This window comes from Balearica regulorum, chromosome 3 (assembly GCF_011004875.1).
Source record: "Balearica regulorum gibbericeps isolate bBalReg1 chromosome 3, bBalReg1.pri, whole genome shotgun sequence".
NCBI lineage: Eukaryota > Metazoa > Chordata > Aves > Gruiformes > Gruidae > Balearica > Balearica regulorum.
In genome coordinates, this window is record NC_046186.1 from 117810543 (window position 1) to 118051142 (window position 240600).

The 240600-nt window shown below is 42.8% G+C and overlaps 6 protein-coding genes and 1 long non-coding RNA gene across 15 annotated transcripts; 5 read left to right on the plus strand and 2 right to left on the minus strand.

Moving 5' to 3' along the window:
- Positions 1 to 12035: 12035 nt before the first annotated feature.
- On the minus strand, positions 12036 to 16653 carry OTOR (otoraplin). Its single transcript, XM_010306883.2, has 4 exons — positions 16493 to 16653; positions 15892 to 16031; positions 15198 to 15308; positions 12036 to 12335 (listed from the first exon to the last, which is right to left on the minus strand). Exons 1-4 carry the CDS (start codon positions 16614 to 16616, stop codon positions 12312 to 12314), a joined length of 399 nt encoding a protein of 132 aa, XP_010305185.1. The 5' UTR covers positions 16617 to 16653; the 3' UTR covers positions 12036 to 12311.
- Positions 16654 to 19601: 2948 nt separating this feature from the next.
- On the minus strand, positions 19602 to 30120 carry SNRPB2 (small nuclear ribonucleoprotein polypeptide B2). The gene is made up of 7 exons (XM_075749723.1): positions 30052 to 30120; positions 29635 to 29722; positions 27645 to 27817; positions 23877 to 24017; positions 22149 to 22202; positions 20487 to 20575; positions 19602 to 19988 (listed from the first exon to the last, which is right to left on the minus strand). Exons 2-7 carry the CDS (start codon positions 29696 to 29698, stop codon positions 19829 to 19831), a joined length of 681 nt encoding a protein of 226 aa, XP_075605838.1. The 5' UTR covers positions 29699 to 29722; positions 30052 to 30120; the 3' UTR covers positions 19602 to 19828.
- On the plus strand, positions 30066 to 39073 carry LOC142601227 (uncharacterized). The gene is made up of 15 exons (XM_075750018.1): positions 30066 to 30177; positions 32718 to 32851; positions 33473 to 34236; positions 34333 to 34452; positions 34639 to 34999; positions 35351 to 35404; positions 35746 to 35812; positions 36210 to 36424; positions 36619 to 36780; positions 36865 to 36974; positions 37142 to 37337; positions 37522 to 37639; positions 37937 to 38085; positions 38553 to 38644; positions 38731 to 39073. The coding sequence occupies exons 1-15, from the start codon at positions 30066 to 30068 to the stop codon at positions 39071 to 39073; spliced, it is 2997 nt and encodes a 998-aa protein (XP_075606133.1).
- A 1783-nt stretch (positions 39074 to 40856) lies between these two features.
- LOC142601228 (uncharacterized) lies at positions 40857 to 46470 on the plus strand (the record flags this gene model as incomplete). Its single annotated transcript, XM_075750019.1, has 15 exons — positions 40857 to 40880; positions 41347 to 42110; positions 42207 to 42326; positions 42513 to 42755; positions 42834 to 42875; positions 43027 to 43111; positions 43227 to 43280; positions 43627 to 43693; positions 44081 to 44295; positions 44490 to 44651; positions 44736 to 44845; positions 45013 to 45208; positions 45394 to 45511; positions 45809 to 45957; positions 46426 to 46470. Coding segments are annotated over exons 1-15 (2394 nt in total), but the record flags the coding sequence as incomplete, so codon positions are not given.
- A 4-nt stretch (positions 46471 to 46474) lies between these two features.
- LOC142601163 (uncharacterized) lies at positions 46475 to 46958 on the plus strand. The gene is made up of 3 exons (XR_012834796.1): positions 46475 to 46517; positions 46604 to 46774; positions 46912 to 46958. It is a non-coding gene; the product is annotated as an uncharacterized LOC142601163 (long non-coding RNA).
- A 1621-nt stretch (positions 46959 to 48579) lies between these two features.
- On the plus strand, positions 48580 to 54822 carry LOC142601229 (uncharacterized). The gene is made up of 15 exons (XM_075750020.1): positions 48580 to 48600; positions 49222 to 49985; positions 50082 to 50201; positions 50388 to 50699; positions 50901 to 50985; positions 51101 to 51154; positions 51500 to 51566; positions 51960 to 52174; positions 52369 to 52530; positions 52615 to 52724; positions 52892 to 53087; positions 53272 to 53389; positions 53687 to 53835; positions 54302 to 54393; positions 54480 to 54822. The coding sequence occupies exons 1-15, from the start codon at positions 48580 to 48582 to the stop codon at positions 54820 to 54822; spliced, it is 2808 nt and encodes a 935-aa protein (XP_075606135.1).
- A 25118-nt stretch (positions 54823 to 79940) lies between these two features.
- KIF16B (kinesin family member 16B) lies at positions 79941 to 221895 on the plus strand. Of its 9 annotated transcripts, none has more exons than XM_075749728.1 (27): positions 79947 to 80151; positions 96623 to 96692; positions 97717 to 97830; positions 102196 to 102312; positions 106234 to 106331; positions 106830 to 106939; positions 107562 to 107704; positions 109045 to 109213; positions 109397 to 109528; positions 112352 to 112527; positions 114431 to 114496; positions 117564 to 117623; positions 144640 to 144759; positions 145310 to 145361; positions 146401 to 146538; positions 152000 to 152082; positions 152291 to 152379; positions 159137 to 159169; positions 159519 to 159572; positions 161136 to 162491; positions 165962 to 166120; positions 166982 to 167087; positions 167625 to 167675; positions 174928 to 175050; positions 182296 to 182385; positions 204741 to 204824; positions 218265 to 220548. In XM_075749728.1, exons 1-27 carry the CDS (start codon positions 80105 to 80107, stop codon positions 218544 to 218546), a joined length of 4122 nt encoding a protein of 1373 aa, XP_075605843.1. In that variant the 5' UTR covers positions 79947 to 80104; the 3' UTR covers positions 218547 to 220548. The 9 variants fall into 9 exon arrangements, with proteins under 9 accessions (XP_075605842.1, XP_075605843.1, XP_075605847.1 ...); XM_075749732.1 differs by lacking the exon at positions 218265 to 220548 and adding an exon at positions 211964 to 217862 and having other exon boundaries at positions 79948 to 80151; XM_075749733.1 differs by lacking the exon at positions 218265 to 220548 and adding an exon at positions 205467 to 205581 and having other exon boundaries at positions 79948 to 80151.
- Positions 221896 to 240600: the final 18705 nt, after the last annotated feature.

Below are 240600 nucleotides of genomic sequence, written 5' to 3' on the forward strand. Positions count from 1 at the left end.
TCTGATTTCTCAGAGAAAACTGTCTCTTCAGGTCCATGAAATTCAACTGAACCTAGTAACTATATAAGCCTAGTGGGAAGCAAGTTCTGGGGAAACCTCCAGGAAGAGATTTTGAGCTGCATTTATCAACAAATCACTGTGAGATTCAGATTGCCAACACAGCTTGGATGCTGCTGCAGGCCCTTCTGTTGCAGCTCTTGCCAGCACATCTCCTGGGAAATCTGCAGTTACCCTTAACATCACCAGCCTTTGACAGATCTCTGAAACAGGAATGTCAAACCAATGGCAAGAATTCAGAGAAACGAACAGCCTGTTTAATAAATTTTGCGACTCTCCAGCACAAGAAGGACAACACCACTAGATGTGCAAAACAGAGCTTAACAGTTGACCTAACAGCCTAATTCTATGACTTAAAGAAGTCCTTAAGGTAGTTCACAGCTGGATAGCGGTGGCAGCATGTGTCACAGAACAAATCACAAGATTTTTCAACAATGTCTTCCTCAATTGAGTTTTCCTCAAAACTGAGGCCCCCAAAACAACCAAAAAAACTTCTCCTAATTGCATATTAGTTGCAACCTTTTGTAGTAACTGAAAGACTGAGCAGGAGATTTGTGCAGGACGGGGTCTCCTCAAAGGAGATGAGGAACGGCTGCCTAGGGCACATCCTGTACTCTACACTTAGAGACCAGGGTTAAGTCTCTGAAGAACCAGATTAGCAGTTCACAGTGCAGTCTCACTAAGAGGATCACGAGTAAGTCATGCCTCCGCACAGAAAAACCGCCTATTGCACACCTTTCTCTCTCTCGGAGCTGATTTTTTAACTCCTCTGGTTCAGCTTGCTGGCTGATACACAGAAAACAGAGCCATTTAAAAATGGATGAAGCAGACTTTTTGTCCTCTTGAAGGATTAATAGCTTTTACCTTCAAACAGTTCTTCCTCCTTCATTGGTTAAGATCAGAAACAAGAGAGAGCAATTTATTTAAAAAGGTGCCTGGCAGGATTAAAACAAAAGCATTCGCCTCAAAAATTAGAGGGTGTGGCTGACACTACCTGTCAAAGCTTGCTAATATTTGGGCTTGCAGCCAGCTCTGCAAAGGCATTTAGTTTTCTGTTTGGTGGTACAATCACTTATAATCTCTTCCCTGCAGTGGTTTATGAGTAGAAGAGGTCCGCTTATGTACATGTCCATCTTGGCACTTCCAGTTTGGAGAAAGTGCCAGCTGTAGAAAAAGTTAAATCTATTCAAGGATACCTTCAGGGCTAGAAAATGTGGGTAATTGTATTTCTGTAGGTTCTGCAGTCTGTATTCTGTGGGATACCAGCAGCACCCATGCTGACAAAGAAGGGGTTGGTAGGGAAAGCGTTAATGGTATGTGCAGAACAAGCTATACCTTGAAGAAAACCTTTTCTTCGCGTGGTGAGGGGACTAAGGATGGTTCTGTGAATCTCAGTAGCAGAGATTCAATGTAGGGGTGCAAGGTACAATTCCCACCTCTCAGGAGACTGGACAAAAGACAGCAGGTGGTGATTTTTGCATGTTTCTTCCCTAAGCTATCAATGGGAATGGATGGCTATAAGTAGCTTCCATCTTTTTTATTTAAGAAAAACCCAACCAAACCACTACCTGAAAAAGGAGCAAAATTCAAAGCTGCTGATTTCAGAATGTTGGAGAAAACAGACCAGGTTGTGTCTGCAAGCAGATGAAGAAACCAACAAGGCTGGTTTACGAGGGAGAACCTCACGATGGTCACACTGAGATGACCATAGTGTGATGCATTAAGTACACAGACCTCTGCTGCTTTAAGTTACATTGCAACACCAACGGAAAAACAGGTAAAGGAGCTCCTTTACATCACGGAGACACCTAAACCGTGCTGCACTGTGCCTCCCACAGAGAGATATGCTTTCAAAGCTGCCAATCTTCCCAATCACACCAGCTGCTCTTCACACACAACCAGACATCAGCAGCTACCAATTTGAACAGAATGGGAAAGCCGCTGCCTGCACCCTTCAGTCAGGGGCCTTGCTACTGCCAGATTTAAGTTTCAGCACAGATAGAGCCAAAGTGCCACAATCAGCTCAAGGCAGAACAGAGTAGAGCTGCAGAATTCACAGCCTGAGGAACACTTAAAGAAGCATATCCATCACTCCTTGTGCAATAGTTATAGAAGTAGTTAGCTGACAGGTAGAGGGTGGGAAGTTATCAGTATGCATGTCAGAAAGAGTCAAAATAAGCATTTTTCTGCTACACTTTTTTCCTCTCCATAAACTCTACGAGCTAGATACTAGTGCAATATCACTTTTCTGAAAAAGCTCCAGAGCTGGTCTGCAAGTCTCCCTATGTTAACTGGTCGCGTTCAAGCAATTTGAAGCAACTCCAGAAAGCGTCAACACACACTAATGCTTACTCAGAAATCCTACGAGCTTCCAAACAACTCAATATTTTCCTAGTGCCCAAGTGTGTCTAACCCACACAAGTGAAAAACACAAGTTAAACAGAAGAATTTGCTCAGCAGCATATTATGACTTTACACACACATATGCTGCAAATAAAGGATGACCTAGCTTAACAGCCTCAACCACAGAATTATTAATTTTCTGCCACGGCTGTTCTGAGCATCCTTGAATAGCTACTTCCTTCTGCACTTTCCTCTCACCCTTAAAACAAAAGAAAAAGAGCACAGTGTTTTGAGGAGAGCTCTGTAATTGGAACAAAAGGTGGCAGTTCAAACCCTTAAGAACGTGTAGCAGCTGCTTACAATTCTACAGTACAAACAAACCACAAGGTACAAAAGCATATTGAGCTTGTTCTGGCAGAAGACCATGTCTCCCCCAGGGAAGGGGGTGGTGGTAATGCCTTCGGGACAGAGATTTTGCTGTCTTCCCTCTATTGATTAGGTTTAGTGACATAAGGCTTTTTCTGTACGTGCAGCTTTTCCTGTTGAAAAGCATGGCACTTGGGCCACAACACTCTGACCTTTTCTTCCAAGTTAACAGCAAGATCCACAAGTCTGTCTACACTGCAAAAAGCAGCATAAGGAGGAGAGCCTTGAGCTAGCTAAAAACAAGCTGCAAGCATTAGAGTTACAACACTGTGGCGTGCTGCAAAAGCTGTTTGTTGAGTTGAAACATAGGGCTAATTTGCACCAGGTACAATGTCACATGCAGCCAAACACCTTTCAGGAGCCACATCCATAGCTTGGAACAACATGATTTTGCACTGTGTACACCTCGAACTAAGTCTGATGCATGTTGAGTATCCTTGCAACACAGAAAGTGGAACTAGACACGTACACTAAGTAGATTAAGCTACAGTCACTGGGATGAGCTTCAGAAAGCATCCAAGCAAACTTGTGAAAGAAGAATCCATCCAGAGTTACTAAATACAAAGACATCACCTCTGGTCCAGGGAGTGCAGGGATGAATCTGGCATCTAACACAGCATGGTTGTGTTCTTGAATGCATAAGCTGCAACATCTGTGCCTTGTTCTCTCTGCTTGGGCCACGTCCCATGTCAGGTCTGCCTCTCTCAGCTCTTTTGAGGCATCTCTCAGCCCCAGTCCTCTACCCAGTCTCTCACTGCTTCTTTTCAGTCCACATACCCATTGGTATCATTTGAGCCAGGAGCCTTTACCTGATAGTACACTCCTACAATACCGTTCTTGTTTTGAGTTACAGCAGCACTCTCAGGGCTTTTCTCACACTGTGACCATGGTGGATAGAATGCCCCTCATGACTGTGAATTACTTCAAACGTTTACTGTTGTATCTTTGCAACCAAGTGTCCCATACCCCCTGAAAGCTGAGCCCAAGTTCTAACACTCACTGTCTCCTCCCACAAAACCCAGGCTAAAATACTAATTTTATCAAGATATATGCCAAAGGGAAAGGGTAACAGACAATAAGAGGCCAGATCTACTATACAGCAAGAGACATGAAAAACAGGTCTATTGCAGAACTGGAAAACAATTACAGATCTCAGCTACTTGTGGAAGGTCTACTCCTCCAGGCATTGCTTAACCTCTCTACTTGCAGTCTTGAGAAGGAGCTACAGACAAAATGAAGAAATCTTGCCAACTCTCTACAGTTCCTCATTATACAGTGTAGTGAGATAACACATTGAAGACCTCATAGGGACTTTGCATCTTTTGCTTTTCCTATTGTTTTACATACTGCTACTGTCCTTTATTCTCAACTTTCCCCATGAATTATTACTTCGCCCCTCTTCTCAGAGCTACCTTGCCTTTTGAATCACTGGCAGTTATTATTTTTAAGGGGCAACATAAAATGATGAGGATATTTACAGATATCCTTAAAGCAGACAGCTTATCATTTCTCTATTACACCTCCTTGCAGATATTTCAAGGCACAGTGTGTGGAATACTGCAGAGAGCCATTTGCATATCAAAGAAGAGACAAGGAAGTTTAATGCGTTGGCTGGCATCATGATCAATACATGCTGCACAGTATATTACACTAGCCTGACTCTACATCAGACCAGTGCTAGCAATTTTACCCTTAGTAGCCCAAAGTGCTGGAGACTGCCCAAATAAGAACCCAAGCATCAAGCTTGCTGCATTTAGTTTACACAAAGCTATGTCACAATTCCCAAGGAGAAGAGCAAACAAGAGTCATTGGCAATTACATTGGCCATTCATTGGAATAGCTAATGCACATTTCACTTGACGCAGAGTTCAAAATCCACTAAAACTCAGAAGGAAGTAGGAGTTTTTCTCCTGTGAAACTTTCTTACTGAGGAATTTCTCTATTCTGCACCAAAACTGGGAACCGTCCCCTTCTGTCACCAATAACTGCTCCAGTAATCTTCAGAAGTGAGGACAGGTAGGATGCAGTTAGCATTTCAGCCACCAGGAATTATAAACAGGATTTCCCTGTATTATAGCTGAGTGTCCAGCCTCCTGGGTTATTATGCATGCACAGGGATTTCTCCACCTCTGGCTTCCAGAAAGTCTGCCTGGGACTCGAACAAAACATCATGAAACTGGTAGGTTCGAAACAGAATACTGACTGGTGTGGGCTATACTCCAACACAGCTACTAGCAGATGGACGAGCAGCTCTTCTCTTCCGCACTGCTGTTCAAAAGGTATACCATATGGGAGGAAAAAAAAAAATATAATCCAAGTAGAGCTGGGTACTACACACCCAAACTTAGTCTACCCCTCAAGTGATTTTACACGCTTTTGTGGCAAAAATACAGTGGTGGAGCCCAGTCTCCTTTTATGGGAATTTCCCCCATCATAAAAAAAAAAAAAATCTCTTTGGTGAAACCCTCTAACAAATCTTAACATCACTGCCACTGTTTGAGGGCCTGGCCATAGGCAATCCTTTGCTATAGCACATATGAAAACAAGCATTACAATATAGACAGGAGAGCTGTCCTTAAGCTGCATTCTCACAGCACTGTCGTGTAAGACATGTTTTACAGTTTGTGTACTTGTTCAAGACTAAGCATTCTTTTGCATTTGTCCTGGTTTCAGCTAGCCTACAGTTAATTTTCCTCCTAGCAGCTAGCATCACATTGTGTTTTGGATTTAGGACAATAACACACTGGTTTTTTGGTTGTTGCTAGGCAATGTTTACACAGAGTCGGGTACTTTTCAGCTTCTCACACTGCCCTGCCAGCGAGCAGGCTGGGGGTGCACAAGAAGCTGGGGGGGGGACACACAGCCAGGACAGCTGGCCCAAACTGGCCAAAGGGATATTCCATACCATATGACGTCATGCTCAGTATGTAACTTGAGGGAAGCTGGCTGGGGGCAGGACTGCTGCTCAGGAACTAGCTGGGCATCAGTCAGCCTGAGTGAGCAATTGTGCTCTGCATCACTTGTTTTGTACATTCTTTCATTATTATTCTCTTCCTTTTCTGTCCTATTAAACTGTCTTTATCTCAGCCCATGAGTTTTACCTTTTTTTTTTTCTCCGATTCTCTCCCCCATCCCACTGGGGGCAGGGAGTGACCCAACAGCTGCGTGGTTGTTTTAGCTGCCTGCTGGGTTAAACCACAACAGCATTTTACACTCTTCAGAGACATTCACACCTTTATTTAAGAGATGCTGAGAAACTTAAGTATTATGTGTAGATATATTCAATGCTATTTACTAAATACTCATGCAGTTTGCCTAATACAATGTATTTTGAGCTCCTACTTTTCATGGGCTGGCAGCGTAATTTCATCTGAGCAGGAAGAACAATCATGAGCCTCACACTGGTTCCTTGTGATTTGTATTGACATAATGCTAGTCATCCATCCACCCCTGAAAAAACAGCCACTTCTAAACCTGAAAGCCATTTTGTTCCACAAACCCATCAGTCACCTCTGATGGCTGGTGACACAGCCATACCACACTAGTTCAAGAAAACGAAGCAGGAGTGGGAGGCTGTAAGGGAAGAAAACCCTGCAGACAGCTTAGTGTCAGACAACAGAAGATAAAGCATCTCTCCTTTGCCGGAGACAAGGAAGGAAAGAGAAGCTATCTTTCAGCTTAAATCAGGTATTTCCAGTAAATAAACATAAATCAGGAATAGTTTAATAGCAAGCACTATTTTAAGAATCAACTCAGATCCCAAGGTTAGCAATAATATTCTCCAGTGACTCTTTTCCTTACCTGGCTACTCCATAACAAGGGTTCCTAAATATTAAGGTCAAGAGAGGTTTCAAATTCACATCAGAAAGGTATCTTCTCACAACAGCCTGTTCAAATAAACTACTCCAGGTGACAGAAAATAGCAGAGAACAGCCACCACACTTCAGATGAGAGGTCACCACATCTCACCCTCTTCTACACCTCCCCTACCTGCCAGCCTAGCCTCCTACCTCAGTCTCTCTTTGCAACCCCCAACTCACCCCACACATTGCCGAGGTGGTGATTTTTATAGCAGCTGTTGCTCATCCACCCCTGGATCCCAGTCAGGGCTGCAATTAGCCCTTCATGAGCCCTGCACCAGGGCAGATCCTCCAAAGCCCTCATACTGCAGCCCGTGTATGGAAAAGAACTTGGAACCCACCATCTGCCTATTGTTTTCGGTACCTGCAGTTTCTTGTATGGAGCTGGCCAACATGCTGGTAACACCACCGCACTGTGGGTGCAGGCACCTCACGTGCTGTCTCTTTGCCACAGGGCTAGCACACTTCAGGAACACACAGCGCTCTTGTTGTCAGAGTGCATCGGCATGACAAAGTTGTGGTGGCAAGAACACGTTTTCTGTGGAAGAAACACATTGCAGGAAAGCCCTGAGTGAACTCTGTCATCTTGCATAAGCCCTGAGGCATGTTTATTGTTAGTAGAACAGATAACAAGATGCTTGCAGCAGTGTATGTAATTAGGAAAAAATCTCTAGTGTAACATGTTAGTGCCATCACAAGTAAGAATTAGATAAGCATGTGTGAATCCTTCATAAACTCAGTCATCCTTATTGTTGCCAACAAACCAAATCAGAAACCTGGCCTGCTGCTACGCGATTTGAGCATGTTGTGCAGAGAGACACTAAGGTGGGCAGGTGGGCACCAGCCCCGACAGGAGAGGCTGTGCAAGCTGGACTTGTTGAGCTTGGGGATGAAACAGCTTCAGGGGGACACAAAAGCAGCCCCCCACTAACTACAAGGGGTTTACTGAGAAGATGGATCTGGGCTTTTTATTGAGGTGCTCTGTGGAGGAAAAGGGACAATGGACATAAATTGAAAAAAACAGGTTCTAGATAAAGTAATTTCACTATGAGATTAATGAAGGAACGAGTTACCCAGAGTCCTTGGAAGTTTTCAAGACTGGGCAAATCTGTGAGCACTCTGATGTGGATTCAGTGTGACCTTGCTTTGGGCAGGAGACCTCAGAGGGCCCTCCCGGCTGGGGTGTCCCTGCGGTTCTACTAACCAGCCGAGTCTTTCCCACGGCCAGGCAGAAGCCAGCCGCTGGATGTCACCCTGCGCTCACCAAACAACGCTGCTCCCACAGCAAACAAAGCATCAAATCCCACAGCAGCGGGAAGGCTTTCTTAATTGCAAGCTTTTTACTTCGGGTAACGATTTAGGAATATTACACTTCTTCAAAGTCAACCTTACTGAAAAATACACAACAGTTTAGTTTAAAAGCTTCTGAATTCCCACCTAAGGTTGAAAACTGAATGCTAACTTCAGCTAAATAGATACCATGAGATCGCAAGTTAAGAGTGCAGTTCGAGGCCACATCAAGAGTCCTACACAACCGTGTTTAAAGGCAAAACTGAAATACACATCAAGCTGTGTGTATATTTCCCCTATGCTGGGATAAAATGAACAGAAACAGACTATAAGATCTTGTCATATAAATAGCACACACTGCATGTAAGATATTGTGTACATATTACTAAAACAGTAATGGTGAAACTCCTGTGATTTCTATAAAGAAACTGCAAGAACAAGAATCACTGTAGGGGAAAAAGAAAGAAACTAGAAAATCAAAAGCCTCCTCCGCTGCCTGCTAGCATAATATTGATTCTCCTCTCCTTCTCCTGAAAGTCAGTTCCTGTTTATTTCAGCCAGGTACGCTACAGCATGAACACTTAGGGGTCTGAATGGCAAGCTGTGTTGTTCTGAAATGAGCTTCACCTAAGAATCTGAGATGCAGAAAGCAGATCTGTGTTCAGTGTCAAAACTATTGATCTTTAACTGTCAACTCCACTTTAATAGTGCTGCCAACTGCAAGCACTCAAAAGTTTTCTACAGACATCCTGTGCTCCCCTGCCATTTCCCCCCTCCCCACTCCCCCCAGATTTCATTGTACAAGTCTGGGATCACTTTGTTTACCTTTGGTGCTAGTGCTGCTAAGATTAAGGTTGTCATGCTTCCCTACGTTTGTAAAGGGTAGAAACTTAGACTTTCCTCTGAAAATAAGGGATTCTGAAGTAATAATCAAGCCTCAGAAATGGGAATTTTATATTAATCAAGCATTGTGAAACTTGCAAGAAAATAGTAACAATTGAGGCATATTGTGGCTGTTCTCTAGAGTGAGAAGACCGTGTCAGGCTGCAACATCTCCACGCTTCTGAGCGCACACATCATCCCTTATAAAGTGAATCTACCCAACATGCCTTCTCGGTGTAGCATTTTGTCATGGTTTTACCCCAGCTGGCTGCTGAGCACCACACAGCCACTCACTCACTCCCCCGCATTGAGATGGGGGAGGGAGTTGGAAAAGTTAAAGTGACAAAACTCATGGGTTGAGATAAAGACAGTTTAATAGGTAAAGCAAAAGCCACACGCACAGCAAAGCAAAACAAGGAATCTATTCGCCAATTCCCATCGGCGGGCAGGTGTTCAGCCATCTCCAGGAAAGCAGGGCTCTGTCACACGTAACGGTTACTTGGGAAGACAAATGCCATCACTCTGAACGCCACCGCCCCCCTCTTCGTCTTCTCCAAGCTCCTTATAAACTGAGCATGACGTCATATGGTATGGAATATCCCTTCGGTCAGTTTGGGTCAGCTGTCCTGTCTGTCCCCTCACAACTTCTTGTGCACCCCCAGCCATCCCGCTGGCAGGGTGGTGTGAGAAGCAGAAAAGGCCTTGACTCTGTGTAAGCACTGCTCAACAACAACAAAAACATATCTATATAACCAGAGCATCTCTATATTATCAACACTGTTTCCAGCACAAATCCAAAACATAGCCCCATACTAGCTACTATGAAGAAAATTAACTCTCTCTCAGCTGAAACCAGGACACATTTACAGAGAAATGATTGCCTTCAGAGAGGCAATGGCCATAAAGATCAGGAATTGCTGCATTTGTTGTATCGCGTCCCTGGTGACTAACGAATGAAGTCACAATTCTCCTTTGGACAACTAAAAAAAAATGATCCTGCCAAAAAGTCACATGGTGAGGCTAAAAATTTATTTAATCTATCATACTAGAGTTCAGATTGTAGCATAGGTCACCAGTGCTTGTGAGATGACAGTTTTACACAATGTGGATGTATAAAACAAGTACTTATGACATTGTGCAGACAAAAGGTGCTATAAAGCTTCATTAGATTGGAAATCATCCAACAGTTGCATATTAGAGACTGAATTCAGCAGAAAAGTAGCTTTGCCAGTACAATGCTTCTTCACAGCCAGATGCTTTATGAATTCCACAAAGTGAACCCTTATCTTACTTTCCTCAGACTTAGATTTTCAAGTAGCAAAGACAGACTTTGATGCCCCTTGAAAGCCTGCCGAGTTCTTTTCTGCACAGAAGAGATCACCGCAGAACAGGGCCTCTGATGGCAGCCAGGGAAAAGGCAAAGAGAAATAAATACCTACTGGCCGCATTCTGCCACGATAGCCCCAGACTTGCCATAACCACCAAAGAAGTCATAGCAGGCTGTGTTTCACCAATACTGCAAACATTGCCCTTTGTGCAAGCTCAGAAAGCACACGATATATGTATATCTACTCCCTGTTGTATGCATTCTGCACTGACGGTATTCTTCTCTTAGTTGTTTCACTGTGCTGAAGTATCCATAGCTCATACAAGCTGGTTGAAGAGCTAACAGGAGCTGAAAACAGTTATGTCTGCAAGCTTTTCTTCACAAGGACATGAGTTAAATATTAAGCGCAATGTCAAGGACTAAACACACTGCTCGCTTTATACCACAGAATGTCCAGTTCTCCTGGCCTGGAGCTCCTATGCTGTAAATGAAGAGGAAAGGACAATACCTTATGGAGGAATGTGTATAAACCTTTCGACATCTGCCTCTTGCACATCCATGTAGAACTGGGTACCTTAGTAACTAAGCAATTATTGGACATTATTTGAGGAAAAACCCGTATTTTCCAATAGCAAGTGCTAAACCTCACCTAATTTTCATTCATGATATCCACAGCACAATGTAATGTATTTTGTGTGTTGTTTGCAAGCACCTACTGTTACGATACTGTTTCAAACCTGCGCCCATTAGGTGTAGGATGCATTTCCACTGAGCAACAGGCCTATCTAAAATGAATGCATGCAATTGCAAACACCTCATCTTGGAAAGCTGCATTGAGTGGGAAAAATTACACTTTGTTGGTTAAAAAGTAACTGCTTACTCACAGGCGACCCTGCCAGTGGTTTTTGACAAATGCAAGCACTGCCAGTCCTAAACTGTTCTGTTATTCAACCTCTGCAGAATCATGAAATTTTACCTGAAGAACTCACTTTTTGAGGCTGAACCGACAGCATGGAGGCTGAATACCACCACCACCTTCAGCACTTTAACACTGGCTGACACAACCTCCCGCTCCGGGTCTCGGGAGGCTCTGACCAACAGCTCCCCACGCGTCCCCTCCATTCTGGCTAGAGGCAGCGGAAGGCAGAGCTGGCTATGACCAGCCCGGGACCGGCGCCCTGGCGACCATTATGTCTCAGGCGGCCATCGCGCCTCAGGCGGCCCTTCTCCCTCACAGGCCCGCGAGCTGGGGGGGCCGGGGGGAAGACAGAGGAAGCCCGATCCCGATTGGCTGCCGCGCTCTCGATCCCGCCCTGGCGGAAGGTTCTCCGCCCGCTGAGGCACGGGAGGCTCTGCGAGGGGGCCTCACCCGGCGTCGGGCTGCCAGGAGAGGGCACTCGGAGCCGCATTTAGGCCGTAGTTTCGGAGACAGTACCGCCTATTCCGTGAGCATTTGGCAGAGGCTGAACGTCTTTTGTACCAGCGGTCAGGGGGCAACGGGGCGCCGTGCTCCCGCCAAGCCAAGCGAGGCCCTGGTCAGACACCGTCCTCAGCCCTACTTCATCCTCCTGTTTCAGCCCGCGGCTCTGAGGCACGGTGTCAGCTTGAACATGCCCCGTACCAGCACAGACAAGGGGTGAGATATTCTTTTCGACACAACACTGAAGCCCGTATTTAGTTGCTGGTGATTTCTCAGTTATTGGATAGCTCTTGCAACAAAAAATTATTTATTCCAGCGAGTCACAGATGGCTCATACAAGGAAGGTAATTTTAATATCTAATACAAGTTGTAAGGTTATGGCAGGAAAATGCAGGTCAAGATTGCACATCTAATGCCATACAGAGCATATTTATACCATGCAGATTTACAGCATTTCAAAGGCTATTAGCTTTATTAACTAGTAACAAAGTATACGCAGGTAAAAAATTTCTAAAGAACAAATCCTGTGTGGGACTATTTCCCCATCCCAAATCACACCGTTTAAATGAAAACTTTCTTGTTCTGAAGATAGATGATTTGTTTCACAAACATCTTTTACAGGAAGGGCTGCGTGTTCAAGAAGGGTGTCCATGTTTCCTCCTGTCAGCTTTCCCTGGTAGCAGCCAAGAGATTACAGCTTTCACAGCTATTCACAGAAGAAGTCAATGTCCTGAAAGAAAGAGTTAAAAGGAAAGACGTTTCCAGATTACTGAAGGATTAATGTTCCTTTCTCACCCCGCAAAGGTACATCAGTAGATACAAACACTGAATACACTATAATATGCTCAAAGTATATTCTCTATAGATAAACTAACTTCACAGAACTCTGGAATAGAAAAAGGTCCCTTGTCTTTCAACTCCTTTTGCAAATTGGGATGATTTCTTCCTGCCATAAATTTTTAAAGTGAATTAGGCAATACCACCTTATCTCCCCATTTCAAATGATTCCTTTATCTCCCTTTTATATTTTGTATTCCCTTGTCCATACATATGACTAATAAATCCAGGTAACCCTTCATCCTTAAACAGTTCCTAATCACACATGAAAAGGTCGCCTTAAGCAGACTGTGGCTGTGTAATACACTTGCTATGGAAAAATGTGACTAGAAAATAAATGCCAGTATTTTGCTTGAAAACTTCCAGCGTGGGATAGACTTCCACAGCATATTGCTTTCATCTAACTTCCTGCTGTTATTTTATATGGCTATGTAGATCTCAATTCTGCTGCAGGGAATTATCACACTGTGGTGCTCAAACTACGACATTTACATCAGACCAGCGTATCACATATAGCTGTCCGCTGGAAGCAGAAGACAGGGAGCTGTTTCAGAGCAGATGCTTACTGGTAATGAAAGTACTCTCATCTTAGCCAGCAAATGACCAATTTTAAGTGATCGAGGAAAGGCAGGCAATCCAACACCACTTTGTAGTACACACAGTCTATTTTGTTGAGTCTATTGTGTTCAGTGTGATTCAATGTTTCAGAAGTAGCAGCACAGGGCAGGGGGAAGTCTCCTAAGATTTATTGCTCAAACAGCAACCAACAGACATGGATTACCCAGAGCTGCACAAAAGGATGCTGAGAGAAGTTCACAGGCAGAAACGTTTATTAGCAGGGTCTGTAGCTGATGGCATACATTGACTGCAACAGTGAAAGTTACTTTTTGGGGAAAAAATAAAATAAAAGGAGGTTGAGAGACACAGAGGCCCCCAGGCTAATGTCCTCTTTCAGGCTTCTCTCCAGTGCAGGAGGTGGCCCCCCATAATACTTTTCCCTATCCAGTTCCTTATCAGTTGTTCCTCCATACATAGGCATTTGTGTGTGCCACCCAGTGCTTTGATCAGGGGCAGGCACTGCATGCTGATTAACCACGAACCTTCAGGTATCATCAGGTCCCCTCATATAAATGAAACACTACAGCCAAGGGGTAGGAGAAGGGGAAGGTGGAGAAGATGGTTCCCACACCAGTGGCAACCCCTTCAAGAGAGCTATGTCAGGGTGCAACACTAGCTCTGTGTAAAACAGCACCTTTAAGGGATATTTCCAAAGCAAGCAGCATGCCCATGCATTGATGGGTCAAGATGTGCTGTAGACTGTTTTAAATGTGAACTTAGAGTCAGATCCTTAAGGTCATGTTTGCAACATGTGACTGAAAGCAGTAGAACAAGGAAGAGAATGCATGTGTGTCGCCTTTTATTTTTGCTGCAAAGTTCCTGCATAGCAAGAAAGTGAAGTAAGGGTGAAATGACTGCGAAAGTCCATGTCATTAGTTTTGCAAAAGAAAATTACTTTCCAATTCAAGTTCTGCATTGCAGCCTGACAACAGCCCGCGCTGGACCCCGAGTCAGCCTGCAGGCTAAAACATGGCTTTAACCTACCTCTGCTTCCAGTTCAGCTTGCTGTGCAGCAGGCTGGCTGTCATATTGTTTAAAAAAAAGAGCTTAGAAACGTATTTTAGTCATTCTTTCATGTTCTGCAACTAATGAATTGCTGCAATGCTTTTGGGCCAAATTCAGAATAACCTAATGTAGTGTCAATAAAAGGCATCACTTATCCGAGATTCACATTTCCTCAAATAAAGCTTGTCTGACATGTTATAACACAAACCCTAGTGACTATTAACATGAAACAAATTCTTCCTTTCACTTATTTCCTCTGTGTTAATGAAACTCACGTAATATCCAGACCTAGGATTAAAGACTCCAGATACGATTTCAAGATTGATACACTGATTGTATTTTGCCATACGCTTCAAAACAGCATATAGCTAAATATTCAATATTGATGAAGGTAATTACCATTCAATTTGTTTTTAAGCATAGAAATAAGCTACCAGGAAGTGTCAGTTGTAAGCCAAACCATATCAGCCTCTGAGAAAGGACCCTCCTCATCCACTCCTCTGTGAAGTGTTTCAGTTCTTCAGTAAAATCACTAATTGTCTGGTGTATGAGACAGTTATGTACTGTCTGTCAGTTATGTACATAATACTGTACATAATCAGGGACAATCACCCTTTCAGAAATACAGCCTACTTACAGAACACTAACATGTTTCTGAAAGCTTTTTAATTCAGCTTTTTGACATACCAATAACTTGTTATGAGAAAACAAGCAAGCTTTCAGTAAATCAGAAGTTCTGTATGACAATGTCCACCTCTATATACCATTAATAGAAAGCGCACTTGTACACGTTACTAAAGTACGCAGCACAATATCCAGACTCTGGAAAAAAAAAAAAAAAAGAAAGCTTTGGCTAAAACTTATGTGCCTTGAAGGAATACTGTGCAAATCAATAGGAACTCTAAAAGGATCAAGCCCTTAATGCAGCATTTGTAATGTCTGCAATATCAGAGCTTATGTTAAGGATTTTATTGAGGCTATTTGCCTGTATAAAAGCCCAAAGATTGAATCCCTAAGCATCTGTGATATGCTACAATCAACTGCCACAATTATGATTTGTTTTTACAGCAAATTAGCATTACACAGCCAAGTATAATTATGTAGCCAGCTGGGCTTTTTGCAAATTCCTTACCGTTGTAGGAACAGTCTTATTTGCTTCTTGATAGACATGTTGTTCTGAGACTAAACTGCTAGGGAAATAACCAACTGTCCCCATATGGTCTTCATACTGTTCTCCATAAACCTTCAAGCAAGGAGATGTATAATTAGGTACCTCAAAACACTCCTCATCTGGTTTGAGCTAGGTCATAAGTTAGTCAAAAGAAGTTACTAATAGTTTTTCTTACCCTGGTTTTAGATTTCCTAGTTTCCAATTAGCTGGCACATGAAACAAACCATTACTACAAGTTCTGATACAGGCATACGTTTTTTGGAGTAAATTAATGCTGCTTATAGTTTATCTGGATTTTTTTTTTATAAATGCAGCTAATATTTATCTTTACTTCCCTTAAATCTAAAAGTTTTATGACCAACTGTGATAAAAGCTTTCTCCTCCACAGTTTCAGCAAACAGCCACAGAAAAGAACTGTTGAGCCTTTCTGTTAAGGTTCAGTTCATAATTACCATATAGTTATTGAAGATATTTCATTAAAAAATAAAAATTAACCCCCTCAAGACTCCTCAATCAGTTTAAGTTTAAACATGCGCTTTGAAAACTAAGTTGCTTCTTAAAACCCACAATAGCTCAGCATCAGCATCCATTTCTTGTCAGAAACGTGTATTAATCTACTTCGGGTTTGTTCATATACACAAGAATCTCCTCTTACACTTCCAGCCCAGAATTCTCCAGAGTCTTTTTCTTTCACTAGTTTTGAATAAACATAAATCAACTGCCCTTTTTTAATATTAATGAATCGGCAGTCTGGAGCATTATAATCCTCTTCTGCTCTAGCAAGGGAAATGGTGTCTAGAAAAAAGAAGAAAAAGAATGGACAAATTTAAATACATATATACTTTGAGAGAGAGAAATAGAAATATGTGTGTGCTTGTATGCACACATGTAAAACTATTTCTACAGATAAAAGTAGGTTTAATAAAAGTCATCAAGAAACTGTCGTGCTCATTTTTGTGTTCTCCAGTAAGCAAACTAACAGCTTAAGAATGTGCCATTTCATCACAGTGGAAGTTACAATCCTCTCTACACTTACCTTCCACCTGAGCAAAAAATGTGCTTTACAAAACCCTTTTTGCAGTAAAACTGCATATGACATTCCACATAAACCCTTCCACTCTGCTTTTAAAGTTGAGAAACCAATGCAAATACAGTGGACCTAAAGAAGCAGAGTAGTTTTCCCTTGCACTACCGCATCCAAACTCCAGTCATTTTTGAGACTGTTTTGTCCTCAAAATAAAAGCAAAATTACTTACAGACACAGTCGTCATCAGCACACAGCTTCTTACTGGCAAGCTTGTCCATAAAAATTCCAGTTACAAGAGGACACATCAGCCCGAGACACAAGAGTAGAATAACCAAATGAACACGTCCTGTCATTTTTCTTTGCTGAAACGCTTTGCCGAATGCGTGCCGAGTCCAGCAATCCCCGTCTTTTATGGAAGAGGCAGACACCTGGACAAACACGCCGGGCCAATTGGAAGGGGTCAGGGTGACATTCCACCCCACCAGAGGAAGACCTCAGGGTCTACTCACGAAACCAAATCCCTTTCCAAAGCCATTCTGCATTAACATTTCAATCAGCAACTGTATTATTTAAACATTTTAAGCCTTCCTGTAGTTGTCCGTAGTCTTAATCTTACCTCAAGCAAAGTTTGAGAATGAAAATTAAGTCAGACCCTGGTAAGCAGCAAAGGAAATTACATCCTTGCAAATCCTCAAATTCTTCATTTTCACAAATGCTCACCGACGAGTGTAATCTTCACTGGACCATAAACTCTCCATGGCAGAGATTCCCCTGTTACCCTCTACGGAAGGGAGATGCATAGATGCAAAAGTAAACAAACCATTAGGGAGCTGAAAACCAGTAAAAGGGCTTTGCCAGTCAGCAATTTGAATTTGAAGTCTAAAAGGTTCAAGCACTGCATCCTTGTATAGGCAAAATCCTTTCCACATTTAGACACAGTGGAGAACAAAACAGGGGTTATGCCAGGACAGCGATGTTTCACTTTTATTTACATAGCTGAACTCAGTTGAGCATTTGCAGATGCAAGACGCTGAACAACACAGAGTGCCACAGACTGACTTAAAAAGTCCTCTTTACGCCTTGGAGAAGACATCTAGAATTCATATAACTTCCCTAAATCTTGTCCTAACATACACGAGGCAAGACTTGTAGGGGGGAGTATTTTAATTAACATAGATGCGCGCACAAGCAGAAAAGGAACAACTACCAAGTTACTGCACTGTAAACGATTCACATCACAGCTGTCAGGCTTCGGAAGACTGGTCTGGATCAATCCTTAAAAGTGACCAAGAGCAAGTTTGGAAATTCCCCAAACCAGAAAACTTCTTGATTCACGAGGAGGCCTGAAGAGCTGCTGGCTGTACCAGCTTTCAGTCCACAAGAACAGAGGGAACTGTCAACTGCCACCAAAACCCTCACAGTCTCTTTTAAAGAAAGAGCATCACGCAATTTCTAGCATCGCCCTCGTATTACAGGTGACTTCACCACATTCTCTCATCTTCCAGCCCATTACTCCTTCCTCCACCGTCCGGTATGTAGTGTCTAATGGCAGCTCCACACAAACCGTTCTAAGTGAATAAAGGTGAAGAGCAGCGGTAGTCTCCTGTACACAGAGTAGTAGGATGCAAGGCCAGCATAATTAACACCTATAAAATTATGACCGCAGAAGGAAAAACATAAGGTTCATGATGGAATAGCAGTCACTTTTGCTCCCTTACAAACACATTCAAATGATTTTTGCTTGCAAGTATTAGAATACTTGTGAAATCACACACACAAAAAAATAACTAAAAAGAATGAAAAAATACATATATGGAGATATGACAGTAAACAAGATGACACTGGAAGGGGCATCACCTTGCAATGTACTCTGGGAGCAGAAGATGAAAGATTTTCCAGGTCTTGTGCAAAAAAGATGATTTATGCAGCTAGTTTTATGCTTAGAGATGCACTGAAACATAGCACTTGCTCAGAAATTGAGTGGCCAGAACTACAAAGTATACCAAGATTTTATAAAAAAGCAATCATGCTTCCCTGAAGGTGCAACACTTTGTGCAAAGAACAGTTCTAAGTCAGATCTCAATTGTTGCAGAAGACAAACTGGAGAAACAGATGCTCTGCAGCTACAGCAGAGCCCGCACCACACAGGAAAGGACTGCATGGAGCTATGGTCACAGAGGAAAGGCTCCAGCCTCCAGCATCCTTCCTCCCACCACCACTGATCAAATCACGTTGGAAACAGAAAAAACCTCAACACTTGCAACATAGCTACAACGCAAAACATTCTTCCTTGTAGTTTCTTGCCTAAACATCAGCTCCTCTAATACTTGCCCGAACTACTTCTAAAGGGAATCATGCTAACTCTATCCCATTACTTCTCTGAAAGGGTAGTTAGAGGCCTCACAGAGAAAGCGTTCGAGAAGTGAGGAATGGTGCAACATGACAAGCGTGAACACACAGTGCAACTGCTTCCTCTCAAACATCAATCTTCAAGGGTCTGATAGCAATCCTCCCAGGCAACTGCATGCAACAGCTGCTGCCAGATTCACCAAAAATATAGTAATATTTTAAGTACATTTCATTATTCTCTTAACCTAAAATACCTTTCTAGGTCTTCCATCACCTGAACAGAACACTTGCTTGAGCTTTTGAAGTGATCCGTGCACCCAAATATTCAGAACAGTTACAACTGGCAATACTGCATCCAATCACTGTATTCGGTGTATTTCATGTCACACAACACCTGCAAAGGTTTTTCACAAATGGGGGGAAAAAAACCCAGAACCAAACCCAGAAGCATTAGGACATGTATTTTGGAAAAACCTGCCTAAAAACAGACCATCAGGCTCATCTCCATCGTCTCTGTAAAGAGCCAGAAAGGTCTTCCTAAACCATTTATTAAAATCATAGGGCTGGAAAGAGCAGAAGAGAAGACAACAGATAAACTTTTATGTTTCTTCCGTGGACCTGCTTCTACTACCAGCCATTATTATAAAGACAAAACCAAGTTGAACAGTGCTGTCAGACTCATCAAATTCTACCCATACTTGGAAAAAAAAACCCAAAACACTAATGACAATTTGTTTTTCTTAAGTGGCAAAATTATTCTCGCTGAAAAGCAGCTGTCCCCTTGATAATGAGGCTGAAGATTGAGTAATGCATTTATTCTGAATATGCTGACATTTAGCATTCCTGCTCATGCTTTTTGCTCTGGAAAGACAGCTATTTTTCCAGCACTCCTGAGAAATGACTGTCACCTTAAAAGTAGTTAAACCAAGATACTGAATAAGCCCTGCAAGCCTAACAGATCAGTAATAACACAGACTCGAGGAAAAACATGGCCTGAAAACAGTATAAACTGAATTTATTTTATAAAACTTAGTATTTCAACAGCAACATTTACTATCCAGGTGATCCAGAGAAATCCTACATCTGTCCTGGCCATTGTGGGAATTTTACACAAGTCTTAAGTTTTCTGCAGAAAACAGCAAACAGGCTAGTTGATCAAAGTATCATCATATTAAAAAACCAACTATCCACAGAAGTCCCTTATAGGAGCACCCGGTTATTTCTTCGCATAAGTGATTTTCATGGCATGAGATGGAGTAATCTTGAATCCCTGGAGAGCATCTCGAGCAGCTCCTGCTTGATTCTCATTTTCAAACTCCACAAATGCAATGTCATGACGCCCAGGCACTAAGCGTACTTCTTTGAATCCAGGAAACCTTTAAAATAAGGTGAAAGAGTCAGATAATATTTCCTAGTTCAATAATACATCTCTCTCCAGTAGCCTTAAGACTTCACCATAAGCATCTAAGAGTATAATATTTACTACTAATGAAAGATTTAAATTGAAGGGGTTTACTTGTCCAGTCCTTAGAACCAAGCCTCAATTAAGGGTTATTACATGGAAGCAATTTAATCAGTCTTGCGCACATACGGAAGCAACTAAAGCTAGTTTTAAAACTGCTCCTGCTGTCGTAAAGTCACCGGCTTAAGTCCGGCAGAGATTGATAGTAGATAACTTACACAATCAAAACCAGCTACAAAGAAATCGGATTTGCTTTCTGTACCAAGTCATCAGAACTGACATCTGTAATCTTGGCAGCAAGACAAAGAACTGAAATACCTTCTCATTTCTAAAAAGTCAGCTTGCCAACTGAGAAAAAGCATACGGGTAACAGAAAAATTCAAAGGAGAAATCCTTTCTATTCCAAACTTACTGATTGAATAACATGGACAGCATCATCTCATTTGTTTCCTCAGGCAAGTTATTAAGGAAAAGGATATAGTTCGGTGGGTTATCCGGCACCTGCAATAACAGAAGATCAGAGCTCAGAAGATTATACACAGTTATCTGTTCCTCTGCATCTGTCTGCACAATTATTTGAACCAAGACTCACATATCCTTATTTTTGCTCATAACGCTGCTAGCTGGACGTTAGTATACCTTCATGCAATACGCAAACATAGCCCCTTGGGTCTTTTAAAAGAATGTATTTATTTGGAGAGACTCTTATTTCCAAAAAAAAAATCACAGTAACATATTGTCTTTGATGTTGTATTTAAACTTGACAACAGCTGACACTGCAGTACCCCATCGCCCCAGATCTTAGCGTTGCTGGGGTGGGATGCAGGTACCAAAGACACCTGTATGGCAGTGGAAGAACCTGTGAGAGACTCACACCCTTCCGGAACAGCACTGGGAGGCCAAGGTAAATAAATACTCTGTTCATTTGCAGTAGTACTGAAATACTGAGTATCTCTGTGCAACTGAACCCCACAAAACCCACGTGGTTTTACTACGGTGCGCTACTCAAATGTATTAATTAGAAACCCCATTAGATTTAATGCTTTAAGAGTCTTTAACAGATTCACCTGCTAATATGAATGTGTAGCAACCCACCAGACACAAGGCTGAGTAGTCAGTTTGCTGACACTGGACTGGAAGACTGGAATCTCCCTAAGTCATTAAGGAGATTACAAAAACAAAAAGAAATTGGACACCACAACTTCAAACCTCCTAATAACGGTGTGCCAAGTAAGTTAATGCATCAGCAGAACAATTTCTTTCAGCTGATGGAAATATTCCAGGCAGTGCCATTAGAAATTAAGCTTCTAAAGTTCAAACAAATACCTCAGTGCTGTGCTTTGATGCAAACTGACATACACATACTGTGCCTTGTACCAAGTGATACCTGAAAGAAAACCCACACTGGGAGCAAAACATTTTCCCCCGTGGATCATGTACGCAATTCTCAATGACAGTACTTAAGAAATGCACGGCAGGCAAAAATATTCCTTTCTAGTATTTGCCTTCCTGCAAATCCCGGCTCTTTAGTACCCCCACTTCTAACACATATGAATCATTTCAAAGGTCACTGAGCAGACAAGATGAGTGAAGCGTGGGGTGTTGTTGCTGTATCTCCATGCAATCCTTTGAAAAATAAGATACTTATGAGAAAAGAGACAAAGTGAGTACAGGACCCCCAAACACCTGAAAGGAAACTTTTAGGCAGATAATCTGGCACCCTGTGTAGTCTTCCTTCTCCTTTCTACTACAACAAAATAAGTTAAAGGGAATTTGAACAACAAAAAAAATAAAGAATCCTTCAACTGATACTAAGCATATTCCAAATTTAAGAATCAAGTGGGATTTGTTAATAGTTCTGTAGAATACTGAGAAACTGCAGATTTTCATTTCATGTCAACTAGATACAGTAAAAGTGGGATTTCTTTTGTTTGTTTACTGTTAGACAAATGTCTCACAGAACAGAAAGGAAGCTGTGAAATATATCCTCAACTTTCCATGTGTAACAAACTATTATTCACAGAGTATAATTTTAGACATTAGTGCTTTCAGTCACCAAAAAAAAAAGCATTACCTGCTGATTCTGTGCTGCAGTCCCTGGGGCACTGGCTGAATTTTGTGTTGCTCCCTAGTAAGTACAAAATAGTTTTACAAAGTGTTCTGTTAGAAGCACATAAGCTCATATCACCATGTTTATGTACAACTCAAGTAGTATGTTAAACATTTTTTAAGCTACAACCCAAAGAACATTTTTTGCTTATGAGGTATCTCCCGAAGGGAAACATAAAACATGTGAATTTCGCTGATGTCCAAAACCAGGCAAAGAAAAAACATGAGTAGTATCTGATCTAATGGCTGATTTGGCAGATACAGCAAATCACTATTTCTTCACATTATAAAATTTGGTTTAGTAGACAGGAAGAAAGTGATTTTGAAAATGAAGGCCTAGACAGGACGTGGCTATTAGGAAAAAAATAGGTGTTTCCACTGAGGACTCCTAAAGCTATTACCATTATAGCTAGTAGCAATTATTTCTTCCTATGAGATTTGTAGATAATGATTTTCTTTTTTTTAAATAAATCCTCAGAAATCTGAATATTCTACCTAGAAAACATTGCTTTCTATGAACACACTTCTCTCTCCTTGATACCAATTTGCACCTTAGCAGGAAGAGTAATTAAATAACACATTAATCAAACTCTGTGCCTTGATGTTTTCTGCTGTACTTCAGCACGTAAATTACTAAATGTTGTTAGTTGAGGCCAGGCCAAACCTTACTGGAGATATGTTCCAAGCAAACTCCTTTTCTTCAAACTGTGAAATGAATTATCTTGTTCCCATTTACCATTTTTCAGTGCTTACAGAGCAATTAGGGCATTAAAACACTGCAGGAAAAAGCTGGTTGAGCACTTGAAGCTGCTGTTAAAGAAAGGCACACACATTTCCTTTTCTAAAAACGCATGAGTTTCTACTTGTCCTAGTTTTGGCCAAGATAAAGAGTTAGTTTTCTTTCTAGTAGCTGGTATAGTGCTGTGTTTTGGATTTAGGATGAGAATAATGTTGATAACACACTGATGCTTTCAGTTGTTGCTAGGTAGTTGTAGTGCCTACACTAAGTCAAGGACTTTACTGCTTCTCATGCACTGCCAGGTGCATAAGAAGCTGGGAACAGCACAGCCAGGACAGCTGACCCAGACTGGCCAAAGGGATATTCCCTACCATATAATGTCTTGCTCCAGATATAACTGGGGAAACTAGCTGGGAGGTGGGATCACTGCTCGGAAACAGACTGGGCATTGGATTAGTTTTTTTCCTGCATGTGATGAGCAACGAATTTGCGCATCACTTGTTTTATTATTATTATTGTTACTGCTATTATTCTTCTCTTCCTTTGTTATTCTACTAAACTGTCTTTACCTCAACCCATGAGGGTTTTTTTCCCCCATTCTGCTTTGCCATCCTCTTGAAGGGAGAAGGGGTCAACGAGCAGCTGCGTGGTGCTTAGTTACCGGCTGGGGTTAAACCAAGACACTACTTTGGTTTATTCTACCTTTGCCCTACATCTTTGTTTTCATCTGTTAACAGGAATGGAGGGGGGGGGAAAAAAAAAAAGGAACAGCAAGGACTATATATCAGCCCTCTTTCCTTCAACTTCTAGCGAGTGCTCAAGAGCACTAGATATCAATAAACCGCAATTTAGGAAACTGAGAAGTACAAAAAGACAATACATAGTCCTAGAAAAACATAATTTAAAATAGGTTTTGTCTTTGTTTTTCTTTTTTAAAAAGAAGCAGCAGCTTACCTGGATAATCTTTTTATTTGCTGCATTTGCTGACTGCTCCAGAGATTTGGCTTTCTTCTTTTCCTTCCTTTTTTCCTTATCAGCAAAAGTACCACGCATTTTAGAGATGATGTCAGAGTCTGTTTTTGCATACTGAATACGCTTTTTAAAAAGAAAAAACCAAACAACGTACATTTTGCAGTTAATAATACTGAATATTTTGTACCACTTTCATTAACTGTGTTCCACTGTGCATTTACATATTTTTGCAGCAACTTCTTATATTAAAAATATTGTTATAAACTGTAAGTATGCTTACAGAGCATCAAATCCTCATAATTCATTCTGAACACAAACAGAACTCTAAAAAACACCTTAAGATGGAAATTGCTAATATTAATTCATTGAAATCAGAACTCTACTCATCTAACAGCATCTTTTAAACCCTGCAGGTTTTTTAACCCCATTTTAAGGGGAGTTAAAATTTTACAGTGCTTTCTCAGATCTCTGCAGAAAACTGAGTTCAACAAAACTCAGGCTTCTTAAATAGAAAGGCAAGTACTCACTTTAATCCAAACTGGATTTCATAGGCTCTGTCAGCAGCACAACGATGCTGGTTTTCTGACAAAGGCTGCCCAATGCACTACCCAGGGGCATAAAAGCAGATTCAGCTACGAGTATCCAGGTGTGCAATGTTACATATGCCTACAATCCTACCATTTTTACTATCAGACACTACATCAATACAGAATTACACAGCAGTTGAAGATTTTTTTTCCCATGCTTTTGTTCAGTGCTTAAAGTATGCATGCTGCAGGCAATACTCAAAGAGCAAAGTACACCTGAAAGTTTATGAAGCCTTAATCTTTTTATTTATTTATTTTATTAAAGTCAAACAAAAAAAGGAAGCCTACAGAGGGTGGAAGCAAGGGCAGGTAGCCTGGGAGGAATACAGAGAAACTGTCCGAGCAGCCAGGGAGCAGGTTAGGAAAGCCAAAGCCCTGATAGAAATTAGTCTGGTCAGGGATGTCAAGGACAACAAGAAAAGCTTCTATAGGTATGTCAGTGATAAGAGGAGGACGAGGGAAAATGTGGGTCCCCTCCGGAATGAAACGGATGACCTGGTTACCCAGGATATGGAGAAGGCTGAGGTACTCAATGACTTCTTTGCCTCAGTCTTCACTGGCAAATCCTTGAGCCACACTGCCCAGGTCACAGAAGGCAGGGACTGGGAGAATGCCGAACTGTCCACTATAGCAGAAGATGAGGTTTGAGAATATCTAAGGAACCTGAAGGTGCACAAGTCCACGGCACCTGATGAGTTGCATCCATGGGTCTTGAGGGAACTGGCGGATGAACCGGCCAGGCCACTCTCCATCATATTTGACAAGTCCTGGCAGTCCGGCGAAGTTCCCGCCAACTGGAAGAGGGGGAACATAACCCCCATTTTTAAGAAGGGTAAAAAGGAAGACCCAGGGAACTACAGGCTGGTCAGTCTCACCTCCATGCCTGGCAAGATTATGGAGCAGACCCTCCTGGAGACTATGCTCAGGCACATGGAAAACAAGGAGGTCACTGGTGACAGCCAACATGGCTTCACTAGGGGCAAATCATGCCTGACAAACTTGGTGGCCTTCTATGATGGGGTTACAGCGTCCGTAGATAAGGGAAGGGCAACTGACGTCATCTGCCTGGACTTGTGCAAGGCATTTGACACTGTCCCACACGACATCCTTGTCTCTAAATTGGAGAGACATGGATTTGATGGATGGACCACGCAGTGGATAAGGAATTGGCTGGATGGTCACACTCAAAGAGTTGTGATCAATGGCTCAATGTCTGAGTGGAGAACGGTGATGAGTGGCGTCCCTCAGGGGTCAGTACTGGGACCGGCACTGTTCAACATCTTTGTCGGCGACACGGACAGCGGGATCGAGTGCACCCTCAGCAAGTTTGCCGATGACACCAAGCTGTGTGGTGCGGTCGACATGCTGGAGGGAAGGGATGCCATCCAGAGGGACCTTGACAGGCTGAAGAGGTGGGCCCGTGCGAACCGCATGAAGTTCAACAAGGCCAAGTGCAAGGTCCTGCACGTGGGTCGGCGCAATCCCAAGCACAACTACAGGCTGGGCAAGGAATGGATTGAAAGGAGCCCCGAGGAGAAGGACTTGGGGGTATTGATGGATGAGAAGCTCAACATGAGCCGGCAGTGTGCGCTTGTAGCCCAGAAAGCCACCCGTGTCCTGGGCTGCATCAGAAGAGGCGTGACCAGCAGGTTGAGGGAGGTGATCCTGCCCCTCTACTCTGCTCTTGTGAGACCCCACCTGGAGTACTGCGTCCAGCTCTGGGGGACCCAGTACAGGAGAGACATGGAGCTGTTGGAGAGAGTCCAGAGGAGGGCCACGAAGCTGATCAGAGGGCTGGAGCACCTCTCCTATGAGGACAGGCTGAGAGAGTTGGGGTTGTTCAGCCTGGAGAAGAGCAGGCTCCAGGGAGATCTAATTGTGGCTTACCAGCACCTGAAGGGGCCTACAGGAAAGATGGAGAGGGACTGTTTATCAGGGAGTGTAGTGACAGGACAAGGGGTAGTGGGTTTAAGCTGAAGGAGGGTCGATTTAGGTTAGATGTTAGAAAGAAATTCTTTACTGTGAGAGTGGTGAGGCACTGGAACAGGTTGCCCAGGGAGGTTGTGGATGCCCCCTCCCTGAAAGTGTTTAAGACCAGGTTGGATGGGGCTTTGGGCAACGTGGTCTAGTGGAGGGTGTCCCTGCCTGCAGCAGGGGGGTTGGAACCTAGATGATCTTTGAGGTCGCTTCCAACCCAAACCATTCTATGATTCTACAATTCTATGATTCCTTATTGAGTTTTACCGAGCACAAAACTCTTTAAGGGTAAACAACAGAACTGAGCTCACACGATTCCTTGTTAAGGATTTCATTAGCAAATCTGAAAGTGTTAATAAAAAAGCTCGTGGCTCAGCAACACAAGAGCTGTCTGTGCTTTCCTTAATGCTCAAACCCGGTATCAATATATCCATCCATCACAAAGTCAAGCAGGCATTTTACATGTACCATTACGGCTCACAAATAGTTGCAGAATTAAGAAATGGCTAATTATCCAAGCAGGCAGCAATAACAAGGTATCAATTGTTGTCCTATTCTGCACATTATCAAGTACATTATTAAATCACCTTCTGTCACCTAGCAGTGTATTTGCTTCACTGAAGTTATACTGAAATGCCGTTATTTGGTTTGGTGATCTAATGCATGCACAAGCAGAACTAGCCATCAATTTAAAAATAAATCACTGGTCACATCTGTTGATTTCTGGAAAGTAAAACTGCAGAGATCTTCACCCTACTCACTGTTACTTCAAAAAGGAAGCATCATATTCTAGCTATTTAGTAGTAATAGTAATTAAGGTTACTCTAGATAAATTAACTGAAAGCACTTAATTTCAATAATATTACAGAATAAATTTCATCAGTTCAACAGAAGACATGATGAGTAAAATGGAAGTATTTGAGGTCTTAAGAACTTTAATCCAGCATAGAAAAACATAAAGCCATCACTTAGGAAGCCTAAATGCTACATTCAACCTCTATGTGTTTTAACTACAGTCTCTCCAGCATCCGTCCAGCTTGCATAAACATATGTATTACCACAATGTGACGTGACTGAATAGCAGTACAAGTACACGTGATAGTTAATTCACAAGGTGCAAGTACCAAAACACTGTATCATACCACAGAATTTTTTTTTTCTTTAAAAAACAAACAAATTAACTTACCATTGGTTTCCCATAGAACGGAAAACCTTGTAGTTGTCTCAGAGCATTGGTAGACGATCCAAGTTCTTTAAATATAACAAAAGCTTGTCCTCTCATCTTCATAGTCTTTAAAGCCACAATGTCGACCACATGACCAAACTGTGAGAATAACGCATACAAGGACCTCTTCAGTTCTGTTGACAATAAGAAAAAATGGATTATAACAGGTTACATGCAAGTATCCACTTCCAGAGTTTGCTGTCCTTCAGGGACAAGAACTTTTGCCAGCTTTAGCTCACACAGTGATACATTACATGAGTTTATCAAAACTGTTGCAAGAGTACAAGTTTATTTGCCCCGTTTTTGTAAGTTGGTGTGTAACACTTGGTTTCACACCTCAAGTACTCAGCTAGTGAAAAAGTTGTACCACCATCCATTCTACCAGTCTAAGAGTAACAATTACACGGGGGTTCGATATACATTTTTTCATATACATATATACACACAGTCTCACACATTCAAGTATGATGTATGACAGCCATCAAAGACTGATCAGAAAATCAATACCGTAACACGCAATAGTAAAGAGGTATGACTTAAAATAATAACTACTTGAAGGCTAATTCTATTTGGAAGTTTTGTTTGTAACTGTTTAATCAATTCTTTCACGCACGTGAAACATATTTTCATATTCTGGATCCAAATATGGTTTTGTATGATTGCACTGTACCTTACAGCTGCAATAGATTTATTTTCATTCTTTAAAATCACCTGACTACATGCCAAATTAAACCTTAATCTTATCCAATCAAGCTAAATAAATCCTCTGTATTGGGAAATTATTCTAACTCACAAATCTTACATTTGAAATATTTCAGCAACCTAAGAGCACTGCCTCTTGTTTACCGCTGATGAGTCTTGGTAGTACCAGCCCACCGTCACTTTCTCCAGCTGCGCTTGACTAACCACAGCATTGTATTTTTTTACAACAGTTTTCTTATCAAAACACTTACCTGAAAAATAACTTCAAGAACTGTGTTAAAAATAAGCCACGTTTGTAAGCTTTACAGGTAATTTGGAATCCTACATTTAAAAATTATAACCACACAATTTCATAATGGAGACTTAGTAGTTTATAGGGCACTTAACATGCTACAAACAAAGCCCCAAGTTAAATTTGTTCAGTAGAACCATCTTGACAAGTTAACTAGTAATTTCTCAGCAAAGCTGCTCCCACTTTCAGATCTCTCTCTGAAGCACCCTGAAGAAACATTTAAGTCGTGCTAGTCTGATCCAGGCACTCAGTTCACAAAAAATAAGCAATACATTATGGTGATCACTTTAGATTACAAGCTAAGCATGAGCATGAAGTGGATGGTTCTATGCAGACACTGAATATAAAGCCACATAAGGGCAAGAGATTATTTTTTTTGGCACGCTGTGAGGAGATAACATTCCTAAGCATGAAGACACCCCTCTCTAGAGAGGGCTGCAGCAACTTCAAGGCAGTGTCTCTAACATGATGACACAAAGCAGGCTACCTCATACAGTCTTCATTGCTTTTGCATGGCACTAAAACAAACGAGCATGTCACCTTTCAGCGAGCGAGGACTGCTGACCACCGAAACGTATACCAACGTGCCTCCTAGCATCACTGGGTATTCTGATCACTGCTATCGTTACACTTACACATATTGTATACAGTTATATACTATGTGAACGTGCAGTTAGCTACAGAACCAGAGCAGAGAGGCAATCAGAAGCTTCCTTAGAAACACGGGCCCTGGTTTACAAAAATACTTGACCATTGCGCTACACTCGTTGACTTTAGCTGCTGCTCCGTTACGAGCAGCGTTTCCCGGGAGCTCGGCGCACCCCCGCCGTCCCGACGGCGCCTCTAAGAGCCCCGGAGGCCACGGCGCTGCCAAAACGCCGAGTGCTGCGTGGGAGTGTATGAGAGGCGCGGAAGCCTGCCCGGTGTGTGACGCCCGCTCTCCGCAGACATCGCTACCTTCTTTCTTAATCTTGTCATTGATGTTGTTGATGTAGATGGTGTGGTTCGGCCTGATGTCCATCCTCCAGGGCGGCTGCTGACCTGCCTGCGGGCAGAGCACACGCGGGAGGCGTTAGCGGCGGCCGAAGGACAGTCCGAGCGCCCGGGGAAGGGGAGCTGCCAGCGCCGGCAACACCACAGCGCCAGCAACACCACAGCCCCCGGCAACGCAGCGTGCGCCGGCCGCCGCGGGACCCGGGACGGGCCCCGGAGGCTGCCTGTCCTCCCGAGGGCCGCACGCACGCCCCGCCCCTCCCGGCGCGGACGGGCCCCAAGGACGGCGGGACGGGCGCTCCCGGGAGGCAGCCCCGATACGGCCGGCCATCCCCCCTCCCGCCCGCCTCGGCCCGAGCCCCACGCCGCCGCCCGGCTCACCTCCTCCCGCCGAGATGGCGGCCGGCCCGTCCCGCTGCGCACAGACGCGGCGCAGGCTGCACAGCTGCTCCCGCAGCAATCGATGTGCCGAGCGCCGGCGCGCCGATGCCGAGCGGCGCCTGCGCGGTACTGGCCACCGCTCTGCGCGGCGGTTGCTCCGCTGACGCCGTGTTGGTTGGGCCCCTCAAGCTGCTGGCGCATGCGGACAGCCTAAGGGTAGCGAGGTAAAAGGCACAAGCAGCTCCATTTAAATATGCGAGGAAACATACGGTATCGGTTATTTATTCCCGGCCCTCACCTCCGAGGTAAAGCAGCCTGTGGGCACAGAGCCTCTGCTGCCCCAGCGGGTCCCGTCGGGCGCCTCTGCCTGGGCTGGAGAGGTGTCGTGCCCGCTCTGCCGCCCGGTAGAACCCGCAGAAAGGCCTCGGGCTGCCTTTGGGTCAGGCCCGAGGTGAGAGAGGGCCGTAGTCGGGGCTGAGGGGAGATGGGTGAGGCTGGCAACAGACCGCAGTGGGGATTTCCCGCCCCAGGTGCCAGCTCTGCTTGGTACCGACAGAGCAGTAAGCAGAGGTGGCGGCGATGGTTGTCTCGTCACAACTGACACCTGGCACAGCAACTTGTGGAGAACGAAGAGAAGCAGTAACTTAAAAATCTCTGTAGACATTCATTAACTAACATTTCTTTTTTAGTTTTGATGTTGAAAAGGCAATGTATCTGAGCATGCAATTTCTTGAAGGTACTTTGAAAATCCCTGTGGTAGTGGTAACTCAGGATAAATAAATAAGAGTAGAGATTGAGGTTGCAGCTGTTGAATTTTTGGAATAATTTTGCAGGCTGCATACCTGCATTTCTATGAATAATGATGCAGTCTGTCTCAGAAACAAGTTGCAAAGGTTTAACCTGGTTGCATATAAAAAAGAAGTTCCTTAGGGGTGGAAATATAATCAACAAGACTGTTCTTGCTTAAATTATAAATTGTGTTTGGACAGGTCATTTCTTCATAAAGAGACAGGAATGTTAGACAGAGAGTTCTTGGTTCAGTTGTATTTCAGGAAATAAACCAACAGTACTTCCAGTTCTAGAGTTTGAGTATAAAGAAAACCTAATATTTAGGAAGCCTATAAAGAACAACGTGGATTAAAGTGAGCTGAATATAAAAAAAAAAAAAATGGAAAAAGCTGTTGATTGAGATGATATTTACTAGTGGAAGAGAACAGTGTGTTCTGCAGTTGTTTATAGCATTGCATGGTATGGGAAATGGCATGCCAGTACGATGCCATATAGTTTTGGGTTTGTATGGCAAGGTTTTCGTAGCAGGGGGGAGCTACAGGGGTGACTTCTGCGAGAAGCTGCTAGAAGCTTCCCCCATGTCTGATAGAGCCAATGCCAGCTGGCTGCAAGACAGACATGCTGCTGCCCGAGGCCGAGCCCATCAGCGACGGTGGTAGCGCCTCTGGGATAACATAGTTAAGAAGGAAGAAAAAGTAGGGGCAGCTTTTGCAGCCAGAGGAGTGAGAAGATGTCAGAAACTGTGCAGACACCAAGGTCAGTGCAGAAGGAAGGCAAGAAGGTGCTCCAGGCGCTGGAGCAAAGATTCCCCTTTAGCCTGTGGAGAAGACCATGGTGAGGCAGGCTGTCCCCCTGCAGCCCATGGAGGATGATGGGGAGCAGAGATTCCACCTGCAGCCCGTGGAGGACCCCACGCTGGAGCAGGTGGACGCACCCACAGGAGGCTGTGACCCCGTGGGAAGTCCGCGCTGGAGCCTGCTCCTGGCAGGACCTGTGGCCCCGTGGAGAGGGGAGCCCACGCCAGAGCAGGTTTGCTGGCAGGACTTGTGACCCCGTGGGAGGGAGGCACGCTGGAGCAGTTTGTGAAGGACTGCAGGCCGTGGGAAGGACTCCTGTGGGAGGAGTTGGTGGAGGACTGCCTGCCGTGGGAGGGACCCCAGGCTGGAGCAGGGGCAGAGTGCGAGGAGTCCTCCCCCTGAGGAGGAAGGAGCGGCAGAGACAAGGTGTGATGAACTGACCACAACCCCCATTCCCCGTCCCCCTCTGCCGCTGCGGGGGAGGAGGGAGAGAAATGGGGAGTAAAGTTGGGCCCGGGAAGGAGGGAGGGGTGGGAGGAGCTGTTGGAAGGTTTGGTTTTATTTCTCTTTGCTCTACTCTGTTTTGCTTGACAATAAATGCGATGAGTTTTTTTTCCCAAGTGGAGTCAGTTTTGCCCGTGACGGTAATTAACGACTGATCTCTCCCTGTCCTTATCTCCACCCACGAGCCTCTCGCTACATTTTCTCTGCCCTGTCCAGTTGAGGAGGGGGGCGATTGAGCAGCTTTGGTGGGTCAGCCACAAAAGAAACCCACCACAGAAGCCCAAGCAGAGAGTCCCAGAGGGGAGGGTGGAGCTTGGAAAGGACCTGTGGAGGTCCTTGGGCCCAACATCTGCTCAGGCAGGCTCCCCTAGAGCAGCTTGCCCAGAACCTTGTCCTCTGGAGCTTGGAGTATCTCCCGGGAGGAGCGCCGGGAGGGGAGCGCAAGGGCAGGGCGTAGGCAGGGCACGATGGCCAGGAAGGGCTCGAGGTCCCTACGCAGCCGCCGTCCCCTGCAGCCATCCTCCCTGAGCGCTGATTGTCGGGCAGTTTCCTGAGACCCGCTTTGCTCACGGCAAGGGCAGAGAGGAACTTCCACGCTGGGCGCTCTGAATGCCTCAGCTCACCCAAAAAGCTTTGGAAGCGGCTCCAGCAGCAGCCGGGCTGCCGAGGCTTTGGTGCATCCCCGTGTGATGCAGGGGACGCCCGCACCGGTATGTGTTTGGCAGCGTTATCACCGGCAGCTCGGCAGCCCTTTTGCTTGTAAGTGCACATGTTGCAAGTTCTGAGTTACAGTTTACAGGCGTGAATGAGAGAACTTGTAACTTTGAAACCTAATGAAGGAATGGGCGAAGGAGTGAATCCACACGTTAGACTGCTCTGTCCAAAGTGGATGTAGCCCTTGTTTGCCATTCTTCTGTGTGTGTTTTATGAACTCCTAGGCTAGAGTTGAATTTATGGAGTACGTTGTCCTGCCAATGTGAGAGATCCAAGCAGGCCACGACACTGCTCAGTCCAGAAGAAGCTTCCTCCTGTTGCTTGGCACGGTCTGCTGGACAGGGTGGGTGCTACTGAGTGCTTTGAGAAGCTCTACGGAAAGTTGCTCAGCAATAGCCAACACACCCCTGGGTTCTCAAGGCTCTTTGCAGCATCGATGCAAAGCATAGCCCCGTAGCAGCTCCTGGGAAGAAATGTCCTGATGCAGCTCATCATACGGTCACGTTTCAGGACTTCTGCTGCTCCCCCTTTAAACACTGCCGGCCTTCGCTGGGCTACGGCAGCACTTCAGGCTGGTCTAGGTTCTGCCAGTCGTCCTGGGGCATGAACGGTCCTAGCGAGACATCCCAGGCCCTGGAGACCTAGCCGGCGGGGGAAAGGCTGGAGCAAAGAAGAGGTGCCCTCCGTGCAAGAGGCTCCGGCGGGATGAGCTGTCAGAGGACGAGATTAGAGAAGACTTGAGCAAAGCGGAGAGGCAGAAGACGTCCCCGTCGGGCCCCCACAGGGTGCACCCTCAAGTGCCGAGGGAGCTGGCAGGTGGCCTTGCGAGGCCCCTCCGCAAGGGAGATGCGCCTGAGGAGCGGAAGAAAGCAAAGAGCCCATGGGCTGAGGAGCAGCGCGGTGGCCGGGCAAGCGGCCGAGCGGCCGGCCCCAGGGCGGGGGTGGTGGCCGGTGGCACCGAGTGGAGTCGGAGGCCAGGGAGGAGCGGTGAGCCGCGAGGCAAGGGGCAGTGCCAGCAGGTGGAGGCAGGTGGTCCTTGCCCCGAGCTGTGCCCTGCTCTGGGCTCCCTGGGCCAAGGCAGCCATGGGCATCCTGGAGAGAACCCCCAGCCCCGTGCCCCCCCAGGGCTCCGCCCACTTTCCGTTGGGCTCCCGCCGTTGGTCAGTTGGAGCCAACAGCCCGCACAGACAGCAGCACGGAGCTGTGCTGGCACGCAGCAGCGCTGGGAGGAGGCAGGCTCTGGCCGAGCAGCCACTAGCACCGGCACCGGCAGCCCGCTTCCCATCCTCGCCGTCGCTGGCTGGTGCAAGTCCTTGGTGCCCGGCGAGGAGCCTCCTGTCCCGGGCGCGATGGGCCAGGCCAACTGCTGCTGCGGCTCCAGGTAGGCTCCCCGGGTGGCTCGGGGACACGCGGGCACGGCCGGGCCCCGCAGCAGCAGCAGCCGCCTTTCTCATGCCCGCCACTCTCTGCTCTGCAGGAAGGCTCTCAGCCAGGCCGAGGCAGTGCTGAGTGCAGACGTGCGGCTGAGCCAGGGCCGCAAGAGGAGCGCGAGGCGCCTTCTCCTCCTCCAAGAGGAGCTGGTGGTGGCCAAGTTGCAGTAAGAGCCTCAGAGTCCCGCTGCCTTTGCCCCATCCCTGGCCCTGGGACCACTGCGGGGACCCCCGGGCGCCAGCCCCGGGCCCTTGGTGCTGGACGCATCGATCCACGTCCGTGCCAAGGGCAGGTTGGGGAGCCCGAGGAGGCCACCTCCAGGCAGCTCCCTGCCTTCCTCTGCTCTCCGCAGAGGTGGCACCAGCGTGCGCCCACAGCTGCGCCTGGCCCTGGAGCAGCTGTGGGTGCTGAGCGGCGGGAAGGAGGCGGCGGGGGAGGAAGAAGAGGAGGAGCAGGAAGGCAGCGGCGTGGACAGGAGCTCCCTCGTCTTCGTCTGGCCCAGCGGCTCCTGCATTGCCACTTTCGGGCGAGTTGCGCTCCACGGGGCTTCGCCCTGCTGCCCTTCGTCCGTCTCCTTGCCCACGGGGCAGGGCTGTGCCGGCGCCCGCCTCTGCCCACGGGCTGGGGGGCAGCGGGGCCTGACGCTCTTTTCTCCTGCTCTCTGTCTGCAGCTCCCGGGCGCTGAAGGAGCTGTGGCTGGACACACTGCTGGGGTGAGCCAGGGGAGGGATGCTCCAGGCGCAGCCCGACAGGGGAAGACAGCTCCCCAGCTGGGGAGAGGTGCCCCCGCGGCACCCCCCGACAAGAGAGAAGAGGCGTCTTGGGGCTCAGCCGGCTCTCTCCCTGTCCCTTCTTGTGGCACAGGACACCCGAAGGAGCCACGAGAGCGCGAGTGACCCGTCTCCCATCGCTCCAAGTCCTGGAGCGGGAGCTGAGGCGCCGCCGTGCCGTGAGTGTCTCTCTGGCCTGGGCTCCTGGGCTCTGTCCCCGAGCGCTGGTCCTGCAGCTGCCGAGCAGCAGAGGCACGGCTGCTCAGCTCCTTGCCCTCTTTCTCGCTTGGCCAGGGGAGGACATTCAGCGCCACGAGCCTGGAGAGGCTGCTGGAGGGCCAGGCCGAGGTGAGAGCGGCGGCCTTTTGGCTGCCTCTGGCTGTGCCGCCATGTGCGGCGAGCGGAGCGAGCTCGTGCGGGACAGAGCGCTGGAGGGAGGGAGGGAGGGAGGGAGGGAGGGAGGGTGCCGCGGTGCCACTCAGGGAGCGGAGAGGCTTGGGGAGCCCCCAGGAACGCCGGCACGTCCTGGCTGTTGGCGCTGGGAGAGAAACCTGCCGCGCGGGGCAAAGAGCCAGGGAGAGCGGAGGGTCCCGGCTCCACCACGTGTGGGCTGCTGGTGCCGGGGGGCAGCTGGCCGGTGGCCCTTTCTGCTGTGGGGCTGCCCTCTAAGCACAGCCTGCTTCTTGCAGGCTGATCCCAAGCAAGGGCTGGCGCCGGTCCCGTCCAGCGACGCGGGGGCACACTGCCGCTCAGCAGGTGAGTATGGGAAAGCAAGGCCAGCTCCTGCAAGCGACCGGCTGAGCTGTGCTCACTTGTCCCTTGAGTGTCGCCATGCAGGTGCGGTAGCCCAAGGGAGGACGTCAGCGGGAGGAGCCAGGACACCCGCTGGGCAGCGGCCGCTGGACGTGGTTCTGCGGGGACAAGGAGCCTCTGCTGCTGCTGCTGCCCGGGGCTTGGCAGGGCGAGGGCTGGGCCGGGCTGTCCCGGTGGCACGCCGGCTCTCGGAAGCCTCCCAGCCAGAGCCGCGGTTCCGGCCGCTGGCTCCCTGCCCCTCCTGCCGCACCGCTCAGCACCGCGCTGCAGGGCAGGGCAGGGCAGGGCAGGGCAGGGCAGGGCAGGCTCCGGGAGCGCTGGCCTGGCGGTCTCCATTGAGGGGCTCGGGCTCTCTTTTCCTTTGCAGCAGGAGGGAGCAGCAGCAGCAGCGGGAAGAGGAGGAGGACACGGCTGCCCTGGCCCTTTGCTCTGCGGCGCAGCCCGGCCGCTGCCCAGGCGCCAGGGCAGGCGGGCTGCGGCTGCAGCAGGGCGCTGTTTGGCCAGCCCCTGGCAGCCGTCTGCGGGGAGGAGGGCACGCTGCCCCGGCCCATCCAGGTAAGGCAGCCTGGACAGGGGGTCCCCAGCCCTCCAGCTGCTCCGTAGAGGCTGTGGGTGTCCCTGGGAGCTGCGGGGACGAGGGCCTGGGCACTTCACCCCCAACAAGGAGCCAGGTCTGGGGCAGCGCTCTGGCCAGCGCTGTTGGAAGGCAGCTCCGCGGGCAAGCAAGCGTCCTCCTGCCTCTCCTGCAGGAGCTGCTGGCTGTCCTGCAGCAGGAAGGGCCATCGACGGAGGGGATATTCCGCTGCGCTGCCAGCGGGACAGAGCTTCAGGAGCTGCGGGAGGCCCTGGACCACGGCGCAGAGGTGGAGCTGGGAAGGCAGCCGGCGCTGCTGCTGGCCGTCCTCTTGAAGGTGAGCGCTTGGGAGCTGCCGCCGGAGGAGCTCCTGGCTGGCCTGGAGTGTCCAAAGGCTCAGCTGGAGGCCTGGGCCTTGCAGGACTTCCTGCGAAGCATCCCCTCCAAGCTCCTCGTCAACAAGCTCTACGAGGACTGGATGGCCGCCATGCGGAGGACCAGCAAGGAGGAGAAGGTGGCAGAGCTGAAAGGGTAAGCGTGGGCAGCAGCCTGCGTGTTGAGCAGGAGCCCCGAGCGCTGGCCGAGAGCACCTGGAGAGCTGCGCGACACAGCCGCCGCCTCCCACCTGCCTCGCGCGAGCCTGGGGGACGGCTGTGGGCAACATCTGCTCCATGAACCTTGCGTTCCTGTTCCCTCAGAGTGGCCGAGAAGCTGCCCGCGGCCAACGTCCTCCTCCTGAAGCGGCTGCTCTCCCTCCTCCGGCACATCGGCCACAGCGCAGGCACCAGCAGGATGAGCCCCAGCAACCTGGCCGTCTGCATGGGGCCCAGCCTGCTGAGCCCACCGCACGAGGACCTGCTCCCGCTGGAGGCCATGCTGGAGGCGACCCAGAAGGTACGCTGTATGGCCCTGCTGGCTGCAGCCTGCCCGGCCCGGCCCGGCCCATCCTCTGAGCTTGGCTGCTCAGAGGTCTCTGGCTGCCTCCGGCCTGGAGCGAGGGTCGCGAGTGGGAAAGGCCGCTTGCTCGGCCCCGTTTTCCGGCAGCTGGCTTGAGAGCAAGGCTTTGATGTGTGCGCAGGTGAAGGTGCTGGTGGAGTTCCTGGTGGAGAACTCCAGGGAACTCTTTGGGGAGGACACCGCTGAGCTTTCCCGTCCAGCAGCCGAGGAGTCGCCAGCCCCCAGGCAGAGCTCCCAAGGTAAGCGGAGGGACCGAGGCTTGTCACAGCCTGGGGCTCGGGATGCCAGAACCCTCGGCGTCGTTTCTGGCGGGGCTGGGCAGCGAGCGTCGCCCTCGGAGCCCCACTTGTCCCCTGGCCTCTCTTGGGCCGCTGCCTCTCGGGGCACGAGCGCTTTGTTTTGCTCGGCAAGGTGAGCCGAAGCTGGCAGACAGGGCAGCCGAGGGCTGAGCCCAGCAGTGGCATAGGGCTTTGGCCGGAGCTGGTTTCTCCTTCCCAGAAGTCCCTCACCGTGCTGCATGTGCTTTTCCTTTCGAGGCCCACATTTGGCAGAACAAAGCGTCCCTGCGGTCAGTGCAGAGCCCGAGCGTCAGGCAGAAGCCTTGCCACGCACACCCCCCTCTCTAGAGCTCGGTGTCCTCCGAGAAGCCGGGGGAGATACGGTGGTGGGGTCTGAGGCGGGAGAGGTAGGTCAGGTCCCCAAAGCCTGTGACAGCGTCTCTGGTGTGGGAGGGGAGTTTCTGGAGAGGCCAAGTGGCTGCTGTGCCTCCGCCTGGCAGCAGAGCTGCTGCGGGTTTGGGTGATTCCTCCGGCGCCCGGGATGGGCCGTGGTAAGGAAAACTGGCACGCTTGTTTCTCAAGGGCACTGGGCGTGTGCTCCAGCAAACCAAATGCCCACAAAACACCGTCGGAAGGGCAGAGGGGAGCAGCCGCCAACTGCTGAGGGCTTTTGCCCAGGTCCTGCTTCCTAGCAGAGCTTCATCGAGTCTCTCTGGAGGGGGCGGGCGGGGGGAGGGGGGCTGTGCGGACCGTGGCGGATGCAAACCAGCCAAAGGGCTCTCCTCTGCAGAGCTGAGGTAGCAATTTGTCCAGGAGCTGCTTGCGGCTCCAGGTCATCTCTTGGCACCTGCTACCTCCGACATTTCTGTTGTAGGCACCTCCGGCTTTGCCTCCGAGCACCCCCGAGAGCGCGGCAGACTCCGCGGGGCGCCCCGAAGAACTGGCGAGCCTTTCAGGGGAAAGAAGGTAAACTGAGCTGGCTGTGGTTCCAATGGGAAGGGACTCCAGCGGATGGTGGCTCTCCCTCACTGATACCTCTGTGGGATGGAAAGGCTTGCAGGCTCTCCCCAGGCCAAGGGAAAAAGAAGAGGGCGAAAGAGGAAACAGGCCTGGGGGGAGGAGAGTGAAAGCCGCGTGGAAAAGAAGTGGAGGAAGAGGGAAGAAGTTTCTGGGGCTGGACCAAAGAGAAGAGGCAGGAGGGTGCAGGAGGCCAGGAGGCCCAGGTGTGTACCAGGCTCTGCCGCCCATCTTTGCCACGAACGGTTCCTCGTGAAGGCTGTTCCCCCAGGAGAGGGGAACAAAGCCCTGCCTCGTCCTGCCCTTCTGCCTTTATGGGAGCTTTCTGACTCTGTCCTTGCAGGTGCCGATTCATTTTCCCTGGCTGAAGCACTGTGAGTCCTGGGCCCCGCAGCTGATGTCCACAAATAAAAGGATCTTTTCTCTCTTCGGACTGTGCCTCCTGCCATAGCATATTCTGGAGTGGGGAGCTGTGGTCTGGGGGTGAATTGTCAGGGAGGAGTTTGGGATCGTCCCTTGTCCCAGCAGGCAGCCCTTTGCAGCAGGCATCAGGGCTGCGTGGAGGCGCTTTAGGAGGGAAACTGTAACGGGTTTGCGTGGCAAGGTTTTGGCGGCGGGGGGCCTACAGCAGTGGCTTCTGTGAGAAGCTGCTAGAAGCTTCTCCCACGTCCGATAGAGCCAATGCCGGCCAGCTCTAAGACGGACCCGCCGCCGGCCAAGGCCGAGCCCATCAGCGACGGTGGTAGCGCCTCTGGGATAACATAGCTAAGAAGGGGAAAAAACTTCCCCAAAAGTGGGAGCTTTGGCAGCCAGAGAGAGGAGTGAGGAGATGTGAGAAAGTCTGCAGACACCAAGGTCAGCGCAGAAGGAGGGCTCGGAGGCGCTCCAGGCGCCGGAGCAGAGATTCCACCTGCAGCCCATGGAGGAGCCCACGCCGGAGCAGGTGGAGGCACCCACAGGAGGCTGTGACCCCGTGGGAAGCCCGCGCTGGAGCCTGCTCCTGGCAGGACCTGTGGCCCCGTGGAGAGGGGAGCCCACGCCAGAGCAGGTTTGCTGGCAGGACTTGTGACCCCGTGGGAGGGAGGCACGCTGGAGCAGTTTGTGAAGGACTGCAGGCCGTGGGAAGGACTCCTGTGGGAGGAGTTGGTGGAGGACTGCCTGCCGTGGGAGGGACCCCAGGCTGGAGCAGGGGCAGAGTGCGAGGAGTCCTCCCCCTGAGGAGGAAGGAGCGGCAGAGACAAGGTGTGATGAACTGACCACAACCCCCATTCCCCGTCCCCCTCTGCCGCTGCGGGGGAGGAGGGAGAGAAATGGGGAGTAAAGTTGGGCCCGGGAAGGAGGGAGGGGTGGGAGGAGCTGTTGGAAGGTTTGGTTTTATTTCTCTTTGCTCTACTCTGTTTTGCTTGACAATAAATGCGATGAGTTTTTTTTCCCAAGTGGAGTCAGTTTTGCCCGTGACGGTAATTAACGACTGATCTCTCCCTGTCCTTATCTCCACCCACGAGCCTCTCGCTACATTTTCTCTGCCCTGTCCAGTTGAGGAGGGGGGCGATTGAGCAGCTTTGGTGGGTCAGCCACAAAAGAAACCCACCACAGAAGCCCAAGCAGAGAGTCCCAGAGGGGAGGGTGGAGCTTGGAAAGGACCTGTGGAGGTCCTTGGGCCCAACATCTGCTCAGGCAGGCTCCCCTAGAGCAGCTTGCCCAGAACCTTGTCCTCTGGAGCTTGGAGTATCTCCCGGGAGGAGCGCCGGGAGGGGAGCGCAAGGGCAGGGCGTAGGCAGGGCACGATGGCCAGGAAGGGCTCGAGGTCCCTACGCAGCCGCCGTCCCCTGCAGCCATCCTCCCTGAGCGCTGATTGTCGGGCAGTTTCCTGAGACCCGCTTTGCTCACGGCAAGGGCAGAGATGAACTTCCACGCTGGGCGCTCTGAATGCCTCAGCTCACCCAAAAAGCTTTGGAAGCGGCTCCAGCAGCAGCCGGGCTGCCGAGGCTTTGGTGCATCCCCGTGTGATGCAGGGGACGCCCGCACCGTTATGTGTTTGGCAGCGTTATCACCGGCAGCTCGGCAGCCCTTTTGCTTGTAAGTGCACATGTTGCAAGTTATGAGTTACAGTTTACAGGCGTGAACGAGAGAACTTGTAACTTTGAAACCTAATGAAGGAATGGGCGAAGGAGTGAATCCACACGTTAGACTGCTCTGTCCAAAGTGGATGTAGCCCTTGTTTGCCATTCTTCTGTGTGTGTTTTATGAACTCCTAGGCTAGAGTTGAATTTATGGAGTACGTTGTCCTGCCAATGTGAGAGATCCAAGCAGGCCACGACACTGCTCAGTCCAGAAGAAGCTTCCTCCTGTTGCTTGGCACGGTCTGCTGGACAGGGTGGGTGCTACTGAGTGCTTTGAGAAGCTCTGCGGAAAGTTGCTCAGCAATAGCCAACACACCCCTGGGTTCTCAAGGCTCTTTGCAGCATCGATGCAAAGCATAGCCCCGTAGCAGCTCCTGGGAAGAAATGTCCTGATGCAGCTCATCATACGGTCACGTTTCAGGACTTCTGCTGCTCCCCCTTTAAACACTGCCGGCCTTCGCTGGGCTACGGCAGCACTTCAGGCTGGTCTAGGTTCTGCCAGTCATCCTGGGGCATGAACGGTCCTAGCGAGACATCCCAGGCCCTGGAGACCTACCCGGCGGGGGAAAGGCTGGAGCAAAGAAGAGGTGCCCTCCGTGCAAGAGGCTCCGGCGGGATGAGCTGTCAGAGGACGAGATTAGAGAAGACTTGAGCAAAGCGGAGAGGCAGAAGACGTCCCCGTCGGGCCCCCACGGGGTGCACCCTCAAGTGCCGAGGGAGCTGGCAGGTGGCCTTGCGAGGCCCCTCCGCAAGGGAGATGCGCCTGAGGACCGGAAGAAAGCAAAGAGCCCGTGGGCTGAGGAGCAGCGCGGTGGCCGGGCAAGCGGCCGAGCGGCCGGCCCCAGGGCGGGGGTGGTGGCCGGTGGCACCGAGTGGAGTCGGAGGCCAGGGAGGAGCGGTGAGCCGCGAGGCAAGGGGCAGTGCCAGCAGGTGGAGGCAGGTGGTCCTTGCCCCGAGCTGTGCCCTGCTCTGGGCTCCCTGGGCCAAGGCAGCCATGGGCATCCTGGAGAGAACCCTCAGCCCCGTGCCCCCCCAGGGCTCCGCCCACTTTCCGTTGGGCTCCCGCCGTTGGTCAGTTGGAGCCAACAGCCCGCACAGACAGCAGCACGGAGCTGTGCTGGCACGCAGCAGCGCTGGGAGGAGGCAGGCTCTGGCCGAGCAGCCACTAGCACCGGCACCGGCAGCCCGCTTCCCATCCTCGCCGTCGCTGGCTGGTGCAAGTCCTTGGTGCCCGGCGAGGAGCCTCCTGTCCCGGGCGCGATGGGCCAGGCCAACTGCTGCTGCGGCTCCAGGTAGGCTCCCCGGGTGGCTCGGGGACACGCGGGCACGGCCGGGCCCCGCAGCAGCAGCAGCCGCCTTTCTCATGCCCGCCACTCTCTGCTCTGCAGGAAGGCTCTCAGCCAGGCCGAGGCAGTGCTGAGTGCAGACGTGCGGCTGAGCCAGGGCCGCAAGAGGAGCGCGAGGCGCCTTCTCCTCCTCCAAGAGGAGCTGGTGGTGGCCAAGTTGCAGTAAGAGCCTCAGAGTCCCGCTGCCTTTGCCCCATCCCTGGCCCTGGGACCACTGCGGGGACCCCCGGGCGCCAGCCCCGGGCCCTTGGTGCTGGACGCATCGATCCACGTCCGTGCCAAGGGCAGGTTGGGGAGCCCGAGGAGGCCACCTCCAGGCAGCTCCCTGCCTTCCTCTGCTCTCCGCAGAGGTGGCACCAGCGTGCGCCCACAGCTGCGCCTGGCCCTGGAGCAGCTGTGGGTGCTGAGCGGCGGGAAGGAGGCGGCGGGGGAGGAAGAAGAGGAGGAGCAGGAAGGCAGCGGCGTGGACAGGAGCTCCCTCGTCTTCGTCTGGCCCAGCGGCTCCTGCATTGCCACTTTTCGGGCGAGTTGCGCTCCACGGGGCTTCGCCCTGCTGCCCTTCGTCCGTCTCCTTGCCCACGGGGCAGGGCTGTGCCGGCGCCCGCCTCTGCCCACAGGGCTGGGGGGCAGCGGGGCCTGACGCTCTTTTCTCCTGCTCTCTGTCTGCAGCTCCCGGGCGCTGAAGGAGCTGTGGCTGGACACACTGCTGGGGTGAGCCAGGGGAGGGATGCTCCAGGCGCAGCCCGACAGGGGAAGACAGCTCCCCAGCTGGGGAGAGGTGCCCCCGCGGCACCCCCCGACAAGAGAGAAGAGGCGTCTTGGGGCTCAGCCGGCTCTCTCCCTGTCCCTTCTTGTGGCACAGGACACCCGAAGGAGCCACGAGAGCGCGAGTGACCCGTCTCCCATCGCTCCAAGTCCTGGAGCGGGAGCTGAGGCGCCGCCGTGCCGTGAGTGTCTCTCTGGCCTGGGCTCCTGGGCTCTGTCCCCGAGCGCTGGTCCTGCAGCTGCCGAGCAGCAGAGGCACGGCTGCTCAGCTCCTTGCCCTCTTTCTCGCTTGGCCAGGGGAGGACATTCAGCGCCACGAGCCTGGAGAGGCTGCTGGAGGGCCAGGCCGAGGTGAGAGCGGCGGCCTTTTGGCCTGCCTCTGGCTGTGCCGCCATGTGCGGCGAGCGGAGCGAGCTCGTGCGGGACAGAGCGCTGGAGGGAGGGAGGGAGGGAGGGAGGGAGGGAGGGAGGGTGCCGCGGTGCCACTCAGGGAGCGGAGAGGCTTGGGGAGCCCCCAGGAACGCCGGCACGTCCTGGCTGTTGGCGCTGGGAGAGAAACCTGCCGCGCGGGGCAAAGAGCCAGGGAGAGCGGAGGGTCCCGGCTCCACCACGTGTGGGCTGCTGGTGCCGGGGGGCAGCTGGCCGGTGGCCCTTTCTGCTGTGGGGCTGCCCTCTAAGCACAGCCTGCTTCTTGCAGGCTGATCCCAAGCAAGGGCTGGCGCCGGTCCCGTCCAGCGACGCGGGGGCACACTGCCGCTCAGCAGGTGAGTATGGGAAAGCAAGGCCAGCTCCTGCAAGCGACCGGCTGAGCTGTGCTCACTTGTCCCTTGAGTGTCGCCATGCAGGTGCGGTAGCCCAAGGGAGGACGTCAGCGGGAGGAGCCAGGACACCCGCTGGGCAGCGGCCGCTGGACGTGGTTCTGCGGGGACAAGGAGCCTCTGCTGCTGCTGCTGCCCGGGGCTTGGCAGGGCGAGGGCTGGGCCGGGCTGTCCCGGTGGCACGCCGGCTCTCGGAAGCCTCCCAGCCAGAGCCGCGGTTCCGGCCGCTGGCTCCCTGCCCCTCCTGCCGCACCGCTCAGCACCGCGCTGCAGGGCAGGGCAGGGCAGGGCAGGGCAGGCTCCGGGAGCGCTGGCCTGGCGGTCTCCGTTGAGGGGCTCGGGCTCTCTTTTCCTTTGCAGCAGGAGGGAGCAGCAGCAGCAGCGGGAAGAGGAGGAGGACACGGCTGCCCTGGCCCTTTGCTCTGCGGCGCAGCCCGGCCGCTGCCCAGGCGCCAGGGCAGGCGGGCTGCGGCTGCAGCAGGGCGCTGTTTGGCCAGCCCCTGGCAGCCGTCTGCGGGGAGGAGGGCACGCTGCCCCGGCCCATCCAGGTAAGGCAGCCTGGACAGGGGGTCCCCAGCCCTCCAGCTGCTCCGTAGAGGCTGTGGGTGTCCCTGGGAGCTGCGGGGACGAGGGCCTGGGCACTTCACCCCCAACAAGGAGCCAGGTCTGGGGCAGCGCTCTGGCCAGCGCTGTTGGAAGGCAGCTCCGCGGGCAAGCAAGCGTCCTCCTGCCTCTCCTGCAGGAGCTGCTGGCTGTCCTGCAGCAGGAAGGGCCATCGACGGAGGGGATATTCCGCTGCGCTGCCAGCGGGACAGAGCTTCAGGAGCTGCGGGAGGCCCTGGACCACGGCGCAGAGGTGGAGCTGGGAAGGCAGCCGGCGCTGCTGCTGGCCGTCCTCTTGAAGGTGAGCGCTTGGGAGCTGCCGCCGGAGGAGCTCCTGGCTGGCCTGGAGTGTCCAAAGGCTCAGCTGGAGGCCTGGGCCTTGCAGGACTTCCTGCGAAGCATCCCCTCCAAGCTCCTCGTCAACAAGCTCTACGAGGACTGGATGGCCGCCATGCGGAGGACCAGCAAGGAGGAGAAGGTGGCAGAGCTGAAAGGGTAAGCGTGGGCAGCAGCCTGCGTGTTGAGCAGGAGCCCCGAGCGCTGGCCGAGAGCACCTGGAGAGCTGCGCGACACAGCCGCCGCCTCCCACCTGCCTCGCGCGAGCCTGGGGGACGGCTGTGGGCAACATCTGCTCCATGAACCTTGCGTTCCTGTTCCCTCAGAGTGGCCGAGAAGCTGCCCGCGGCCAACGTCCTCCTCCTGAAGCGGCTGCTCTCCCTCCTCCGGCACATCGGCCACAGCGCAGGCACCAGCAGGATGAGCCCCAGCAACCTGGCCGTCTGCATGGGGCCCAGCCTGCTGAGCCCACCGCACGAGGACCTGCTCCCGCTGGAGGCCATGCTGGAGGCGACCCAGAAGGTACGCTGTATGGCCCTGCTGGCTGCAGCCTGCCCGGCCCGGCCCGGCCCATCCTCTGAAGCTTGGCTGCTCAGAGGTCTCTGGCTGCCTCCGGCCTGGAGCGAGGGTCGCGAGTGGGAAAGGCCGCTTGCTCGGCCCCGTTTTCCGGCAGCTGGCTTGAGAGCAAGGCTTTGATGTGTGCGCAGGTGAAGGTGCTGGTGGAGTTCCTGGTGGAGAACTCCAGGGAACTCTTTGGGGAGGACACCGCTGAGCTTTCCCGTCCAGCAGCCGAGGAGTCGCCAGCCCCCAGGCAGAGCTCCCAAGGTAAGCGGAGGGACCGAGGCTTGTCACAGCCTGGGGCTCGGGATGCCAGAACCCTCGGCGTCGTTTCTGGCGGGGCTGGGCAGCGAGCGTCGCCCTCGGAGCCCCACTTGTCCCCTGGCCTCTCTTGGGCCGCTGCCTCTCGGGGCACGAGCGCTTTGTTTTGCTCGGCAAGGTGAGCCGAAGCTGGCAGACAGGGCAGCCGAGGGCTGAGCCCAGCAGTGGCATAGGGCTTTGGCCGGAGCTGGTTTCTCCTTCCCAGAAGTCCCTCACCGTGCTGCATGTGCTTTTCCTTTCGAGGCCCACATTTGGCAGAACAAAGCGTCCCTGCGGTCAGTGCAGAGCCCGAGCGTCAGGCAGAAGCCTTGCCACGCACACCCCCCTCTCTAGAGCTCGGTGTCCTCCGAGAAGCCGGGGGAGATACGGTGGTGGGGTCTGAGGCGGGAGAGGTAGGTCAGGTCCCCAAAGCCCGTGACAGCGTCTCTGGTGTGGGAGGGGAGTTTCTGGAGAGGCCAAGTGGCTGCTGTGCCTCCGCCTGGCAGCAGAGCTGCTGCGGGTTTGGGTGATTCCTCCGGCGCCCGGGATGGGCCGTGGTAAGGAAAACTGGCACGCTTGTTTCTCAAGGGCACTGGGCGTGTGCTCCAGCAAACCAAATGCCCACAAAACACCGTCGGAAGGGCAGAGGGGAGCAGCCACCAACTGCTGAGGGCTTTTGCCCAGGTCCTGCTTCCTAGCAGAGCTTCATCGAGTCTCTCTGGAGGGGGCGGGCGGGGGGGGGGGGTGCTGTGCGGACCGTGGCGGATGCAAACCGGCCAAAGGGCTCTCCTCTGCAGAGCTGAGGTAGCAATTTGTCCAGGAGCTGCTTGCGGCTCCAGGTCATCTCTTGGCACCTGCTACCTCCGACATTTCTGTTGTAGGCACCTCCGGCTTTGCCTCCGAGCACCCCCGAGAGCGCGGCAGACTCTGCGGGGCGCCCCGAAGAACTGGCGAGCCTTTCAGGGGAAAGAAGGTAAACTGAGCTGGCTGTGGTTCCAATGGGAAGGGACTCCAGCGGATGGTGGCTCTCCCTCACTGATACCTCTGTGGGATGGAAAGGCTTGCAGGCTCTCCCCAGGCCAAGGGAAAAAGAAGAGGGCGAAAGAGGAAACAGGCCTGGGGGGAGGAGAGTGAAAGCCGCGTGGAAAAGAAGTGGAGGAAGAGGGAAGAAGTTTCTGGGGCTGGACCAAAGAGAAGAGGCAGGAGGGTGCAGGAGGCCAGGAGGCCCAGGTGTGTACCAGGCTCTGCCGCCCATCTTTGCCACGAACGGTTCCTCGTGAAGGCTGTTCCCCCAGGAGAGGGGAACAAAGCCCTGCCTCGTCCTGCCCTTCTGCCTTTATGGGAGCTTTCTGACTCTGTCCTTGCAGGTGCCGATTCATTTTCCCTGGCTGAAGCACTGTGAGTCCTGGGCCCCGCAGCTGATGTCCACAAATAAAAGGATCTTTTCTCTCTTCGGACTGTGCCTCCTGCCATAGCATATTCTGGAGTGGGGAGCTGTGGTCTGGGGGTGAATTGTCAGGGAGGAGTTTGGGATCGTCCCTTGTCCCAGCAGGCAGCCCTTTGCAGCAGGCATCAGGGCTGCGTGGAGGCGCTTTAGGAGGGAAACTGTAACGGGTTTGCGTGGCAAGGTTTTGGCGGCGGGGGGCCTACAGCAGTGGCTTCTGTGAGAAGCTGCTAGAAGCTTCTCCCACGTCCGATAGAGCCAATGCCGGCCAGCTCTAAGACGGACCCGCCGCCGGCCAAGGCCGAGCCCATCAGCGACGGTGGTAGCGCCTCTGGGATAACATAGCTAAGAAGGGGAAAAAACTTCCCCAAAAGTGGGAGCTTTGGCAGCCAGAGAGAGGAGTGAGGAGATGTGAGAAAGTCTGCAGACACCAAGGTCAGCGCAGAAGGAGGGCTCGGAGGCGCTCCAGGCGCCGGAGCAGAGATTCCACCTGCAGCCCATGGAGGAGCCCACACCGGAGCAGGTGGACGCACCCACAGGAGGCTGTGACCCCGTGGGAAGCCCGCGCTGGAGCCTGCTCCTGGCAGGACCTGTGGCCCCGTGGAGAGGGGAGCCCACGCCAGAGCAGGTTTGCTGGCAGGACTTGTGACCCCGTGGGAGGGAGGCACGCTGGAGCAGTTTGTGAAGGACTGCAGGCCGTGGGAAGGACTCCTGTGGGAGGAGTTGGTGGAGGACTGCCTGCCGTGGGAGGGACCCCAGGCTGGAGCAGGGGCAGAGTGCGAGGAGTCCTCCCCCTGAGGAGGAAGGAGCGGCAGAGACAAGGTGTGATGAACTGACCACAACCCCCATTCCCCGTCCCCCTCTGCCGCTGCGGGGGAGGAGGGAGAGAAATGGGGAGTAAAGTTGGGCCCGGGAAGGAGGGAGGGGTGGGAGGAGCTGTTGGAAGGTTTGGTTTTATTTCTCTTTGCTCTACTCTGTTTTGCTTGACAATAAATGAGATGACTTTTTTTCCCAAGTGGAGTCAGTTTTGCCCGTGACGGTAATTAACGACTGATCTCTCCCTGTCCTTATCTCCACCCACGAGCCTCTCGCTACATTTTCTCTGCCCTGTCCAGTTGAGGAGGGGGGCGATTGAGCAGCTTTGGTGGGTCAGCCACAAAAGAAACCCACCACAGAAGCCCAAGCAGAGAGTCCCAGAGGGGAGGGTGGAGCTTGGAAAGGACCTGTGGAGGTCCTTGGGCCCAACATCTGCTCAGGCAGGCTCCCCTAGAGCAGCTTGCCCAGAACCTTGTCCTCTGGAGCTTGGAGTATCTCCCGGGAGGAGCGCCGGGAGGGGAGCGCAAGGGCAGGATGTAGGCAGGGCACGATGGCCAGGAAGGGCTCGAGGTCCCTACGCAGCCGCCGTCCCCTGCAGCCATCCTCCCTGAGCGCTGATTGTCGGGCAGTTTCCTGAGACCCGCTTTGCTCACGGCAAGGGCAGAGAGGAACTTCCACGCTGGGCGCTCTGAATGCCTCAGCTCACCCAAAAAGCTTTGGAAGCGGCTCCAGCAGCAGCCGGGCTGCCGAGGCTTTGGTGCATCCCCGGGGTGTGATGCAGGGGACGCCCGCACCGGTATGTGTTTGGCAGCGTTATCACCGGCAGCTCGGCAGCCCTTTTGCTTGTAAGTGCACATGTTGCAAGTTCTGAGTTACAGTTTACAGGCGTGAACGAGAGAACTTGTAACTTTGAAACCTAATGGAGGAATGGGCGAAGGAGTGAATCCACACGTTAGACTGCTCTGTCCAAAGTGGATGTAGCCCTTGTTTGCCATTCTTCTGTGTGTGTTTTATGAACTCCTAGGCTAGAGTTGAATTTATGGAGTACGTTGTCCTGCCAATGTGAGAGATCCAAGCAGGCCACGACACTGCTCAGTCCAGAAGAAGCTTCCTCCTGTTGCTTGGCACGGTCTGCTGGACAGGGTGGGTGCTACTGAGTGCTTTGAGAAGCTCTGCGGAAAGTTGCTCAGCAATAGCCAACACACCCCTGGGTTCTCAAGGCTCTTTGCAGCATCGATGCAAAGCATAGCCCCGTAGCAGCTCCTGGGAAGAAATGTCCTGATGCAGCTCATCATACGGTCACGTTTCAGGACTTCTGCTGCTCCCCCTTTAAACACTGCCGGCCTTCGCTGGGCTACGGCAGCACTTCAGGCTGGTCTAGGTTCTGCCAGTCGTCCTGGGGCATGAACGGTCCTAGCGAGACATCCCAGGCCCTGGAGACCTAGCCGGCGGGGGAAAGGCTGGAGCAAAGAAGAGGTGCCCTCCGTGCAAGAGGCTCCGGCGGGATGAGCTGTCAGAGGACGAGATTAGAGAAGACTTGAGCAAAGCGGAGAGGCAGAAGACGTCCCCGTCGGGCCCCCACGGGGTGCACCCTCAAGTGCCGAGGGAGCTGGCAGGTGGCCTTGCGAGGCCCCTCCGCAAGGGAGATGCGCCTGAGGAGCGGAAGAAAGCAAAGAGCCCACGGGCTGAGGAGCAGCGCGGTGGCCGGGCAAGCGGCCGAGCGGCCGGCCCCAGGGCGGGGGTGGTGGCCGGTGGCACCGAGTGGAGTCGGAGGCCAGGGAGGAGCGGTGAGCCGCGAGGCAAGGGGCAGTGCCAGCAGGTGGAGGCAGGTGGTCCTTGCCCCGGGCTGTGCCCTGCTCTGGGCTCCCTGGGCCAAGGCAGCCATGGGCATCCTGGAGAGAACCCCCAGCCCCGTGCCCCCCCAGGGCTCCGCCCACTTTCCGTTGGGCTCCCGCCGTTGGTCAGTTGGAGCCAACAGCCCGCACAGACAGCAGCACGGAGCTGTGCTGGCACGCAGCAGCGCTGGGAGGAGGCAGGCTCTGGCCGAGCAGCCACTAGCACCGGCACCGGCAGCCCGCTCCCCATCCTCGCCGTCGCTGGCTGGTGCAAGTCCTTGGTGCCCGGCGAGGAGCCTCCTGTCCCGGGCGCGATGGGCCAGGCCAACTGCTGCTGCGGCTCCAGGTAGGCTCCCCGGGTGGCTCGGGGACACGCGGGCACGGCCGGGCCCCGCAGCAGCAGCAGCCGCCTTTCTCATGCCCGCCACTCTCTGCTCTGCAGGAAGGCTCTCAGCCAGGCCGAGGCAGTGCTGAGTGCAGACGTGCGGCTGAGCCAGGGCCGCAAGAGGAGCGCGAGGCGCCTTCTCCTCCTCCAAGAGGAGCTGGTGGTGGCCAAGTTGCAGTAAGAGCCTCAGAGTCCCGCTGCCTTTGCCCCATCCCTGGCCCTGGGACCACTGCGGGGACCCCCGGGCGCCAGCCCCGGGCCCTTGGTGCTGGACGCATCGATCCACGTCCGTGCCAAGGGCAGGTTGGGGAGCCCGAGGAGGCCACCTCCAGGCAGCTCCCTGCCTTCCTCTGCTCTCCGCAGAGGTGGCACCAGCGTGCGCCCACAGCTGCGCCTGGCCCTGGAGCAGCTGTGGGTGCTGAGCGGCGGGAAGGAGGCGGCGGGGGAGGAAGAAGAGGAGGAGCAGGAAGGCAGCGGCGTGGACAGGAGCTCCCTCGTCTTCGTCTGGCCCAGCGGCTCCTGCATTGCCACTTTCGGGCGAGTTGCGCTCCACGGGGCTTCGCCCTGCTGCCCTTCGTCCGTCTCCTTGCCCACGGGGCAGGGCTGTGCCGGCGCCCGCCTCTGCCCACAGGGCTGGGGGGCAGCGGGGCCTGACGCTCTTTTCTCCTGCTCTCTGTCTGCAGCTCCCGGGCGCTGAAGGAGCTGTGGCTGGACACACTGCTGGGGTGAGCCAGGGGAGGGATGCTCCAGGCGCAGCCCGACAGGGGAAGACAGCTCCCCAGCTGGGGAGAGGTGCCCCCGCGGCACCCCCCGACAAGAGAGAAGAGGCGTCTTGGGGCTCAGCCGGCTCTCTCCCTGTCCCTTCTTGTGGCACAGGACACCCGAAGGAGCCACGAGAGCGCGAGTGACCCGTCTCCCATCGCTCCAAGTCCTGGAGCGGGAGCTGAGGCGCCGCCGTGCCGTGAGTGTCTCTCTGGCCTGGGCTCCTGGGCTCTGTCCCCGAGCGCTGGTCCTGCAGCTGCCGAGCAGCAGAGGCACGGCTGCTCAGCTCCTTGCCCTCTTTCTCGCTTGGCCAGGGGAGGACATTCAGCGCCACGAGCCTGGAGAGGCTGCTGGAGGGCCAGGCCGAGGTGAGAGCGGCGGCCTTTTGGCCGCCTCTGGCTGTGCCGCCATGTGCGGCGAGCGGAGCGAGCTCGTGCGGGACAGAGCGCTGGAGGGAGGGAGGGAGGGAGGGAGGGAGGGAGGGAGGGTGCCGCGGTGCCACTCAGGGAGCGGAGAGGCTTGGGGAGCCCCCAGGAACGCCGGCACGTCCTGGCTGTTGGCGCTGGGAGAGAAACCTGCCGCGCGGGGCAAAGAGCCAGGGAGAGCGGAGGGTCCCGGCTCCACCACGTGTGGGCTGCTGGTGCCGGGGGGCAGCTGGCCGGTGGCCCTTTCTGCTGTGGGGCTGCCCTCTAAGCACAGCCTGCTTCTTGCAGGCTGATCCCAAGCAAGGGCTGGCGCCGGTCCCGTCCAGCGACGCGGGGGCACACTGCCGCTCAGCAGGTGAGTATGGGAAAGCAAGGCCAGCTCCTGCAAGCGACCGGCTGAGCTGTGCTCACTTGTCCCTTGAGTGTCGCCATGCAGGTGCGGTAGCCCAAGGGAGGACGTCAGCGGGAGGAGCCAGGACACCCGCTGGGCAGCGGCCGCTGGACGTGGTTCTGCGGGGACAAGGAGCCTCTGCTGCTGCTGCTGCCCGGGGCTTGGCAGGGCGAGGGCTGGGCCGGGCTGTCCCGGTGGCACGCCGGCTCTCGGAAGCCTCCCAGCCAGAGCCGCGGTTCCGGCCGCTGGCTCCCTGCCCCTCCTGCCGCACCGCTCAGCACCGCGCTGCAGGGCAGGGCAGGGCAGGGCAGGGCAGGGCAGGCTCCGGGAGCGCTGGCCTGGCGGTCTCCATTTGAGGGGCTCGGGCTCTCTTTTCCTTTGCAGCAGGAGGGAGCAGCAGCAGCAGCGGGAAGAGGAGGAGGACACGGCTGCCCTGGCCCTTTGCTCTGCGGCGCAGCCCGGCCGCTGCCCAGGCGCCAGGGCAGGCGGGCTGCGGCTGCAGCAGGGCGCTGTTTGGCCAGCCCCTGGCAGCCGTCTGCGGGGAGGAGGGCACGCTGCCCCGGCCCATCCAGGTAAGGCAGCCTGGACAGGGGGTCCCCAGCCCTCCAGCTGCTCCGTAGAGGCTGTGGGTGTCCCTGGGAGCTGCGGGGACGAGGGCCTGGGCACTTCACCCCCAACAAGGAGCCAGGTCTGGGGCAGCGCTCTGGCCAGCGCTGTTGGAAGGCAGCTCCGCGGGCAAGCAAGCGTCCTCCTGCCTCTCCTGCAGGAGCTGCTGGCTGTCCTGCAGCAGGAAGGGCCATCGACGGAGGGGATATTCCGCTGCGCTGCCAGCGGGACAGAGCTTCAGGAGCTGCGGGAGGCCCTGGACCACGGCGCAGAGGTGGAGCTGGGAAGGCAGCCGGCGCTGCTGCTGGCCGTCCTCTTGAAGGTGAGCGCTTGGGAGCTGCCGCCGGAGGAGCTCCTGGCTGGCCTGGAGTGTCCAAAGGCTCAGCTGGAGGCCTGGGCCTTGCAGGACTTCCTGCGAAGCATCCCCTCCAAGCTCCTCGTCAACAAGCTCTACGAGGACTGGATGGCCGCCATGCGGAGGACCAGCAAGGAGGAGAAGGTGGCAGAGCTGAAAGGGTAAGCGTGGGCAGCAGCCTGCGTGTTGAGCAGGAGCCCCGAGCGCTGGCCGAGAGCACCTGGAGAGCTGCGCGACACAGCCGCCGCCTCCCACCTGCCTCGCGCGAGCCTGGGGGACGGCTGTGGGCAACATCTGCTCCATGAACCTTGCGTTCCTGTTCCCTCAGAGTGGCCGAGAAGCTGCCCGCGGCCAACGTCCTCCTCCTGAAGCGGCTGCTCTCCCTCCTCCGGCACATCGGCCACAGCGCAGGCACCAGCAGGATGAGCCCCAGCAACCTGGCCGTCTGCATGGGGCCCAGCCTGCTGAGCCCACCGCACGAGGACCTGCTCCCGCTGGAGGCCATGCTGGAGGCGACCCAGAAGGTACGCTGTATGGCCCTGCTGGCTGCAGCCTGCCCGGCCCGGCCCGGCCCATCCTCTGAGCTTGGCTGCTCAGAGGTCTCTGGCTGCCTCCGGCCTGGAGCGAGGGTCGCGAGTGGGAAAGGCCGCTTGCTCGGCCCCGTTTTCCGGCAGCTGGCTTGAGAGCAAGGCTTTGATGTGTGCGCAGGTGAAGGTGCTGGTGGAGTTCCTGGTGGAGAACTCCAGGGAACTCTTTGGGGAGGACACCGCTGAGCTTTCCCGTCCAGCAGCCGAGGAGTCGCCAGCCCCCAGGCAGAGCTCCCAAGGTAAGCGGAGGGACCGAGGCTTGTCACAGCCTGGGGCTCGGGATGCCAGAACCCTCGGCGTCGTTTCTGGCGGGGCTGGGCAGCGAGCGTCGCCCTCGGAGCCCCACTTGTCCCCTGGCCTCTCTTGGGCCGCTGCCTCTCGGGGCACGAGCGCTTTGTTTTGCTCGGCAAGGTGAGCCGAAGCTGGCAGACAGGGCAGCCGAGGGCTGAGCCCAGCAGTGGCATAGGGCTTTGGCCGGAGCTGGTTTCTCCTTCCCAGAAGTCCCTCACCGTGCTGCATGTGCTTTTCCTTTCGAGGCCCACATTTGGCAGAACAAAGCGTCCCTGCGGTCAGTGCAGAGCCCGAGCGTCAGGCAGAAGCCTTGCCACGCACACCCCCCTCTCTAGAGCTCGGTGTCCTCCGAGAAGCCGGGGGAGATACGGTGGTGGGGTCTGAGGCGGGAGAGGTAGGTCAGGTCCCCAAAGCCTGTGACAGCGTCTCTGGTGTGGGAGGGGAGTTTCTGGAGAGGCCAAGTGGCTGCTGTGCCTCCGCCTGGCAGCAGAGCTGCTGCGGGTTTGGGTGATTCCTCCGGCGCCCGGGATGGGCCGTGGTAAGGAAAACTGGCACGCTTGTTTCTCAAGGGCACTGGGCGTGTGCTCCAGCAAACCAAATGCCCACAAAACACCGTCGGAAGGGCAGAGGGGAGCAGCCGCCAACTGCTGAGGGCTTTTGCCCAGGTCCTGCTTCCTAGCAGAGCTTCATCGAGTCTCTCTGGAGGGGGCGGGCGGGGGGGGGGTGCTGTGCGGACCGTGGCGGATGCAAACCGGCCAAAGGGCTCTCCTCTGCAGAGCTGAGGTAGCAATTTGTCCAGGAGCTGCTTACGGCTCCAGGTCATCTCTTGGCACCTGCTACCTCCGACATTTCTGTTGTAGGCACCTCCGGCTTTGCCTCCGAGCACCCCCGAGAGCGCGGCAGACTCCGCGGGGCGCCCCGAAGAACTGGCGAGCCTTTCAGGGGAAAGAAGGTAAACTGAGCTGGCTGTGGTTCCAATGGGAAGGGACTCCAGCGGATGGTGGCTCTCCCTCACTGATACCTCTGTGGGATGGAAAGGCTTGCAGGCTCTCCCCAGGCCAAGGGAAAAAGAAGAGGGCGAAAGAGGAAACAGGCCTGGGGGGAGGAGAGTGAAAGCCGCGTGGAAAAGAAGTGGAGGAAGAGGGAAGAAGTTTCTGGGGCTGGACCAAAGAGAAGAGGCAGGAGGGTGCAGGAGGCCAGGAGGCCCAGGTGTGTACCAGGCTCTGCCGCCCATCTTTGCCACGAACGGTTCCTCGTGAAGGCTGTTCCCCCAGGAGAGGGGAACAAAGCCCTGCCTCGTCCTGCCCTTCTGCCTTTATGGGAGCTTTCTGACTCTGTCCTTGCAGGTGCCGATTCATTTTCCCTGGCTGAAGCACTGTGAGTCCTGGGCCCCGCAGCTGATGTCCACAAATAAAAGGATCTTTTCTCTCTTCGGACTGTGCCTCCTGCCATAGCATATTCTGGAGTGGGGAGCTGTGGTCTGGGGGTGAATTGTCAGGGAGGAGTTTGGGATCGTCCCTTGTCCCAGCAGGCAGCCCTTTGCAGCAGGCATCAGGGCTGCGTGGAGGCGCTTTAGGAGGGAAACTGTAACGGGTTTGCGTGGCAAGGTTTTGGCGGCGGGGGGCCTACAGCAGTGGCTTCTGTGAGAAGCTGCTAGAAGCTTCTCCCACGTCCGATAGAGCCAATGCCGGCCAGCTCTAAGACGGACCCGCCGCCGGCCAAGGCCGAGCCCATCAGCGACGGTGGTAGCGCCTCTGGGATAACATAGCTAAGAAGGGGAAAAAACTTCCCCAAAAGTGGGAGCTTTGGCAGCCAGAGAGAGGAGTGAGGAGATGTGAGAAAGTCTGCAGACACCAAGGTCAGCGCAGAAGGAGGGCTCGGAGGCGCTCCAGGCGCCGGAGCAGAGATTCCACCTGCAGCCCATGGAGGAGCCCACGCCGGAGCAGGTGGACGCACCCACAGGAGGCTGTGACCCCGTGGGAAGCCCGCGCTGGAGCCTGCTCCTGGCAGGACCTGTGGCCCCGTGGAGAGGGGAGCCCACGCCAGAGCAGGTTTGCTGGCAGGACTTGTGACCCCGTGGGAGGGAGGCACGCTGGAGCAGTTTGTGAAGGACTGCAGGCCGTGGGAGGGACTCCTGTGGGAGAAGTTGGTGGAGGACTGCCTGCCGTGGGAGGGACCCCAGGCTGGAGCAGGGGCAGAGTGCGAGGAGTCCTCCCCCTGAGGAGGAAGGAGCGGCAGAGACAAGGTGTGATGAACTGACCACAACCCCCATTCCCCGTCCCCCTGTGCTGCTGCGGGGGAGGAGGGAGAGAAATGGGGAGTAAAGTTGGGCCCGGGAAGGAGGGAGGGGTGGGGGGAGGTGTTTTAAGATTTGATTTTATTTCTCATTGTTGTATTCTGTTTTCTTGATAATAAATTAGATGAATTTTTTTCCTCAGTTCAGTCTGTTTTGCCCGTGACTATAATTGGCGAGTGATTTGTGCCTGTCCTCATCTTGACCCACGAGTCTTTTGTTATTTTTTCTCTCCCCTGTCCAGTTGAGGAGGGGAGTGATAGAGCGGATTTGATGGTACCTGGCCTCCAGCCAGGGTCAACCCACCACACATATGCAATGTATACATGCCACAAATTCAGAAGATGTTAGGCAGCAGTTCCAGGAAAGTTTTAGGGTGCCTTTTATTTTTCTTTGTTTATTGTTTTAGAAGCAGTTGTTAAGATAAAGCATAACTTTGAAATCCAAGCATGAACAATATGTTATAACATGTTTTTTCAGAATGGTTGACTGTGCTGTTTTATGCATTGATCAGCAGTATAGTCCATGTAACTTCATCATTTAGTAACAACGTTCATAACTACTTTTTACTGAGTCAACATAGCTAAGGCAATTTGTTTTGTAGAATCAAAAGTATTGCCATATCATAAATTACTTTAAAAATAAATTCTTTAAGCCGTTCGTAGAGAAGACACTCTACAGAAAACAAACACACAAAACCCCTCAACCTGACACAAACTAAGGAAGAATTCATGGCTTCTGTAAGTCTTCCCAGCACAGTATGCCACACTCATACTTGCTCAGAGTGACTTTAAGGACAGCTGACTTATTTTTACAGAATTTGAATGCAATAAAATGGCGAAATTTTGTCTTTCCTGTTCCTCAGGTGGGATCTCACAGTCTGCCTGCCGGTTCAATAGAAGCGACATTCATTCCTCAGGTTGGCTTCCCTCTCTCCTCCCCAAGGTTTATTTGAATTACTTTTGTTTTCTTAATCCCCAAGCAGACAGGTATGGTGCTCTCATTCACTAAATGGTCATTTGCTTAAAAGTCCCTGAAAGCTTGAAGTACTGTAAAAATTATTTCAAGTTTCTTAGCAAGAATGCCTGTAGCAACTTACTAAGCAATTATAATTTGTCACCAATATAATGGGCTGGAAACAGTTCCAGCTTGAACAGGTAGCTGTTTGTCAGGGATTGTCAAACAGTGTTGGAGAAACAAAGCGAAGAGCACAGGGTTCTTGAAAATGTCTTTGTAGCCACTGCTCTTGCCCCTTCCTGCCCTTTGCTCAAGGTCAAGGAAACCTAGCATTTCGTTACTATTGCTGCTGTTAGTTACAAAACCTGTAATAAAAAAAAAAAAAACAGTGTTGGTTTTTTTTCTCCTTCATCTTCCTTTTCTAAATTCATTGCAATTCTCTGGACTAAAGCAGAACAATAACCGAGAGCTGCGTATAGTGAAAGCTTCACAACATCATGCAGTCCTCACAGCTTTGACTGAGTCCACATATACATAATGATGCTTCACACTTTTCACAGTTGTTATTTTCATGTATGAAGCTTGTGGGATAAGTACAGTTACTCTAATTTATCAGTATAAAAATATTTTCATCTCACCTGTGTGTGTGTAATCAAAAGCATATGCTAGAAAGAAACATGAGTGTGAGTGCTTTGTGATATGACTGGATTGGCCTCAGTACTTTGGTTCTGCCCCTTGATGTGTTCTGCTGTGTCAAGGAGTATAATGATACATCACAGCACTAAACATGGGAACATGGACAAAGTGAAAATGACAGGAAATACGGAAATTCCCTAGCAAGTCCAAACAGTGGTGCCGTAAGCACTCGCAAAGTCAATGTACACGAAACCTCACATTGAAGACAGAAAAGGTTCTTTGAAGGGTGAACAGCTTCGGGATCTATATTCAAATGAAAGGTGCAAAAGAGAAGGAATTGTGTCCCATAAATCAGTGGCTGCTGGGCAGTTGTGCTGACTGCCATCCACCAGTGTGGGTTGCCAGAAGGAGCTGAGGAGGCTGCAGTACAGACTGTTGTTCACAGGCTCAGGATACACAATCTCTGCAAACTCACAAAGCAAAGTGAGTGGACAACGTGATGGCAGCAGAAATTTTGTATTGACAAGCGTGTGGCAAAGCACTTGGAAAAGCATCGTTTGAAGCACCTGAATTAACTGTAACCACTCAGGAAGAGGACCCAGCTGACCCCCTTTGGGGGACAATAAAAAACCCGGTGGTAAGGAGAGAGGCAAACAAAAACACCACGCGGAAGGGAAAAATTGTACTGCAGTTCCTTTAAAAAGGCTGTTCCATAATCTCTGAAACGATGCTTGAAAGTATTACTGCTTGATCTAAACCAAAAAGAAAACCTCCAGATGTTCCTCTGACATTCATTACTGGCAGTTTATACCTTTGATTGTTAAATACACTGCCTGACAGACCCTTCAGGTAGGCGATGTAATTTAGCTCACCAACCAAGGGAAGGGTACACCATCACAACCAATTATTTATTACTATTGTTTCAGAGGAAAATCATTCTGTTGTGATTAATACAACTGTTTGCTTGTTCTCTTGACCAAGTCACCTTTCTCCCTTACCAAGTCCGCAGGAAAAAAAACAGCACAGCACTTCTAGTTTATGGCAACAGAAAACAGTTGTATTATTTAAAAAGAAATAATTTACCATTGTTAAGCGAACCAGAATTAAATTTTAGATACTTGACATTCATAGTTAGTTACATCCAGCATAACCTGTGAAATGAGTGTATTTCATCTTTGGGTTTTATCAAGCATGCTAGGAAAAAAATAATTTAAAAAAATCAATAGAACTTGGAGAGGAACTCACAGGTCGCACAACGAACTTGTTCAAGAGAAGCCATCCGAGTCCACTAGTGAATTACTCCCTTTTCCATCTCAGATTGGTTTCTTCAGTTTTAGGGCTCAGCAGATGACAGCAGCTCTCACTGCTCTATCAATACCAACAAGTTTCAATTAACATCAGGCGTTCTGGAAGCCAGTCACAGATCACCTCCTTGCTCCCCCCAAAACTCCCCAAACCCCAGAAAGGAAGGTTCTGCGCCCCAGAGGACGCACCAAACCCTTCGCAGACCCTTAGCTTGGTTTGCTCTGTGGTTGTATTCTGCTTCTAGACCGGCCTTTCCTTCATGGGAGAGCCCTTTCCTCTCAGACCAGATGCTGTCGCTGACAGTCGCGGTAGTTACACTGCTACTACTTGGGTCCCCTGGGGCAAAAGATCATCTGAAATTGTGAGTGTGCTGAACGCTGCCCTGAACAGAGAGCTACTCAGATCTGCTATATTTATCATTATCATGATTCCCAATTAGTTTGGATGTGCTAATAATCTGAAAAAGATGAAATGTAGGTAGCGCTTTTATTTTCATACAGGTGGTTCCAAATTAGTCCAGGGTGCCAGGGTTGTCCCTTTATTAGTATTAATTGATGGCAGTGTCATCTGCCCACACTGGAACTCTTCACTGGGAAGAATAGCGGCACACTGCTTTGATTTATTATTGTGCAAGAATACCTGCATTCCTTCCCTTTTTCTTTCAGTCTAGGTTAATTTTTTAGTTTTTCTGAAATCAGCATACTAATATAGTGTAAGTAAGTGATGTGACTTACACTGCACGTTTGAAATTGAATACTTTTCAGACCTAATACATGTGATACATGGCAGTATAATGAAATCAAGACTTCCCTGCATAGTTGTATAAAATCGGCTCGTTCTTTCCATCACTTTTTCTTATTAAATCTCACAGACTGCCAGTCCCCCATTGTGAACATCTTCACCCCCATCAACACAAAGCTGTTTTATCTGCAGCTCTTGCAGCATTTTCCCCGGTGCAGGGGTTCTCAGCATACCACGAGTGTCCAGGAAAAGCAGCGGAGCAGTCCTCTGTGCAGCGTGTTCACAGCGGGCTCTGGGTTATACACGGCACGAAGCTGGAGCAGAGCTAGGAAACGGAACTGGCTGCAGAGCATGACCTGCTAGAGGAACAAGCCTGGGTGATCCATGAAGCTAACAGCATTTGGCAAAACAGCTGGAGGAGACACCACGCTGTCGGAGCAGCAAGGGCAAGTGGGTCCATGAAGAAGGGCAAACCAGGAGCCCAGCATGACAGGGCAGACAGACTGCACCAGCAAAGGCGCGGTCCCTCAGTACCTGAACGAGAAGAGCAGATCTAAAGCCAGCAGATAGCCGCTGCGCACTGGCCACCAGGCAAGTCAGGACTGAGATCGGGTGTCCTGGCTCTGTGAGGTACCTGGCCAGGCACAGTGGCCATGCAGCTCAGGTAAGGAAGAGACTGTAGGCTGGGCCTAAGCACAGCTCCAAAGCAAAGAGAGGAGGCCCTGGCAGAGCTTCTGACGGTCCTGAGCCACAGCTGCCCCATGTCAGTGCTAGCCTTGAGCATAAGGAGCCAGGGACCTGTAGGGGATGTGCTGGGGGTCCTGGTGCAAACCATGGACATCTGAGGGACCGCTGAGGGTGGAGAGGGGTACCGGGAATGTTACCTGTGTCTCTGAGCTTGAAGCAGCTGGGAAATGGGAGGCTAGAGGTGATGTCTGCAACTGCCCAGATAAACCATGGCAAAGAGCTGAGCAGGAACCTCAGCCTGCTTTAAGCAGCACTGTTGGGCTAGAAGTCAGGGCAGTTGGGTGGCCATGGTGCTCTCAAATAGCTGGTGGCAGCACTGTGGAGCTGAGGGACCCCCTCCTCAGATGGGCAGGGAATAGAGTATGTCCTGGGTGGAAGGGCAAACTTGCCCTTGAAAACACAGATTGACAGGGAAACAGAGACAGATTTGCCCTCAAGAGCAGAGAGTTGATTACACCAATCCCACCGGAGGAGGGAGGTCTGCCCAGCTCAGGGTTTCCACGGCGCTTACTGGCAGCTTACCAGCAGCATCAAGTTTCGGGTTCTGTGAACAATAAGATCCTATAAAGAACCTCTTAGATTCCCAACCACTTCTTTCTCAAGCCAGCTCAGCCTTGAAATTGCTAAGACCCATGCTAGCATCAAGCTATGAAGCCATAAATAAGCTTGTTTATTACTGGTCTTATGGTTAATAATTACTGCAGTTTGGGCAAACAGCAGTAGTAAGCCCCTCTAACAAGTTCTGCCTGGGCTTGTGTTGAAGCTCTGCCAGTGCCCTGTATGGATACTAATAAAGCTCGTGAGTTATTTTGATTGTCTCATTCTTTCAAACATTTATTGATTTAAAAAATTTAGTTCTCAGTCACAGCAGACACTGGGGAGCTGATGGTAAATCATACCATCTCTGGTACTTGAGTTGGCTGTAAATTTACCATATCTGGTAGACTCGAGCTGGCTGTAAATTCTTTTAGTGCTCCTAAAGCTTGGCTGGCTGTGGAAAAGCCTGCATGTGTTGTGCTGCCTTATGTTTGCAGCCGTGCTGGGAGGCAGAGAGCCTTTCGGTGCTTATTTCTCATTTAGCCTCAGCGTGGTGGAGCCCCTTCCAAGTGTCAGGGTTCTCCTGTGCCATCCCCTTAAAAAAAACTCCTACATCAACAAATAGCATAGGTCAAGAGCAACATTAAACGTGGCTCCGATCTCCTCTCTGTCAGAATTCCACCGCGGAGCAGCTCTGCACACGTTGGCTTTCTAAAAGTCTCCGTTCCAATTATGATTTACACCGTCTTGCCTTCAGTAATGTAAAAATAAATCTCAGCTCCGTGAGATGAGATCTTACTTCCGAATGAATAAATTTCCCACCTCCAAAGAGTGAAATGAGAACAAGTGCTTGGATATATGAACATATGAATCTGCTGGCTTAAAATTAAGCACACAGGTGGATTAAGACAATCCTTTCCACCGCACTTCTGGTTACAAAGTAAGGCTATACAATATTAAGCAGTCAACATCCTAAATCAAATAAAAAATTCCTGTTTTTTAGCCTGAAAGGCAATTATTGCACATACAGCTGGTTGGAATTTTTCAAGAAAAAACTAGTAGTGACAAAACCCTTTTCATTTAAGAATATTTTTATAAATTACAATACATTTTTATAAAAGGCTTTTGTTCTTCATAAAATGGGTAAAACACTTGAACATTTCAAGCCCTGAAAAGTTTTATTCAAAAAGGTATTTTGTTCTTTTCTTGCAACACCTATGAAGTCTCCCTATGTTCCTCCTCTTGCCTCCTTAATTCTGTGTGGAGTGATAGTTTATCCTGGAGAATCCCATTCAACCGATACAACTTCATTACTTTGAGGTTAGTAATTTTTTAGATAAATGTGAAAATGTGATCTGGTGGTTGCTATCCAAAGGTAAGTCTATGTTCACTGCTGAAGGTGTGATTTCCAGCACAGAGAGACATTTCTGCTCTAACAGGAATTTAGCTAGCAATTATCGTAGCAATAGCATCAAGGTGACAAGAGCACAGAAGGATGACTTCTGCAAAACCACTGGTGAACTCGGATACTTGGATGGCAGCATTTCACTGCTCTTCCCTCCCCTGCTTGATTCAGGTGGGTATTGAAACCATCTAAGAATGCACGAAGAAGTGCAGCATTAAAGCAGGCAAGAAAAGTGATCTCCCCACCGCTCCTCCATCCGAAAGCACGGGGCAGGACCGGCAGGGCAGAGCCAGCTTACGTGGGCTTGTCAGGGAAGATGCACCTATTGGGTAGCGTTGCCCTAAAATACAGTGCTTTCTTCTAGAGTATCCTCTCCCAAACCTGCAATAAAGTGTTAGAAATATAATACTACCTTTTCCACACTATATAAAATCTCAGCTGAACAATATAGAGAAGGTGTAGTCTCTTTCTGTTTGCTGACTGCAAAATATTTTGGGGGTTTGGGTTTTTTTTGTCTAGGTTTTAACTAGTCTATCGGTCACTGTGAATATTTAGTCCTTCTTAATGCTGCGTTAGGAATAAAACAGTCCTAACCATTCACAAGTAACAACAAATCAAAATTTGGTTGTTGAAAATGCATTTTCTGGGAAAGAGAGAAAATTTCTGTAGTCTGTCCTATGCAGCATTATTAATATCAAATAAAGGCACAAACCTATTTCTGATCCTGTTCTCCTATACTGGATTTGGGTGTTCCCAGTAACGACTCCCTCTGCCCCAGCTTCCATCCAAGCACCAGCTGCTGATCTGCAAGCAGCCCTGCGAGGCACAGCCCAAAGCTTCTCAGCTCTGGCAAATCTGCCTCTAATCTTCTGGAAATGGGGACTGCGAGTAGGAACTGGCATCCAAAATGTGTCTGAGGGAAAGTCAGCTAATCGGTTGCATGTGGCCTTTATTATGCTGCATCCGTGCCTGCTCTTTATAGCTAAGCAACAAACAAGGCTTGGGACTGTCATTGCCCCTTTGGACTTCAGCAGACTTTGAACTCTCAATTTCAGGTGATACTCGAAGGGAAAAGTCCGTACCCTGAGAAGGGAGTAGCCTGTCCTTTAGCCTAAGTGGTTCTATCAACGAGGAGAGGATGAATATTGTTCCTCGGTGCTCTGCGCTCACGTCTCTGCACCCTGTGTGACTTTCCCCAGTCCATCGTGGTCGTAACGGTGTCACCTCTTGCCCCTGCGTACTGACACCACTCGTATGTGTAAATGAGCACAGGTGTGGGTTGTGTCACAGCTCGTGTGCCAGGGGCTGTCTTCCCCTTCTTCAGTGAGTCCTTCAAAAATGTTGTGGTTTTTTTTTTGTGGGACATCAGCTTGTACACAGGGAACGTCCCCGCGTTGACTTTGTTCAACAGCCACAGCCTCTGAGCGAGTCAGCTGGGGATGCTGTCACCCTAAGAAATACTGCTCAGCAGCCAGATTATATGCCATGAACCGTTTCTTCAGGGAATCCATCTTAAACTCATTTTAGGCTAACACAGTCAGAGCCGTATATTACAGAAAGGGGCAGCTAACCCTCTAGATCTGCTAAGTGTGATTGAAACACATTACTCACTTTCTCACTACCTGGACAGTTTTATCCAAGAAAACAATCGTTGCGGGGGTGGGGGGGGGGGAAAACCATCGCTATGCAGACGGTCATAGAGCAATGTTAATGATCCAGTTGGTTTCTCTGCCCTGACTTCAAACCAGAGCCAGCTGCCGGGGGAAAAGCACAGAAAATTATCTGTTCCAGGGTACGCTGAGATCTTTTTCAAGCTAAACAAATTTTGCCTTAGGACATTTAAGTAATGTCCATATTGGCAGCATCAGTACAAACCTGAGTATTGATTCTTCGTCAAGAAAGTGTTTTTTCTTGATGATAAGACCACGCAATATACCTTCTCTGTATCCACATGCTGTGAAGCTGACAGTGTTTTGGCATGAGCAAGCCCTTAGGGAAGGCAGGCACAGTGCATAAGGGTCCGTTCATTTGTTAAACGAGCACCGCAACATTAACTAAAGCCTCACCGGCGCTGGGGAAGGAGGTCGTAAGGAGTGAGGGTCAAATGAGATGTTCATCGGAGGGCTGTAGATACCCTGTATAACCTTATACAACCAACAGAATGGAAATGAGAGAGAGAAGCCTCCTGGTATCAAAATACTGGTGGAAGTTCTCCGTAACCAAGAACTCTCTCTTCCCATGTACTTCAAAACCTACCCTAATCCTAATTCGGCAGAAGTATTTTTGCTTATTTGCTTGAGTTTTTTAACCAGTCCAGGTTTCCTCTAGACTGAGAAAGACGCTTGCTAGCGGGGACTGTTTCAGATGCCAAGCACAGCTGAGCAGAGCTGCTGGTGCACAGCAAAGTCCCCAGCACAACCGAGAGGCAGGAGCGTGGCGTGCAGCACCCCCGGGTAGCATCCTGCCCCTTCCCTTTCTTCCCGTACTGGCTGTAAAGATTTTGGTTCAGTTCAGAGCCTACAAAACAATGGCTAACTATGGGGAGGAGGGGAAAAGAAAGTTAAATATTTTTTTATTTGAAAACACTTGTGAAGAGTTGCTCCTTCTGCATTACCTTTCTCATCCCTTGTCTGCTCAGACTTAAAGGAGAACTTGCTTTTGGAGGGAGCAACCCTCTCTCCTTGTGTATTCATGATAGTATATAAGATACAAAAAGCATCTCCTTTTCTTGCTTTTCTGCCGTTAGTTACTACTTTAGTGCTAAGGAGGCTCAAAAGTAACATCACTCAAATGGGAGAAAGCCTAACATCCTCATGATGCAGCTCTTTGACTTTTAGTCTTGGTATTAATGAAACAATATCTTTGTTTAAAAATGGAAATGCAAATTATTTTCCTTTTTAAAATAAAGATCTGTTATATGCCCAGTATTAGATTTGTCACGTTATCACAGATTGACCCTGTAAACTGGAAAAAAAATTACCCCACCCATCAAACTAGCTAGCTGATAAAGCCAAACCTCCTGATAAAATCAGGCTTGTTCTATGCAAAATTAACAGAAATGGGATTGTTATATTTAGGGGTGAAATAATATGGTATGACTCCAAAAATAAATGCCTAGAAAGAAAAATAGAAGTGATTTTTAGATAAAAATCACATTAATAATGCTTTCCCCATGCAGAAAAAAAGAACAGATTTTGTGTTTGAGTCTGATATTGCAGGAGCAGATACCACTGATCCACTCATTCATTTCGGCGGGGCTTTCCGGAAAGGTCTGCTGGCGGGATGAATACGGATTGTTAGCATTCATAAAAGTGCCTCGGTGCTTTGTTGCCGGGAAACGGTAATGAAAGTATAGGGATGCCAGCTTGATGATAGGGATACAGGGCAGCGGCATTAATCCCGTGCTTTGCAGACACGAGATCTCTATCATTTGCAAACACGAACGCCTGCACAGGCTGGTGGAAATTTCGGAAAGTCGTTTCACTAATGGTTTTGTAGAAATGTGGAAAGTTAGAAAAGCTTAAGCCAAAACCAGCATCATGTCAGAGCTCTGAAAAACCTCCTCCACCCTGCAGAATGCAGTTTTATGGGATATTATCCTTGTGCATCAAGTATTTGTGCTGTTTGCTTTTTAGGTAAGGAGAGTATAAATGAAGACTTGCCTCTGCGAGGATCAGGGACCACTGAGTCTTGTTGTTAGTTCATAAGCAGAGGGATGCTCATAGTTTTACTGCAAAAGGCAAAGAAAGAACCTGGTAAATTAAGATCAGGCTTTTCTAGATAGGCTTGCCTGGGAGCAAAATTAAGACCAGACTTCGGTAAGTCCCAAGGGTGGGGATGCAGTGGTCAGGATTTAACCTAAATTTGAGGGCTGTTATTTTTGTTTCTTGTGTGCAATATCTTCTAGTATTCGCTCAGTGGGAAAGACATCAGGTTCACATTGGTACATTCATAAAATGGTAGAGTTTTTTAATGGTTTGTCCCATACAGGGCACTTTATGTTGCCCTGCTGACTTTCACGGGATTAGCATCCGTTCCTAGTAAGGGTCATGAAATCTTGTAAAGTGTTATGATTCTGCTTCTTTGGTTTTTACTGCTCCTTCAGAGTAATTTGGTCAAAGGTCTGTAATAGGAATATAGTGAACTATAGCAAAGACTTCAGAGAAGTTGAGAATATATTTTTTTAAAGCAATAGCTATTTTTCACTCTGACTGATCGCTTGTAATCAGGCTGAAATTTCCAAGGCGGGGAAAAGCCCTGTGAAATAGCAGGGAAAATCTCAGTGCCCTTGAGCTCTGCTGGACTGTCCTGCAGGAGACTTCTTGCAAGACAGGGGGCTGCTTATAATGAAAGTCTGAGCCTGCTTTTCGTTCTTCTGTTCTTTAATCTTCAAGAAAAGCAATCTCTGTGTGTATGGCTCTTCTAAAGAGCCGCAAACACTCCATATGTGTTTCATAAATGCTCAATGGAAAGTATAGCTCAGCTGTAACAACACTGGGGATAAGGACGTAGGCGTCAGTAGCAGCTGCGTGTCTCCTTGCCATTAACAGTGCCCATCACCCTGGAAAGCTCGCTCGTCTTCCGATAGCCGGATGGCCATTTATGTGTCTTCAATTGCAATCATCCTGAAAGCAGCAAAATATCTCGTTCTTAATTATTCCAATAGCACTTCTTGAGAAATTTTTTACTTTGTAATAATTCTCAAAACTTCCTGCGATGGAAAGTGATGCAGAACTCCTGAACGCTGCTCTGGGGTCGCATGCAGAGAGGATGTTTTGTACCATGGCTTTGGAAATTAGATACCGCGGTATGACATTTCCTTTTAGCAATCTTGGGAAGCTCTTCCAGTGCTGATAGCAATCATCTCCAAAGAAAAAAAGTGCACTAACCTCTGGTAAATATATCTCTCGAGAGAAGCAAAAACAATCTTGTGAAAGGTATTACCTGGCTTTTGAAGGAAGGAGCCTTGGTAAATGTGCCTGTCGTTTTGACCTTTCCAGCCGCTGGGATGTGAAAATGGGGAGCTTAAAGAGGCAGAGCTCATTCATCGGAGCTTCTGAGAGAGGACAAAGCAGAACAAAAGAGCACCCCAAAGTACTGTGTGTGCCTTTGTGTTAGAGGCCTCCTCTGAAGGGATTCAGGGAGAAAGAAGTGAGATGGTTCCCTGGAAGACCTACAGCCCTGCGAAACAGGCGCAATGGATACGGCTGCTTCTCGCTAATGGCAGTGCCTACCGCCCTGCCTTGAGGAACATGCCTTTCCTCAGCAAGATGAACGCCGACCTTGCACTAGCCTGGCGGTGGGTAGACACCTGGAAGATGTCTGTGATGGAGCGACCAAGCAAGCTACCCTTAGTCAAAGGGACGTCTTTGGGGACTCTGTTAGATGACAGATGATTTAGGGCTACGTTACAAACATCATGGCTGAAAATTGTGCTCCGTGTCTAGCCTGCAAGAACCTTCACTGGCCAGGGCTGCTTCTCCTTTGCTATCAGCGTGCAGGAACACGCTGATTACCACTGCTTTTCCCCATGGGATTAGCAACATGTCTTCTGACTATACACTGTTACGAGGTGTTTCATTTCAGCCTTTGAATGGTAAATACACCTTAAAATTGCACCGACTTAAATTTCAGGACTTTATTGATTTACTAGACTCAATTTCATACACGAGTAGGTTGGCTTTTGTTTAGAGGCAGGGCACATTTCTCTGTGGCATGCCACATTGGGCAGGTATACGAGATAAAGCTCATGCACAACATGATATTGTTAGTCTTTTGCTCCTCTTTAAGCCGTGGAAGGATTAGATGGGGCGATGGAGGGGGCTGTTCCTTGGTTTTCTAACACTACGTACATTGAGCTCTGGCTGTGCCCTTTCCATCAAGTCTGTGTGACCCAGGTGTTGGGCTGTGAGCAGGTGGTTCAAAAAACCTCTGTTCATAAAACCTCTTTGCTTATGTGCCAACTGACTTCTTGTGTGACCACGTGCATCTCCTTTCCCTTCTTTCCCCATCCTCTTTTACCTGTCTTCACTATTCAGGCTGCAAATTCCTGGCACGGAAAGAGCTATGCCGCAGCATATCTGCTACCACGGGCTTTCTGGCTTGACTGAGTGGATACTCCAGACGTATTATATAGCAATATAAATTGTTATTACCAATAATAATATTACCATGTTTATCCCAAGGCAAGGAGGGGAAACATAAATTCTCTCTGGCAATGCTTATCATCTGAAAGTACGTGTACAATGATATCCCATGTAAATTTTCTAACTATGCCATCATCATCATAGCAGCAATGATGCTTTTCACAGCCAACATAAATGCTATCCATATTTTTAATGCAGTCAAGTCTCAGTGAAATACTGTATTAGTGTTTTATGTGTTCATAGGCACAACTTTTTGCCAATAAGAAAGTGATATTACTCTAAATAATTGTAATACTGGTTGTAGCTCATATCAAATATGGAAAAGGATATAAATTGAAACACTTAGGGAAAGTGCGCCTGTATCTAAGTTTTTCTTCTATTTTGAAGTCTAGCGAAGAGCGGTGACTTTTTAATGTAATCATTATATGGCGGATTAGAAATGGGTTTTGTGCTTTTTTGCTGGATCAGTAATTCAGCAACTGAAAGGCAGCTGCCCCCTCTCCAACGAAATCATTTCGACTGTGGTTTTAAACCAGAAGATACTCCCTGTGGCTCACGCAGGAGGATGTGAAAGATCTCAGTGTGCTGCCTTTGACCACCGACATCAGATCTGTTGGGGAGACATGGCTAAGCAGAAAAGCAGACGCTTGAAAGGAAAAGCAGTTTCAGGTGTTCTTCACTCTTCTTTCTTTTCCAGCGTGGTGTGATTGATGTCCATACCAGGTTGGGGTTTTTTTGTTGTTTGGTTTTGGGTTTTTTAATTTTTTTTTTTTATTAAGGAGAAGCGGTGGCCACTAGAGGGAGAATAGGTTATGCATTTCTGTGGGACACCCACACTTTTTATTCATGTTAAATACATCTTCTATACACAGTTACTGCCTTGTTTTTCTCGTTCTGGTTTGTGTGATCCGAATATAATTTTATCTCATTGAAGAAACACAATGAAGTAAGAATGACAAGCTCTAGTTTTATTAAAACACTTTGCTTGGCTTGATTTGGGTGTAAATTGCAGCGAGCATTGCCTAATGCCCTTTGCGGATATTATTAAAAAAGAAATAATGTTGCAAGTTGAAAGATTACTTAATAATAAGCAAGTAATTTCTTATTAGTAAGGGTTATTTCTAAAAGGAAGTAGCACCAGGTAACACTGGCCACTTGGATTAAAAAAATCTTTCTGATGGTGTTTAGTTCTTGCTAAATCCTTCCCCAAGCACTTTTTTTAACATCCACTGCTCCCCAAATCTGGGATTGTTTTGGGTGGGCTGTTCAATGACCTTGTCCGAACATCTTTTCTGCTCATGAACATTACATGAAATCCTTTTTGAATCACTGAACAAAGAGAGGCATCTAAAGCCGCCTGCTAAGGGCCATGTTTGGGAACGTGTTTCACGGCCTTGGTACCCTGGCATGGGGATGTCCTCTTTGTGGAGGCTGCTCTGCAGCTGGAGCAACCCTGATGGTGATTTTGGAGAGCACATCAACTCTACCCATCCAGCTGCCTTTCAAAAGAGGCCAAGTCCTGCAGTCCTTCCTCCTTATTCAGGCAAAGCCGGCCTTTGAAGCCAACGATGAAGCTTATTTTATCTTGCGGACAACAAAAGTGGAGTCAGTTCAACAGATCTCCAGGGGATGGGCAGGAACTGCAGGGATGGATATCAGCGGTGGGCTTCTCGTGCTGTTCCCTCGATGGGCTGAATCCTCCCTTGTCCGCCCCGTGCAGAAACACAGCAGCCATTCATCAGGCAGTTGTTCTCCTTGCACCGATGCTTCCCACGGGGAAGCATCCTTTCTTCAGCAGGAGCCTGCCTGCCCTCCCCAGCCCCAGGCACCAATCTCTCATTGCACCCTTGCTTCTGTTTGCTGTTTCTTTTCTTGCCGTCTCTTTTGCCCCTTGAAATTCTCAGCGGGACTCACGCCCTGGCACCCTGGGTGGTAGGTTTGGCTTACTAGCTTGATTAGAAAGAAGGTTATGTTTATTTTCATGAGCGAGTGTCAGGAAAATGACTTTCCAGACTGCCTAAATATTTTATTCCAGTCGAGAGGAATCTGTAGATCCTTTGAAGATGTGTGTGCCGCCTTTCACGTACCTTCTAAAACAGTTTTCTTATGGATATTACCATATTCAGCAGCTCAGACCTACGCTGTCTCTTTCCCTGAAGATTACAGATAAAGCCTTATCTTATTAAGAAGGCTGACCTGTACTCCAGTCTACTTTTCCGCCAATCCTAATCTTAACGTTAAATACAATGAGATTTCACGTAGAAGCAGTGTATTAGGACATAAATGTGCTCTATACTAACTCAGAGTAATCTCTTTGTTTCTCTCCAAATTTGGCTTATACAAATCCTCTAAGTGTTTTCTCAGGGAATATTATTCCAAGAATATATTTGTCTGCTTTTCCCTGTAGATATTGATCAAATTGCACTGAAGTCAGTACAAGATTTCTCAATGGTTTTCAGTGTTTTACTTTTGGCTTTGCATCAATTTATATTTTCCTAGGTTCTTCTTATTTTATTCTGAGCTTGGCTATAACACCAACCTTCATTTTCAGTAACTGCTAAAAATCAGGGAACCAACTAAGTGTAAAATACACACAGTGATACTTTTTGTGCCCACGACCTTCCAGTGTTCAGTCTCAAGCGGTCATTCATTATCAGGTACCCTAAACCCACTTATAAATCGCTCACTAATTCCCACCCTGAACCTCTCTAGGCAAAGGAAAAGGGGCGTTCTGCTCCTTGAGAAGGAATAGAAATAACATTGAAAATACAGAAGGAAAGGTAAATTATTATTCCTTTCCCGTATGCCATCAACCAAACCTTCTCTGGCTTCCAGGAAATCTTCTCATGCGTTTTATTTTCTTTCATGCAACTCATGGCTGTGCTCTCCAAGGCAGATACCTGAGGGACACTTTCCTGCCTTAAATCTAAATACCCTGACAGCAACCATGGCTGAGCTCCTGGGTTTAACATGCCAGACAGATGCCCTTCACACGCTTTATCTCTTGCTTGGTGAGGACATCACCATCAGCATCGTCTGTTTTGCTTCTCTGGCTGCATCAAAAGAAGCGTGACCAGCAGGTCGAGGGAGGGGATTCTCCCCCTCTTCTCCACTCTCCTGAGACCCCACCTGGAGTACTGCATCCAGCTCTGGGGTCTCCAACATAAGAAGGACATGGAGCTGTTGGAGTGAGCTCAGTGATCAGAGGGCTGGAGCACCTCTCCTATGAAGACAGGTCGAGAGAGTTGGGATTGTTCAGCCTGGAGAAGAGAAGGCTCCGGGGAGACCTTATTGCAGCCTTCTAGTACCTGAAGGGGGCCCACAAGAAAGCTGGAGAGGGACTGTTCACAAGGGCACAGAGTGATAGGACGAGGGGTAATGGGTTTAAACTAAAAGAGGGGAGATTTAGATTAGACATTAGGAAGAAATTCTTCACTCTGAGGGTGGTGAGGCACTGGAGCAGGTTGCCCAGAGAAGCTGTGGATGCCCCATCCCTGGCAGTGTTCAAGGCCAGGCTGGATGGGGCTTTGGGCAACCTGGGCTAGTGGAGGGTGTCCCTGTCCATGGCAGGGGGGTTGGAAGTAGATGAGCTTTGAGGTCCCTTCCAACCCAGACCATTCTGTGATTCTATGATTCTATGATGCAGAGTGAAGAAGCAGCTCTTGCTGCTAAACTCTTTGGTCCCTCCAGCACTGTGGCTTGTTGAGGTGCAGCGTGGCTGGGGATGTGAGATGGCAACAGGTGGGTGCTCAACCTCATGTCTCACTGGAAAGTCTGGAAGAGACTTCTCTGGAAGAGACTTTGCAGCCCCAAACCTCCTTCAGCTTTAATGCCAATAAAGGTGATAAAAGGGGTCCCGGAGTGAGGAGTAAGGGGGGGACGCACTGCCTGTGTTTTAAAAAGCCAGGAGTAAATGGCAGTGCTGTATGGAAGGAATTTCCTTGGCCTTGTGGATAAACTACTCTGGCAGACCCAAGAACTTGGCCCTGACAAAGCCTCGAAATATACGGCTATTCTTGATCCCAAGTAGTGACACGTTGATGTGTTGTGTAAATCCCAGGGTGCTGCCGAGAGAACATCTCCAAACACGGCACTGCAATAATTCATTAAACGTTATTAGATCTTTCTGCCGCTTGCCTTTGTTATCAAGACCTGTCATATTACCTTTTGGATGTAACAGATTGCCTCTGTGTTAATTGAATGGTACACCAGAAAACAGAGCAAACGAGAGAGCACAGAGGCTGCCACCGTCCAGGAATTGTAAATAATAAGAACTCCATAAGGAAAAATTATCAGAACATCTCCCTATTATATTTAATAAAGAAACAACAAATTGCTACATTCTTGGATGGTTGGGAAAAATAATGAGTTGAACAACAGACAATCTCATTTCTCTTTCCAACTGTGCAGCAATTAAATGTCAACTACAACCACTTATTCTTCATTTCCTCTTCTCTATACCATGTTTTTCCTTGTCAGGCTCCTTAACTGAAAGTGAAGAGGAGAAAGGACAAAACCAACCTCATTTCTAAGAAGCCAACAATGCGGTTAAAGTGCTGGAGCATACTCTCTGAAACTCATGAGTATGCTTCACAATGAGAAAAGTTTCTGTGTAGGGCCAGCTTTTCCTATTGTTCAAAGCCATCTCCCATTAATATTTTAAAATAGAAATTAAGTGGCTGTGTTTTCACAGTTAGAGTTCGAGGTGACAACTTGTGTATCAAAGGAGAAAGTCATCTCCTATGGAATATATATATGAAAATAAGCAGTATATTTGTTTCTCTGTTGTTATGTACCTTATTTGCTTATTCCCACATAAAGTATGCTTAAAATGCTTTGAAACTAAATGGAGATGGAAAGCACAGCAAAATCAGCTCACAGAAGAATTAATTAAGCAATTAGCAGTAGATCAAAGCAGCTGAGAGTCAGGCTGGTGACTTTGTGGTTCGGTTCTAACTAAGCTTTGGCTGAAGCTGTTCTGGTTCAGTTCTGGATCAAGCCTAACACAACAACGTGAAAATGTGAAATGTGTACTTGATGACGTGTACCAAGCGGTTTGAATCTTTGCTTGATTAATTCCCCCAGATGATCAAACTCAAAGGCTATTACAAAACTGTTTCTTCTTTTGTGTGGTCCAGCAGACCACAGGAAACTTATAGTGTGGGCTTTGGTGCTTCCCCAGGCTGCTGCAGCTGCACCATGGCGGCTTCTCGGGTCCCTCCGCGGTGGGGCAGGGAGCTCTGTCTGCTTCCCCGTCCCAGCACGAGAGCCAGTGTGGCTGTAAACCCTTTCCACCCTCCCCCGTGGCTCAAAGGAAGGTCTGTGTAAGGGGGTGCCAGCAAGGACACCCTTCAACCCAGCCAGCCATCTCCCTGTGTCCTCCAGCCAGGAATTTGGAGGATCCCTGCACGTGCGCTGCCTGTGCTGGAAACAGGCTCTGCGCCCACCATCTCCCATACAAACCTCTCGTGATGGAGCCTCCAAACGTTTGTGATGGCCACAGGGCTTGCCAGGAAGGGATGCACCTGGAAAGACAGGCAGTGTTCGCCGGCCATGATGCTGGATGAGCTGCTCATCGTCCCTCTGCCAAGCATGGGAGGAACGGTCACGTTCTGGTTTATATCGTCGCCATTAAAACCCTGAAGGTCAACAGGAGGGCTGGATGCAGATGACAAAGATGCAAGGGAAGTGGACCCACTCGCATTTAGTTTAAGCTAATTTCCCAAATCGTGGCAAGCAGAGCGCTGGCACGCAGCCTGGCACAGCAGCGGTCGCTGCTGCCAAAGGCACCGAGTGCTGCCACGGCTTCTGCAATTGGCGCCGCTGCTCTCCCCGAGCTGCTGCCGAGGGTGCTGCTGGCACTGCCAGCTCCAGGCGACCCTCCTGACCTGCCCCAAATTCTGACTCCTACCCTGAGCTGCCAGCAGCACCCTGGCACATGGGCTGGCTCCGTGTCCACTGCATTTAATTAAAAAGGAAAAGGCAACTGCAGGAAAGAGCAAAAGGGGAAATGCCCAAACCCGGCACCGGCGGTAGCTCATTAAAACCGCACGGCTGCCAAGGAGAATTTCAAGCTGACAGCTTGATGCTTATTTACTTGAAACTGCATGCTGAGACCTGCTGGAAATGGGGTAATTCTCCTTGTTTAGTGTGGATTCACACAGCACTTGGTTTAATTCTTAATAGAGTGAAATCCTTTATTTTTCTGCCATCAGGCGGCTCCGTTTGGACCTTCCGTCGGGAAGCTGTAGTGAAGCCCTGGCACTCGCCGGGGGTAGCAGAGGGGCACGTGTCCCCTTGACGAGTTATCCACGGCCAGCTCCTCCATCTGAATACAAGTGTGAATTCAAACCAGAGGTGTACAGAAGCTTTCTGTGCTAAGTGGTTATGAATATAGACCCAAAATTCGGCTTGGGAATGAGCTCAGGAAAGCAGACTGTGCGTATGGATTACAAGGACGGTGTTTGTGTGCTGCTGGGAATGGGCAATGCTGTTTATTCCTCATGGTTTTGACAGATTGGAAAATCAGAACAGCCTGAGGAGGAGGAGGATGATGATGACGATTCCCTTGGCTGAGATAAAGAAGTTCACAACGCGTCTCGGCAGGGACAGCAGAAATGACGTCTGGCTCTGCACGGCACGTCAGGTGTGAAATGCCCCGCAGAAGCAGGCTGGAGGATGATGTGGAGCAACTGTTTTCCCCAAAGGATTCCCAGGAGTCAACAGAAAGATAACTTTCCTGACGGATCAATCCATGACAAGACAATACCTTCTCCCAAATATTGGCCACAAAGGACCCTCTTAATCTCTTTAGCAGCAATTTGCTAATGAGCAAATTGAGCTGAGGCTGATGGGGAGCTCCGGGCAGACGGCAAGCCCCGCGGGATGAGGAGATGCCTGTCCATCTGTCCCCTCCACCCTCTGCCAACGGGAAGGGTACCTCAGCACGCTGAGGCAAAGGTCCTGGTCGCTCAGGAACAGGAATGTCAATTTGCGATGGGAAAAGAGGATGATAGGTAAGACGTAACCATTGGCCGAGTCGTTAATTCCCGCCCTTCCAGGCTATTTGCATATGAATGCAAGGAAAGGCAACCGGTCATCATCCCACGGAAGTGTGCATCAGAAGGGCCTCATGCACCACTTGTTATTAGTAAGGTCCAGCCTGCCTTCTCCTGGGCTTGGGACCCGTTTTGCAATCCCAGGAAACGACGGTCTGCGCCTGAAGGTGTTTCTGACCGAGCAGGCCCATTGCAAGAGGTCACTTAGGAGCAAGGAGGAAGTGCAGAAGATGGTGGTTAGGAGTCAGGTGCAGCTCCGCGTCTCTCCTTCCCAGCGGGCTGGAGACTCGCAGAAGCTCCAGAGATCCCACCTCTGAGTCTGACCACCATGTCTACCACAGGTGGAACTGGCTTTCCCAGCTCTGAGCGAAGGGTAGCAGAGAGGCTCTTTATAAAAACACCAGCAAAATTCCTGGAAATGCTTCATTAACCATATCTGAAACATGTGTTTATTAAAGACTTTTATACCAAAGGAGTAGAGGAGTATTTGGGAACGTGTGTGCTTTGGGTGTGGTTTGGGTTTGGGTCTACAAACTACGCCGGGTGTTTCTGAATGTAAAATATTATTTAGAAACTGACAGCTGTATTTTCCGCCAGATTTTTAAGGAAAGGAGGTTGAGGCACTTGGTGTGTATATTTACATACTTTCATATTTGCTTTTTTTGGGTTGATGTCTACAAACTGTGACCTGCCTATGAAGTCTCAAAAATATCCCTTTCTGACAAGTTTTGTAGAAGTCAGGCTGAGAACAGAGCGACTTTCCTACGGCCTCAACCCTTCGAACATCCACTGAGCAGCTTAATTACATGATGCAGCCCTAAGACAGCAGCCTTCCTCCTGGATCCTCCTCTCGTAAAACTTACTTGTTCCTTCCTGAAATTGCAGGAGACGTTACACGCGGCATGTAATCATTTAATGTGGCAGACTGGATCGATGCGAGTTTCAAGCGAAGTGTTAACTCCCTGCTGGACCAGGGGGCAGAAGGAGGAACACAGAGACAGAAATGGGTCAGAGGAGCAAACTGCGCTGCCTATGGATTTATGTTAAAGCCGGGCAAATAGTGCGGATGCTGAACCTGCCTAACTAGAGTAATATTTAACTAAGTTCTGCTTAGTTTTACTGAATGGACTAATTTCCCCCACTTTCCTGGCTATAATTTGTGTCAGATTGAATTACAACCTGAGCGGAGCCAGCCCCTCTCGCCGTGCTGCGGGGTCGTGCCGTAACCACCCAAGCACTCGATGCTGGTTACAGCCCACGCACAAGGGTTCAGCGATTCCTCCGGACAAAAACCAGGTCTGGCATTTCTCTCCATAGGCTGCCTGCAGCGTTCCTGTCCTGGCCCAGTGAAGGAAAGCCATTTCCGAAATAGCAAGGCACTGAGAATTGCAGGAGGACAGGAGAGCCTGGTGACGTTTTGCTGCTTCATGCCGCGGGTGCGCTAGCTGGTCCGGCTCCCATCTGCAATGGGCACTCGCTACGGAAGTGGAAAAGTGTTTTCCGTTCCAGGGGAGGATCTGTGCAGGTTGAGAACCTCGTTGTATCCCCTGATGGCTGGATGTCTCGAACCGCAGCATGCGGAGATGTATTTACTCAACCAGATGGGTTTCTTCAAAGGCTTTGCTACTCAGAGAAAGGGGAAGCACGGCTGTCTGAGAGGAGTTAGTAGATGCTCTACAAATAAGGCTACGTGTTGGTTGGCTTTTCTAGGACCCCTAACTGGTGCTGAAAATTGTTACATTTTATTGTATTTTTTACCACTGCTTTTTATTCTTTTATGTGTGGACGCATGCATGTACATGTCTATTTTTTTCTTACACACCTTTTAGGTCTCTCTTACCTTTCTGATGTGTTTGTGCTATTCCCTGTTGGTTTATCACACGTCTCCCCGATCCTCTTTAAAGCTTTCAGTATGCTTTCACCAATTTGCCCGATGCCTTGGCAGGGGTCTGTCCATCCCCTCGCCCCCGCCACTTTTGGCTGCTGCAGTGTGTCAGCTCCCGCGCTCACCATGGTGGCCCGGGCCTTGGCTGATCTTTAAGCAAATATTGCTCCTTCTGTGATTTCCCAAGGCCCCAGTACTTTCCCTCTCGCTGTAACACCTCTCTGGCACAGCATGGTTTATCCCTGCCCTTCATTTTAGTGCTCCTGTGACCTCTGGCCCGTGACAGCTGGTGCGGAAACTTCTCCCAACTCTTTTCTCTTACCCTTGGAGTTTGTCTCAGCACCACAGACTCCGGCTCCCTCCCTGCATCTTTCCCCTGTGCTTGTCCTCTCGCATCGCTGAAAAACTCAGGAAAAATCCATTCTATGAAACCACTACTTACTTTTCCATTTCCAAACCTTCTATACTGTTTTAATCTCTGACTCTCAGGCCAGCGGTCCCGTCGGGCTGTTGAAAGCCCCAGGGGTCTCCAACAACATGCTCTTCTCTCTCACCGTATATTGTTCCTTCTTTTCTGTTACGGGCCCTATATTTCTTCCTCCCTTCTTCTCTTTTAAGCTGCAGCACCAGGGACTTTCTAACCCCTTGCCCCAGACCCCTCTTGTTCTCATCCCTCCTCTGCTCTTTCTTGAGCAAATTGAACATATAATAGTTTCTCTTTTGCTATAAAACCACCCCTTGGACCTGACCTCTCTCTTCAAACGTCACCTCATCTCTCAGTTGATCTGATGCACTGCCAGGAACATCACTTTTCTGGCTTCTTTCTTCATCCTCTCCTTTCTCCACCCGATGGCATCTCTTTGCCCTGGTTTTCAGCTGTTTCCACGTCTGGTGGGCTTCCACCCCATCCTCTTTGACCGCCTCCAGCCGTCAGTTTTCCTCCGAATCTCTTCCGTCCTGGCTGTGTTCCTCTGAGCTTCCTCCTGGTGCTTCCCCTTCCCTGCTGGGGTGTAGACATGGGGTGTCTCTCGCTTTCCTTCTCTGCTCTCCTCCTTCTCCCGGGTCTTGTCATTCATCTGCGTGGTCCTGGTTGCCACCGGCACTAATTGCTTGTCAGCTGATTTTTTTTGCTGTCACCTCTCCTTCCTCATTCCTTCCCCTTTTCAGAGACGGTAAGTTGTCAGTAGGAGTCACTGCTAAAGATGAGGTATTTTGGGATCCTCTTCTGTGTCTTGGCAACTGGTTTTGGGTTTTTTTTGGCTTTCAAGCCAGTAACAGCTTAATGACTTGAATGCAACTCTGCTTGTACAGAGTTTTAAATGGTGTCTCCATCCTGGGTGCAGCTTCCAGGCACTGACAACTCCAGACAAAAACATTTATTATTTACAATATTACTTATCCTGGTTTTTTACGTGTTCTTAACAGTGACTCCTGAGGAGCCAGACGTCCTGCTGCAGCTGGCTGCTCCCCTCCTGTGGCACCAGCACTGCGGCCGTTTCTGAGGCCTCGTTAGGGTTTTTCATTACTTAAGCATGGCGTGCGGGGGCCTGCCTCCGGCTGGCCCAGGCTCCGGCTGCTTCTCTGGAGGCCATGAAGATGGTGGCGTTCCCCGTGGGAGCCCTGCTGCCAGCTTGGACGTAGGTTTGGTGCGAGGTCTCCAGCTCCCCGGGCAGGATGCGTCCCCTGGGACGTCCCGGCCATCCCGCACAGATGCCCAGGCTTGGATTCTACAGACGTAGATGAGGGCATGGCTCTCCATCATACACCGCATCTCAACATGTATCTGAATTTACCCTTTCTTTCTTTCACTTTTCCCCCAGCTGACCACAACCAGCTTTTTCTTGTTACGTGTGCAAGGGGGAGTCAGTGCTGGTAGCTACTGGGAGAGCTGCTGAGGGCCCCATTATAAGCAGTGAAAAAATAATAATCCAGATTTACCACTTTATATACATAAATATTATTATTTGGCTGTGTCGCCCGCCGCTTAACCATTTCCATCTCCTGGAAACGTTTTCCTTCCTTCACTGAGACAGCGCCGTCTGCATGCGTGCTTTGCCGAGCCCATCGCTCCGGGCAGTGCGACGCAGCGGTCCAGCTTTGGTTTTATACCTTCTTTAAACACGTATGTACATATATATATATATATGTACATATATATAACCAAGGACGAAAAGATACAGAGGTGTATATGGACACGCACGTAGATACATATAGATATATATGGACACGTATATACACATCTCTATTCCCCATATATAGGTATATATAGGTGTATATATGTAGGGGTGTATATATATACAGGGGTGTGCGTATATATATAGGGAGAGATACATATGGGGTGTATATAGGGATACCTATAGGTATGTATGTAGTATAATTTCATATATGTGTTCGATAAATATAGACAACCCTACCTACAACCCTATATATATCTGTCTCCCTGTGTATAAATGGAGATACATACTTATAGGGGTATGTGTGTATATAGAGGTATATGTATGTATGTATGTGTGGGCATATACAACCCCTATCGATCCATGTATGTATGTCAGGGGATGGCCGTCTGGAGAAGCCCCCACTCACCCCCCCGGGTGACGGTGGCTGCCCCGCACCCCTCCTCCCCAAGCCCCCCCCCGCCGACCTTCCTCCTCCTCCTCTTCCTCCCCCGCCCCGCCGCGGCCGAGGGCGGGGCCGCCCGGCCGGGAGGGGCAACGCCTTACGACGTTGTTTGTCCCTCCGCTGCCCCCATAGCCGCCCGGGCGGGGGGAGGACGCGGCGGGGGGCGGGCGGGGGTTGCCATAGCGACATGGCCTAGGCCGGGGGGCGGCCTGCGCTCGGCCCCGGCGGGCGGGCGGGGCGCGGGTCGGCAGCGAGGGGCAGGCCAGGCCAGGCCAGGCCAGGCCGGCGGCGGCTGGAGCAGGTGCGGGCTCAGGCGGCCCGGCGGGGATGAGCCATGGCTTCGGTGAAGGTGGCCGTGCGAGTGCGGCCCATGAACCGCAGGTGAGTGCGGCCCGGCGGCGGGGTCGCCACGGCCTTTCCCACGCCCCGCTCCTGTGGGGCTGCGCGGCCCCGGGGCTGCAGCCCCTCCGCTGCCGCCGGTCACGGAGCTCACAGAGAGTGCGGTGAAACTTCGTGTCCCACCTGTGCGGGCGGTGACAGCCATTGCCGCGGTGGAGGTTGAGGGGCAGCTCTGCCTGGGGCTTCGGGGGTTTCTTGGCGCTCGGCTGAGCGGCTCCGTGTGACAGGAGCGGCAGCTGGGAGCGCTTCTCCTCCCCGGCAGGCTGGGAAGTGGCTCCCTCGTAGTGCTGGGGCCTTTCCCGGACAGTTCAGCCTGTCACAGTCTTAAACGTTGGTTTGTCTGATCCTTTTATAGTGCCGAAAAGGTTACTTTGGTGAAGATAAGAAAGTATCGAGAGGCAAGGCCCTGCCAAGGGTGTACAACCAGGCTTCTAGAATGTGAAAGCAAGCTACTTCATCTAGAAACCACAACCCCTTGTACCTACTTGAAAGAGAGAGATTGTTGTCCAGTGCATTTGTAACACTAGCTTTTGTGGAGGAGCCATTATGGTAAAGGTTATTAGTAGGCTACTTAAGCTCGAAGTATAAAAGAGGCAGTCTGCCCCATTTACTGTACTGACAAACTCCTTATCACTCATTTTCTGAGATGCGTCCAGGAAATAAACAGTTTTCTTTGGTGAAATAAGTGCATAATATGCACAATAGGGTTAACTTTTAATGATATAATTTAAGAACCATATGTAGAAAATTATCAGATTCTACTGGCAGTGTTCTTACTTCTTCCTCGGTTACGGAATGATGTAGCCAGTTGAAAAGAAAAGTATTTTAAAAACATAGGCAGCCAGTCTGTCTCCCACCTTTCCTTTCGCTTGATCTGATTCAGGTATTTAAAATAATTCGCCAAGTTCTGAAAGTCAGTCGATATCTTGTCATTTTCAGTGGGGGAAAAGCAAGCCTTATGAAAACAAAGTTGATGAAGGTTGGAAGGGGAAAATATTGGAGGTTGGTTTCAAGTAGTTTAGGCAGTTTGATGGAGCTGAGTCAGGGTCAGGTCAGGGTTGGTGAATAATCTTGTCACACCCTCCTGCTTCCCCCAGCCCCCAGATGTAACCATATGGTTTTTATAAATTTTTAAAGTAACTTTATATATACACTTCACTTTTTCTTTGAGAATCTCTGACAGCACTTAGCACAGGTCTTTAAAGTGTTGCTAAGACTTGTTATTTGTAGTGTTTCAGTAGCATAGAGAAGTTTTGTTTGCAGACCAGAACTGTCGTCTGCTAAGAAATAGAAGAGAGGGAAATGGAAAGCATATGGCAGAAGGGAAAAGAGCTGGTAATTGTGATAGGCAGTGGAAACACTGACAGATGAAGTGTGACCAGAAGTTTGCAAGTGTTGTGGCAAAAGAATATTACAGACAATGACTCTGGACTTCGTGTCTAGAATATACATGGGGCTAGATCAGAACATACCTAGAAAAGGATGGAAATTGTGACATGATGGAAAAGAAAGAGCCTAAGAGCAGGGCAGGCAGAGGCCTGGTGCGATCGACATCGCCTTTGACATGGAGTGCTGAGTGGCAACAGTGCTAGGCTGTGAATAAACTTGTTCTGAAAACTAGTAAGTATCTGGCTATGGAAATAAGCAAACTATGAAGAGCCTTCCAGTTCATGTTAAAACCTTGCTGTTTATGGGATGGTGCTTGATGTTTATAAAACATTATCAGGACGCTGGATTCAATGCCATGGGATGTTGCTTCTAAGTCTTGATTTTTCAGAGGCGCAGTCGCTGTTCCCTGTGGCACTCAGTACTGCAGCTGGGGAGTGGTGCTGGGGTCAGTGGTGTTCCTCTCCTTCAGTCAGTGCCAGCCTCGTGTGCTGTGTATTGTAAAACAGATTCTAAGCTTTAGAGGATCCAGTAGCTTTTCCTTTTGAAATAGTGAAGGTTTGGTGAACCATAAACCATGAGCAGCAATCAAATTTTGCTTGTATTGGTTTCCCTTGTACGTGTGTGCTCTCAGCAGTGCTCCCTTCCCCTTTATGGGTTGCTGCAGAGTTTTATAGAGGAAGGACCTTTCTGCCTGTTCAAAGGAACTTTCCAATCGAGTGTTCATTCTGCACACTTATTTTCAAAATATTTAACATGATACTGTGTAGAGTTAAATTTAATTTCGTGTGCGTGTCTAAATTTGCTTTGGTTTGTTCGAAGCTTAATCATATAACGCAGTTTATTTCATGCGTCATTTTTAATTAGAGAAGACAGAGTTAATGAATGGTTATTGGTAAGACTCCTGCATTATGGAGCAGTTGCACTGTGTGGTGTCATAGCAGTGCTAATTGTGTAATAAGTCATGAACATGGATCTTGGAATGAATCATGTGATAGGGAGGGGGTTGTTCTTTAAGGATTACTTGCTGTTCCATTGCTTAGATGACAAACTTTAGTCTTTTTTTTTTTTTTTCTCTTCTGCTGTGATTTATTTTTAGTCTTCTCATTCTCTGACTTTACCTGGAAGGAATTTGTTCATTTCAGTGCTGTTGTCAAAGCCCTTGACCACTCTTCTTAAAGTAGTTAACATCCCAAATTGTGATACACAGAGGTTACACTAGAGGTTTTCGACTATATCTCTGGATAACGTAATAAAAATGATGTCTAATGGCTTTATAGTTACTGGTTGGAAAGCAGTTGTGAGAGGGAGCTTAGAAAGTTCAGTTACTTGGTTAGTCCCCATCTATCTTTTGGTTTCCCTAATTCAGTACCGAATTGCAATGACAGCCTTTTGGTCTGTGCTTATATTTTAATGTTTCTGTAAAGTGGCTAAAAACCTGCCAGATGGAAGAAGGCTAGGTTTTCTTCATCGAGTAAAAATCTGCAGGGAGGTGAGCTTGGGTGGTTGATGTATTTTGCTCTGGCAAGTTAATGGTTTTGGTCACCATTATTTCTAAGGTTCATTTCCCAAAACAGTCAGTAGAAGCATTCATTTATTATCTTATAATGTGGAGGACTTGACTGGACAATCCTATATCAGGTCCCACAAAATGCAGTTTCTCATCAAGATCCTGTCGTTCCTCAGAATGGCTGTTTCCTGGGCAAAATAATGGGATTATAGAGAAGTGAAATCGGCTTTGGAGCACTTTTCTGTTCACTGACTGAACAGACGACTTTGGGTTACTGGTTACTAGTCACTGTCTTCTGTGTAGTGCGAGGTATTTGGGATCCTGTTAAGCCTAACCTAACTCTGGCTCACTGTTTTGTACTGTGCACTGCATCTGCACAGTTCAAGTAAATACTCTGCTTTTTGTTCATCTGTCTTTTAAGAAGAATGAGGGGGTAATCTTTTCTTACTTCCCTTTTATGTCATGTTTTCTCTGCATGAAAACTAGAATCAATTAGTGTTAAGGAAAAACACTTTTATACTTTTTGTCAGTTAACTAAAACCATCTAAAGGATGCTAATTAAGAAAAAATGTTTTGATATGTAATAAAGGAAATATCAACTTGATTCTTTCAGATACTATCACTAATTCTTGTGCCCCTCAATTTCTTACACCTCATAGCTCTGTTCTGTTTGGCTTTTAATTCATGAAGTGATAGAGGAAAACAAGCTTTTTCTGATTTTTAACCTTTTTGATCTTTTTTTTGCACTTGCATGAACTAATTATTGTATTTAACTGGTTGAACAAACTAAATGAGGCTCATACGCTGTCCTTAGCTGTGGAAGATGCAGCTCACATCAGAATGTGGCTTTGCACTGTAGTAAGTTAATCTTCCCTGTGCTTATCCAGTGCTCTCGGTGTTTTTTAAATGTTTATTTAAATGAGCTGTGTAGACTTTCCCACAGCTCTGCTTGTATTTCCAATGTAATGAAATAGAAATTGCAATTTGATTTGATTTTTAAATGATTGATTTTTAACCTTGCATGCATAAACTCCTTAGATTTACTCTCCAAACAGAAATGACTGGTGGGGATGGCAGAAATGTGTGTCAGTAGCCATAGTGCTCTACATAGTTATACAGTCATTCGCAACGACTGCGTGAAGATTGAAACCTTCTATGTTTGATAGTGGGGAGACAGAGAAAATGCGTTTTATTACTTAGAGAAGGCTTTTGTGTGACTCTGGGATTTGTTTGAATTAGAAGCCATGCTGATACTTTAATCCACAGATACATTTTGTGTGATTATTCATTAGACCTAAGGCTGGCCTTCTTGGTTTTACATTATTACACCTCTCGGTTATGCTTGTAAGTCTAAGTTACTCCTCTGCGTACAAAGCTGGAGTCAGAGTGCTTTGGGAAGTTTAGGACCAACTTTATATTAACTTTAAAAAGAACTGCTTGCACAATCCAAGCCTTAGTGTCAATAGCAGAGTTTTCAACAGCTGAAATTAATATGGCAATGCAAAGGGCAGAGATGTAAAATAAGCTGTTTCATTTTACAAGGAACATGTGACTAGAGTGTTTTTGTAGCAGCAAAAAGAGATAAACAAGTAAATAGTGAAGAGCCAGCTGAAATCTTAATTTCCATTCTGAATGTTTACAAGTGATTTAGGTAGGATCTTACTGAGAGCATGAAAGTTATAATTAACTATCCCTGCTTTTTAGAATTGAGAAGCAAAAGAAATACATGGAGAATATATTATAGAATTTCCAATGCAGGGAAGCGGGGAATGAATTGGTGTCTCATGATGGATTGCTGTGTCTAAAATATGGTTACTGTGTATATTTTTCATTTTCATGAATTTGTAGAGTGTTTTGACAAAATATGTATAACATCAGTGTAACACAGATAGAGTGAGAAAAGATGGAGTAATTACAAGCAAGGATACCTGTAGTTTAAGATCACATTTGTCTCTGAAGTGCATGATGAAATTTTTGCTGCATCTGTTTCTGAGCAGTGGTTGTTGATTGTTGCTCTTAAGAGGTGTCTGGAGTGATAGCAGAAACCTAACTCAGCTTAAATATGGCAAAGTGTTGCAATACTGTCACTTTCTGAACTACACGACTGATGAGGATAAGCCATTTATCAGCAAGCTGAGTTTACTATTTCTTATGTTAACTCTTTAACTTCTGTTTTAATAATGGTGCTTGTGACTTGATTTATAATCATGTGTAATTTCTTTACTATAAAAAGAAGTTGGAAGATCTGTAAGGATAGGTGAGGCTCTGATGTGTCTGGGGTGAGTGTACGTTTCTCTTGCCTCTTTCTTTATCCATGGGTGAGTCTGAATCCAATAAAAATCTGCTTTGATGCTGAGTTGGCAAGATAAACTAACTGTTCTGAATGTAGCTTTTTTACCTTGCCATATTTTGTGTCCAAAACCTTGAACCTATGTAGTGACCTCCAGCAGATTTTTCCATTGGAGAAGTGTTCAGACACGCACCCCCTCATCAGCATGGTACTTCTGTTCTTGGTGTTGGACCAATGCATAAAGATGTAGACTCTGATCTGAGTTCTTGGATTGTGTAAAGGTGATACTAAGAGAACTTGAAGTCCAAAGTTGAAAGTGTGTTTGGTTTTGTAAGGTACATGAAGAAACAGTTTTATTTTCTATTTATTGTCTCTCACCTCTTCAAGAGAAGTAGAGTTTTAATTCATCAACATGGTCATGCTCACCTCCTCAGGACAGGTCTCTTAGTACAGGGGGGACCAGAGGGGTAAGCATGATGACATTCATGTCATCTCTCCTTAATGATCACTACCTTTTAACTGACCCGAGTGAAGATGACCAGTGGGTTGAGGGAGGTGATTCTGCCCCTCTACTCTGCTCTCGCGAGACCCCACCTGGAGCACTGCTTCCAGCTCTGGGGTCCTCAATACAAGAAGGACGTGGAGCTGTTGGAATGAGTCCAGAGGAGGCCCATGAAGATGATCAGAGGGCTGGAGCACCTCTCCTATGAAGACAGGTCGAGAGAGTTGGGATTGTTCAGCCTGGAGAAGAGAAGGCTCCGAGGAGACCTTATTGCGGCCTTCCAGTACTTAAAGGGAGCCCACAAGAAAGCTGGAGAGGGACTGTTCACAAGGGCATGTAGTTACAGGATGGGGATAATGGGTTTAAGCTGAAAGAGGGTAGATTTCGATTAGATATTAGGAGCAAATTCTTCACTCTGAGGGTGGTGAGGCACTGGAGCAGGTTGCCCAGAGAAGTTGTGGATGCCCCATCCCTGGAAGGCAACCTTGTCTGGTGGAGGGTGTCCCTGCCCATGGCAGGGGTTTGCAACTAGATGGGCTTTAACGTGCCTTCCAACCCAAACCGTTCTATGATTCTACGATAAGATGTGCTTGACAGATGGGTTATGATTGGCAACGGCTTGAGGATTCCCAGTGGATATGGCTAGGTTCTTGAGTGGGGTTAAGAGCAGTGGACTGCTTCATTCATTTCGCCTTGGCAGCTCCGCACAGTGAGGCTGCCAGACATGAGAGAGCACAAAAATCTGGTACTTGTTCAGTTGTGAGAAAGAAGTGTAGCATCTGATCCATGTTTCCACAGAGGTGAAATGAAGTGATTGTTGTATGGCCACGTTACCTGATGGTTTAATGTGTGGGACTTTGAAAGAGAGGAAAGGAGAGGTTGGTACAAAAAAGAGGTGTACCTGTTCTGAAGGGGCTGTTGGTCCCTGGTTTTGGAGGTACCTGACCAGTGCTAGAGAAGGCTTTGCTTGTTAAATGCATCGAACGTGTGTTCTTCGAGCATGGGTACCAACAATAAATTGTGACATAAACATTTGTAATTATTTAAAAATGCCCTCAAAGATAATATAAGTCTCAGTGGTGGTAGTTCTTGGCTGTCATTATTGCTGTCTGTAGTTCTGGAATGAAGATGCAACTGACCTAGGAGTGTTTGCTAGGAAACATGGGTGCTACGTATTGTGAGGCTCGTTTAAATGGTATCTGTGGAGATTGTATATTTGAGAAAGGGATGTAGTAAGCTGTGTTACAAGGCTGCAAGCAGACCACTTGAAAATTGAGGAAAGGCTGGAGAACTTGCTGTTGAAGCAAATGAAGTAGAAACGACAGCTTGTTCACAGCAGAGCATTGACTCAAATTTGTAAGGACTAGAAAAAACCAGAGAAGACCACAGCGGGCTTACAGAAAAGTCTTGGTTGTCAGTGGCAAGAATAAGTAAGAGGTGATAGAAATCTTATAATGAATATAGAAGCATGGGAGATGGTTGCGTTTTAAGGTTTTTTTTGGCATAAGGGTAATAAGTAGTAGATAAATAGTTCAGGCCTGGTTATATAGGAATGGAAGAAGCAGCAGCCATGAGGCGGGGGTAAAAGTGCCAAAGTTATTTTACTCAGTAGTTTAAGAACATTGCAAATGTGAAGCAGAATTGTCGCTCTCCTGAAGAGCTGAAATCTCGAACGCTCTGGCCGTGTGTTTCCTAAGGGGTGGTAAAATGCAGTACTGGACAGCTGTGTTAGGGAGCGGGGTCTAATGAGAGTGTGGCCTTTGCTGAAATGAGAAGTTAACACCAAACAGAGAAGCCAACACCAAGGTTGATAGTTGGCTGGGAATTTGGATGCCACAGGTCAGGTTATTCTAGAAAAACTAGTTGGACTCTCCTTAGGCTTTTCCACAATAGCAAATGTCAGCAGCACTGAAGCAAGCTGAAACTTAGGGGTACAAGCAATAGAGAATGCCAGCACTCTCTGGTTTGTTTTTTTTTTTTTTTCTTTAGAGTTTCTCACCTGTGCTAAAGTCCATGGTCTTTGAACATCGGTGGCTTGTTTTCCTCTTCTTTCTATGCCCTTTCCCTCTGTGGTTAATCTTTGAAGTTTTTCTGCTTAGAAGTGATGAATTTGAACTTAGGAGCATGCTACAATCACAATGCAGTTCTTTTTTGCAAATGCATTGTAGAGCCAAACACTGAAGCTGTGGATGGTGCTTCCCCCAGTGAGCCCCTGGGTCAATGTCTTGTAAAGTCCTGTTTCTGGAATGCCATTATCTGAATTATGTTGGGAAAGATCAACAGAAATGACTGGAATCATCGATTCAAAAATATTGAACTAAATGTGTACTCTGTGTTATGACTACCGGAATAGATTAGGAGATGCAAATCTAGAAATACTTGCAGGGCTTAAATGTTGAAAAGAGGAATGAAATATTTAGTTATGGCTCCTTCATAATATCTTGAGAGTAATGGAATGAAGCTAATAATGGATCAAGTTAAACAGTATCTAAGGAATTACGGCTAATGAGAGAGTGCAGGTTGTGAAGAGTCTCCCGAGGGGAATGAAAGCCCAAGCAGTTGGGAAGAGCTAATTCCTTTGAAGAAAGTCATTACAAGAAACTATCTTGCTTGAATGGGAAGGTGAGGCTAGACCTGGGTGACTTCTGAGTAGCTCCTGTGCTTGCCGTTCTACCACCAACCTCCTCTGCAGTGGTTTTTGCAGAGCTTTGTAGACGGGAGAGAGACTATACAGGGTAATGCAGTCTTTAAAATGGGATCTTGCCATTTTCATGTATGAAGCAAGATGTATTGGGGAGGGAGAATCCTGAGTGCAAAGCTTTATCCTTGTGTTGGTGAGCAGCAAAACTGGAGCAGGCTTGATGGCTGCAGAAAGAGCTCTGAGGAGTTTCAGCAAAATACTGGCTTCCCATTAACGGAAGAGTTAATGGCTTGGGCTGACAGTTAATCTTGCATAAACCACCAGAGATCAGGAAGCCCACATATAGCCTCTGTTTACACGTGCTTATTTTTCTGTCCTTTTGTAGTGCTTTAATGCAAAGGCTTCAAAAGCTTTTCAGGCCTGCGGGATTTGTCACAATCGCTACCTTGTTTTGTCTGTCCCTCTCCTAGCATTGAAGAACAAAGACCTTCCAGTGCCGGTGAGGCCGGAGCACAGTGGCAGCGTGGGCACGTGTGGGGCAACTTAAACCAGCCTCATTTGCAATTTCTAATCCCCAAAACTTTATGATCTTAAGCATTTTGAACTTAAAAACCTAGCTTTAGAATAGTGTTTCCTAGTTCATTTATTTCAGTATTATCAAACACATTGCCAGCTTACCTACGAGTGTTACATCGCTAAAATAATGAACAATAAAATACTTTGCTTTTTGTTGGGAGCTACCTGAGACCTGCAGAGAAAAAGGTAATGAGTCTCTCTCTGTATTGTAGCTTTCCTGATGAAACGAAGCGAAAGAAAGGTGAGTCTGTTGGTTTCTCAGGCTTTGTTTATTTGAAATTAAAACCAGTTTTGAAATAAATGGGATTAGCACTCAGCTGTTTTAACTGAATTGAGCTCTTGGACTTGAAGACTCTTAGAAGTCTGAGTATCTGAAAGGCAGGTATTGTTGGTAAGAACAGCTGACTGAAGAGCAAAGTCCTCTATTTTGCAGTAGCTATGAATACAAACCCAGGGTTATTTATTGAGAGAGGGTTTTTTTAGAGTTATCTAACAGAAAGAGGGTGTATATGGCACTTGGCATCTTAATTGCTGATGGACTGAAGTTATTGTTGAAGACTCAGACACTTCAAATATTGACTTTATGATGACTCTTCTCCAAAGAGTTTATATTGTAAATGCAAAGCAGTAGGGAGATACAGAAACCTGGAGCACACCCATCATTTTTCTGTATGCTTGTACGTTTGAAAGATACTTGTACTTAGATAACTGCAGTCATTTGTTCTTCAGTCCAGATCGCTTGTATGTGTCTCAGTAGAGAAAAAGAATGGCAGAACAACAGCCTTATGGATTACTTGAGGGGCTAAAAGATCTGTGAGATCAGGCACAATTTTTTAAAATAAATTTCTAACTAGGGTACCCTCTGCCCCAAAAGACAAGGGCACTGCAGGGAAACAATCTGATTTCTTTGAATGATGATTTGCTGTACACAAGAGGTTAAGTTGATATAGTCTTTATGACTTGGAATAGCAGGAGCAAAATAACAAATGAGAAGAAATGAGATATTAAAAGCAAAAATATCATGTGGACTAAAATCCAAGAGTCCTAGAGAAACTTCATAGTGTCATAAGAATTACAACAGAATTCTAGAATGCCTTTCAAATCAACTTGGTTGTGTCTGAGGTTATATTTTATGTTGCTTCTGCCAAAGATGGGCATTTGCTACATTTTCTTAAGGCTGACATCAAAAATGTCTTAAGAGGGGGGTTCAGGTGCAACTGTATTAAAACTTAGCTATAAGGGACTAGTTCCTACTGGTAAGACCATTAGTGAGCCTGGTCTGATGCTCCTCTACGCAGGCAAAGCAGAAAAATTGCTGTTGACATAATCTGCTAATTAAAGCTTAAATATTATTCAGATTATTATGCAATCATTAACCGTGGCATATGTGGATACAGTAACTTTTTTTTTTTTTTAAGCTAGCTGTTGCTGGTGATTTAAAAATTTGCTTATGTAGCTACCTACCAGACCTGATTTGAGTTGTTGGGAGGTGAAATCTACCTATAATATTACTAAAAATACAAATACAAAAAGCAGGTCAGGTATGTGATTTCACATAGTGACCAGTTTGTTAGTGTTACGATGAGCGTGCATAGTTTCCCCTCAAAAGCTAGGTATCATTTGACATAAGACAGCACAAGGATACCTGTATGTTTATTTTCCAGAAGAGCCTTACTGCTGTAGATTAAACTACTGCCTTTCAGTATTGTTGGTAGAATTTATTGTTATGGCTAAAGGCATTTAATCTAGGTTGTCCTTCATACAAGAATTGATGTGTGTGTGCACTAGTATATAAACTAAGGGAATATTTCTGTTTCATGAGATGTGCAAGATTCCCCCTGTTTCTGCATTCTCTGTCACTGGCTTTATTATTCTGGTTTCAGCTGCTCTGTGAAGAAAGTTCTGGGAGTAGCAGAAGTCTCTCATTTAACTATTTGCACAGTTTGCCGATGCTGCTTCTAAAACTGGTATCACAAAAGGGAATGTGGATATTATTATAAGTCTGCGCTAACTAATTATTAAGATTACATTGACCGTAGAAACCCTTGTGCCCACATAAAATGTGCTTTATGACAAAACTCTCTTTTAAAGTACCAAGTATGCGCACAGCTCGTTTCTTTTCCTGAGACACAATCGCAATTGTATCCATAGAAAGCTGTTTCTTTTAACTTCAGTCCCCAGGAATTGTTTCTGCTGTTTTCTTGTCTGATTTCTTGAGTTGAAACTTGAGAGATTGCGCAGCCCGTCTGTCAGCCAGTCCAGTCTCATCCAGCAGTTTTTGAGTCTGTTGGCCGATGTCAGCCAGGTTTGACAGCTTGGTAGAGGTCTCGAAAGTAATGAAGATGTGTTGGTCAGAGAAAATGGGAGGCTGCAAAAGAGTCTGCAGAGCTCTCTGGGATGAGGGGGAGGCTGCAGCCCTTACCAGCTATTGGAGGATCCACCTAGGAGCCTCCTGTCAAACCAAGTCCGAAGGACCTCCTGTTGCAGTTGTGCCGCTTGATGTACAACGTGTAGTTGTTAACTTTTAGACTATATTAGTGTAAACATGGCTTCAGCCGTGTAATTATGGGTTTGTAGCCATATTAGCCAACAGCATGGGGTCGTGCTGAGCTATTGCCCTGCTGTTGAGACAACTGTGACTTTTAGACAGTGTGATCGTGTAGTACCTACCGGTGACTCAAGCCACAGTGGATTCCCAAAATCTTGTGACTAAATCAGGTTGCTTGACTTGTTCTGATTTTAGGTCTCAGCTGATATTATGTTGAAACTACTTGTTATTGAAGTTTATGGAAAAAATTACTTTAATCCAAAGGGTAGTGAAGATGCTTTATATACAGACCATTAGGTTTCTGTTTTTAACTGCACCTGGATATGGAATCACATTTTAAAAACAGGTACTTTCTACAAAATAATTTGATAAGCATTGAAGAAGTTAAAAAAACAAAACCACAAACTTAAACAAAAACCTCTGGATGGGAAAGAGAAATTGTGTGATATTTCAGATTGCACTAACTTTACTTTTCCTGTGGTTACGGAAAGTAACAAAGAATTTCTTGTGTAGGAGGGTTTTTGTTTGACTTTTTAAAGTGTACAGTTGAATTGAATGTTCCCCTTTTAAGAGTTACTCAAACAAAGGAAAGTGTTCTTGGTCTGTGTAATTCAATAGGACATCAGGGCAAATGTACAGTTAGTATGTTACAAAGCTACAAGAAAAAGCCAAGTTCTTTCTGTGACACACTTTGTACTTGTTTTTCAGTTAAATCTACCTTGAATTTTCCTGGTCATTAAACAACCCTCACACTTTCACTTTGTGACCCCAGAAATACACCTGGGTAGTGAACAAGCAGAGTGATAAAATAGGACATCCGTAATGTTGTGCCTAAAATGTGAATATAAGAAGCAGCAGGCACTTTGCTGAAAAGAAAAGCCATTGAGCATGGTTGAGTTGCTTTTACAAGTGCTCAGACTATGTTTCTGAGTAGCTGAAAAACAAAATCGCATCTGCTCTCCAGTATAATCCTTTTCCAATAGATGTTCCATTAGATGTCTACAGTTAAGTGATTTCCGAGAGTATATTTTACAGACTGTCTTTCCATTTTGACACAGAGATGCTCCACAGGCAGTTGAGGTAGTGCCTGTGTCCTGGTCCATGCAGCCTTGGAGGTTTGCTGAAGTGGTCTTCTGAAACCCTGGGAAAGCTGATTGCACTGTCTGCCCTGTCCTTTTTGGTTTTCCCTTCCCACTCCCCAGCTGAAACACGTGTTGTTCTTTCTGTTCTCTTTTTGGAGTCGTGTCTGACAGGTATTATGGTAATCACAACTGATTCCCATAGTATCAGTTTAATGGAAAACATATTATCATGATTTTCTAACGAGATAAACTATAATGAAATGCTGTAGTGTCTGAGTAATACAGACCAGATTAATAAAAAGCCACTATTTAAATAACTGAAGCTTCCATTGAAGACCTTAAAGGAAGGAGCTTAAAGATGAACTTGGAAAAAGACCAAACACATTTTGCACATCTGTAGTGGCCATTTTTCTAAAACTTCCCTTGTTGACTTATGTTTGATGTAACAGTGCTTTTCCATGCTCTTCTCCCTCCTCTCTGCGGATGATCATCAGAAAGTCTTGTGGAGGACTGGGTAAGTGACATAATGAACAGAAGTCATTGAAAGTCACTTTGAAATCTGGAGATACTGCTAACATTTGTCTGCCTGTAGTATGATTTTGATTAGATGTGCAGAGGTGCAAAAACTTCTCCGGTCTTTGCCCCCAAAATAAGTAGGGAATATCAGGGAAAGAGAGAAAGAAACTTGACATAGAGATATCTGCACTGGAGCTTCTTCCATGAAGCTGCTGTGTTTTGATGAGGCAGCTGAATCATCTTCAGTTTGGGGCAGATCTTCATAACCCATGTGCCCCTTGCGATGAAGAGAAATTATTGGGACTTTGCCCAAGTAAGCCATTTATCATGTTATCCTGTTACAAGACAAGTATACTAGCTCTTTTAAGCATATCTTGGTACTAATATTGATATTGTTTATATTAAAGTGCCAGTATTATTTGAGGTAGTTTTTTCTGATTTTTTTTTTCCCCCTTTTTTCCCCCCCCTCTTTCCCCTCTCTTCCTTGCCATTAGTTGCTAGATGACTGGCTGAATTTAGCAATAGTTGAGGGTTAATAACAGCACTGGCCCGGTGTATTTCCTGCTGCCTGTGTCAAGAAACTTGCCTGCTTGATCACTTTGTAGTTTGGTTATGTGCCAGGGGATCACGAGTTACAAGTTTACTTCCCTTGTGATCCGGGAACTCCACGTGGTGTATGAAACAGCAGTGAGCACAGCCTGCAGGCTGGCCCTAAACACTGCTGTGTGAGCAACTAGGGCTTGGGGGGAAACAGGCTTTCTGAAATCATCAAAGCGTTAATTGTGAACTAGTTTTGGCAGCCGGCCCCTATACATTGCTTTGCGATGAGGGGGATGGAATTTGCGGGGGCAGAGTCTTTGGTTAGTGGCTGGGACTTGTCTCTGGGCTGAGGTAGGGCTAGTGGTTCCTGCGGATGCTGGAGGAGCAGCTGGTTGCAGTAGGGTTCTCCCAGCCCTGAAGGTTTGCAGAAGGGTACCCAACACTGCAATACAGCTGTTTATGGCCTGAACCTTTCATTAAGGTGGAATTTGCAATCAAAACTTTTTGAAAGGGACTCAGCCCCTGCTGAACTGCATTAAATGTGTGCCTGGAAATAACTGGCATCATGCAGGCAATTGTTTTTATGGGATCCTCTCAAACTCCTTATGTGTACAATAAATTATACTTGGCTGTCTCATATTAAAATGAAGCTTTAGCATTTGATTCCTGTTAAGTCTTTTCACTTGTCTTAGGTTGGCTTATTGATTCTGATCATAGTATTTCTGTTCCAGGTTGTATTCTCCCTAACCCTTCCCCTACAAAAATGCAAAACTCGATTTATGATTTTCTTTTTTTTTATTGGCTAGTGCTTTACAAAGCCTTTTTTTTTTTGCTTTGAAATCCTCATTTTTTAATAATGTTTAGTAATGCTATTATCAATGTAATCACAAAAATTAATGACTGCAGGCTTCTCAGAATTTTGTGTAGTTCATATATGGGTGTCAGGCTTGAAACATTTTGTATCAGTTTTCCATCATTTAGGAGCTTTAGGTTTTGTAATATGGGGAGCTGGCTAGGTCTGGGAAAGAAAGCACTGACATATTTTATTATTTCCCCTTGTACACCTCAAGCATGAAGAAATCCAGGCAAAAAAAGCAGTAATTCTGGCCCAAACTTCTTCCTGCCTAGAGTCCTTCCAGACTTCCTAGAGGAAGCAGGTTACAAATTATATTTGAAACAAATTTTCATAGTAAGATAGACCATTTAATTGGGCCACATTACTTATTACACCTTTGGTGAGCAAATAGTTACAGACACATAGAGACTGTTGAGGAAGCAGGATGAGTGGTAGCCATCCACAGGCTACATTACTGTGATGCCAAAATCTGTTTCCTACTAAAGAATACCACTGGAAACCACTTCTCCATTTCCCTGTTTATTATCTGTAGCTGTGTTTTAGTATTTCAGTCTCTTAAGTGTAGACCTCGTAAAAGCTACTCAGGATGACATGGAAATGACTAAGAGGCATCTCTTAAGGCATGTCTCTGACGTCTTTCTATGGTAGATCTAAATTCAGTTGTATAATTAATGCTGTAATTATTACAATTATATATTTTATTAGCTTAGAAAATAACTTAATGTGTTGATATTTAAATAAGCACTTTTATTTGCCTTATCTTTATTCATTAATGTAGATTTAAAATGAGCTTTGCTTTTCTTTAGAATGCCTATTTGAAAACTGAACGTGGCTAGAGGGTAGCTGCACAGTTAGCTCAGGAACATAGAGTTGGGTGACCCAGTGCACTACGAGGAAGAAAAGGTCACGCTTAAGTCTTGAACTTGGGTCTCTTGTTGCTGGGAAGAATTTTCTCTTTTTTTCATTTTTTGGTTGGTACAAGCAGATATCCAGTAATCGCTGAGATAACGTGCGTTATCGTGAAGCAGCCCTCTGCTTTCCTTTGTGGCAGTCAGGCACACCGGTTTGTCAGGTGACTTAGCAGATGGTTTTGGAACAGGCGTGTCTGTTAGCATTTGGGGAGCGAGGTTTTGTATGGTGTATATAGCAGTCTTTCTCTTCTGGCTCTTTTTTTCATGTGTGTGTTTTTAATAACACAGGAGATGTTATGCTCTAGGTTGTCATTCAAGAGCAGCCTGTGTTACTCTTATGTCTATAACGAAATCCCATCTCCAGCAAGCAGATTGAGACATGCGGGTTTTGGACACTAAGCTAAGGATTTTTTATGATAACTTTGAAAACAGTCAGAAACAACTGATGGGAAAAGGATACGGGTGCATGAAAACACTACTGCAGTACTGGACTTCTTTCCTTCCTGGAATCGTGCTCTGGGAAGCAACACACCTGTGTAATGCTCCCTTAGTAGCAGAGCCTCTCTCCTGCACTGCCATGATGTGTAACAGCTCCAAAACCTATGTTGGATATGTCATTTCTAAGAGAGTTTTAAAATCTGGGGTTTTGTGGTTTAAATATTTAGTCCCTGTTACTTAAGCCATATGGGTAAACGGGGTCTACTGGTACTAGCGTGGTGGTAAGAGGCTGGGGCTTATCTTGTCGCGTTCTGTTTCGCAGTTCCTTAGAACCATGTACTTGACTTCACTGGGCTTTGGATCAGGGTACTTCAAATTAGGAATAAACCGCTTAAGTGACTTGCAGAGTCAAACTTCTGAAGTAGGTTTCCCCGAGCTGCAGTTCTGTTGCTAGATGAAGGGATTTGGAGGCAAGCCTAAGTACTTCAAGTATATCCCATAGCAATAAATAAACATTGGTCACCACATTTAAAAAATGAAATAGAAATGAATTCCCTTGATAAATGACTGTGGCAAGCAACCTATTGAGTGGAAATATGACTGTGGATTATTATGATATGTTTTATTTAATTTACTCCAGTCTTGTTTTTCTTTCAGGGAGAAAGACCTTAATGCAAAGTTTATTATTTCAATGGAAAAAAATAAAACGACAATCACGAACTTAAAGGTGAGTAAACACAATTTAAAAAAGGAAGCCCTGTCTGGATAGCTGCCAAAATATGACTGGACAAAACAGTGGTGCTCACTGCACCATGGAGAACAGCCCTAAGTTTTTAAAATACAGTGTTGAAGTAATCCTTTGGGGAAACAGGTTAAACTGTTAACTTGCTGCAGCATGGTTTTCTGAAAACCACTCTGTAGACTGTATCTCATAGGTGTTTCTAAGGTTTATGGCTCTGGTCATCACTTAGCTGGAAGATGAAAGCCAACAATAGAAGAGAGGTACATGCCTGGTAGCTATTAAACCTTTGCTTCATCTGTAGAAGTAGCCTTCAGGAATCCCCGTGAAAATGAAGTAAAGACAAAGTACCCATCAGTTGCTATAATATTTTCATGGTATATTTTAATATTTCTCTCAGCAAGAGAAATCATGCACAGCAGATAGGTTTTTGCAAGATAGTTTCCAATGACAAATGCCTGTAAAGGAATTTCAGTGTGTAGTTTGTTTAGACTGATTCAGACAGCAGTGAATATTGCTGAAGTATAGTGCTTACTGTCATGTCTTGAGCATGATGATAGCCTGAGGTGGCAGGTATGTAACACCATTTTAATTATGACTCCACACTGAAATGCTGTTCACAGTTCAAAGGTCTCTCTGGCTCCTGTTAATTATATGTGTAGGATAATCCCTTATTATAGTCTGAATTTCATATACAGGACTAATTTAAATGAACGTAAGTATTGCAACAAAAATGTACTGTGGTGGTAGGAACAGCAAGGTAAAATCCAAATAATTCCTGCTGTGCTGTCTTGTAATGTGACTATCCTTGCTGAACAGTATATCTGTTGCTAATTTTTTCACTGTTGTTGGAATAATAGGCTAATCTGTCATTATAAATTTCTGAATGTGTGTAGCCTTATGTTAAATTTGCATTCTGATTATTTATTGTAAAATGTTTTTAATTACTTTGTCAGGATGTATTTACCAGCTCTCTTTCTAAAATTTTTTTTTTTTTTTTTTTCTTAAATAGGTACCAGAGGGTGGTACTGGAGACACAGGACGAGAAAGAACTAAGACATTTACCTATGATTTTTCCTATTTCTCAGCAGACAGTAAAAGTCCCAGCTTTGTTTGTCAAGAAATGGTAGGATTTCTGAATGTTAATAATTGATTTTTCTTTTCCCTTTTCTCTGGCTTGAAAGCATTCTTTGAAACTTCTTTCCATTGTAAGTGCTTCTTGTGTAATTTAGAAATTCCCAAGATACCTGAGAATTTGAATTTTGTTTTGTTTTTTTTTTTTAAACTTATCTAACATTGTTAAGTGCTGTGTTTTCTAATACAGTAGGCTAAATGCCTTCTTTCTAGTTCTCTTGTCTGATTTGTAAGGTCAAGTTAGAAAACTTCTTGGAGCATTAAAATTTGTTTTTGAAAAGCTTTTTTGAAAAAAAATCACTTTTGAGAAGCAAGCGTATGTCTTTAATTCACTTAGAAACATTCTTCTCTTCTAGTTGAAGTGTTATGGTTTTTTTTTGTTGGTTTTTTTTGTTGGTTTTTTTTTGAAAAGTCTTGGTACACATTGAAGAAGATTCTTCTTTCTCCTCTCTTGAGTATTCAGCTTAGGAAAGGACAAAACCACCTTTCTTCCTGCACACTCAGAAAATCAAATTCAGAGCTATAGGCATTATTTAGATGAACAGATAGGCCCTCCCTGACCTCACATTTCATGTGAATGTCGAACCTTTTTTGCTATTCCACATTCTCAAATAAATTTACTAAGTAAAATTCAAGTGCTTTGTGATTGTGATCTTCTCTTTTGGTTTTGTGGAACTTGGGATGCTGTAAGCTCAATCTTTCCCCTTAAAATAGCACAAGGGTTTGCTGAATATACTGTAAGCCAGTTGGATACATACCTTTTTGGTATGTAATCATCTATTCGGTAACCCCCAAATCAGGGATATTGGTAAGGCTAATCCTAAAAAGCCTCACAATTAAAACTCATAAGAAGAAACAGTAAGTTGAAGCCAATTTTAAATATTTATGAGAAGGACAAGCTTTGCCATTATATATAATGACTATAATTGTTTGATAGGGAATTTATACTTGAAATTTCTATCTAAGCATCAGTCTAAGCGGTAGGCCCTCTTTTTTTCTGAAAGCTTCTTTCTTCATTTCACTGAGTTATTAGTCAGTTTTTAGTCCAAACATTTGATCATGTTTATTCTTTAAACTTTCTGGATTGTTATTTCTTGATGATGTTCTTTTAAGTAACACTGTTTTTTGCTATATTCTCTGAAATATCGAGAAGTATACATTTATTTGGGTGTCGATGTAGAAATACCCTAATTACTTCAGCACTGTGTCAAATTCAAGCAGTAGTGTATTTGAGCGCAATGATTGGAACCCAAGTTTCTAGCGGGTTTTTTTAAGCAGGTGGTTCAGGCCATATGACTTTACTAGAACTTCAAGCAAATGCTTTAAGTTGAGCATGCAGAGAGCTAGTTATTTATTTTAATTCAAGCAGCTTTGATCACGTATTTTTCTGCTCTGATGCTAACTGAAACTCGAGATTTTTAGTTGTGGTTCTGCAGACACAACAAATAATTGCCTTATTTTTGCTTGTAGAAATTGATTAGGGCCTCAGTTTAATATTACTTAGTTTCATGAAAATGCATATAATTCCCAGTGATAACTGATTACCATATTCTCAGTTCTTCTTAATAGAGATGAGTACATCTCCATAAAACCGTATTAATGATGTGTCAATGCATATGTGGAAAAGTCTGCATTATGTACTATAAAAGTAGTTACAGAAATTCTTCTTAAGCACCAATTGTGTCTTAGGTTCATGGATATTTAATTCTTGGATCCTGTAGGTAGCTGTTTCTTTACCTTTTGATACTTCCGGAAAGCTATGTTAGACAAGACCTCATTGGAAGAATCCCAGGAAGAAGGTCCATTGTGGTGTTAGACTGTTACTGTTACAATGCAGGTTTTCTCCAGAATCTGAATGTACTGTGAAATAATGAAGTTAATTGTTGTTAAAACAACCATTTGCAAAGGCAACTTGAATAGTATAAATGGATATTCAAGCTGTATCCTCTGTTGATGTCCAATTTCCTTATGTAAGTGATAAATTAAGTTTTCCTTATAATAAGTTTTTCCTTATTGGTACCATTTTGCCTCAGTTTGAACGGATCAGGTTGAGACAAGACTGGTATAACTTGCCCGCATCAGGAGCTTACAGACAAAATTAAAATGCCCATGTAGGGATTGGTGCAGCAGCCTCGAGCAGTGGGTTTTTTCAAGCTGTGAGCTTTATGGTTCATAGTAATAGGATGCTAACAATAAATCCTAAACGTGGCTTAGGTGTCCATGTTCAGTATTCTGCTATTACAGCGTGTCCGCTGCGTCCTTCATCCTTATTAGCAAGAATGCTAACTTTTCGTGCTCAGCTATAAAAATATCATTGTCCCTGTGTCAAGTGTTGTTTTAATCACAATGTGTGCAGCACATTGAAAACAAAAGGAGTTTTCAAATCATGGGAGTGCAATTTCTAAACAAATGCTGTGCAAGCTATTGTTTTGCTTGTGTTATTCATTTCATATTTAATTGGAAGAATTTGTGGTTAAGCTCTTATCAAGTTGCTGCAGAATTTCCAGTTTACTGCACCAGTGACATAGGAAAAGGGCGTGTGTCTTTCACATTCATCTTGCTGTGGAATAAAATTGATCTTGATTGTCTGTAATGCGGTTGCCTAGCATGCTTTGTTCATGATTGTTATATTTTTCCTTTTTGAAAGGCAGAAAAATAATAAATGGAAGTGTGTTTAATTCTATGCGCCCCATTAATATGCCTTGTAGATGCAAAATATGCTTTAATATTAAAAAATTAGAGTGGGAGTGGCAATTTACCATCCAGCTACTTAGCTTGCATTCATAGAAGAGAAACAAATAGAATTTTGATGTGTTTACTGCCCTTTTGTGATAAACCAGTGTCCTAGTCATTTGCTTCTGACAAAAGTCCCATCGCAACGATGCTTTTTCTTCTAACCTATGTGTTAAGCCTCTGTGTTCAGACAACGCTGACTGTAACTGTCTATGTACTACCTCAGATCACTTTGTAAGACATACTCAAATTTTTAAAAGGGAAAATTCAGTCAGAACAGTAGTGCATAAAGACTTGGTCCAGATGGTAGGGTAAAAACTTGGACATAGGGAAAGGGAAAAGAGGGGAAAAAATAAAGGAGCAGTTACTCAGGAGGGAGAAATCAACTAAGATGCTCCTTTTCAAGTGACAAGTGAAAGGGAAATTTTGCTTTGCCTGATCTTTATACTCTTCCTCTTTGAGAGGTATAACAGATTACAGCATTGTAACTCCTTTGCTCAAGGGAAGGTCAAGTTAAGTATTCCATAGGCGTGCTTGCCAACTGACAATTAATGATTAAAGAAACTACCCAACACTCCTCTGAGGGAGGAGTAGCATGATTATACTGTGTGTGTGCTATTCGCTATTAATAATGACTTGTACACCTTGCTTAATTTAAACCGCACATACTGCGGACAAGTAGCCAAATTATGTGAAACATCTATGAGGTTTTTGAAAATCATGTGTGGATCGGGAGACCCAGATTAATATTTTTATTGAGAGACATGTTGCACCAAGTGTTGCTCATTGCTCAGTGGGCCAGTGCAGGTATGGATGGAAATGAGGGGTAATGATAATGAAAGGTCAGGGATCTGGGAGGGATGCTGGAGCCAGCATTGCAGAGGAACGTGGTGAAGGCATCTGGTGAGAGCCAAAGTTATTAGGTGAGAACAGTCTCCCATTTTACGGGGTGCGGAGGACGGATCGTTATGAGTTTGTAAATGTTGAGGGCAAAAGAGAAGGGGCTAGCTGATGAAAGAGGGTCACTTACCATATAGAAAACATGTTTCCATATTTGCCAGCCTAAAACGTAATGGTATGTAAAAGCCAGTTAGGGAGGAAATAGGGAGAAAATAATGGGCTGTTTTCTTACTCTTGGTTAAAGCGAAAAAACAAAGCCAGCCAACCAAAACCCTCCAAAAACACAAACCAAGAAACTGAGAGGATCACTGAAACATTTGATTTTGAGGAGGGGCTGGATGTTTGCACAACATGGAGAGTAGGCAAAGGTACAAAAAGTGAGTATATACTAACAATAAGGAAAAGTGAATGAAGTATCTCAGATCAGCTGAAAGAAATTGGAGCTATCGAAGGGAGGGAGTGGTTTTTGTACTTCTACATGTCAAGTAGATCTCTGACAGAAAAAGAAGTAGAAAATACACTGTTGCAGTGCCGTAAATGAAATACGGTAGTAAAATTTAGTATTTTCTTTGAAGTACTAATTTCCTGTCCTGTAGTAAGCATCATTGATTGATGCCAAAAGCTTATATCGTGGTAGTATATTGTTTAGTATTTGCCTTGCTGGACTGATGACAACTTTTTTCCCCAAGCCTCTGTTGTCTTAAAAAACTTTCTTTGTTTTTAGGTTTTCAAAAATCTTGGTACAGACGTGCTTAAATCTGCTTTTGAAGGTTATAATGCTTGTGTGTTTGCATATGGACAGACTGGGTCTGGGAAGTCCTATACCATGATGGGAGATGCGGTATGTTGTGTTTTGCAAATTTGTGTTTTTATTCTGTAGCAATGCATTGACATTATGCTATTGCAAGAACATGTTTTTGTGGAATTATTATTGCTGATCCTGTCTCTATGCTACTGACCCTCCATTAATCGTACCTTCTAGTAGTAATCAGAGGTTTTAGAAGCTGTTTCTTTTATAGATAGGTATTTACAGTTGGAAGAAGTGTCTTTGAGTGATAGTCTGTTATGCTGGACAAAAAGCAATAATTTTTGTTCAATAACAAACCCAATAATCTCAAATGTTACCACTGATTTTCTGTGCTCAGCAGAAAGAACCCACTAAACTGTTGGGAGTGGGCTGACTGATGAAGTCTGTTTGCAAGACAACCTCTACAGGTTTCCTTCTGCTTTACGCCTTGGGGAAAAAAAATACAGCATGTCTTCTCCCAGCAAAATTGAAAATGGGGAGTATTGCCACTTGTACTCCCTTAGGTAGATCGTTCTTTTGAAATGTGGTAAGATTGGCCACATTGCACCTCCTTTAGCTTAGGAGAGTAAATTAGCTGTAAATCTTTTTCTTTCAGTTGTCACAGAATAAGTAGCTTTATATTTAACTTCAGTATGGTAAGCAGAATAGACTTTTGTAACCAGAAAAGATCTTATGACCTAGATGTGGATTTCTATTTCAGAAATTTATAAAAGTGACATTTTTATGAGACTGCCTCACTATATGTAATGACCGTAATCATCAAGACATTTTGCAAATGAATAGGTGCTGAAGTTTGTTTGACACTATTCAATAATAAAGGTCTAATCTTCTTGCCATGATACATAAATACTTTAATCTGGCTTTGTACAGAGCATGTATAAAATATACTCGGCCGCCAAGTTAAATGCTTGAAAATTGATGGCCCTGTCAGAGAGACTACAGTGCTATAAGAAAACTTGAATTGGAAATAAATTTTCTTTTTTCCTTACTTCTCCTTAAAAAGTATGAATTCTTTTCTCATTTTGCTTTCAATATCTGCTGTTCTTGGCTCTGGAAGGCTTCTTCTGCAATACTGTGTGCAGCAATCATTTCAAGAAATATGTGGACCAGTTAGAATAAAGTCTTGAGCAGAGATACTGAAATGATCAGAGATCTATAAAACATGATCTATCAGGAAAGTCAGAGTTGCATATGCAGAGAAAGGAAGAGTGTGGAGGAACAAAAGTCTTTCAAGATGTGAAAGGCTGCTCAGAAAGGGAGGGAATAATTTATTCCCTATGTCCAAGGTAGATGGGTAAAAAACAGCGCATTTAATTTGCAATAAGGAGTTTTCTGGTTAGATAGCACGGAAGGAAAACAGACTTCTAATGAGAAAATTCAGCTCTGGAGTGAACTGCCTATTTTGATCCTACAGATTTTCATGACTGGAAACTCTGTAACCCAGAAAAAAGCCCTGTCAAAGCTGTAGTTGATCCTGCCTCGGAGCTGTAGGGAGTGAAGAGGGAGGAAATATTTAAATGTAGTTTCTAGTAAAGAGTGTACATTCTGTAAGATGTATATTTTACTGATGAAATATGCTGGGAACTGCGTGTTCTTCCTTTCTCATCACTATATTGCTATGGTTGAAGTTACTCAATTAGAGCTAATATTTCCCATTTTAAGACTCTCTGTGCAGTTGCTAAATTATGTCAGACACTAATGACTTGCCTAAAACTTTGTGATGGATCTTTCATGTTTTTTTCTTTAAGCTTTAATTAAAACTGTTCAGGTGTTTCCAAGCATGAGATGAAAGAAAAGTCTTATTCCTCTTCCTGTGTTTAAAAAAAAAAAAAGGAAAAAAAAAGTAATAAAAGTATAGGGGAAGTTCCAACACCGAACCCTGAAACTTTATCTGGAGTAGAGATTGATACATATTGGGAAAGATTGCTCCTTTGTTACCAAAGGCAACTGACTCAAAAAAAAAAAACCAAAAAAACGCACCCTATTAAGCTGCAAGTGTCTCCTTTTATCTAGGGGTTGTTTTGTTTTGTTTTTAAACCAAGGTGCAGTCAGGTGAAGGGCTAGGTATGATTGAAGGAGAGAATAGATTATTATTATTTCAAAGAATGAAGCCTGGTTTGAGAAGGACAGAGAGGCTGTGATTAAGAGGAGGAGGAAGCTGGAAGAGGGCAAAATGGAAGGACAGAGTATGATTTTAAAAAAAGAGACTGGATATGAATCAGGAATTATATCTCGGCAAAGGAAGAAGGAAGAGGAGCTCAGAGGTGGCACCTGGAAGAAGACTGCTGGGACAGAGAATGCAGTGGGAAGCTGAAGAATGAGGACAGAGTGGACGAGCACAGGAGCAGACTGGAGTGGGCTTGGGCAAAAAGGGTCAGATTTTATGTAGGGGAAGAGAAATCTTTGCCTGTGGAGCACTTGCCCTGCCATAGTCTGGTGCAGGGTAGTCCACTGTCTTTGTGTTTTCCTGTTGTCAGGTATCTGTAGAATCCCACCAAGCAAACTCACTTGGGTGCCTGGAGTGCCTGGGCTATACTCACGTTCGATTTTCAGTCTGGTTTGTCCTAAGTTGCCTCCTGCTTAATTACAAGCCCCTAACTCTAAGCAAGAACATTTCTTGCCTCAGCGGTGCGTAGAATTAGAATTAGTCCATTGCATCAAATCTCTTACGCATTTTTGGAGTGGAGGCAAATTGTAGCTGACAGCCTGTTTTGTAAGCTACTTCAGAGTTTGCAGCTCTGAGCCCAAAGCCCATCTGTATGTATGTGTCCTCTCCCTGTATTCCTGGGAGGCACGTTCACTCAGCTCTGAAGGAGTGTTGGCTGCTGTCTGCCTGAAGTGGTGGGGAGGAGGTGTGCTCAGCAGGTAGCTGGTCATCTACCTAACCAGGCTCGGTGGGAATGGGGCAGCTGGGAGCAAGCAGCCCCTTGTCAGCTGAGGCCAGAGCTGCATGGCACTCTCCTGCTCCTCTCTGCTGCTGGGTAACACCCTGGCTTCGACTCACTGCCTCGCTGGAAAGGGTTCTCCCTGGAGCAATGGGAAGAGAAGAGCTGCATGCTCTTGATATCTCTTGATATCTCAGTGGTGGTAGCTGCTGCCTCACAGTCTGCCATGTGTTTGACATCAGTGGTGAAGCAGCAGCCTCACACGGATGAGGCTCAATTCTCAAGTGCCAGCTTAACTGAGAAGATGACATCGTGCTGCTGCTGGCTGCTGTGTTAGCTGAAGTGACGAGGACCCCGTAATGGATAGTTGCAGCCCTGCTAGCAAACCGTGTACTCTGTTGGGATCTGTGAGAAGGAATATGTTTTTCCAGTTTGCTTTATTAAAACACAGAGCACTTTATGCATAAAAACTCTTGAACTGTGGAGTTGAGCATTCAGAAGTTAAATATCAAATTTAATTTGGCTGCATTGTGGGACACAGTGAATGTAGTTTTAATTTTGTTATTGCTTGCTAATTTATCCAGAGGATGAGCTGCATCTTTCAAGACAGGAAGAACTATGAGCTGGGGATTGGGGGTTTGAATGAGAGTGGCTCATGGATGTATTTATATAGCTCTTGCCCCATTCTCTACAGATGTTATCAAGTTCATAGTGAAATGATATAGAAGTTGTTAGAAAAGATAGTGTTGACGTAAGGCAGTTCATATTTGCTCTGAGGAGCCAGTTTCTGCCTTAAGCAGTTGAGATTATTCGAACTAAATGAGAGGGGCAAAATATATCCCAGTAGCAAAGAATTGGAGCTAGTACATACGTTCCAACACACAGGAGGATTACAGTGGCAAGGTGACTGCAGCTAAATAAAGGGCAAGGAAGTATTTGCTGAAAAGTGTTGATTTTTCCCCCCTTTTTCTGGATGTTGGAGCTTTCAACTGGTGATCTTGGGTTTTATTTTCAAAATATATTGTGCATGCATATTTAGCCTTGGAAATAAGAATTGTTGTTATTGCAGGGTGATGCAGGTTTAATACCTCGAATTTGTGAAGGATTATTCAGCAAAATAAGTGAAAAAACAAAGCGCAATGAGGCATCCTTTCGAACAGAAGTCAGGTAGGTCTGCTGGTTATCAAACTTGTTTCAGTTACAACCACCCTGTTTCACTTCATCTCTGAGAAAAGTGTGTGTTTTTCAGACAGCTTGCCATGCTTGGTCTCAGTCCTATAATTGATTATTATTTTTTTTTGTTGGCAGTTGTAGTCAAAATGCACAATTCTTCCAACTTCAGTCCAACAGCTGTGCATTTTGCTTTATTTAAATAGAAGTGAAAATGCCTTTTGCTACTGGACAGCGTCTTCCTTATTTTTGCCCTTTATTTCAGGCCAACACTAGGAGACCCTGATCTTGCGAATGTCTGCGTCCTTTTTACTTGCTTCTTGCTTTTTTTGGCTTTTTGCCTCATGATAGAAGTATGCTGTAGTCATTATTATCTTAGGTCAACTTTGGATCCATTTGCTTCTCCATCTTGCTTTCAAACACAGTGTGAACATGGCTTTCCTTTTTTTAAAGACTTTTGAATCAGTCATTGATTTTCTAATCTTATTCTTTCAGTTATTTGGAAATTTATAACGAACGTGTGAGAGATCTTCTCAGACGGAAGTCATCAAAAACTAATAATTTACGAATACGAGAACATCCAAAAGAAGGGCCTTACGTTGAGGGTAAAAACACTTCCAGTGTTTTGCACTGGATATTTTATTACCTTCTAAAATGTCATGTCTAATTGCATAGGGCATTTTTATCTTTTAAAATATAAATGATGATGGATACAGTGCTTTCCTTTGATAGAAAAGCATTAAAGAAGAATAGCCTCTTGTTTTGTATCCCCACTCGCTTTCCTAATTCTGAGTTTATTATACATATACAGGTTTTATTTGTAAATTTATAACACATTTTTAAATAACGTTAACAGATGCAATTGATTTTAAGAATTTGTTGACCATAATTTAGAAGTCCTTAATGTTTAGATGGAAAGAACCTATTGGGATCCAATTGTCTTAATCTGTCCTCTGCCACGGAAGGCTCATATCTCTTGAGGGATTATGCTTATGTTATGGCACTAAATACTTTGGTAAAATTGCATGTTTTCTTCTTATTTTACTGTAAATGTGTAAGTTCTCCATTGTTCATATGAGGCCTCATTCCTTTCCTTAAGCGATAAACAAGTATGACAATAAACACTAATTGCAGCAATACTTCGCAGTAGTGAGGGTAATTTGAATCTTTTTGTAAAGAAAATCAAGTGCATGTATGAGCATACTGTAATGCTCTGCTTTTCTTTAGATTTGTCTAAACATTTAGTGCAAAATTACGCTGATGTAGAGGAACTTATGGAAGCAGGAAATATAAATAGAACGACGGCTGCAACTGGAATGAATGATGTCAGTAGCAGGTCGCATGCCATTTTCACGATCAACTTCACTCAGGTAACAAAACAAAACCCTTGTCTTACTACGTGTTTACATTCAATAATTCCTGTGATAATTAAATAATGAGGTTGTCAAATAAGCAAGTATGGGTAGATAATGACTATGTTGTTGTCTTGTGATAGGGAAAGTTAAGAGTGCGAAACTATGTTTTGAGAATTATAAGTATGTTTATCAGTGATTACAATAATTAAAATTTACAGTGTAATGTAATGAATTAAAATGATATTTAATAGATTTTGAGGATATAATTATTGGGAGTTCAGGCTGAATAACAGTGACCAGTGCCGGTGTGCTTCAAGATGCTGCTGTGACAGGGGGAGTGGGTGAGGAGCACATTGTGTGACTTCAGCCAGAGCTGAACATGGGCTACCTTATACGCTCTGATGTTTTCCAAGGTGTACAAAACACCCTGTCTCCATGGCCCCAGTGGTAGACTATAGAAATGTTTTTCTGAGTGTTTTCTTGCTGACTCATCATCTGTTACTATTGGAAACCTATTTATATTCCTTGATTTACTGAGGGAATAATAGAGAGATTTAACAGAGCATAGAGATCTCTTTGTTTATACATAGTAAACTCTTTTTCAACTGACTCCTGCTCTTCGTCGTCGTTTTTGGGGGGGCTTTTTAGACACTCCATGGATAACCTGCTAGAAGAAGAAAAGGCAGCAGAGAGGTGGTTTGCTTTCCTGACAGAACTTTGCATGCCTCCTCCCAAAAACACACACACACACACGCAAAATCCCATGCACCAGCTGTTCACTACTGATGGACTGCTCATTGCAAGGCTTTCAGAAGAGGGTGAGAGGCAGGCAGCAGGTTTTGCTCTACTGTTTTACTGTAAAAGTAAAAAGAAGTTTGAAACAGGGCAATCTGACACAGGAATTAAAATAAAAATTGGAAGGAAACCTCGGTTAAAATTGTGGAATAAAATTGTGTTTGCTACTTAATTGAACTTGGAAGCACAGGGAAAAATTGAGTGTAAATATGTCTGGGTATGCGATAACTTTAAATGTTGAAAACTTAATAAAACAAATGCAGCACATGTTCACTGTGCATCATGTAAATACCAATTCACATTAGTCAGTGCATCTGCATAAATGGCTAGAAATTTGCAAGTGCTACAATTTAAAGAAGTGCCTGCATGGGAGTTATGCAGCAGTTCATGATCAAATGCCTTTCTGTGGCACCACTACTACACCTGTCTTCTGAAGCTCTGCTATTGTAAACAAGTTAAATTCAATCATGACATGAAAAAGACCACTGAATTGGATTCAGTAAAATTTCAGAATTTTGTAGCCTAACACACTTTTCTTTGTATTTTTTTTTTCCCTGTAGGCTAAATTTGATTCTGAAATGCCTTGTGAGACTGTTAGCAAGATTCATTTGGTAGATCTTGCTGGAAGTGAGAGAGCAGATGCCACTGGTGCCACAGGGGTTAGATTAAAGGAAGGAGGGAATATTAACAAATCTCTTGTTACTCTGGGAAATGTCATTTCTGCCTTAGGTAAGTCTCTGGGTTTTGTGCTTGTCTTTTTTTTTTTTTTTTTAAACATTAAATACCTTTCTGTTTGTTTATTTACACTTCTGCTCATTTTTACTTACACAAATAGTGGCTTAACACTTACTGTTTTTGAAAATGAATGAAAATACGTAACTGCTATTTTTGTTTTCTACCTTCACATCACAGCTGATTTATCTCAGGATGCAACAAATCCTCTTTCAAAGAAGAAACAAGTGTTTGTGCCTTACAGGGACTCTGTGTTGACTTGGCTGTTAAAAGATAGCCTAGGAGGAAACTCTAAAACTATAATGATTGCCAGTAAGTGTTTTTAAATTACTTTTTTGCATCCTTAACAGTTCATGCTTAATAGGAGTGGCTGTAAATAGTTAGATTCCAGATGCTTTGTTAAGGCAGAACATTGTTTACACGTATTAATGATTTCTTTCTTTCTGAGTTTTCTAGTAACGCTGTGCCTCTACCTACACTCTGCAGAACATCTCTTCCAACAGTAGAAATATATGGGGTCTCATTGTGTATATGGGGACAGTCTAGTTGTTTAGTGATGTCATGAACGATAGCAGGAATTAGACAGCTTCATTTTCTTATGCAGTTCATCTGTTTGGGTGCACATATTGCTGGCTGAGTATTTGGTCACAAATATTAACAAAGGCATCCGGATTGTGTATGTACAGTCGTTAGACTTTTGTTTGCATAAGTAAGGATCATCCAAATGTATGTGCCTAGTTGCTTGCATTTGCTCTGACATCTACCTCACTGCTGTGGTTCTTTCACACATGTGCAGTGTAAGGTTAGCTAATCTGCCTAGTTTAACTGCAAGTAATAGTTTCTGTTTATTCTTGAGGTTCATTTGTATTCCAGGCAGCTCTGTTACTCATGGTAAATACTCAAACCTGGACCTAGATAATGTATTTTACTTCTCTCCACTTACGCCTTTGATCCTCAGTAACAAAAATATTCCAGCTTTGTGCATCTAGTCAATACTGATGTGTGAATCAGTTTGCGTTTCCAAAACTGTGTTGTTTTTGTTGCATTAGTAGCAGAAACAACCTGGTCTCTTTTGACATTCAGTGGGTAAGACTGTCATTTTTATTTAACCTACTTTTTGAACACACACAGCGTTTTAAGTGTTTGTCTAAATTTAATTATTTATGATCAGTCATCTTGCAAACTTTTCTTACAGCTTCCTTTTTACCCATAGGAAGCTCTGTAAGGATCACTTGGTTTAAAAGCCTACCTATGGCATATGTACTGCAATTTTTTCAACAAATTGGAATGGGAATTCCATTCCCAAAAAACTCCAAGTGAAGCCGGGAGGATGTTTAAGGGGAAGGGAGGATTTTGGATGTTGGAGATGTAAGGTGTGAAGAGAAGAGCAGCTCTGAAACTTTTCTCGCTCTTTCCTGCTCAAATGAAATGCAGTCTAACTGATGCAGTCCTCTCTTGGGAATGGTGGGAGAGCAGAATTGAAGGAGTAAAATGCATTGGATCAAGTTCTAGTTCTTCAGTTGCTTTGCTATAGTCAAATTCTCTGGATAGCAGTTCCTTTGTTGAATGATGTTGGGGGTGTTTTTGGAATCCATGCCACTTTCTTTCCTCAGGCTCGTCATAGTACCAAAAGAGGCTGTTGGACCAGACTCTGCTTTGTTTTTCTGGCTGTTTAAGTAACACTGTGCTGGCATTTTTTTCTCGATGCTTTCTTTTGGTTACATGGTTGAATAACTTGGGGTTTTTTTGGTTTTTTTTTGACAGAGAGATTGGGAAGAGAAGTTTTAGAAACACAGTGAGCTTTCAGTGCCTGTACTAATGATTACAGTGCACAGCTGCTTTTTCAGCTGCTTCCTCATCTACTAACAATGCTTCTGCTTGGCAGAGCCCTGATGGTTGATCTTTTCTCCCACAGTAACTTGACTGGTAATGTGGCTGAACTGCCTAACAGAGCCTGACAAGCTGTCCAGATATGTTTGGCCTGCCTTTTCTATAACTAAACACAAAAAAAGCAGGAAGATCATCTCAAACTGTAGGAAAGGCGCTTATAAAAATACATCCAATTCTGATTTGTCACATTTCTATAACGTATTGTAACATGCTTCCAGAAAGAGAATAATTTGAGTAGTGGAGAGGAGACAGTAGATAAAGTAGGGAAGTGATAGCGTGAGCTAGGGGAAGTATATTCTGTTGCCAAGTGCATTTCCCCTAATTCAGGGCGTCTCTACCACAAAAAGAATATTTATTACTGGTGAGAGAATGAGGAAGGGCATAATATTTTGGTTACTTGATTATTTTTACAGGTGTTTTCATTGTCTGATTCTCCGAGTCTCTCATTCAGTGTGATTATTAAGATTTCTGGTCCCTCATAATTTCTGCATGGTGTTCTCTACTGTGTTTTTGCTCATCTATTTGGATGCAGTAATTATCTTTTTAATTGGGAACATCTTGTATATAGTTAGGAAAATTAAGTGAAGGATAGCATTAGCACATTCATTTAAACTCTATTTTTCCTGGTTAAGTTGCCTATAAAAATAATACTGGTTTCTTTTGATGCATCAGATAGGTAACAGTTCTGCATACTGCCAGATGCCTGCAGCTCAGCAGAACAGTTAGGCTTGTAAATTATAGAAGCTCTTCTCTTGTTTTGGTTTTCATGCCTGCTTTTGCTTGAATGCCGTCTAATTTCCCTTCAAAACTTGGGCTAGACCTACTGTGTTTTTACCTGAAATGACTTTTCTATTTAATGATTACATTCATACTTACAAAATACCATTTTTCCCCGCCGTTCTTGTAAAAAATTGCAAGAAAGCCTGTAGTCATATAGGACGTTTATGCTCATCAGAGAGATGTAAATGTTAAATAGATTGACAACAAGATTTCTTTACAAGACTTGATTGTTGAACCTGATTATCCTAACACACTATTCTAATACAATGTTTATTTAAGCAAAGTTACAGTGATATGAAAGCCGTGGAGCTAGGTGAAGAATTGGAACAAATTGTAGCCATACTGGTTAATGGTGTATTTCTGTCTCTCCATCCGCATTGTTTATCTGACTTTTAAAATATAAACTAACTTTACTAAATGAAACATATGGTGCTGGATAAACTGTTTCTGATTTCATCTCCTTAGCTATTTCACCTGCTGATGTCAATTATGGAGAAACTTTAAGTACACTTCGCTATGCAAATAGAGCCAAAAACATCATCAACAAGCCTACTATTAATGAAGATCCTAACGTCAAACTGATCCGTGAACTGAGAGCTGAAATAGCCCGATTAAAAGCCCTGCTTGCTCAGGGGAATCAGGTTAGCTTTACTTGAAATTTATGTGTAATTTTCCTTGAGTTATAACATCTATTTCTAGAATGTAATGAGATAATTATCTTTCATTATATTGATTTGAGTAAACAAGCTCTATGAGGCTATGAATGAATATTATTTTCCTGATTGAATCAGTTTCCATATGGCCAGTAGATTACCCCTTTTAACATAAGGGGGGAAAAATTGTCATCCCAAAGCTTTTAGCTTTCTGTTAATATAATCAGAGCTTGATTGCAGTGTGCTGTGGAACAGGTAGTCACCACAGCATAAGGAGACTGAGCAGCAGCATATTTCCTGGGTCTAGCCTGATGGACTGGAGAGGTATTTTATCTAGTATTTTAAAAGAAGTAGAAGGTTTAAAGTATTTAAAATGCATAAATAGAAAACTGTAGGAGTACGGATAGGTTTGACCAATACATTTTATTTGTGTTTGGCTGCACAGTACGTTAGAAATCACGTGACATGCTAAACATGTAAAAATGTTTTCAGCGGTGGCGTAAGAAAACGTGTCACGCTGTACTTCCCTTTTGTGAGATTTTCTTTCTTGTTCTTCTGTCAGTTTTAGCTGCTATAAACATTTGCTGCGCAAGCTCAGTTAGGCTTAATTTCTCCTGTGTTTCCAGGATGGTGAAACCAAACTAACAATAAACTCAGGCCAGTTGTCTCTTCTAAATAATGTCACCCGGGACTGCTGGATTTCATACTTGAGCAAATAAGATTTGGAAGTATCTGAAATGATACTTCAGATTTATTTCTAGAACTATCTAATTTTATTTTAGATGGGCTATGCAATGTGAAATGTCAATTCGGCATAGACTTTTTTTTAATAGAAGGCTAGTACTTCAGCTGGATTTCACGCTATAAAACATTTGCTGAAAAAGGGGATGGGACCACAGTTGGAAGCAGTAATAGATATTGCATATGATTGAAGCGGAGAGCTTTGCTTTGTTACAAGCAATTAGAAAACGCTTTATGGGGTTGAATTACTCTATTATACTTGTGTTTCTTCCGTATGCTTTAGGAGGGGAAAATTAATTTATTTTCGAAATGCGGTTTGATTTAGAGTTAGCAAAGTAGATGTAACTTGGACCCCTTTGAAGATCTAATGCTTTGACCTAGTTCCAAGCTGTAAAACAGTGGATATCACAAAGTAAATCTGGTTCGGTTGTAGGATGTGATAGATGGCTGTGTGGGAGACAATAAAGAACTTGCTTAAGTTAATTGAATTTGTGATGGTTGGTAAAACAGCAGGTGGTGTTATGTATGCACTGTAGAACATAAATCTCTGTATAATTTCTTTTGTGGTTTTCTTTTATATTGCCAGAATATCGTATTGCAAATGCTTCTGTAGATCACTGAAGATACTGGTTACCAAAATGTAGTGCTGGATTCAGTGTAGAAGGTCACATAACAACGAGTATTGCTTGTGTGTGTGTGTTGTATAGTACTTTTCTAAGGCCAGTTGCCTGAATATATATTTATTAAAGATAAGCAATATACGTATCTATTATAGCAAAATGGTTAGCTGTTGATGCATAATAAGTTTTCATGCTTAACAGAAACGTAAAGATAGATGTATCGGGATTTACCCATTCTGAACTTGTGTCTGGTTTCAGTGTCTGCATGTGTGTGACCACGTGCGTACATGGTGAACGAAAATAGTACTCTCAAACTGGTGATTTGTATTCGAAATACTTGCTTTGACAAGATTTAGATTACTCTGATTACAGTATTTCAAGGTAAAATGATGTATATTGGAGTTTGAAATACTTCATCCTAAACAATCAAAAAAGTTGAACGATTGTGGTTCTTTCATTTGATTCTGCCAGAAATTGTTACTTGCTTCCTTCTTTTTTAACTTGACTATGTTTACTGTTTACAATTTTAGATTGCGCTCTTGGATTCTCCAACAGCGTTAAGTATGGAAGAAAAGCTTCAGCAGAATGAAGCAAGGGTGAGTTATAATTTCATGAAACAGTCTTTAAACCAAAAAAAAGGAAAGGATGGGGTCTGGATGCAAGATCGTTGGTAATTTTCAGGTGGTTTTTTGATACACAACTAAATTTTCTCCCACCAAACAGCATTGTCTTGGTGCTTTAAAAAAAAAACCCCCAAATCCCCCAAAAAACCCCCAAGCAAAAAAAACCAAACCCAACATTATAATGAAGAACAAAGTATATCTTTGATATTTATATTACAGTTCTAATTAATGTTTGTTCCCAGGCCATCTTGCCTTACTAAAAAAGTATGTTTGTAAACAGAATAGAGAGGGAAAAATCTCTAAATCAGAGCAATCAGTAACCAGTAATCACAGGAACAAAACATTCAATGTGCAGAAAATACAGTAAAAGATTTATATGGAAAATGGTCGACTCTTAACTTGTGGGGTAGATTTCCAGAAAATTTCAGTCTTTAAATCTGCTATGTTCAAATATGTTCAGTACCTAGTTAGCTGTCTCTTTTTGGGGAGGGTCTAAGACCTAGGTGTACTTCATAACGTACCTCACGTCAAGTTCTTTTAATAATCCAGCCCAGTGTAAAGACTGGAAAAAATTCCCAGGCAGTTTAGATATGCTCGTAGGGTCCAAAAGAATATAGATATAATGGCACTCTGACTTCTCTAATTTGCAGTCTTTCATTCTTTATTCTATGTTAATTCTTTTTTTTGTATACTTGCCTTTTTTTAAAGCTACTGCAAACTGTTGTAAAAAATAGTATTACTCAGACTTTGGAAGAGGAGAGAGGAAAGTATTTGGAATCATTCAGTTACATGGCAGCAAATATTTAGTTCTGAATATTGTCAACAAGATGCCAATCAAATGTAGATATGATGCCTTTAAAAACCAGAGGCTTCTCAGCTGGTTTAAACTGTAAGGTTTACACTGGTGCTGCTTAGAGCTTTACAATTAGAGAATGAATGTATTGCTTGGAGAATCCTGTTTTGACCGAAGTAATTGGTACAGTGTCTGTCTGCACTTTTGAGGATTCCCATTGGTAATACTGAATACTTCATGGCAAAAATGGAAGAAATATGTGTATTGGAACGAACCATAGCTGCAAAGTAGACTCCAGGCTTCTGCATAAGCCAAGTTTGTGTTAGGAATGCATTTTACAACTCTGTAGTAGATGCAGGACTCATTATTGTGTTGTATTCAGTAATTAAAGTAGGAGCTGCATAACTGCAGTATGAGCCTTCAGTTGCAAATTAATTTTATTTTTTTTATTCATACTAGGTTTTTAAAAGGTTTTAGCTGAATCAAAGATGAATGAGAATATCGTTAGTATGTGTAGTATGCTTTTAGTGTTGTGCGCAAACATAAAGCTTTTATTTAAGAGTAGCTGAGTAATATAAACAGCTGACTGTATGCTAATTAGAGTATGTTATTCATGCTCTGACAGTAATCACTGCTTGTCCTGCTCACAAGTGTTGGCCCCTCTGTGTGGGGAGTATATCGAGCATATTTTAATATATTTTGTCAGCCTCATTAGAAGGTTATGTGATTACTATTCATGATAATTACAATAGACATAATTACTAAAAATTCTTAGTAGATATTGCAGTGGTTATAGCTTTTTTATAATTGAATGAGTGCAATAATTAATTTGTTTATACAGATCTAAAGACTTTATCATCATACTTAAATTATCTGAGAAATATATGGTAGCTTTCTTTAATGAGTTGATTTGTCTTTATATAAGAACAATGTTACATGATTTCTGAGGAATGGAAATTATTCTGGTATGGTGAATAGAATTATGATGGACCTCCTTCATGTTTTTCTTTAATCTTTTCAATTATTTTTTGTTTTAATATTCTGATTAGCAGCACTAGGACTGATATGATGCATTGAAAGATGTATTTACTTTTCTCTGTTGAAATCTTGAGATACAGGTAGGGATGAGAGAAGCTTCTTTAGCTGCAAATTAATCAATGGGAACTAATCTGCAAAGACAGCTAGGATGGGAGGCTGTAGGTAGCAAATGTGGGGATGTTTGGAGGACCTGCATTGATAGCCTTTATTTTTTTTTCTGCAGTGGTTTTATATGTAAAGTAATACAGAGATATAGCTCGTTTTTTGGTTTGTATTGATTTTGATTTTTTCCCTCCAGATTTCTGCAGTTGAAGTTAATTCAAATAACAGGAGATTGTGTATGGTTTTTAAAAGTCTATGACTTAATTCTTGCATAGAAATCTGGTGATTTTGAAAAATGAAAATGTGTGTGTGTATATGTGTGTATACGTGCATATTTTTTTTTCTGTCTAATGTGATTATGTGCCAAGTGAGCCAGAGCTTTGAGTTGCAGCTGCTTGAAGCATCCTCTATGCAGTGCTTTCTAAAAAGTCCGAAAGGCTCTGAAATGAAGAGAGCCTTTTAACTTTCATACTTTCCATACCAGTAACTTAGGAGATGGACAACTGGATGCATAGGAAAGGCACGACAAAACCTAAGCGTTCATACCCAGCGCTCTCCCTGTCTGTAATGCCTTTGGAAGCAGCTGCCTACTCCTGTGCTGATTTCAACCAAGTGTGTGATTTCTTAGTTGCAGCAAACTTTGCTCTGATTCTCTCCTGAAGGCTGCCTGTCCCGAAGGCTGCTTCTTCCTCTGCACTCCATTCTCTGGATGGTATTTTAGCCTGAACATGCCTACCTGCGCTGTAGGAAAGGAGCTGTCGTCTTGTTACAGCCGAGGGGTCAATCCGTGGCAGTAGACTTTGTAGGACTGATGAAGCACTTGATGGAATTATTCCATTTCTTTAAAAATGCCTGCCATTATTAAAGTGGCTATCCCTGTCCTTTGTTTCATTTTATAAATAAGAATTTTGTGATTTTTCTTTTTGGGAGAGAGGAATTATAGGTATGGCTATTTATTGCAGGAGCAACAGTGCTCTTCTAGGTGTTTAGGTATTAAAGTTCACAAAGAATTGCACAAATATTTAGAGAGAATACTTCTCTGAGAATATGTTCTCAAGGACTTTAGAAGAAATTTGATTTTTTTCCAATATTTGTTTTGTTTTATAGGTACAAGAACTGACCAAAGAGTGGACAAACAAGTGGAATGAAACTCAAGATATTCTGAAAGTAAGGAAAACAAATTTTCAACTTGGCATTTGAACTAGTCTTAGAGTTTTTCCTTCAAAAAAAGTTCCTGTTCTAAGTCACCATCTTTGGCTTCTTTTAGTAGCACAAATTTTTCTCAGTCTTGTTTTGGCTTATTCCAAAGAATTAGTTTCTGAAAGGTTTTAATAGTAAGTATTCAGCCATGGTGGTATTTTTAAAAAAAGATTTAAAATAATTATTAATAAAACTGAGCACAACTCTCTCTTTTTTTTTTTTTTTTTTTTTCACCGTAGTGACCTCAGTGCAAAACAGTTTATCTCTTGCAAATCTTTAAAATACTGTATGTTTTTATTGAGTTGCAAAGTTAAAGAAAACCTGGGGCAAGCATAGGTGGATCCGTCATCCCCTTGGCATTTGTGTTGTATCAACAAGACCTGTAAATAATCACCTTTTATGTTACACTGGGTAATGTAGCAGGTAGATTTTTGCATTGACCTTCAGATTCATGTTTTGGTCAGAAATGGCTTGTAAACTTGAAAAACAACTTTCAATGGGATTTCTGCAGTTGAATCTCCTCCAGTAGGTCTCCATTAAACCAAACAGATGCATCTGATCTAAGTATGCTCTGGAGTCCCAAGCAGAGGGATTTTTGCAACTGGTTCACATAAGCTGGCTTGTGTTGTGCTCTTTATATGACTCCAGACTGCTTCTGGAGCAGTTAAATCCACACAGTGCTGTCCTGCATTTTGTAGACTTAATACAGTTCTAGGGGGGCAACTTGGTGATTTTTCCATACTGTATTTTTTGTGTGATGTAGACTGAGACTTTTGTGTTCTCTGTATGTGTCTTTGTTTTCCTGCCGTTCAGTTGTACTGGTAGGATTTTATGTTGGCATTTGGCTCCTGATTAAGGTGATAGTCTGAGGTGATATTTTAATGGGCTACTTTGATTCCATACAAGTACACATGCGCACATGCACACACATACAAAGTAATAATTCCTACAATTTCTTTTTCATACCATAGAATAACATTTTTTTTTGCCAAATTTTTAAACTATTCTGTGAAATAAAAAAGTTTGGAAAAAAAGCTTAAACTTTCATGACTTGCTGTATACGCTGAGCAGAAATGTGTTTGGAGTGCAATTCAAGCAAGCATTTAGAAGTAATTTTTTAATCCTCCTTATCACTGATCTGAAACTTGGTTTTTGTAGTTGATTATTTTGCTATGCATTGCTTTTTGATTCCTTTAATTTTTTTTAAGTTCACCACCGTGTCTATTATCTGACTTTGAAATAAGTTGAATGGCTCCATGCTTGAAAAATAAAAATAAAGCACAAATAGCATAGAGAACAGAGCAGGGTTGGTAACTGCCTAGCAGATGGCATGACAGAATGGACTGTTTAATGTCTGTCCAGATACTGAACTGGGAATTACCATTTGCATATTCCTCAGAGATGTTTTGGGTCCAATTTTACATGATTTCTGTGTTTATTTTGTTACTTCGAAGCATCTATATGTACATAGAACTTTATTAATCCTTTCTTTACTCAGATCTGGATGAGGGAGTTGGTTGTCCCATGGAGAATTTGTGAATTTTGGTCAATCGTGAGAGTGAACATGATGTAGCATATGGGAAGTCTTTAAAGCTTAATGTTGGAAATGCACTGATTCTTCCACAGAAATTACAGAATTGTAGGAGGTGTTAACGGAACAGTTCATATAAACAAGGGAAAGCTGCATTTGTTAAATAGCTGAATATAAAAGACTTAAAAACACAGAAGCTGTAATTCTACTCTTTGAGTACGGAGCTTTTGTTAGCTGAATTCATACAGCTTCTGTAGTTTGCAGTTTTACATGCTGATATTTGAGTTCATGAACATAGTTTATATTTCACTTTTGGGTTAAAGTTGATAAAACTTTCTTGGCCCTGAAAATCTGCAGAAGATTTCTTGGTTGTACTGTTTTATTTTACAGCATTTTACTGAAGCTATCCATATTTTTATTCGCTTCTTGTTTAATGATTCCTGAAATCACTGCCAGCATATGAGTGGAAAAGGGCTTTTTGGAAGCTTGCCAGGCTGAGTCGCTGGAAAGAAGGTTTTTAACTATAGAGAGCAGCAGTGTTTCTTGTAATGGACTCCCTATAAGTTCACTACCTTTTTGTTTCATTATTGATGTACCTCCTCTTGCACACAGAGACATTGTTCATTTGTAAAACTAGACTGTCTCGGCACCCTTTGAAAAATGAGACTGTCTTTGTATGTCCACCTGACTGCAGTCATAACTGCAACATTTTCTATGCCATAATCCAGTAATTTTCAGGACATTCTTCATTAAGGTACTTCACATCTGTATTTATGTTTAAAACCTGCATTCCCCCTTGCCTCCCTCTGGGCTTTGCACTCCTAAGATCACAGAATGGTTTGGGTTGGAAGGGACCTTAAAGCTCAGCTAGTTCCAACCCCCCTGCCATGGGCAGGGACACCCTCTACTAGCCCAGGTTGCCCAAAGCCCCATCCAGCCTGGCCTTGAACACTGCCAGGGATGGGGCCTCCACAACCTCTCTGGGCAACCTGCTCCAGTGCCTCACCACCCTCAGAGTGAAGAATTTCTTCCTAATGTCTAATCTAAATCTCCCCTCTTTTAGTTTAAACCCATTACCCCTCATCCTATCACTCTGTGCCCTTGTGAACAGTCCCTCTCCAGCTTTCTTGTGGGCCCCCTTCAGGTACTAGAAGGCTGCAATAAGGTCTCCCCGGAGCCTTCTCTTCTCCAGGCTGAACAATCCCAACTCTCACAGGAGATGTGCTCCAGCCCTCTGATCCCTGGGCTCGCTCCAACAGCTCCATGTCCTTCTTGTACTGAGGACCCCAGAGCTGGAAGCAGTATTCCAGGTGGGGTCTCAGGAGAAAAGATGCCTTTCAGTTCCTGCCCCACAGTGGGCTTGGAGAATTAAAATCCTTTTGCTTTTCAGTCCCTAACACCTTTTGCTCGAAATCTTTTAGGCAGTTGATTTTGAAAATTCATGTAAACAGCTACCTATTACCTATTCATATATGCTTACCAGGTGCAAGTGCACTTGCTAGTAGCTGAATGGGATTTCCTACTCTATTATATGTGGCTATGCATTTTCATACTAGGTTCTGAATATCAGAGTTCATGTGGTTTTGAATTGTTCTCACAGGCTGATGGGAAAAATCTGTTAATGTTTAAATCCAAAATAATTGAAAGGATTTTGTGTAAGCCTTGTAAAATACAGGAAGCTGGATTCACAGGGCATGCTGGGTGTCTTCTACTAGATCAACAGATATTGCTGGAAAAAGTTACCTGCTTCTTACAGAATGCAGTGCTTTCATCAGCCCTGACAAAGAAGTGATGCATACCGTTTTGCAGGGAAGATGTTCCTCAGACTTGTTCACCCTTGCCAGTTATTTTGAACCTTGTTTTAAATTAGACCAGCAACATCTAAATGCTACCTTGAAAATAATTCATAGGGAATGGAAAATACTATCCAGCTAGAAAACACTGAGGAAGAGAGGAGACTGTGTGAAGGCAAGTTTTTGATAAAATGTATTTGCTAGATTAAATTATTTCAGCCGGCACAGTGCCGTGTGTGCAGCTGACACGTGCATCCCAGTATTCTTCCTTATTTCTGCGTATAGCTCTTAGCCCCTTTGACATTTTTCTATGTGGTTCACCCAAACTTATGGCTTTCCATCACAGCGTGCATCTTTAAACTGGGTTTGTTGGACTATCTTGTCTTTAAATGTTGTCAGTTGTGGATTTGGTGCAGAGTCTGTATGACTGGATGCTGTTATCAGCTGTGGACATCTTGTATAATCCTTCACGCATGCTGTTGTCAGGTTGGACGTGTCTTGGACTGGTGATGGTAGTATTGATAGTATGTTCTCTTTCTTTCATGCATCTGGAAGAGAAGCCCTTTTGCAGGGCGACTCTCTGGGTTCCTCTAGAGTCTGAATTACTGTCAACTCACACCTAAAGCCCAAATCCTCCCGTTTCCCTTATGCAAAGATTAGGATATGGTGTACATTGGAGTTTTAAATTTGTGCTACTTCCATGTGAAGTATTCTTGGTGATGTTAATCTGTCTGAAGTGACAAGTGTTATTTCCAATGATAATGTTTGTTTGCCACTTGACACTAACCTCACTAACCAAGTATTAAAATCTGTCCTTTGCCCTTCTTTTTAATGGTAGGGAGGTTTTGCTTAGTGCTTAATGAACTTGATAAATACGTGGAATGATGCTTCAGCATTGGGTAAAATGCTGCATGGAAAAACCAAAGTGATAGCGTTTGATTTGAAGCCCGTAGGCTTTGGCTTATTTCTTCAAATGGCACCAGCTGTAAAAAGAACTGCACTTTACAAAACAGCCCTGCTTTACATTACTTCTCTATTTTCAGGTGTCTTGCAACCTCAGCACTTATTTAACTCTAGGATTTTTGCTTTCATCTCGCTCTCATTGAATCTTTCTGTGGATTTTTTTTTTTTTCCCCCTTCTGTTAATGTTCTTCCATACACATCCCCAAAAAGAAGAGGAGGAGGGAAGAAGAACTGTTTGCTCTTTTCCTTAGTTTAGTCCTTTTTGTATTGTTCTGTTAAAGATCAGTCCTGGGGTCTGTAATTTCTTTGGATGCTTTCTAAGATGTTAGGGTAACCTATCCAACTTTCGATTTTTCTCTTTCTTTGAGGCTTTAATTGGTACAAAACTTCTTTTGATGTGGCTGCTATGTTTGACTGCATGTGTTTGTCATTCTCCCAGAGATCTTTTTCTTTTAGTGGCATCTTATTTTTGTCATCTTTTTGTGCATGTTCCAATTTCTTTCTGTCACCTTTAGCAGCTTTTATATTAATCTTTTAAAAATGTATACTCCTTTATATAATTCTCTGCTGGTTTTTTTTCTTCCCAACTTTCTTTTAAATTTCTCCTTCTGTTTTACTGTTTGTGTAGAAATTGGTTTGGCTTTTAGCTTTTGCTGCCTTTGATGTATGTCATTTGTACTTAGCGTTAAGGTATTTAGATGCAGGGTTGGTTTTTTTTTAGTTTTGTTTTTAGTTTTAAGTAGATTTAGAGTTACTTTTTCTTTCATTATTTTGTTGTTTGATTCTAATCATGTCACTAGCTTTGTGTGGCAGAGCTCAACTGATGCCGAAGGATGCAGAGATCTGTCTTCGCAGAGTCTATTAAAGGACAGGGTCGTCTTTGTGTGTGTCTAATTCTCATGATCAATAGTTTAACTAGTAGCTGCTTCAACTGGCTTTGTCCTGTTGGATTTAGTGACACAGCTTCACTTCCATCAATAATACTAATTCTGCTGTAGTACTTTACCACGTGTTGTGTAAATATGTTATTGAACACTGTTGATTTTATATTTTTCTTTTCAGTGCCCTTTGGTTGAGTACTGGTTAATAGTACATTTTTATGGCTTAACAATGGTTGTTCCTACCTGGGGAAGAAAACTGTTGCTAGTATGTCTATCTTCAAGCATTAGCATGTACCTTTTTTTATATCATGCCTCCTTTTAGGGGGAGATGAGATACTCTTAATTTGCCGTGATGAATACATACAACTACCAAACAGTTATTTTGGTAGACATACTCATCTAAACAGAAGAATTTCCTTTTTTTATGAATCTTGGCTGTACCCAACAAAGACACTAGGAGACCAAAACTCAAAGGTTGCTATTTCTGAGGTGCTGATTAGGGTGGCAGAAACTAATAGATTTTGATTTTAGTCATTTCCTTTCCATGCTGGCTTGTATACCATAGTGAACTCTGTCAAAAGCAGTTTGTTGTGTTCTATATAAATGTTCTATATAAAGTATTAGTCTACATTTATTTGCATTTCCAGATAATTTTTAAACCACAGTTGCTGAATGATATTTATACACCTGTATCTCAGTTCTTCTGCCTGTAAGACTGGGCATACCTCGCCATTTTCCTGTTTTATGCCTTTTTGTTACTTCCTATTAACCTTGACTCGCTTGGCTCCTTTTCCTCTTACTTGTTTTGTGTTTTACCCCAGTACTTTGCCCTTCCAAGAGCATTTGTTTGCTCTGCTGTGTCATGTCTTTGTTTTAACATGCTCAGTCCTCTGGTGAAAAGTGCTCTCAGTTAACACCTGCTACTTTCACCTGAAAGTCTGGTGTCTACTATATCCACTTTTTGCTGGCTGTAGAACAGAGCAGTTGTGCAAGCTCTCGGGTTCCTGACGAACAAACTGTAGAACGTCTTTTAAAAGTACTTACTGCGTCACTAGTAATGATGATAGTTCATTAGTCATGGCATGGGCGTCTTGTCCAAAAACTGTAGTTGTGACACTTCCCCATTCAATGCCTTCAGCAACCAATAAAATCATGTGGGGTTATGCCTATTCCATAGTAAGATTGCTAGAACCTTAAGAACCTAATGCATAATGTAGTTGTCTTAGTTCACTGATCAGTAGCTGCTTTTTAATTTAAATATATATACATTTTATAGGTATAAAATGATGTGATGAACAAAAAACTACAGCTTGATATTTTTAATTATTTGTATTGCTCTGATCATTTTACCATTGGGTAAGTTGGGTATTGGAAAGCTGCGTATTGTGAAGCTTTTACAAAAGACACCAATGTAGGCTTTAATCCTGCCTTTAAAAAGTACCCGTGGCTTTTTGGGACTTCTGGGCCCAGGTCCTAAAATGGTTGGATTTACAGGTTGAATGGGAAAAAAAAAAAAAGTTACAGGAATGGTGTGCATTTATATACAAAATGATATATGCATGATAATTTATTTAAACTGTTCATTTTCAGCTTTGGCATATGTGCCTATTTGTATGTTTGGCAGGAATAACTCTTGTTTCTAAGGATTTTTCACATTTCAGTAAGTGAGTGAATTATTTTCTGTAAAATTGTTGCTGGTTAGACATGTTGGTGTTGCGTTTTGGTTACCAATGTCTGTTGGCTGTGTTTGAAGCATAACTGTACTTTTAACAGGAGACTTAAATCTGTACTTTCATTTGAACAAATTTTTGTTATTTCATAACTTCTTCTATTTGTCATCTGTATTAGACAACAATCATAGCTTGCTTCCAGTTTTTGTTTCCTTTCTACAAGCCATGTCTTCTGCTTGAATTTTTAGGGAAGAGGTTTAAAAATAACTGCAAAATGAAAATAGGATAGCATGTCTATGGACCTGGCGGAAAGAACTCAAGTCAGATGTTACTAGTGAATTCGTTTTCTTTTAGAAAATTTGACAGAATAAGTAGAATAACACCTCTGTTCCTAAGGATGTTTGCTTTTTCAACAATTGTTTACCCTCCAACAATTACGTAATATAGGTACATTTATCGAAGTGAATTTATATGGAAAGGAAAAATGCACATGTGAATTAAATAGTTTCATATTATGCTTAATAGGATTCCCTTCAGCTGGTTTGTGAATGTTGTGCAGAAGACAAGATTCTGAGAAAGTTTTAAAAGTGTTGATGTTAATTATTCTTGTCTACCTAACTCAGAAATCATACAATGAATGATAATAGCTTCTCTCTCTCTTAGAAGCCTGTTTAAATGTGGTTTTGGTTTCTTGCACTAGATGTCACTGCAGATACAAAAATCAGGGTTTTTTTTTTCTGCATGCTTAATTCAGATTTAATTCAGATATTTTAAGGCAAAATGATTTGCAATATCTTGACTTCAATTGCAGTTCGGATCTACTAAAATAAGATTATGAGAATGCCAAAACATTGGTTTAGGAGCAAGTCCTGAAGAACCTGAGTAACTGTTTTGACAGAAGTGCTTCTGAACAACAATTCACAGGTGGGATGCACAGTAGAGTGATTATGTGCATTCAAAATTATTGCAGTTATTTTTCAGTACATTTTTCAACACTCTCTTTCAAATTACTGTGTATCCAGACTGTTTGACAGATTACTTTACTTTAGCTCAAGCCTTTAAAACGTATTTATTTTCTTAACTTTGTTATAGGCCTGATATTTTAGGGATGTAAAAAAACAGTTTCTGGGAGAGAACTGTCATTTATTTGACCAGGTGATATCATTGAGAAAGTGAACGGGCTTTTGGACGTACAGATCTTTCACCAGGGCACTTCTGCTATTTGCGTTCTCTTTTAATGGATCTTGCAGTTGAAAAGCCAGTGGCAATGATATGCAGTTTCTATTTATAACAGTTTCTTTTAACATTTTTCTCTTCATTAATCACTTCTTCTGTAGATTTATAATTGAATTTCAGTACATTAAAATTTAATAAGTTTGGGTTTTTTCCATCTTTTTTTGAGAAAGTTATCTAGCAACAAGGGAATGTTTACTGTTCTCAGTCCTTGGACAGTATTTACCCACAACTCCTGCCTCTTGAGTGATGACAAGTAATATCTAGTTTAGCTCTCGGTTTTATTAGGGTTTGTTTTCTTATACCTGGCCTTGTGCATTACTTATTTCTCGAGTGTAGCAGTTACTGGCAATGGTTGTATTCTATAAAATCATCTATTCTGGTTGTGAGATTTAAAGTTGGGATAAATTGTCGTTACTAAATGTCACATAACTTCTCTCCTCCAAAGCCTCTACACAATGGACTTTTTGTTCTTTGGGGGTTGGTTCAGAAGCTGGGACATGAAAACATAGCATTATATCTCCCCCCTGCCTGCACCCCCCATCCTTTTTTTTTTTTTTTTTCTTTTGGTCATAAGATAAGACTAATGTATTTACATCCCAGGTTCTTCATGCTATTGGCCAGCACACAGATTTCTGCTTTGGAATTAGAGTTTGGACAGAGATCATCCAAACATGATTTGTTTTACCTTAAATAGACATTGTTTTTTCATACTAGATTACTGAACAGATGCCATTATTAAAAGATAGTTATTGCTTTAACTGGTCATCCTCCTTGCTTCAGTCTGGTAGGTATGCCTAGGTCAATGCAGACTAAGAAGAAAGAAAATACGGTAGAGAGAATTTTCTGTAAAAGCAAACAAACAGAAACTTTTTAAAGGGTTAGATGGTTCTCCTGAGATACACGTTACTTTTTCTTCAGGAGAGCAGCTCTCGTTGCTCTTCACTCACCAGTGATTTTTTTCAGTGCTTTGTCCACTCTCAGCATTGGCTTGCTGTTGTCAGAGGAATCAAAAATACTAAATTGGGAACTGGTGCTACTGCTCTACTGTAGCTCTTTTCCTAATAGAAACACTATTGAAAGGGTCCCAGCCACCTGGGGAATGCTGAGAGCAGCAGTCAAAAGTAGATTTCAAAAGAAATAGTGGTCTAATTTCAAGTCTGTCTCTGCCACCTGTGTTCATCTTATTAAGAAACCTCCTTTCTCTCTTGCAGCCTCTTCAGCTGCTTGCGATGCCTCTGCGGTGGTCTGACCACTCTTAACTTTCAGTTTCTGCTAGAAGGTTGCAATCAAGAGATGCCTAATGCTACTGATTGTTTTTTTTATTTCAGTTTTAAACCATTTTTCCCACTTGAAACCACCTGGACCATCAGAGAAGCGCGGTCAGGGGCCGTCGTTTCTGAGCTCACCAGCCACGGATTAAGGCAGGGTTGAATAGTTTGGTTGATCCAGGCTGTGCATTCCAAAAGAGGCCCTCCGGTTTCTAGGAATAACCGTACTCCCAAGTATTTCGCTGCTGTCCTCCTTACAACAGGGGCCCTGCATTTGTAGATTATCCAGGCCGTGGTTAGCTTTAATCCATCCCTAGGGCTTGTAGGTGGTTTTCAAATGAGAAGGGAGTCAGAGAGACCGAGTTGCTTTTGAAATCCTTTCTACAGCTCAGATGCCACTTGTTCAACAATTCCTCCTGGGCTTTTGGTCTGCTTTTCTATTAATTTTCTTGTGGCAGGAAGGGGAGCTAAATTGAAAGCAGTGGAAGGTCCTGATTTAGCCTGTAGAAAAAAGAAGAAATATACCCTGAAAGGTGTTTCTTCTAAAGGATCAGCAGAGAAGTAGTGAGAACGAGAAAAGACAGAATGTAAATTCCTCATTGGACTTGGTTATGGGAGGGTAAAGAAGCATTCTGACTTTTTAGATGAAAACCGGAAATTTATCTTGAGTCCCTCACAAAGAAACTGTTTCTAATGGCAATGTGTATTGGGTATGAAATACTACAGCCATTTTATTCTGCTAGTGTTTTCAGCAGTGTATTTAGGAGTTTATTACTGCATGATTCTGATAGCTTTGAGTACACGGTACTGTTGTGCACCTGGCTTAACGTCTTAATTGGCAACTGAGCGTAGCCTTGATTCATACAGCCATACTGCGGTAGAAGGGCTGCTGGAGTGATGGGCTTTTTCTTTGTTCTTCCTGACTACAGAGATGATATTTTTAATGAAGTCCACTAGGACATGTCTTAAACACAGATGGCAGCACAAATCTACCACTGTTGCAATCGGGCTGTATTCCTGAACAAAGGGAAGGGCAGGTCCAGTTTTTGACTGCCATGTGTCTCCTCAGGTTCGTTCACTCTGTACCTCAGTAGCTGGGCTGTGAGGGACAAGAATGTGCTGGCAACCAAGCCCATGCACCTTCCTCTGCAAAAGACTTTTGCTATTGTGTTGCTGGTCCTGAAGTCTGTATTTTTTGGTAGTTGTTGATGACTAGTATGCATAGTTCTACTCCTTTCTTCAGTTTCTTTCGATAACAAGGGCTATATATTGGCCCTGAGGAAGGGACTAATATATTTAAAGTAATCTATTTAGATTCATCTCTACAGAAGTAGAGATGAATTTCTCGGTAAATAATGAACAAAACAGAACTCTAGATAAGTGAAACACTTCTTAATTCTCCCATCCCCCAAGAAACACACAAAAACCGAAATAGCTTTTAAAATGAATAAATGTATTAGCTATGAGACTAGATTTTTTTCCTCTACAATTCCATGACTCATTCATCATCCAGCTTTAGCAACAAATGAGGTAGGAGTCCTGTAGATAATAGTATAGTTCAGTGCAATCTCTTGATTCATTCCCAGAGTACAGTCTATGGAATGAATTATTCACAGGTCCTGTAGAAAATATATGATCGTGTAATTAAAGACTGTATTGTAATGCGTATGGGAGAAGAGGATGAATTAAGATAGCCTATTTCTTTCTCTTCCAGTCAGGCCCTTTCCCCCTTTGAGATACCAGCATGAAGAATACCGAGGGCAGAGTTGCTGTCTCTTAGCTGGAAGGTATAGTACCTCCTGCTAGGAAGGATCACTAGTGAGAGGAAGAGTCTTGTTCTCTGCCCCGAATGTCAACGCTGTGATATGTAGACTTATTTTTCCTTAGAGACTAATGTATGCTCAGTGTGGTCACACATAGGAGGCTGTGAGAGGTGAAGACTGCTCCACTTGAGACATAGCAGAATGTTCTGTGCACCTCATTTTTTGAAATAGAAGAATAGTTTTTCCTTAAACCCAAGCTAGTGGAGGCAGAAACCAGCCTACAGCAGATGCTCCAGCATGGAAATTGGCAGCTTTGATGGTTTAAGTTTTATAAGCCGCTGGAAAATAGGATTTTACAGGCTAGTGTCCAGGAAGCTTGAGCAGCCAAACAGGCACCTCTGCTTACAATTAGCCAAATCCTACGGTTCTATTCAGGGAATCTTTCTCAGATGTCAGTAGTAATTTTGTGTGTACAAGGTCTAAAGTGTCAAGGAGCAGGCGTTTCAACTTGTTAAGTTTGTCCTTGTAATTCCAGGAATGAAGGCCAAATTTCCTGAAAAATGACTTCCAATCGGCCAAGGTTTCTGATGGAAATCCTTGCAGCACATTAAGTGTAGTGGTGATTTGGGGTGCCACCGCAATCATAGGGTTTCTGTGTATTAGTAGACAGCTGCATGTCAGCAGTGAGCACGTGGCAACTGATTCCGAGGGGGAAAGAGAAATAATGAAAAAAGGAAAAGGTAAGCTGACCTTATAAGACGAAGAACTGCTCCTGTAATTCCCTTGCTCTTTAAAGGAATAGCATCAGAATCTTCCATTATTTTAGCTTCACTATCTTAGCAGTTGCTCATTCAAGCAGTTCTGCATCTGCCTTTTTAATTGACGTTCATTTCAGACAGCTATCAATGCCTGTGTGGGCTGCTGCTGGAGCACCTGCACTTTCACAGTCAGCCGTTCACAAAAAACTACAGTTTTCTGATCTTGGGTGTTGCAGACTCTTCAATGGCTTTTCTTGATTGATGAGGGTGGTGTGGTCTAATGCTCTAGGAGATGGGGAAAAAAATCTGATTAGGAAGTTTCTCCTCAGTTGTGATTTTCGTTGTGGCTTTGGGTAGTAGAAGTTTCTTTGTCTCGGAAGACTGAAGTGTCTTAATTGTACTAAACTTTTTGTTTTAATTGTGCTGAAACTGACTCTGGCAGCCAGCAGGAGGGTGTTATTTCTTTGTCCCGTTGACTAGAAGGAGAAGACATAGTAGGAGTTTGTGCCTTATCTAACATACATGTGCACAATAATTGATGATTATACAAGTAATGTTCATAATTGATTATAGAAGTAATTAATTTGTTTCTTATAAAGAAAGAGCATATTTTTAATTTTCAAAAGCATTTTATTCACGTCCTAGGATAGTACAACATGTAGCTTTGACATGTCCACAGGTTATAAAACATACACCTCCTCAATGATGGCATGTTCCATATTTCCTCCTCTTCCCCTTGCCTCCTGAATAGCACCTACTACTTTTGTGGCAGGTGATTCAAAATTTATTTTGTTATTACAGAAACCATACCTCTGTCAAGCTGAACTTAGTAAAGCATAGGGCAGAAATTTGATGTTGTATATGCAGCCTTATAGAATATAAAACCCTGCTTGTTTAACAGATACCCGCTAAGGAGAAGAGCAGCTTTACTGATACACAACAGAACAAACCAGCTTTCCCTAGTTAATGTGTAGGCTGTCACTTTAATGGGAATCTCAAATATTTCAAAGTTGTTTTCTTGAACAGATTTTTTTTTTTTTTTACCCTGGAATTGTCTTGTCAATCACAATTAGACACAATCGAATTTCTTTCAGCTGCTGCTCAGTGTTTTGTCTTGGCTGATCTCTTTTGTGATAAGTATTTTGTAAGGGAGCCAGCCTACAGAGCAAGAAAGGTGTCCATGTAACCAGTTCCCATCCAAAACATAACAAGTTAAAGACTCAGCTCTGTTTCTCACTTCATCGTTTCAAGAATTATTACTAGTAAGCCCAAACCAGATTTCACAATCTTTTGATACTCTTTTTTTCTTCTCTCCTACCTTTTGTTCCTCCCATCCATAGAGTCATGTTGACAGTAAATGTTTTCTCATGCTTTGCAGCAGAAGCTCCTTGCTCCTCTTTTAGTTCTTAGAGTAATATTATGCTTTGAGAAATCTTTTTACATTCCAAACCATCATATCAATATCTTTCCTAATGCTGGCACTTCTAATGTTTTCTGGCGTACATTTCCAATATTTCCTAATATTGGCAGGGTGACTATGTATATGCTAGTTGTCTGGAAAATTGTTGATGAAATGTCTGCCTGTCTTCCAGGAGGCAATGCAGCGTTCAGAAGTGAGGAGCGGGTCTGTTCCATCTCTTCAGCATGTAGTCTGGATAGTTTAACCCATCAACACAAATGTGAAAAGCTCTGTGAACATATACGTGTTGTTTCCAAATCATTTTTCTGGTGCTATTATGGTAGGTTTTTCCAGTTGGTCCATAGCAAGATTGCTTTATTATGCAGAATATTTTTTTCTGGTACACTTATATATTTTCCCCTCTGACTATGAGGATGTTATTGAGACATATAGTATAGAGAATACTCAGCCCTGACAATCTAATAAAACTTAATAACCTTCTCTTTCCACTCCAGTCTTCCCAGAAGGAAATCAAAAATCTTGTCAGCAGTGATTGACTCATCCAATAGAGTCTTGTTAAAGAGAGTGCAGGTTCAGATTTATTTGTTGGAGAGTAATGTGCTAGTGTTTCAGGTTGTCCCTGGTTTAGGTACTGAAACATCAGTTAGCGCTTGGAAGTATTTTAGTGCCTAATTTCCATTTGTTTCATTTGGATGTGGTTGCATGAATACTTTAAAAATACAGACAGAATGCTATGAGGTAGTTATTTATTTATTTTTCCTCAATACAACTTCCTTCTGTGTGAAAGAAGTCTCATTGTTTTGCAGGAACTTTTTCAGCAAAAGATTTGCAATTTCGGGCAGCTTCTGACCTAGTAATAGTTCATCTATGAATATCACCATTTCTACATCTGGAGTTTTTACTCTTAGGTAAATCCAGAAGACTTAATTAAGACCAACTAATCCACAATAGACCAGTTAAGGACTTACTCATCTTCAAAATGTTAACTTCTGTAGAGCTTTTTGTTAAATACTTACATTTAATTTCTTTAAAAGTCTGGTTTGCAGCATCTGGACAAACTTGCTGAAGGATTTGTTCTGAATGTGTTTTATTAAATTCTTGGGTTTTTTGTATGGAACACTTCTGTTAAAAAGTCTCTTCTTGCATGAGCATGCCTCCAAATCTTTGATTGTCAAAGGTTGGAAGTTTATTGTTGTTTTCAACTGTTTTTCATTTCCCCTTGTGTTCTCATTTTGTGGCTGTCTTCCACACACGAGAGAACAAATCTGGATATGGGTTACACTGCAAAACAAAGAACAGTGTGTGAACTTCTTACAGTTTGTAACAGTCCAAAGGTGCTCAGACCTTAATTACATGAAGCAGCAGTCTGATGCTGTAAGGACTGAAATTGGTTTATTACTTGCCCTTAGAAGCTTCTCACCATCCTCCTTCATTTCCATTCCAGAGCTCAAGCTGCGATATCAGACTTCTAAGTTTGAGTGGATAGTGGCACGGTCAGCACGAGGGTTTGACAAGGTGTTGGGAGGCCAAGATGGGTGCTGACACGACTCGAGAAAATATCATATTTAAATCTTCAGAAAAAGCAATGATGGGTCTCTCCTGTTTTTTCAGCTGAATGTGGGGATGTTTGTTTTGAAGAAGAATTTCTGGTCAGGGGAAACAATTCAAAATCACGTACCCTAATCATCATGGGAAGCTTGATTGCTCTAAGGAACGAGATAAGCTGTCCAGAAGCTTTTAAAAACAACCAGGATACCTAATTGTGGGTTATGTTTTGCATGAAGGAATGACTTGTCCTTAGTTGTTTCGTTTTTTTCCAGTGGGATCCACCTGTCATTTGTGCTTCTGTGGCTTCTGTGGTGACAGCTTTTTAATGGGAACTCCGAGAAAAAAACGAGTTTGGAATATTGATATGGCAATTGCTCTGCAATATTCATCTGTTTACTGATTACATGCTGCAGGGACACTCTGAATTTTGGGCAAAACAATAAATCTTATATTCAGGCAGAGTGACTATCACATTACCAAGAACTACCTGTGTTAAAGAAAAGGAGCATATAGTTTCGGTTTTCTGGTGTTCATATGAGTAGTTAATTGGCCCCTATAGGAAAGCACAGATCCATTTGTCTTTTTGGTTACATGTACCAACTTACTTAATGTTTGCAAGGAAAGCTTTTTTCATTGAGAAATACAACTGATAATGTGGCAAATACGAAGTCACACTTTTGGGCAGCTGAGATGTAGATGTTTAAAATGCCCAGCTGAATTTCAGTAATCCCTCTGGCACTTAACTCTATTTACACAGTCTTTAATTACGTGATCACGTCGTGGTCTCTCGTTATTTCTTTCTCTGGTTTCAGTTAGTGGAGATAGCTGCAAAATCCAGCGTGGAGTGAAGGAGACTGTGGTCTGATGGACCTTGCTTGGTTTCAAAGTTAGGGTCACATATAGGGAGCGTAGCAGAAAGGCAAAGGAGGATTTTTAAGGTTAAAGATTCCTTTAACCCAGGGAAATTGTATCTTCTTGTATCCCTAACCCAGGGAAATCTGAGAGGGTTTCTTCCTGAGGAATTTTCCTTTGGCCATTTTCCTTTAAAGTCGCCAGTCTCTTAAATTCAGCTAATCAATTTAGGTCTTAAGACACTCATTAAGACACTTAATTGAAATATGCCTGGGAGAGAATTTGGTTATATTTGGGTTTATGTTTAAATCTCTGTTGTTTTGTCCAAGTATAAGGTGCTTTAGATAGGAAATCTAAAAGTTTTCTCTGTTTTTAAAGTAACATATTTAAATGTTTAATGCCGTATATTGCTTTTGGTAAAGCAATATTGAAGTTTGTCTTGAACTGAACAAGTAGTATTCAGAGGTTGTAAGCTTTTGTTTGCCAGTCATCTTTTTGGTCTTAATCCACTTGTCAACGGGTTTTCATTGTACCTGTTAAATTCAAGCTGACTTCAATGCCACATAGTCCTGGTTGGCAACATTTTAAAAAGATATTTTTAATCTGCTCCTGACGGTTTGTGTTAATGAAGTATCCAAATGACTATTTCAAACACCTAACCGTCGTCTTATTGAAATAGTTAAAGTTAGACCCATTATGAGGTCTTATTTAACTTCTGCAAATAGGAAACTCTTAGTGTCTTGGCTGCCTCAAAGGCTTAGGATTGAAAGAGTGGATTTGCCCTCTGTCTGTTGTGGTTGGTGATATTTACTTGCCAGTATTATGTGTCATTGAAAAATGCTACACTGTGCTCCGTATCAGTCAATTAATCTTTTATTTTGAGTTCATTTACATAGTGGGATGAATTACCTCCACTAGATCTATAATTTTGAGGTGTATTAGTAGCAGGAGGCGCTGACAATTCAGGTGAGACGCAAGGCTGCCATGATATGCAGCATTTGTGCACTAATGTTTTCAAATCTCAGTAGGGTTATAAAAATAACGTAAAGCTTTGTCACTGGAGGAAAAAAAACTTGCCTCGTCTTTTACAGTATGTAAATATAACAAATTTCTTACCTCCTTTGGTGAACACGACTTACTCTTTTACTATTTTGTATTAGCTGGCAAAAAGTAGTGCCCTGGAGGTTTTTCTGAGAGTGTAAAAAAGATGACAGCTATCCAAGTTAGGGTTCAAATCAATCAGCAAAGTGCAAAGCACAGCCATTGCTTCTTGAGGTTTGGGGAGATTGCGTTTTCTCCCAAAATATACAGCAAGTTTGCATCTTTAAAAGAAGTGTTGTTTTCTGTTAGTAGTTGGCAAGGCTGTGCTAAGTTACTCTCATTGGCTAAATAGGCCCTAAATTTAAAAAAAAAATCCTCAAATCTGGCAAAACTGCAGTCTGCTGAGAATGCCATGATATACTGCAGTCTAGATTACATAGACTGCAAGAGTTTCCCTCCCTTCCATTTTTTTTTCCCATTCAGTTTTAGCTGAATTTATAAAAAATGTGATGGGAACTTTACACTTTTTTTTTTTTTTTCTTCCCATTAGATAAAATATTTCTTCTGGCCTTGGTGTTAGGGACTGATGCCATATTATAGATTTCACAGTATGGATTGCTTTTATTTAATTAATTTTTAAAGGAGACTTCCCTTTGATACATGTTTCTCGTGAGTATATTTTGAGGATTATACTCTTGTCATTTTGTCCTTTAATCTTGTTTGGCATCTATGCATGTGATTCATTATTGTTTCTAATTAAAATTGAGGGCCTTCTATTACAATCACAGTTCAAGCATGTGGCATCCCCTTATGCTGTTCTTTAAAACAGAATACTATATTGGGGCAGTGCAGATTTGAATGACTCGTTCGTTTTTATTTCATTGTTAAAATTGTGAAATAAACTGTAGCTTCATTAAATATGATAAAGGGAATGGGCATTTCCTGTGTCTCCTCCTGCCTTTCTATCGTTGTACTGTAAATGCTGCAATTGAAAGCATTCGAGTCAATTGATAATATACTATGTATATGTATACAGTTTTTATTTATATGTACATATATGTCTCTCCTATACTGTTAATGATAGAATTTGAGTTTGTTTTTAGATAGGGTTTATTTCACTGGACTTTGAATTAAGGGAAAGTGTATAGTTGTTAAGGAAAGTTTAGTTTCCCCTCCTGAGTTTACCAGCTTTACAGAAGAGGAGCGTGAACAATCCTAGTCGCTTCATGACGTACAACCAGTTGCTAATGCCATTCGTGCCAGCTTAAAGCACCAATTATTTTATGCCTTGGGTACACAAAGTCAAACTGATATTTTTTAAAGGACGCTTTATTCTGTCTTTTTGTAGCATCCTCAAATGTATGCCTTGAGATCAAAGGGAATATATTTTTTTTGTGATTTCTGACCTTTTAATAGTCCTTTAATTTGCATTAAAAACTTCACGTAAGTGACAACTCATATTTGCTGCCCCTGACCTAGTAAAACCTAGCACATTATTTCTGGGGAAGAAAGTAAGGTGATTATACCTGTGTCAATTACCAGAAAAGTCATTATAAACTCCCTTCTCAAAATGAAATGAAAGAAAAATAGTCTGCTAAAATACTACCTAGCGGAACTAAACATTTAAAGCTAAATGCAAATGTTAAATTCAGAACTGCTACTCTGACCTACGTTCATTATGCTGAAGTAAATTGTGGAGGGACTCAAAACCTTGACTAATATTGCCTCCTGAATGGCTTATGTTTGCTGGAGTAGTGAGGAGACTTTAATTTTAAGGAATGCTTTTCTTGTGAAGACTTTTTTAAAGTAGTATATTTATTTTTGCCATATATGTCATTCAAAAATTGGAACAATCATAACTACCTTCTTCCCTGTAAATCTGCTGGGTTTTTTTAATAGTCATTTCCTATTTAATTGATATTTATAATGTTGTCTGTAGTCTGTGATCACTTGTAGAGCTAGCCTGCCCAGGTTAGTCTGCTCAGTATGTGCTGGATCTGGTTCTCTCCGTCGGTGATCCCTGCTGGAAACAGCTGTAGGACAGGGTCTTATCTCTGTGGATGTCGGTAAAGCATTTGACCCCGAGACACACAGGAAACTGTTTCCTTATTTAGGTAGTATGGAGATTAGAATTGAAATAAAATAAAAGTGGTTACACAGAGGGTGTGATAGAAGTGGTGGTACTGGGAGGGGAGGGAAGTTGGTAGCAGTGGGGTTTTTTGGGGGGTTTTGGGGGGGGGGGTTGAGGGAGGAGGTGGTATTGAAACTAATGTTTGGGCTTGATCATGTTTAACAATTCCTTTAGGTGTGTTAACTGGTGAAGTTTGCTGCTATTAAAGCTGGGAGACATAATTTGTCTAGCAGAGCATCTCACAGAGGACGGGATGACTCTAAGGATTAGAATAATGGAAGGGTGATTGATGGTAAATAGTTTGCAGTGCAAAAGCATTGGGACTAATAAGATTTTAATGCACCACGGAAGGGGAGGAGGATGGCATGACACTTTACTGTCATGAGATAGTATGCCTGCATGAAAGACAAATTAAATCTTGGAAGGATCAGATAGATATTTTTGTTGTTGCTGTTTTGTTTTGTTTTGTTGGTTTTTTTTTTGGTGTGTGTGCAGTGATTGGAAAACAGGGGTGCATGATGCTGGCAAAATTGCATATACACTAGGAACATGACATGTAAGTCATCAAGGTTAAGGAAGATGGGCTCGAGAGACGATGGGTTAAACACCAGAGTATGGCAAACCCAGTCATATGAAAGGAGATTCTTGGAGTTTGGCATAGTATAACTGCAATAATGGGATATGATTGCTGTCAGTAACTGTATCAATTAATAAATACTGGAGAAAGAAAATAATTATTTCAGCTGAATGTCAGTAGTGATGCAAAATACACGACTATGAACTGATTATTACTAAGTTCACATCAAATATTTGAAAAAAGTTTACCTCATATAGTAGATGAGAGCCTGAGTGTAATCTATAAAAGGATTTATTACGGTATTTAGGAGCTGCACTTCGTAACATAGAAGGTCACTTTCATTTCTTTCTCATCAGGCAGGAGAAACATTGCTGGTGTTTTAAGCAGAGGTCAAATTCCTGAAATTTTGCTTAAATTACAGGACTAATTGAGCAAAATTTCTTGTGTTTTGTAGGGCTTACTGGCAACTTTACTAAATTTTTAGTATGCTTCTTAATATTGTGAGTACAACTTCAATAGTTGGCTGTGCCTTCTTTATAAATAGAATAATTAGCATGCAATGCAGTTGAAAATTCAGAGTAGTCCATCTGTTTATGTAGCACTTTTCTTTCAGAAGAATTATAGCCAGAATTATTCAGATAACTTCTGTAAATAGAAACAGAAGTCTGTCTGCAGTGTATTCCTCTTCAATCCTGTTCTTTTTAATCCATTAAAAACCTCTCGAAACATTAGGACTGTACCATCCGAATAATAGGAATAAGCTTTGAGTGGAAAGTTTGTATTGAGAAGGAAAAAAGAAATAATGTAGGGATGGAACTGGGCCATGGTCTACAGCTGTTTTCTACAAGGGTGGTGATCTTGTTGCATTGTTGAGTTTGCAAGACTGGCTTTTGTAAGAGCTCTTATGTAGGCTTTTGATTCAGTAACAGGTTGCTGTTTTTGCAAGCATTTGCTCAAACATCAAAGAACACGCAATAGAAATGGTTCCCGAGTTTTCCGTCAGACTTGAGGCTTTAGCAATTACACAAATCATGCAGAATTGCTTGCGAGTTGAAGTCCAAGATCAAAGTTAGAGAGGAGTTTTCAAGAAGGACAGTTATTGTTTATTAATGCCATATGGAATTTAATATATTTGCAAACAACATTTTTAAAGCTTGCATAAGAAGGGAATTGCATGCTGCTGCTTTGGATAAGTAGGCAAAATATTCCCTTGTTTAAAAAGAAAAAGAAGGGGGGGCGGGAAACACAATGATAAACAGTATTTTTTCATTTGCATTGAAAGCTTTCACATTTCATAAAAGTATTTGATTAACGTAGATAAATGCATAAATGTACCACTGTATGGAGGTTGATATAGGAATAATAAAAGCATCACATATGCCAGTGAGGTATCTGGGAAATTTTGTAACGCTAAAGACTAATTTGACTTCTGTGGAATACACAGATGATGCAGACAATAATAAGATAATATTTTGTTGATCTGAGTTGCTGATTATTGGATAATTCAGTTTGGGTGTCAAAGCAATATATTAATATGGAAGATCACAGAATAATTTAGCTTGTGTACTTCAATTGTTTGATGGAAGCTCTAGTAATTTATTCAGCTAAACTGTTCCTAGGTTTTGTTCTATAAAAGCTCACTGATCTATAATCTAGCTTGTTTGGCTTTATAATGTGATGACAACCTGCAGCTAAATGCAGAGAGGATTTACAGGTTAACGAAGTTTAAGTGAAAAATTGTTTGTGCTGGTAAATTGGAGTTTGGATTCTTTAGTCATCGGGATTGTGAGTTGATCTACACCGGTTTTTACTATCTAATGCAAATTAAATGTCATTTTTCTTTGCTTAATAAGACATGCAGTGCATGTTACAAAAATGGAAAGCTATGAATGTAGGTAACACTGGTAGCATTGCTGCACTTTGATGCAAAAAATCAGAAAGCTACACATTATTAAAGGGGATATGATCTGAATAAAAATGCAGTGGTTATAGAGTTGTTGCGCTAGACCTTGTCAAAACTAAGAAGAGAAAAGGCTAGGTAAAAATAGATGACAAAAATACACCCCCACCCCCCCCGAGAATTTTTCATCTTCCTTTCTCAAAAATTTCAAGAATTAGGGAAAGTTTCACGAATTGAAAAGTTGGGGAGTTGGCCAGGAAAGAGGCATTTTCTCTTCAGTCAGAAGTGCTGCTTCCATGTTTGTCTCTTCTCTACACAAATCTCTTGGAAGGTAACTCACCAAAAGTAGAAAAAGCTGCATAATGAGTCATTACGTGGGGTTTTTTTGGTTTGTTTGTTGTTTTTTTTTTTTCTTACCACATATTCAAGTTTACAGAAAGATCTTTCTTACTCCCTCAGAAAATGGGATAAAAACACTTAATTGTATCAACAAAGCAGTAAATGCGAATGAGAAGTGTTTTCTTATGTTGATTTTTATGCATAGTAGCTAAAGAAGTCATGTTCTGAATGCCTCTGTAAGAACTTTGTGAAAGTAAAAAAAAAAAAAAAGCAGGAGTCAAAAGAGATTCAGAATTTGTATTGATAACACAAAGTTCTAGGGTATATTTACTGATAATATACATTAAGACACTAGGAAGTCTGATTTTTAAATCAAACTTCAAACGTTCTTGTCCTTTGTGCACTAGTTAAAGAAAAACTATCCGGGCTCAGCCGTAGGTGAAGTAGGGCTTGTTCAACAGTACTCAGTTTTTGAAACAGAAACCAGGGCAAGTGGACAGCAATCCTTCCCCTGAAAACTTCCCATGCTTTCCGTGTCGGTGATTCTTGGAGTTACAGAACCAGAGGTGATGGATACCCTGTGCCTTTGTCCACAAGTACCTCCTTTCCTTTTCTCACCATTTTTCCAGTTCATTTCTTGCATCTATGTAAATTATTGATGTCTGCAATGTCCTTCAGTTAAACAAGGGGTTGCTTTTTGGTTTTGAACTCCTGCTGAATAATTTTCTTTTCCACTCCCTCGTATAAGAAACAGCAAGTGAGTGCTGCTTGTTTGGGAATTCCCCTGCTCAGGTTTTGTACGTGTTCATCATGGTCCTGCCCTGCAGTTACCCCCTCCCTTTCCCTTTTTTGAAAGGGCAAACTCTAGAAACGTGAGCAGTGTAGCCCTTTTAGAGCATGCGTGTATGAACTGGTTTACCTGGTATAGGCGTATCTCGGGGTTTTTTTTTTGGTTTTTTTGTAACTCACTAGTACAACCCTCAGCTGCTTAGATTTGTCCAAAACCTCCGCAATGGAGCTGTAATTGTAAGTCACCTTTTGCCATTCTGGGATGGAGAATGTATAAATTTCTGACTTCACTGAGTGAAGCCCTGGGTTTTTCACCCACCTTGATTATGGAGTGACCAGCTGAGGCTGCTTCATCCATATTTCTTATTCTCTCTGTTTGCGCAGCCTCTTTAGTGCCATGTGTCTGCTGGGTTTGGAAATGAACGTTTTTAGTTGCCTTTGAATACTGAGCAGTGTGGCATATTTTTTTCTGTAGGTATGAAACATTTGTTTCCAGTGATTTAAAGGAACACGAAGTGTACTGAATACATAACTGGAGGAAAACCAATTAAGAATTAAGAACTTCCCTTGTGTACAGTTTACATCTGTATATTTTATAGAGAGCTTAATGTTAGTGCCGGGCCACTGAGTATCTTCAGACGTTTTTGTGAACTCAGGATATAATAGCATATTTTCACTGAAAGCAAATGCACCCAAAGTACCTGTTAGCATAAGAATCTGCCTCAGTATAGTCTGGTTAAATATTAATGCAAAGACTTTTGCCGTTGCACATTTTTACCCATAATTTCTTTAATTTGGTATTACGCGCTTTTGCATAATTTAAATATAGACATCTGGACAATTTACTTAGCCAGCATAATGTTATGTTTTACTGAAAGTGTCTGCAGAGTGTATTCTTGGGACTGTGTGCCAGCAGCTAACTGTTCAATATTTAAATAAAAGAATTGAGTTTTTTCCAATGGAGAGTCTAACAGAAATTAAACTCCTCCAAGAGGGTTCTGTTCATTAAAAGGGCAGTGTACTAATTATGTGTACTCTTTAACGTGTGCTGGGCCAGTAGCAGCATATGTTTCATTCTACTGATCAAGGAATATTAGAAATGTGTTTTGGGCTTATTTTTTAATTTAATTCAGTGTGCTGTTGTTTAAGAAAATAAGCTTGTGTGATTCCATTTTTGTGTGTGCGTTTAAAGAAATACATTTAAAGAAACCCTATGTATCTTAGAGGTGTTCTTTATCATGGGCAGTTGTATATGATGAAGATTAAATCTACGGCTTGAATAAGTACTTTACACACAGATTTTGTTCCTGAACTACCAGAACATGTCTTAGCTGTGAGCTTGGAGATGCCTCCGTGTGGGTTAATACAGCAAACTTAATACATCAGTGCAGAAGACATGAGATTTCACAATAGCTCTCACAGAAGTGTTAATGCATTTACTATATCAGGATATTTCTGACTGCTGAGTCAGAGCTGAATTTGAAGAGACCATCATTTAAATATACAATATAATCCCCTCATTTTAACTTTGACTCAAGAAAGTGTTTTGTTATGTACTGAGTCAGAATTATTTTCTGAGTTTCTACTCTTCAAATAAACCCATTTGATCTAGCGGCTCCTAAAGAAGGAAGCCTTTTTACCTTTTTTCTTTTTTTTTTTCTTTTCCTTTTTTCTTGTTTTTCCTTTTCCTCTCTCCTCACACAGTAGCCATTTATATTAACTGGAGTGCTCCTTTGTAGATAATACTCAGCTTGCTTTGTTTTCCATAGTTTATGAACGCATCTCAAATACTGAGGGAATATTTGTACCCTTTTCTGTTCAAGGATAATTCAAGCTAAGATGCATGCAGTACATTCAGCTTTCTTAAACTGTACCTTGAGGTTTCAATAAATTTTCTGAATTAGTTTTGTTTTTTTTTAAATAGGGACAGCGACCTTTCCTGCTCTTGTCATTTGACTTATGGATTCACTGCTTTTTAAAATTGTGTTGCACAAATGAAAGTGAATCAAATCATAGCTCAAACCTAATCATTTCTCTGCCTTAGAATAGCTTACAGATCTTCAATTTATTTCAAAAGAGGTCTGTCCCCCTTTAGAAACATCCTTCCTATGCCATCGAGGATGAAAGAGGGGCAATTTGGCTACTTCTTTCTGGTCTTTTTCTTGTCTTTTTTTCCACTGTGAGAGAACAGAGTAATAAAGATCTATTGTTGATGAAGTTTCTACGATTTCTGTTTGGGGCAAAAGGGCAGTTTGGCGTTTGGAGGGATCCTTGCAGAAGTTTTGAAATTGGAATTAAATTTTAAGCCAAACAATTAAAGTTTAGCAGTTATTCCAGGTATCTAATTAAGATTCAGAATTTTTAGAATATTGTGTCTGAAGAGAAAAGCTACCTTACAACAAGTATTAAAGGAAAAAAAAAAATGTAGTTAATCTCAGCTACTGTCCATTGCATTTATAATGCTTCCAGTAATGGGATGTATTCTGTATGTGAGCGGTAGTCATTTACAAAATAAGGGTTTAGAAACTCAATTAATTTGTGTTCTTTAATTTTGGATCTGAATAAATAAGCAACACATCAATTTTAAATCACAGTTATACATGCTTTATTTCTGAATATAGTAAAAATGTTTTAAATATTAAAGACTGGAAAATGCGGCAGCATTTTTTTCTTTATTCTTAATTATTTGTGAGAGATTTCTCTCACCCAGTGATAATTTCTTTGCCTTCTGGGATGTCTGTTTTTTCCTTAGTCAGAGATGTTGGCAAATGCTTTGTTATGCTGGGGAAAAAATGTTCAGGTCCTTAATATTTTATCAATTCCATTGGACCGAAGGTGCCAGCAGTTGTGTAAACGGCTACCAGTCCTCAGTGTTTTAAGTCTTCAGCCTTATCATGTGGGAACATTCTAAATTATGTATAACAGTAGATGCCACTCAATAAATATTTGATAGGTGATAGGTATTTTTGACTGAAATTACTTTTTCACTTGAACAGTGATTTAAACTGTATTTTTTGTTTTTATGAGGTGACACATTTATAATATCAAGGAATAGTTAGGTGCAGTTTGAATGTCAGAGGCAGGGCAACATCAATCACAGCTTCTTTCTTGCCGTCTGAATGCTGGAAAACTTTTTAATTCATCCATGACCAGAGTGGGATTTCCCGGTTTTGTTTTGGAGTGTCTTTTGTATGTTGTGTCATCACCTCGTCTTGCCCAGGTGTACCCATACTTAGAATTTTTTAAGCAGTATCAATATTGACGATGTCTTATACTGTGCAGGGAAATGAGATACTACATCTGTTTTCTTCCTTCAGATTTGCAAATTGCTGTACTTGGGAAAATACGTATAAAAATCTATCTGTTTTGTTTTTCTTACAAACAGTGTAGTATCTTGGTTGGATCTGGAGAAGGCATATTGGTGACTTGGAAAAGGAATAGTCATGCTGCTGTCAGAAAACTTATTTTCCATGTTTACTAGCACCAGGAGAAAAGCGTGCGCCTTGTAACACACAGAATTGATACTTGCTGGCATTGCTTCTCCTTCCTAGGTTGTCAGCCTTCCTTGGCTTGTAAGAGCTTAGCTGTTTTGTGTAGAAAAACACATTCATCTTGAAAGGCGGTGTGTGTACATGTTCACAGTCTCTGCTGCTGTTACTTTGTAGGCCTAGAGGCCAACAGGATATTTTTTTTAACTTGAAAAATAAACTTTATAAATACTAAAACTTGTTTCAGAGCTGTAATTAATTTCTTGTTTATTGCACAGACTGTCTGATCAGTACTACATCACACGATGTTCTATCCAAGGTTGAATTCTCCAACTTGTCCTGCGGAATGATGCTTCATCCTACATCCTTCATTGTACAGGTGGCTGTACAATGAATTTGGCATTCATTGTACAGGTGGCTGTACAATGTGGCCCAAAGGAATTTTGAAGAATTGAAATGATGTGCTGCAAATATTTCTTACGTGTATTTACTATTGTCAGTGCTTCTCTTACATTGGATGATGTTTTAACTGCTTAGGCTTTCCACATTTTCAGATGGCTGGGGTTTTTATTCGGCAAGGTTCAGTTAATTTAAAGAATCGCCAAAGAGTTTTCAGTTTTCTACTGAATTCAGTTGTACTGAATTCTGAGGAGTTTTAAATTCTCCTTACCATTATGCAAGGTGGTACGTAGCTTGCTTTTGGACAACATTGCTTTGTTATGCTCTTGAGTGATCTTCCTTATCTGGTATAATTCAGCTGTTTGGTTTCTTTCAAGTAACACGTTCACAGATTTCCTGAACAGCAAGCTTGGAGTGCTTAATGGAAGTATAAAAGTCACATTTAAAATGTATAAAAAAAGTGCAAACAAAACAACCCCCTCCAAAAGCAAACAGAACAAACCCAAAAAACCTGTCTTTATTTTTTTTGGTGATATCACCAATACAGAGAATAAGTTATGTTAAACGTGGTTTAGAAAGAGAAGGAAGAGTTGTATTTCTTGCATATCCTAATAAATAGACTTTTGTCCTTCACAGGAACAAACCTTGGCTCTGAGGAAAGAAGGGATAGGTGTTGTGTTAGATTCTGAACTGCCTCATCTCATTGGCATTGATGATGATTTGCTCAGTACTGGTATCATCTTGTATCACTTGAAGGTAAATACACATCCGTGTTCCCATAGCCTTTGTATGCCTTGTGATTTTTATTTTTTTTAATTTTTTTTTCAGTAGACAAATTGTAGTACAAATTTGCTGTCTATGATGCTCATTACATTTCTCTACCATAGTAAGAAAAGCTCTTAAGAAGTTGCAACTGATTCAATTAAAATATCTGTTAATTTGCTGTTTAGGTTTATCCTGAGGGTCAAGTGGCAAACCAGAGATAGGTGTTTAATGCCCCTACCCGTGTGTATTAGTTTTTCATTGATCTCCTTGTAAAGCTTGACTTGAAATCCAAATCTACATGAATTGCCTCAAAACTATAAAGATGGTTCTACACAGGACAGTTGATACTTGAATTTGCTAATAATATTGTATAATAATGACTGTGAAAGCATTCTAAAAATGCTACCTGATTTTTTTTTCCATGTATATTTAAACATATACTTCCTTCAGGTTACTCTGAGAAAGTGGAAGGATAATTTATATCTTTGTGGGGGAGGAAGGGAGATTGCAACTGAAAATAATGTGTGTTCCTCTTAATTAGGAGGGTCAAACATATGTTGGCAGAGAAGATGCTGCGACAGAACAGGATATTGGTATGGAATTTGGCAATTTTTTTGCATTTTTTCTTCAGCCCCAATATGTGAACACAGCTTCATATTTTTTCCCTTTTTCAGTTAGTTGTCTGTATGTTCTTCCATATTTTAATTTTTAGAAAACTTGAGAGCTGAATGAAGTGGGATTTGCTTCAAGGACCATGACTTCTAGAATATCTTGTGGGCCTAAAACTTATTCATATTCATACACTTGTTACTAACTTATTTCTTGCTTCTTTTGAAAGAGCATCATGCAAAAATACCATGGTTTTTCATACAGCACCTGTCACAATTACTACACAGTCTTTCTCTTAACCTTTGTATAATGATGGTATTGTTATACCTAAAGCAGTCTCTGGACTTTAGATTTGAGTTGAAGAAAATTCTGGAAGTTGATAAAAAGTAGGTAGGGTGCTTCTACTGGATTAAAATTTCTGTATGAATTTTATGAAACTAGTGAACTTGTGTTGCTTTGCGGTATTAAACAATGCAGGTAGAGATAATCGTACATTAGTTGAAGAAGAGACAGAAAGTAGCATAACTGATTGATAAAAGGCCTGACTATAATAGAACACAAGAACCTTATTTCAGCCATCCCTCTTAGTCTACAATCGCAGATTAGATCCTGTCTTTTCAGATTTAAGCATGGTTGCTTTAAGGTCAAGAAGCTGTCCTTATTTCCCAGAAACCAGTCCAAAAAATCTTGTCTCTACAAATATGTAAATTTTACTTACCTGTTTGCTATCAGAAGGAAAGAAGCATTTACTAATATGGTGCTAAAACATAGGAGGAAAGAATATTACACCAAAAAACCTCAAGTAACCCAACACGCTTCTCTTTCCACTACAATAAAACAATAAACAGCATTGACATTGAAGGCTTGCAGGATGTCATGAAGGATGGAAAAAAAACATTGTCCAGCAGAAAGAGAAAAGAACACTCTCAAATATGTAGTACAATATGTCCTTAATAAATTAATATCAGCATGCTAATCTTACTAGGTGTTAGGAGACTAATTATTTTATTTATTTGCATTTAGTTCTTCATGGCCTTGATTTGGAAAGTGAGCATTGCATCTTTGAAAATCTCAACGGTACTGTGAATCTAATACCACGGAATGGAGCGCAGTGTTCTGTGAATGGTATTCAGGTTACAGAGGCCACGCACCTAAACCAAGGTATTACGCAGCGTAATGTCATTTTTGATACAGCATCTTTGTTTCTTTCTGGCCACAGCACTGAAAAAAGCCTATGTGTGTAAAAAGGGGGTATTGTTTAATTAAATTTAATTCCATGTCTTCTCAACTACAACCCAAAACCACCAGGAGAGCCATGGAGTTTTTGTACTTTCAAGGAATTGCCATGTGGTAAAAAGAGAATTCTTTACTAATTTAAGCTGTTTCATAATCATAGAATCGTAGAATGGTTTGGGTTGGAAGCGACCTCAAAGATCATCTAGTTCCAACCCCCCTGCTGCAGGCAGGGACACCCTCCGCTAGACCGCATTGCTCAAAGCCCCATCCAGCCTGGCCTTGAACACTTCCAGGGATGGGGCATCCACAACCTCCCTGGGCAACCTGTTCCAATGCCTCACCACTCTCACAGTAAAGAATTTCTTTCTAACATCTAACCTAAATCGACCCTCCTTCAGCTTAAACCCATTACCCCTTGTCCTGTCACTACACTCCCTGATAAACAGTCCCTCTCCATCTTTCCTGTAGGCCCCCTTCAGGTACTGGTAAGCCACAATTAGATCTCCCTGGAGCCTTCTCTTCTCCAGGCTGAACAACCCCAACTCTCTCAGCCTGTCCTCATAGGAGAGGTGCTCCAGCCCTCTGATCAGCTTCGTGGCCCTCCTCTGGACTCTCTCCAACAGCTCCATGTCTCTCCTGTACTGGGTCCCCCACAGCTGGACACAGTACTCCAGGTGGGGTCTCACAAGAGCAGAGTAGAGGGGCAGGATCACCTCCCTCAACCTGCTGGTCACGCCTCTTCTGATGCAGCCCAGGACACGGGTGGCTTTCTGGGCTGCAAGCGCACACTGCCGGCTCATGTTGAGCTTCTCATCCATCAATACCCCCAAGTCCTTCTCCTTGGGGCTGCTTTCAATCCATTCCTTGCCCAGCCTGTAGTTGTGCTTGGGATTGCGCCGACCCACGTGCAGGACCTTGCACTTGGCCTTGTTGAACTTCATGCGGTTCGCACGGGCCCACCTCTTCAGCCTGTCAAGGTCCCTCTGGATGGCATCCCTTCCCTCCAGCATGTCGACCACACCACACAGCTTGGTGTCATCGGCAAACTTGCTGAGGGTGCACTTGATCCCACTGTCGGTGTTGCTGACTAAGATGTTGAACAGTGCCGGTCCCAGTACTGACCCCTGAGGGACACCACTCGTCACCGTTCTCCACTCGGACATTCAGCCGTTGACCACAACTCTTATAATCTTGAGTATGATGTCATTCAACGTTTATACATAAAGCGAACTCCGTGCCAGATAACTTAGGTTGCTGTAACATTAAGAAAAATAATATTGGTCTCTATAGGACTAAAATAATGTCAGAGACACCCCCAGACCCCTTCCTGAGCTTCAGGCGGGTCCTGCTCAACTGTCTGTTGCCAAATCCTGTTGTATGGCAGGAGATTGAGCTGGAGTATCTGTTAACTGCAGCTGTAGGGAAATGACAAAAAGGGGGAGGCTAATCCTTAAGGAGGAAGTTTAGAGAATTAGAATTTTAATATAAAAGCTTTAAAATCTGGAAATGAAAAAACAGCCGGGACAGCTGGGAACAAAGGTATATTGTGTCGGCCTGGAAAGGACTGGCTAAGGAGTCATCTGGTGAGTGCTGCAGCAGAGGTTCAGGATGTTTTGTCTTCCAGGAGCACTCAGAATCCCTTCCCATTTAGCAGTGAGCTGAAGACCCTTCAGCAGTGAGGCTGTGAGGCAGCTCAGCTGCTGAAAAACAATGTCACTTTGGATTCCTGGAAAGAGGCTTTCAGAGTAAGCTTATCCTAACAGAGGAAGAACTCGGTGTTGAACAAATCAAGTCTTCCATCTTTTCTGAGCTCAAACAAGTGCTTCAAACGTCTGCTTTCAGAAAGTAAGGAGTTTTGGTATAGAGAGGGCATGTTTATTTGTATAAAATCTCTTTTGTAGGGTGTTTCTTCCTGTGAAGTGAGAGGCATATGCACTTGTTTCTGTTACAGATACAGAGGAGAGGGGGTAAAAATAAAAAAGCCCAACCCCATTTGTCTTATGTTTGAGTAAATCCCATTGATAAATTGTTAGCAATAGGAACATTGAGACCAATGGCAAATAATACTGTAAATAATAGAATTGTAGTTGCAATGACTCATCTTTATCCTACTGCATTTCCAAGGCAGTTAAGGTTTGATGTGCCTCAGAAGAAAGTAGAAGTTTGGATGCTATTTCCCTCTTCCAGGGGAAACATACGTAACAACTTGGTTTTTGTACTGTGAACAGCGGCAACATGACTTTTTTTTTCCATCTCCCAAATTTCTGTCTGTCTAAAGAAATTTGCAACTTGAGAGGAGAGGGTTGCTTTGAGTTACTAAATTGTGAAAAACAACTGCATAAGCTGACCCTTTAGACAGTGTAACTAGACCGACAGAAAGGTGGGCAAAGCTGATGAAATAACTAGTTTAACAACTTGTACACAATCCACGTATCCTAGCTGTGTTAGCATTTAGTCTCACAGCATGAAGTGCCAGCCTCCTTAAATATCTCCTTTAGGTAACGCTGATTAACTGCTGATAGATTTAAGTGTTTCCGTTCATCGTTAATAACTGTTCGTTTGAAAATGTGTTAAGTTTTTTAGACTGTCATAGAGTTAAAAAAAAAGCAGCATATTAATTACCACTTCCTTCTACAGATTGCTCCCAGCATTTGTGAATTCTGGCTAATGTGGACTAAATGTAACTTACTACAATATTTTGTTATTCTTGAGAATGTACAGTAGCATTTCTAGAGGTCATTGAATTAATATTCACCATTAGAATTTGTCCTTTACCTTAAATTTATCCTCAACTTCAACCAAGTTTTCTGATTTCTAGGCCAAACTGCCAACCCTTCTGTAGTTAACGTACTACCTCCCACTGCTTTTTTTTTTTAATAGTTCGTTAATAAACAATAAACTTTCAAAAATAAAAAAGGGGCTTTTAGAAGTCGGTAAGATCCTAATTCTAGATACCTCTGCCTAGTTCCAAAAGATTGATTTGTGTAGATCAGAGATGCTTGATGACATTCAACAGGCAGTCTTCTTAAATATGTGTATATATGTACGTGGTGGATTGGGTTTTTTCCCCTTATGCTCTCTGGTCATTTCTGTATTGGAGTCAACCAGTTAAATTACGAGATCAGAGCTCCACAAATGATAAAAACTTTTTTGGCTCAGTTTTTGTTGTTGTTCTTAGTACTATCATTGTATTTCACAAACCTTTTTTCTTTGCCATTTAACACGCAAGGAGAATAAGAATTGTTGCTTACAGTAAATAAATGGAAAGCAAACCCCACAGCAAATCCAGTTATGTTTCCATGACGACATTTACGCTGGTCTTTGCACACTTGCATTCTGATGGGGAGCCGCATTGTACAACAGCGGACAATCAAACCTGGTGATTAGAAATATTGGACTGTATGGTTTTGACCAGACTTCTTTTCCAAAAGAGGCTTTGATGTTGATGCTTATTTAAGTTCTGTCAAGTGGATTGTAGAGTTTTTCCTAAATAACAGAATAATACTATAATAATATAAAAAACACATCATGAAGCAATTAACCTGTGACGTGCTTGGATAAAAAAGAGGAATGTAATGGGAGAAGCGAGGGAGTTTGGTTCGTCTTCTAATCTGTGCAATGGGCATGTTGGTGTGAATACTTCCGTAACAGTGCATCGTGTGACATGCACGTATCCTTTCTCCTTCCTCCCATCCGGATTTATGCCACATCTCCTCCTGCTAGGCTCATGATTGTAGAATTCAGAGAAGTTCTGAAAGAGAAACCTAGGAGTTGTTCATATGATCTGTCATCTGGGTGTGACTGTCTCATGCTTGCTGTTAAGCCTCTCTCTCCTGTTTTCTTTTAAATTTGTGAAGTTGGGAACACGTGTCTTTATCTGTATATATTCTGAAATTTTAATCCATTTATTTCAGTTGCTTCCACCTAGTAATGTGGTAAGAAATGTTTACCATTAATTACTTCTACCTTTATTTGAAAGTAACTGAAGGAATTTCATAGAGGTCCTCACTGTCACAAAATCCCCCTCCAGGCAGTCAGCAAGAGTGGAACAGATAAAGGTTTGGGACAACGGTGAGCATATGAAGCAGTGGTAGACTAGAACAGTTTTAGCCCTTTCACTACAGCAGTCATGACCATCATGGACCCTTTTAATATGATTACATAAAAAGTATGCCCAGCACGCTTCTCGAAGGAAAGGTCAACCTGCAGCATCACATAAATTACAGAGATGGTATCAAAATGGCTTTGCAGTACAAAACTACATACAGATTTATGAAAGGTAGTTCTTTTTAAGGTTAGACTGAGGTAAAGAGTTCCTGTGGTCCAAAACTGAGGTGTGTGTAGGTGGTGAGAAGCAACGTTGTGACTGTAGTGCTTTTTGCCATTTATTTGCCAAGACTGGATGGCCTTATTTGGGTTGATATTCCTAATTAAGCTAATTTTAAGAGGAGCATTGCTTATTACGGACAGCATTTCATTCTCAGATGGTAAGAATTTGTTTGTAGTAAACAGTCTAAGTGTAGTGTTTTCATGTTTTGAGTGTAATGGAGTCCTTTTTCTTTTTAAAAATGCCTCACACCAACCAACAGATAAGTGCTTGATTCTGTGATGGTTAACTAGGAAGACTTCCATGTTGTGACAGCAGTGACAATATACTTGTTAGTAGGAACATTTTAGTCACGGTGCCATTGTCTTTAAAATATAAGAATTGCCCAGAATCACGTTATTTGTGACCTGTACCTTAACTGATTAAATACAATAATGGATGTGCATTGAACAATATGAATTATTTGAGGTTCTTCCCTCTGAAAATAACTGTTAGATATAAAAGTCTAATAATCCTGTTTTCAGTGACAATAAACTTCAATGTTTTTCTACATAAAGAAGAAAAAGGTAAGTGAGAGTACAGATTATGGTGATCTGGAGCTCTCAGTGTAGGTGGATTCAAGCCTGACTGCGATCAGTAGCGGATAGATAACAGTTTGTTCTTAGTCATGTTTCTGGATGTTCCCATTGCATTTGATACCTTCTGGGAGCATCTGAAGTAGCACTGATGAAGAATGTATAGGTCAAATTGAGGCATCTGCTTCCACTGCTTCCTCTACCTGTATTTATTCTTTGACTGCACTGCATGAACGTGATTGACCTTTGTGTGCATGAACATGTGAGGGGCGACTTATTTTTTTTCAGTAGGATGGAGTAAACTGTATACATCAGTTAACATAGTTGTGACTATGCGTTGTTCTACAATTGAATTGTCAAAATGCATTTTCATTTTGTTCTTGCTTAATGGAAGTCTTTGCTTATGTATTGTGTGTCTGAAAAATTATGTGGCATTTTCAGGTACAGAATGTTGTCAGTGAATGGTGTTTGTTTTTCTCATCAGGTGCTGTTATATTACTTGGAAGAACCAATATGTTTCGCTTTAACCACCCCAAAGAAGCTGCTAAGCTGAGGGAGAAAAGAAAGGTGAGATTAAATCAGTGTTTGGGAAATGCAAACCTTTTCACAGTTTTCTTGCTAATACAAACATACCTTGATTGTTGTAGAATACTTTATTTATATTTGCTTCGTATCCTTTAGTTAATATTTCATCCAGTGAAACAAAGTAAGAGTTTGTAAGCACATCAGTGTTTGTCTAATACAAATAAAATAAAATTTTATGGTCTGTTGTTAGAGTGGACTGCTGTCGTCCTTCAGCTTGTCTATGACGGATCTTTCAAAATCTTGTGAGAACCTGTCAGCGGTTATGCTTTATAATCCAGGGTGAGTATATTCTAAAATGCAGTTGTTAAAATTGCAACCGTTCTTCATTCAGTTTGAATGTTCCAAATGGCAGTAATAGAAAGTATTTTGTTCTCAGGTTAATAGTATATGCTTGCTAAATAATGGGCTTCTGAATGAAGCCAGAACTTTTCAGAAATGTTATTTGAACTAGTCCATGCTAGAAAACGGGTTGAAGGGACACTGAGGAACTTTCTATCCTGCTTAAATGTTGCTTTTACCTGGGATTTCTCTGCTTAAATACAGGAAGAGTAACTGCATCAGTGAACAGCCACCCTGATAGATCTAACACAAAGAAAGTTGTAGTATCTGGAGTCTGGAAGACATCATTTGCGTTATAACCAAGGCAGTTCAGCACAATAATGACATGGCAAATTTTACATTTATGCTTTCTTCAGAATTACAGGTTAACTATTTTTCCCGAGAAAAATGCTTTGTAAACTGAAAATGAAGGTTTCTTGAGTTCATATAATATCATTACAAGCATAATAAGCCTGGGAAATGAATGTCTTACGTTCTCACCTATATACCTCCTAGTAGGTCGCCAAGTTAGGATGTGGAAAACAGTTTTATTATACAGTTACAATGACATAGACTGCTTTTTGTAGAGAAGCTGTTTTTAATGGTTTTACCAGTGTTCTTAAAGTGACTTGCAGAGAATTGATGGTGTTTTGTTCTAATTTTTTTTTTCAATAGCTAGTGCCTGTGTTTTGAATTGAGTGTGAGACGAGGCACTTTAACCACCTAGGCGCTTTTGAAAAATTGACTGTAAATTGAATTACAGGCTTGGATAGTGCAGCTTTATTCCTGAGTTTTACTGCGGGGTTGCTCTTTATCCATTAGAATTTAGGAAGATTGAACAGGTAATAATAACTTCAAGTTAAACAATGTCTTAAATACAGTGAGTACGTGTAATAATATTGCTTCAAATGTGACTGTTACTCTTTTGCTACTGAGCTACCTACAGAGATCTCAAGATAGAGAGCTAGCTGCTGATAAACTACATGTATTTTTTCAGACAGAGATGAAAGAGAAGATCAAAAAAGTATATGTATTTTTTTCTATTTCTTTAGCTTTTCAAATAGTTCGATCCAAAAACTTCTAATGACAGTTGCTAGACATTTTCTGTCGGCTGGGGAAAGTTTCTGGCTGTTTGTTACCTCTGGTTATTGATCAGCTGCCGTGGGCTTTTCCCCGACTAATAACGTTACTCTGCTACAATACTGTTATGAATAATTGTATTATACTGCACGATACTGACCTTGACTTTGCAGTCAGCATAGAGTAGAACAGATTGTTTCAGCATTGCCGCACTTTCAGCCTTTCAGATTTGCAGGAAAATATAATGGCATGGGCAAGGCCCGGTTGAAGGTGGGCTTAAGAATTATTTCCCTGCCTGAGGAGTTCATACTGTCTCAGACAGTGCCAAATTGTTTCTTATAGAAAGGAGTTTTCCTGTAACTCTTATTTTAAAAAAAAAAAAAGTGAAAGTCTGGAGAGTTATTTGATTGTCTTGATGATGGAGTAGATTGCAAATCTACTTCTAGAAGCAAATTCTTCTTTTTCTCTGATATGTTTTGTGGAATATAGCTTCTCTTTTCCTTATCAGTTTTTCAAACGTCTTTCCTTGCTTTCCTGGAAATCAAACAGTATGAATAATATAATTAAATTATCAAAGTACACAGCAAGTTTTAGAAATGCTACCATTTTTCCCATCTAATGCTTCTTGTAAGTTTTATTTCCTTTCTTGAGTGTGATTATGAGAATGCTGCTGAAATTGAGGATAAGATCAGGTGAAATATTCTTCATATTCCCAAACATTTTCTTGCCTGTGTTTTACTAGACTTCAAACTACAAGTAGAGGGTTAATTATTGATATTCTCCTGGTAGTCTGCATTCAATTAATCTTTGTGAACTGGCCTGCAGGAATAGATATTTTGTCCTGCGTCATTTGTAAACACAAGAAAGGCTTATGCTTAAGGCTTGCGTTACAGGAGGAATGCAGGTCTGCGTGACTGTCACTTGTTTGTGAGCAACAGACCCTATCTGAAGTTGTTCCCTAGTCACTGTTATGTACATATGTTTTTTTTCTAAGCAAGGAAGCTTATGGTTACATATTTATAATTTTAAACTCTTATCCCTATCTTTAGATGCTTTAACTATGTTTAAAACAATAGATGCCGTACTTAAAAATACACATTGCCCACACAGTGCAGAGGCAGTTGTCATCCTAACGCTCAGTGATTTTTTTTTTTTAAATAAAATCTCAAATAGGTCTGTTTTTACTGCTTTTATGACTGCTGCAAAGAGAAGGTAGGCTCTGAAGTTTGCAGTGTAGTTTAACTGAGCCCTGCTCTCACAAATCGGTAGAAGAAAGTGCCTTCCACAATTGATGCATCTTTATGGGCAGCAATTTGGCAATAGCAACTTTTCAGCTTAGGCTGGGGTTCCATTACAAATTTAAATTTATTTATGGTGTTGCTAACACTGTTTTTCCTTTGTGAAAGGAAAGGGGTTTTTCTGGTCATGTGGTGAGCTTGTCCAAAGAGGTGGTTCTGCAAAAAAATGTCACTTTAAAGGGAACAGGTACCTGGGGGTAATTGCAAGTTTAAAGAAAAGAAAAATATGTTTTGAATAAAGCGGATCCCAAGCATTTAGGGGTTAGTAATAATTCAAAGCCGATGACACCATATCTGTAAAGAGTTAGATGGCTTGCAGAGGACTTGAGCTCTCTACTTCCAGCTAGGAATGCTGCTTACCAAGCGCAGGGCTGTGGTGGTTATTTTTCTTAGTGGTGACTCTGTTCAGCCTGGGTAAAACATTCAATAAATCTGATCTCTGGGTATGAAAGGCAAGGTAACTGTACCCAAGGTGCTAGGTAAGGGTCAGCATCTTGCTTCCTGGAAAAGTGCAGATGGAAAAGAATATCCTACACTAAATGTGGCTTGGATTTTTTTTCATCTGGAACAATGTAGGACATGGACAACTTCCTTTGATATGACCCTTTATTACAATAGACCATAACTCATAATGTAATGGTGTACTGCCCACCAGCAGTGTAGATCTAGATTCAGTAGCTGACCCTCTTTTTCTTCTTCTTCTTTTTTTTTTTTGGCACAACTTCTGTAGCTGACCAGCATTCTGCTTATTGTTAACTTAGCGCTTTCAAGACCACCTTTTTTCCAGTTTCAGTAGTGATAACCTAAAGGCTAGCAGCTAAATTGGCAATTTCTGTAAACAGAAATAAACAGCTTGTAAGATTTAGCATCTTTAGCAATCAATGGCAGAAGAGGCTGTGGGATATTGCCTGCAGTTGTTGTGAAAGCAGATAAATGATGGATCTTGCTGACTGTATCTGTATCTTTCCTACGTGAAAGCCAGTGTTATCTTTAATTGTGTTTTCCAATGGGTGGTCTTTGTGTGTGGGTTTTTGTGTTTGGTTGTTGATTTCCTATATGTGGACATAGTTGCATAAAATTTAGGCTTAACATGCAAAATTCTTTGTTTGGCTTGTTCCTGGTCTTTGTCTTTAATCTGTTGTCATGCAACACTGAGTCAGATAATAAGCTTTGGATAAAATAGAATTTTGCACATAGATTTATGCTGAAGATTTCATTTGTGGACCTTTTGTACGCTACATTATATTGTAACTCTAAAACCACTCATGAGAAACCTTGGTCTTGTCATGGATTTAGCATGGGGTATTTTGTTTTGGTTTTTTTTTTTTTTAAATTGATCTCATAAATTGGGCTACTGAGCGGCATTGTAACATCTTTGTAGTCCTGCCAGTACTAAGTCTTTCCTAACAGATGTAGTACCAGATCACACTTTTGTGCTGTGTAAATTAAGCTGTTGTACTGTGCTAGTAGAACTGACTTCCTTTCTCTGCAGCTTATCTACACTGCTCTTATGCTAGATATGCCACATTTTCCAGGAAAATAGTGACTATTTAATTCTGCACTGATCAGATTAAGTTCCTTTTGTGGTAGATCTACAAAAGAAGAAAGAGTGAAGTCTAGTCTTTAATATCTGTGTTTTTTTCAATTTCAAGCTAATATTTTTTTCTATTCACAGTAGTGCTCACATTAATAAAGGGAGTAGAGGTTATATGAAAAAGATTTTTATAATGGATAGACTACACCAAAAAACATCAATCTTGCGCCTGTACTTTGTAAAACTGGCAGTGATTTGTTATAGCCAGTGATGTTTTTGGTGATGTTGAGGGTTTTGGTTTTTTTTGGACTAGCTTCTTCAAGAAACACAGTTTCTGCAATCATTGACAGCCTGTCCTGCCTCCCTGGATTCTCTGCTGTCCTGAAATAACTTTGAACTCATAACCAGTTTGAAGCAAATACTGCTGAGGGAATGATCTCAAAAGTGGTGAATTCCTAAATATATTGAGAAAATAGGCAGCCAGCTAAGGAAGACAGGCGTCATTGTTACCCCTGTAGAAATAAAGGCTGCAGCGTGAGCCTTTGATAGAGAATAGAGACACTGTGAATAACCCCATGGTAGGAGACCCTTCAGGGGAGCTCAGACCTTCTTAGGCACCGCTGAATCTACGTAGCGGCAGAACACCAGGCTACGTTAGCCTGTCTGTTCATAGGAGTATTCTTTACTTGTCTAAAATACATCAAATACGCATTTTTAAAACAGCTAGGTGTAGTGTTTGGAAGCTGTTGTTTGGAGTGTTGATGATGATCCATATTTGGCTTTGGGAAATAGCTATTTTCCCTGAAGAAAGAACACTTCTGCATAGTTCATTCCTCTTCCCTGAGCAACCTTTTGAGCACCACTGGCTTTGTTTCAGCGTAAGGTAGAGCTGATTGTTGTGATGCTAGTGTTGAAGGTATTAGAGATGCTTCCTCAAAGAGAAAATCCCAGAGTTTTCACCAGTGACCTGTTTTTATATCAGACTGATTGCTATGATGACTCATTTTCCTTGTATCGGGTCTCAATCAAAAGCTGGTTACCATTTTTATGCACATATAAAATATATTTGCGCAATTATGTGTTTTATAGGACAGTCAAAATATCAAAAGATTCTTGCTCTGGGTTTTGCACATTATGTTAGCTGATCCAAAACACCTTACTTCGTTATGGCTTAACCAAGCATGGGAATACTTGTAAATCATCTTTGCCAGCTGTCTAAGCAAAGATGGTCTACATCTGACAGCGCCCAAAGGACATCTGCATTTCCACAGACGAGAGCTATATTCCCCAGGGTCTATATTATTTTGGATTAAAGTAATGATGAATATAGTGGTATTTGTCAGCCGAGCCCTAGGTAAGAAGTGATAATTCACAGCTATGAATTCCCGAGGTAGACCATAGCCACAGCAAGGGCTTTTGAGGTATAGCTTAATAAAAAAAATAAAGGGGACGATGGGACGTGCAGGCTAACCATTTAATTAAGCTTTTGCTTTTTGAAGGTCCCTTAAGATTGCTTTTTCTTCTCTTTGCGTATCTTCATGAATTTTGCATTGCTGCTACAGAAATTATGATAAAATTAAAAATATGAAGTAGTTGTCATCTCTCTTTTTGTGCTGTAATGTTGAGATAGTGCCCATCCTGGACAGAGTCTTAATTCAAATGTGAAGGGGGTCTTGGTGAGACATTTACATGAAGGCTCCGGATGTTTGGAGTTGTGTATAAAAATCTACATTTACTAATCTCTTAAGCATTGCAGAAGGTATTTTATTAAAATGAATTTATGAAAAATAGGGAAAAATGGAATTTGTTAAACTAGTCTTTCTCCAGTATTGCAGTGGTTAGAAAGATGCTTCTTGAACATGTAGGAATCAAAGTTCATTTAAGTTGCTTTATAAACATTAGATTATTGGTGTATTTTTTTGCGTGTTTGCAAGGGCAATTCCTTTTTGTTGTAGGCATTTGTATGATTTTTAGAAAGAAATATTAAACCCACTTTATTTAAAAAAAAAAATCTACAGAATTAGAGTCATGACATCTTAAACTGCAGTTTATCAAATACTTGAAGTTAAATTGTGTTGCAGTCTTAAATTTTTTCAGTGTTTATGAACTGTCTCACTAACCTACAAACTCCTTAAGCTGTAGTAGGCCTGAAATAATGGAATATTTGTATATTTGGTTGAATATTCCAGTCCGTATTTAATATTATTTTGAAAGATTTCTGTAAAAAAAACTATAAATCTTTGAAAGGAAATTAAGAGAAAGACTTCTGCACAACTGCAATAAGAGCTGATATTAAAAATGACATAAAATACTCATAATTTTTAAGAACCTCATCAAGCTAGATACACTAAAATCTTGAAATATTTTGGATGAATGGGTTTGGATTCTGTTCTGTGTCTGAATGTTGCACGTTGTAGGAATATGAGGTTTTTCAACCTCACCGGTTACATCATAGTAATGTTTGAGGTTTTCTTCTTTTTCTTGGGAGGAAAAGGAAGAACTACAAGCATGCTGTAGAGTAGTTTTGTAGCTCTTTCCCTTCTCAGAAGTGGCCAAGTTAATAAACCATAGGAAGAGGACCATCGATTTAACTATCGTTGGCATTTGAAAAATGCGTTTAGAAAGAATAATTATTTAAATTTTACTTTTGAGTTGTGCTGTGACAAATGTTCTATGAATCTAACCAATTTAACCTCTAATAAAACAAACTGTTGTTGACTTTAAAATATCGTGTACCGCTAATATGTTTTTTCTATCAATTCCTTTCTTAATTGATCGCTCTGTTTCCCCCTGCCTCCCATGGCAGTCTTTTCCCTGTAAAAGGACCGATCTGTCTAAGGTAGAGAAATTCAATTTCTATGTATTGATTGCCATGTCTGCATGTAGTTAACTTGCAGAAGCTATGCTAATCACTTATCTGTCTTGTTTAACTTTTACTTTTTAAATAGCTGTTTTTTTCCCCCCAGAAATTCATTTACTTTTCTGTTTGTACTCATGTCAGACAGCATGATATCTAATTTGTAACCCTAATGAAGGAAATATTTTCTATTATTGTAGAAAGTAGTTTTATAAAACTCTTTGTATCATTGTTATAATCTTCTAAACAGACACTGAATTGCATCATATCATCCTATTCTTTGTGATACTTGGGAAATAACCTTTTTACTGTGGTTTTTTTTTTTAATTAGGCTAGAATTTGAGAGACAACAACGAGAGGAGCTTGAAAAATTAGAAAGTAAAAGGTAACGTTCTCTATGGTTTTTACATGTGTGCGTGTGTGTGTATATATATACACGCACACAAGTTGTAGACTCATTTAAGTCATTAATTTGGAATCACGGTGTTAGCAAGCACAGGATCCTGATATAGATTATTTTATTTTGTTTTGTATTTGATGAAGATTTTGGTTATTTTCTTGAACTATTCATTCTTATTGATTAGTAACAGATAGACAAACTGAACTGTAGCTACCTGTGATCTTTGGCAAAGAAAATACCAAATGCAACGGTATGAGGAGGGTAGATTATACAAATGTAAGATGTTACTCTCGCTCTTAATTTTCATGGTATTATTTTAAAAGATGGCAAATGACATTATTCACATCTTTTTTTTTATGGTTTAGTTGCTTTTGGATTGAATCTTGATTGGAAAAACTCACATTAGAAATTCTGCTTCTCTTAAATAAAACTGCAGTGCTGATATAGGCATACCAGTCATACTTATCAGAACATTATTTTGAAATCAGTTTGAAGTACAAAAGAAAATATTGTTGCCAGGTGGCAAACTGAGCTGACTGTTCTGGCTGCTCATACTTGCTAAGTAATAGCTCTCACCTTGTTGCAGATCACAGCATTGATCAGATTCATAAGCTGAAAGCCACTTTCTGCCATCTCAGTTCAGACTGCTCGCTCTGTTGTGGAAGAGCTATTTATGTAGTTGGACTCAGTTAAGTAAACTCAGAAAAAGCCTGAAACTCTGATGCATTAGAAGATGTTATTCAGAAAATGATGCAACAGAATCACTGATATTTATCCTCTTTGTTATGTTGCTAGGATTTGAATTCAGTTTATACTGAAGTTGCTTTGCTTGTGTTTTAATTTATCTGACTAACTTCTCTCACAAAAAACAACCGACTTGCAGGTTGTCTCTGCGTGTATTCAGGCGATTGTATGATGGGGATAACGGTGACCTTCAAATCTCAGTCTGTCCTCATTTGGAATGCACTAGAACCTTTAAACGAGAGATTGCACAGGACATAATAATTTGTCTTAAAGTAATTTCTCTCTCAAATATGTCTGTTCCTAATCTTATAATCCTGTTTATAAATAATTCAGTTGGGTTCACCTAAAGAGAAGACATTGTTTCTATTCATCTGTTGGCTTAAATTTGGTGAGGTAAATTTCTAATCAAGTCCTTTTATACAAGTTTGTGTATATGAGAATGTATGTATATATAAATGTATATATATTTACTCTTCACTGTGTTCTATCAATATTTTCATTGGATTTGACAGAACTAATACAGTCTAATTTTCTACCAACACAAATGCTATGTACCATATTCTCCCGTAACTTCATGTATCTGCAACTTTTTATGTTGAAATAGGCTATAGGCATTGTCTCATGCATTGAGTCACTTCCAAGCAATATAAGATCTTAACCTGTGGCAAAACAAAACTATTAAAAAAAGAAACCGTTATATATGCTGCAAAATCCTTGTCCAAACCTTTTTAACTCCTAAGGCATGTGTTGTCTTTTGGAGAAAAAGAGAAGTTTGAAATATTGCATGTAAATGTTTTACTGTAGGAAACAGATAGAAGAGATGGAAGAAAAACAAAGATCTGATAAAGCAGAACTTGTAAGAATGCAGCAAGAAGTAGAGTCACAGCGCAAAGAGACAGAAATAGTACAGCTGCAGATTAGAAAACAGGAAGAGAGTCTGAAACGGAGAAGTGTTCACATTGAGAGCAGGTTAAAGGATTTGCTAGCTGAAAAAGAAAAATTCGAAGAGGAGAGATTACGGGAACAACAGGAGATAGAGCTTCAAAAGAAAAAGCAGCAGGAAGAAATTTTTGCCCGAGTCAAAGAGGAGCTGCAGCGACTGCAAGAACTTAATCATAACGAGAAAGCAGAGAAAATGCAGATTTTCCGTGAACTAGAAAAACTTAAAAAGGAAAAAGATGAACAGTATATTAAGCTGGAATCAGAGAAAAAGAGACTTGAAGAACAAGAAAGGGAGCAGGTGATGCTGGTGGCTCATCTAGAAGAACAGCTTCGAGAGAAGCAGGTCATGATAGAGCTCCTGAAGAGAGGGGATGTACAACGAGTTGAAGAAGAGAAAAGAGATCTTGAAGATATTAGAGAATCTCTTTTGAAAGTTAAGGAAGCCCGATCTGAAGGTGATGAAAACCATGAAGAGTTACAAAAAGCACAGCATGATTTTGTAGAGTTTAAAAGGAAGCAACTGGAACAGTTAACTATTTTGGAAAAAGATTTAGTTCAACAAATAGATCACCTAGAAAAGGAAATAGCAGATGAAAAAGGAGCTCTGGAACGCTTAAAATTTGCACATGAGGAAGACTTAAATCTCAAGAGAGATGATGAAAACTTTGTGGATGCCATCCTCAAGGCTGAAGAAGTTGACAAGATAAAACCAGCGGAGTACAGGCTCCAATCTAAAGTACGCCAGCTTGAGTACCTGAAGAGTAATCACTTGCCTGCTCTGCTGGAAGAAAAACAAAGAGCTTCTGAAGTCCTCGATAGGGGCTTGCTAGGGTTAGATAATACTCTCTATCAAATAGAGAAAGAAATAGAAGAAAAAGAAGATCAGCTTGCCCAGTATAAAGCTAGCACAAATCAGCTGCAGCAGCTTCAAGAAACCTTTGAATTCACAGCCAATGTAGCTCGTCAGGAAGAAAAGGTTCGGAAGAAGGAAAAAGAAATCCTCGAATCAAGGGAAAAACAGCAGAGAGAGGCACTGGAGCAAGCTGTTGCTAAGTTAGAAAGGAGGCACTCCGCTTTGCAACGTCGTTCGACAATAGACTTTGAAATTGAAGAGCAGAAGCAGAAGCTTGCCACCTTGAACAACAGCTGCAGCGAACAGGCGGGTCTGCAGGCTAGTCTAGAAGCGGAGCAAAAAGCCCTCGAACAAGACCGAGAACGGTAAGTGTTGTGGCAGCTTCCATTTATTAGAACCTGTCCACAAAAAGTGAATCATTTTATACCTCGATGTTGAGAGAGTGACTTGTTCTGTGTCCCAATACTTGAGTTTCTTGATGAGTTTCAGGTAGTTTACCCAGAATTGAAACTCTGTATTGCTTTTTAAAGAATTCTTGTTCACTCATTAATTTCTGTTGTGTTCAGATACTTGTCCCATCCTCAGCAGTATAGTATTTGCATTAGCCATCACAGTACTAAATCGATCAGTTTACCTATTTAGAAAGCTCAGCCAACCTTATGTTCTGCCCTTACAAAATCACGTATCATCTAACAACTTTTTTTCTCTTGAAATATTAATGTATAACGTTTCATTGCTTTTTTGGTAACAAGCTAGATGTTTGTTCAAGACTTGGAGACTGATAGTTGCAGTAGACTGCCAACTATGTGTCTCAACTCATGATGTACTGAACACTTCTGGTATTCAAAGTAAACAGGTGTAATGTTTAATTTTTTTGTTATTGGTTTCAGAGCTAAGTAAAATAGACTAGCCATATATCCATGTGAAATTTGATAGTGATTTTTAAGTTTATTTGAAAATATACAGAGGCTTTAATACAGCTCTAGGTGATGACAAACTCTTTTAGGTACAGAAGCAATGCCATCGGTTATAGACGTGATACCTGGTACTGTAGCCTAGCATTCAGGTTAAATATGGGAGGCTCAGAGAAAAGTGGTTCGAGTAAGGAAGGGTCCTCCTTTGGGGAGGAAGAGGAAAAAATCTTTGGCTTTATTTTTTGGCCTGAGCAAAAATCCTCTGGGATTAATGCATTTAATCCATGCTGCATGGAAAAAGGGCAGAATTGCCATTTTTGAATGTGTTGTCTGATTTGCTAATACTAGAGCTTTAAAACTTGTCATTATTGATACAACAATGATGTGTGGGGTTTGTTTTTTTTTCTTGAGGTAGCATTTGTCGTTTGGTTTTTAATATTCCACTAATTATCTGACTCTTCTTTCATAAGCCCTTCAAACAGATGCTTGATTAGAAAAAACACCTAAAAAAAAAACTTGCCTATAGCCAAATTGAAGAGCTCTTCTGTATCCTTTTTCTTTTCAACCATTATCAGAAGAGAATAGTTCCTTTCTATACCCCATGTAAAAGTCACTTTTTCAACATTTAGAGCCACATTCTGTGGATTTTAGTGAAGCACTTTCAATACTGATGTATCATTTTGTTGTGGATATTGCCATTATTTTTCATAATTGTCTTGAACATAAAATCTCATTTTCTACACTAAGCATCTCGCTTGACTAAAGTCAGCTATAAATAACTGGAGGTTCCACAAAAAATAGACAGCTTACCCCTCAAGAGATTGCTGGGTTGTGTGATAAGTGAAAAAATATGTTGTCAGCTAGAAGACTGAGGTTTGGAAAAGATACCAAGGAAGCGAAAAGGTCTCTCTTTTTCTTATTTTTTTTTTTCTTGTTTACTTTTAAATCGTCTTGCACAAACTGAATAAAACTTTGAAGTCCTTCAGTCAATTGCCCAGGGGCCTGAATAATTCAATTCAGAATGTTGTTATGAATGTTGAGGCAAAAGAAAATCTTAAGATACATGATAGGATGTTAAATTTTTCAGGCTACTTAGCGCCCTTGTGTTTGAGTTTACACTTCAGAGTACACAATGTCTTGGGTGCCATAGTAAGCATATGAATTGTATATGTTTCTTATTGTTTATCTAGATACCGTTACATGATGTGCTCTGATTCAGATCGCTGTTAACTCTCTGGAAATGTTTAAATGCAATATTTATTTGAAATGCTCTGTGAGCATAAGTCCATCATAACTGGATTTTTTTAAAAAATTTTTTCCAGTTTGAATAGTATGTTAGCTCAAATTCTTTCACCTACAGGGATGACTCCTAAAAGGATAATTTGAAGTTAACTTATACTGGAATAATGCATACACGTTTTGTCATGCTGGCAGAGGTTTGCGGCAACAGAATGAACATAAACCAACTTTAGAGTTGTCTTTGAGACAACGGGATGTATTGCTTACAAGCGGCAAGGTGCAGTTTAGTGTACTTACTAGTGGATACATCACATGGCTGAGTAAGTTTAGGAAGTGATATCTTTTGATAGTAGGATGTTTACAAATCAAGAGATAAGCTTCGTTCCTTTAATGTAATTCTGATTTTTGTGGTTAAATTGATTTTCAATAGATGCAAACACTCTCCTATATCCATCAGCCATCTTCCATCCACTTTCCCTCAGGATGCAAGATTGCTTTGCTGCTCTTCAAAAGAAACAGATGGCTTCTGGCAGTGCTGCAAAAAGTACTCTAAAAATGAAGTAACAATTCAGCCTGCTTTACTCCAACCTAAGCCTTCATGTCTTTTAATTTTCTGTTTTAACCTCCAGGATGGGATAAAGTAGTTGTAGGATTGTGCTTCAATTTAGCTATATGCAATTGTAGGATAAGCAGTAGAATTCCAACTTTGCATGGTTTGCCCTGCTTTTGCAGGAACTTCTTTCCTTTTATTCTTTAATTTTCAAGTAACCTCTCAAAAAACAATTACCTTCAGAGACAAAAGTTGTAATGGAAATGGAGAAGATTATTACTGTGTTACTAATCTAATCTCAGCTACATTACAAGTGAGAAGTGTGTTCTGCGGATTACTTCGTTATAATATAGCTTAATTTGACTAAGTAATAAATATTGCAAGAAGTGCTTCTTATTTTATACTAGATGCCTTGGGCATTTTCAGTCAAAAATACGGTATCCAATTTTACATATTCTATTCTGTGCATAAATCTGGCTGGTATGAAATTTATTTGTTAAAGTGAGGAGGTTTCTATTTCAAAAGATGATTTATTGGGTATATATGAAATAAATACTAAATGTTTTATTTTGTAAGTAATTTTTCCAAAATATATTTACAGACAACAGGAATAACTGGAAATAAGGTTTATATGTATAATACACAATTTGAAGATTTTCTTACATGTTTTGCCACATCATTGTTTTAGGTTGGGTTTGGTTTTTTTTTTGATTGGTGCTGTAGTTTCAGGTTTTTACTTCCCCCCCATTTATTCATTTACTTTACACTGGAAGCTAATAACTGAGGTCATTGATAGAGTTCTATAACGAGGAAAGTTTATTCAATTGATCCTAATAGGTTAAGTCTTCTGAATTAATATTTGATGTGCTGAGCTAGATACCTTTTGCATTGGAAGTTACTGAAGTTGGTTTATTTAACTTAATACTGCTGTTGTGATGTGTTTTTGATCTGTCTCTATTTTCCTATCTAAATGTGCTTAAAGAACAATTACCATTTTTTGTATCTTCATAATTGTTAATACCTACGATCTGACATACATGTGTCCATCCCAGTCTAAATGCAGTACTTCCCATAAGCACTATGGGAACTGACTCTAAAACAAAGCGAGTTACATTTTAAGATCTCTTTATAGCCTGGACCAGGAAATTCAGCAGCTGAAGCAAAAAATATACGAGGGTGATGGTGGTCAGAAAGGAAATCATGGAACACTTGAAGAGAGACTCTCCCATACCACCTCCCCTACCAGCCCAACAAAGCCACAGCCACCCACTGCTCCGCTAGTTGATGATAGGTAGGTAACCCGCATTTCTGCGATATTTTCATAGGAATGCAAACAATAGCTTTAGAAAAGAAATATTTTCAAAGATTGTTCTGCCAGGGTTGGGTTTTAATTAAATACTGTAATTGTACTTAAAGACTAGTCTGGAAATAAAATTAATCTGCTGTGGTTTACTTTAAATAACCAACAGGGTAATCTGTTGCTCCTGTGCATTTTGTTTTAGAATAGAGGCTTGTGAAACTGTAGGCTTAAATGGATTTAAATTTTTCTTGTGTGTACAGTCACTTGTCTATATACTATTGCTTTATATAAACTTAAAGCAACAAAGTAAATGAAATTGTCTTAAGCCTTTTTTAATAGGGCAGCTGCCTGATATCACTTAAAATCTATTTCCTCTCTGTTCTTTTTGCACTGTTTACACTTAAACGTGCAGTTGTTAGTATCAACTCTTGGAACATTCCTTCTGTTTGAAGACCAGAGCTTTATTAGCCTGAATTGCTGATATTGCAAAAGTGATAAAAGCAAACCATTAAGTAACTAAAGATGCAGCCCCAGCCTTTTATTTATTCTTCATCGCTTTTACCCTCAGTGCCGCTTGTATGTAGAGCTATACACGTAGCAGTGGCTTAACTTGTGGTCCATTAAATTGTCTAATTGTGATAACAAATTGTTAACCTTCACCTGTTAAATGAACACTTGCTCCAAAGTCCATGTTCCTTAAGGAGGGATAAAACTGATCTAACATTAAGCCTGCCAATGAAGAGTTGTGCAGTACTTAGGGTTCATAAGTGTTTCAAAGAGCCCTTTGGCTTGTCTTGATTTTTATCTAAGAATATACTTTTTTTTTCTTCCATACTCTTCTATATCTTGAAGGATAAATGCCTTTATTGAACAAGAAGTGCAGAGAAGGCTCCAGAATATTCATCATAAAGCTGAGGATAATGATGTTAGCCTGTCCTGGTCGACAGAAAGTTTGAAGGTGAGCAGAGATAGGTAGGAAGTCCTGACCTTCAGTGTACCATGTGTAACCACTGCTTTAGTTTTTGTTTTTCAATTATTTCCATGTTTTCCTATGTTTACTTAATTTACCAAATAAGTAAACAGTAAAGTAGGAATATCAGTTTTAGATTTTGATTGTCTGTCTTCCCCCCCCCCCGCCCCCAGTTTTATGTTGTATTCCATTTTTTTGCAGGGAATAGTGTGTAAATGGCAATGGGAAGCTTGCAGATAAAATAAAAATCTTCATTTCGTGTCTGTAAAATACATTGATAAAATTCCATCCAGAAAAACAGTAATTGTTTATACTTGCAAACAAATGCTCATTTAAAAAATGGTGATCTAATTAATCCAAAGATGGGGTTGATTGACTTCTAAGCCAGTGGTTTAATAAATATCAATAAGAAAATAGGGGGTTTTTGCTATTAAAACGAATGTCTCTTCCTATGAATACTTTTAAACGCATTTATACAAGAAAGGCACTCTTTTAAATAATCACCTGTACCTGTTTTGTTCTTAGGATAATGAGAGGCTTAATAATGGCACTATTCAACGCAAGCTGAAGTATGAGGTAGGTCATAATTTGTCAGAATGAAATGGTTGTCTTAAATTATGGCATGCCCTGTAATTAAATTTCCTAATGTTTAGCTGCATAATTAGAATTTTGAATTCACAGCAAGATAAATGGCTAATAGAGACAGCGATGCATTCTGCCAGATGGAATTAAAGTGATTTTTTTTTTTTTCTCCCAGATTTTGCCTAGCTTCTTCCTTACTTGAAACGTGTGGTGTTATTGTGGATCTTTCTTCCTTGTTTTGTCATGATTCTTAATTTGGAACAGTATCCCTTTCCTGATTTTTAGAGGTTAAAAGCATTTAATGAGGAGAGATTGTCTGAATTCAGAATACCACTTCACATTTTTGACTCAGAGTGAACTCACTACTGTAAGGGTGTCTATAATATCAGCAAGTAGCATTGGGCAAATTTGCCTATGTCATTGAAGGATTTGTATGTGTAGTCTTAAACTAAGACTTAGACCCCTCTCAGTGTATTTGGTTGCCTAACTTTTGCTTGAAACACAGTTAATTACTTGTCTTGGTGAGTAAATCCTAAATACCTTTATGGATTTAAACCTTATTAGTGGGAGGACTACGACACCTCTAATTTGGACTTGTTTTGACTTTTATACTGTTATTTTTAAACTGTGTTGGACTTTTTATGCTATCTTGGATAGTGTAGGATTACTATTTTGTGCATGTGTGGAAAAACAGTAAAGGGCTTATAAATTTCTGTGTCACCCTTTGGCTTTCCTGTGTTTTTCGAGTAAAGTGAATATAAACCAAGTGAAATGGATACTGTACAAAGAGAAAGCAGTGGTGGGCTGGGAAGATCAACTATTCCTGAATCAGACCTCAATCACTTCTGTTGGATTTTCTCTCTCTAATTTTGAGAGATTGTGCAATGATTGTACCAATTTTGAATGATTGTACAAACCTAATCAAAATCAATCCTCAGTCCAAGAAATGTTCAAATCAGAAGGTTTTATAAAGACATTTCTATGTTCTTCTTTTGAAATTTTTAACAGAAAAGTCAACAGTGGCAGCCACATTATGGCTTTCCGTTTATGTCTAAAGATGGCAGTTGTGCTTCTGAGTTGTGTGGAGAAAGCACAGGAGTAAGAGACCGTAAAATACAGAAGGAACATTCAGAGATGTGGGATTTATTTTCCAGTTCTGGAAGAATCTCCTCCCCTTTTACATCAGAGAAGGCATTTGAGAATGAAAGGAGTAATTCAGAACAGGAGAGCTTTGCTTGTCGTTGTGACATTGAAAGTAGTTTAATTCACTCTAAAAACATTAATACTTTAAAGAGTAAGAATGTTCCTTATCAGAATGTTTTATCTACTTCTTTACAAAGTCACGACTTAAATAAGGTAGCTTATTCGCTTTGCAAGGTTGAAAACTTCAATCATCTTGACGATAAGATAATTACTTCTTGGGATTGTGACAGCTCAAGAACTGAATCTGATTGTTCCCACTTGAAACAGCTGTCTTCTGTAGGATCCTTAATGGGTGCTAATGAGCAGGCTGACTTTAACAGCATATCATGCCTTGTCTTTTCTCAGGCTAATGTGCGTTCTGAAATAATAACTGGTAAAGAAAACAGCCCATTTAAGACAGTGCACCCAACAATCGAAGACCAGTCTGGTAATTCTCAGCTTCCAACACAAACGTCCTCTGATTTGATTTCTTTTAAGTCAATAGCTTCTCATTCTGATGTGAGCCCAAAGCACACCTATGGTTTGGGATATCTTTTCCGCAAGCTTTCCTGCCTTTACAAAGATACCAGTAGTCAGCTGCTCAACAGTACGGTGGTTTCTAAACAAATTAAGGAGCTGGGAAGTTTGTGTGATGGAAGCGAGAGATGCGCACAAGCGGTATCATTAATAAAAAATTTGCCATTTATAAGAAACTTGCAGGTAAATATATTCTTCAAGTCGGATATGAATCAAGACATGCCCCACTCTACTGATAATGCCAAAGCTCGTACCGAGAATGTCATTCAGCCTGAATCCCCTGTGCAAGAGGCTATCACAATGTGTGTAAGCACAGAAACCTCCGATGCCTGCGCAAGAAAGCCCTCTGAAGGATTTGCGTGCTGTTGTAAAAATGAAGAGCTGGAGAACAGTCTTGTGTTAAGACAGAAACTTGTGCATTTTCCTGATATCTTTTTGAAGCTTCAGGTCTGTTCTCTGGAAAAAGTGCTGGAATTTTTGACCTGTGCCTTACCTCAAATTTGTATTAGAATGAAGGAGTTGAAAGGTATATATTGGCTCACTGTTGGCAATTGCAAAAAACCTGATCCAGAACCTGCTTGCTTGCTTTTGTTCAACTCTGTTCTGTATGTTGTTGTTTCATCAGTCGAACAAGACGTCTGCCAGAGTTCCTTGGCAATGTTTCGTGAGATTCCCATCGTCACAATAAAGGAGATTCAAGTTGGCTTTGCTGGACAGAATATTAGTCTTCTGTGTTCTGCTGAAGAGGGTTTACTCACAATATTTACCTATAACAAACACTTCACTCAAAGAATTTGCCGTGACATAATGAGCGTTTTGATTTCAGCAACGGATGACGCTGTTTATTTAAATCACCAGCTCTTGAAAGATGATTTGATGCAGATTGCGCTTGACTGGACATCAGAAGTAAATGACTTCATGTTTTCAAACGGAGTACGATTGTCCTGCAAATTTAGGACCGAATTAGCTGATCTGGTTTACTTACTACATGAAAATATGGGAAGTATTAAACCTTCATTAGGTGACATTCATGTACTGCTATGTACCTCAGTGAAAGTAGACTGTGCTAAGCAGACTATGTATAGATCTCTTGTTCTTACAACTACTCATATAGGTCTCTTAAGGGAAAATAATGTCTTTTATCCTGCATCTAACTTTTTGGATGCTTCATGCCAGCGATCACGGTTTGACAGCCTTCAGTTGTACAGTTTGAATGATATCCGATGTGTAGTTTTGCCAGACAAAGAGAATTTCACAAAAGTTGAGCTTGTGTTTTCTAGAAGGAGCAAGGTTGGATCTGATTCAGGAATTGGTTTTTCTAAATACTGTGAAAAAGAAATAAATACTCCGCTGACAGTCATCCCATCAATTCCTCAAAGTAGTTTGCATATCCCTTTGGAAATCTGGAAATTAACATTCAGTTCAAGTGAAGAAGCCATTTGGCTAATTATGCATCTGACTAGGTATTGAAATCCAAATAGGTTTAGATACATTCAAAATAAGAGGCTAATGAATATTGATAAAATATTTTATTTTTTATTTTTGTTGTTAATATCAGTAAGCAAAAGAGTCCTCTGAGTCTGTAAGGGAATACCATAGGGAGTGTACACACATCTTAGCAAAAATCATTATTACCTGAGTGCTTGCTTTCTGTGGGTCTCTGATATGCTGTACATGCATTTCCTTGGGAAAGTGAGGAAATTAAATGTTTCTATTGTATGTCGTAGGTGGATCAAAACTATAATTACAGCTGTGCCTTCTGATTTCCAGTTTGGTTGTGTTTTCTGGCTCCCTCCATCTACTATCTGTCTTCATTACTGTCTTCTCCATTCCTCCTTGATTGCCTTTTCCTTAATCTTTCTGAGTATCTTTGTTTTTCATGCTTCTCACTTATTTCATGACCTTGATCTCAGTATTTCAAAACATCTGCAATACTTTTTTTTTTTTTTTTGTCTGAACCACAGGGTGCGTTTAGATTCTTACGGTACTTTCACTGTATGCTCTTAATACTAAGAATGGTTTTAGCTTTTATGCGTACAATTTTGGGAAGAACAGCATTGACAACCCTCTTCTACTTTGGAGTTTTGCGTGAAGAATTAGTGCACTCCTGCATTGAAGTTTGTCACAAGTGCTAAAGGAGTTGTGTTTTGGCTTATTCTAAGCGTGTTGGCTGAATTACCAGGAATCAATGGGTTTGCCATATCTCTTTTCCCTGGGTTTGCCCCCTTTGCGTAGAGCCAGGAGAGTGTAGGCTGCATGGAAGCAGTGAAACAGAACAAGAAAAATGCAGAGAACATCCAATCCTCTCTTTAAATTTCCCCCTCCCCTCCTTTTCTTGTAGGGAAGCAATTCATGGCTTTAAGTCATTCCTATTTATTTTGTCCAAATGGTTAATTTGTACTCTGCCGCAATAGAATAAGTTCTTTATATTCCCTTGATGTGAGTGCTTAAGGAAAATGTGATGTGAAAATGAACCCAGTTAAAGCATGTAAACAGGTGTTTGTTGTGCTTTAAACAGTATTTTGACCTTTGTTCATGCTAACATACCTGTGGTAAGACAAGCATTTTGGGGTTTATGATCTGCATACATGTTTCTCATGCTGTTAAATGGATAGTTAGCAACTGGGGATACTGCCGGAAGGATGGAGTCCGTTTAACACCATGTAACTTGCCTGACTTGACTTTCCTCCTCTTCTGCTTGATTACTGATGGAGTTGTGGAGACTGTGAGATTGCATCTCTGACAATCTCTTTACTATTACACTCCAAGAAGTAATGGAACCATTGAACATGAGTAAAAGATTTCCATTAGCTGAGGCTTGCCTTTAGCTTAGTACAAGGTTATTCTTTACCTGTTACCCCTGTCGGATGTTCGAATAATAAATAAGCTGTTATCCCCCATCTTTTGTTTCTTCCCTTGTTAAAGGGAGCTGAATACCTTTGAATCCTGTTGCTTGAATGCACCATCTGCCTTGTTTGAGGAAGATGGTCCTTGGCAGAAAACACAGTGGTGTCTAATCTGAAATTCTAAATTCTTTAAGCATATTGCCAGTAGAGCTGTAATCTTCTACTAGACAGAGTTAGACTACAGTCTCTCTACTGGTAGAAGAACATTTCCCATTTGTTCTTACCATATGTTAAGATAGGGTAATGTAATTCATATGGGATTTAAAAAGAAATAACTTGCATTGGATGGGGAAGTTGTGTCTGGAAGGATGAATGGTGGTTTAGATACAGAATTCAGTTTTTGATTTTTTTTGTCATAACAAAACCTTCTACTACCTTGAGAAATTCCAAAGATGAACAAAATGTGTCACATTATTTTGAGGTACGTTTTTTGTTTTTAACAAAATGTACACACAAACATGTCACAGAACATGGAGCAGAGTAGTTATGAGTTGGAGCGTAACCTCGAGTCAGTCCAGGTCAAGAGTGGCTCCCTCATTGACATCACCAAGGCATTTCTTCTACGGTGAACGTTAACATTGAGTAGCACTGTCTGGGAGAACTGTTTTAATCAAGGCTGCTAAATGATGGCAATTTCTGCAATGAATTCCTTTTCAAATTATACCCCAAATTTAAATGTTTGTGTATGTTCTAGATAAGATGGTTTTCGTCTTTTGTGTTTGTTTTCAAATCTAACTCAGTGAACATTCTGCACTTTTTATGAAGAAATTACTTCACAGCAATATCTTTTATTCTACTAGAACTAAACATAATGATCGATGTTTACGACTATCAAAGTATTATTTTAATATATTGGGGCACGTTTCTCACAACACTTTGTGTTTGAGATTATTTTCCTCTCTGACTATTAGCTGTTTGTAATAGTTCTCTGAAAATGACTGCCAATAAATTACGTGTTGACAGAGGTGCTTTAAGAGTGACTGTATGGTTTTATTGTTGTTTTAAAACAGATGATATTGTTGTCAAGGCACCGAACTCCTCTTTCCCCCAAGGAAAGAATTGCTTACATTTCTACACTCCAGAAATGAGTTTTAGTTGAAAAGCCAGTAACGTGGGGAGAAGTGAAAGAAGGGCAAAATGGAGAGGAGAAAATATTTGTTGTGTAAACAAAGGTCACTGAAAATATTTTTCCATTCAAACATAAACTTATTTATATTCTCACAAAAAAAAGAAAGCTTGTGGAATACACATTCTAGATAAAGTCAGTTAATTGGAACTACAATTCATTGTATTTTCTTTTTCACTGTGCTTAATGCTAACATTAAGGGAAATGACATTGGCATTTATAACTGACTAGTAATGAAATAACAGCCTCCCCTTCTTAAGAGCCAGGATTCAGAGCATTCAGAGAGGCATTTATGAATAAGCTTCAAACTTTTCTCCAGTCCCTACACAGTATCACGTGTACGGGAAGTCACCAGAAGTTACTACAGAGACACCAAGCGCCAGTGAGCAGAAGTGTGAGCGACATGCTCATGTTGGGAGAGTGTTGGTCAAGACTGAAGAATTTTGACCAAGCGATATGTGTCGTGGTAGCGGCTAAGGGATTGAAAATGAATGTTGAGAATACAGTATCTATAGAAGTGATGGGGAGCATCACTACATACAAATATGTAACATGGGCATAACTTTTTAAAGTGATAGTTTTTCAATCTTTCTTGTTATTAACTTATACTTGTCACGGTGCTGTTATTTTTAAGTACAAGTTCATTAAGTTTTTCAGCCCAAATACTTTCAACTGAGAAAGTGGAGGAGTTCCTAAAAGGCAGTTTTGGTCCTTATTCACTGTGAGTGCTTATGCTACTTTTGGACACATTCACTGCAAATCATTAATCTTTTTCAGTTACAAAAATATTTTATTTTTGACATACGTTTAGAGTTACAGTTTCCATCTGGCTGTTAGTCAGAGCAATGTGCCCTCATTGCAAATACCTTTTTAGACCTTTTTGTCCAGACCACGCCAATTTATCCTAGTTGAGTTTTCTGTTAATTAGATATGATTTAAAGAAAAGAGTAGGAAACAGTTCTGACAGTGGATTAGTATGTTAACAATACCTTATTTAATTATAAAATGATTTTGTATTTAGAAGTCTAAGATCTAGGCAATTTCTGAATTGCCTAGATCCCCCACAGCTTTGCTTGATACTGTAAACAGGTTTGTTATATAAAGATAAAGACATACAAAAAATATGGCTGGCTGTGAGGGCTTGATTCGTACATTTATTTTTTTCAAAGAAGGTTAATACGAACTCTTCTGCTTTCCCTTGTTTTTGATATCTAAGCTGAAAGTGCCTTCTCAAAGAATAAGCAGTATTTTTTAATACTCTTCACTTTAATTTTTTTCATACATAACAAAATGCTAGAGCTTGCTTATAAAAGGTGATCCACTTTGTTTGCAAAGGATTCCTTCATTTTCAAAAGTTTCTGCCTCCTCTGTGCTCTCTCTCCCTGCTTTTCTGGCCAAGGACGTTTTCTCATTTTTAGTGAAGTTCTTTTCTTTTTTTCCTTACGTAGTGATTTTGGTTTTCCTTTGTTCTCCCTATTTGGTATGCGCATGAAAGCGGATGGTCTGTCGTTCTCTGGGAGCAAATCCAGACAACCTAAAGGACCCAATTAAAATTAGTATTCCACGCTATGTCCTGTGTGGGCAGGGAAAGGATGAACACTATGAGTTTGAAATAAAGGTAAGTGCTTTTCAGTTGCTTCTCGTTAATGTTTGGGGTCTCTGTACACATGTTGCTTGCATTTGTACAACAGTAGTATCATGGTGGCAATAATAATAGAAAAATGCCTTTTGTTTAAAACCAAATGGTTCCTGGTTTGCTCTCTCCAGCCATCAGTGTTCCCTGTGACAGCATCGCAGTTAGCAAAGATGGAAACGGCAGCTGGAAACACACCTGAAGCTGCAGATTCCAGAAATCACCTTACTAACCCCAATGAAATGTAGTTTTTGTTTCACTAAGTGAAATTTTTGGTTCTGTCTCTTTCTGTTGTCTAAGTGGCCTCAGTACTGTTAAACCAGAGAGGTTGTGAGAAGGCACGCACAATACAGGGTGCTAAAAGACAAGTCTTTTCCAAGTGGATTGATTGTACACGGGAGGTTGGTGGTCAGACTCCTGGGGTGAGCAGTTCCAGACCCAATGTCAAATAATTCAGTTGAAAGTGTTGCAGAGATGAGGATTAAACGCACCTTGGTTATAGGAAAACCCATTCTTGAGACGCGAGCATCAGGTGTAGAAAATGATTAGACATGAAATATTTACCTATAATAATGAAAGCATAATTAAGTTGTTTTGCACGTATCCACAACAAAGGCTTGATTCCTTTTGGGCACTTTGCTGTTCTGATTCTTCCCACCCTGCATTTCCCAGGTCTCGCTTCTCTAAACTGTTATCTGCTTCCCCTCTATTCTAGTGGCTTCTTCAGTTGATCCTCTGCGCAGAAATGCAGGGGAAAAAAATGCATATTCATTATGTTTCCTCTAGTACTAAGTGTTTTTTCAAAGCAAGATGTGACGTCTAATTGGAAATGTGCATGTGGACATGTAGCATAACTCATGTACATGGCATCAGAGACAGAATTGGCAGCCTTCATCGCTGAATGTACTGCCAGATGCTTGTTAGCTGGTGTAAGTTGGAGGAGTGACCTGCCCTCGCAGTGTGCAGGACCATTTTTGAACTATGCTCGCATTCTCTTTTACAAAGGCTTTTATTAATATGGGCAATCTTAGCTCTGTTTGTACTAATTAAATTTTCATCTGGAAACATACTGCACAATTTGTGGATGGAATACTTCCTTTTGCCTTTTGAACTTTGCATTTCCTGGGGCCAGCGAGAGCCCAGAGCCAGAGAGATGCTGAGAGAAGAGTAAGCACATATGAAACTTCCCTAAGGACTGTTCTACTCACCAACTATTTTCAGCACACAGGATTTACTAAACTGGGTAATGGTTAGTGAAGGTAGATAAAGTATAAAATGTATTTTCTCTTTTTAGTAAGTACTTTTCCAAATATTTTCCCTTCATCCCTAAAACCCACATAAGCATCTGCAAGATCTTAGGATGAAGGGGCAGTTAAAAGAGTATGTGCGGGAAGACTTGGACTTACCTGGAAGGAAATGTAGTAAAAGAAAAATGTTAGATGGTGGTGGGATTCATAACCAAGAAGGAACAGGAGGGTATATCAAGGAGATATACAAGTGCATATAAAACTAGGCTCCAGCAGTTCTGTTGCTTGAATTTTGTTTCTGTGAGAAAAGAGACTTGTGACCTAACCTTTGTAATGGTATAGAGTGAATGGATGCTCTAGCTAAGAGCGATGTATATGGAATAGCTGTTCTCTTCTGTCATACTTGCCAGTACAATCTTTTCTGTCTCTCCTGTGCCATCTCTAGGCTGCCTCTGAAAGAAACTGCTGCTTAAATAACTGCTTTGGTGAAGTTCAAAGCAAAGAAATGGGTGACATATGGGGTAGGGGATGGTCTATCGCTTTAATAATTGTATTCCATTGCTGTCAACTTCTTTAGAGCACTAAATGTTTTTACTGAAGCTCTTATGGACCTTAGTTGGGCAGTCTTTGGGATGTTTCTTGTAGTCATTCTCTTACACAAATCGATCAACTGTTTATGCTTTTTCCTTTTCCTTCAGGTCTCTGCATGTCACAGTGGGTTGCTTTTGCTGTGGTCAGGATTTGGCTCCAAGCTACAGTCCACAGACCTTCCAAAAGTTTTCTATTTTAAACCTTTCCCCTGCAGAGCTCCCAGCTCTACTTTGATCTATATTAATCTTCAGCTGCTGCTACGGTTATTCTATGGGAAATCAGAATGCATGGAATAGTAATTTTTTTAAAAATTTTTTTTTGCCCTCCTTAAAAATCAGGAAAGTAGGAAGACAGGGCAAGGAAGAGAGAACATGTACCTGTTTATTTCATCCCTTCCTGATGGGTCAGGATACAATGTCAGTTGTTGAAATAATTCCCGATTTCAGCCATACTTCACTTGGTTCAAGTTTATTTTCAGGTGATCTTATATCAGAGTATGTGTTAGTCTTGGGGAAGGGCTGAGGTGGTGTTGATGTTATTTGCTTTGCTAGATCCCAGATAAGATCTCTTCACCAAGGTCCCTCTTGCTCTTGGGAAAATGCATAGCTGACCTATTTGCATGTAACAGCACTTTGAAATCTGACAAAGGGACAAGGGATGATTGAGTGGAATTGTAAAACAGTCCCCAAACATTTGAATCACCTAGGTATCTCAGAAGTATTTGCTTCAGCAGATGTTTCTAGTCATTGTGTTTGTAGTTAAATCGTGGCATATTGCTGTATAGAGGAACAAATATACTAAATTTCTATATATAAAAAAATATATAAATTTCTTCTTGTAACATGCAATAGTAAAGATTATTTATTTCCTTTGTATGCCAAAAGAGAGACAGCGAGTTCCACTTTTCTTGGCAGCATCACAGTCAGTTCATAAGTCTTTCAACCCTAACGTATCATCCAAAAATATTTTCTTTTAGTGCAGGTTCAGCATCTTGTCTATCTAGATGTTTGGGAATGGGCCAGCAAGATGGTCTGTCCACTCAGGTTTTTCCACTGGATACAGATCCTGCTTTAAGATGTTGAATGACTCCCATGAGAAAGAGTTCAAAATAGAAACAAAACCATACTTTATTTGAGTTAAGATAGCACCTTCTCCTTTTGCAGCAAGAGATGTTTGTGCTGGTCTGCTATTAATATTCAGTATGAATAGATACATTTCCAAAAAAACTTCCAGTTGAGTGTCAGTTTTATATGTTGTCTTTAAAGACATGATGAAACAGTAGTAAAATAATCAGGTCTAAACATATTTATGTTAGAACTGAATTAGAGTATCAGAAAATTATTCTTGTATTCTCCTCTTCCTTTCATGTTGTGTGATATGTGGAATATTCAGACAAGGCTGTGCTAGAAACAGCGTGTGGTAAGAGCTTTTGCATCAATAAGACCGCTGGCGTCTCTTACAGCCAGTACCTATGGATGGCAGAAGATGCAGGGAGGCAGCAGGGAAGGGGGAACTCCAGCTCACATAAAGGCACACGGGGTCTCCCGAGAGCAGGTGATGGAAGCAAAGCCTGGAATCAAGTACAGCCCTGCAGGGGATCCTCTGACAAGAGGGAAAGTTGTAGATAAGGCTTCTCATTTTTATTCAGTTTTCCCTTGTTGTTCTGATTTCTCTCATTTTATTTATCTTGTTTGATATTCTTTCAAAACTTTTTTTTTTCCTTGTGTTTCAAAGCCTTTCAGTCATCTTTGGCGAGTTCTCTATAGGAGAAGATCCAGGCAGATGCACCCCAAAGCAGTGCTTCTCTCCAGGTCTGGTCACAGTTTTGTGCAGCCAAATGCTGTGGTGGGTCTGCTCAAAATGTCCCTGTTTCTAGTCAAAGTTTCCTTCTGAGCTCAGCGAGCTATTGCAGGATTGGTGTAAAGCAGAAGCAGTGCTCATTGATACGTAGTTCTTAAAGAAAATGATGTATGCCCAGTATCTACCTAAATTAGAAAAAAAGAAGCAGCCCTATCTTCCCTCAACTTCATTCGTTTAATAAAAAAAGATTCCAAGAAATAGATCTGCATAAATCCCTTAATATCTTGCAAGTTTGAGCTTTTCAGATGCTGTGTTCATAGTGTGAGGAACATTTTCAACAAGGTCTGTTTGGAGAAACAGGAATTTTCACAATTGCTATAGCCAGTTTAACCAGCCCAGATAAGTAGGGTGGGCATGCTCTGTTCTTTCTGATTGCTTCAAAATCAGGTGGAATATTCCCCCCTCCCATAGGTTTTACTTTTATTTCTGTGGGGCAAAAGGGGAACAAATTCTGTGATGGTGATGAGGCTTTGGGCAGCCTGGTCTAGTGGAGGGTGTCCCTGCCCGTGGCAGGGGGGTTGGAACTAGATCAACGTTGAGGTCCCTTCCAACCCAAACCATTCTGTGATTCTATGAAATAAGTTGAAAATGTCTGTTAGGTTATTTTCTGTCAGTTGTCATAGAGAAGAAAAGGAGACAAGACTGTAGTATCTCCTTTCAAATTTGGAAGGTTTACTTAGGAAATAGTGTGCCTGAATAAAAAAAAAGTCACAATTCTGTGGCAGGTCGAGGATCACATAGGTCCCCAGATAAGAATATTTTGAAAATCTGGCTTACATATTTACTCAACTATATATATGTATCTTTATTAAGAAAATATTTTAACTACTGTATTAGCAAATTACAAGTAAAAATTAAAGAGCTTTTCAAATTTGTTTTACTTGCTGCTGTTCAAAAGATCTACATGTTTCTCAGTCCCATGTGTACAGAGCTTATTTAGTCTGTCATACAGCTTTTTTAAATGGGGGAAAAAAATCCCAGCCCAAACTGGTTGGATCAGCTGCAGAAGTAAAAGGCCCTGTTCTGGAAATGCTGTTGCTATGCCAGGTGTGCTGTAATTCTCCGATTGATCCTAACAACATTCTTGTTGAGCTTTGGGGACGGGTTAAGATTTAGTTTAGCTTTGAAATTCATTTTCCAATAATATCAGGAGTAACAGCAGTAAAATTTTGCAATGCATTACCTGCTAGTCTCATTACAAGCATTAGGAAAGTAAACAAAGAGGATGACAGGGACTGAGTCAGGGCAAGGTAAGCCACCAAGGGAACGCTCTAGAGACATTCCTTCAGTTCTTAGGCAGCACAGATAATATGGCTCTACTGGTTTCCTTCCTGTCTGTCTCTAACAAGTTGCTGCCTAAACTTCGTAGAAGAAAGCTAATAAATAATTGGCTGCAGGCGATTTGATTCGGGTGAGTTTGGTACCACCTTATCACCCAGACAGCTGTCAGATGCACAGCTAACAACTGGATTGGCAAACTGATGTACGTGTTCTTCCCCAGGCCGTGTAGCTGGAAGAGCCCTGGATGCTTTGTGCTAGATTGCTCACCTAAAGGTATGCTTCTTTGAAAACCCTAGGGGGAAAAAAGGTCACTTTTGAGTAAAGGTCATGTACAAATGAAATCATCACAGCAAAATTTCTTGACTCAGAAATACTAAAATACAGAATTAAAGCAAAAAGAAAGCAGGAATGAGCAACATCTTTATTTTATGATTATCCATTGCGCTCTGATGTTTACTCAAACGTTGAAATCACAAAGCCCTTTAAAGTACATATTCAGAACAAAAATGGTTAATTGGCTAATAGAGATCAGTTTAACGTGCATATTCCTGAATTGTTAGTTTTGGGTTTTTTTTTTTTTAGTTAAGCCTGCCTAGGCATGTTAAATCATTCACCTGATTTGTAAAGTTTGAGATACTGTTAATGATATGTTGAGGGAGTACAGTCCGTCATGCAGGCGTTCTAGTAGCAGTCAAGCTTATAGGTGACATGAAAGATGAATTTTATCAGAAATAATGAATTTGCATTGTGGGGACGTGCTAGAAGAACCTGTGATTTAGTACTTGTGAAAAGTTTTGAGAAGGCCAGTTTTATTTACTTACATCTTTTAGTTAAAAATAGAGGTAAAAAATAGGAAAAAAACCAACCCCCAAACCTGGTTCCTTGATGTCGTCAGACACACAATAATTGTTGGTTTCCAAAGCATTTCCCCCAGTTTCCTGTTCTGTGTGCAGCAGCAAAGGCAGCAGGGATGGGGAAGGGTGGACCAGAGATGAGTTTGTTGTGAACATGAGGTAGCAGTTGTCCATGATGGTCCTTGGGATGCTGGTTTCCTCTGGCTTTATTGCTCTGGTTTCTTTTTTTCCTACTCGGTTATTCTGCTCCGTTGCAATGCTCTTTACCTCCATAACTTTCTGATGCACTCAGTAGTGAGGCAACTGCTTGTTAATTTTAGGAATCACTTTAAGATTAAAAAGCCTGTGTCTTTGTGAAATGTATTTTATGAAAATGGTTATTTTTGATCTTTGCGCATAAAACCGTAGCTAGGTGGAGGTAATATCACATATTAGGTCTGTTAGATTAAAGAAGCAACAGTCTTTTCAGGTTTAGGCAATGCCAGTTGGCTTTTTCCAGCTCTAGTAGTCGCTGTAGAAAAAAGCCCACCTCTCCCTGCAACGCTGCTTCTTGGTAGCCTTGGATCACCAGAGCTCCAGACAGTCTTCATTGTCTTTCATGACCCGCTTAAAAATTTCTTTCATTTCACCTAATTTCAGACAGTGAAAGGTGGTTTGTTTTTTTTTTTTTTTTTTCCCCTGAAATATTTGTTGGTTTCTCAGTTCCAGTGAGGATTTTGTGAATAACTGATGGTAAGGTTGGCTTGCCCTCCCTCTGTGTTCCTCTTGCTGTGCGCTTTATTCATAGGAGTAATTCTGTTGATTTTAATGAAACTTCCTGTATAAATGGGACGTTCATCAACATATTGATGACACAGACCAAGAGTGTTTTAAAGGAATATCTTCTACTGAAAGCTCGCGTATGTAATTTTTTACCCTACAAATTGGAATCCCATTCTATGTAGTAATGAACTCTGTGTGTCCAGGAAATGTGTACTTATTAATTGTGTATATCTGTGTATATTAGAATATACATTTCAATGAACATATAGAGAGGCTGCACTACACTCGTGCTGGATGTTATTTATTCGTTAATGGAACATTCACTGATTGTAATGCTGAGAGCTGTATAGTTGCACCAAGGAATGATTGGGGATATTTTGATGTCTTTATACCCTTGTCAAACCACTCCGGAATAAGGAATAAATGCATTCAGTTTTTTTGCTTTGCAATCAGTGCTCCTTATTAAATACAGTTCTGTCACCGTAATGAAAGAAAAATTAAGTAAACCTATAAAAGCTTATGGATTTAAGGGAACTAAGAATTGCCCGTTTTAATCTGATAACCTTGTATACTGCATGGTTTTTAGTGTTGTGTGGTTTTACTTCTGTTTCTTCTTTTTATATTGTCTGATATAGATAACAGTCCTGGATGAGACATGGACAGTATTCAGGCGGTACAGTCGTTTTCGAGAAATGCATAGAACTTTAAAACTGAAGTACCCAGAGGTAAGTTTCAGTAAAACTTCTTTTGCAGAAAAGGGTGGAGGTAGAGATGTGAAAATAAGGGTTTTTTTGAAAGGTGTTTATTCAAAACCCAATATTCCTCTCAGCTGTATGCTTCTAGTAAGATTGGCAAGTCCTTCAGCAGTTTAAAGCTCCAAGGCTGCTAGATACAGGATGGATGTTGCAGTGAAACTGTGATGCTGTGTGTTGCCTCTAGCCAATAATTCCCTTTACTGCTGACTGGCAGCATTCCCTGGAGGTTGCTGTTTTGTTCATTGCGAGATACTGGCAGTCAGATCATGTCATCTTGACAACTCCTTATTTAAAAGAAGACCACAGATAACCTTTTGTAATAGTGGCTTCCAGGTTTCTGCAAAATGGAAAATTGATCTTTCTGACCACCTTGGAGACTCTGGGCATTCAGGATATGAGGAGTTGTGCCTGACAGAGCTTTAGTTCATTGGAGTGAGCGTTTACAGAATTACGCTTCTTGGTTTCCACATCTGACTTTTAAGTATTAACATTTTGCTTCCTTTCTACTTGTTCCCTTGGATATTAGCAGAAGTAAATCATTCAAGCAATGGAAATGGTCCTGTTTTGAGAGTTAGCACAAGTAAAAAGCCTGGGCCATATATTCATGGGCAATGTATTAAAAAATGTTGTTATGCTTCAGAGAGAGATAGATGCAATAGCGTGCAAATGCTTTCTTGCTCTTCATTGATGTATTCTTTAAGCTAAAGACCAATTGAGCATGGAATGACCTTGAATTTTTAAAGAGTAAAATATGTAGATCTGTGTTTTGTGGAGATTCCGGGGCTTAAGGTCATTCCCATTCCAAAACAGTATGAGAACCAGAAATTGAAACTACCACGCACCAAATATCTAAGGAAAAGTTTTTTAAAAAAAAAAAGAGAGGGAGAAGAGAAAAAGAAAATTAGGTCATCTTTTCTGATTGTCAGAAAAATTTTAAAGGTAAAAATGAATTTTGAATGGAAAATTGAAATGTTCTCTTTCCACAAATGCTTTTAAAAAATATTACTTGTGAATGAACATCGGTATCATATTTTTGATTTGAATGAATTGCCATTTCCTCTTGGATGTTAGTCTGTCAACACTAATATCCTAATTGCATCTAACTCTTTTAAAAACAGCTAGGCAGTCATCCAATTGAAATAGAAAAGGGCCAGCTGAATCCCTCTGCAGACCCATCTTCCTCGTTTAGGAAAATGTGTTTGAGTAGGTTTTTTTCAGAGTCTGTTATCGGTCCTGACAATACATTGAGGAATGATTGAATTTGGCTTTTACAATTATGTCAGAGGGAGATCAGCTTCTTTCTTGTATGTAGTAATCAAATTCAGGAGGAATCTGATGTTCTTAAAGCCGCTATTAAATTGTCCCATGTGCTGCAGCATATTAATGTCACCTTTTTGAATCAAGCATTTGTGATTCACGGTACAAATGCAGGCGTTTTTGGTGTTACAGGAGGGAGTAGTGGGTTTTTTTTGTTTGCTTGTGTTGAAGAACCATGAGAACATAGGAGTGGTATTACTAGGTCAAAATAAAGACCAGCATCCAGGACCATACAAGTGAGAAAAAATTCCAGCCTAGAGCAAAGGTACATAGTTTTCTTCATCTTGGCATCTTCCCGGCTGATGAAGTTGTTTTTGTCATAATTAATAGTTCATGATTACATGATTAATATATTTCCTGTGGATTTTATCTATGCTTTCCATTCTCTACACTGCTCACTTCATAGGTATCTTAATTTTTTTTTAATTTATTTTTATTTAGCTTCTTCCCTCTGTTCGCGGTCATGCTTGCAAGGTCAATACGTTCTCTAGTTTAATGTGCTGTTTGTTTCTTATTGACATTCTGTGTTGCCATATGTCTATATCTTAGGTAAACTTATTGTGATTCACATCTAGTACATTAACAGAATTATCAGTTTAACTATGCAGATGAATACGTTTCTAATTTTCACATAGGAAACGCATTATAGTAGGTTTTATTAAGTTCTCTCTTCCCTTCTCAACACTTTTTGTAAGTTGGGGCAAATAGCAAGTGTTACAAGTTTGACAATGTAACTTTCCCTGAAATATGATACTCTTTGGAGAAGCCTAATAAAGTGTTTTGGCTTCTAATATACTTGAAAGAAATGTTTAGTGGTGTTACTTTCTGAAACAATAGATCTATAGGTTTAGTAGTATCTTCTTCCAGCCTTTGTCGAGCCTCCACTTCACAACAACCTTCAAGAAATTATCAGTGAGGTTCAAGTATACATATCTTTGCTAAGTACAAAGCACATGAAAGCTCAGGAGAAGCGAGGTAGACATTCGATCATGTCATCTACTGCTTTTACATAGCTGCAGTCACTTAATTACTTTTGTTTTGGAAACCCTTGCAGAAGACTAATGTCCTCTCTATTTTACATAGTAGAGGCTGGTGTGTCGTGTTCAGTCCTGCTTTGAGACTTAGGGCACCACAAGGAAATGGCAAGTTTGCGGGCAGAAGAAACCTAGCTAATACGCAGTTGGTTTCTTCTACTTGTCAGCATTTCTGCAAACTGCTGTGTCCTTGTTTATCAGAGGGGAAGAACACCTTGTGATGGATGAAACACATAATACCGTGCGCTGTAGTAAAGATTTGGTGTTTGTTTTCTTTGAAGGCATTTCATTGTCAGTGTTACATATGTGAATGATCGATGGGTTCCCATATTTTTATCTTTATTTAAAATAGCCTGAATTTATGGTAATTTTGGATTAGTTTTGCAACGTGAGCGGGAGTTCAGCTTGTTTGGTAAGTTGAAAATCATCTGTCTGTTTCTGCTTATCTGTCATTGACCTAACTTAGGATTCACCATGATGCTAAAATGCGTTTTAATACCAAACTTGGCAAACTTGTGTCCTTAGTTACTGTATGTTATTCCAAAGAAACTTGATCCTTAAAAGCAATGTTATCAGAATCCATCAGAGTTTAATTTTATTTTGCATAGTTCACCTTCCAACTCTAAATTAATATTTATAATGAACAGCGAAAATACTGTGGACGTGTTTAATGTATGAGTGTCCTGCTTTTAGAAGTGAACTTTACAGCTCATTAGTTGCTCAGCTCTGAGTTACTACATCAGTATTTTAATAATTTGCTGATCTTGCATTTCGTGTTGCTGCCACTGAATTCCCAAAGGAATGTATTGGCAAACTGATTTATTAGGAAGGTTTAAAAAAAAGAGGAAAAAAAAGAGTATCTCTTTCAGAAGCAGAAACTATCTAATGTCTTCCAGTCTTACAATATGCCATATATTTTATATACCTGCACATTTTTTCTAATGTAATTAGGTGGCTCCTGACAACTGCATATCTAATTGAAATGTGTCACATGCAAATTTTGAAAGACCGAAGAGGCTACAGCAGGGTGAGATTGTGCTAGTGGCAGATAAGTACTGAGCATTTAACAGTGCCTATGGTTTTTTAGGTCTGCACGATTGTCATTTGCCCAGCCTCAGCTTTCTTAACGCTGCTAGAAAGGTAATGACTCTCTTACTATTTTTGGAATTGCAATTCAGACCATACTAGGCATTCAGTTGCAGTAGTCTCTGTAGAGAATATGCTTTTTGTTTGTTACCAGTCAGAAACAGGAGCAAATGGGTTCTGCTACTAGAGAAGTGAGAACTTTCAGAGTAAGATTCTCCACTTTTATTCTCCTCCTTCATCTTTTCTTATCGGTTCACAGTTTTGAAATACTACCAGAGTGCTGGTTTCTGCAGAAAACCTTCTCTTCCCGATCTCCGTCTTGCTGTGAGGGAAAACTAATTCTCCCCTCTCTCTTGGTTCAGCAAGTTCAAGCGATGCGCTTTTGTGATGGCCAGTGCTCCCTTCTTCTTAATGCTTTCTTATCTCTTCCCTCTTTCAAAGGAGAGCAGAGGAACAATTGTCTATTTGTCTTTCCCTACCCAAATCCAAGGTTTATGAAGTCCCTCCTTCATGTAAGAGTCCTTAATTCCCGCTTGCATCCAGGTGTCTAAGCCAGGTTTTGTGGGCCTTTCACTGTAGGCTCTGCTTATGCAGTTCCCTGTCAGTCTTCTTGAAACATCTTTCCATCTGCATAAAAATCTCTACCTGGTGTTAAGGGAAGCACGTACTGTTGTGGCGGTTTAATTACTAATAGTGATTCTCGACTTAAAATATTAGTAAATCCATGGAGAGCTGCCAAAGAGAAGCTAAAAGGTATGCTTGCATGTATACCTTCATTCATGGAGATAAGAACATAAGTGTGTAGGCAAGATTTCTGCAGGAGTGCCAAAGCTATTGACTTCTGGCTTATTTAACAGAATGTAATAAATTGTGTATTTGTATTTGACGTATGGAGGTCTTTGATGTATGTACCTTTCACAGCCTAAAGCACAAAAGGACCGTTTAATAATTTTTAAAGAATTTTCGGTCATAATTTAGCCACCTTACCCTTCTGCTGGTCTGGTTTTTGTCATCTTACATGTCTGAACACATGCATAATATCAATTTCTGAAACATCTATGTAAACTTAAACCTTCAAGCCAAAGTTACCATGTGATCTGCCTCTACCCCCATCTGCTGTTCCCACCAGAGACATGAATGTGTGCGATATATTGCAGTAACACATCAATATCATGAATCTCGGAGGTTGGGATTAGAGACTGTTTCTTGGATGGCAGGGTTTTTCAGGTACATTAACTATTGGACAGTAAAGATTGTATTTTATAACCATTAGGAAAACATGCTGTCTGGATTCTTTTTTTTCTTTTTTTTTTTTTTTAGTGTAATGTACTGGAGGAAAGGCTCTCATCGGTAGTGTCAATGAGAGTTATATATTCCTTCTTTTTATTTCTGAAGATAATATCCTCTGCATATCAAAAATCTCTGTTTGACAGAGTATCATTCTGTTTGAGTAAACTCGAGGCTCTTCTCAACTGGAGGAGTTAACAGGCTGCTGTTTGCTTTGCATACCTGTAAGAATTGCGTGAAACTCAGAGTGGAAAATATTTCTCAAGTTTTTCAGAATTAGTATGTGAATGTTTTTGAAAATATATTGAATTCAAAACATTTGTTGCAAGCTTACTTAAAAAATATTTTTAAATATTTCAGCTTTTTCAAAACTCAAAAGTAGTCTGTCCTCTGTCCATTTTTTACTGGAAGTATTTTACATCTCGGAAGAGAGACAAGAAATGTTACGTATCTCAGTGAAGCCAGTTCCTGTTTCATCCGTCCATGCTGCCCACAAGCACCCAACATACTATGTACATCTTTGGTATTAAAATAGAACAGACACCAGTTTTGTAATCCTTTCTTAAGTTCTTTTTAGAGTCTTTTCTAATATTACTTGTTGTTGAGGAGTAATTCATCTATGTAACGATGAATGAAGAGGCAGGAACTGCTTGTGTAACCACCACTGACTGATCTCGCTGTCCATTTCCTTTTGCCTCCATACTCCTCTTGTGGGTGACTGCCAGGGAAGGATCTCCGTTTTCTTTTTAAGCGGTCTTTACATCTGGTGCTCTTGATAAGTAATTTGTGGAAGAAATTTTCAACACAAACTGCTGGCACGGGTAAAGGTGAGGGGATGAGTTTGAGGTGAAGCCATTAATTTTAGAAGAGCATCCTTGGATTCTGGAGGAGATTCTCTCCAGGATCACTGACAGAGAAATGCAATTTTTTTACTAACTTTCAAGACATGGTTGGTGGGGGTTTGGGGATTTTTATTCACAACCCCCCGACACCCCCCACCCCATAGTCTCAAGGATGATTAGACAATTTCTGTGTATTTATGTAATTATTAAATTATTTTTAAAAGTCGTAACAGAGATGCAGAGTTTTCCCTCCTAAGGAAGAATAGAAATAAAAAAAAAATATTTAAATTAAACCAGGAACAGAGCGTTAAGGCAGCAGGCTTGTGCAGAGCGCTTGGGGCAGCCTTTCGGCTGGGATCTTGGCTGTCTGGCTGCTCCGATTCTGGTTTGTAACTGTGCAGCTGTAGCGTTTCATTAAATGTAAAATTTATGTTAATCTCCTGGGATTACTTTGAAAGGGAAAAGGATGAGGAAGCGATAACTTTGAGGTACTTGGCTTGCAGGGCTGGCAAGCCAGTTGCCATGTAACTAGTGAGCTCCTGGAGCTTAGGAGCTGCTTTGGCAGCAGAAGTTAAAAAAGCTTGTCGCATCAGAGCTGGCCAGCCTGAAGCTCTGCTGGTTTTACCATTGGATTTTCTCATTTACTGGCGTCAGTAACTGTATATTTAATATATAAGGTTTAGGTAGTATGCTCACATTGAATGCAAAATTCTGGACATTTGGATGCTTCTAGTGTTCAATTCTAAGTAGTATAAAGCACTGTAGCTGTAAGTAACTGCAACTAAAAACTTCTAAGACGATATTTAAAATGAATTTGTTCTGAAACCTGCAGTGCTTATGCCAAAGCCTTGATCCTGCAGTGACCAAAGTCCCATTGAACTTCACAAGTTCAATGCTTGTTGAGATTGATGTTTAGAAACTCTTGTGACCAAGAAGCAATTTAAAATCACGGCATAGCTGTACTAGAGAGAGCAGGGTGTACCATACAGTAATGAACATGATGGTACGAATCTTGCTACAACTGTTATCTCATTATTTTAGAAAGTTGAGGTTTGTCTGTATATGGATTCTTAATTCAGGTTCTTTCAGCCCCTAGGAACTCCACAACCCCTGGTGAGCATAGTCTATCACTATTTTATGATTTATTTCTGGTTTTGAAAATTTGATGCAGTGAAGAAATAAACTTGTCGATATGTTCTGCCTGGTCTGGAATGATGTTTCTGGATTTTAACCAGCAAATTTGGATATTTTTTTTCTTTTTTAAATAATCAGTATTATGTACTGTAGTTTTGGTTTTTATACAATGGGAAAACGTAATAGGAGTAACGAATTTAATATGACAACCTTAGGACAAAAACCAAGAATGCATAAACAGTCTAAAAGCTCCCCCCCCCCCCCCCCCCCCCCCCCGAAACTGTATATTTGGGCACAGATTAAAATGAAAATTGTTTGTAACATTGATGTGCTTGTAAATAGCAAATGCCATGATTTGTATTAAAATAATACCTCTGGCAGAATTATAAGTATATAGAAAAGCATCTAGAAAATAGTTTTTGAAATAGTAATCCTAAACTAACGGCAGACTTTAATTTTTACTTTCTAGCCTGGAACTTTACTAGCCTTAGTAATGTATCTTTCCATAAATATTGAAAGAAAAATAAAGCAGTAATTTTTAGAATACGTATCTGTGTGTAAACCGTATAATACTATTATACGAGCATGTGATTATAACCTTCACCTTTATTCAGTACAAATTACAGTAATTATGGTATAGATAATTTTAACATTCATATTCTTGTCACCTACAACAGCCAGGAAGTGCATACACAGGAAACATATTTTGTCACACATTTCCAGCTCCCATTCCTAATTATATTATGTTCAGAGCGTTCTGAAAGCCTGCAGGTTTATATATATATATAGAGTACTTCCATATCAGCTTTACTTTGCCACAGAAGTGATTTAAGAGAGAGATCCTTAAATGCTTCATCTGGCCTTTCTTTCTGCAGCCCGGGACTTTGGGCTGCTGATATTTTTTAAAAAAATTTTAGGACTTTGCTTGGTACATCAGTCTACAAGTGAACAGGAGAATTTGTTCCTGTAAGTAAAGTGTGAAAAACATCGCTGCTAACCATAGCATGTAGTTCAGTGCAAGTTTGATTACAGGGAAGTGTATTTATTCGATGTAGTCCCTCTGAATTCATAGCTGGTAACCAGGACTGGAGCATCTGAGACACAGCAAACCCCCTGGCATATTTGCTTTCAGCATAATACGCAATTCCCAATCTATTTCTGGTGGGGAACATGAATTCACTGTGTGAATTTCTTGTCATAAAATTGAATGTGAATTTGTAAGACCCTTGTGAAAGCCTGGCTTTGGGATTAATTTGTGATTATTGTTGCTTTGGGTGCTAGATTTGTGCAGCACAGTTTTTTCTTGGCTTGGTACAGGCGATTCTGCAGAAATACAGTTTCTCTCTATCTCTTCCTCCTTCCCCTTCCTCCCTCCTGTGTTTTGGTCGATGATGAGACCTGGGGTCTTTTTGGTCTGTCCTGAGCAGCTAATGAAACCTGTGAGTTTCCAAACAGTTCTCTAGGAAAATACAGTTAGCTTTATAGGTCTTCTGATAAATTCAGCATGAGACAAGATTAACCTGCAGGCAGACATCAAATGCTGGGTTTCATTGATTGTGCTGTGCAAAACTCTTATACATTAATAATGTAGAAATTGAAAAAAGCAGCATTTGGAGAGGAGTGACTCCTTCATCTTATAATTCACAAACCATTTGACAGAATGGCTTTGATTACTTGATAATCTGATTTTCAAGGCTCTGCGCAATTATGTAGTAAATTTGCATGATACCAAATATTCATATTGTTTTATCAGTAGAATAGTTTCAGATGGATAACAGCTATCTGTGAGAGAGGAGTGCATCTGAGGAGAACAGTTCCTAGACAATGTAATTTGAGATTCAGCCATTTCTTAGCTGCTCCTGACTGAGTACAGGTTTGGGGAATGCCTTAAGCTGCAACCCTGTGTCGCTGTTTTCTTCCTGCTTAGTGGAAGGCAGAGGGGAGGATTGGAGGTTTTGCTCTTCTTTTTTTTTTTTTTTCTTTTTTTTCCTCTTTTTTTTGATGATTGACTTGTTTTGGAGGACTTTTAAGACTTGAGCTCCATTAATCATTAGCTGTTATTGACACTCTTGCTGTCTTCTAAGGGTTTTGTGAAGAACAACTTGTTCTCACTGTGTTGGTCAGGGACATGCTGCTAGATTAAGTAGACGCTTCAGGTAGAATCCATTGGTTTCAGTTGATTTAGGTTATGATGACCTAGCTCTAACTCTTAATTTTTGTGAAAACAGCCAGATTAATTTGAAGAAATAGCATAAAGACTAGCAAAACTTCTCTGGTTCCTCCTGTGCTGCCTGTTGCATGTGGGCAGATGTGAAGCTGTTACAATAAACTTTATTCACTGCCTAATCTGGAGGATTATACCAAGCTTCTCTTAAGCTTCACGTGGCAGTCTGAGCAGGACATTACAGGGTTGTCCTCTCTTTGGAGTAACTGAGAGAATGAACAGGGAAATACAGGTTGTGGATTTTGCAGTACAGGAAGGATATTTAGCTGTTTATTTTGGCATTGCTATATTAAAGAAATGTGTCACTTGTTATCTAAACGGGATTGGGATACAGGGGACTGTTAACTGATGAGGCCCCATTCAGGTAAGACTGATGTAGTCTGCAAGAAAGAAAAGCTCCTGAAAAAGTTTTCCCCCTCTGTATTTGACAACAGTTGTTACACGTTTTAATATACATTTATGGCTTATAGTTTATCTAGCTGCTCTTGATGACTCAAAGTTGATACGTATTTTACACTGAGGTGTTGACCTTGTCATTCATGCTTTTGGGGTGCAAAGGTTAAATTGAAGCACAGTTCTTTGTCTCCGTAGGCCCCATTTGTGTTCACTATAGAGAGATCAGTGCCTTCACGTGTCATTTCAGAGCATCCGAGGTGAGTCTCCTGCCCCAAACTTCCCACAGGAGGATCCCACACAGCTGCCAGGGAGCAGCAAGGTTAGGGTTGTTCCACAAGGGAAGACAAGCTGGGAGCTGAGGGTGGCTGCAGCACAGGTTACAGCAGGGACCTCGGTGGCCAGGGCGCAGTCCAGCAGTACCTGAGCAGGGCCAGGACGGTGATAGCAACCACTCCGGTTGACGATCAGGGGTCAGCCGGCAAGGTGAGGTGACAAGTCAGGTCCAGGGTGTAGCCAAGAGAGGCCAATTACTGGTGAAACATTGAGAGCCACTAATTGTAACTGCAGTGTTCTGTTGTAAATACCCTCCTTTTTTATATGAGTTAGGTTGGTTAAATGGTGAATTTGCTTTGATAAAACCCAGAACAGCAACAAAACCAAAAAAACAACCCCCCAAAAAACCAACACCAAAACCAACTTGATGGTTAGCATCACTACAATCTACAGGAGAGGTTTTTTATCTAAGGGTCTCTTATAAATATTAGTTTATCATGTTCCTGCTGATGAGCTTTCAGACTCGATATGGTGAATATAATCTTGTGTTTCTTAATTAAAAATGGATTGACTTGAGAAGAAAGGAAGAAAACAAATTTCTCAGACCTATGCAGCTCATAGTACTAAAAGAATTTTTAAAAGCCTTTGGTTTTGTATTCGGAATGAGATCTTCCAGTAAGGCTCTGAGGATATTTTCTTGACTGCTGTAATGTAAATACATTTAAAAAAAAAAATCTGGAAGGGTCTTTTACCATCTGTCTCTGCAACACAGAATGTACAGAAGGCTCCATCTTACAAGAGAGAATTCTCTATCCCGCTACAGAGCCCAAAGCAAGAAAGCCCAAGCAGTAAAATTTATTAGACATCCCTGCATGACAAAAATCAATAAAATACAATCTCTTGTGGTTTAATATGAAAATAAACATAAAGAACCAGTGGCTCTCAAGATAAATATTGAGCTGCAGGTATAGAATTGAAAATTTCAAGAGGAGAAGACTGAAAGTTGAGGATGTTGTCCAGGTTACTGTAGGGCATATTTCAGAACCAAAGCCAGGAATAATAGTGCGGAGGGGGCAAGCTGTCTGGCCATGTCTGAAAAACAAAATTTGTTACGGGGCTGTTGGTGATGGTGATGAAAAAGCACACTCTTCATGGGTGACAAACTTCAGGAGCCAGTGTTAAAAAATCAATTAATTCATGGTTATCTATAAATGGTTATGAAGCTGTGAATGATAAAAAGAATCAAAGCTACAGTGCTGTTTGGCCAGTTTCTTCTGTATTGAATTTATTATTTTCTATGGTAGTTGTAGGTACTACTGGGTATTAATGATACTCTAAGGATTTTTGGTGTGTGGTGCTGTTGGCAATGCAGGCACTCTGAGGCTGTTTGAGTGTACACTCGGTATTTTCTATGAAATGCTTTGAATTTCTTTCCAACTGCATCTGAACACTGCATGTCCTAGTCTTGTTATGTCTCTTTGAAAAAATTCAGCAAAGCTTTAGCAGTATTTTTACATCCTTAAGTTACTCATGTACATTCAATTCTAAGTCCAATTTTATTTTTACATCAAGGAATAAATAAGAATACCTTGACTTTTTAGTTCAATTTTTGAATAGTACCAGTATTGTTAAAGTAATTGCAAACTACTGTGTGGCAGGGTTATATTTCCATATGTAGAGTAGCATAATTTCCGTTCTTATAGTACCTGAAGGCTGTAACTCATTGTAAGGATGCTGTAAACAAAATAATAATTCTTGTGGTCTTTTAACTTTCCCCTGCTTTCCTGAGTTACTAAAACTTGAGTAGGTGGAGCAGCATCACTCATACACGGCCTCAGTGATGTAGTGCTTGTTGCGGACAGAACTGTTACAGACTTCTGGAAAGCATCTAACAGACAATAATTGTGAAATTATTGACACATAATCCAAACCCAGATACTGGCAATAGTTAAACACGTCCCTGTTTTTTCCCCTGCCCCAAATAATGATGTTGACTTCGATACCATGGCATTTGAATCAAGCATGTCTTTGAGTTTTCCATGTATATGTAGTATATATGTGGGTCTTGCTTTCTAGGCATTGCTTGATCAAGAAATTTTATTATACTTGGAAACAAATCTCTATTCTCACCCACACTGTGCCTCTAGGGTCTCAAGAGCAGTACTGAATAGGGTGTTGCTCATGAAACGGATAGTAACAGTGATCTTTTGGTCCCCATCATTGACTTTTCTGTCCTGCAGATTCAAAATCCCTTGCCAAGCAAACTCCTGAAAAACGTCTCTGTTAAGTTTATCACTTTTAGTTAGTTATCTGTCATTTTAAGCTTTACTTAGTGATAGCATTGATAGCGGGGGGGAATCTCAATCTATGAGAGGTTTGCAGCTACTTCTTAATCCTGTGATAAAGCAGCTAGTTCTATAATGTCTGTAAGACTACACATAAGTGAAAAATTCTGTATAACCTATGTGACTGTAAATCACTCTTACTGTTGGAGGGGAGACCAGATAGTTCCTTTTATGCTTCCCATTTGCGTACTTCCACTGCGTTTTCTCTAGTTTTATCGTATTAAATGACGCAGAAGGTGAGCTAACTAATCAGTCCGGTTTGTTGTGAGAGTTGCTGCTTTATATCTATAACAAATCACACTTAGAGGCATACCGCGTGTTTGTTTGCAGGTGTATTTCTCTGTGACAGCTGTTCTTTAAGACCCTGAGATCTGCCATTAATTTTGAGTAGTCGGAAAGGCATCCATCTAGTCAGCAGTAGAAATTATTGCTGCTCTTTGATGAGTTTTCATTATTAGCATTTCTCAAAGGCAAGGGTGTCTGAAATTTATGGCATCGGTTGGCCACACGAGACGGGGATGTTTCATAAATGCTGCCAGATGTCACTGAGATGAGCTTGTATGCAACAAGCAAATCTTTTGGGGAAGAGCTGTTAAAACTGCAACGGTGAATTCTCTCTGAACCTGTTTCTGTTAAGTCAAATGCTGCTGTGACTTTCCGGTGTGCAATCAAAGCGGCCTGCTAGCCAACGCGGCATCATCAGGAATGCGGTGTGGCGTGGGGCAAGGCTGTACGCAGCCACCACAAAGATGGTGTCTGCTGTGTGGCCCACCTTGTACTATTTCAGGGACACTTCCTTAACCTTGCTAGAAATCCCAGTGGGAAGATAATGCATCAAATCCCAAATTATTTCTGAAAGGAAAATAAACCCCACAGAGAGCACCAGAAAAATTTCTTTTTTTACCTTCTTTTTGAGAAGTGGGATTTGAGCCACCCATTGATGAAGATGGATTAATGTGTTGAGCTTTGAAGACATGACCTTGTAAACCCAGCAGTTGTTGCTGTTTGTTTAAAGAAATAACCAAGCACCATGACCTGAGACTGCATGAAAAAATTAATGTTTAGTTGGCAAAATCATGAGCTAAAAGTGTAGCGAGTATGTGTTAAACTTGTCCATAGACTCTCTAGGTCAGCACGTACTCTTGTCTTAGACCATCATCTGCCATGTGGTACTGGTATTTTTCCCCCGGAGACTTCTGTCTTGGGGCAAGGGGAGCAAAATCAAGGTTGCAAGGGCATGGTGTGTTATGATTATTTCATGCTTATTTTCCAAATACATCTATAAATCATATTTAATTATTTTTTATTTGATTTGGACTGGTTTACATGTGAGATAATTATATCCTTTGGGTTGGTGTATGCTGTTTCTGCACCATGTTATTCTGCCTTTCTACAGCCTGCATAGAGAACTTAGTATGTTTTCTTTGCCATTAAGGGCCAATTTTTGTCCATTTTTCCTTGGTTGATATTCTTGAGCTATGCAGGTAGTGGTTTATATTTAGAAAGATGCCCTGGCTGTATTAGTTTCCGGTTTTCATAATAGAGATTAAAATCCCAAAGCTGCATAATTTTACAGAACTGTGAAGGGTTTGCATGAACTTTGATACATCCTATTGCTCACTTTTATATTCTCTATTTAAACACTATTGTACTGCTTGTAATGAACAAAACGATGAAGTAATTTGTCAAATACTATATTGACCATCGTTTATGGCTCTATTTTGGTATGTTATTATTCCGACTAGTCTAGAAATTGCTTTAAGGAAAAGAAAAACACCCCTGTAATGCAAGGTAACTTCTTTGACTGCAGTTAATTCTCAGTAGCAGGAGGCAGACTAAATGGAGTTAAAATAACACGATAAACGGTGGCCTCCACGTCTCACTATAGCTCCAAAAATGCATATTGCATCTAGGTTGGCCTACTCGTTTAAAGGAGAAACTTTGATATGAGAACTTCCAAACATTTTGATAGTTACAGATGGTTGTTTGATAGGCAGGTGGGCATGATTCAAAGGCGGTGAGGCACAGTTAGTGAAATGCAAAAGAGAAATCTTTGGTGTCCAGTCCTACTCGGTAATTTTGCCTTGTCAGAGCGAGGGTTTTGGGAGGTTCACAGAAGGTGAATTTCTTTTTTGTGTTCTTGGCCCTCTTCAGCGACAGATGAAGTTGAAATGCTCTTTGGAGAGACAGTTATGCCTGTCTGAGGAAGGTAGCTGGCAAGCGTGCCAGGAAGATCTTAAAAGTTCAGAGTTACAGAATTAGAGACAGCGAAGCTGTGAGAACTTGTGCCTCCTGCGAAGATGCTCGTGCATCGGTGAATCTAGGGAAGATGATCTGAGGGGGTTAGTCACAGCCTCCAGACTTTGAGGGGACTTGCAACAGAACTGCATATATTTATGGGAGGAGATGTAAGTGCTTGTGCTCCTTGGCATAGGAGCCAGTGCCAGGAGTCTTAGTGCCAGTATTGCAGGGGAATGGTGTAGAGGAGGTGCCTATTTATATACGGGTGATGCTCCAGAGAGATCAATAAGAAAAAGGCAAGGAATTGTAGCCAGTCTGAGTGCAGTGGGGAAATTGCAGCATTGCTTGCCTGGCAGGTTAACCCTAGCAGGCTCTCAAATACACTCTGGCCTCAATGGGATGTGTTCTGGAGGGGATAATGTAGACCTGGCTCACCGGGCTGCTTGCGCTAGGGGCCGGGCAAAAAGCGACATGCAAACCAGGAGCTGCTCCTGCCAGCCAGAAATGCAAAGGTTAAACCAGTTCTATGGGCAGGTAAACCTTTGGCACAGAGCAAAAAGGATGGAGAATAGGGAGAAAAGAGTATTCTCATGTACGTGGGGCAAACCAGCTTCCTCTTTGGGAGAAGGCTGTGTTGTAAAGGGATGGGAAACCTGGTTGTGGCATAAATTGTATTCAGGAAATACCAGAAACACACACGCAATCATACACCCCCCAAAACTGCCCAAACCCAAAACTCCAGTACGTCACTCTTCAGTATGGTCTCTCTTGTATTTGTCAGAAAGAAGATATTTGCTGACCGATTTATTTAGGATCTTTCAGAGTAGACTCCCTCAAGGAAGGAGATGCTCATTCCTTTGTGCGTGTTTAAGTGAGATCCAGGCGCTGCAGCCTCTAGCAGCAAGGAGAGACAGCAGCAGAAAGCTGGATGCCTGCAGCTCTGATGAAGGAGCTGAGAGACAGCAGGGATGAGCCTAGAGCAGCTCCTCGGGTCTCAGAAACACTGCAAAGACCTGGGGAGGAGAGGGGCTGGAGCAGAGTCCGCTTCCCTCAAAAGTGAGTGAAGGACTGACTGTGTTAGGCTGGTATCAGGGACCTTCTACGGGGACTCCTCTGCAGGGATCTTGTGTGTAGGAGAAAGGTTGCATGCAGCCTTTTTCCAGTTCTATTTTCTTTGATTTAGGAGGTTAATTAGCTTTGTTTGTTTGTTATAATAAATTGTTGTTATAATAAATTGTGGTTTGTTGCTGTTTAAAAGCTGTTCTGTTTTCTCCAAGGAGTTGACTACATTAGAAGGTTGACAAAGGTCTGTCTCAGAGCTTTGGCTGATCCTTAGTTGCTCGGATATCCTGCCTCTGAGAATATAAGATCCCTCTCTCCTTCTGGCCAATAGTAGGGAGAATGATGTGGGAACAGGAGGTTTGGTATGGCAAATGGGCAGTGGAGTAAGAAGAAATAGGTAGATCATGGGGGGGTGGGGAAGCATAGCAATAAAATAGGGAGTAAGACGGAAAGTGAGGGAGAACATGTTAGAAGAGATGAAAAAACAAGTAAGGAGAGAATGTTAGAAATGGAAAAGTAGGTGACAAACTGAATATCCAGAAAATAATCCCCTGGATATTCCCCCTCCTGGATTAGTTTATAATGGAAAATATTGTTTTTAATCTTCCTGTCCTCTGAGGGCATCACTTAGCTATAGCACACATATTGGGAAAGCACTGTAGGGTTTACATGACGGAGGACTATGTTGTCTTTTTTTTTTTTTTAAAGGAGAATAAGTTTTCAGAGTTTTATTCCTTCATATTTGGAAAAACGTTATTTGAACTTGAAATAGTTTAAGCTATATCACCTGAAAATGTGACTTAGGTGGTTTTTAAGTTATTTTGTTTATTTTTTTAGTGGATAGTGTATGTTCAAATGGGTTATCTTTGATCTCTATTGGATTTTTTTTTTTTTTCCAGAATTTAAGTAGCCTTTATTCATTGTTAACTTTTTCCTTTTGCCTAAGGCTCTCTTATGAAATTGTGTAGAATAAGTGGTTTATTTTGGACAAAATACTAGTGAAAATATAGAAGTTAAGCTTTTTTTACCTTGTTGTCAAATCCCTAAATATTTAGTGCAAGTTCCTAGTTAAATATACAGCTTTTGTTCAATTTTCTTCAGAGTCTGGGAGTCTTAGTACATCTTGAGAAGTTGAGGCTTAAGTTACTTTGTTTAAACTTCAAAACCTAAAAGTAGGACAGTTTTTTCTTTCATTACTCACTGCAAAATCAAGTCAGGTGCAGCCACGCTGGCTGCAAAACCGTGCCACATTCTTCTCTTTGATTTTTCTCATCTGTGACAGAGATTTCTGGTACAAAGGATCAAAAGTCAGACATGCCCTTTGAAAAATGAGAAAATTCAGAGTTTTAAAAGTAACATGAGAGTTAAAGATGACTGACTTTTTAATTTAATAGTTAGCATTTTCTTAATTTTCTTTTTTCCCCTTTTCCCCCCATTTAAATATATCAAAACATTGAAGTACAAAGAGAATTTGGGATGAAAGATTAAAGATGACTCAGCCTCCATCAATGTCTGCCCTGTTTTTCTTCTTTAAAAAAAAAAAAAACAAAACTTTTACCCTATTGTAGGCGCTAAAACATAGATTTTACCCACCAGAAATAATGAGATGATTCAATCCTGTAGATTTTTGCTTGATGTTGGAAAATGGCACTTTTTTTAATGTTTAGGGAGCATAACACTTCGAACAATTTCACGCTTCAGAAGTGACAAGCCTACATGACTGTATTATGTGGTATTTTACTTTGGTCCACTACATATTGAAATATCATCTGCAAAGTACTGTACAAGACTTTCTATTAACATGTTATGTTCCACTGTACCGTAAAACCTCTGAACTGAATTAAATCCAGCAGGTCCCTAGCAAACGTCAATTAATGTCAATGAAGAGTCTCCATCTGAATATAATCGAAATTAAAGGACACTGTTCAAATGTCAACAGCTTTGTTTCCTAAAGGTCCTGAAATGAGAGGGCAGAGCTGTCCCAGGCAGAGCCTTCCGTGATATTGGAGCCTTCATTTGCGCTCTCTGGGCTTCCAAAAGTCCAGTATCCAAATCTGCATCTCTTCCTGGGGCTCAGTAGTTGAAGCCTATGAAGATGTATGGTTTCACTTTAAAAGAGTGTGCTGCTGTATAGACGATGTTAGGTATAAGCTGTTTCCAGAAGTAGGTGAATCTTAAGGTCAAAAGTTGTGTATAAGGTAAAATAGGTGGCTAAAAAGTCACTTACTGTTCTGCCATCTGCTCTTTCCAGCATTAAACGCCTGCTGGTAACCTTGTTAAAACCAGGCTCCTGGCTGAAATGTGAGAGGGGTGTGGGAATCCATTAAGCTGTTTAAAATTTACTAGAATAATACTTGCTAGGTATGAAGTACCTTCCCCTTGATGACTGGACCTAGTACTGTCTAAACTTGATCATACTAATCTCATAAAGTCTATATCGTGGTAGGTAAGTATCATTTCTTACAGGTCAGACTGCTGAGACACAGACAAATGACGTGCCCCTAAGTAATACAAGACCCAGAAATAAAACACAGCCTTTATTTATTATAAAGAAATTAGGGAGTAAATTGCAAATGACTGTTTGCCTCTCCCTAAGACTGCTACTGCCTAGCAACGATTGCCAGATAGGATAAACATCATTAACTGTAAAAAATTTAATGTCTAAAAGACATTAGGAGTGCTGATATGCAGTCTTGAGGTGTCTCCATGCTATTTTAAAATATTATCTGGCTTTGCATTTTGAGTCTAAGAGTAGTCCCAGCCTTGCCCATGGTATGCGTATGCATGCATGTGCACACTCGTACGTATGTAATGGAATTTGTATTGCGGCTATGGTATGATTACATATACCAGGGAAATGCTTCCGCAGCCAAAATAAAAATTAGAAATCTTGCACACTACTTGCAGAAGCTTCTCGGGAAATCATTCGAGCTCACTCTTCCTGTCAGGCTGGGGAATATGCCTCTTAATTTCCCCTGACAGAAAACATATCACCTCATCAGCAGCCCTAAAAAATGACAAAACATCCCCGCCAAAAAAGACTGACTGCCAGACGCTTTCACTGCCACTGCAGCAAGGGGGACAGGGAGAGGAGGGGCGTGCTTCAGAAATTTCAGGAAAGTAGAATAATTTACCTTTCTACCTATAGAGTCCCACTGTTACGCCTTGTATTGCCGCAAAACGTTCATCTTGCAGTCAAGGTGTGACCCTTGAAAAATTAATTTGAGCCAGAGGGTTCACGGCCATTTAATTCTAAAAGAATTATTTATATTCATGAATCTGGGTAGTATAAAACTCTTGCAGTGTTTGAGCCAAGGCAAACATCTCGATGCAAAATCTACACCTGCAGATCTCTTACATATTTAAGTGACAGAACAAATGCCGCTCAGTCACATACTGTGCTGTGGGCATTAAACTGTAGCAGTGGTAATCTCATCTGAAGTCTTAAAGACGTCGTAGCACTACTAATAACAAAATTTGAATTTATTGAAATATTTTCTACTGTAATTTGGTTTAAATGAGTAAGGTATCTTAAATAAACTTCAAAAAGCTCTTGAATCGTTGCATTTCTGGGTCGCACACAATTACGTTCAGAGTCTGTATGTCAAATGATACATCAGGACAGAGGATCTCGGAGGATCTTTATAGATAATTATTGTAACGTTTATCATTATTTTGTTATATTTCTATTGCTGGGGTCTTTTTTCTATTTTTTTTTTTAATAATAAACCAAAATTATGATGAGATCAGAATATTTTATCATCAGTCTGCGTACTTGTGGAACCCTTGCACCAACATATTTTTCTCCACTCTAAAGGGTTAACTTTGTAAGTCGGAGTGGCAGAGCTCACTCTGTATATGTATAGTGTATGTATATAAGCACACTACCTCTGGTAAATACACTAATATTGTATTTTTTTATAAATATACTACAATGGACCAGCTTCCTATTACGGTGAAATTACAGAGTCACAGAGAGGACTGCATAATTCCCATTACTGCATGAATGGTTCTAGTTCTCATGTTGCAAAGATAATTTTCAAGCTGCGAACTGGGTGGAAACTGGTGCTGTCATGACTGCATTAAGTGTTTGGACAGCCTGAAACTTAAACCTGGAGAGTTTTGAACGTCTCTTTCTTCATTTCGGTGGGGATTAGGCTCTTGGCATGTAGGAAAGTAGAACGCATTGGAATAATTCAGGGTTTCTAAGAGTTGCTGAAGTGATGATGATATTTATGACTGGAGGTTTTTCTGTTATATAGCTGGGTGGTCATCTGTTGTGTGACAGAAATGATCTCTATTTTTTTTTTTATTTGTGAGATGGACTTCTGCCAATCATTTGGCTATAAGAGGAGCCAGAGGACCCTTGGGAAAGGGTGGGACATAACAATGTTCCAGCAGACCCGAGGTTGTGCGCCTTCCACATCCAGCCCCGTAGAGAGGGTGACTGCAGTAGATCATCAGTCCAATTGTACCGTACCCTCTGCAGGATGCAAAATCCTTCCAACTTACGTCTATATAGGTAGAGGTACATTCTGTACGTACATATGTGTATTACAAACATAAGTAATGTATATGTGTGTGCCGAGTATAGTTTGGCACGCTGGTGTTCTGATCTAAATGGGGAATTTTATTATATATAGTTCTCTAAGTTCAAAGTATTCAGATCCAGGTCTTGACCAGCAGTGAAATTATGATTTTCATTTAGGTGCATGTTGTGACTTTGAACGTTTCAGAGCCAAGTTTACTGGCTGAGGCCTTTCTCTTGTGTATTAAATTCATGACTGTAATAATGGACTTCCATTGGTTTGGTTTCAAAGATTTGTGCATCATAGGGATTTGGGAGTTAAAAGAAGTGTTAAAACTATGTGGGTAGCTACTTTGGTTTGAATTAGTTTAGCAAAACTTACTGGCTTTAGAAAATGCAACAGTTTCTCTTTTAAGATGTGTCCAGAAAGCTCACAGATTAGGAAAACAACTTGCCTGTCCCAAAGTTTTGTAGAATCAGGTTCCAGATGCCTGTTAAAATCAAACTTAATTTAGATAAATCATTCCTGATTTTTAGCTCCAATGCCTTGCTTTGACTTTACAGAATATGTTTGAGTATGTTGTATCAGTAGGTTTTTTATTTCTGCAAATTGTTTTTTAATGGACACTATTTTAAAATTCTATAATGAAAGTATTTATTGGCAAATAAATATAAAAACAATCTCCCTAGGGCTAGGAGGGGATTGTGGTGGTAGCTGTTTTACCTTGCTTGTTTCTGGCGGTGACATGATGCAGTGCTATTTAATAAAATATAATTTCTGCAGGGGTGGGATTTTGAAGTCCTTGAAAATATTAGCACTTACAATCCTGCATAGGTTAAGGAGTGAATAGTGTGGTGAAAATAAGTCCCAAGGACATAATTATAGGATACCGTTTGGTTGTGTACTGCTTGTCCTGCCAACATGAAGAAGCAGGCACACTGAGAAGAATACGGCTGGAGAAATTTGAGGAATATAATTGGGGCGTGCTGGCGAGACTGATGCAGAGCAGACGTCTCTTCCGTCTCCTCTGGTGCCCCACATCGCTTTATATTGCTCATTTGAAGATGTCTAGGTTTGTTTTTTTTTTTTTTTAAATTATCCAAGTTGGAGTTGAACCAGGGAATTAGGAATAAATTATTTGTATTGCAGAATTCCTTCGTATTTTAAAGATGCTTACATTCAATGTTGATAATGAAGCTCCTCATATAATTCAGTATATTGCTGCTCCTTGTAACAGCCATAAATTCTCTGCAGTCCAGTATGTGCTGATATACTAGAAAATGATGCATCTTGTTTATTAGTTCAATATCATCAAATAGCCAGGGGAATTCATGCAGGAGGCATTTTTACACAGGGCTTCTGCCTGCAAAACAACTCCGGCAATGCCAATGGGAGGTTGCATGTTTGTCTCGTACAGTGAGAGCTGGGAAGAAATTGGTTTTGATGTGCCTTCAAGTGCAAACACAAACTGCGTGGCGAGGACTTGCTTTCTTGTGCATCGTTCCCAGCAGCGGTGGCTTAGCAGACCAAGTTTATTGGTACTTGTTACCAACTCTTGAGTCTTTTGTGTCTTTTCCAGATACAGCTGGCTGGAATTTGTTCAAGCATTTTATTTGTTGGCATACAGGAAAGGAAGGCAGTTCCCTTGCTCTCTCCCTTACCAGTGTAGCTTGGTACAGTTTCTACAGCATGAAAAAAAGAAATTAAAAGATAGCTTTGAACGCCTCAGTGGAAGAATTAGAAGGACAGATCTGACTAGTTGTTTTTAGGAGTTGTGTTGCTACTTGTTTTCATTTTCAGTGTGATAAATGAGATTTTGCCAGCTTGTGTGGATTCTCTTCAGAAATTAAAGCTATCGGCTTCCAGTGTGGACGCACATTTGAATGTGATTGAACTACAGTTGAGTTACAGCTCAAGAAGTCCCAGTGCCCATCATCTTAGTTGCCATCACAGCATAGGTGCATGCTTTTAGCCTGTCCCCACTGCGAAGGAAGAAGTCGAAGTTCAAGGCATGACGAAAGGTCCCTCCGGTCCAGCTTGGATATCAGCTGGAGTCCTGCAATGCCATCTTCCACAGCGTAACCTCAGTGACAGTTCTTAGATCCAATGATCTTATGTTTACGATGCAACATAAGAAAAGACAAACAAATTACATGACAGTGCTGTTGGACAGCGTGGTTTTTAAGAGACTGAATGCAATCTTTTAAGATATACAAAATTCCTGAAAAGATCTTTCTTTCTTCTTAGTTAGTACTATCACATCAGATTCAGTTTGCGACTTTGTAATCTTTATGTGGGCAAATGGTGGCAGTCTAATTCTGAAATTTGCTTTCTGTCTCTCTTTTATGACAAAATGCATTATTATCATAGCAGTACTACAGAGCAGATCGTAATAACGTCAGTAGAAATGCGTAACGTGGTATTTGCTAATAGCATATAGCGTAGCTCATGAATATTTGGCATTTTCTTCTTCCCAGTTGCTTCGTAGTTTAAAGAGAATTTTCTCGTTTGAGCTTGTCACTTCTGATGCTGATTCATCCTTTAATGTCTTCCAGCTTGCCACTTTAGAATTCCCTCCAAAGAAGCTCTTTGGAAACAAGGATGAACGAGTAATTGCAGAACGACGGAGTCACTTAGAGGTAATGCCAACTTCTTAACAGGCTTCTGCAGTGTATTTGGGTGGCGTACTCTCTGCTTGACCAACAGAAACCATTCCCATATGGTCAAAGTTAAATAGCCTGCTTGTAAGTATGAAGTTACTTGCTGCCTCATTTAACACAGGAGATGGCAGCAGTAGATTGCAAAGTAATGAAACGTGCCTTAAAAAAATTAATCCTAGTCTAGTGAAAAAAAGCATCTCTTCAGAGGTATTCATAGGAGGTATATTTATTTAAGGGGGAAAGGTTGTGGGTGTGGTGAGCGTTCACTGTAGACAGATGGTCTCCGTGCAAGACAAGATTAAAAAAAAATATTTCTACTTTAAATGCAATTTGTTAGCTGAAGATTTACTATTTTATCATAGTTACTCTATCCAAATATCTTGTGACAGAAGGAAAGCGATATTTAGGCATCTTTGAGCTTTATTTTGTAACCAGCATTCTCAATGTATTTCTTTCTTTCAATTAGTTTTAAAAATTAATTTTATTGTGGACAAGGTTACTGAGTTTATGAGGGATTGGGTTTATTTTGCTTTTTCTACAGTGCTGTATGGATGGCATAATTTTGACTCCTGTCACACATTAGGTCTTTATATTTCTTTATTGATGCGTGTGTTATTGCAGCCCAGGGGCAGGAGGTGGGGTTTTGGGAAAGAAGAAGAGGTGTGAACAAAGACTAAACCATACACCCTGCAACTATATGGTAGCTACATGGGGATTACCTGATCATGCAAGTCATTAAGAATTATATTCTTTGTAGAGCTAAAGTAGCATTAAGTAGAGCTTTAGAGAAATTAATATAAAAGTAGATTGCTTCCAACTGGAATCTTTTCTTGCATGTTTTGAATTTTTTCTACGTAGTTCACCTTTTCTTTGATCTACAAACAAAACATCCTCCCACTGACTTTTGATGTAAGGCTGTCTTACATGTAGCACAAAATGTAATCTGTTTTTTGTTTCATGTCCTCTATAGAGGGCATAAAGGCATGGCCACATTACAGTCTAGTACTCAATTTGTGTATTTTTTTTGTACCAGTAAAAAATTTAATCCCTTAATCTGTCTGACCTGTCATTGATTTACTGACAGATTTTATTGTAATGTTTCTAAATGTTAAAACTGCTGCGTATAGCGATGCTTTGATCATGGTTATATAGTACTTACAGCTCTCTATATAGCCAGTTTTTAGCTTAAAATTAAATTGTATCTATTTTAACTAAATTAAGCCATTAAAACTTACTACATAGATATTTTGCAAACCTAATAATAATAATAAATGACCACTGTTCACATGAATATATTTTGCCATATGCCAGATAGCACACTTGGTCATGACTCGATAACCCTGACAAATCATTCAGCGTTGGAGAAACTGAAGATCCCCCGTGGGCAATGGAAAGCTAGATAAAGAGGACAAGGAGCCAAGCAAATGTTACCATCCTTGTCATGAGGAATTTAATACAAACCCCCTTTATGTCTGGATCTCTAATAGTGGTATTTTCTTTTCACTACCTATTTTGCAGCGGTTTGCTCTGGCTTTGCCAATGGCTGGAGAGTTTCAGCTAACATAGCTGCAGCCTCCTTGGGGATGAGTGGGAGAAACCACCTAAGTAGTGATGGTTTCCGAAGTCACGTAATGCTTTAGAGCACATCTTGAGTTATACTGGGAAAGTATTTGGCAGGCAGAGAAAGTGCGACAATGGAAGATGGCACAGGCACCGCTTCTATTTAAAATACCAGCTGTTGCTGCCTTGTGGCTTTTGATCTGGCATGAACCTTGAGCACACTTCAGTGGGCTAACCGGAAAGTAGTAAATGGGTGGATTGCCTCTGTAAGGGACGAGGTTTCTTGGACTTTTGACTGTAGCATGCTTTTCACGTGGAAATTCCATCAGGTAAAAGGTGAGGGCATTAGACCTTGGTAATAAGCAGAAGCATGGCTTGGATTCAGGTGGCTTTCATACCTGATCCTGTACCTTGATGTGCTGAAAACCCTTTGCAATCTCTTTCAAGCCTCACAGGTGATGTGTTGTTACAGCCGTGGTATGGTATGAAAGCTTATTTGGTTGTTCTGCGTGGTTAGTCAAGAACTAGTGAGCTAATACAGCCTTTTTAGAAAAAGCAAAGCACAACTTCCAGGCCAACAAAAATGTATATTGTTATCCAACATCTGAGCTGACGTTGTTGACTAAAAATAGATGACAGCTTGACAAATATCAGTCTGCTAAGTGTTCTGAACAAATACTCTGTACTGTAAGATCATTAGTAGAACTGTCATCCCAGTGGTGGATGACAAAGAAATTACTCTGCTCTTCCAGTTTTTACATTAGGTATTTATACATCTTGAATAGGCTGTGACTTCATGTTGTTTTTCCTGAACTTTTTGGATTGAGGAGGGATAGTACAGTGTTGGCTAGTCCAGTGCTTTCCACAGGTCATCTCTGAGCACCGGCAGTTTCTTCTTCTAATTGACTATTTTGGCTTTTTAAGTATGCACATAAATTAACTTTCAAACTCCACAATGTACACCTGTGTGAGAGATAAGACAACTTAATCTGTCCTATCAGTCAAACAGCCTGACGAGAGTATTTGCTGGAATTAGCAGTTGTTTGCTGAAATGGCCTTGCAGGCTCTCTTTCTTTACATCAGAACTAAATGGCAGCTCTCAGTCTGATCTGGGAAGGTGAAGCAGATAGACTGGGAGTCATTGTAGGAGCAAAACTACTCTTCCAATTAACTAAGCACGCAACAATCAGAGAGCTGGTTCTAGTGCAGATATCTAAACTGTTGCTTTATTCAACTGAATTTGGCTTTAGTCAGGGAAATTTTCCTTGTGCCTAGTCATAGAAAGATTTGTCCAAAACATCCCTTGCAGGACAGTTTAGGAAGAGTGTGCTTTTACTATGCATCACCTCTCAGATTCTTGCCAGAGTAGAAATGCTGAGGACAACGGGGGGAGGTTTGTGCTACCTTTCAAGGCAACTAGAATCAGGGAGGCTGGCTGTAGGTTTGCTTTGTTTGAAGGTTGTCATGTAGAGTTACCTTATTTCAGCTTGAGATTAGAAGTGGGTGTATTTCATCATAGTAGAGATGAAATTACTTGGGCTAAAAGACTCCAGAGAGCCCCAAATTATGAGGATTGTGATTTAAGATCACAATAAATACAAAGCTTATGTAAAACATGAAGTTCCTTTATTTATCCTAGCTGGTACAAATGCTTAATAACCAAAAGCTTCACAATACGTTGTTGATAGGCAAACACATTTTGCGTACATTTTTGTGTGAGATGAAACCGAGGAGAAATCTTTGATCTTCTGAGTGTGATGCCACCTTTGCTTTGGTGTTTGTTGGTGTAATATAAAGTCTTTTGACCAATATCTTACATTTCTGTTGAGGGTTGGAAAAATAACAGGCAAGTTTGCACAAAGGTTTTGCCTAAACATCTTAAGAGAAAACACCTAAATTGTATTTAAAATTACCTATCCGAAATGCCCTATTGCAATCTATTAATTTAGTATTTCATCAGGGACCTGTTGCAGGGCAAAACTCTAAATTAATTGTTCCACAGTCTAAAGACTGTAATTTCACTTCAGAGCCAACCTTGCTTGATTAAATCCGCCTTAAATGAAACAGCCAAGAATTCTTGTGATTAAAGTTAATGAATAGAAGTTAGTGTGTATCTATCCTTTCATGCAATTAGAAATCAGTAGATAACTGTATAGGATCCTTTTTTAAATGAAACCAGATGATGTATAGTCCTTTTTACATTTTTTAAGCAAAAACTTTGTAAAGGAAACACATGTCGCAAGAGATACGTGATTCAGTGAATGTATCTGTTCCTGTTTTAACTGCAGAATATCTTTTATTCCTTGGTGAGTTGCTGGATCTGTGGATGACAGTAAAAAGAAGTTTTCCTGAAATCCCACCTTCTTTGGAAACTGCATTTCTGTATCATATCATTCCCCTCCTTATTTTTCTTCCTCTCCTGGACTCATGCTTTGTTATAGTAATGAAGATTATTATTAGCCTCATTTTCCCATTGTGCAGCCAGAAAAATGGGGCAGGAGTAACTGTCTAAGCTGACATAGCAGACTGAGTTGTGTTTCTTGACTCCTTGGTGAGAAGCCTTGCAGCCATGGACCCCCTAGGCTTTCTTTTCTACTCTTGCTGTCACCAGCATGCTTAGGAAAAGAAAATATTGTTATGCCTACAAAAATCTCAACAGATTATTGCTTAAAGGAAAACAAAAACTGCCCCAAACCTCAGCCTGTTTCCTTGCCTCTCTTCCTTGTTTCCCATTCTCTATTCCCGCTGCTGCGTTTCCTCAGGTTGGTTTGTGGACAGCAAAGGGGAACATGCAAAGTCCCTGATTGAGGATGCCCCAACATACAGCAAAACGGTCGGTAGGAGTCGTGTTTTTCCTTTTGCTGCTACTTACAGAGCTCGGGGATGAAAGAAAGTCAACCTGTAACAGTATGGTAAAGTGAGCCTACGTCAAGTTTTGTAGGAACACATACATCTTCCTGGCGTTGTCTCTGCTCTTCGTTTTTCTTGGTACTTTGAACCTCTTTAAAAGATAGACACGCTCAATTTATTTAAAATTAATAACACAATTGTCCTTAACCTCCTCATCTCCTGATGTCTGCTGATGAGGTTTTCAGTGATAGGTGTTAATGCAAGAGGCAGAAATAAATCTTGTATGAACTACATAATTCAATTATCCTCTCAGATCTGTAGAACTGGCTGGGGAAAGCATCGCAGACACTGAACTGGCTGTAATATCACTGTTACCTACAGTCAAAATTAAGCTTCCAAAATAAGTTTCTTTAACTTTGAAGCCAAACGCTTTGTTTTGGTTTTAGTTTGTATTTTCACTTGAGTTCCTTTGGAGGTCATAATTTCTAGGTTGGTTTTTTTGTTTGTTTTGCTTTTAAAAGGCTCTAAAGCTAGCCGCTCCAACTTCCCCCTTTAAAAATGAAACTCTGCTGGTTTTGTGTGACTCCCAGGATCTGGTTCTTAAGGAAAACATGAAATAATGAAAATAGTACCTTTCCTTGAACTTGAATTCATTCTTGTTATTTAAATGTATTATTAGTTTCAGAATTAACACCTTGGTGACAACCAGCAAAAGAAACAGAATCACAGAATGGTTTGGATTGGAAGGGACCTCAAAGCTCATCTGGTTCCAACCCCCCTGCCATGGACAGGGACACCCTCCACTAGACCAGGTTGCCCATAGCCCCATCCAGCCTGGCCTTGAACACTGCCAGGGATGGGGCCTCCACAACCTCTCTAGGCAACCTGTTCTGGTGCCTCGCTGCCCTCACAGTAGAGAAGAAAAAAAATCTCAAAATGTCTGTTGACAAATTTGGGCAAACAGAATGTTTGAGTCTGAGACCTCGTTTCTTGAGGTTTTCCTTCATGAGGACAGAAGCATTTTAATGAGATTTTAGACGATTCATCCTCTGAAAATTTGGTATGGAGTTTATGCGTACATCCCAAAGGCCTTTGTTTCACAGTCCCATCCCTTAGTCTGTTTAACTGAGACAACCTACTTCATGCTAGTTACAGGTGAATTGATGTTTCTATTGCAAAAAAACCCTTGTCAAGTGGTCAGAGTTACCATTTCCATTTGATTTTTCCTGACTGTGATGCCAGTCACAAAGACCTTTCAAAGGTACTGATTATGTGTTGGTTCAAAGTGATTATTAAAAGGAAATTATTAGACTCCAGTATCAGCTTACAACAACATCCCTAATACCAAAGCTTTTCAAGAAGAGCTTTAAAGCCAGCTGCTCACCAGCCTGGCTCTTGCAGATTGAATGTTTGCCTCTGACAGTGCAGTTGTAAATACTGCTCTTAGAAGCAACTCGGTGAGATGGACTTCAGAAAGCATTCAGAATACATTTGATAATCACTGAAAGATAAAAGCAAGCTTTTTCTTCTGTTGCAGATATGAATGCACACCAGATATGACTGCTGGTGCAAAAGCAGACTGCTGCAATGTCAGTGTTTGATAATCCTGGAGAAGATTGTTTCATACCCATAGTCTGAACTGCAGAATGGATGCAGTGGTGGTTTTAATTTCCTTCTAGTGGGAACAGGGATGCAACGGGAGCACAGACGGAAAGAGTATAGATGCAGCCACAAAGCCAAGAGAAAGAGCGTGTGTGGTTGGGCCATGTCGTGAATGTCAATTATATGAAATTCATGTCGCAGATCATTTTCTAGATTAGGTATAGTTAGTCAGAACTGAGTGCCTTTCATAACCTCTAGTAACCGTTTAAAAAATTTAAGAACAAAAATAACTGGTTTTCAGCAACAACACTAAAGTCTTGCCTTGCCTGCAGACAGTAAGGCTTTGCAGCTAGCCATCTGAGAGCAATTTCGCAAGTCAGGTTCCCATCCTTCAGTGCATCATTGGGGCTGCCCAAGGCACCTGGCTTTTCTTCTTTGAAGCGGCAGCCCTCAAGGAGAAGTTGTAGCAGCTCTCAGCAGTGAAGTGTTTCATCTTTTTTTTTTTGGGTGGTGCAGCTTCTTGTGTGAGGCCCTGTTGGCTTCAAAACGTGAATAAATAAAATTAATTTACTTATCGATTACAGTCACTAGATACAAATAAGTCAAAATTAGGACTTTGCATATGTCAGCAGTTGATCCCGTACCAATAAAATGTTACTTTGATTAAATACTGTAGACTCTCAGCCAGGCCGACAGCAAATGCAAGACATTATTCTTGTAACAGCAATATAAGATAAAGGTGGTCGTTTAGAAGGGGTGAAAGCCTGGGGTTATTTTCTGGATGAGTTAATTTTAAACTCTGGTCCAGCAGGCTACTGGATGCAAAAGGAACAGTGAGCGTAAGCAGCCCCTCAGTTTCATTTGTTCAAACTCAGTGCCTTATTCAACATCAAGTCCAAAAGCTTGTTTTGCAGAGTTTGTTAGAGGTAACTTTACATACTACACATACCCCTTTACAATAATTTTGGTGTTTCTTTAGGTATATAACTTCAGATCCCTACCTTAAAAACTGGATCTTTTGTGATAAAATGTTTATCTCAATTACAACCAAAGAATTAAATAGGATGTGCAATTCAGAGGCCTTTTTTTTTTCCTTTCCTCTTTAGAAATTTCAGAGTATCAAGAAAATAAGGAGGGATGTTTATCGTGGTTTAGTAAGTTCAGAATATGTGACAGCATATATTTGAACACCAGTTTAGCTCCACATCCTAATGTGTTTTTCTGTCAGTTCAGAATACATTTCCCAGCATCCTCCTACAAATCAAGTTTTGAAGCCGTATACCTTTATTGGTCTCCAGTAATGGCTTTCCACGTTCAGATGTGAGCAGATGAATAAAGGGAGCTCTTGACCAAGGACGCTGGGTTGAACTCGGTGCTATCCCTTTTCAAAGCAAGCGTATCAGTCATCCTCCAGCATCTGATTTCACCAAGGGAAGTAGAGGATGATGCATGTCAAGTGCTTTGGTAGCTGTTTGCCAAGGCCACTCCAGCAGATGACACGCTGGCCCGGGATGCGTGGTAAATTCAATCCTGTTGTTCTTTCTGAATAGATTTTGACAGGACTTGTTTTGCCTTGTGCTCTGGAGAAATGATCGGTTTCCTTCACAAATCAGGTCTGTTTTGATCTTTTTTAATATGGCTGTTCACTTCCAAAAGACGACTCATACTGATAGAGCACCTGTAAATCATAGCCCTTGCTGCCGCCTTTTTTTTTTTCCTGTCAGCCTACAATTGAGTTTTCATTGGAGCTACTTAAAGCCAACGAATACAAGCTTTTAGCATGCAGGCGTTGTAAGAAATATTAAGTCCTGTGGATTTTAAATGAATTTCAGGCAGAATAAGATTGTAATTTGGGATGTAGACTGACTTTAGAAGTTAATTCAATTGATGTGGCATAATAGTAATTCAACATAATGTGCTCATGCCATTAGACTTGCACAGAAAAACGTTCTAAATAGCTATAATGAATAGTTTGGATTTTGAAAACCTAGGAGAGCAATTTCACCTTGAATCATAACTGGCATCTCTCAGAATGCTTGTACATTACGAAAATTCAAAAAGATGTATGAATTCAAGAAAATTTCAGTACCACCCTGGGGAAAATTAAATTTTAGTGGCATTCAAATACTTCGAGAGATGTAGTGGTAAAATCTGCTTTCACCTGTATAGCTGTGGAGGAAACTAACCCTGATTCAGGGAATCTGTATTACATTGTGCATAAAAACATAGGGAGAGTTTCCCAAGGGGCTAAAAATATAAATTCTGGCTTTTTTAAATGGAATTTAGCTGCTTAAAGAGCTTGATTCTTAGTTCCAAAGTCATTTAGGTACCTCTAAACTAGCCCAAAGGAGTGGTGTGTATGGCTTTGCTCCTCCTCTCTCTGCTTTGGGTTAAGTTCACCACCAACATAGACGACTGCAGTGTTAGTGCCACTGCAGTGGCAAGAGCACAAGTCTCCATAGTTCAGTTTTGTAGCTCCAACAAAAGCAAAGGCTAAGTTCTTTGCTATCAAAGTAAAATTCTAGTTTTATAGATCCAGCATTTACAGCCATGTTAACATTTGGGAGCTATACAGGTAAATCTGTTCGTTAACAAAACAGCTACATTACCTTTTTAGTAGGAGCTTTCTATCTCATCTCCTCCCATCTAGCTCCTTAGCAAACAAGTTCAGTCTAACAAGTTAAGAGCTTACATACATGTATCACAATCAAATTCGCAAGGTATTGGCTAGTATATTAAAAAACCCCAACAACCTGGCATAATTTGCCATACTCGTATTATTTATGCTAAGGGAAACCCGTAAATCCTGGTTTTTTAGGAAGCGTCGCCAGCCTACGGCACTGGCAGCTGGGCCTTGCCACGAATGCTCTGCTTCCCCCCACCAAAGCTGTTCCTGGCTGCTGCATCCCCAGCAGCACTGGGGATGTTCCTGCCGTACCAGGCTGGCTTTCCTCCGTTGGTAGGGGGATGTTCCTGCAGGCACAGTCTGTCAATAAGACGGCTGGAAGTTTACCATAGGTGTGCTTTGGGACAGCTGGTGATGTGCATTGTGCATGGCTGTAGAATTACAGGGTAAGGTGATACTGATTGGGAAGTTCTTGATTTATTTATTTAACTCTTTTTTTTTTTTTCTTTTTTTCCAGTGACTACTAGGCATTATCTGTAAACAGCCTTGCTCCTGATTAGGCCTAATCAAAGTGAACAGGAAGGGTTTGATTAAAACGAGTCCATACTTTATTCTTGGCTTGTGTAATGTGAAGCCAGTTAATTCAGCCCTGAGCCTAATTAATGTCTGCCAATCTGAAGCAAATACCCACACCTCCCCTTTAATATTATGACTAGCACTGTGGTGACTTGTCACTTTCAAACATGTGTGAATCTGTCTTCATTCTTTTGAAAAACCTCTCTGTGCTCACACAAGTCGTGTGTGACTACAGCAACGTCTCTGGTACCTATGGGATAGATACGTTCTGGAGGCATTTGTTACCTCTGACTCCTCAAGGAAGCTTTGCACAACTTTGACAGTGTGTAATACTGTAGTTTTTGTCAGGAGAACCCAGCCATCCTGGTCTTCCGGCAAAAGATATCAGCCCAGGTGATCATGTCATAATTTTAAAAGCTTTCTCTCCAAATTTTTCACAGAAATAAGATCCTTCAGGCACCAGGTAGTCTCCCAGGCAGTAAGTCTTTTTCTCATTGCTATGAAATCACAGCTGCACGTAATGACCTAAGGGTGTGTGCAGGAGATAAATGTGTATGGATCCAGAGGTGACATTAGGTACTTCCCGAAGGGCCTGAAATATCACTTGAGATATTAAATATCACATGCTGTCCTACTCACATATTTTACTCAGAACTGCTTTATGATATCTTGCAATATATGTCAAGGAGTCGGGGAAAAGAATTGAAGCCTCATGTTTTCTTTGTAAAAAAAAAAAAAAAAACCACCAAAAAAACAACCAAAAAAACCCAACCCTCCAGAAGACCAAAATGTTTCTGAGCTAGTTACATCTGGTGAGTGGAGAGTTGATCCTAATCTTGAATGGCTGGAGGTGAAGATATTAGTCATAGCCTGTGTACTGTCCCCCATCCTTTTGAGTTGCTGTACCCCAAAGCAATGCCACCTCGTATTTTATATTCTTGCTATCTCCCAATTCTTTCCCTGCTTGCTGAAATTTAATAAATCCAGAAGTGGATCTGAAACTACTTTTAGAGAGCTATCAGAGCATTCTGCTGGCAATTACTCACTCCTAATTAGCCAGTTTAGCCTCAGGTGGTCCCTGAGGGAAGGGGAGATGGTTTCAGTGGAAGGCATAGGGCAGAAGCTTAACTGTGGTGAACTGAATAGTGACGTGGAAGGCTGAGCTATCCTTGCAGAGCACAGGAGGAGCCTGCTGGGACCACTGCCTGGACAAAACACCTTGGTTTGGACAGCTTGAATACCCCTCGCTGTGTAGTGTTGGGATATTTGGCATAAGAGAACCTGCTCCCTTGGAACTCAGGTCATAAAGAAACTTCCTATGTTGTGGCTAATGGCTTTTCTTGTCCTCCATACCTGACGCAGGTAATCCAGTCCTGTGTGGTGTTTGAGATGTGGTGTGTGTCCCAGATGAGGCAGAGCTGGCTTAGCTTGCAGCCTTTTTCCTAAGGGTTCCTGTCTTCTGCGCTCTCCCCGTGCTATCCCAGGCTCCAAGCCCGGCTTACTTCCCCGTACAGAGTATTAATTCCCTCTGACTTTTGCCAGTAAGAAGAAAACACAAGGCAGAAGCAGATCCAATGAGAAGTTTGGATCCTGTTTTTCTTGGGAAGATGTATGATCTCTTCTCATCAGATTCTGTATGTAGCATCACCCCAGACAGGACCCTTCGCCAGCCTGAAGTCTCTGTGGGCCGCCATCGCCTGTCAGTGCCACTTAAGTCAAGCTGCTTTTTTTTTTTGTCAGTAGAGACTGTCGTTAGTGATGATAGCTGGCATTTCTGCAGTGTTCCGTATTTGAAAAACCACCCCGAAAGTCATTTTCATCTCTTCAAGACACCAGTGGAAAGGTCCAAAATAGAGAAAGTTGGTTAATTTGGGAAAGGATCCCCAAATGTTCGTTTTCCTTTGCCCATGCCCAACAATTTCTGTCTAGGAGACAAAGGCAAGCAGGAGGTGTGCTCCCATTTCTGCATTACAGCAGGCTCCCTTCGCATACGTTGTCTTCTAAGCGGATCCTTATTTTTGTGATAACAGATTAGAAGCGAAGCATGTTCCTGTTTGCTTGTTTTGGGCTGGAGTCTTCCTCGGGAAGATCTCACTTTGCAAATACCTAATTGCAGCATAATGTGGTTTTTCGGAGTCAGGGAATGTGCTTCAATCTGTCTCTTTTTTGGTAATCAGATTCTTATCCTATAGAAAACAGCTGTTGATACCTGCGCATGCTTTGCTCTATGAATAATTCAAATCAAGATTTGATTTAAAGCTTGCAGCACTTAGCACTAGTTAACAGAATAATTATGTGATTGGTGCGGAGAGAAACTAGCAGCTTTATTAAAGGGAGAGAGGAGCCAAGGCTAGAAGTTAGATGAGCAAGTTAATTAGTCCTGCCTCTGCCACCGATGACCTTCTGTGACCTTGAGGTAAAGCTTTTGACTGTCATGCTGATGTGTAGGTGTTGAAAGGGGCGTATTGTTTCAAAGAAAAGAGGCTATTGTTTCAAAAATCCCCAGAGCGTTGTAAGGTTTATCTTATGAAAATTTGTGGTACTTTCAGCTCTGTCAAATATTAGCAGGTGATTTTAATAATGCTAATTTAAAATGCTGACTTTTTGAGGAAATTGCTAGAAACAGCAGTGGCAGAGGGAAAGCTCGAAGCTTCTTCACTTTCTGGAGGTACCAGAGTTGATGAGTTTTTAAACACACCAAAGTTTAATGAAAAATCCAATCCTTGCTAAGCTCTGCTATTGGTCTCTGAGGCTGTCGCTGTTTGTAATGGATTATGAGAACAATGTCATTGAACTGAATTCCTCTTTAATATGCCACAATTGAAAGGATGATAAGAACACTTTCACATTCCAGAAAGCTTTTTGATTGTAATAACTTTAATAACTTTAAATTAAGTTATGGATTTATATTAAAATGTATAAAATTATGAGGTCTCCGCATCACGAAGTAGTGCAAAAATCATTAGAATGACTTTGCCGTGCTGATGGATTGAGCACGAGATGAATGCTGGCCTACTGCTAAAAAGGTGAACCCTATTAAAATTATTTTTAATAAGCTTTTAAAATGGTTGCCATTTTGCTGTTCCCATCATTAAAAGGGAGGGAAAGCTACTCAAACTAGTAAGTAAAGAAAAACCTTCACTCCCATACTTTCTCCAGTCTTGTTTCATTTGCGAACATTTGGAATACAAAGTTAAAACTTGCAGGTGTGACTGTCAGGAATTTTAAGTTAAAGGCCACGAAGGTTGTAACGCGGACCAAGAGGGCAAAAGCACTGCTTTTCCTATTTTGGATATTTTTATTTTTTTTTAACCTGGCTTTCAATCTTTAAGAGTTTTGTACATGCCAAGAGTATTTCTGTTCTCTAAACTAGTGTTCCTGACCATGTGTTTAGACTGAGCAACCAACATGACTGGTGTGTAAGTTACCCATTTTACATCCCTGTTGCAGCGCCAGGGTCCTGTGCCCTCACACTGCAGTATTTACAAATTTATAATTAGGATATTTTTCAGCAAACCAGCAAGGTAGCAGGTTGAACACTATTAGTGAAATGAAACTTCTAAGTGCATGCAGAAGAACATTGATTACCAGACTAAATAATCCAGAACAAATGACTAGAGTTCTGAAAGGCTAACAAACGAAAACGAGTGATGAAAACAAGCCTTTTGGAACATTTATAGCAGTTATCTAGTTTCTTCTTTCCAAGGTAATCATACAAACCTAGCGAAAGTAGGATTGCTGTAATGTGCTTTGCATACTAGAGGCAATGGTTTAGATGCTCTCGATGAAATGCTGGTAGGAAGTCACAGCACAGCTTTGTATAACATTTGCACGTGTATTTAGCATTTTGCCAGTGCCTGCTAAGACCTCTTTTTTTTTTTTTTTAATGGGAGCATATCAAAAGATACCAGAGTGCTTCCCACCGAGTTTTAACTCAGCACAAATAACATTATTCTGTAAATAGAGAAAAATCGTATCTGCTGCTGGAAATGGATTTAATAGAAAAGCTTTGAAAACAACTCTCCCTCTGCCCACCGGGTCCTGACGGAGGAGGTCCTTTCATCTAGCTTTGCTCCCACCCCAGCAGCTTGCAAGTGGCTTCCTGGGTTGCAACAAACTCCATGCCGAGTCCCTTCTGGGATCTCTAAGAAAGTTTTCTTTATGTCATCTCTGGTGCTTGGTGTCGATGTCCTCCTCTGCTCCAGCTTGCTGTGACCCTCATCCTCTCCCTGTCCCATCCGAATTTGGGAAGCATCTTTCCACACACTGATAAGGACCACTCTTCCTTTTCTCCTTCCACTTCCTTCCACTTCATCATCCACATTGCAGCCAGCAGGACAGGGCAACCTTCCCCCTTACTGCCTAGCCACAGCTCTTTAATCGAGGCGTACGCTTGTGGTGTGAGCACACTCTTCTGCTGTCAATCATTGTTTCCCTCGCTATGGGACTTAACTCCTAGCCAACATATCTGGGCAGAGAAGCCTTAACTTCATTGAAGCAGCAGCTTCTTTGTGTCAAGGGCACATCAGCTCTGTGCTGTGCTAATGCATCAGCTTTGCAAACAAGGGCAAATGCAGATACGGGATTTATAAGAGGGCTAATTTTCTCAGAGGTAGTTGTTGAAGAGCACATAATGCCAAGCCATATGGCTGCAAACCTTCATATAAAATGAATTCCATCATAATCTAGTAGGGTATGCTTGTTGCCATTTTCCCAAGGATCATCTTCACGTTCAAAGAATCCGTGATATTCACTGAGCAACTCCTGCGTGCAGATCTGGGAAAATAAGTCTGTCTGCTGTTCCTAGTGTTTCCCTGTCAGATAAGTATATGCTTCTAGCAGAGGGATTTTTTTTTTTTTTTTTTTTTTTACTCTGCCATTGGAGCGATCATGCCAAAACAATGAATAATGGCTCTGCAGGAAAGGCATGACAGTCAGTTATCTGGCCATACGTACCAAGGTGAAGGCAATAGGTCTTGTAATGTCTCCGGTGAAAAATTTGGTACCTTTGAGCCTTCGGTAGTCGTAAACCGGAATTACTGCAGTATCTTTTCAGCACAGTGCTAAAACTCTAACAGGATGCCATGTTTTACATTTGATTTTCTACCATATTCATCCTTCAGGCATTACTGGATTGGGACTTTTTTTAAAGGGCCCTACTTTGTGAACTAATTATGACAAATGTTGATATGACATCTGTTGCTCAGTTTAAATTACCTCTTAGTCTGTTGGAATTAATCTTGAAGGCATTTTTGTAATGAAATTTTTTTTCATGAACATTAATACAACCTGTGGGAGATCTGAATAAAACAGAAAATCCCCCAATCCTGCCAAGAGAATAGCTTATGTGCCAGCTGCTTTTTTTGTTGTTGTTTTTTTGTTGTCCTGCTTTCTGTGATATTAATACAGCTGGTTTCCAAGGCACTTAAACAGATAACAGGTTGTTATAGTATGGAGGAATTCTCCTTGAGGAGAGAGTGAATAATGAGGACTGTTTCCTGAACGAACCGCTTCCATGACCCAAAAGCACAGGAGATAGTGCTGTTCTGTCTTGCAGATATATTTCCCACTGCATCCAGTGGGATAATTTCTCAAGTTAACTCATCTTTTCGTGTGGTCGGTCTGTAGCAGAACAAAGGAGTTTATCCCTGTGCTCCATATGAGATCTCTCTTAGAACTATTTGGGTGACAATAGGTACTTTTTTTTTTTTTTAATACCTGCCTGATCAACATTTTACCTATTGTGTTTCATTCAAAATTTATAAATACGACTTATTACATCATGCTAAATGATAGTAATAGTTCAACCCATGTGTGAAGGAAACTTCATCAGGTTTGTGAAGACTAAATTTGTATTAATCTACATCCGTCACAATTTTTCTAAGTACAAATAGATGCAAGTTGCATAGCGGTTGGTAGATATTAACTTTTGGGAAGGGGAGTGCTTCTTATGTGTAAGACAAAAAAAAAAAAAGAAATTTAGAGGGCAGCTCAGTGAAAAGATGCTGGTAGGTTCTGACATAATATGGAAGTCATGCAATCTTTGTGCAGATGGCCTTGATCATAACAAATCCTTTTAGATGCAAGGATTGTGGAGGCTTGACGAGGGAAAGATTTCTGAAGTCCTTTTGTGTCCATATGTAGTGAAATTCCTGCAGAATGGATTTGAGGTTTGCAGCTGCTATAGTGTTTGGTAATGCTAGACGGCAGTCTTAGCAGGTCATGATTAGCAGAAAGCATTACATGACTACAGAATAAACCAGAAAGCGTCACACAAGGACAGAATAAAACAGTTACCAAGCTTGGCAGGGGAAGAAAGTGGAAAATACTTCTTTTCTGCTTTTCCTGAGCTTAATACAGACATTTCAGTAGACCTGTTTTATGGATGGATTTAAATGCTGGTAGTTATTAAAAGGGCTTTTCACAGTCTGTAAAGATCTTGTTTCTTTTTTTTTTTTTTTATACCACTGTTCATTTAATTCTTCAAACTGGTTGTAATCAATTTGATCAAGTAAACCTTATGACATTTTGCATATCATTCCACAGAAGTACCTCAGGAGCTTTTTCTCTGCGATGCTGAAATCTCCATCGTCTCCGCTGCACATTGATAAAGTGGGGCTAACTCTGTCAAAACACACCATCTGCGAATTCTCACCCTTCTTCAGGAAAGGCGTTTTTGACTATAGCAGCCACGGGACCAGCTAACTTTTGTGCCAAGACCTTTATGCCAGAGGAGCACAGTCAGAACGGTGCCTTCGCTTTTGCGGTGCGAGAGAAATGGGAGGAAGGAAAAAAGGTATCTTCCTCCATACCTGGGAAGTTGCATCAAAACGCCTCCAGTTAAAGACCGCTGTACCCCAGCGCTAGCCTGTGCTCTTTACCAGTTCTCATATTAGTGCCTGCATTTTCCTGGCATGGGGTTTACAGATACTTTTATCTAAGTTGCTCTGTTAATACTGTACAAAGATTCTGACGCTCATGCTGTGTTTGGATCCGCTCCTTAGCGGCAGTGCTTCCTTTGCATTTGCTCAGACAATTTGTTCTGGTGATGCGAGAGCATCTCGTGTTTACCGTGGCAGTGTGTCATGCTGACAGAGGGTTTCTGAGCAGCCTTTCGGTTTCTGTCCAAGCTGTTCCTTAAAGAACACTTCCTCTTTTGTTTCCTTATAGCATATTGTGGTGTTTAAGGTAATGCTCGTACTCCACTGTTGTTTCTTTTTTCCCTCCCGGACACACATTTTAATGATTTGACTGTATCATTGTATAGTTTTCCTCAGAAGAATTAAAGGGCCTGGGTAACTTGAATGTTTACAAAATATATGCAGCAGAAAGAATGTAATTTAAACCCCGTAAAAGTCTTCCACAGTTGGTTGTTTTGAAGCAGAACGAATCACTCGCTGTTAATTAAGAAGCAGAGGAAGCAATAGTTACTGAAGAATGCAGTCAGCATCTTTTCAGATTTTCTAATTACCCGGACTGTAAGTGGATACTGTGCACTGTACAGAGCTCGTAGCTATGCATAAAGCTAATGCAAAGTGCTATATTTCTCTTTTTGAAAAAGAGCTTCTTCACAATAGTATAACACTGTAAAACCTGAGTTTTATTCGCATTGGTTAAAATTTACAGGATTTGACAAGTAGTACTTTAAAATTACTCAGGACTCACTCAGACTTGCACATGTATATACAGGTAGAAGTCATTTTATATTGCTGCGGATCCAAAAATATATTTACACTGTGACTGGAATTGACTCCATGTACATGTTAATGTATAATTGGTTGTATAAAAATCGTAATCGAACAACTTCCAGTTATTAAAATGCATACTGAAAGGTAAGTTTGGTGTGCCATTTGTTAGGAGCGTGAAGTATTATTTGTGAGTTGCCATCGTTGACCAGCGGTAGGTCTTGGTAATCAAACTATTTCATGTTGTAGAAAATGATTATTAAAACCTAAAGTAACAACACTGGTGACACTTTTATTTCGTGACCTAAATTATAGGAACAGTAATGTTATACATTTAATATGATGAATAAAGGTAATTGGGTTCCATTACTAAGCTTAGCTTGCTGCAATAAGCATTTCTAATTTAAAAAAAAAAAAAAAAGAAAAGCAGGGGGGAGGGTGGGAAGGAAAAAAACAAACCTGAATGGAATGGATTATTTAAATTTTGAGAGTATTTTTATTGTGATTCATTTCAGTGAAAACTTAGGGTAAAATTTCTAAACCACTGGAGCCTTATTATCAGCAGGGTAGACTTCAATGTCTTTGGATATATCTGACTCTAAGTTAGGTGTCTTAATACCCTAAATTGGGAACCAGATTTTTAAGCTAAGCTTTCCAATCAAACTTGTTGATTCCCAGACTGGTTTTGCACCGTGTCCCGGCTGTTCCCAGTCTCCCACATCTGCTTCCCCACTGGAGCACTAACTTCATCCGTGCTTCATCACCGACAGGGACCCGGCCTCGTGATCCTTACCGTGCCCTGTGCTTGTATTGCACCTCTCCGATTTCTCCCAGGGTCTTTCTGTGCACGTATCATCCTCCCGACCACGAGGCCGCGTGCTCCCTCCCTCCTTCACCCTGCTGTTTGGCTTTACTCGTGCTTCCTGAATCAGAAAGCAGAGGTTGAGTGCTTGCTGGGTTGCTACGGTGAGCTGAGCAACTGGAGTTTGATGTTGCTGCGCATGTTAACGGAAAATTGGTAACTTTAAGTGGTTGCATTTACCCTCGTGGCCCATGTGAGTACTGTAGAGAGGCAGAAATTGGGCACGGTATTGCTGGTTTTCATAGTGACCTGAGAACTTTGACCCTAAATCTCACTTCAAAACCAGAAGGTCTTTTCTGTCTGTCCTTCTCCCTTGGCCCTCTCCCCCTCCTGCCTCATTGCAATGTAATACGATGAAGAATTAATGCTGAAGAGTTTTAAAAAATGAACTTTACATAACTGTAGAGCATTATTTCCCGTGTGCCACTTCTATGAAAGGACCTGGCAGGCCAAGAAATGGCAAGCTGCTTTATCTGCTGCACAAACCCAGTTTCTGCAGATGTCCTAGCTGAAAAAAACTGCAGTGGTGCCAAGCGCTTTCCCGTGGCAAGCAGCACAGAGCCTGATGAACGAAACTCCATTGTGCCGCACGGCAAATGCTAGTCTGCGAGGAGGGCTGAGTGCGCATGACTCCCAGAGGTAAGTCCCACGCTTCGTGTCACTTTGGATTTGGAGAACCTGTTTAAGAAAAACACAACTAGACAGAGAGTTAAGTCGAATGAAAAATACGAATATTCCTGTTTTTCACATGAATTTAAAAGAAGACTTGTACTCAGTTCCTGTCTACAGTACAAATTAATTCAGGGAGTACCAGATGCTCTAGTGGTATAAACCTGCCAATAAGGTGGCTAATTTATGTTGGCTAGTTTATCTGGCCTGCAGCGTTAAATGTGTACATTGCAAATAACAAAGTAAAGGCCGATTAATCACTCCATTTAAAATGTCATCAAGTTAAAAGCTACAGAAATGCAAGTGTAAGCATGCAATTAGGACCACAACCCCAGGCTACCAGTTTTTCCCCACTTTATTATGTATCCTTCAGTGGTACCCAGAGTTTAATCAATGACTGCAAGCTTAGGCTAGACTAAGAGGCATCTTTTAATAATTTCATCAGTAAAAATATGATGGCTCTTAATAACCTACAGTCTTTAAACCAAGGCTTCATAAGAAGTCCAATAAAAGCTGAGATGCATGTCGAAAAACTGAGATGCATGTCGAAATTATTAGCCACTTTCAAGATGTTCAAACTGCATTTCTGTAAAGATATCCTCAGGCTCTAAAATTCTCCATGAACTTCATTTTCAAAATATTGATACTTTCAAAAACATTGTGAAAGTCATCTCCAGGGCTCGTACGGTTGTTTTTTTCAAAGTGCCTCTGTAATTGAGCTTGTAGGCTTTGCATCAGCAAAGGCCTTAAGCGAAACCGTAACTTCTGTATCAGGACTATTTATATTTCAAGCAAAGTGTGTATTTAAGCGCTTTACTGAACTGGGGCCATCATTCCTACCCCTGTAACTAAAGTTGTGCCTCCATTTAAGTCATCAAACCAATTAGCTCATATCTTTGCTGACCCTCCAGCCCTGCCACTAGATAGCTCCTGGTAGCCGCCTCGTTCCGCACACTGCCTGTCCTGAGAAGCCCACAGGGTCAGTCCTAAAACTGATGCTCAGCTGCCATTGTTGGAGGTGGTGGACTTGCCTGATCCCTATGAGGATCTTCAGAATTGCCCTAAAAACCACGTGTGTAGAGCAGTGGGACTTTAAAAGCCATTGCAGAACTTCCCATTTATTGTCCATGTGACCTATCCTGTATATGAGAATAAGAAATACATTTGTACTAGACTGTGATAGAGAGTGACGTTTTATGTGCTGCTGGCTTGCTGCTTTATATTTTCACTGAAACCTCCAAATTGGAAGAAATTCATTATTTTTACCTTAGCAAGATTCTGATCTCCACCCTTGGGTTTGTTTTCTCTATTTCATTAGATCCTGGGCTGGGGGGGGGAGGTAAGGAGGAAATAAAAATGTTTGATTAAGCTGAAGAGCAAAAATTTGTTGGCTTCCAGCCTCATCATGGGAAATAGAAGATGTTCCTTCACAGGCAAGACTTCACAAGCAATGAAGGACTATGGAATTGCATAGGCTCTGAGATCTAGTTAAAGGCTTGAAGTCCTGATATTTTCTTGGCAGTAAAGTGAATTTTTGATATATGGGATCATTCCTGTTTTTCTACTGTTGTTTTATTATTTTGAGTGTTTTGTTATAGCTGATTGCTGACCAGAATGCTATTGTGGATGCACTTTTGTCAAAAACAATGACAACAAAGTTGATCAGAAAAGAAACCCAAACCCAAAACAGGTAGGGAAAGTGAGCTGTAACCTGAAAATGCTTTTTGTGAGAAGTAGGTAAACTTCCTGTCTACTGCAGTTAAATCAGTAAAAGAGCTTGTCCAACTAGACAAGAATACCGGATCACAAGAGACGTTGTTCTTTTGTCTTCTTGAGATTGATTTTTAAAACAGTTTTAAAAGGAGTGAGTGTGGGGGGAAGCCTTATTAAAGGATCACGTTAATGTGGAGGGCAAGATTTTGGACTAGAGGCTTTAGCCTCGTGTCTCGGCAAACAATGCGAACGGCTGCATGGGAAGCCTTGTTTCTATTTTCTTCTTTATAACTTTATTTTCTTTATAAACACTGACATTTTTTTCCAATGTCATGCTGACAGCTGAAGTGTCAGCTCCCCGTAGCACAGCTTGAGCACTCACACAGAGTTTCAGCAGCATTTTTGTTGTTGTTTTTAAGAAATAGGTCTTAGAAAAAGAAATAGGTCTAAGAAAAAAGTTTACTGAGGTTTTCAAAGTCCTTCTCAGTTTCTTTTGATAGCTGCTTCTATCTTCTCATAACAGTTTTGTCTGAATGGCTTGTTCTCATTCTTCCTGAGTTTTTGATTTTTTCCTTTCTGTTTTCTTGTTTTATGGACGGTTTAGAAGAATGTGCTGGGAAGAGTTGAAGAAAAAGAAAACCCTTTATTATCTGAAAAGAGGTAGTTATCTGAAAAGAGGTAGTTATCTCATCATCTTCTGATCTAGCAAAGTGGAACATGAGTTTTTGATCTTTTTACATATTTTGAACTTCTGAGCCTTCAAAGGTCTCGCATGCTACAGCTTTTTGGGGCATTATTGTACTTTTTCATGATCATTCCTATATTCTTTTCCATTGTAATTAACATTTGACAGGAGCCTTTCCTCAAACAATGTATTTGAGCAGAGGGAGCCTGCTACTTAATGGTACCTCCTTGTTTAGGTCAGGAGGTCTTTGTGGGACTCTGCCTTTTGTCACCGTCCTTGCCCAACAGTGTATTTTCTCCACGTTAACCTGTGTTAATGTTACCTTGAGACAAGGGTTGCCTCTGTTGTAATCTGTTTTTCTGTTTCCTTAAGACATGGATCAGAGATCATGGATTGAAACCAGGTTTTGGTCACAGTTTGCAAAAATCAACATTCTTGCTTTTTGGTATTGTGAATTACATCAGAAATCAGAATCTCAAAAAGGAAGGGGTGGGGAGGAAAGATTATTTTATTGTTATTATTATTATCATTATGTGATCTGGGAACTCTTAGTGTGTTTTCAGAACTTCTGCATCACGGTTGTTTTTGATGCCCGAGCATGGATAGCTAGGAGATGCATGGGTTGGAAATGATTCCTTTTCATGACGCAAATGAGCATACTAATAACAAAAGCCTCAAGAATTGTTCTAAGGAAACTGAAACCATCTGCGTATCAAATCACCTGTTGTTGCCACTGAGTTCAACAGAAGACAAGGTAATGTACTACTACTGAAAGAACAAGCTGTGGCACGCTTCCATCCATAACCATCTCTAATTCTCATAATTTTTGTATCTGAGCAACAGGGGAAGAGTGCTGGACAACGTAGGGGCAATATACTCCTCTGAAAGGTTAGCGTAAGACTGTGTGAGCAATTAGATACATATCTCAGTTTGTCCTGCATTCAGCTCTGTCCAGTTTTAATCTTGGAAGTGTTCATTAGTACAGTGTGGATAAAAGAAATTGCCAGTTCTGGGAAGCAAGTGCTTCCAGGAGGTACGGCGGACGCCCTGTGTGCTCCGACACGAAAAGGTTGTTCAACAGCGTGTGAAATCAGACTCTTGGACAGGCTTCCAAGCTGCCTGAGTGTATTGATTCTGGCACCTGCTTTCATAAGCAGGTGCTCAGGTTTATGTGGCCAGATGAAGTTACCTCTTAACATCTTAATTATATGCCAGACTTTGGCTTTATCTGTTGTGCGAGTAGCAATGGGTGTCGTTAGGAAAAGCAATGGAGAATGGAAGTATGCCAAAAAAATTGCAAGACAATTAAAAAACCCGAATAAAACAAAAACAAGTGCTTGTTTGAAAAACATCTATCACTATATCACCAATTTCTTAATCTGTGGTAACGATAACATTTGCATAGCGTTATCTACTGAGTGGAATCAGTATTGCTCAAATGTGGCAAGCCCACCAGCAAATAAGACCATCCTTCAGTGTAGCACACTTCATGTGCCAGAGGATTTCACTTCTCCCTTTCTCTTGTGGTAGAGCAAGGTTTTAGTGTGGCAGTGAGAAGTGCTGAGGGCTTCCCAGTCTGAACTGGGACTCTGTTAGGGTGTGTTGGCAGTATGTATTTCATTCTGCGTGAACTAAATCATGTGGCATTTGAAAATCGTACTGAGTAGTTTGGCCTTTACACCCAGGATGAGATTTTACAGGGCAAATTCGGCTGCTTTATTAACACCCATCAGGCCTCCTGCACCTTGTAGAACAAAAGGCACATCATAATATTCACTATACTGTTATGAAGGCTGTTGTAATACCTTCCCAGCAATAACTTGATAACACTGGTAAATGAGGCTGCCTAGGTGCTATCCATGAAAATCAGTGAGAAGAGGACCTTCTTGGGTTGAGTGATTTATTATCCTGGTAGGAAGGGTTGGGCTGTGGTTATTGAGGCTTCCCAGATCGCTCTGCTGAAAATTTCGTGGTCAGTATCTCTCTCCTTGGAGATATGCTGAACTGACAATAACTAATTTGTTCTGTGAGCCTCTGATTTGTCTGCGCTTTGGCCAATATTCACTGTTCAGGTGGAAGCTTTCCTTCTGTGGGAGGTACCCATTCAAAACAGGGGAAACTAGTGGTGGCAGGAGGGGACCAAGAAGGGTGCTGGTGCCACTTGGGCACCTCAAGAAGTAAGTCTAACACCGCTTCCCCAGGTTAATCTGCATGGCAAAGCTCAGCTCTCACTGTTTATTTCCTACGACTTCCCACAAGTCACAGCAAAGGAGCTCCCCTGTGGTTCTCTGTGGGTTTCCAGGGGCATTGAGTTCCTCTGGTTCCTTTGCCCAGGCCCTTTTTAAGGTGAATCACATTTCAGGTGCAGTTGTTTAGGAGATTAAATGCACATGTTGTGTTGATCCCTTTTCACTCCCTTGGTGTAATTTGTTTACTGTCCCCTTACATATTGCTGGGGATGTGGAGAAAAAAAAAAAGGCAAGCTGAAGTACCCATTTGTTTTTGTATTTCCTCTCTGTTCCTCCAGCTTTATGATGTTCAAAACCCCCTATTTTCACCTTCACATAGAAATGCGCCTTCAAGGACAATTTTACACTCTGGTTGGTCTCCAGGTAACCTAAATTTTTCATTCCCTTATTATTAAACCTAAGCTTGTAACTGAAACTGAACTCTCATCCCTTTTCAAATTAACCCCTTGGTGCAAAATGTCAAGGATTTTCCAACTCTATCAAATGGAAGTCACTGAAGCTGGGAACCTATTGACACTAAGGGGTTAACCCATTAGCCACTATTTAATGTCCTCAGCTTTAATCTACAGAATCACAGCTAGCGCTGTGACTTACTAACCCCGCCACAAAAATGTCGAAGAGCGCATGTTATCAGGTCTTTTATTTGGGGATAGACTTGGGAGAAAACCAAACTATATCACAGCTGTAAAGGAAAACAAATCAAGGGCCTGGGAGTGGAAAGCAGTGGTAATTAAAGAGGGATGCATCCCATGTTAAAGGGTCTCAGAACAAAAACAACTGTTAATTATAAAAAATTCCTCCGAGTTTCTCATCTCAGTGCAGCTGTGGTGGGATGGGGCATGTGGTACCCATGCCACCACTGGCGCCAGAGCGGACTGGGCAGACTGGTCTGGAGTGGCTGCCTCTGGGAGGGCTGTTGGGTTTGACCGAGCTGTCCTGCAAATCTCCCAGCTCCGGGCACGTTTCCCCCCAACATCCAGTCCAGCTGTGTGACCGCGTGTACGCGGGACTGCCGGGACGAGCGCAGGCACTGCTCTCGGTAAGGGCACGTGGATGCTCCAGAGGGCCGGGCCAGGACACGAGAGCGGAGGAGGGCTCCAAGGCATCTCCAGCGCTGGAGCTGTCGGCAGATGGTTTGCATGTTTGAGAAATCAAAGCCAGGATTTCTGCAGACATGCAGGGTACCCTGGAGAGCCTCTCCTCGCCAGCTATTAGCTCAGGTAATGCAAATAGGCCAGGGAGCAAAAAACCTGAGCTTTTCCATCTGACTCCATCACCAATGCTCCTTCCCTGTGGTGCATGGGGTGGGAGCGAGAGCTGCGGCCGGACGGTGATGGAGGACCCTGAGGGTGTGGGCATCCCCGAGGCGAGCGCTGCCTGCCCCTGTTCCCAGCTTCGCACGGTGATTTGGCTCGTTCCCTGCACCGCTCGTGTACGGACTGGGAGCACAGCATTGTTTTCTGGCCACACAAGTAACATAGTAGTTTAAAAAGCAAAATGTGATGTAACAGGGAGATGGGCAGGGGAAGGTAAGAAACAGGGGTGAGTTTCGATTTGCAGAGGATGGTAAATCTTTGGGCATTCAGGTTTTTGGAGGAGTGGGTTCAAAAAAGATTTTCTTCCTTGCTGAAACACTGATTACAAGTAATTGTAAGGTCTGTAAAGCTGGAGACTGGCTGTCTTGCCTTATGTTATTCAAAATGTGCTGTTTTCCTCTTACTGTCGCCTGGTTTTTCTTCTACAGAAATGCCTTGACAAGATATTGCAGCAATTTTCTCAACAGATCTGCTAGTCCATCTCTACTGCGGGGGTTTTAGAAGGTGTTTGCTCAAGGAGAGCGCATTCCCAGTACCACCAATTCTGTGAAAGTACTAAATTAGGATATTAGTTATTAAATTCGACTACACAAATTACCATTTATATCATTATAAATCTGTCTCTACTGAGCAACCATTTTTATGGTGATGATCCTAGTATTTACATAAAAATTGCAGTACACAAGGTAAATTATGTATTCCAACCTGCAATTTTTGCTGACAATTTACGCATGCAGAATAAATTATTTTCCCCTTCTTAAGCAACAGTAATCATAAGTAATGTGCAGAAACATTCATAACCATGGTCTCACATGAAAGCCACATTTTTTTCCCTGTGTAACGTGCTGTAATTACAGTGTACATCAATTCCACCGTAGGTAGATACACCAGGTTTTTTTCCCCCTTTTCCTCGTACAATTTTAATGACTATCCCTGCTTAGAATACAACATTTTAAATTAAAAAATTAAAAATTTAGAAGTAGATTGTTTCCCTGACAACAGCGACAGCAACATTTAATTCCCCCCTGTGTCATTTGTAAATAAATACATACAGTTGCTGATACTAGTGAGATAATGTGCCTGAGGCTAATTGTGCCATTACAAATATTTTGAGCCTGAGCTTGATAATGCAGGTCGTGGTACTTAAATATGTATGAACTGAACTAATTTAACCTTCTTGCTGCTTACCAGCATATTGACAAAACCCTTTGTAATGGGGCTACACGGATGTCACGAAGCGGTTGAGTTATGCTGGGTTGGGTGCTGGAGTTTGGGTTTTTTGGGCTCCTGGTGGCAGCCCAAAGGAAGAGGCTTGTGTGGGATCATGGAGGGTGCGGAGCAGATCCTGCTGGCTTCCTTCAGCCCCACGGATGTCTTCTCCTGGGGGCTTGTGGTGGGTTGTACTTGCGAGACGCCCCAGACCTTTCAGCACGTACAGTATGTTTGAAGGAATGTCTGCAAGAGAACTTTGCCTTAGTAAGCCCTGCCTAAAGATGACAGGCTTGGCTTTTTGATTTATTAACTAGACTCCAGGACTGGTCCCAGGAGAGGATGAGCTGTGTGTCAGGAGAGGTTTTACTCAGAACCGCGTGTGAGAGCACCCCGTGGTCATGTTTGGAGTCTGTGGCTCTGCAGAGCAGCCATGCGGTCGTGTCCTGCTCAGCTCCTAATGGTGAGGCTGGTCTGGATGTGGCCAGAGGCAGGGTCCCAGCAGGGTGTCTGACAAAGGCCAGCCATACTTTTGGCACTGCAAGTTAATGAGTCATTAAGATTGAAAAAGATGAGGAGAGAAAATGTTAAGCTGTTTGGTCTAATCCCCATGTCTTGCCCTGTGTCTGTATGAGAAATCATTTAAGTTTACAAGCTCCCTGTTAGCAAGATATTCTGCCTGCTGTGAACTCTGCTCTTGGTTTTGTCCTACCAAGCATCAAGCTCTGCTCTAGTGGAAAAAGTCCTTTTTAACCCCTCTGTGAGCATTGCTCTTAGGCTCAGGACTGCTGGTTTAGACTGTAAAGAGCTTTGGCCAGGCTCGGTGGTGCTGTGCCTCTCAAAGCAGAGTGCAGCTGGAGGCGAGGAAAGTAGATTTCCTCACCTGTGCTCCTCTGATCTCCGGGTTGAGCCTCGCTGGGAAGGGGAGTATCTTCTGCAGGGCTTTAGCTCAGCATGCTTCCTCTGGCTGGTGGCAAATGAATTCTTGCAACATTGCCGCAGTGTCAAGTTTGGCTCCAGATAGAGTGAAATGCTTAAGGTACAGTCTCTCATGGATTTCTTATCTCCATTTCTTTCCTTATCTTGTCACGTTCTTTCATAGCTAATTAAGCAGGTGCTGAACCAAGTGAAAATTTAGTGATGGTGCAGCTAGTGCTAACCCCAGCTCCAACGTTAGGAAACCTTGGAGACCAAATTGTGGCCGCCTTCCTCTTGGCGTACCTCTGGCTCATCCTTCCTAAACCCCAAGCGTGTCAGCTGAAGGCTGCAACCAGCACAGCATCCACGAATTTGTTTGGCCACTTTGGTAGCTGGACAGGTTTGTTGTCCTCACTGCATTGGCAAAATCTTCAGCAGGACTGTTGAGGCTGGCTCAGATCTTCAGCCTGTGCCTGCTGCTGAAGCTTAGTCCAAGGCAGTGGCACTGTGATGTTTTATAGAGTCTGAGGCACTCGCTGTGTGCTGTGGGGAAATATAATCCTGAAAGCAGCGTATTTTAGGGGATGCAATTTCAGCAGAGCGTTGCTCCTGCAGGGCTCTTAGCTGGGAAATGGGCTGCCACAAGTCACCTAATAAAGCTCGGGGCAACGTGCCATCATGTACCATGATGGAGGGGAGGAAAAGCAGACATAAAGGGAGAAGAAGTAATGAGAGAGAAAAGGCTTCAAAACCAGACTATCATGGTTCGAGTCACACTAAAAGGATTATTTGGTTGTGAATAACGGGGTCAGCAATTCTATATCTTAACTGGAAGAACCATGTGCTGTCCCATTACAGCAAGCTCTACTTAAAGCTTGTTAGATTTAATGTGTTGAAATAATGTTACACATAGTCAGCCTTGGTCCATGCCAGTAATTAACGTGAGTGCAATTAATCTGAGCGGAGATGACACCTTTTGTCAGCAACAGGTAATCCTTTCTAGCAAAGGTAAAGCTGAGCAAGCAGTTGAAAGGGAAATCATTAGCAACGTTCATTCCTCTGCGATCGCAAAGTTTATCTTCACACCTTGTTACTTCCCCAGATGGATGAGCTAAATGCAGAGAATAACAAAACAAGAAGCCGCCCTTCATGAGCTGCTGAAGCCATTCTTGCTGGTTGAAAGGAAAGCTTTCCTTTGTATATGTTGCTATTTCTTAAATGAGATGCTTTGATGGTCCCCAAGGGATTTAGCTCATCTCACAATAAATGTGGAAATTAAAGGAACTATGCAATTTGTAAGACAATCATATTGTTTGAACAAAGATTGGCTGCAAGTGCTTTTGCTCAGATTTAGCACGTTTACGCATGTTTATACCCATTACTTCTTTGCTGGAGTCTCTGTCAGAAATACGGCCCCCATTAGGGTACCGCGCAGGACGCGGTGTTAGACTGCTTCCCACGGCCCGGCCAACCAGCGCTGCCTGCGACTGTCTGGGGACCTCTGCAGAAATGTCAATTAGCAATAAAAGTTCTGCAAACAAGCATTATGCCATCTCCTTATACCTCCCCTGCTGCTGCTCGCAGTCGTACAGTAATGTCCCGAGCTAAAAAATGGATGTCGTGGGCTTTTGTGGCTCCTCTGTTGCTCAGAGTTCAGTGTGGTGTTTTCTGGACACGCTCTCACGTGGAAGTTGGGATGTCAAATTGAAAATAGAGCGTTTAGCCACTGATTTCCTTTCTCAAGGGACGCTTTTGATATTGGAGTGCCCGTTGCTTGCGTCTAATTCCTGTTAGGCTACGCATCTTTGCTTCTGCGTCCTGCCTGTGCTTTTTTCTCAGGTGCCATTTCTGCAGGTGACTCAGGAATCTCTTAGCTCCTGGGTGTCGCTCAGAGGGGCTCAGCAAGCATTATTTCTGTCCTCAGTTCTCTTTTTTGTTTTTGGTTTTGGTTTGTTTTTACTGCAATCCCCTTGATTTTAAAAAGGAAAAGCCCATATGTCTGAGCAATGTCTGTCTTTTCTCTGGTGTAATTAATTATCTATTCAGGGTGCTGCATAGATTACCCCATCAGGTGCTGTGTAGCTCAGGGAGGCTCTCCCAAATAGAAATCTCTTCCCTGCTTGCCCTGAGAGGAACGAGCTATGGATTTGCCCAACCTGTGTGGGGTAGAAGGAGAAGCCCAGAAGCCTTCCCAGCAGTGCCATCGTGCAGGCACAGGGCTGGGTGCGCAATGCACTGCCTGGAAAAAAGATGCAACAGCAATTAGCACGTTGGTGACAGCCTTGCAAGGGAGATGAAAATTAACAGAGCGGTTAAATCAGGGACTGGAGAGCATGCCTGTGTGCTCTGCAGCATCACCTGGAAAAGCATATCTTGGTGTTGAAGGACCGGAGAAGGGCTTGGCCTAAACCTTTCTTCCATTGGCCAAGGGCTTAAGTACCAGATGTTGTGATACTTCCCATGTAGCACCCATGAGGGTGAGAGGAGTCTTCAGGTGCCTTTTTGCTACCCAAACATGATGCATCTCCCAACCTAGGGCTACATACCTGCTGCATGTCATCCATCTGGCACTGAGTTTGTCGGGCAGCGCTGCACATTGGCTCCGAGCTGACATGGGCTTTTTTGGGCACTGTCAGCAAGCAGGTGCTGTGCAGATCTGGTACGTAGTGCTCCTTTGCATGGAGATGCTTCCTCCTGTTTGAAGTAGTCTTACGAAGCCAATGTGCTCCAGAGATGAAGGGTGCTGTGGGCACACCTATGCGTTTTATTTGGCTTAACTCATTTGTTCTTTTAATCGTTCATTATCCAGTTGGGAGCAACTTCAAAGTGCTGTTTCTCAACAAGACACGTTCACCCCTATCACTCAAATATGCCCAAAGCCAGTTTTCTGCAGGACTTAACTATTTTTTTTTTACATGTATAGTATTTCAAAGTTGCTTTATGATTAGACCAGGTTCACTAGCAGTTGAATCTGTCATGATCCAAAGGTGTTGGAGGGCATGTTTTTCCTAGGCCTGGGTGCAGGCATAAAGGGCTCAGCTGCAGAAGGCCTCCAGGTGCTCCATTGCTGCACATAAAAGAATAATAATGGATGTTTTCATTAATAAAATTGCAGACCATTGCTTATGCACTCCTAATCCTGGAGTAATTAAATGGCTGGAGAGAAGGATGATTCATACCAACCCTGGCTATTCTCAAGGAGTTTCTTTTCTGTGTGTTTACGAATGTCTCTAAGCACCAATTTGCTTTGTTATATCTTGTAAATAATTTATTATAGTCTCGTCAAAAAGCTGCTTTCTGGGGAGAAAAAAACCCCAATGTATGTGGTTATCATGGTATACCACACAAACCTAAGGTTGACTAGTGAGCCTTCAAAGGGAACGGCGTGAGATCTTGCAGAAGAGCCTTTCTGGAAGAAGCGGTCCAAGGCGAGAGGGCTCTGCCTGCAAGCGGAGATGCAGCCTCGTAGCGGTTTTGGTGTTGTGAGCTCCTGCTGTGTGTCTCACTGTGCCAGGGGTTACAAAACACCCCAGCGCTGGGAATTCTTCAGTTCTGTGTGAATATCAGCTTTCATCAAAAAAGCATTTTATTTTTTTCTTTACTCCTCATGACTAAAGAAAAATGGTCACAAATCTGACCCTGCAGGCTCAAAAACCCAACAAAAAGAACTCAGGTTGACTTAACATTTATCTCATGATTAATATTGAGGCTGACTCACCAATTTATACTACTTGAAAGGCCGACTTAAATAACCTGTAGCATTTATATACTACCCTTCAGATGTGGATTGAAAAGCCCTTTCAGATGTGAAACTCTGTCCCTTGTGATATACTTGTGATAGATTGTTACTGTGAATTTTGGCTAATTTGGTCTCATTTTTCTATGGTGATTTTTCTTAATTCTGTCTCACTTTTCCATGAGCGATGGGCTGTACACACGCGTTGCTCTCACTGGGACCTACAGAAGCCCGCGACATCCAGTGATTTCACCACAGAATTATCTGGCTGGGGACTTTACCTGCCTGAAAGTTAATCTGGTGAAGGGTAAGTGTACAGAAAAGAACTGACAGCCAAGAGGTGATACTAAGAAAACCTAGCAAGGAAATCCCCCAGGAAGACGTGTTTTTGCAGCAAAGCAGAGCAGCTCCACATATTCCCCAGGTGAATTAGCTCACGGATCTGTGAGAATGCACCCTCCTTGGGAGCAAAACAGAGCGGCCACCATTCTGCTAACTTTTTAGAACTATCTTTGCTTGAGTAATGCCAAGCTGCTTCGAGGTAAACATACTAGGAATAAAATGTTATTTGCAAGAGAAATTTGGGGAAATTCTGGCAGTAGATGGCAGAGGGTGATGTAGGACACAGGGTTGTCCTTGTCCTGGCCATGAGCTTTCTCTGCAGGTGGAGGTGAGGGGTGGGCTCTGCAGTCCGAGGAACACTCAAAGGACCAGTGACTGCAAAAGCAGTCGGTGTTGGTGAAAGCCTCTGCCTTTGTCCAGCTGCTGCTTTGGTACGGATTGGCAGCGCCTTTCCCGTACCTCGGGGCATTTTGGCTGGAAGTGCCCAGATCTCGCCTCTTGTCTTGATTGGGCTGGACGAAACCACGTTGCACAATGCCCCTCCACCCTTTGGGTTTTTTTCTTCTTTTTTTTTCCTGCCTTTGTTTCTGTGTAAACTCTAAAGACAGCTTCCATGTTCACATTTGTGTATGAATCAACACCTATTAGGGGAGGATGAGGTGGGCACTGTGAGCTAGCTGGCCCAGGAAGGCTTGGACATGAGCAAACCCAACCTCACAGCTCATCCCTGGGGCCAGACTCTCTTAGCGTCTGTCTCATCATGCAGCTCTTTTTTTTCCCCACTTGATTGGAAATAACAGGCATAATTTTCCGCTGAGAGATAATTTACAGGGCAGACAAGCTCACAGCAGCAGTAAGAGCTAAGCAGTGCACCCCGGAAATCTCACTGCTATGTGGGAAATGTGGCACCAATCGCTTGTACACTGATACTGGCATGTCTGGCTCCACTGTAAATATTTTTTCCTACTACCGTTTAGGAGGAAATTTCCCTCCTGCGTAGCCGTGAGCTGATGGTGGTTCAGCAGAGCTCCCTTGCCAAACTCTCGTCATCTCTTGCTTTGCATTACCACCCCCCAACACACGCTTGCCTGTGCACCCCCAACAGAGTAAACATTTCGGTAATCCCCAGACGCGTGACCCTCTCTTTGCGATATTGAACTTCATTCCACTTCCATTTTTCCCAGCTCCTCGACGTTTTCTAGTTCTTCTCGTTTAATGCTATGAATCCACCTCTGTATTGATAAAGCCTCTGATTTGCGGTTCATATCTTACTTCCCTATGGATATTATGTCTGTTGAGCAAACCCTGTTGCCTCCACGTGTCCCTCAGGTGTCCCAGATAAAGGCACTGCGGAGGGGATGAGCAAATATGCACTGGGGAGCTGCCAGGGGATTTGTGCAGCGACACTCTGAGCATGTGTTTGAGAAGTACGAAGTGTGTTTGTCAGGTTTTAGGATTATGCTTAGAATCAACCCACCTCAGAGCATCGGGAAAAAGCCTGGTTTATGAGAGCCATTTAAAAAGCAAAGCACAACACGTGTGTAGGTGTGAATGCATTACTTATGCTCCCAGGGCTCGGGTCATGTGCGTGCCTGTATACGTGCCCCACCATGTAAGCGCAAACCCATTAATAACGCTGCGTGCAAAAGAGAGTTGCGTGCAAGGTTTCGCAGAAGCACGAGGCGGTTCCCTTTGCAACGGAGTGTGAGTCACGGCTGTAATCGGCTGCGCTTGCTCCCCACACCCACCTGGCAAACAGAGCCCAGGATGTGCTTGGGGGAAGGGGTGATATTTAATTCATGTGTGAGCATAATTAAAGCAGATTCAGTCTGCAAAATCAGCTTGGGAGAGCACTCTGATTACCGCCTCTCTGCTCCTCTCTGAACCTCCTCCTGGATAAAAGCACAAGGCAAGAGATGGCAGGAGCTGGGCAAACCTTCCTTTATCTGCTGCGATTAAGCTGTGATTTGCCCACACATCAGAGGTGAACAATATCACTAACCGAATCAGATTAGAGGAAACAGCAGAGAGAGTGGCACAGCCGTGGGAAAGATGGGAGCAGGAGAGTTTTGAAGGCTGGAGTTCTCCTCCCAGCAAATGAATGGGGTGAGATGAAAGGATGAGATCAGTGAGCAGATGAAGCGCAGAAGTTGATAAAATCCTCAGACTTTGGAAGATTTACCTGAACCTATTAAAATGCAGCAGGCTTTCCTTACTGGGACTGCATGAATGAAAGCGTGATTGGCAGAGCAGCCAAGCCTTTGACCTAAAAGCAAAATTAGGAGAGCATGAAAAATAAGTGATGCTGGTGCTTGAAAAGCCCATGTAAATGACTCTGAGGCAAGAACAGGAGAAGGGATGTGTCTGTGCAGGTGGTGTGAATACCGAATCGGTGGTATTAACGGTGAGGATGGTAACAGGCTTTGCTGTCCTGCTAGAAGCGAAGTGCCGCGGTCGGTGTCCACCTTGTCACGCTAGCCTTGGCCCTGGGAGGCATGTGGATAAAGGCGAATGCATTCCACTTAGTATTTCCTAATGGCTTGGTCAGAAACCTGACTTAGGTTGAGGTGCTCTGAATCCCTTCTTTGCCCTGCAAACAGGAGCCAAGATTTTTCATGGCTGTGCTGTTGGTGTTGCTTGTCTCCAGGGATGTAACTGTGTCCTTGCTCCATACAGCAGTATTGTAAGTCACTACAGTGGCATTTGTGCTGACAGCACAGGAAAACAATGACACATTTATATTTTCCCCTCTTGTACCAGCTAGGCTTTCTTTGGATTGCCTTTTTTTTTTTCTTAATTTCTTAGATCATCTCATTATTGTAGTATATATGTTTGACTCAAACATAATGCTTTGGAATTAGCATCAAGAGAATTAACCACATTTTTGCAAGACCATTAACGTGCAAGGAATCCAGCTTGGGGACTGATACAAATCAGAAGTCGGAGAGCTCAGGAGGGGAGGCTTAATTAGCCGGTGAGGTTTTTCTTTAAAAATTAGAGATCTTCTCCAGGAGTTTGTTATAGGCTCCTAAATGACTTTCAGTTAGGAGCTTAAGGGTTTGACCCAGATCTTGTCCTTGTTATGCTTTAGGCTGCAGTGTTAAGTGCAGGTAAGCCTGGAAGCTGAAGACGAATCTTCCAAGAAGTTGACACAACTCTAAAGCCAACACATTGGTCAAAATCTCCTCCCTTGCAGAAATATGGAGGCGTTGAAGCAAAGTTCTTGGTTTAGGACAGGTGCTTCTGAAAGAGGGATTTGCTCCACTGCGTAGATGAGTCTGCTGTGGAAAACCAAGGAAGATAAGGCTGCAGGCTGCTTTCCCAAGTTTACGAATTGAAGATGATTTAACTGGAGGCTGCAGATGAAAGGCCGAATTTGTTTAGTCGCTATCTCCTGGGAAATTACCAGAGTCTTTGAGGAATGCTGCAGACCTCTAGGCAAGTGCTTGTTGTCCCTCTAGACACTTGGCAAATCGGCTTTTTAGAATTTTAGGTTGTTCCTAAGACTATAAATAGGAGAAAATCATGTTTGTGAGTACATAACACTTTCCTGGAGCGTGGGGATAGCCAAGCTCATGGCTGAAGGATTGAACACCAACCAGTGCCGTGGAGAACAGGCAAATACCTCGAGACTCCTGAAACCCAGGGTATCAGTAGCATTTTCTTTGTTATGTTCTGTGCATGTGAAGAAATTAATTACTTAACCAAACTGCACCACAATTTGATTCAGTCAGATAATGGCCCTGAAATTCAAACAGGGGACACAATTTTTTTTTTTTTTCTGCTTGCTCTGAGTCTTTGAGTCCTATTTTTTTACTATATTTGGGTTTCCCAGTGTGGCACGGACCAGCCAGAGGAACCGTTCGACCTTCGGCCCTTGCTGGGCGCTGACGGAGCACAGGCTGCATTAAATAAACAACTGGAAGACCTGGAAGCTGCTGGCGGCTGAGTGAGATGAGGAGAAAAGCCCATTTGTGTCGGCAGAGGTGTGGGAAGGTGCTCTCAGACTTTGCCCGTCGACCTGTCTCATCCCGAAGCAACATTAGTCTGCGATCTCTAGACTTAACTCGCTAGTTCGAGCTCTGTTCATGCAGTGTCGGAAAGCCTTTTATCACTTGCTCGCTTTCAAAACCAGGTGCAGGCTTTTCTACTTCAAGGCTCTGGCAGTGCAGCGTCCTGGGCAGAAACCACCCAAGCACCTTCTTCCTTTCACCTGCCGGTCCTGCTGCCTTCCAACCCACAGCGAACCACCTGCGGCACGGGCCCAGCAACGACCCGTGGTGTTCAGTGACCCCTCTCTCGTAGCAAGATGCTTTGTCGGTTGCTGCCATGTTTAGGCTGCTCTGGTCTGTTTTCCACCCTAAGTGGCTTGTGCAGGGTTTGGTTAATGAAGCATCTGGGCGCAGTGAGCTTCTCAGTTAATTCGCTCCATGCTGAGGGATGTTTATCACTAGGTAATATATACACAAATTTCCCAAGTAGTCTTCTGCAGCAGAGGCTTTATGAATCCTTCCTCGTTTTCTGATTCTACAAGCTTCTTTCTCAAAATGGCATTTTTAGCTAAGGGAGGCTGCTCTCCTAGGCACTCCTGGTACCTTGGTGACATTACCACTCTTCCCTCACTTTAACAAGTGCTTTCTCCTTTTGTCTGCTCCTCTTTTTCCTGAATCTCTTTGACTAACATCCCTCTTTTTCCTGTCCCAAACTTTCTTCTTTCTCTCCTTCACACATAAGCTGACAGCAGCTAGCCTTGCTGCCTCCTTGTCTCCTCTGAAGCTCATTTGCGCTGAGCAGGTTGGGTTTCTTTTGATTCCAGTTGTAAAAACACAACAAGCAGGGACCAGAGTGATGTCAGCCTTGCATTTGTATGGAGGGAAAACCCCAGCCAACGTGGTAATTAGAGATCAGGGAGCTGATTGATTAATGCCCAATGCAAGAGCTGCATGGAAATATTTGCACTAAACGCTTACAGTTAATTATTGAACCTGCCCAGGCAGACCTTGTCTTCGGCTCAACATCCCAAGGTACAGGGAAGCTGCAGAGTCCCCTGTGGGCAAAGGAGATGGGGAGAGGTGAAGAACAAGGTAGCACCTCATGTTTTACTGTCTCCTGCTGCCACGGAGGATCTTGACAGGGTCAAATTGCTGTTTTGCTTCT

Excerpts from the sequence above, each read along its gene's own strand:
- LOC142601227 (XM_075750018.1), top strand. The coding sequence starts at position 30,066 with ATGGCGGCCGGCCCGTCCCGCTGCGCACAGACGCGGCGCAGGCTGCAC. Across the intron at positions 34,237-34,332 it reads AACTGCTGCTGCGGCTCCAG|GAAGGCTCTCAGCCAGGCCG; the intron begins GTAGGCTCCCCG and ends TCTGCTCTGCAG. Across the intron at positions 35,000-35,350 it reads TGGCTGGACACACTGCTGGG|GGGAGGACATTCAGCGCCAC; the intron begins GTGAGCCAGGGG and ends TCGCTTGGCCAG.
- OTOR (XM_010306883.2), bottom strand. The coding sequence starts at position 16,616 with ATGACAGGACGTGTTCATTTGGTTATTCTACTCTTGTGTCTCGGGCTG. Across the intron at positions 16,032-16,492 it reads TGCTGATGACGACTGTGTCT|ACACCATTTCCCTTGCTAGA; the intron begins GTAAGTAATTTT and ends TCTTTTTTCTAG. Across the intron at positions 15,309-15,891 it reads GAGAATTCTGGGCTGGAAGT|GTTTATGGAGAACAGTATGA; the intron begins GTAAGAGGAGAT and ends CCTTGCTTGAAG.
- LOC142601229 (XM_075750020.1), top strand. The coding sequence starts at position 48,580 with ATGCAGGGGACGCCCGCACCG. Across the intron at positions 50,202-50,387 it reads CTGGTGGTGGCCAAGTTGCA|AGGTGGCACCAGCGTGCGCC; the intron begins GTAAGAGCCTCA and ends TGCTCTCCGCAG. Across the intron at positions 53,088-53,271 it reads TGCTGGAGGCGACCCAGAAG|GTGAAGGTGCTGGTGGAGTT; the intron begins GTACGCTGTATG and ends ATGTGTGCGCAG.
- SNRPB2 (XM_075749723.1), bottom strand. The coding sequence starts at position 29,698 with ATGGACATCAGGCCGAACCACACCATCTACATCAACAACATCAATGAC. Across the intron at positions 24,018-27,644 it reads CGTTCTATGGGAAACCAATG|CGTATTCAGTATGCAAAAAC; the intron begins GTAAGTTAATTT and ends CTTTTTAAAAAG. Across the intron at positions 22,203-23,876 it reads CAAATAAAAAGATTATCCAG|GGAGCAACACAAAATTCAGC; the intron begins GTAAGCTGCTGC and ends TGTACTTACTAG.
- KIF16B (XM_075749727.1), top strand. The coding sequence starts at position 80,105 with ATGGCTTCGGTGAAGGTGGCCGTGCGAGTGCGGCCCATGAACCGCAG. Across the intron at positions 109,214-109,396 it reads AAATGTCATTTCTGCCTTAG|CTGATTTATCTCAGGATGCA; the intron begins GTAAGTCTCTGG and ends TTCACATCACAG. Across the intron at positions 159,573-161,135 it reads GAAAAATTAGAAAGTAAAAG|GAAACAGATAGAAGAGATGG; the intron begins GTAACGTTCTCT and ends GTTTTACTGTAG.